General features: G+C 41.7%; 1 protein-coding gene across 4 annotated transcripts; it reads right to left on the minus strand.

Annotated features, from left to right (window-relative positions):
* Window positions 1–57250: 57250 nt before the first annotated feature.
* On the minus strand, window positions 57251–213433 carry STAC (SH3 and cysteine rich domain). Of its 4 annotated transcripts, XM_088021442.1 has the most exons (14): window positions 213323–213433; window positions 170669–170696; window positions 170526–170539; window positions 163199–163351; window positions 154927–155206; window positions 116071–116171; window positions 114434–114515; window positions 113228–113343; window positions 99736–99814; window positions 89676–89740; window positions 87603–87691; window positions 72284–72335; window positions 72050–72187; window positions 57251–57349 (listed from the first exon to the last, which is right to left on the minus strand). In XM_088021442.1, the coding sequence occupies exons 1-14, from the start codon at window positions 213431–213433 to the stop codon at window positions 57251–57253; spliced, it is 1407 nt and encodes a 468-aa protein (XP_087877568.1). The 4 variants fall into 4 exon arrangements, with proteins under 4 accessions (XP_087877568.1, XP_087877567.1, XP_027963033.1 ...); XM_088021441.1 differs by lacking the exons at window positions 163199–163351; window positions 170526–170539; window positions 170669–170696 and adding an exon at window positions 182378–182533; XM_028107232.1 differs by lacking the exons at window positions 163199–163351; window positions 170526–170539; window positions 170669–170696.
* Window positions 213434–270857: the final 57424 nt, after the last annotated feature.

The following is a 270857-nucleotide window of genomic DNA, read 5'->3' on the forward strand; positions in this document are numbered from 1 at the left end:
TATATAGAGAGAACACAGAGAAAGAAGAGGAAGAATCTGGGATGGCCCTGGAGAATTTTGACATTCAAAATTCAGATGGAGGAACAGGAATCTGAAAAAGGAAATTCGAAATGGTGACCCAGGGAGGTAAGAGGAAAATCAGCAAGGTGTGGAGTTGCTGAAAAGAGGAGAGGAGTATGACAGGAAAGAGAGGAGATTTCAAAAGTCTGCAGGAGTTCTAGTAACATGAGATGAGAACATCTACTGGATGTGCCGCCATGGAGCTCACTGATGGCTGTGGTGAGAGCAGCTGTATGGGAGGGCTGTTGTGGATTGGAGTGGGTTGAAAAACATGAAAACAGCTCTTTTGTGAATGTTTGCTACAAAAGGACACAGTGTTTCTCAACCCCTTTTTCATTATTGTCCCTTAAGGAGACTGTTTCGACATTTTTCTCTAATTGCTCCTACCCCCCGAAATTTCAAACCACAGGTGCACTGTGTATCTGGTTATGTCCTATATGTATGTGTCATTGTTGATACATAAAATGAGTAAAATTTTTTTCACTTCCTTAAAAATCAGTTTTACATGATATCATCCCTGCTGAGAATGCGTGGTCTTAGCCTAATAATTTCTTAGCATCTACAGAGGGGATCAACATATTTATTTATTTATTTATTTAGTGAAGAGCTAGATAGTAAATATTTTAGGCTTGGCAGGGCTATATATGGTGTCTGGTCTCTGTCACATACTCTTCTCTTTGCTTTTTTTTAAAACAATTCTTTAAAAAAATAATAAGAAGAAAATATGATTTCTAGCTTGCTGGCTGCATAAAGACAGGCTGTGGGCTGGGTTTGGCTCACACCCCATACTTTGCCACCTCTCTGATTTGTAATGATAAAATCAGATAAATTTCAGAGTTTAAATAAATACGTTTTTGCAGATTTTTTTTTGCATGGCATTTTGAAATATATGATTTAGTTATAGATTTGAAAGGCTACACAGAGTTCACTCATTTATTAGCCAAATGACGATGGACAACTTCTTGTGTGCAACAGGTATGAGTAATTTTTATATTATGGCAAAACAACCAACTAAGTAACTAAGTATTAAAATGAGTCGAGGGGCTCCTGGGTGGCTCAGTCAGTTAAGTATCTGACTCTTGATTTTGGTTCAGGTCATGATCTCAGGGTTGTGAGATCGAACCCTGTGGTGAGCTCTGTGCAGGGAGTGGAGCCTGCTTAAGATTCTCTCCCTCTCTGTCTGCCCCTCTCCTGCTTTCTTTTTCTCTTAAAAAAAAAAAAAATCCGAAACAGCCAGCAATGTGCAGAACATGCTGTGGGTGATAACTAGGGGAGGGCTGGAGTGGTGTAAGAGGGACCAGCTTAGGCCTGGGATCAGAGAGACTTAGGTATGTATCTGCATTGACCTTGGTCTAGTTCCATGACCTTGGACAAGTTACTTAACCTTCTAGAGTCTCAGTGTCCTTAACTGACAATGCAGGTATTAATAAGCCACCACTATATAGTATCTGGGAGGATTAACTATAGTAAGATCACAAGGTGCCTGATGCCTCATAACAGCCCTGTAGTGTTAGTTTCCTTTTTCTCTCCTTTGCTCTTAACATGACTGAAGAAGGTCTTACGAGTATTGTGAATTATGTCTGAAAAGCAAATATATATGCCCATTTCAGTGATTGAAGACAATGGTGGCAAGCTGTTTCTATAATGAGGATGCAGATGGAATCCAGGAAGTGTGTACAGAGCACCTGTGGGAAAAGAACCGCCCTGGCGGTCTGGTTTGGGACATCTTGGGGCACCTAGGAATGTGCATTTTTAGAGCTTCCAGGTGACTCTGATGCAGGTGATACCTGGGCTGCACCTTGAGAATTACTGTCCTATGATTCAATGGGAAAGACTGACTGAGGTTCCACGATCCCAGAAAAATATAGTTTTCCCACCAGGTTTCCTAAGACTCCAGGCATGAGAGGGGGAAAATTTCAGGGTCTGGGGGGGATTTAACCCGAATGTCAGACTGGCCTCTCTGCTGGGGTGAGCAGTTTAAACAGGATCTAGGAGGAACAAAGTCTAGCTTGGTCCGGGCCCAGGTTGACATCCCGGGTTCTCCGTTAGGAGCTGGGGCCTGCAGACAGACAGGGCCCTAGCACGGTTCTGGGTTTTCTGTCTGAGGGTCCTGGACCATGGAGGATTCTGGAAAAGGGATTGTAGTCAGGAGGAGGAGGATGGCAAGAACTAGATGGGGTTAAGGGTCTTGGCCACAGTCCAACTTTGTATGTGGTGGGGGTGAGACAACCAGAGACAACCATTCACTGGTTGTGTGCTAACTTTACTGGCCCTCATTTTTCAAATCTGTGAAATGGGATCATAATTCTTACCTCTGAGTGATGCTGTGAGGATGATATAAGGTCTTGAAAGCTCCCGCTATGGCACCTAGCACACCATGGTTTCTCAACATAAAGGGATGCTTACTACCATTATTGCAGGGTGGAGTTCTGCTTCCAGCCAAACCCTAGAGAGCTGATCAGGAAATCAGACTCAGGCCAGTCCGGCCAGGGCTGGGGGAAGGGTCAGCTCCCACGCTGCATGGGCAACCAGGTTTTATGGCGTTGGGGTAGACCCTGAGCATCACTGAGAGGAGTGTGAGGCCTTTACTGTCTGGCATGGAAGAGACCCAGGGTCCAGGTGGCTGAGCCTGCAGCACCTGGGGCTTGGCAAAGCAGATGTATAGAGCTGGACTTCAGGGTCCAGGCCAGCAGGGGTGACCTGTCTCACTTGGGACTGAGATTTCCAGAACCATCCATTGTTTGGGATTCACTCCCTGAGACTCTGAGACTCTGAGCTTTTGGATTGCGCCCAGAGTTGGGAATGTGCATTTACTTTAAAACATCTCTTCCCCTTGCCTATGACCTCGCCTAGACCTCTGGTTCCCATCCTGAGAAACACTGTCCTGGGAGGTGGCAGACAGACATGTGGAGCAGGGTTCTCAGCTTTTTGTATTTGTAGCACCCTGGTGGATTTGGGGCAGCACACGGTGAGGGTGCTAGAAGTCAGCCTGGCACCGGCAAGCCAGCCCGCCCCTCCAGCATAACCCCCCACTGTCTCATACTGCCCTGGAGTGTCCGCCACCCCTTAGTCCCTTGTCCGTTCCTCATAATCATGCTTCTGTCTAAGCTAAACTGTTACTGCCCTGACTACATTCTTGAATACGGCTGGAGGCACAGTCCTCACATTCTTCCTCTGAGGATGACTGACTTGCTGCTGTGCCTTCTCCCTGTCCTTCCTAGCAAGCAGTGCTCCCCTTATGTTGCCCTGCACCACTCGGACCACTCCGGACGGGCAGCTGATGGACCAGAATGTATCCCTTGCTGTGGGAGGAGTAGCTCTTTCACAGTGATCAACAGTTGGGGGCGCACTTGTGCGGCCACTGTTTTCTGGGGTGCGGGGATTGAGAGCCGTTGACACAGGCAGGTGGGGGAGAGACGCGCAGAGCCCCAAAGTGGGAGCCGAAGTAGACAGAGACAGATGAAGCTCAGTTCAGTGCTGTGGAAGGGCAAAATATTTCCCCAAAAATCCTTTTCCACAGAAGGCAAATAATTGCAAACCATTCCCAGCCCAAGCTGTGGCCTCTACTTCTGGCTTCCCTGATCGCCTATGGGGTGGGGGTGTATGCCCCATGCACGGACTGACTCCACACACCAGTTGGTCAGCGGGGTTGTTACAAGGATGCTGGAGCTTTCCAGGTGGTGGATCTGGCTTCAATAGTGAGGGCATGAATTGATATGAGACTTTAGAATTGACTTCGGCGCCTCCTCTGGGGTGCCAGATTATCCCTTGTGGTCCTCTCTTGTTTGCTGGCAAAATCACAATGTGTTCATATTAATTGGATGTGTCTGCTTGAAGCTGTTTTCTGGTGTCATGATGAATGTGAAATGACAATTATTATTTACAAGAATTTCAAACAAAACATACCCTTTATAAATAAATGTAAAGTTAATGTTGTACGGAAATGGCATAATTTTAAAACCGAACACATGAATGTCTGTCAGCTACTTGGCCATCTGCATGGTTTTGGAGGCATTAAGCAGTTACATGCACTGCCCCAAATATGCTAACTTTTCACACACCGTTGAATGAATCTCTGATGTTCAAAAGAGGTTGTGTCCATTTACCTTGGGGTCTTGCAGAAGGAAATACTGACCGGTGGATTTTTCAAGTCCCACAAACCAACGCTATTGAAAGTATGTTCTGAGGACCACACTAGTTGGCCAACTGTTTGTTGGTGAGTAAGGAAATATAGAGGGCACATTTAGAATTTTGATAGCAACTCGACATTGTTGCCACCCAAGCAATGATCAGTGGCTTTGTCTTTGAATGAACTATAGACCAGTTTTACGGTGGGCTTCATGGTGAGTCACATGTGGTGTAAGCTGCAAACTAGTCCTGCTTGGTAGGGCCACATTAAAAGTTGGAAAGGAGCAACTTGAACTTGTTGAAATTGCTTGAAACCTTCTTCTTACATCTCTGTCAACATACCTCAATGGTTTATCTACTATGAGTCTATGAATGCTCTTAAAACAAAACACAGAAATAATTTGGATATACTTTATTCCTTGTGAGTCGTGTTGCCAATCCAATTTAGGATACCAAATCCATTAAAACCTTTAAATGGTGATGTACATGGTGTTCGCTCAATATGTGCACATAGATGCTTAATATGGGGAATTGCTAACTCATAATTTTTGGTTTAGCTCTAAGTGTGAGATGACAACATTACAACTGTAAATAATGATTCTCTATGTTCTTTGCCTCTAGCCATGCTTCCAATGAATTCGATACCTAGGTTTTGTTCTTTCCCATCTTATTTGTTCTGACTATATTTGTCAATGAATTGATATATTTATTGGTATGTAATGTTGTACCTGCTGAATCTAATCGTAAAACATTTGGACTTATATTTGTATATAAGTGTCTGTTTTTTCAAAATTTCATTTATCTAGTAATTCACTTTTATTGTATTTTATAAAACTGTAAGTCTGTGATGGACTGGCATTTAAGGAAAAAGTGTTTTTTTCTACTACACAGACTCAATTCTATAGGAGTATTTCTCAAATGAGATCCATGGAACACATACATCCAAATCACTTTGGGGGTATTGATGAGGATTCCCCGAAGAATCTCTGGGAACAAGCTCAAGGATTTACATGAGCTACCCAGGGTATTCTGAGTCTTACCTGAATTTGGGAAAGACCTGACTATAACATGACTGTGTATTATACGATAAAGACTGCACTAGGTACTTTTGTATTTTAGGATTCTTGGAGGGCTGACATACAAAGGAAAGCAGAATTGTCTTGGAAGTACCACATCCATCCCTGACTGCTTTACTCAGAACTGGTCATAAGGTCATTTTCAAACTCTAGACAAGAACAGAATCCTGGATGGTGCCTAGAGAAACATTGTCCCAAACTATAGTCTTTCAGTTTTATTTTTGTGACTGTGGGCAATGTAAATGCCCAACATGTTGGACTATTGGCAGGTTAATTGCCAAAGAATAGAGGAGAATACACATGGTCAATGCATTTATTAATATGATTGGCTATTTGCCTTGACAATCCCAATGACTGAATCAAATCAGCATTGCGGTCCTCTTGTAGCTTTTTTGACAGTTAACTGTTGAGAAATAAGGAAATACATTTGAAAGTGAATTTAGTCGTCTCTCCAACCACCCACTTCCCAACTGGATCCTCTTCTCAATTTTTATCATGAAAAAACCATTGCTCCATACTTGGATTACAATAGTAGCCTCCGTGCTCAGTAGTTGTCAGAATTTTATTTTAAGAGAGAACCTAAAAATATATCCCATGGCTCGATGTCCCATGGCTGTCTCCTAGTGGCAATCTTGAAACCATTTCTTTCATTAACTTGTATCCCCCAAATGATCCTGATTCCACCATATGCTCATGGGAATTGAATATATTGCTTAAAATTTTGTGGGGAAATGGAGAAGATTCTGAATTTGGAGTCAAAATTAGAAAAGGCTCCTCTAATTTAAGACTAAAATAATTCACCCATGTTTTCTTTGAATGACATTTATATCATGTTATTTAAAAAAATTTTATCTTTGACATATTTGGAGTTTACTTTTTTTCTGAAATATAGCTCAATTCCTATCCCCTCATTGCCAGAGGGTTACCTGGTTGCTTTCAAGCAATGGTTCTTAAATATGGGCAACTTTGCCACACAGAAACCATTTGGCAATGTCTGGAGACATTTTTGGTTATCACAGCTTGAGGGTGGGTATTATTAGCATCTATCTAGTGGATAGAGTCCAGAATGCCACTAAATACCCTCCAATGCACAGGACAGCCACCGAGGACAAGGGATTTCCCCCCAAAATGTCAATAGTGCCAAGGATGGGAAACTCTACTCTAAAATCATTTATCAAGTAATCTACATTTACCTTACTGATTTGAGATGCTTCATTTATCATACATCAACTTCTTAACTTCTTAAAATCACTTGGGTCTATTTTTGTACTTCCCATTATGTTTCTTTGGTTTCCCCATATATCCATGCATCACTAACACACAGTGGCTTTATTTTATGCAGTAGCTTTATACTCTGTTTTAATATCTGGAAGGTATCCCTTGTTGCTTGTCATTCTTCAGAGTTTTCCTGGAAACATTTTTTTTTCCTGTATTAAAATTAGAATCAGCCTATCGACTTCTAAAAGCACCCATTGATACTTTTATGGAAACTCTGTTAAATTTATAAATTAACTTAGTGAGATTTGACATTATGTTGTTGAATCATCTTATTCAGGAACACGGTATGATGCCTTTCTGTTTTTTCAAATCTCCTTTTGCTAGTTTTGAAAATTTCTGTTTTATAGTCCTTGAATATTGTAAAGTCTTGTTAAGACTATTACCAAGACTATTTTATGTAACAGATTTCTTGTGTAAATGGAGTCTTTTCTTTCATTTTATCTTCTAACTGTTGGCTGTTTATATAACTGAAAGCCATTGTTTTCTGCATTTTGAGTTTGTCCCTTGCTAACTTTGTGAAATCTCTAATTATTTACTGTAATTTTCAGTCAGTTTAGGGGAGGAGACATTCCATGTGTACAACTGTATCATCTGTAAGCAAAATGTTAACACCAGTCTTTTCAATTAAATACTAGTGGTAATAGTGGGTAGAGTCAGGGTACCATTGGACATCCTTGTATTATTCCCGACTTTAGTGAGAATGTCTTTCTCTGTTAGCATGAGGCTGGCATGTGGGCTGAGGAGAACATCTTTTATCTATATTAGAGTAACATCCATCTATACATAAGTATCGAATGTTTTTGTTATTTATTTTTCATATCAAGAATGGTTGTTGAATTTTTTCAAGTGTTATTTCATGGTCTATAGTGAGGATTACATGCTTTTTGTCTTTATTTATATAAATATGATGGCTGATAGTAATAGATTTTCTAATAGCCATTTTTGACGAAATCTTCTTAGTCTTGATATATTGTTGTTTGTATGTGCCACTGGCTTTTCTTTTTTAATATTTTAATAAGGATTTTTATATTAATATGAAAGTGGTTTAAGGTTTTCTATTTTGGGTAATCTTTATCAGGGTTCGATATCAATATTATAATCACATAATTTTAAAAATGTCAACATTTTCTTTCTTTTTTTATCTTTTCTATATTCCGAAATAAAATTTCCTTGTGAAATCCTCTGAACCTGAGGCTTTTTTGGAAGTTGGTAAGTTGATAGCTTTTTTCTACATTCTATGGAAATCAGTGTGTTTGGAGTTTCTGTCTTTCCTGGCATTAGTTTTGGTAACTTACGCTCTTCTAGGAAAATATACATTTCATTCAGTTTTTTATAATCTTGAGTAATGTAGTCTAGTGTTAATCTTTAAATGTTCTCTCTTTCTCTAGTTGTTTATACTTAACCTTTCTTCTTCATATTTTTTTTGGTAAAAACATTTTTATAATAAAATTTCTTAAAAAACATTTTTATACATTTTTTGGGGAAAAAATAAATACCAATTTTTTATCTTCAGGGAATGTCATTCATACATGAGCGAGGCCTATCATGTCAGTTCTGTTAGTTAGGTCTTTTGTTGCCCCATTTGCCTTTGCCCAGAGGACTTCCAGGGGTGGTGTGACATTAGGAGGGGCCCAGCAGGGCCTTCAAAGCCTATGGCCTAGAAGGTTCCTACTCTTGCCTGGGTCTAGGATAGCACTGCTGTTATATACAGATCAGAAGAGTTAGCATTAAAGAGACTGACAAAACCAAGTACAGGTGAGAAATAGGGCTTCTGGAACTCTTAACTACCACTAGTAATAAATTGTGTATAAATTGATAGAACACTGGGATATTGTTGCACAGCCTTTGCTGGGGCCTACGACAGAAAGTCCACTGGAGGGATACATCCAACAGAAGCTTGCACATACAGCTACTGAGAAGTAGTGCAAGGATTTCAGAACAGTCTTGCTTGTACTAGCTCCAAACTGCAAAGTCTACAGTCCATTGCTACTAGAATGGATAAATAAATTATGGCACATTCATTCATTCAGTGGAATACTATAGAGAAATGAAAATGATCTACACACAATGATTTGGATCAATCTCACAATCAACGTTGAGCCAAGGAAGCCAGACTTAAAAACATATGTGAGGTACAATTCCATTTGTATAAATTCAAACACAGGCAAAGTAATGTCTGGGGACAGAAGTCATGATATTTGTTGCTTTTGAGGAGGAAGGAGGAACTTCCTTTTTTGTTTTTAAGATTTTATTTATTTATTTGAGAGAGAGAGAGAGCATGCGTGAGCAGGGGGGAGCATGCCGAGGGAGAGGGAAAAGCAGACTCCCCACTGAGCAGGGAGCCTGACGTGGGCCTTGATCCCAGAACCCTGGGATCATGACCTGAGCTGAAGGCAGATGCTTAACCAACTGAGTCCCCCAGGCCCCCCAGGAGGGACTTCTTACGGGAGGCATATGAGGGTGGCTTCTGGCTTCAGAAATGTTGTATATTTCTGAATTTGGGTGGTTGATAGATGGGTGTGTTTTTTGGAGATGAGCCATCAACCTGCATGGGTATAACTTTGAACTCCTCTCTACATAGGCTACAGTTCAATTAAAAAGATTACTTAAAAAAATCATAGATTGCCATATCTGTCAGGTTTTCCCTTGCTCAAGGAACTGAGGAAATAGAGGGTTGTGTCCATACTCTGCAGTAGCTGAGCAGGGACCCCACAGTCACAAATAAATAACTGTCACAACTTTCCTCCCAGTGGGTTTGGGAAGACCATGTAATGGAAACTAAGAGGGCCAGGCCTGGACTGGGTGGCCTTCTTGAAAATTGGATGGACCTGCAGAGCAAGTGCAAGCCTCTGTCCTAGGAGTGGATCCAGTGGATAAAGTGCACACTGCCCTGGGGGCGGCTGAGTCAGGTTCAGGAGGTGAGCACTCACCAGGAAAGGGGAGATGAAGGTAGCAAGACAGGAGCCAGCAGAGTCTGCATGGAGCTGGGGGTAAGGACGGAGGTGAAGCTTGAGGCTGAGGAGGGCCACGCAGTGCTGCCTCCTTGGAGCCGTGTGAGCCACTCAGTGGGGAGAAGCTGGGGAGAGGGGGCAGAGGACAAGAACCTGATCTAATGATACCCTCATATTTTAATCCTGCAAATGGTCTTAAAACGGTATTTGTCCAAACCAAGGCTTCAAAATGGATAAAAACAAGTGCATACGCGTTATAGCACGCACATTATCCACTGAATAGAACACCTGGAGGTTAGCTGTCTTGTCTAGGGAATGAAAATCAAGCTTTTCTGGCAAGGTGCTTATACCACTGCTACCCATGGTGGAGTGAGAGCTTAAAATAGCCCAAGGAACTGTTGGGGGTGGAGGGGGTTTATACTGAAGTTTGTCTTTGAATTATTGTTAAGGCCACAATAAAACACAAGGAGAGAATGTTTTGCAAAACCCAGGAAGTTATAAAATATTTTTATTCCAGAACAGTTCAGTCGGTGCTAAAATGTCAATTAAATCAGCAGATGGTTAGCTACTCCTCTTTACAAGTTCCACGATATAATTTCAGAATTAAAAACACTGACAAATTCTGTACACATCTATTCCATTTCTTCATTTAGAGATATGAGACGTGTCTTTCAAGTCAGTTTGACAAACATTTACTCACTGTCACCCCCACGGCCCCCAATATGCATGGCAATGAAATAGTATGAGGTCGGAGGACTGGGATGGCTTCCTACAATTTCTTTTGTTTTCTTCTGGATCACGACCTCAGCTTTTCAGATTGATGGATGTATTTTTCAGTCGTGTCGCAAATGAAAGAAGTGAAAACAGAAAACGTGTCCAGAGTCACGCAGGTGGGGACTCGCAGAGCTAGAACTGGAATTTGGGCGTTCTTTTTGTAGCCATGGAGGAAGGTTTATTCATGTCATGAACAAGTCAGACATGCTTGTTCACTTGCCTAAACCATCCAGTCATGGAAAATCATTTAACAGTCATGAGGGAGGTCAGATATGGACAGGACACGCGAACAGAAGCCAAAGTGTCTTATTTATTGGTGTTTAGACCTAATCTGGAGATAGGAGAAAGCAATAGAAGTCCTTATCTCTGACAGAGGCAGGGCAGGGCAGGCCAGCAAATTATGATACAGAAACAGCAAGGGGCACTGGCCTCATCCTATTCTCTTTTTTTTATTTATTCTTCACAAATGCAATTTATGACTCCCAGTTTTTTTTTTTGTTTTTTTTTTTTGGTCCTATTACAGAACACAGCTATCAGCTTTGTGCCCTGACACCATAATTTTGTTCAAAGCCATTCTCTCTATTCTTATGCATTTCCTGGCCACATTTGTGCACCCGCTTGTCAGTTCCATAAATCATCATAGATAAGCAAATTCTTCTCTTAACCTTTTGGAAAGATAACATGACCAATATTTTCTGAACATATTTTTTCCAGGCTTTCTTTGGGGAGATAAATGTGACCTGTCTTGATGGTGCATCACTAAACAATAGCATGATTTATGAGGAGGAGTGGGGCTTTTTCATTGTGGTTTACCCAAAGACTTTTCAAATGTCTTGTTTTTGGAAGGACCATGGAGAGTTGTAAGGAGACACAGTATAGATTTTTATTTATTTTATTTTTTTATTGTTATGTTAATCACCATCGCAGTATAGATTTTTGACAAAGACCTTGTATTCAGGATTTCTGCGGTGGTTTCTATACACCAAGGTGAGGTAGCATGTGAAAGCTTTGATATAGTCACTCGAATTATCTAGAAATTATTTTTGAGGGATGTGAAACTTGGTTATATTTTTTTCTGTATGCTTACATAGACTCTCCCAAAAGGTCTCAACAAGGAGCTTCCTTCCAGCTCCCAGACACATATATGCAATCTGCCTATAGGATGAAGGGAATTTAAGTGAGATACAGAGAGGAAATGGAATGTATGTAGCCCTGGAAATGCGGGGCGGGGGGTGGTTGTGGCAGGGAGCCCTTTACTTTAGCATAACCATGATATTGCACAGCCAAAGAGAGGACATGTAGAAAATCATATTCAGGGGTGCCTGGGTGGCTCAGCCGGTTGAACATCTGACTCTTGGTTTTGGCTTGGGTCGTGGTCTCGGGGTTGTGGGATCGAGCCCTGTGTTAGGCTTTGTGCTCAGTGCAGAGTCTGCTTCAGACTCTCTCCCTCTCCTTCTCATTCTCTCTCTCTCTCTCTAATAAATAAATAAAATATTTAAAAAAAGAAAATCACATTCAGCATGAACATCAGAGAAGGAAAAAATGTGTCATGGTTGGAACATAGGCTGTGGAGTTATGAGAGGGTTGGGTTTTAATCCCTATTTGTCAATGCAGTGAAGTTGGGCACCCTTGGGTATCTATCTTAAGTTCGTCTGTTTTACTCCTTTGTAAAATGAGGATAACGTGTACCTCAGACTGTTGTAAGCATTAAAAGAGCCCTATCCTGGCATTGGATGAAAGCCTTTGTTCCCTCCCCGCATGAAGAATTGAAACGATCGGATCTGTTCCTCAGTTTCTAGCACATGAATATTCTTACTCCCTGTACTGCTTCACTGTTCACTGTTATTACTTTATTTATTGTCCCTTTCATGTTCCATTCCTGATCCTGTTCTTTGCTCCCAACAGGCACCCGCTCCAGGGGAAAATTGGAGGGGTCTGCATCATGGTGTTCTGACCCACTGCCTTGTGCTCATGAGCTGAAGAGCTGAGCGTCAGCACCCAGGCCTGTCTCTTTCATTTAGTTCAATCTACAGAATATATAGAAGGGCCAGATGATATACTTCAGTGTTGGCAGAATGAGGCTGAGACTTTGTTTTAGGATCAGTCAACACACACACACACACACACACGCACATGCACACGCACACGCACGCATGCACACACACACACACACACACACACTTTTCTTTCTTTTTCTTTTCAGGGAACATCACAAGATTCTGTTTTTGTTTTTAGTAAACATTCACTTATATTTTTCATGTAAATTTGCAGTATTTTTTCTTTTTGCTGTTGGAATAGGGGAGCCTTCTGACTTTGGTCCTTATCTCTCAGGCAGGAGTGGACTTGATACCCTTGGTCCCATTCTAAATTCTAAACCCTTGGAAGCTAATGTGGATAATTTCTAGCCCCAGTCCATCCTGGGCCCCTCATCAGGGGAAAAGGGAATCTTTTATTTATTTTTTAAATCTCCACTGTCTTTTTGCTTCTTAAACAAATGGAGTTCATGACAATCTTTAGTCTCTATAACCTACTGCTGCCAGAGCATTTGGAGCTTCTCTTTTTGGGGATCTCACTTTGGCAGACTGTCCCTGCTCCTCTTTTTGGAGGTTGGGTCCTTAGACTTGCAGAATGCAATTTGATGCAGAAAGATCTGAGGGAGGTGGGGGTTGTGAGGACCAGTGGTGCAGCACTCAATGCCACACCCCCAGCCAGACCAACTGCAGGAAATTTCTTTCATAAACCTTGAGGCTATTAAGAATGTTTCACGGTTTTACTTAATTTTAATTTATAGACTGTACCCTATAAAATGACCCTTTTCATACCTTTAATTCTGATTAATTTGATGTTTATATTACCATCATGGGCTTTTTTAAATTTTTTTCTTGTCCATCATTTAACTTTTAACTTCCATGTACCATTTTTAAAACTTATTTATTTAAAAAGATTTTATTTATTTATTTGAGAGAGAGAGAGAGCATGAGCAGGAGGGGAGGGGTAGAGGGAGAGGGAGAAGCAGACTTCCTGCTGAGCCAGGAGCCGAAGCGGGGCTGGATCCCAGGATCCTGAGATCATGACCTGAACCAAAGGCAGATGCTTAACCAACTGAGGCACCCAGCGCCCGCTACATACCATTTTATTTTAGGAGTCCTTATAAGCAGGATACAGTTGGCTTTACTTTTTAACCCAATTTGAGAATTTTCCCCTTTTGATAGGGGGTTTTAACTCATGCCATCTGTATGAATGAAATAGAAATATTTAGCCTTTTGGCAACTTTCTTATCTGCTTACCTGCCTACATATTTTCTTTCCTTATTTTCCAGGCACTTGCTAAATGTGTGTAATGCTTTCCCTTTTGATCTTACTGTTCAACTTTTCTGAAACAATCATCTCTGTTTCTCGAGTGCTTAAATTTAAGATCAATTTAATGATTCCAGGTCATCCTTATGTCATTCTTGGTATTAAGGTTGCTTCTATTTACCCCTGCTCACCATACCATTTCCTGATCTTTGGTACCCCAATTTGGGATTATAAAATCTGGATTATTATTATTGTCGAATCGTTTCCCTTATATTACAAATCAGTAGTTGTGATCCTGCTTTTTATGAACATCAAAATCCATTCTGATTTTGTGCTTTTGGTTTCCTGCATCATTTTATCAAAGGCTTCTTTGTTTTTTCAGTGAGTTTTCTTTAATTGAAATTCAATTAATTAATATATAGTGAATTATTAGTTTCAGAGGTAGAGCTCAGTGATTCATCAGTCATATAATATCAAGTGCTTATGACATCACATGTCCTCCTTCAGGTCCATCACCCAGTTATCCCATTCCCCACACCTCTCCCCTCCAGCAACTTCCAGTGAGCTTTTAATCTCAGTCCATATTTTAGTCTGTGCATTCCCTAGTTTATTTTGCATGTTAAAAATGGAGTTGATACATTCTTATATTTTAGTGAGAGCACAAATTAGATCCATTATAAAGATTACTTTTGTGTTTTATAGCAGTTTCTTTTGAATGCTTGCTATTTCTTTGAATCATGTAGGTCAAAGGGGTAAAGGTGAATGAAAGAAAGCTCTAGGTATTTGGGGTGAGCACCAGGTGGATGACAACACCGTGTGAATATTCCATTTTGGATACGTTAAGTTTGAGACAGCTCTTAGATAATCTTAGGTGATATATGAAGGATAAACCTCATGAGGGAGTCTGAAGCTGGAGTTGTAAATGTAGTTATCACCTATATGTGGGTCCTATTGAAAACCAGAGGATGCTTGAGTTTATCAGGTAAGAGTATATATATAGAAAAGACCCAGTCCTGAGAAATGCCAACATTTACTTTTTGGATAAAGGTGGAAGAGTATACAAAGAAGCAGAGAAGGGGTCAATTATGTAGGAAGAAAAATAGAATATGACATGTTACAGATCCAAGAAAGAAAAGCACTAAAGGCTACTCTTGCTGGTTTAGGTGTAACCATTTAGACAATCTGGATTTGCTAGAGTAAGTATAATTCATCCAGCCAAATGTAAAATGAACATTAACTGGATGTAACAAAGTGAATAACCATCTAGTTAACACTGGAATATCAGCAAAAAATTAACCTGTCTTCTCTCCAGCATCCCTCATTCATCCTATGAGAAGAGGTAGCCTGATGGTATGAGACCAAAAGGTAGAGCAGCTGAGCTATGTGTTTAGGAGACTTTGTGGTGTTTCCAAACCATCTGGTTCTGGAACAATTCATTGCTCACCCATTCTGGCTAATTTAAATAGAATAAGTTATTGAATACTCAGAGAATCAGGCTTCGAGTCTCCTTAGTCAGGAAGAAAACCAAAATCATATTCCTCAGGACTCCTCACAGATATAGTCTTCTGATGGCTGGACACTCACCCCCTGGTTCTCACCAAAAACAGTGACCTGAGACACTATTATGAAATCCTCTGACATTCCAGATTCTAAAAGCTTGGTATTTCTCTTCCAAGCTCTCTATCCATTTCCAGTAAAATGGATTCTGGGCTCAATTCCTCCTTGTCTTATTTTTTGTCATTGAAATCTGTGAGGGTGTGTCTGGTTCACTTCCTTGTGCCCTAATTGCAAGGGAGGCCAGGAAAGCACATTCCCTGATTTCTGTCTTGCACAGGTGGATCTCACCATGTAGGAAATTTCCAAAGGTTAGGAAAGGTGCCAGAAAGGCACAAATAAGACAAATAGAAGAAGCAGTGGATCCAGTAATGTTGTCTAAAGCCTCAGTAATGGGAAAACAGAAAAAAAGCACTGACCCAGTTTTGTAATCATTCTATGTTGTTTTTTCCCATGGCATTTCAAAAACAAGTCACCTCAAAAAGAAATGAAAAAGAAAGAAAAAAAATCTAATTTCTAAAATTTGATTTTTTAAAAATTGCATTTCTTTTTCTAAAAATTTTTTATTGTTATGTTAATCACAATACATTACATCATTAATTTTTTGATGTAGTGTTCCATGATTCATTGTTTGTGCATAACACCCAGTGCTCCATGCAGAACGTGCCCTCTTTAATACCCATCACCAGCCTAACCCATTCTCCCACGCCCCTCCCCTCTAGAACCCTCAGTTTGTTTTTCAGAGTCCATCGTCTCTCATGGTTCACCTCCCCCTCTGATTCCCCTCCTTCATTCTTCCCCTTCTGCTATCTTCTTTTTTTTTCTTAACATGTATTGCATTATTTGTTTTAGAGGTACAGATCTGTGATTCAACAGTCTTGCACAATTCACAGAGCTCACCATAGCACATACCCTCCCCAATGCCTATCACCCAGCCACCCCATCCCTCCCACCACCCCCCACTCCAGCAACCCTCAGTTTGTTTCCTAGGATTAAGAATTCCTCATATCAGTGAGGTCATATGATACATGTCTTTCTCTGACTGACTTATTTCACTCAGCATAACACCCTCCAGTTCCATCCACGTCGTTGCAAATGGCAAGATCTCATTCCTTTTGATGGCTGCATAATATTCCATTGTATATATATACCACTTCTTCTTTATCCATTCATCTGTTGATAGACATCTTGGCTCTTTCCACAGTTTGGCTATTGTGGACATTGCTGCTATAAACATTGGGGTGCACGTACCCCTTCGGATCCCTACATTTGTATCATTGTGGTAAATACCCAGTAGTGCAATTGCTGGATCGAATGGTAGCTCTATTTTCAACTTTTTGAAGAACCTCCATACTGTTTTCCATAGTGGTTGCACCAGCTTGCATTCCCACCAACAGCGTAGGAGGGTTCCCCTTTCTCCACATCCCCGCCAACATCTGTCATTTCCTGACTTGTTAATTTTAGCCATTCTGACTGGTGTGAGGTGGTATCTCATTGAGGTTTGGATTTGGATTTCCCTGATGCCGATTGATGTTGAGCACTTTTTCATGTGCCTGTTGGCCATTTGGATGTCTTCTTTGGAAAAATGTCTGTTCATGTCGTCTGCCCATTTCTTGATTGGAACATTTGTTCTTTGGGTGTTGAGTTTGATAAGTTCTTTATAGATTTTGGATACTAGCCCTTTATCTGATATGTCATTTGCAAATATTTTCTCCCATTCTGTTGGTTGTCTATTGGTTTTGTTGACTGTTTCTTTTGCTGTGCAAAAGCTTTTTATATTGATGAGGTCCCAATAGCTCATTTTTGCCCTTGCTTCCCTTGCCTTTGGTGATGTTTCTAGGAAGAAGTTGCTGCAGCTGAGGTCGAAGAGGTTGCTGCCTGTGTTCTCCTTTAGGATGTTGATGGACTCCCGTCTCACATTTAGGTCTTTCAACCATTTTGAGTCTATTTTTGTGTGTGGGGTAAGGAAATGGTCCAGTTTCATTCTTCTGCATGTGGCTGTCCAATTTTCCCAACACCATTTGTTGAAGAGACTGTCTTTTTGCCATTGGACATTCTTTTCTGCTTTGTCGAAGATGAGTTGACCATAGAGTTGAGGGTCCATTTCTGGGCTTTCTATTCTGTTCCATTGATCCATGTGTCTGTTTTTGTGCCAGTACCATACTGTCTTGATAATGACAGCTTTGAAATAGAGCTTGAAGTCTGGAATTGTGATGCTACCAGCTTTGCTTTTCTTTTTCAACATTCCTCTGGCTATTCGAGGTCTTTTCTGGTTCCATACAAATTTTAGGATTATTTGTTCCATTTCTTTGAAAAAAGTGGATGGTATTTTGATGGGGATCGCATTGAATGTATAGATTGCTCTAGGTAGCACTGACATCTTCACAATGTTTGTTCTTCCAATCCATGAGCATGGAACGTTTTTCCATTTCTTTGTGTCTTCCTCAATTTCTTTCATGAGTATTTTATAGTTTTCTGAGTACAGATCCTTTGCCTCTTTGGTTAGATTTATTCCTAGGTATCTTACGGTTTTGGGTGCAATTGTAAATGGGATTGACTCCTTAATTTGTCTCTCTTCTGTCTTGTTGTTGGTGTATAGGAACGCCACTGATTTCTGTGCATTGATTTTATATCCTGCCACTTTACTGAATTCCTGTATGAGTTCTAGCAGTTTTGGGGTGGACTCTTTTGGGTTTTCCACAGACAGTATCATATCATCTGCAAAGAGTGAGAGTTTGACTTCCTCTTTGCCGATTTGGATGCCTTTGATTTCTTTTTGTTGTCTGATTGCTGTGGCTATGACTTCTAACACTATGTTGAATAGCAGTGGTGATAGTGGACATCTCTGCCATTTTCCTGACCTTAGGGGGAAAGTTCTCAGTTTTTCCCAACTGAGAATGATATTTGCTGTAGGTTTTTCATAGATGGTTCTTATGATATTGAGGTATGTACCCCCTATGCCTACACTCTGAAGAGTTTTGGTCAAGAAAGGATGCTGTACTTTGTCAAATGCTTTTTCTGCGTCTATTGAGAGGATCATATGATCCTTGCTCTTTCTTTTGTTAATATATTGTATCACGTTGATTGATTTGCGGATGTTGAACCAACCTTGCAGCCCAGGGATAAGTCCCACTTGGTCATGGTGAATAATCCTTTTAATGTACTGTTGGATCCTATTGGCTAGTATTTTGGTGAGAATCTTTGCATCCATGTTCATCAAGGATATTGGTCTGTAATTCTCCTTTTTGATGGGGTCTTTCTCTGGTGTGGGGATCAAGGTAATGGTGGCCTCATAAAATGAGTTTGGAAGTTTTCCTTCCATTTCTATTTTTTGGAACAGTTTCAGGAGAATAGGTATTAATTCTTTAAATGTTTGGTAAAATTCCCCTGGGAAGCCATCTGGCCCTGGGCTTTTGTTTCTTGGGAGATTTTTGATGACTGCTTCAATTTCCTTAGTAGTTATAAGTCTATTCAGGTTTTGTATTTCTTCCTGGTTCAATTTTGGTAGTTGATACATCTCTAGGAATGCACCCATTTCTTCCAGGTTATCTAATTTGCTGGCATAGAGTTGCTCATAATATGTTCTTATCATTGTTTGTATTTCTTTGGTGTTGGTTGTGATCTCTCCTCTTTCATTCATGATTTTGTTGATTTGGGTCATTTCTCTTTTCTTTTCAATAAGTATGGCCAGGGGTTTATCAATCTTGTGAATTCTTGCAAAGAAAGAGCTCCTAGTTTCGTTGATCTGTTCTACTGCTCTTTTGGTTTCTATTTCATTGATTGCTGCTCTGATCTTTATTATTTCTCTTCTCCTGTTGGGTTTAGGCTTTATTTGCTGTTCTTTCTCTAGCTCCTTTAGGTGTAGGGTGGGTTGTGTCTTTGAGACCTTTCTTGTTTCTTGAGAAAGGCTTGTATTGCTATATACTTTCCTCTTAGGACTGCCTTTGCTGTATCCCGAAGATTTTGAACAGTTGTGTTTTCATTTTCATTGGTTTCCATGAAATTTTTTAATTCTTCTTTAATTTCCTGGTTGACCCATTCATTCTTTAGTAGGATGCTCTTTAGCCTCCATGTATTTGAGTTCTTTCCGACCTTCCACTTGTGATTGAGTTCTAGTTTCAAAGCATTGTGGTCTGAAAATATGCAGGGAATGATCCCAATCTTTTGGTACCAGTTGAGACCTGATTTGTGACCTAGGATGTGATCTATTTTGGAGAATGTTCCATGGGCACTAGAGAAGAATGTGTATTCCGTTGCTTTGGGATGGAATGTTCTGAATATGTCTGTGAAGTCCATTTGGTCCAGTGTGTCATTTAAAGTCTTTATTTCCTTGTTGATCTTTGCTTAGAAGATCTGTCCATTTCAGTAATGGGGGTGTTAAAGTCCCCCACTATTATTGTATTGTTGTCGATGTGTTTCTTTGCTTCTGTTATTAATGGTCTTATATAATTGGCTGCTCTCATGTTAGGGGCATAGATATTTACAATTTTTAGATCTTCTTGTTGGATAGACCGTTTAAGTAGGATATAGTGTCCTTCTTCATCTCTTATTACAGTCTTTGTTTTAAAATCTAATTTGTCTGATATAAGGATTGCCACCCCAGCTTTCTTTTGGTGTCCATTAGCATGGTAAACGGTTTTCCACCCCCTTTCAATGTGGGGGTGTCTTTGGTTCTAAAATGAGTCTCTTGCAGACAGCATATCATTGGTCTTGTTTTTTAATCCAATCTGATAGCCTGTGTCTTTTGATTGGGGCATTTAGCCCATTTACATTCAGGGTAACTATTGAAAGATATGAATTTAGTGCCATTGTATTGCCTATAAGGTGACTGTTACTGTATATTGTCTGTCTTTTTGGTCTATGCTGCTTTTAGCTCTCTCTTTGCTTAGAGGACCCCTTTCAATATTTCTTGGAGGGCTGGTTTTGTGTTTGCAAATTCCTTTAGTTTTTGTTTTTCCTGAAGCTTTTTATCTCTCCTTCTATTTTCAATGACAGCCTAGCTGGATATAGTATTCTTGGCTGCATATTTTTCTTGTTTAGTGCTCTGAATATATCATGCCAGTCCTTTCTGGCTTGCCAGGTCCCTGTGTATAGGTCTGTTGCCAATCTAATGTTTCTACCATTATAGGTTACATATCTCTTCTCCCGAGCTGCTTTCAAGATTTTCTCTTTGTCTCTGAGACTCGTCAGTTTTACTATTAGATGTCAGCATGTTGACCTATTTTTATTGATTTTGAGAGGGGTTCTCTGTGCCTCCTGGATTTTGATGCTTGTTTCCTTCCCCACATTAGGGAAGTTCTCTGCTATAATTTGCTCCAATATACCTTCTGCCCCTCTCTCTCTTTCCTCTTCTTCTGGGATCCCAATTATTCTAATATTGTTTCATCTTATGGTATCGCTCATCTCTCAAATTCTGCCCTTGTGATCCAGTAGTTGTTTATCTCTGTTTTTCTCAGCTCTTTATTTTCCATCATTTGATCTTCTGTATCGCTAATTCTCTCCTGCCTCATTTATCCTAGCAGTTAGTGCCCCCACTTTTGATTGCACCTCATTAATAGCCTTTTTGATTTTGACTTGGTTAGATTTTAGTTCTTTTATTTCTTCAGACATGGTTTCTCTAACGACTTCCATGCTTTTTTCAAGCCCAGCTAGTATCTTTAAAATCATGATTCTGAACTCTATGTCCAACATCATACTAATGTCCGTATTGAGTAGGTCCCTGGCAGACGGTACTACCTCTTGTTTTTTTGTTGAGGTGATTTTTTTTCGTCTTGTCATTTTGTCCAGAGGAGACTAGATGAATGAGAGAACGAAATGGTAACATGTTAAGAACGTTCCCAGAAAATATACTCTAAACAAATCAGAAAAGACCTGAAACCAGGGGAAAAGAAAGGCAAAGAAAGAAAAAAGAAAGAGAAAAAAAAAAAGAAAAAGATACAAACAAACAAAAACAGAACAAAAGAAAACAAAAAACAGAATATGATCAGATATGATCAGGCTGGTGCATAGATCAGTGCCACACACTAGATTTTGGGAGTATTTTGGTCTGTTAAAAGAAAGTGCCTCCTAAAATTTTAGAGAAAGAAAGACTTATATATGTACAAAATAAGGGTTGATATGATGAAGGGATGGAATATGACTGTAAAGATGATAATTATAAAAAATTTTAAAAAAGGAATTGATAAGAAGGTGTTTGGAAAAAGAAAGAAGAGGATTAAAAAAAGAAAGTCATAAAAAAAAAAAGGGGAGAGAATGTGATCAGGCAGGAGACCAGAACAAAGCCATACACTAGAGATTTAGGGTATATTTTGATATGTTAGATGAAACTGTATCTCAAAATTTTAAAGAGACAACAACTTATATATATATGCCAAAAATAAGGGTAACTACTATGAAGGGATAGAATATGACTCTAAAAATGAAAAATAAAAATGTTTTTTTTTAAAAAGAGGTTAAGATGTTGGTTGAAAAAGGGACAAAGAAAAATTAAAAAAAAAACCCAGTTAAAAAAAATTAACTTTGAAAGACTAATGAATCATGGTAAAAAAGCCATGAATTCTATGTGCAGTATTCCCCTAGCGCTGGAGTTCTCCCGTTATCATTAATCGGTAAACTTGGTCTTGGCTGGGTGTTCATGCTGATCTTCTGGGGGAGGGGCCTGTTGCTGTGGTTCCCAAAAGTCTTTGCCGGAGGCAGAATTGCCCCGCCCTTGCTGGGCCGGGCTAAGCAATCTGCTCGGGTTTGCTCTTGGGAGCTTTTGTTCCCTGCAAGCTTTCCGTACAGCTTTGGAGGATGAGAGTGAAAATGGCGGCCTCCCAATCTCTGCTGGGGAGGAGCCGAGAACTGAGGGCCCCGCTCCTCAGTGCACCCCCAGAGAAAAGCAGTCAATCACTCCCGTCTTCCCGTTCTCCGGCCGCACTCCGTACTCACCCGGCCTGTGACCGAGCGTTTCTATGTCTGGCACACGACCCTGTGTGGAGTCTCCAAACCCAGCAGATCCCTGCGGTGCGCTCCCGTGCCACTCCTCCCAGGGGAGGAAGGGGAGTCTCCCCGGATCTGCCGCTTGTTGGGTCCCTGCTGGAGGAGCAGTGGCCTGACTGTGTCGCTGATCACAGTTTATGGCCACCCCGAGCTGAGAGCCTGAGCCTCGGCTCCGTCTCTGCAGCCAGCTTCCCCGCTCTGATACCCGGGAGCTCTGCCGCACTCAGGCACCCTCGGTCTTTCTGTGACCCCGAGGGTCCTGAGACCACACTGTCCCGTGAGGGTTCCACCCCCTGCTTAGCCACTGGAGCTACGTCCCTCAGCGGAGCCGACTTCTAAAAGTTCCGATTTTGTGCTCCGCCGCTCTATCACTTGCCAGAAGCAGCTGATGGAGGCCCCTCCCCCGCCGTCTATCCTCCCGAATATCGCCTCGGATTCACTTCACCGCATGTCCTACCTTCCAGAAAGTGGTCGCTTCTCTGTTCAGAGAGTTGTTGCTATTTTTTTCTTGGATCTGCTGTTGAGTTCGTAGGTGTGCAGAATGGTTTGATCCCTATCCAGCTGAATTCCTGGAACCAGATGAAATCCAGGTCTCCTTCTCCTCTGCCATCTTGCTCTGCCTCCGCTAAAATTTGATTTTTAATCATGAGAATAAGTGGTTAAATAAGCATGATTCTTGCATTTTCTAACTCGGTATATCTGTCTTTTATTCTTTCTATTTAATTCTTTCAAATGTCATTGTCTGAAATAGATTCTGAGGTGATGGTTTGAATGTAGGAGGTTTTCTGGGAATTCCCCTATAAACCGTACCCATAAAGAAGGGAGGGTATTAGTGTTGAGCAGAGGAAGGAGGTGAACTGCAATGCTTCAAACTCTGTGATATTTCCAAGATCCGTGATATACAAATATTATTCTGTATAAGGGTTGTATGCTCAGCAGAACGATGAGTGGTAAGTAATACTACTGCTTCTAAAACCTGTGAGCATTTATTCAACTATAAGTAAGTAGTGTATAAAGGAGCTTCGTGATTAAATAAAATTGGAAACTGCTGGATTAAACTAAGTAAAACAACGCTATTACAGTACAATTGACTGTAGTTTCTGTGCTTAACCTTTTCTTCCCATGAGGTGGTCATTCCATAACTGCAGACCTGTACCTCCCACTCCCCTTCACCATTTTGCCCATCCTCCACTCCCCTCCCCTCTGGCAACCATCAGTTTATTCTCTGTATTTATAGGTCTGATTCTGCTTTTTATTGGTTTGTTTATTCATTTGTTTTGTTTTTTAATTTCCACATGTGAATGAAATCTGCTAGATCTATCCATGTTGTTGCAAATGGCAAGATTACATCCTTTTTTATGGCTGTGTAATATTCTATTGTATATATAGATAGATGGTAGCGACACTTGTGGTGAGCATAGCATAACATATAGAAATGTTGAATCATTATGTTGTACACCTGAAACTAATGTAATCGTGTATCAACTATACTCAAAAAATTAAAAAAATAAACTAACTAAAATAGATTTTTTCTTTTATTTTTAACAGAATTTAGGCGTTATGAATCTTTGAGAGGAGTATGCAGAATTTCCCAATTTACTTGACCGTGAAACGCCCTTTTTCCCAGGAACACACTTTGGGAAATGCTGGATCACACTAATTCCACTTGCACCAGAGGCCTTGATTTTAATGTGCATGGCATTAAGAACCCTCCACATATCTGATCTTGATGCCCAGGTAATCCTCTATTCTACTTCATTATCTTTAAAATTAATACAACTTTTCTGTCATGAAAAAGCAATTCCTTTTTATTAGAAGATTTATATAAATGAAAGGGTGACCCAAAGCATCCACAACCTGGGGACTGCTAGAAACACTTGGATGCATTTTCTTTCAGAACTTTAAAAAAATGCATATATATATATATATATATATATTTATAAGTGCCAAAATATGGGATTATGCCTTAACTTATTTTGTGCCCTGATTTTTTTTTAATCTAGTAATACATGATAAACAGACTTTCATTTCCAGAGCACACATCTACAGGGTTATTTATAATGTAGTGTGGGTATATTGTAATTTATGTAATCCACTTCTTATTGTTGGACATTTAAATTTGCCTACAATATCACTATGGAAACCTTACCTTATTAAAAATAATGCTGTAATGAAGAGTCTTGTGTCTAATTCTTTATATTCTCCCTTAATACATCTTAGGGAAGTTAATTGAACTCTCCCATGCTTCAGGTCTCATCTGTAAGATGGGACTTCCAATAGTTTCTATCTCACAGGGTTGGTATAAGGATTATCATAAATCTTCTGTGTCATGTTTAGATCATTGCCTATCACTTACTTATCACCCAAGAAGTGTTGGTTCTTATAATTGTATTGCCATACTTTATAATCTATAATCCAATCCAGCTGTACTCGTTATTGCCTGTATTCACCTGGTTCTTCAGATGTTGGGCAGGGCTCCCCCGGTAGGTCATCCTGCATGACAAACATGGCTTGCACCTGTGTTAAGTCCAAGTATGTCCAAGGTTTCCAGGAACCTTAGGAGGGGGATCTGGGGGTTGTAACTGTCATAGAGAGTACCACAGCCTCACATCAGTCAACAGGGACCAAGCCAACAGGAGGACACCTCAATCAGTCTTTAACCCAACAACCTACAGGTTTCTGAACAGGATACCCTGCTAAGGGTGAGCATTAGTGGGTGCCCTGCCTGCTTTAGCCTCTCTATCTTTATAAAAGGAGGAAGATGGTGGGTTTGTAAAATACTTTCCTCCATTGGTGCAGATTGCTCTTTCTTAGCACAATTGAAAAACAGTTGGGGTGTGGGGTGAAGGACTGTTTTACCCTTAAAGCCTAGAACACTCTTGTGTTTGGTCTAGAATCTCTTCCTGTGAACTGTCAGAGTGGTGTCTGGGAAGTCACAGCAATTTTGATTCTGGTTAGATTTGCTCTGCTGGAAACAAGTGGAAGGCAGGGTCCCAGGTTGGCTCTAGAAGTTGTTGTTGAGGGTGGGGTAGTCTCTTATTCACAGTCCTGGGTAGACTTGTCAGAATCCTGGTGCTCTTATGCCTTCTCTGTTGTCCCAGGTCTGCCTGGCGATCCTCTTCCCAACCATGAGGGACATCTGTTTTTCTTCCTTTAGATTTGTCTTCACCATGTGGAGGAATTTGGATGGCTCCTTGAGTCTTTGGTCAAGACCATGTCTGAACTGAAAGACTTGGCTCAAAACCACTTCAATACCAACCTGTTCTTTCTGGACCTGACTCTTCTAGCTACTGTCCACCAACCACCAAATGGCTCATGGTAAGTCCCTTCTGTGTGAACAGAGGACCTCACTCTTTCCTGCCCACATGTGTGGTCATCTTGGCCCTGCCCCTTTTAGCCAGGAACTCTTTCCTGTACATGGATATTTAACAATAAAAACAGAACAACCTTAGCCAGTGGCTCAAGCCCTCTTGGATGCTCCTTCTCATTCTGTTTCTGTGTGTATGGTGGCTTTGTGCTTTTCTCCTACTGCAGACTGGGTCAGATACCCACATATGAGTCAATAATTGCTGACCAGGGAGTCAACAGTTACAAACATGGTGATATTCAGGGGAATCATGTATACAGAGTGGGGAATGGGGGTAGAGGGGGGAGTTCCATGAAGAGGGGGGTCCTTGGCAGATCATCCCTTATTGATCATTATAGTGGGGATATTTGGGTAGGCAGAAGAACAGATTCTAGGTATCAGTCAGCTTTTGCTGCAGTAACAACCAACCCAATTCTCAACAGAATGAAACCAAACACTTATTTCCTTCTGATATTAAATGAAGGCTGCAAGTTGGCTGTGATTCCTGGGCTCAAGGCATCTTTTCATTCCAGGACTCAGGCTAAAGAATGGCCTTTCTTTTCCATACTATTCTCATGGAAGAAGGCAAGAATGCAAGAGGCCAAAATGAATGAAGCAAGCATATTTAAAATTTCTGCTCACAAGTGGCAACTGTCATGTTTGTCTACATTCTACTGATTTACTGCAGCCATGTGGCTAGCATGTCAGTGGGGTAGCCTGGGAAACACTCATAGTCAGGTGGCAAAGGCTGTGAATGAGTGATGCTTATCGCCCATTGTAGGGGAAGGAACAGGAGCTGAGAGTGAATGAGAGTGAGGGCAGGACAACACATGCAGACTCCTCTTTTAAGGAACTTGGCATTTAAGGAAATGGAGGCATGGTGAATTGTGGGGGTGAGTGGTAGATCAAGTTTTTTGCTTTGGTTTTAATGGAGGAGACTTTTCTGCATAGAGGTCAAGAAGAAGGGATAAGGAGAATATGATAAAATAATTTAATAATTTTAGCCTACATTCCTTGAAGGACTACTCTGTGTGGCCACTTTATGTTTGTCATCTTATTAGTCTTCAACAGATTCATGAAGCAGATACTATTACCTTTGTTTTACCAGTGAGGACAGGGAGGCCAATGTTATATAACTTGCTTAGTCACAGAGCAAGCAGAGTTGGTACTTTAGCCTAGTAGGTGGACTGTAAAATCTTGGCTTGTTTTTTATTTACTAAGTGAAGATGGTAAAAAAAAAATGTCCTTTTCCTCCCCACCTCTGCCCCATCTAAGAAATCTAATATGCATGTAGGTAGTGCTTTGCATGTCTTGGGGTAGATGGCAAATGTTAGAGGTCTTTGAAAGGCACAGGGTGAGATCATCTTGCTCGCATGGACATTTTGCCCTCTTAACTGACTCCAAGTGTGCTATAAGCAGTGGACAGCTTCACAGTGAATGCCCAGGGCCTTGGATAAGGCTTTCTGTCTCTCTGCTAGATGTGGCCAAAACAGCCAGAATTCTTGGCAATTGCATCCAGATGTTGCCTTTAGCTGGAAAACAAATAGAGTCTACCTCAGCCTCCCTCTGGATCCAACAGAAGAAGTTTTAGATTTAGTGTACTTCTTGGTGGATTTGCTGACACATTTCTTTTTATTTAGGGCCAAATGTTCTGAAAGCAAAGCCTGCATTGTATTTGCCAAACATGCATAAGAACGCAAACAAAACTCATGTTTGCAAGCCCAAAATTAGTACTTCTTATGCCTTAAGGGCTGTTTGGAAACCATCCAGTGCCACAGTGTGTAAGCTTTGTGAACAAGTCTCCATAATTGTGTATGCAAAGGGTGTATATTCACAGTTGTGTGAATGTCTTTAATTTCCTTTGATTACATGGCACACTCTGTCCTACCCTCTTGAAATGAGCGTCCTTTATACACCAATGACTTCCTAAATTTGATATAGGTTCCTGTGGAGTGGGATTTAGTAGAGTGGAATTTTCTAATTGGAGCTGGTGTAAAAAAAGAGGGAGGAGAAATGGAAGGGGACACCAAATTCTGAACAAATAAAAGAAAAACCCAAGTGTAAATTGTTACATCCCACTGCTCTTCTCCCAAACAACTCTGCAGGCAGCATAGAATTGGCATGTTGGCCAAGTTCCTTCTGGGTGGTGGACTTGTAGGGTCTTAAGCTGCATTTGGTGCTTCTTGGAGCCCTGTTGAGCAAATGTGAAGTTCAAAAGGGCCAACCGTGGATAAAACAGAACATGTCAGGGAAGTGCATTTCATAATCTCCATACATGCCTCCACGGTCCCTAATATTCATCCTCACCATCCTGCTGGGGATGGGGGTGACAGACTTATGAGGAACCCTGGTCATCAGATGGTGGTTGTCCATATGAGATTGTTTGGATGGGGGCTGGACTCCAGGATCAGACCAGTGTTACTCCATACTAGATGACAAAGAACAATTGGCTGGCTGCTGGCAATTTGTGGCCCTTATCAGGAGGCAATGGCAAGGACAACTTAGAATCATCATTACTCAAAACTCCTCAATGGTGGTGTTACAATACTGAGCTGATTCAGGCTCAAGCTGTGGCTTGCAAATTCTCCATTTTACCTTCTCTATTCTACCAGGTTTGTCTTCTTCCCCTTTTTCCCAGTGCTTGGTGTCATTTAATATTTTCTTTCTGATGGGGAAAGTTGCTCTATAAGAATACAACTCTACTTTCATGGTCTGTGTTCTGGTCCATGGCTTTTTTGGTTAGTATTTGAGTGTTTGTGGTTTTTGTTTGGGTCCTGCAGTGGATAAATCCAATCCAGCTGTTTGGACTTGGAGGATGAAGAAGTTCAGTGAGTGGGAATGGGGAGCAGAGTTGTATGCCATGGCAATAAAATACCATTTATTGAGCTGTGCACACAAGGAGCCAAACACTGCATTAGTGGCTTCTGAAATATTTTCCCCTCCAACAGTTATGCAAGGCATGTCTTACTGTGTTTTAACCAATGGAGAAACTATGAGTCTGAGAGTATCCGTAATTTTTCAGATCTTGGAATGCAACTGGATATGTTTGACTCTAGAAGATGTGATTTTTCTAATATTGGCCCTATTTTGGAATTGCCAGGGCTGATCCCCTGTTCCATTTCCCCTTGGATTCCTTTTCCCTGGCCTCCAGTACTTGGTGACAAGTCCTAGCATGTTCCTCTAGCATATCAAAGACTGATCTGATAGCATTAATTTATACCACTGCTTTGCTACTGTTGTTTCTACTTCAGAAAACATTTCAGAAATGGAGTTTCGGAGACTAGTTCCACATACAGGAGTTATTCCCAAAGGGCCTTATAAGGAGTCTGAAAGTGCTGGAATAAGGTTTGCCGGCATTGCTGTTTATGGACTTTTGCTAGATAAAAATGAGGCCAAAGAAGACAGTACTTTGGAAAGGGACTGTGGTCCCCTCCCAGATCCCCTATATTGGGTTGGTGCACCCATTCTCCCAGGTTCTGTGAATGTTGGCTGCTAGTGTTTTATAGCTGGAAAATTGTCTGGGGATAAGGGAAGCTATTGGCCTTAAGAGCTATGGAATGACTAATATGGGAGTGTCAGCTCCTTTGTTTTAAGAAGGGAGACCTCCATGGTGTGGATTTTGCTCCATAGTCCCTCTGTAGATCAGGACAAGGTCAGACTATACCGGAGAATACTATCTTGCTCAGTCTCCACCCCTTGCCTTACCCTGCTACACTCCTTCCTTCACAGATTTCTCCCGAGAGTGCTTTTCCAGGAAACCATGTGTACTCAAATCCTTATCTCAGACTCTGCTGCTCAGGACATTGACCTAAGATTGTCTGCTTACCTGTTTAGTTCATCCTGAGCATAGGATCTTGAATGCGATAGCTGAGCAACGTCTATATTATTTTAATAGACATCCCTAATAGTATCTGAAGGAATCATTTAATGGATTTTAGGAAACATTAAAAAGACTATTTGAGAATAATTGAAACCACGTATAGAATAACAACCATATAGACTTTTTGAAAAAGTTAATTCATACATAAGTACATGTAACAACTATAGATACTTTTAATGGTGCTCATAAACTAATTTGTACATAATTTAATTATACATATACTATAATACATATAATATGTGTGTGTATGTATATACACACATTATACATATACATACATAATATACATATACTAATTTCTAATTTCCTTTTCACTCAAACTTTGGTTAGAATCCTTGACCAGACAGATCTTTCCAAGTGCATATTCTCTCTTGTCATCCAGTCTGGACCTCCTTTTCTTCCTTTGTCCATGTTCTGCTGAGTGTAAATCATTCCTCTTGGCCTACACCATTTTTGCCTTTTGCAGGAATGCAAGGGAAGCAGAATTTTCATATCAGAATGCTGAGTCTCATTCTCTCCTTATATCTTTGTTTGAAGTTTATTTTCAATATTGTCAAATGATTGGAAAAATGCTTAATGCTGAATCTTTATGGTTGGGGAAAGTTTCTCTGCTTTGGGTTTTTTGCTATCTACTGAGAACCCACAGCCATATGTTGCAGCTTTGCCATTTTGTTCTGCCTTACAATTTTTTTTTTTATGTCCCTGAAATGATCCTAATTAGAGTCTGAGCTGAAAACTGATCCTTTTTGGGGTTGAATCAGGGCACCACAACAATTCCCATATAACTTGTTGCAGATTAGAAGGTCCAACTGTTGAGCTATTTCATGTCCGATATATTTAGAATAAATGATTTAAGTTTGGTATGTATTTTTTGAAGTTTGCAAGTTTCTAAGAATGTTACCCTTTATGTTTTGAGGCAGGGTTTCTTCTGGATATGCCTTTCTGATTCTCAGAATCTGTGAGGGAGGAGAAGTGAGGAGGATAGGAAATTAATATCTATTTTGTTTGCTTTCCTGACATGGGAAAACAATCATTGAGTTAGGCAATGGACTGATAAAGATTTCTTCTTCCTTGTAAGGTCTCTTCACCAGCCCAAACCCACTGAACCAATGCCTACTGACATGCATTTGCTCACACTGGTCCCTCTGCTTGAGTGCTTTAAGCCCCCCTTTCCACTAAGCTGTCCCATCTATAGTTCAAGCTCACGTCCTATTCTCCTGAAGAAGTCTTCTCTAACTCTAATGTAAGCTCCATTCTTACATGTCTTCACTTTGTCTTGAACTCCTAGAGCATTATCGTTATAAAAATGGCCAAGAAATATCATTGTATATCCTTCCATGACTGATTGGTAGTGGCTACCAGGGATACTGTGTGGAGGAGATATTAAAATGAGGCTTTATCCACGCTTAGAGGGCAAAGGAGGTATAATTAGCAACGTCAGCCATGGGTATCAGTGATGGGAGTGGCCCTGTATTTGCCATCCTTGCTCTATACCATCCAACTGAAAATTTTATACTCCCTGCTTTGTTCTTTAGTTATCTTTTAGAAACATTATCTCTCTCTCCAGCTAGATTTTATACTCACTGCAGAAGAGGACTGTATACTTCTCTGTAGCCACAGAGTTTAGTTTCTGGCACATAGGAGGTTTTAATTGTAGCAAACCATTAATGATCTGTGTTAGATAAATGATATCTGTAGACTCCTAATGCTTCACTAATCTCCAGATAAGGTAAGAACTACTCTTGGAGCTTCTCTTGCCTGTTTAACCTGTAACTGGCAGAAAGTTGCAATTCAAAGAATCATAGGCATAAAACATGGTTTCACAATTAAAGTTGAAAGAAAAAAGTGAGACTCCCATTGACCCAGAAACATTAAACACACACTCATTGCCAATAGGGTTTTAAAATTTTTTTTTCCATTCCAAACAATGATTTGCCAAAGGAAACCACTAACTGAAGTGGACTTAAAACTCAAACTGGATCCTTTCATGGAAAACCAATTATGAATTACATCTTTATTGAATACATGTCCACAAACATGTAAAACTTACCAGATGAGGGAGCATATTTCCCACTAAATGTAAATCCTAGAAGAGTTTGCATCTTTGCCTCAGAGGAAAGACAAAGAGAATATATTCAAAGTCCAAACTTATTAAATGCATAGGACAAGGATCAATACTTGAATGAACAACTTTCTTGGTTAATTTTTTTAATTCCTGAAGTTTACAATATAACAAATGGGTGACTCTTGGGGGGAGTAAATAAGTGGATTAGATCATTACCATCAAGGCTTGGACATTAAAACTTGGTTTGTTTATAATGGACAAAGTATCAGAGAATTGTGTGATGGCCGTAAGCACTTGATCACTTGGTGGAAAGTATAGAAAATATCTAAGGATAATTTTCAAATTCATGCAACACGTCAAGAAGCTCAAGATTTCATAAAGATGAGTCTTTAGAATGATACTCTTCAGTGGAGGAACTAACACTATAATTTTGATATAGTCCAAAGGATACACATGTTAACTGTCTAAGAGTTGTCAAGACTTGTGCTGGATAGTACATGCCTTATAATGATGACTAGATGCAAAGTCATTGGAGAGGGCAATGAGTCTTACCCTTACATAATTATGGATTCATATCACGTACTGTAACTGACAAATCATAGGAGCCTGGGGAGGTTGTTGATCTTTTGTGAACCTCAGCTTAATCATCTAATGATGCTGACTTGGAGGGCTATTATGTGAACTAGGTGAGATGAAGTAGACCTAAAGACAGTTGGGGAGCAAGAGAAGCTGCTTGAATAAGCCTTGGGTGGGAGGCTGCTCACTGTTGGGTGATAAGGGATTGTAAGATGCCTTCTTCATTAAGGTATATTTATAATATATATATTATATATATAATTATTATATATATTATATAATATAGTATATACAATATCATATATATGAAGATATATAAAATAGAAATACATGTACATATATTTCTGCCAGCATATACATACACACATGTATATATTCATGTACACATACCTACGTGTGTGTGTGTGTGTGTGTGCGTGCGCGCACATGTAAGGAATTTGTTCACATGACTGTGGGGCTAGCAGGCCTGAAATCTGTAAGGTAGACCAGCAAGCAGGAAACTCAGGCAGAGTTTCTATGTAACAGTTTTGAGGCACAATTCCCTTTTCTTATGGCACTCTCAGTCCTTGCTCTTAGGGCTTCAACTGCTCTGATGAAGTCCACTCATATTATGGAGGATAAACTTCTTACTTCAAGTCTATTGATCTAAATGTTAATATTTCCTCAAAATTTATCCAAAAAATACTTTCCTGGCAACATCTAGACCAGTGTTTGGCAAAACTACTGGGTGCCATAGCCTAGCCGAGTTGGCACATAAAATTAACCATCACAGAGGATTAAAGAGATGAGCTGCTCTTAAATTAGTTAGGATTTGCAGACTTTGGGGGAATGAAATTTAGTCAAATGATAATAAAAATTACCATCCCAATAATAACAATAGTGATGGTAGTGAACACTTACTAAATTCTATGGACGAGGACCCAGGGCTACATGCCCTGTTTATGTGGACTGCTTATTTGTTCAGGCGATACATTTTTACCTCACCTCCCCAGGTAACTAGGGAATAGCACTCCAACAATTTTCTTTATATGCATGTAATAGAATATTATTCAGCCTTAAAAAGGAATAAAGCACTGATATGTTCTACACTGTGGATGAACCTTGAAAACATTATGTGAAATGAAAAAAGCCAGCCCCAAAGATCACAAACTGTATGATTCTCTTTATATAAAATATTTAGAATAGGAAAATCCATACCGACCGTGAACAGATTGGTGTTTTCCAGGGGCGGGGCAAGGAGGGAAGGGTAGTGATTGTTTAATGGTGTGAGATTTTCTTGTGAGGTGATGAAAAGTGTTTTGGACCTTGATAGAGGAGGTGGTTGTACAATATTATGCCACTGAATTTTATACTTAAAATTATTAATTTTAATTATAAAAAATTTAAAAAGTACTCTTGCGACAAGAGTATAAAGAAATGTGCAGAGACTATAGATAACATATTCCAAATGTTAGGCGTGTCAGTGGTATACAGACTCTCCATTAACTGGGAGATATCCTTTTACAATTCTCCTCACCCTTAGTCACTAATGCTCAACCTCTTCCCATGCTGGCATATATAACATATCCCTGAAGGGACTCCTATGTTCAGGAGAATATTTTCCATCTTGCCTGGTCATACTGTCTCCTCTAGGATCCACACAGCCATGTCTTAGCCCATTAGTGGCCCTTTCCCCCAGCCCCTTGGATCTTAAATATAGGAGGGGACCACTCAGTGGTCTCAGGTGAGCTGCTATTTTGATTTTTTTCTCTCTTTTGGCCAGTCAACTCTTGGCCAAGGCATATGCATATTAAATCTATTGCCCAGGAGGGCATGTCATGAGAGGGGAATCTGAAGTTTTAAACTATCATCTGCCATTCTTTCTTCTTATGGTTTACTCTTTGTATCTCAAAGTCTTTTCTGATCTCTAATACTATCTTCTGTCTTTCTCTTCTATTCTTCTACCCCATGTCTTCTTCTTGGGGACATTATTATATTATAACCTGGCAAGGGACAGCAAGCTTAGCTGGCCATTCCCAATAAGAATGATTGAGGTGGTGTGTGGAGAATGAGAAGGTTGACACTAAGATTTGGGGAATGACAAGAAATGAGTGGGGAAGGTTGAGTACAACAAAAGATCATTGAAAGTAAGGCAAGGAACTGTGTCCATGACATTGACTGGATTATTTATATGGATGTTGAAGTAACCAAGAATAATAAAAGAATTGAGAAAAAGAAAATGAGTAAGGGAGAATGTCTGAGAAGTCAGGATGTGTTTGCAGGAAACAGGAGTGGTAGGTGACACAGACTTTTGGCATCCATTGCAAAGGAGATGAGGTTTTTGAATGTGAAGAGAGAAAAAAATTCTAGAAGTAGCAAGGAGTTGCTGGAAGGACACCTAAGGTACCTCATTCTTCTGGTACCGAGACACTTGAGGTGTGGGAGAAAAACTCAGCCGCCTCCTAAGAGGATGGTAGGAGAAACATTGTCCTTGGGTTTAGCCAGGTTTCAGTAAATTCAAGGAACTAAAAGAAACTTCACTCTATAGATTTCTCATTACATTAAGAGTTCCTTCTTACTTTGGCATTTGACACAAAAAATTGAAATGGAATATTAAAGCCATTTTAATGTAGAACAGCAACAGTTTTCACTTAATAAAAAATGTTGATAGAGATGTGGACATCAGGTCTCAGGTGACAATTTGCTTGCTGAACAAATTGCCCAAGGCTCTTCTATCTGTGGTGATAGGCCTACATTAGGGGATTTTCTTAGGGGATTGTTCAAAAGAGAATTACTCCTCTATAAGTTTGAGGGTTCTTACATACATATTTAGTTTTTCATGTTTTCATTTCTAGAAGAATGTAACTTTCCCATCAAAAGAGTATCATTTTATTTTCTGAATAAGTATCAGAATTTAATAACTTTTACAATATCTTGTTTGGGGGCAGCCAGTCTTTTTATTTTATTTTGCCTCCGTTAAATTGAACTATAGTTGACACACAATGTTACATTAGGTTCAGGTGTACAGCGTAGTGATTCAACAACTCTATATGTTATGCTGTGCTCACCACTAGTGTAGCTCCCATCTGTCACCATACAGCACAATTACAGCACCATTCACTATATTCCCTATGCTTTCATCCCTATGACTTATTCACTCCATAACTGGAAGCCTGTATCTCCCACTCCCTTTCACCCATTTTGCCCATCCCCCCATGTCCCTTCCTTCTGGCAACCAACAGTTTGTTTTCTGTATTTACAGGTCTGCTTCTGCTTTGTTTGTTCATTTGTTTTGTTTCTTAGATCCCACATATGAATGAAATCATATGGTATTTATCTTTTTCTGTCTGACTTATTTAACTTAGCATAATACCCTCTAGGTCCATCCATGTTGTCACAAATCAGCCTATCTTTTTGAAAGATCAGGTTTTAGTACATTCTTTTCTTTCAACATTGCAGTTAGGTCATAGGAAAATGTTGAAAGTTAGACAAATCCTGTTGTGTATTATAAGAACAGGACTCATTATCCTAGGGAAACAGACCCTGGCTGGACACCTGTTTGTGTGACTTAACAGGTTTGTGGCAGGTTGTGCTAGGCCATGTTCAAGAGCAGAGCTGGCAGTCATGTGTCAGTAGGCTGTGGTTTTTCCATTCAGTAAGCAAAACAGCAGAATAGGGGGTTGTGTTTAGTGGGTCCTAGAGACTGAGTGAGATCATTAGCCCATAAATCATGTGGCCGCATAATAATAGTGGAGCTTTCTTATTTAGAAAATCATGAGCACTTCTATGGTCATTATTTTCTTATAGCAGAAGTTGCTTCAAAAGCAAATGTTTACTAATGGCCATTAGAACAAAGCCATGCTCCTGGTGTCCTCACCCCCTCCCACTCTGTTCAGAAGGCCCAACAGGGAGTTGGAAGTGGAGCTGAAACCTGATACAGGTTTTCAACGTGGTACTATGGGAAACCCTACCATCCCTTCCATTTGAAGGAAACCACTAAACTTCAGAGAGTTGGCCCAGTAATGACCTCACCGCTTTATAACATGAGACACGCTTACACATGAGACATAGAGTAAATATTTAGGACAGTTCCCCCTTTTGGTGTGATGGCATATCATGAACAAGAATGAAATGGGATTTGCTTATCATAAAAAGCTCTTGATATGGACAGCCTATTTGACAGGCATCATTCTATCTAGGCCAGGGTTCCTAGCATTGTAAACTCCCAATGGAAGCAGAAGTTTCCAGAAAACTGGCTTGTAACAAAGGTGCAGTTTGTGGGAAAATCAGTCAGGACATTTATTTTTTTTTCTTTTGTAGGCATCACCTCTATCTAAAGAATGCAGTGGCAAGGGTCTTGGGTTTGGATGAAGCTATTTTAAGAAATAATTTAGAGTCATAGAACATTAGAGTGAGTTGCAAACAAACTTAGTGAAAGCTTATTTATGGATAAGAAAATGAGACTCCAGTTTGTTAATGGTAGAACTGGAAAGAGAATTTGATCTTTCTCTTCTTTCCTTCCTAGTCACCTCTTCTTTCCTATATAATCCAGAGTGTTCTTCTTTTCGGCTTGAATATTTACCATCTTAGCTCAAAGTTGAAGCAAATTTAAACATGATGCTATATTTCAGTTTATGGAAACATAGAAAGAGAAGTATTTTAGAAAATCCAGTTGAATGCAAATTCAAATGGGAACATAAGAATGATTTGACATCTATGAATACAGCCTTTTTTAAAGATAGGAAGAGAAAAATCATCAATTATGGCATATGAAATGTTCTTAAATTGTGTGGTACAACTTTCAGGAAAGAAAACAAAAATGTTACCTGTTTACTGGATCTCAATTTCTATATAACTCTAAACTGTTCTGGAAAAATACACTTCCAAAAGCCAATGGCAGGACGGACATTTCTCTGCATTTACTATGCAAGCTATCACATGATTATACCTTTTGAAACAAACATTGTATTACAAGTGTGGGTGAGTTCTATTGAAATCACTGAAAATTGTCATAAAGCTTTATTTTAAGATACTCATTTTACTTCTGAATATACATAATGTTGTGTGTTAATCCCTGACAAAATGCTTATAGGAGACTCACTTTTAATGATGAATAATTATAATGTATTGTATGTATTGAACTTGTCCTATGTCTGACATGTTTTATATTATTTCTTGGGAGATTGCAAATTAATAAAAAAGTTAAGTTTTATTTTAAGTGTTCTCATGTTATGAATCCACACTCTTCCTTCATTTGCTACATTAGTTATGAAATAGAGGAAATAAACCTGTTTTTCTGTGTCTGGCATACATTGCAATTCATCCAAAGGAGCAGATAGTAGACCTTTCCCAAAAAGAGTTAAAGATATTTCAGAAATGTAAGAAGAAAGGAGGGAAAAAAACCCCTAACTTTTTGAATTTTCATCATCATCATCACTGGACAAGCTTATCTTTATACTTCCATGATTCTATAAAATTATTCATGTTACAAATGTATATTATGGGTTCTTTTACACCCAGGGAATGATTATTAGACACCTATTTAAAATTACCTATTATTTTTCATAATGATAAGTTCTTCATAAAGTTATGGGTCAACAGATAGAAAAACGAAGATTTGGGCAGTGGTCAAAAATAACTCCTTAAAACAAACTGAGGGCTGCTGGAGTGGAGGGGGGTGGGAAAGATGAGGTGGCTGGGTGATATACATTGGGGAGGGTATGCTATGGTGAGTGCTGTGAATTGTGCAAGACTGTTGAATCACAGACCTGTACCCCTGAAACAAATAATATATGTTAATAAAAAGAAAATAAAAAAAAAACTTGATTCAAACTTCTTAAAAGAAAAATAACCCCTTAGCTGTGGTGACTCAGTGGTGGGTCAACTGAAGCATCTTCACAACCCCAGAACACTGTGATCCCCCCTTTTTTTTTGAAATATTTATTTATTTGTCAGAGAGAGAGAGAGAGAAAGAGAGCACAAGCAGGGGAGTGGGCAGAGGGAGAAGTAGGCTCCACACTGAGCAAGGAGCCCGATGTGGGGCTCGATCCCGGGACCCTGGGATCATGACCTGAGCTGAAGGCAGATGCTTAACTGACTGAGCCACCGAGGTGTCCCCATTGTGATCCTTTGAGGATCACAGTAAACCAACAGGAGTGAGCTCTCTACAAAAGTCAGCTTAAATATTGACCTGTCATTACTAACAGGTCCTAAGGAGACAACAAAGGAGCAGAAGAGCACCTGTAAGGTCTGGAAAGGGGTTTCCAGGAATAAACTTGTAAATACAAGTTATTCTAGTCAGCTTGGCTGCAATGCTACCTTTGGGAGATAGGAATGTCAGGCACTGGGATTTGCCACAATCTCCTTTTTTCCCTGCTTTTCTGTGCATTGTACAACCTTATGATTTTTAAAAAATATTTATTTATTTATTTGAGAGAGAGAGTGAGTGTGTGAGAGTGAGAGAGAGAGAGAGAGAGAGGGTCTCCAGCAGACTCCCTGCTGAGCATGGAACCTGACACAGGGCTCAGTCTCACTGCCCATGAGATCATGACATGAACCTAAATCAAGAGTTGGACACTTCACTGACTGAGCCACCCAGGTGCCCCCAACATTATGATTATGATTTATATTACTGTGTGAATTTGTCTGTGTGGGAAAATGTATCTACCTGTGAATATGAGTATGAAATTTTTTTAGCAGTCATCATTTATAGAATGCCTGCCATGGTGCCAGTAATATGTTAATATATATTATTCTAACTTTTCTCACATCAGCCTTATGTAGTAGTATTTTTATTGTCCCCATTTCACAAATGAAGACATCAAGGTTCAGAAGAGTTAAATTAAATCACTGCCCAGGATCATACTCTTATAAGGGGTAGAGTCGAGAAATGAAATCAGGTCTGTTAGTTTTCAAAGAGTGAAAGCACTCTTGGTGCTCTAATTGTTCATTGTACAGTAATTACCTAGTTTCTTCCTCAGTTGCTGGTGCATTGATTGGTCTGAGTAAGTCCATGAGAGACTGACCAATTCTGGAGACCAGGACAAAGCTTTCTTGGGTCTGAAAAGCTGGGACGTGGGGTCTAGATAGGTGGTCCCTCCAAGCTCTCCATCTGCTCCAGCCTCTACCTTTACCAGGAGAAATTTCAGCCTTGTTTTCTTTCTCTAGCTTTAACATCACAAACCTCCAGAGGGGAGCTATGGTAGGCAAGGAAGAAAATCACTATGGGAGTGTTTGTAGCTCCCCTGTAGCAAGTGGCAAGGGAGGAAGTTCTGTAAAAAAAAACAAATGTTATTTGTCCCTAAATCCACAAAAGCTCCATGTTTATAGTATGACTATTTACTTTTAGAGAGTTGATAATCCACACCAGAAAGAATAACAGATTTTCTAGTTGATAATGCCAGGACAAGTATTTTTTTTTTTTTTAAGAGAGAGAGAAAGAGAGAGCAAGAGAGTGGGGTGGGGAGGGGTAAAGTGAGAGGGAGGGAGAGAATCTTAAGCAGGCTCCATGCCCAGTGCAGAGCCCGATGTGGGGCTTGACTCATGGCCCCAAGAACATGACCTTAGCCGGAATCAAGAGTTGGACACCTAACTGACTGAGTCACTCAGGCACCCTGTATATATATGTGTGTGTGTGTGTGTGTGTGTGTATTTTAATTGAAGTATAGTTGACACACAATATTACATTAGTTTCAGGTGTAAAAGGCAACTTCTTGAGAGAAGTTTCTGATGTCTAGGCCATCTGTATTTAATGCATATGAATATAAGTGGTTTATTTTGAGTGATAAAGCACTGGTCAAAGGTTCTGGATTGTCAGTCTTCATGTTTCAAAATACCTTGTTTAGCTGCAAGGAAATCTGAATGGCTTCTCCTTTGTCTTGGGGCATGCAGCCTCTGTTCTAGGAGCAGGACTCCCTGGAAGGATGGGTGTCCTGCCTTGCAATTTCCAAGCATTGTGTCCTTGCTGGAGAAGGATCAGTTCAGTCAGTTGCTTAGTCTGAGGTTAAATTACTCTCTCTCTCTCTCTCTCTCTCTCTTTTTTTTTTAACTGGGCAGTGTTTGGCACACAAAGGGCACCCAATAGATTCTGGTTGAATGAATGAGAGACCAGAATTTACAGAAGAGCAGAGAAAATAAAGGACAAGAAATAATGTAAGAACTGAAGGTAAAACATGTATGAGGCTGAACAAAGGCACAAATTTTCAGACTATATCTTCCTACCTGGCCCTAAGGAAGATAAATTTAATCTAGTCCAAGTCTGGTGAAATTTTATACCTTTAAGAGGAAAGAGAAAATTTTCAAAACTTCCAGAGAGGCAAACAAAATACCTAAAAAGGAATTTAAAAAATTAGACTGCCATCAGGCTTTACACTAAATGTTAAGGAGCAAATTATTATAAAAGTCATTATTGGGACAAGTGGTGAAATTTAAATAAGATCTGATGGTTAGAAAATAGAATTAGTTAAAATTCTTGACCTTGATAATTGTACAGTGGTGATGGAAGTAAGTATCTTTGATTTTAGGAAATACACACCGAAATATTTAGGAATGGAGCATTCTGCCTGTAATTTACTCTCAAATATATAAAAACCACAGGGATGAGATAAAGGAACAAATGCAGCAAAATTAGTGAACATGTGTAAAGGATATGTAGGAGTTCTTTTTACTGTTGTCACAAACTTTTTTGAGTTTAAAATATTATCAAAATTAAAAGTTAAAAAATTCTGAGTGAAAGGAAATATTTTGAACTCAAAATGCTATAGTTAGAAACAAATATCAATCTGAGAGAAAAATTAAAATATTGTTGCATGTGCAAAAAGAAATAACATTTAACATCCTCTATGGAAGAATTAGTGATATTAGGTCAATAAATGACAAAGATATCCAAGACTAAAACTACATACATTGATGAGAGAAATCAAAGATGATCTAAGTAAGTGGAGAGACTTATCAGGTTCATGGATTGGAAGAACGCACAAAAAAGTAATACTAGACATTTTAGCTAGGCTAATCTAAATGTCAGCTAGACTAATCTAAGTTGCCATTCATCATTGAAATACATCTGATTTCTTTCTTTCCAGTTTCAGTTATTGTAAATTAGGCTTCTATAAACATCCATGTACATAGGCCCAAAGGCTCAAATACAATAGAAGTTAATTTCTCATTTATGTATCAGTTCCAGGTGGGTTCTTCCCCATGATAATTCAGGAACATGCTCCTTTGGTTTTGTGGGCCTTGTTATAAATAAGTGAGGCTGGGTCTCCATAACCAGGGTGACTCTGGTAGAAGGAGAAAGAAGGCATGGTAGTGGCTCACAGTCTCTGAAAATCCTTGACCTAGAAGTGGCTCACATTCTTGCTTATACGTTGGCAAATGTGGCCACATCTAATTCTAGGGAGGACTGGGTAATGTAGTTTTTTGTAAAATAAGCTATTTATAAAATTACTATAGAACCATTCTGCTTTATGCGCTATATAGACAGTTTCCAATTTTAGGCTATTATAAGTAACACTTAGTTAAACAACTTTGGGCAAAAAGTTGTTTCTCTGTTTAGTATTTTTCCATTTATGTGGTTCAGAAATAGAATATCCTGGGTCCAAGATCACTGGGTTTAAGGACTAAACATTTCATTTTTTTCACACTTGCCTCTCTTTTGGATGCCTTCATAAGTTTCTTGTCGGCTAAGTTTTCCTCTGCAAAGGTTTACCAAGTTTACAGAGTCAAAACAGTCAAGTTTTATTCCTGGATCTGGTTTGAACTTCATTGTTTACTTCTTGGTGTTTACGACTCTCATATTGGTATGTATGTGGAAAAATAAACACAAGACCCTCTCTCATTCTTGGAAAAATTGCAGTTTCCCATTCCCAGAGGAAAATGGGGTGGAGGGGGAGACTTCTCAATAAAAGATCCCTGGGTGGGTCATCCCTGTTCTCAAGGGTTGCTGAGATCATTCATATGTGCGGTTCATGCTTCTTGACTTAGCAGTTTCCCAGAATTAACAGTTCCTTCCTGGATGATCACTTCTCTTGAGTTAGCAGGCCCAGACACTACATCTATCCCTTGGGTTTCTTCTGGCTTTGCCCAGCTCTAGTTCCTGCTTTTAGGATGAGTACAAGTCTTATATCTGTTGATTTGCTTTACATCTGTTCTTTTTTTTAAATAATTTTTTTATTGTTATGTTAATCACCATACATTACATCATTAGTTTTTGATGTAGTGTTCCACGATTCATTGTTTGTGCATAACACCCAGTGCTCCACGCAGAATGTGCCCACTTTAATACCCATCACCAGGCTAACCCATCCCCCCTCCCCTCTAGAACCCTCAGTTTGTTTTTCAGAGTCCATCGTCTCTCATGGTTCGTCTCCCCCTCCGACTTACTCCCCTTCGTTCTTCCCCTCCTGCTATCTTCTTCTTCTTTTTTTTTTCCTTAACATATATTGCATTATTTGTTTCAGAAGTACAGATCCGTGATTCATCTGTTCTTACTGCTTAGTTGACCCCGCCAAAATTCCTGCTGTGGTCCTTCTGGTTCCTCTTCTCTGGGAATTTTTTCTCCCTTGTCTCCATGGTTTATGACCTAGCCCCTTCTTTTTATGAAAGCCATAAAAGCATCCTGGCCATTTTTTTCCCCTCTGGAAGTTTATTTCTGTCTTTGAAGACTTCACTCAGTTCTGCCCTGCTCTTCTGGTAGCCTTACTTGGGCTGATATTCTCACCTTCCTCTCTTCGTTTCTTTGTTCTGTCCCTTTCCCATTTGGTCTCTGTCCTTCTGTGTGCTTTATGCTTGATCTCTTTTATTATTAGGGTGGCAGGGGTGGGGTCTCTGGCAGCCCCCAGTGGGAGATGGCAGAGGTTTGGGTTGGCCAAAGGGGCTGATGGATCACTATTGGACAAGCAGTCTGAAGAGATGAACATGCGATTTGAAGCCAGAATGGCACAGTCACACCTGTGTGTGAATGTGCTACACAACAGAAGACAGGAAAATAACTAGGAAAGGAAACATAAAGGAGAACTTTGGATAGTCAGAGGGAAAGAACAAAAAAGAATGTCAGGTCAACAAGGAAAAGAGCAGGGGAAAGTTTTCTGAAAATGAGGTAAGTTTTGGAAGTGTTGAAAACACATCTCTTAAGGAAAAAAAGTACAAGGACAGAAGCTGGATTACGTGGAATTCAGGAAAAAAATGTGTAAAGAGTTGAAACTCAGGCTCTGACATCAGAATCCCTGGGTTCAAATCTCAGTGTACTACATAAACTCTAGCTGAGCAACAAAGGACGATCTCCTCATTTCTCAAGTTTTCCCCCTGTGAAATAGGGATAATAATAGTGTCTATATTTTAGGACCATTGTGAGGATTCACTGAGACAGTGTATGTGTATCACTCAGGGTTCAATCAGAGAAGCAGGGCTACTCTAAGTAATAGAAAAAAACAAACCTTATATAAAGCATTGGATTCTGCGATCACAGAAACTGGCAGAGGCATCTATGCTGGGCTGTTGTCCCTTCATCTAGCGCTGAGGCTGTAGTGGCATTAACCAGGTTGGCAGTAAGCTAAGAAAGCTGGGTGTGGTCATGAGTAAAGACAAACTGGAACCCATGAGGATAAATGGGGACCATCCCACATACTCCATGCTGTGGCTGACTTGCAGGGGAAGCCGGTGCCCTCCCCCAAGATGCCACATGTGCACATAGGGAAGTCACAGGAGGAGAGAGACGAGGAGATGGAGCAAGTGACAATGACAATGTGAGCCAGGTGCCATAGTGCCTGTTGCCTTATCCTGACCTTCAAAGCATACAAAATATGGAGGTCATTTTCTTTCTGCTTTTCAAGTCTTAAGCAAAATTTCTCTTGTGGCCTGCCCTGACATGGAACCATTCAGGGAAGGGAATTCTGGGAGATGTTGTTCCAGCTTAGCTATGTTGTTACAATGCAAACCCTACAAAGCCAGTGTAACATGTTAAAGAGTGTGCGCCATATTGGTGAGGTTGGTTTATGAGAGGCAGACAGTTTCTGAGAAAACCAGTAATGGGATGGAGGGTGGTGTTCCCCAAGGGTCCACTGGAGGTGAATGTGTGAAGTGGAGGTGGTCTCTGTGGGAGGTGGAAATCATCCTGCTTCTTTCTGTCATAGTTGCTGACACTGTCTTAAGCTGGAAGTTTTGACCTCAGTCCTTTCACAACTGGTCATCAGAGCACTCTCACCCTCTCTGTGCACAAAGGACCTCCTCCTTAGCCCCTCTTGAGCTCTTCTTTTCTCCTAGGTAGAGGCTTACAGTAGCACAGGAACTTAGCTCAAAATGGGAACTTTGGGTTTTCCATGAAAGGTGCCACAACCACCCACCTTTGGAGTTCTGGCTTTTCTACTCGTGCTGACATCACTGACTCAGACTCTTTACCCAATTAGGGAAGCCCCTGCCTCAACACTACCTCCCTGCTCCCCATGTCCCCTAACCTTCTCAGCCATGTTAAGAGAATCGTGGGCTATTTTTCCTACAAGAAACCACAACCAGGATCTTTGGGGATCCCTGCTGACACTCTGTACATTCCCATGAACACTGGTCTTCACATATAAACTAAAAGCATACATGAGGAGGGAAGAATCTCTAACAAGCTCTCTGATTTATTCCTCCATGCCTCAGTTTATTTGTATGGGAGATAAGGTTGTCAGCCACCTTCCTCAAAAGGATATTCTGAGGTTTCACTTGGGAGACTTGACATTTATTAACCAGGGTCACATGAAAGCTCTGATTTAATCTTTGGAAAAATGCTTTGAGTGTTTCAGACATAGGGACCATATAAGCATAAAGAATTTTGCCCATAGCTCTTGAAGGAGGCAGCGGTCAGTCAACAGGGGTGTGGGCCAATCTTTGGTGTGTTCTGTTTACAGTTGTGTCCAGACAAATTTAAGTGGAGAATTAGAGATCAGTATACACTACACTGGTTCATTAACTATTAACTATTCATGTACTGAACAAAGATATTCCAAAAATATTTATAATATCTTATAATAGAAGAGGATCCTTTTAGTCAACAGGTTACAGTTGGGCAACAGCCTCTTAATAGGATAATACCACTCTTGGGGGACAAGAGCAAGAACTGTGGAACCTTTCATGTGCCAGTCATTACACTATACCCTTTCATATAAATATCTCTCTTTGTCCCTTCAACAATTATTCCAAGTAAGTATTATTATCTCCAAGGCTCAGAAAGATTAAGCATTTTGTCCACAAGCTAGGAAGGAACCAAATCAGGGTTCCAAGTTAGGTTGTTTGTATTAAAAAAAAAAATCCATGTTCTCTCACTCTATTATCGAACAGTAATAGTTGTCTTCTAGGTCAACAGCTATATTGTTAAGCATTGACTATTTATGTTCTTATGTGATGAGTTAGTAATAGAAGTAAAGATAAAATCTTTGGACTATAGCTAATATATTTTAGAGTACACAGTTGGATTAGTAGCACACCTAGACTTAAAAAAGAACAAAAATGTTGTCACTATTTTTGCCCATTTGTGAAACAGATTATACACCTTGGAAGAAAGTTTGTGTTAATGGGAATTCTTGTGAAGGGGAGGCCAAATACTTCCAGTTCTGGGAAGGAAGCTCCAGGGAACTGAAGCATAAACATCTTAAAAAAAATGCCAGAAGCATTATTATTATTTTTTTAAAAAGCCTACTTGTGCAGTAAAATCATGGTGTTTCAGACCATCCCTTTTCTGCTGTTCAGTCAGAGGTCTAATTTCTATCTCTCCAAGAGTGAAGCATCACCAAGAATCCCGCATTGTTTCTTGTCTGTGGTATGTTGGAAAGATGACATCCACAAGTAGTCTGTTTGCAGTAATTATCCAGATCTCAAATCAGACACCCAGTGAAAATCATTTTGTATTCAGCTTGAAAGGAAGGCATTAATAAACAAATGAACATACACTTCACTCACATCAACAGTCAGCTGAGGAGCTGACATGGGAAACCTTTCAAAAAGTAAGTGTTAAAAAGATGACATGGAAACAGCGAAGACAAATCCCAGTTGGCTTGGCCACATGGCACAAGTTGAGAATGTATGAAGTGTCTTTCTAAGATGCTGAGGATGGAGTTGTATCCTCTAGGGCCAGTGGCAGGCCACAGACCTGGAGGCGAGAAACTCTGGAGCTGTTCTAATGTATTGTTTTAAATGGAGGCTTTCCTTGGTAACTAAAGATTGACTTTTTTATATTATAACTAAAGATTGACTTTTTTAAATTATAATTTTAACTGTCATCTAAGTCTTCCTTTTCTTTCTTTCTTTTTTTATTATGTCATCTAAGTCTTTCTACAGAGAGTAGGTGTTGTCAGAAAGAAGACCTCTTGCCCTTCTGAGCATTTGGATATGCAAAGTGAAGGAGCTGGAGCTTCTGGGGGGAGGAAAGAGGAATCAGAAGGAGCAGGGAGGGGACAGTGAGTTGATGGAGTGTCATGGGCAGGGAGTCCTCTCTGGGTCTCTTGCTGACATCATCATGTCAAATGTATGAACCCTCAGCCCACGATTTATGGGAATGGATTTATTGTAAACACTGGTGAGAAGACAGAGTTCAGCATCCAGACTGAGGTAGTGCAGAAACAGAAACAGTTTTGCAAGGGAATAGGAACAGGGAAGCAAAGGGAGTCCAGAAGAACATAGACTTCGGGAATTTCTGGAGACTGTGATGGAGGCTCAATTATACACACACATACACACACAGACACACAATGGAATGTTATTGGAATATTGGAATTATAATGGAATTATACGGAATATATATATACTATATTTTCTTTACTCTTTCATCCATTGATGGACATTTAGTTTCTTTCCATGTCTTAGCTATTGTGAATAATGCTGTGGTGAACATGGGGGTACAGATATTTCTTTGAGATCCTGTTTTCTTTTCCTTTGGATATCTATACTCAGAAGTGGGGTTGCTGGATCATATATGGTAGTTCTATTTTTAATTTTTTGAGGAACCTCCATACTGTTTTTCAATGTAGCTGTAACAGTTATGTTCCTGGTAATGGAGGCTTTAGACTTTTTTGGGCCATGGACTTGAGACTCCCTAGTAACCCTTTATAGATTTCAATGGTTGAAAAGACCTCAGAGAGCACCTCTGTTTTGGAGACAAATTCAGTTTAACCTGAAAAACAGTTATTGATCATTCACTATATGTAGAGAACTGTCTCAGGTGCAAGGAAAAGAGATTCAGCTGGACATTTCGCATTGTGTGTTGCGGAAAGTGTGAGAAAAATCAGTCCCTTCCCCTAAGTTGCTTATAATCTAGTCAGAGAGAGGGACATGTAAGCAACTAGTTTTTAAAGCAGATGAGGTAGGAAGTTTTGGGAAGGCATAGAGAGCCAGAGAGCAATCAATTAAATGGGTAGTAGATTCAGGGAGGTTATCCTCACTGCATACGTGATGTATATTTATAGATACATTTTACTGAGTATTTACTATGTACCATAACCTGTGCTAAGATCTTCCTATTTAATTCTCTAAACAGTCTAAATGAGATGGGCATTATTTGGCATTTATTTTACAACTGAGGAAATGGGCTGTAAGTTCACCCAACTGGCAGGTGCTGAGCCAGATGGGAACACAGCTAGTCTGAGTGCAGAGCTGCTACCTGTCATGACACTGCATGAGGCCTGGGACAATTTGTGGGAACATCTGGGTGAAAGGCTCACAGTTTCTCCTTCTGGGTGCTAATGCAAGTCTTACCATTAATCTAAGACACAGACTTACTCAATACACTTTGCTATTAACATCACTCATAACTTGAGACTTAAAAATCATAAAATGCAATTTCTATTCTTTCCCCTCATTGCCTACAACCTGAGTTGTCTCAAAACGTGATGGAGGTGGAGGGCAGTAGATGTACAAAGGGGCCTTGTGGAGGCAGCCCTGTCAGCAAGTGCTCTTTGAGTTGTTTCTCTGGAGGTGGTGATGGATCTGCAACACCACACCCTTACCTTGTGACTGGGGCTGCAGCTGCATTCCCTGCCAAGAGACAGGACAAAACCCAAGCTATTGTCCAGGTCTCGAATTTGATCTCTATCTTGGTGGGCTGTGCTGACTGATCCAGTCTATTATAGGCAGAGGTCATGGTCATCCAGTGCCATGACCCAGATGTGCTAAGAGGTGGGATGGTGTGCTGGTCATGGCGGACGGGGCTGGGGATGAGTAATGACTCCATGGTACCCTGAACTTATCACAAAGAGAGTGTTTTCCTTCTCCAGGGTGATCCAGCCCAGCATTCTGCCCTCAAGGAGTGTAGAGTCTATTTACTGATATAAACTTTAAAAATTACCAGCGGTTGGACAAGAAATGACAGACACCAATTGAGTGGATCTGGTCAAGGCTGTGTAGTTTCAGGGGTACTGAGGTTGGTCTGGGGTCATCAGAGAAGACTCCACTGTAGGGGCTGCACTTGCTTCTGTAGACCGGGATGGGGGGACGGGGAGGGGCGGGGAGCCACTGGAGGGTTTTGAGTGGGGAAGCAAGAGGATCAAAGTGATGTGCTAGGAAGATGATTCTGGCTTTGAGATTTCCTCTGAAGAAGAACCACCACCAAAAAAGGCTTTGCAATGGTGGGGGAGCTGTTGAGCACACAGTGCCAGGATGAGGCTGCCAAGCAGGCTGGCTGACCTTGCTGCACTGCCATGGTTTCCTTGTCATTGCCCTATATGGCTACAGGCTCTGCCACTCAGACATGGGCCTCCCTCATCTGTAGCCTGACCCCTCTCTTGCTCCTAGGAATGTCTTCCCTTCCATTTCACCTCTCCCAGTACCAATTCTGTTTTCATCCCAACCCTTACAGAATATTGATGTCACCCACATTTTATGATGTCTCATAACCCTCCTAGGGTTTTTTCATCTGCCTGACTCACCCCAATTGTGTTATATTCTTCTTATTTTCCACAACCCATTTTTGATTAGACATCTCCTTTCCCCATGTTTTATAAATCACTTATTACTGCATTCAAGATTGATTTGTCTTGAAATATAAAGTGCATTTGAAAAACAAATTAGAGCTGGGGGTGGAGTTCCCATCATCTAACCATCTCCTTATCATGGCACTGGAGCTCACCTTTGCTCCTGTTACCACCTTATCATACAAAGCCGAGGTCACTGAAACCCAAATCCACCCTTCCCTTCTGGGAAAAATAGAAATTGGGAGGGGGGAAAATCTTTTACATTCATCTCCTGTGGCTATGAAATTTACAATATACAAGACAGTTGTTATTTCCTTAAGGAGGCTGGATTTTTTCTAGTGGGACTGGGTCTTGGGTGGTGGTGGTGACGGGGACAGTGGAGGAGGAAGGGATTGAAGCCAGCTGCAAGAAAAGAGAGGTCCAGGGGGGCTCCTTCCAGAGGCCTGGACAATGAGACTCTGCTTCATGTGAATAAAACTGGTAAGGGAAAGTTTTGAAACCAACGAACTGAATCAAAGAACATAAAACTGCTTAAATCTGTATCACAGCATAATATTAATTAAATCTGAGAATGTGTGTGTGTGTGTGTACACGTGCACACACTCTTGGATGTACTCTTACTGGCCAAACTAAGACATCTTTCTTACTTTTCTCATCCCCATAGGCTAGTGTGGTCTATTACTATCCAGGAAAGGAAATAATAGCTTCCCACACTGGTTGCATATTATTACCTTACTATTGCATTTTTCCTATTCTCTTTGGTTGGCTTTTTCTGAGTTTTGGGAGCTCTTTCTTTGTTCCTAATCTGTGTTTGCAGGCTTTGGTTCTCCTTGGCCATGTTCTTAAAGTGCAACAATGACATTCAGTTAGATTTCCCCCATTCTCTCTCCACTTTCCCAAGCGGCAGTGCGATGCCATATGTTTCTTATTGGTGCTGGAACAAGTGATGCAAACTTAGTGGCCTAAGCAATACAAAGTTATTATTTTACAGTGTGGAGGTTAAAAGTCCTCAATGGGTCTCCTTGGAGTAGGGCCCAAGGTTCTCTTCTAAAGTTCAAGGAGGCTCACTGGGGGTTCAGCTTGCAGGCTCCAGGAGCAAAAGTAAAGCTCTGTAGATATCAGGATTTACTCTTTCTAAAAGTCAGGTTAATATCAATCTGTTGTGACTTCAGCTCATTCCTGAGGGTCTTACACTCCCAGGGCTTGTAAAGAATTTCTTCCCTTTGCCAACACAGATCTCCCCCACAGAGTTCTGAGAAACATAGCCTGCAAGGACCTGCTACTTAGCTAGTGATCCTTTAGAGCCTGCTGCTGCTCCATCCCCACCCTACAGAGTGCCCCACCTGGAATCTCATCTGTTTCCTGCCCCTTCCCTCCTGGCCAAGTCCTGGCACACTCAATGACCCAATACCCTTTGTGCAGAGTTCATGATACTCCTTGGATGGTGATCCTCCTGGGTACAAGTAACATTTCCTGGTCCCCAGAGGCCATGGATTTCTTTATTTCCAGCACTGGCTCAAGAAGATTTGCCTTGCACTGCTTCATTACATTGAATTTTATGGTTTTAATATCACATGTCTGTAAGAGTTACTGATTCTATAAAACCAATTTCTGAATACTTAAGATTTTACCTTTTTTTCCTGTGATTGAAAAAAGGAAAAGCAACTACAGCACTAGAGTGAGCAATTTCATGGTCTTTCTATAGCAGGAAGGCTCTTGTGAGGTTCATCATGTATAAGGTAGGAATCTGGCCCAAATTACAGGATCTGTGATTTAAAAAAAATCCTTGTTTCCCCTGTTGTGAAGAAGTCTCTATTGTGTTTCCATTTTGAAGATGTTTTAAACTTTATTATTCTTTGAATTATTTTTCTAGGGTCCTAGACATCAAGATTGATGTGGGATGGATGAGGTCTTACCAGATGGCTTTCTCTCCTTGGGGCATTTCTCTGGAGATGAGCTCAAGAACCTAAACGCTCTTTGTAATAAGAGGTGGCATAGATAAATAAGCAGCCTTCTCCTTCTATCACCACACCATGGGCTCACCTAACCCTATCCCCTCCTCCTCACCAGCTCCTCTATCTCCCACCCAATCTTCCACTAATACTGCTAATATTGCACAAACACTCACCACTAGAGCCTGAAGGGAGCACCCTGCTGGAGACATACTAAAAAGTTAAAAAGAACTGGCTCACTTTTACAAAATATTGCTTCACCTGAGAAAATTAGTAAAAGGAATTCCTATTTAGAATGGGGTTGGGAGGTCATCAGGGAAAGCTGTCATGCCCCACACTCCTCATCAGTTGTAGACCCAACAGGAAGAGCCAGAATCTTGCACCTGGATGCTACCTAGTATCCCAGCAGGAGGAAGGCAGGCTTCCTCCTCCCCTGGTAGCAGTGGTTCAGCTAATGAGAGACAGTCATGACGACAGACAGCCGATGAAAACCCACTATACTTAGAACTCCCAGTTTCCTCCAGTGGACTTTTTGTTTATTACAGCCTCCCCAACTGCCCCTCCCCTTTTCCTCTATAAAAGAGCAGTCTTCTCCTTTGTGCTGTAGCTTGCTTATCTGGGATTGTGATTCTCTGCTGTTCCTGAATAAATCCATTTTTGATGGTAAAATAACTGGCAGTTTTATTTTTTAAGGTTAACACAACTTATCTCCACAAAATATCCTCCTTCATCATCCATAAATTCTAATGAAACTAGAGTGCTTCCAGTGTTGGTAAATTATAAAAGAGAGAGCTGAAAAGCAGCTTTACCACATTCAGTCTAAAATTGCCTTTTGGAAAGCCAGAACGTTTTTGGCATGAGAGGTTTGAACTTTTGTAGACCCTGTTCCAAATGGAAGCAGCATAATTCTAGCATATTCTTGTGGTTCACTGTTCTTTCTCTAGTGTGGCACTAATTTTACATTTTCAGTATTACTTGTTTGATGACAGTCATTCCCAGTAGACTCCAACAAGTATTTGTTGAGTTCACTGCAAAAATGACAACCATTCTAATGACCAAAGAAACATCCATGTTTGAAACCAGCAGCTTGTGATTCACCATGTTGAGATTTAGACTGTTAGGTATGAATACATTTCATCAGTTTATGATGTGATTTCCACCCTTCCCAGTCTTGTGGGTGGCACACACTGGAGCTGTGATGAGGTCTTAGCCCAACAGTGATTGCTGATTTCACTGTAATTTTTTTCTCTCAAAATTCCCTGACCCAATATTAAAGTTTTCTCAGAATATTTTTGGAGCCTCTTCACTTAAAAGTGGGTCCTTTACAGTTTCTCCAGAGAGTTAAAGAGAATGTTTACTTAAGAACTAACATTAGTGATTCAACCTAAATGTAAAAGGGGAAGCTGTGGTGAAGAGCATTTCCTCCTTCCAAGGGCTGGCACCAAACAAGCAATTGGAGATCCTTGCAAGATGTCTCTTATTTCAGTCCACTGTTGTTTGCTCTTGACTTCCTTGTCTTTGAAAGAGCACATTCGTAATCATAAATGAGAACACAGATGACCTGAACACTTTATTTAGCAGATACATATTAAACTTTATATACTGTAGACATGAGTTCTCTTTTTTTACCAGCATCCATTGGACATTTCTAAAGATTAGTCATATATTAGAGCACAAAATGCCAATTAATTTCCTCAAAGCAGAAACCCTGTGGATCATATTTTCTGACCACAATGCACAATGGTTCTAATCACACACACATATACACACACACGAAATAAAAATCTATGAGAAAATCAAAACTCTAATTACAGAGTATTTAGAAATGAATGGAAATGGGAACACTTTCATATGGTCAAAGCTGAACTCAGAGGAAAAGTCATAACCTTGGATGATTTCTTTTTTACCTTAGTAAAGAATGAAAGTAAACTAAGCAAACCATTTTTAGGAAACTTGTTTAAAAGGAGAAGATAAAGAAAAATACTGCCATGCATAAAAACAGATGGGGTCAGGTGTAACCTGAGAAGCTCAGGAAATGAGGCCAGTGGAGGAAATCTAAAGAGGATCCACCATTTTTCTTGGAAATAAGTATTGTATTTTTCCAGGGTGTATTTTCAGGATTTCAGTATATCCTGACTTCCATGAACACAGGGAAGATGTTCGACAGCTGTTTAAACTTAACGGTGAGATGATAAAAAACCCTGCTACTTTTTCATTTTTAAAAAGGAACTATAAAATAAATTGCTATTATCTTGTTAATGTTTTGAGGTACAGTTACATTTCTATTACCCAGGGGAAGATTGAGGACTATTTAAAACTCCTTATTGGAAGCTAAGGAAAAAACAAATATGTTCTAAGGGTCAAAAACACCAGGTGTTCTACAAAATACACAACAGAATAGCAACTGAGCAAAATCTAAGACACTGTTATGGGATATCATTAAACCAGTTTTAATTTTTTTTTTTGTCCGAGTTATTCGTAAGGATTTTTGTTTTGTGTTAAAGCTATGGAACACACCTGCTCGCTCAGTTTCCTGGGGAGGCTATTTTGGGCAATGCTGAACTCTCTTTTACTCCCAGATTTATACCAGCCTATGCCCTACTGCTCAGTATTTGCTAAAGCCATTAGAGCATGAGAAAGTTACTCTTCTTCCTGAGCTTTTCACCCACTGGGGACACAGATCCCACTTTCTCCTACTTCCTAAATACTGATTCCAGAGTAGATTGTCTTTCAACCTCCATTTTTACTATGATTATGCACTTTTGTCCTTTTCAGTATTTCATGGGTATCTTAGTGAGATGTAGGAAGAGAGGGTGTTAAATGGATCTGATATATGAGAATTCTCTACCACAGCATTTTCTGAACTATGTGCCTTGGAATAGTCAAGTTGATCCTAATAGGTGTTCCATGAGTCTAAATCCCCTTTTATATATTTACTGTGAAAATTAGGAAATTAAAGGCTCTGGGAAGTCCTGAGTAAAGAAGCCTGGTTTATTTTATTTAAATCTAAGCTAGTTGAGCACACAACACTTTTTTACAGCTGCCTGCACCTGGTTCTAGGCTAAGGTCAACCAGTAGGTTCCCTTCCTGACCCTTTTCAGAGACCTGGACTGGTTTTTGGGCCTCCATGCTGCTTTTTTACCTTTTAGCAGTACTTGGCACCAGACTATTTACATGTACCATGACCTTCTCCCTGATTTTTTTTTTTTTTGTAACTTCATTAGATGGATCTTTTAAAAATTTCTTATTGTTATGTTAATCACCATACATTACATCATTAGTTTTTGATACTTCCCCCTGATTTTATCTTCCCCCCTTTAATAGTGAAGAACACTAACTCTAAAAAGTGCCTACCATGTACCATCTCATTGGTTGCTTTAAATATATGACCCAGATGCTGAACTCTTCTTCTTGATGGGAGCGTGCGTATGTGTGTGTTTGGTGTGTAGAGGTGAGGAAGGAGGTGGTCTGTGAAATCAACCCTACTAGTAGTCAGTTGGACATCTACACATGGACTCTCTTTGTAGCCCATAGCCCACATTAAAGTAGTCTCAGTTATCTGCTAGTGATGGGGTAAAAAAAAGTTCTATTCTTTACATCCTGAAGCCCTGAGGAAGGTTTAATCAGTTCTTCACTTCAAATTCACCTCGATAGAATCCAAGTCCTACAGCACTGGTGATGGAGTATAGGGCACAGCATCCCTATTCCAGTTAGATATGTGCCCTCCCTTAGCTGCAGGCAGGGGCAGGCGGTGAGGGGGCACAAGGTTGTTCTCTCATACTATGAAGAATATCCCTTCAGGCTCCCCCCTTTTCCCTTCATATTATCACTTCCTCTCCAACTCTCTCCCTCTCCAGAATCTGTCTCTTGAGGCCTTCATCTCACTCCCATTCCCAAATTGTGGATCTTCTCCTCGCCATTTCTTGAATCTTGGAAATCTTCAGGGCTTGCTAGGTCACAGCTGTCTTTGTCCTTGCCACTTCTGCAGACAGGCAGGAGGAGAATAAATGCTGTGGCTCCTAAAGTCTGGGTATGTATGTGTGTGTGCGCGAATATCCATGGCAATCTGCATTGAAGAACGGCTTTTTCTCTGATATCTGCAAGACTCCAGATCTTTAAGGAACACCAGATATCTTGCATTGGGAGGGTTCATTGTCCACCAATAGTTGATGTTTGTAAAATCTTTTGGGCCTCCTTGTGCAGGATGTGTGTTTTTTCTCCTTTCTAACATTGGCTCAAATTATGAGTCCCTGCTCTAGATATCTATTTCTGTAAAACAAATCACTCCAAAACGTAGTGACTTAAAAACCACCAAATCAGATTTATTTTGTTCATAAATCTATCACTTGGGCAGGCCCAGCAGGGATGGCTGCTGATGTCCGGGCTCCCAGCTGCAGACACATGTGGTCTGTCCACTGGGCCTCTCCCTCATGGTGGCCTCAGAGTAGATAAATTTACATGGTGGCTCAGGGTTCCAAGGGCGAATGTTCCCAGAGAGCAAGACAGAAGTTTCAAGGACTTCTTTGGCCTAGCCTCAGATGTCATGTGGTAGGACTTCCGCTGTATTTTATTGGTCACGTAGATCAGTCCTGATTCAATGTGGGAGTGGGCTACACAAAGGCGAGAATATCAGGATGTGGGGGACCACTGGGGGACCACCTTGGCTGCCTACAGCAGCCTCCTTCTATTCGGTTTCCAAAGGCAAACTGATTTTTTAATGCAAGTTAAATTTGTCTAGGATATGACACCACTGTACCCAAAAACTTCAGTGGATACTCCACCAGAAAGAAGAGGTCAGGACACACGTTTTCTATGCTCCTCCCAGCCACTGTGGAATACTCAATTAGAGGCAGAGAGTGTTTGTCTTCTGGCATTCCATTTTAGAGAACGGCAGTCGTATTATCCACCCTGGTTCTCGGTACACTCTTTGACTCTGTACACTCAGTTTTGCAGGTTGTACTGGAGAGGGAGAAAATTCTGGATGCTGGCTTTAAAATGATAGTAAGGCAACCAAACTACTGTTAAACCAGCAGCCATCCCCTCTCACTCCCAACATCATGCTGAGCAGTAACAAAAGAAATAAATGGAGATTAATGATACTAGGGTTTGGGAAGTAATGCTTACATGCATAAGATGTACCCACTTAAGTCTTTTAAAAACCAATTGTTCTAATGCTTTTATTGCTCTGTAACAAAATAAATTGAGCTGACATTGATCCCAAGGTCACTGTGAATTGAAGTTCAACCATATTAATGACTAAGCAATCAGATGCAAGTTTGAATGCTAGGAGGAGGCTTGCGGAGGAAGGCATCACAGTATATCGAATGCTTGTAAACATTAGTACAAGTGTAGAGTAAAAGAGACTCCCCTACTTGATGCTAAATAGGACCCAAGTTCCTCTACTTTCTGAGGGATGAAGCACTAAGGATTCGTTTCCATTTCACATCTGCTAGGGTATAATATACTGCCCTAAAGAAGAATGGATTTTGATTTGGCTACTTTTCTCCTAAGATGCTATTGGTTCTCCTCCATGTTTCTGGTTCTCTGCAAGGTGGGCTGAGCCTCCAAAAGGGGGTCCTCCAGGATGGCATGAGGGAAAATGCTGCCCCTCGTACAGAGGACGTGAAACGAAAGGGGCTCATTGCTGGGACTTTTTGCCCCATTCTCTTTCCCAGGTTCATCTCTGCAGGGAAGTGCTTCCCTAACTGAAGGGGCTGCATAATCTTCAATAAATCGGGCTCTCTGCCCCACCTTACTCCCACTTTGCCCTCTGTATCGGTGCCTCATGTCCTTCTCTGGCACCTCTGTCGGTAATTAGAACAGCAGCTGGTGCCACCAGCTCAGCCCTCACATCTCATGGCACCCCTAGGACTCACTCGGAGGACAGAAGAGACAGCGCAATCACAAAGTGAGGGGGCTGCGGGGAGCCCTCCCATGTTGGGGGCTGGGAAGCAGGACTTCCTGATGCTCTGCAGAGAGACCGCAAATGTGATGATGCGGATGGGCGAGCACTGGGGACACGCGTCTGGAACCAGAATCACACTTGGCTGTGGGGATCCGAGCCTCGCACTGGGCCCACGCCGTGAGCTGGAGCACACTCCAGTGGGCTAACTTACATCACATGGATGGGGATGAGGTGGGCCCTCAGGGACAGCTGTGGCTACTGCCCTGCCGCTGCTGCCACCTGCACGGCACTCAGCTCTCTCAGCTTTACCCCCACCGTGGGCAGCCCGGCAATGCTGTGAGATGGGGCCTCTGTCTTGTGGCTGGTACCCCAGTCTCAGATCCGTGAGTCTTGTCTCACTGTTTCCCGGGGAGGGGGGGCGGGTCAGTGCGGCAGCTCCTCTGCGTGAACACAGTGTGAGATGAGGCATCGCAGCGGAGCCCGGCCACTGCAAAGGCAGGAGGGGCCAGTAATCAGATGTTTTCTAGGACATCCAGGGGGACGAGGCCTTTCTTCTTTCCACTGAGGACTCTGATAAAGCCGTCCTGCTCCTCTTCGGAAGTCACGCAGATCTGAATGCCACGGAAGAAAACATCAAAGTGTCAACAAGGAAGAAATTAGGAGCTGCTTGAATCACTGTGGACTGAGGCCAGGAGCACCAAATTGGAAAAGAGAGAGCAGTTTCAGGTGGGGGGGGAGGGGGGAGACTGGCTCTGTAAGAAAAAGGTTGAATAAATATTAGGCAGCACCTGGGTTTGGAACTAGGCCCAGTTGCTGAATGTTTTCTGAGTTTTATGAATGAAGATCAATAAAATAGGATTAATTATATTGTGTCCCCCTGAAGAGTCCCTATGAGGACAGAATGATATAATGCTTACCAGAAAATTTAGCATGTGGCATGCAATGAGTCCTCAGTATATTATTATAAAGATCCAGATGAATAGCTGGCTCCTGTCATGTGCTTGGAAGTTTATACATATCATATCAGGAAGTCAAAGGAAGCTATTCCATTCCTGGAACTAGCAAAGCAAACAGATGCTAACATCTCCCCTCACCCACCTGTGCTGTTTATACATATCATATCAGGAAGTCAAAGGAAGCTATTCCATTCCTGGAACTAGCAAAGCAAACAGATGCTAACATCTCCCCTCACCCACCTGTGCTGGACTTAACAAGAAAGTGGTTAAAATCCATTTGGATACCCTTGGCACTTATCACTGCCACTTACCACTGAAGGGCATGAAGTGTGGATATGGTCAGATGGTCATATGGTTTTTGCAAAGAGCTGATAGGGTCTTGTGAGTTTCACCCACTCAACCTGCTTCCATGGGTGGTAGGTTATGTCTTAGGTTGGATTCCCTAGAAACAGAACTTGAGACATGAATCCTTGTGAAGTGGCTTGTTGAGGGCATGCTCTCAGGAGGTGGGAAGTGAGAGAAGCACAGGGGACAGGGGAAGGAGCTGAGCAAGGGTGAGGTCTCAGTTGGAGATGAGCTTCAGCCTGATCCCACAGGGAGCTCTGGAGCATGAAGTACCCCGTGGAGTGGTCCCACCTCGAGGCAAGGGGTCTGGCCTCTTGGGCCCCATGTCAGTCATTGACCACTGGCTGACGTGGGTGTGAGAGGTGTGACCTGTCAGGTGAGGCAGCTCTTGGTCCTCAGAGGGGCATTAGCTGGGTAAGGGGCAGCTGTGAGTTGAGTTGTTAGCTGATACAGCAACCAGGAGATGGGTGTACCCACCTAGTGAAGGGGATGTGGGCAGAGCATCAACAGAAACCATATCACATGGAATAAGGGGCTTTAACAGGACACTTAAAGAGCTTCATTTGTGACTCCTGGGGTTTGGGACATACAACGGACTGGTTTCTGGTTCATGTTTCAGAAACTTAACTGTGATGAACTTGACTGGAAAGAGGCTCACACCGGGAAGTAAAGAGGAGTTAATTTGTAAAAACAGAAGATGTGTTGACTGTTTCCCAAAGGCCAGAGGTGAGCTGAGGGAAAGAAATAGGCTTGGGGCCATGTTAGATCCTGCTAGAGCCTGATGGGTAAGGTGGCTGCCAAAAGGAGGGTGAACCACCTGATTTTCAAAGGCTAAGACCTGTCACTGCCCATGCCAGGAACACTACAGACAAGGGACACTCGTGATAGGCAGGTCGTAGAAGAACCCATAAAAATGCCTTGAGAGCAGGATTTACCTTTAAAACCTGTCAAAGACTGAGTTTTTCCTTTATTGAAATATGCCCCAAATTCAACAATCATTACTAAACAGTCCAAACCATCTGCATCAGTAGAAAACTTTACACCTGTTCCCTTGTGCAGATTTGTTCTGGATGCTTATTTAAAAAATGTCCAATTGAAATATTTAAATAGAGAAATGAATATGAAAATAATTTACTGACATATATACACATAGATGTTGTTATCATGTTGATGTTGAATACAGAGAACACTTGGGCAAGGAATCAGAAAACTGAAATTCTGGTGAGAGCTCAGAGCCTTACACCGTTACCCCAAGCCATAGAACAAACAAAAAAATGATTGCAGTTTGGGTCTCCATTAGCTTCTTGGGTCATTTTCAGAGTGTTCCTGGTTTACATTAACAGTAAATTTCAGTTTGTCTAGTAAGAGCCCACTGACAGTTGATGCATGTCCATATACACTCCAAACCTATATTTTCTCTTTTTCTCTCTAAAGATTTCATTGTGGAAGAGAAAAAGTGCTTGGTAGAGGCCATGGAAGAGTTGTTGGCAGGTGTCTCAAAAATAGGAGGCTAAGATGTACAAATGTTCATGCTTTGTTGCATGTACTGACTTGTTCTGCACCTCCTAGTTGGCATCCCTGTAGTGATTTGATTTGGGGAGACCTTCCAAAGGACGAGGAGTTCTGTACCCACCATGCACTGCTTGGACAGTCTTGGGAGCAGACAATGGGTAAAGAGATGAGGAAGCTAAAGGAAGTTGAAAAAGATGAATACAAAGGGTTGAAAATAGGCCTGTACTCTTCCCAGAAATGAAGGGTCTAGGATTTAAAATTCTGATGGTACAAATAGATAGCTCATCAGGCTTGAGAACCTGCCATTTTAGGAAGCAATAACCAGGTTGGAAAAATTTCCTTTCATTTTGAGATGGAATAGAAAAATGAACCCAGAAGATTATGGGTAGAGAAGGGTGGGAGGTGAAGGAGAATCAGGGGAACTCCTTTGCTTTGGAGGGTCACGAATAGGGTAACCAACTTGTCTTGGCTTGCCTGGGACTTTCTCAGTCTTTGCACTGAACATTCTACATCTCAGGAAATTTCTCAGTCCCAGACAAAGCAGACAGTTTATTATCCCAGCAAATGTTTTACTGGACAGGCCACATGAGAGATGCCCCCAATGTCTGAGATCCTTTAATTCCCCACTTTCTGCGTTTACTCATTCATTCATTCATTTGCTCATTCATTCATTCTTCAAGTTTTTATTGAGTGCTTACTGTGTGCTAGCTACCACTCCAGAAGCTGGGGAAAAAAAGGCAGATCCCTGCTCTCATGGAGCTTATTGGGCAGAACTGGGAGAACAGACATGTGTGATGAGCACAAGGGCCTTGTGTGTTTTAATCACTGATTATTTAGTGAACAACATTTAGTAAGCTGACTACATAAATCATTAACAATTTTTGAATGAGTTTCTGAACTCATGAGGGAGAGGGTCCCTTTGCTGACCTGACCTATCTCATTGACTGGAACTGGGGCACTGGCCAACTACTGAAATCATTACCAGCAAGGATCAATTCAATTAGGATTCTCCTGAGTCACGGAAGGTAGACCTGGACAAGAGAACAAAAATCAGGGCTCTGCAGTGTGGGGAAAAAGGCAGAGATGACTACCAGTACCAACCAACAGTTGGGTGTTGGAGGATTTTAAGTGGAGGAGGGAGATAGCCAGATATATATAAACTGGTTCCTTTTCCTCTCCTGTCCTCTCCTCTCCTTTCTTCTCTTGTTACCTGATGGCCTTCTTCCCTCTCTCCCTGCCTCCCTCTTTCCCTCTCTTACTTCCTTCCTCTCTTGCTCTCTGGACAGCCAGACTTCTGAAGACTGGACTGATTTCCTTCCTACTGCTGACAAATCCTGGCTTGTCCACCCTGCTTGCTGACAGTGTTGCAGACTGCCTGGGGGACATCATGTGTGCAGCAGGGATGGCCTGGGCATCTCAGGACCAAGGCGGATGCAGCATATATGGAGCAGCAACAACAGCACCCACCATACTCAACACAGCACCTCTAGCAGCCTAGTGCTTACCTAGCCATCCAGCTTGGCTCCTGCCAGCCCCAGGGCATCACTCAGACTCGGTGTTCTTTTTTTTTTTTTTTTTTTTTGAGAGAGAGAGAGCACACATGCACTTGCAGGGAGGAGGGACAGCAAAGGGAGAAAGGGAATCCTACCCTGAAGCCGACTCCCCACTGAGCGTGGAGCTCTAGGAGGGGCTCCAATCCCAGGACCCCAAGATCATGACCTGAGCCAAAACCAAGAGTCAGCCACTCAATCCTGATTGAGCCACCCAGGCATCCCACTTAGTATTTGTTATTAATGATAACCCCAATCACACATGTTTCTGTTCTGGTTTCTGCATTTATGGCTTTACCCACCGTCCTGCTCTCACTCCCCCTAGTTCTTCAGGACTATAGGAGTAGACCAGATTTTCCCCATTCTTGTCTCTCCTTGATATCTGGTTGCTGACCTACTCTCCAGCCCTCTGCTTCTCCTATGTTGCCCCAAATTCTGCTCCCTGCCAGTTAAGTGCCCCTCTTGGCTCAGTCCCTTCCTGGTACTTCCTACCTGGCTTAATCCCTATAGTCTAACCCACTTCTGGGAGCACATATGCTAATAACATCTAAGGTCTCCCAGGCCTTGCCTCCAAACTCATTAACATTCAAATGGGCTGCCACTTAAACTAGATGAGCTGTCATTTTATTTGAAAAGATTTTTTGCCTAGCTTCTGGACTGTCTTCCCTCAAATTACCTATGAAAAGATAGGGGGTGGGGAGGTTGAATGTTCCAACACTGAGCACTGGGACTGGCAGCCATTCCGGAGGCTGACAGGCATTTCCCTACAACCACTGGAGCTCAACTCAATTGATGACTGAAGCAAGTTGTACTGCTGGATCTAGGATGAATCTTCCAGCCTAAAACACAGCTCTTCATCCAAAGTCTGCCCCAGAGATTCCGCAACTGCCCTGAGTAGAAAGCTGGACAGTCATTTCTATCTTACTACGGGCTCTACTTTCTAATGTAGTCAAAATATACCCTTTCCTTCTTACCCTACCCTCCTCCTAATCAATGCCTCTCTTTCTACATTTATTGGGAAACTGTGGTCCTCCAAAAAGAGGAAATGACAGGAAGTAGGGGCATATTAGGTGGCACCAGTGTCTCCTGGGAGGTAAGGTCTCAGCAAATAAAACAGTGGGTGGGAATGGAGACAGAAAGACCATGGGATCTTGCATGAAGGAGGAAGTAGCTTTGCATGTGTTCCAGGAGTTGAGAATGTTGGGAAAAAAGCAATGGCAGTGGCAATGACAGTGGAAAATCCTAACTTGACCCAGCAGACCAACATTGGATAAACGCCTCTCAGATAACAGAAGTTAGCACAAGAGCCGTGCGTTATTACCTGCTCCCCCAGCTGAGGATACCTGAAAACCCATGAGTGCACGCTGAGTTGGACCCACTCTGATCCACTCATCTTTCAGCTGGAAATCCTCCACTCTGCACCAATCTACTCTTTGTTCTAGGATAAGTAAATCATTTGTGGCAGACACTGTCGGTTGATATCAATGGTCATAATCTGTTCTTTTCCCATGCAGCAGAGCCCAGACTTTTGTTCAGTTGTCCATTCCTACCCTACCTGACTCAGGAGAATCTTAACTGTCCAAGTCTGTTTTGATTCTCCTTGCTAGCGATTCCCATGGGACTCAGTTCTAGCTAATGAAACAGGATGGAATATCTTCTAGGGGACTTCTGGGAAAGTCTGTTTTCCTCTTAAAAGAGATACATTAAGAAGAAAATTTCCTTCTTCATCTGGAAGGGATTCTTGGGAGTGGCTGCAGCCATCTGTGATCACTAGAAGACGAGGCTAATATTTCAAGGATGGCAGAGCATAAGGGTGGAAGATCTAGATCCTGACCATGGAATCAAGCTACTGAATTATGAATCCCAGAACTTCCCTGTATCCAGACCTCTCATTATGTGAGTAAAATCTACCTTATGAAATTGACTCAATTTGAGTAACCTGAGATGTGTATTAGTTCGCTCTTGCTGCTGTAACAAATTACCACAAACTCAGTGGCTTTAAACAACCCAATTTATTACATTTCTGTAGGTCTGATGTCTGGCGGGCTTGGCTAGTTTTCACTGCTTTGGGGTTCATAAGGCTAAAATCAAGGAGTCAACAAGGCCCTATTCTTTTCCTTCCTTCCTTCCTTCCACTTCTCTAAGAGAGGATTAATTCCAGGTTCATTTAGGCTGTTGCTAAATCCAGTTCCTTGAGGTTGTAGGACTGAGTCCCGGTTTCCTTGCTGCCTGTCAGTCAGGGATCATCCTCAACTTCTAGAGGCTGCTTGCAGTCCTTGACTTGTGGCCCCTTCCTGTGTCTTCAGATCCCGTAAGTGTGGGTTGAGTCCTTCTCACATTTAATCTCTCTCCAACCTACCTCTCTGCCTCATCTCTCTTCTGCCCCCTCCTGCTATCTCTTTCTGACTCCAGCTGGATATACCTCACTGCTTTTAAGGGCTCAAGTTATTGGAGCTGGCCAGCCCACACAATCTAGGACATCTCCCTATCACAAGGCCCATAACTTTAATCACAACTGCGAAGTCCCTTTTGCATGAAATCTGGATTAGTGTCCTACAGTTGCTGTAAGAACTTACCACTAATTTGATGGCTTAAAAGAACACAAAGTTATCTTGCAGTTTGGGAGATCAGAAGTCCTCAAATCAAGATAAAAGCTGGGCTGCATTTCTTCTAGAGGCTCTAAGAGAATCTGTTTCCTTACCTTCAGCTTCTAAGAGGCATTCCCTGGCTCCTGGATCCTTCCTCCATCTGCAAGGTTAGCAGCATAGCATCTTCAAATCTCTCTCTCTCTCTCTGACCTCAGTGTCTATCTTCCCATTTCCTTCTCTGACTCTGGCCCTCTTGTCTTCCTGTTCTAAGGACCTATGATGACACTGGGCTCACCTGGATAATCCAGAATAATTTTCTATCTCAAGATCCTTAACTTCACCACATCTGCAGAGTCTTTCTTGCCATGTGAGGCAACATATTCAATTTTGGGGATGAGGACATGGGGCTCTTGTTCTGCCTACCATGGTGAAAGGATCAAAACATTCTTTGGGTGGAAGGGGTTTGGTTGAGAAGAAAACATTACAGACAATACACATTAAATTCAATCTATGTTAGCAGCAGTGGAAGACTGTACTGAAACTTCAGAATATTAAAGGAAGTGGGGCACTATCTGAAAATGTTCTCTCAGGAAGAAGTAGAGAGTGATGAAGTGGAAAGCAATCAAGAAGTTAAAACTATAGAGGATCACAGGGGAAGAGAGGAAAAAATAAAATAAGATGAGACCAGAGAGGGAGACAAACCATAAGAGACTCTTAATCACGGGAAACAAACTGAGGGTTGCTGGGGGGTGGGGGTGGAGGGATGGGATAATTGGGTGATGGACATTAAGGAGTGCATGTGATGTAACTGAGCACTGGGTATTATATAAGACCAATGAATCACAGACCTGTACCTCTGAAACCAATAACACATTATACGTTAATTGATTGAATTAGAATAAAAATTAAAAAAAATGAAACTAGAGGGGAAATATGGTAAAATAGAGCCAATCCAACCAAAGAATTAAGTTCCCAAAGGAAGAAGCATTAAGATAAAAAGGGAAATGATAAACTGCAGAAATTTTGGCCACATATGGTAGACCAGATGTAAATATTTTTAAAAGATAGAGAACAGTGTAAGAAAATAGGCAAATTTTATAAACAGATTATTCATAAAAGGCATACAAATGCCTGATTATGTGTGATAAAACTTCATCCTCCTTAACCATCCAGGAAATGCAGATTAATAGAAATGTTATTGAACTATCAAAATGACAGACATCAAAAACAGTAATGTTTAATTTTGGCAAGGATGTGGGGGTCACCTGAGTATTCTCATAAACAGCTAACATGGGTAGAAATTGGCACAACCTTTTTGGAAACAATTTGGTCATATGTATCAAAGCTGTAAAAATCTTTTATCTATTTGTCTATAAATTCTAAAGTCTATCCTAAGGAAATAATCAGAATTATGGCAAAAGATTTTGGTTTAAACGTTTGCTGCAATTACCAATAGTTAAAAAAATTAAAATGGCGATTTGGGGTCTTTTATGATTCCATACAAATTTTAGGATTGTTTGTTCCAGCACTTTGAAAAATGTCATTGGAATTTTGATCGGGATGGCATTGAAGGTGTAGATTGCTCTGGGTAGCATAGACATTTTAACAATGTTTATTCTTCCGATCCATGAGCATGGAATATTTTTCCATCTTTTTGTGTCTTCTTCAATTTCTTTCATGAGTGTTCTGTAGTTCCTAGAGTATAAATCCTTTACCTCTTTGGTTAGGTTTATTCTGAGGTACCTTATGGTTTTTGGTGCTATTGTAAATGGAATCGTTTCTCTAATTTCTCTTTCTACAGTTGTGTTGTTAGTGTATAAGGAAGCAACCGATCTCTGTGCATTGACTTTGTATCCTGCCACATTATCGAATTGCTGTATGAGTTCTAGTAATTTGGGGGTGGAGTCTTTTGGGTTTTCCACATAAAGTATCATGTTGTCTGCAAAAAGAGAGAGTTTGACTTCTTCTTTGCCAATTTGAATACCTTTTATTTCTTTTTGTTGTCTGATTGCTGTTGCTATGACTTCTAGTACTATGTTGAACAATAGTGGCAAGAGTGGGCATCCTTGACATGTTCCTGATCTTAAGGGAAAGGCTCTCAGTTTTTCCCCATTGAGGATGATATTCGCTGTGGGTTTTTCATAGATGGAGTTTAAGAACTTGAAGAATGTTCCCTCTATCCCGATTTCAAGCTATATTACAAAGCTGTGATCACCAAGACAGTATGGTCCTGGCACAAAAACAGACATATAGACCAGTGGAACATAATAGAGAACCCAGATATGGACCCTCAAGTCTATGGTCAAATAATCTTTGACAAAGCAGGAAAAAACATGCAATGGAAAAAAGACAGTCTCTTCAATAAATGGTGCTGGGAAAATTGGACAGCCACATGCAGAAGAATGAAACTCAACCATTCTCTAACACCATTCACAAAGATAAACTCAAAGTGGATGAAAGACCTCAATGTGAGACAGGAACCCATCAAAATCCTAGAGGAGAACATAGGCAGTAACCTCTTTGACATTGGCCACAGCAACTTCTTTCAAGGTACATCTTCAAAAACTAGTGAAACAAAAGCAAAAATGAACTTTTGGGACTTCATCAAGATAAAAAGCTTCTACATAGCAAAAGAAACAGTCAACAAAACAAAGAGGTAACCCACAGAATGGGAGAAGCTATTTACAAATGACACTACAGAAAAAGGGCGGTATCCAAGATCTATAAAGAACTTCTCAAACTCAACACCCAAAAAACAAATAATCAAGTCAAAAAGTGGGCAGAAGATATGAACAGACACTTGTCCAAAGAAGACATACAAATGGGTAACAGACACATGAAAAAGTGTTCATCATCACTAGCCATCAGGGAAATTCCAATCAAAACCACATTGAGATACCACCTTACACCAGTTAGAATGGCAAAAATGGACAGGGAAAGAAACAACAAATGTTGGAGAGGTTGCAGAGAAAGGGGAACCCTCTTACACTGTCGGTGGGAATGCAAGTTGGTACAGCCACTTTGGAAAACAGTGTGGAGGTTCCTCAAAAATTTAAAAATAGAGCTACCCTATGACCCAGCAATTGCACTCCTGGGTATTTACACCAAAGACACAGATAAGGGCCATATGCACCCCAATGTTCATAGCAGCAATGTCCACAATAGCCAAACTGTGGAAAGAGCCGAGATGCCCTTCAACAGATGAAGGGATAAAGAAGATGTGGTCCATATATACAATGGACTATTACTCAGCCATCAGAAAGGATGAGTACCCAACTTTTACATCAACATGGATGGGACTGGAGGAGATTATGCTAAGTGAAATAAGTCAAGCAGAGAAAGTCAATTATCATATGGTTTCACTTACTTGTGGAACATAAGGGAGAGCATGGAGGACATTAGGAGAAGGAAGGGAAAAATGAAGTGGGGGGGGGAATCGGAGGGAGAGATGAACTATGAGAGACTATGGACTCCGAGAAACAAACAGGGTTTTAGAGGGGAAGGGGGAGGGGGGATTGGTTAGCGCGGTGATGGGTATTAAGGAGGGCACGTACTGCATGGAGCACTGGGTGTTATACGAAAGCAATGGATCGTGGATCACCACATCAAAAACTAATGATGTATTGTATGGTGATTAACATAACATAATAAAATTTAAAAAAATAAAAAATAAAAAAATAAAAAAATAAAATTAAAATAATTAAAAAAATTAAAATGGAATATCCAATAATGGGAATACTGAAGCATATTCTTGTACATCTAGACTAGGGGTTGAAAAACTTTTCCTGTAAAGGACCAAGTAGTAAATATTTTTGGCTTTGCAGGCCATATGGTCTTTGTTGCCACCATTCAACTCAGCTGTTCCAGTGTGAAAGCAGCTTCAGATGATACACATATGAATGAATGTAGCTCTGTTCCAATAAACTCTGTTTTAAAAACAGGACCAGATTTGACCATAGGTCAATAAGCCATAGTTTGCCAAACCCTCATGTGATAAAATGTTATAGAACTGTTAAAAACTGTTTGAGAAACATTTAGTGACTAAGTTAAAAAAAACAAACTTAGAACACTATATAGAATATGATACACCAAAATATTAATTAGAAGAAAATTTTGGTAGAAAATATACCAAATTGTTTATGTCGATAATAACTTGATGCTTGAACTACCTGCTATCTTTATTTTCTTCTTTATACTTTTTTTGTATTTTTCAAATTTTCTCCACAATAAATGCATTTTGGTTTTGTAATTTAAAAATAATTTGCTTATTTTTCTTTAAAGCTTTGACATAACACAAAGAATCAATAAAAACAGTTCTATTGGGATGGCAGAACTATGGATGAATTTCAAGAAATACTTTTATGGTATTTAAAGTCGATTTAATAAGGACATTTTTTGAATTTTAAAAATGAAAAAAACATACTATGGCATTAGTGCAAACTCTAGTTGTGTTCATAACAAAAGGCTAACTTGATTCTCTTTGGAAACAAGAGCTCTGTGAAAAAATAATAAAATAATTATAAGACATATTAACTCCAGAGGTAGAAATGTGATTTGATCAAAGAGATGCACTGCATTTATTTTCAGAATCAAATTTCTTCTATTTCCCTGCTAAAGAGCATTTGTCTCTTCATATTTTTAGAGTTGCAAATATCATACTGGCTATCTTCTGATGCTTACTAGGTAATTTTAGGTGGCATTGGCCATTGCAGACGAATCTGGAACTCACTCTGAATCAATGATGGTAGCATGGGGACCTTGCTAAACATTGGTGGTGGCCAGGCACTGTGCTGGCATTTTACACAGGGGATCATGTTTAACCCTCACCCCATGTCAAGAGGGAGGTGCTACTATGCCGATTTTACAGATAAGAATGTTGACATTCAGGGATTACTTTGCCAAAATCACACAGGATATGGATCCCTTTCTATAGGACATTAGAATCCGCGTTCTTGCTACTATGTTATACTCTCCTCATTTTGACCAGTATGTTTTGAAATTTTACGCCTAAAAGGTTTAGTAGGACACTAAAGTGGAGCCAAATTTTAAAAAATTTTTCTCAATAGTAGATCTTTAAAATGTACATTTTCTTTCAAGTGGCTGACATTTTTCCAAAATTGGTTGCCACGTTGATGCCAAAGATTGAAAATAGAGAATTTGTGTAGGGCTAGAGACCTCAGTGCCTTTTGTTGATCCATATGTAACTGGACATAAAAGTGCCTTCAGTTGTCACAGGACTACTATAGGATTTAAAAGTGAGAGAATGGAAGTGAAGGTCATTCTCAAACTTCAGCTTTGATCCTGGGGAGTTTATAAAGAGAAAGATTCCCTGCTTTTTCCCTGAGAAGTTCTGCTTCCGCAGGTCTGGGGTGGAGTCCAGTTTTCAACAAGCTCCCAGGTGATTATGATTCAGGTGGTCCAAACCACACTCTCAGAAATATCAGGGCTTATGGAACCTTTTTAAAGGATTATGGGCAGATCCATTTGGTTCCTGGTTTAGGCTGAAATACTGTGTTGTGTCTTGAACATGTCTAATTGAAGAGGTTGGATTGTTTGCCTCTCCCCTACCCACCCCCATCCTGGAAGATGGCAGTTCAACCATGAGAGTGGAAAAGGCAGGTGTGAGCCCATTCACAGAAAAGACCATTTTGGGGACTACAGCCAAGGAATTGGTAAGAGTCACTGAGCGGATGTTCTGCTTCTAGAAATTGATCAAGTTGAGCAAATTTTAATTTGCCTCTGATTTCACTAACTTGTATATTAACAACATAAAACAATGTTCAGTTTCAAGTGGGGAAGCACAAGATTATTCTGAGGAAAAAAATCAAACATGCTAGCAAAATATTTAATAACACTTTGCCAATAAAGATGGATATCCTTCTTGAATTTATTTCATTCAAAAGACCTTCCAAGTTTTTGGAACAGGGATGATATAGTTGAGTACAATTGGAGAAGCACTGGCATGGGAAAAGTGCCTGTTTGCTGTGTGGGGTATGTGTGTGGCATTAGAGATATGGTCTCCATCTGACGAGGATGATTCCATTGCCTGGATTCAAGGATGACCCAGTAGGGCACTTATAGAAGCAAGGATTTATTCCCAAGGGGCTCTCTGGTCCTAAGATACTTGCCTTTATAACATTTGCCTTCCTGGGAGCCAACCTATGCAAATGATGCTGTACTGCTCCAAGCTGGTTCCACATTGTCCAGGGCACATGGCTCAGTGGAAAGCACTGGCTTGGAGTTTGCAGACCTATGTTTAAGTTCTAACCTCAGGGCGCTGGGGTGGCTCAGTAGGTTAAGCGTCTGCCTTCCGCTCAGGACATGATCCCAGGGTGCTAGGATCGAGCCCCATGTCAGGCTCCCTGCTCAGCGGGGAGCCTGCTTCTTCATTTCCCTCCTGCTCGTTCTCTTTCTCTCTCTCTCTAATAAATAAATAAAATCTTAAAAAAAAAGGAAGTTCCAGCCTGGCTACTTACCAGGTTTTTGCCCCCTTGAGTAAGGCATATAACCTCTATGAGCCTTTGTTTCATCATTTATAAAATATAAATAGTGAATAATTAATCAATAAAATTCTTAGGGCATGTGTGGGATCTCAAGTAAAATATCATAGGTATATATGCTTTATAAATATATATGTATGACATAAATAGTAAGTAATAATAATGATGATACTTTTAATAATTATCACTGTGGCAATGTCTAGGACTGTATTAATTTGTTCCTCTCTGTGAATCAGGGGCTAGATATAAAGGATTTTCTTTTAAATAGCCATAAAGAGAAGGTAAATCATTATTCTTTGGGGGTGTACTTGTTAGTTTGAAGATGATCAAGCATTTGGCACTCCATGTGGCATATAAAATTGTTGAACGGTTAGGTAAACCAGTACTTAAAGATTATAAATCAGATATAAAGTAATGTAAATATAAAGTAATATAAAGTCTTATGGGACTTAGAAACTATCTTTGTAGGCAATTACAAAAATGACATTTAAGATGTGTTTTGGGCAATGCTATTGAACAGGGATAGTATTAAAATTATTATTATCATTTTTTAAAGATTTTATTTATTTATCTGAGGGTCAGAGGGAGAAGCAGACTCCCTGCTGAGCAGGGAGGCTGATGTGGGGCTCTTTTCCAGGACTCTGAGATCATGACCTGAGCCGAAGGCAGAAGCTTAACCGATTGAGCCACCCAGGCACCCTGGGATTAAAATTATTAATACATTTTTCATTTTGTACCTCTTTGTAGGGTGAACCTCACCATTTCCAACCAGAGGCATTAATTGCCTTAGGAAGTATTAGAATTATCATACCAAAAGTGGAGACAGAAAGAAATTCAAGGCTTTGGCTTCCAAAATTGGAAATCAGAGTTAATTGTGAGACTTTATTAGGAGACCGAAGAAATTTCTAATGTCTGATTTCTCAAATCATCCCCAGATACACCAAGAGCAAACGTGGAGGTCTTAGAGTATTATTATACCTTATAGTGAGGATCTAGGATCTGACATGAGGAAGTTGGAGTCAGAGAAGAAGGGGCAGTAGGAAGCCCTCTCTCTGCTGAAAGAAGGCAAAGAGAGGCAGAGTTAGGACAAAGATCTGACCATGTGTCTTGTCCTTTTGTGTCTGTCAATATTCCAGGAGTGAGATGGGGGAGCAAGAAGCATGGAGCTTGAAGACATACATGTGCAAGGGGTTCATACCTCACTTCTCAGGAAACTGACAGTGTCAACATGGCACTAGAGCAAGATGGCGCCAGACACCTCTAGATTAGATGTACGGAGACATCTGGGCACTGGTGTGAGACAGTTCCTGGTTACTTATGTCCTGACTATGTTTTATGCAGCAATGTGAAGGTGTCTTGGATTCCAGTGAAAAGGCAGAAGCTTAGAGTCTGGACAAGGAGACCTTACTTAGAAGGGCCTTTATGACTGGAGGCAAATGCAATGAACTGTGGAATCCTCAGCAAGTAACAACAAAGTATTCCCAAGAAACTATGAAAAATTAACCACACATTGGTGGAGAACAGCACAGAGCCCAAACTGGAGTAGGTGTCCACATCAGAAACCAGCGGTCCTCAGAGAAAAGGACCAGGACCAGATAGATGTCCTTACCCTACTGCTATAACGTTATGTACATTTCCTCTTGTGAACAGATACCACCAAAGGAGCTTCCTAACATTCTGGCTTTGCAGGTTTAGATTCTACTACACTACATAATACCACCAGAGTGAGTATTATCTTTTCTTAAAGTGAATACTTTGAATATGACCCCATTCATTCAGATTTATGTGTATTGTTATGTTTATTAGTGATTGTTTCTCTGTTTTGGTCGTACCTGGTATGTGCTTGCATGCTTTACTCACCTGATTCTCTTTCAGTGTCATCTGCCCCTGTTCTTTACACCCAAGGAAGGTCCTAACACATCTAAAAATCTTCTCATTTTGTTGTACTCTCTGAACAAAGTTGGCTGGAAAGAAGCCAATCCTGTCTTGAATTTTCCCCTGAAAAGAAAAAGGAGGCATGCATCCACAATTCTAGCATTTGTTGTAATTACAGTTACCAAGGGATTCTTTTTTTAAAGAAAGAGAAATACTTACTTTCCACCAGTCTTCATTGGTGTCTTCTAGAAGAGTAATCATGTCTCCTGGCCTATAATGAAGAATGAACAGGTTAAGTGGGGAAGGTGGGGGGGCGGAGAAAAAGATGACACTTCAGAGTCACAAGTAATAGTTTTTCATTTATACAAATAATCCTAAAATAAATAGAAGTAAAATAAACATGACTTTTTCTCAGTTCTTCCCACCCATGAAAATAGTTATGTTATACATTCAAAACAAGTATTATTTCCACGCTGTATTTTAAAAAATAATACTAGCTTTATTTTTTGAAAGGTTTTCTTTATTTTGAGAGAGAGAGAAAGAGAGAGTGAGCATAGGGGAAGAGGCAGACACAGAGGAAAAGAGAGAATCTCAAGCAGACTCCATGCTGAGCACAGAGCCTGACTCGGGGCTTGATCCCATAACCATGAGATCCTGATCTGAGCTGAAATCAAGAGTCAGGTGCTTAACTGAATGAACCACACAGTTGCCTCAATATGAGCTTTATTTTTACATATAGAGAAGGGTTCTTTATTATTTCTGGAAGCTTCCTATTCATATTTGCCACTTTCTGCTATGGATGTCATATTATAATAGATCTGGCTGAGGATATTATTATGTTTTTAAAACAATATTCTTTTTTTTAAGATTTTATTTATTTATTCATGAGACACAGAGAGAGAGAGAGAGAGAGAGAGAGAGAGAGAGGCAGAGGGAGAAGCAGGCTCCCAAGGAGCAGGGAGCCCGATACGGGACCCAATCCCAGGACTCTGGGATCATGACCTGAGCTGAAGGCAGACGCTTAACCATCTGAGCCACCCAGGGGCCCTAAAACAATATTTCTTTCCTTTATTGAATTCTTTGTTTCCTCTAGAATTGGTTGGCCTCCTCTTTATCGCTTCTCCTTCTTGTCAAGGAATTTTCTTCAACATCTGTATTTTTTGGTTGTTTCTTTACATTAATGGCTGAACACAGAGGTAGATGGGTGTGGAAAGCTGGGCGAGATTCTCTGCTATTACGTGCATCTGCTTCTGCACTGTGTCTCTCTCCCAAGTACAAGGACTACTTTCAGGCTCTGCTTAAGAGAGCAGGGTGGGTCGATTGGGGCATCTCATTTTTAGATGCTTGAAAATGTAGCAGGCAAGCAGCCTGAAGCCTCCTACCATCTCATTTTTAGATGCTTGAAAATGTAGCAGGCAAGCAGCCTGAAGCCTCCTACCATACTCTAATGCTAAAACAGGGCAGGGCTCTCTCTTAACCTTGGTGAGGGAGAGGTCAGTTTATTCTCCCGTTAAGTACAGCTGCCTTTTCCTTCCCTCCCCCTGCTCTCTAGATGGTCTGGGGTCTAGAGTTATTGAAACACAGCTCTTTGTCTTTCTCAGACTTCTGTGCTCACAAAGGAGCCCTCCCTTAGGCATGAGTTCCCTTTCTTCTGAGTTTAGGTGTTCCTTTGATTCTGGAGTCAAACACCATTGCTGCCTATTGCTCATTATAAGCAGTAATGTGGTGTCATGAACACAGCTGGGAGTCTGTATCAGTCATATATTGCTATGATAATGCTGTGTAACAGACAGCCACAAAACAATGGCTCACTCACATGCCTGGGTGTTGGCTGGCTGTTGGCTGGGATGACTGGGGAGACTTTGCCATATTTCCTGATTCTCATACCCCAGAAGGCTAATTCGCACATTCATGGCAATGCCAGAATTTTAAAAGCAGCAAATGGAAACATGCAAAACACCTAAGGCCTCCAAGGCCAGGCTTGGAATTGATACATTGTCACTTCTGCCTCATTTTATTGGGCAAAGCATGTCATGAGGCCAGTCAGACTCAAGGGATGGGACAGGGGCTCCACCTATGTGGTGACAGGAACTGTAAAGTCCCATGGCAAATGGCATGGTACAGGAAAGGGTGAAGAATTTGGGTCATTCATGCAATCAAGCCACCAGAGACACCCTCATGTTCTTCAATTAATTTGCTATAAGTTCAGTGTCTCCTTGAATGTGCCCCTATTTGCTGTAGTTTGCCAGGAACTTCTCACAATTTGGGGGTCTTGGATACTATTATTTCTTGTTTTCTAGTACTGTAATGGAGGTATTCTTAAAAAAATATATTTTCTGATATTTTAAGGGATTGGAGCAAGAGAGGAAGTAGATCCGTGGGCTCATTTTGCCATTCTGATTCAATCTATTTTGCTGTCATTTTCAATTCTCAGTTAATATCTATCTTTGTAGGGGATTCCAAATAGAACAGGCTTGTTGCACCTGAAGCATTAAACACAAGTGGCATTTTGGTATTTCAACAGTCACAGTTCTGTGCTGAAGCCACAGAAAGCAAGATGGCTGAAAATCACTCTTTTCCCAGGTGAGGGATTTAATTAAGGAACAAGGATGAAAGGTGATGTAGAAAAAACTTTCTAGCTCCAGCAGATTTTACTTAACCTAATAACCTAAAGAAACCGTGTGTTAGCGTCAAGTCCAATGACTTTGCTGATGGCTTGGTAGAAACGGGAAGTAAGGAATAAAGCTGGAGGTGGGGGGAGGCACCTTTTCCTAAGAGTGAAAAAGGATGCTGCCTGGATCCAACCGCTGGTTTTACAGTCTAGATAGAGACTCATTCTTTACCATGGCCAAAGGTGGGCTGTCCCTGAGCATATGGCCCATGGTAACTAAACCACATATAAGAATAAGGCACTCACTGGAACACAAGCTAAAATTTTATGATCAATACCAGACACCTTCTTGACAGTGTGATAGGGATTGTCTTATGCTATAAAAGAACATTGCCAAGACCAGAAAATTGCTTAGTGAGGGAGGAGAGTTACATTCAACTATTTATTCCTTTTTTTTTGTTTACCGACTCATTCAACAAATATTCCAGATTGCCGATTCTGGGTATTCTTTGGAGAATAACATCCTCACTGGAGTTAATGTTCTAGTGAGAAAGATGGATACAAATAAGCAAATATATAACACAACGTTTAATAATATAAATAATAAGAAGAAGGTAATCTGTATCTCTGATGAATATATAATTGCAAATTATCATAAGGGCTATGAAGAGAATAGATGGGATGCAGTTATAAAGCATAAGGGTAGGCGCTTGATATTGGCCAACTACTCTAATCATCTGGTGGAGACAGCTAATGTCTCTTTTTCACTGCAGGCAGGATCATGCCCCAGGCAACACTTGAATCCAAGACAGCAATGCTCTGACATCTCGGTCAGCAAACCCGTGGCCCGTGGGGTTCGTCCTGCCCCTTGCCCTGCATCACCCATCAATCTCGGCACTTGTTCCATGGCACCTGCAACTCATGGGGCCCAGGCCTGTGAATCCGAGTAGGCAAGCAAGATAAAACCACTCTGGGTAATATCATGTTTTTAATTTAATTAATTTTTAAAAGATTTTATTTATTTGACAGAGACACAGCAAGAGAGGGAACACAAGCAGCGGGAGTGGGAGAGGGAGAAGCAGATTCCCCGCCGAGCAGGAACCCCGATGGGGAACTCGATCCCAGGACCCCGGGATCATGACCTAAGCCGAAGGCAGACGCTTAGCCAACTGAGCCACCCAGGCACCCCTTTAATTTATTTTTTAAGAGGTGTCTTGACTCAGTTTTGAAACTCTAGCTAGAGGCCAGTCAGTTCCCCTTAAGCAACTGGTTAAGTCAACACCTCAACCACTTCCCCACAGACTCTCACAGTCCAGGCCATGACACACCAGCCCCAGCCCTACCTGCTTTTGGGGCCCGGTACCAGACAACGAGTGACAGCCCTTATGCCCTGGAACCTGTGAAATTATTCAAATTCGCTAATCCACAGGGAGCCTGGGAAACCAGCTAACCCCGGCTGCTGGCCATATATGTAAGCTGCCCCTACAGCCTGAGGGCGCTCTTCCCCTGACTTCCAGCTGCAAGCCTGGGTGGCCCTGGGTGGCTGCCCTCCACTATCAACCGTAAGTTCTCTACTCAATCGGTTCTCAACTTCATTCTCTTCTCCCGGCCATGGTGTTGGTGCACTATGTCCTGCCATCAAAGAACTAAGTGCAAACATTCTGCTCACTTGCTCCACATAGGGAGAGCCTGTCCATTGTTCCTGGAGGAATGGAGGCCTAATACCTAAAAATCCTTCTTCCCCTGGTTGGTCCTAGGATGGACACTGGCATGCCAGTGCATGACTCTTTGCCTTCAACCGTTTCATGCTTCTGTGGCCCACCAGGTCCCTCTCCATGGAACAGTTCTTTCTCATTTTGGGGTCTCACACTCCAGAGTCCTGCTCTGGTCTAACAGTTCCTCTCTTTCTTTCAGGAGACCTTATGTTCCTGATCCATAATGTACAGATTTTATAATGTAACTATATTTCTAAATTCCTGGTGATGAACTTGTCAGGCCCCCAAATATTTAAAAAAAGATTCCCTTTGCTTAATTCAATCAGAGCATCCTAAGTTCAGGTAAGCATTTTGCTGTACTGTACACAAGAATGATACATGTACACAACATATGTACATCATAAACAGTAAAGGGATCAGTTTCTTCTTTGGCGCAGAATGATCAAAGCACTGTAGCTGGCCTTTTCTTTTGGTTTGCTCAGTAACATTGGTCTTGGATCCAGAGGATGATTTTCGGGTTGGTTATATCATGATTTTTGGAAAGTCCTGACACGATGAGGGAACTGTGCGCTACCCTCAAGAGTAGGAATAGAGTAAGAACAGCCAACTGCCGAATCATGGCTCAACAGCGAGGGGACAACGTTGATCCGTGAGTGTGTGTGTTTGTGTCCATGGGTGGGAACTGGATGGCTGCTCTCTGGTTCATTTTCAGCAGTTCTCTGCCTCCCTCATTCCTCAGCTTTGCACTTGGACATAGGAACCTCTCTCTCCCACCACCAGGGAGACTGGTTTTGGGGACTTAGAGGGCATAGTATCACTGAGCATATGGATGATGCCACCTGAGCCCAGCCAGCTTCAGGGAGCTCTTCTGCAAGGTGTTATGGCCATGGTTTGGTCTTCTAGGGGTGGGCTTCTGGAGGGTGGAGGGGGAGTTGTTCTGAGGCCCTGAGATTCCTAGGAGTGCAGATACTGACACCTTCCTGAAGAGGTCACTGCATCTGAGAAGCCCCTTCTCCACTGTCTCAGACAACCTGAGACTTCACACTGGCCCTCCATCGGGAGGCATGGGGACAAGGAAGGATGTTCTGGGCCCTTTTTGTTTTCACAATGTTTGGGATATACTGAATATTCTGGAAAGCAAATGACATTTGTCTTTCTTTATTCCTCCATCTCTGCCTATTGAGCCAAAGGAAATTATAGGACATCCGAGTATTTTTTGAATGCTTGTGACATGGTAGGTTTTGTGTGTGTGCTGAGTGTGCAAAATGAGAAGAGTTTTCTAAGCACTGGTTTTTCTATCTGTAAGGTGAGGAAAATAATAGTATCTAGCTAATCAATATTTTTGAGGATTAGGTGAGGTAATACTTCTACAGCATGTTTCGATAAGCCCACAACAGATGGTGGCTGGTATTGTTGTTAAGACGTAATTACTGCCCTCAAGATGCTGGTACTTTTTTTTTTCTCTAAATATTTAAGAGATTTTATTCTAGTAAGATGCTGGTACTCTTTTCTTTCTTCTTTTTTTAAGATTTTATTTATTTATTTGAGAGACACAGAAAGTGAGAGTATGAGCTAGGTGAGGGGCAGAGGGAGAAGCAGACTCCCTGCTCAGCAAGGAGCCCGATGTGGGGCTTGATCCTGGGACTCCAGAATCGTGACCTGAGCCGAAGGCAGATGCTTAACTGACTGAGCCACCCAGGTGCTCTGATGCCGGTACCCTTAAAGGGGAAAGACATAGAAGCTAGTAATTTACACCAAGGCTTTTCAATGAATGAGAAGAAATATGCTGGTGGGGGGGAGGGGACAAACAAATGTGGAATTGACCCCCCCCAATCCCAACATATATGTTTCATTCACTCAGCTACCTCAGTGATATTTATATAACTCTTATACTATACATAGCAAGTACTTAATAAACTATATTTATTTTGCATAGTTGCTGTGTGGATTGGATGAGAATGCATATGTGGAAGGCTTTCGCCCTGACTGATATACATTAAGGGCTTGGAAGTTCTAATTTCTTCCTGAAAGTGTAATTTTTTTTCACTTGGAAATAAGAAGATCTAGTGATTATTGCCTTTCAAATGGGTGTTCCCTTAGGATTTTGGCAGGGACGGTTGATTCATGAGATCATCTTTGGCCTCTCAAGGGGCTTCAGTGTGATTCAGAGCTTCGGTAAAGCTTTTCTCTCTTTACATCTGCCCCTCCCTCTTGCCCTCCACCCCAGGTAGTGACGGGAAAGGTGCAGCAAGGGCTGTGGGCTGGAGCTCCAGCCGCTGATTGCGACGGAGGTGTTGGAATAGTGGAGGAGGCCAGCCAACTAGTCTGGAGAGGGATAGCAGGGTCCCTGAATGAAGCAGGCATGGCGAGCTGCATCTGCACACAAGTAAGAAGGTTCGGAGAGACTTCACCAGTTACAGGCAGGATGTGAATCCACTACTAATGCCACTAAATCAAGCTGCCTCTTAAACCACCCAAGCCCTGTGAAACTCATGAGAACTGCCCATTTGACTCTGCCAAGTATTTTTCAGATATCTTTAGTATTTATTACCCTTTTCTATTCATTAGGAACAACAACAACAAAAAATGAACCAACCAAACAAAAACAACAACAAAACCCAATGGACCAGCCAACCAAAACCAAACAAATGAACAAAAACCAAATCCGTCTTAGGGCAACCAGAGTCACTCAGCCGGAAGAGATGTCCTGGAAAAACCATGTCAAGGGAACATAAAAAGGAGCCAAACTCCTCCATTAACTTCAGATCTACTGCTTAATTTTTTGCTAGACCCGCTTCTCAATTTCCATAGTCCTGGTCCAGAGCCTTTTACAGTCTGAGCACACGGGTAGGTAACGAGGAACTCCTGAATCCGCAGTTTGATTTTGTCTTAATCCTGGCATCCGTGAGACTGTCTGCGCTTCCCCAAGTCCGGGGAGCGGCTTGGAGAAAAAGCATTCAGCTAAAGGGCCATTTGGATGGGATTTGGTAAATGTTCCTGAACTGTCCCGGATCATGCTCTCCAGAACCTAATTGGAAGAGGCATCTGAGTGAGAGGATTGCTGCTGAGCACATTAGTGGCATTCAGGAGGGTCTGGGCTTCCTGACATAGTGCAGCCTCGGAACATAATATGCATCAGAGACTTTCCTCAAATAGCCTTAATTGCATTTTGATGTCCTGGTGACTGTGAAGATTATTTTTAAATCAAATTGGTGCATTAGAATTACATTTAGTTTTAATTAAGTTGATGCATTTGCCAAGCGGTAATGCACTTAGAGAATGGAAACGAGACACCGAGGGAGTCTTATTCTATCTTACTCTGTCTCAAGGGCTCTCCTTTTCTTATTTTATGAAGGATTTATAAAGCCTCACAGAGTGAAGGACACAGCCACGCGAGTGGCTGGCCGAAACCTTGATGCGGACCGGAGTACCGAACATGACCGAGCATCAGGAAGCCTGCCTTGTGGTCCTGGGTCTGCCACTGGCCCATTGTGTATCTTCGGATGTCACAGCTGTTCTCAAGTCTGGCAGATACTCAGAAGCCAGGGGAACACTTAGCCATTCAGATCTCCAAGTGGGATCTGACTGTCTAGACCTGGGGGGAACCCAGGAATCTCTATTTTAATAATATTCTCCAGGAGGTTCTTAGGGCTGGTGACAAGAGGTTTAACAATCCCAGCCATAGTTTTATCCTCTATCAAATATGAATATCTTGGGTGACCTCACAGATTTGTGAAAAGAACTCAAGAGGATATCAGGAAAAATTGGGAAAATTGTGAAAGACTTTGAAACAGGTACAAATATTACAGATCTGGGTGTCTAGCTCATCTTTCCGGCCATCTCCCTCTTTCATTGTCTTTGGGCTATTTTACATATTTTCTACAACTTGTAGAAAACCAGTGATGATGCAAATGACTCTCGTCCCCAGAAATGCAAGTGAACTGTGTCTGGTGGGATGTAACCAGTTGTTGCCCCTGAGGACTGACCAGTTTGGCACGCATTTGTAAATTCACGTCAGCGCTCCTGATCGCCTACGTATGTGTGATGTTTGAATTCTCCTTTGTACCAGATGGGACATTATGCTAGTTCTCTCATTAATTAATGAGTCAAATAAAAATTCTGACATGTGTTCATTTTATATTTGTATAGACTCATGATTTTACCTTAATTTAAAAAAATTATTAGTGAACTAGAGTGACTTTTCATGAACACATTCTATAGATCACAAGCTTCCTGATCTTAAAAACAAGACTTAACAATCGTAATAAACTCTTAAGAAGGGATATGAATGGCCAAAACGGGATAAATTAATACATTGTCTCAATCTGCTGATTAGAAGGAATTGTATACACAAACAATGAATCATGGAACACTACATCAAAACTAATGATGTAATGTGTGGTGATTAACATAACAATAAAAAATTTAAAAAAAAAGGAGGAATTGTCAACCTCTTTAGAGAGCACATCCACACAGTCAATGCAAGATGAAAAGTGTGGGGTAAGAAAAAAACCAGTGGACCAGAAGTATGCCTCCCTGGGTTCCAGCCTGAGCCTCTACTTTCTCCCTGACAGTTCTTGGCCCTGGTTCTCCCAATTGGCCCCCACAAAGGTAAAGAACTATAAACTGTCTCACTGGAATATGAACTAAAACAGCTAGGTGTCCATTCACTTAGCTCTACTGAAGTTGAAGATAGTCTTTCCAGAATGAGGACTGTAATGCATGTAGTTATGAAAACATGCTCCCACCCAGGCAGTGAATTTGCACCACCTCTTTGTATTGGGGTTGATATTTGCCCCCCATCTCCTACCTCTTAAAGTCATTCTCATGTTCTGCCATTGAACCCATTCTTCCTTATCCTTTCCTTACTGGAAAGGGAGAATGACTGCTCACTAACCAAGCTGCACAGGCATCTGGATCCCCTCTTGCTGGGAGACTTGGCTTGGTTGTGATGCTACCTCTTTGCAAAGCCTTCCCTGGCCTCTCACAGCTGCTTTGATGTCTCCTTGAGGTGCTGTGGCGGCATCCTGAATTACCTCCCCGCCCATAAGACCTCACACTGAAGTGTGCTTTCTTGTCTACTCTTTTGCGCCCCCCCCACCCCCTGAGCCCGGGGACCACTTGAGCTCTTTGAGGTCAGGGCCTGCAAACTGCTCACCAAGTAGATGCTCATTCACCATGTGGTGAGCGGTGAAGAGATTCAAATCCCGAGAACAGCCACATAAGGGTTAAAATCAGTTTTAACTCAATTTCAAGTGGTGCTTTGAAAAAAATCAGAAAGAGATGAATTCAGGCCATGCCATCTCCAGAGGTTCTCGTGAATATTCGCTAATGAGACAAATGGTTGCCTGGTTTCCTTCAGACTCAACCACGGAAAAATCCGAGACTCGCTGATTCCAAGAAAGAGGCTGGCGATTCAAGAATCTAAATACTTATTTGGGATTACAAAAGAAAATAGTTTTCTTTTAAGCCCACCCCCCCCCCCCCATTTAGATGTTTGGACACACACTGAAGTGGAAACTAATTTGTATCTTAGAATTTAATAATATTGGAAAAGCAGTTCCCTCTTTCCCTCTCCTGGCTCCTAAGCATTCTTCTTCTTTCCTTTTTCTTTCCCCCTTATGAAACATGGCCATTATCATATAAATTTGTTTGGGGAGAACTAATAAAAATGAAAATGACTTAGATGTGGGAAGCCAAAATGGATTCTTTGGAATAGGCATTATATGGTCACTAGAATATGCATCTGAACCCATCAGTCTTTTACTTACTCCCCATCCTTTATTTCAGACTCCCTAAGATGTTTTAGGGGTTTGTGTTTACTTGGATTTATTTACATCTGCTGCTTATTTACATGATAAATGCCATAAAATTATTCTTATTTTTACTTTCTAAAAAGTATTTTCTTTATTTGAGAGAGAGAAAGCGAGAGAGCGAGTGCATGCACACACAGGTTTGTGGGGGGGGGTTGGGAGGGGCAGAGGGGGAGGGAGAGGGACAAGCACCCTGTGCTGAGTGTAGAGCCTACATGGGTTCCATTCTACGGCCCTGGAATCATGACCTGAGTTGAAACCAAGAGTTGTCCGTGCATGGAGGACATTAGGAGAAGAAAGGGAAGAATGAAGGGGGAGAAATCAGAGGGGGAGACGAACCATGAGAGACGATGGACTCTGAGAAACAAACTGAGGGTTCTAGAGGGTAGGGGGGTGGGGTGATGGGTTAGCCTGGCGATGGGTATTAAGGAGGGCACATACTGCATGGAGCACTGGGTGTTATACACAATGAATCATGGAACACTACATCAAAAACTAATGATGTAATGTATGGTGACTAACATAACATAATAAAATTTAAAAAAATATATTAAAAAAAAGAAATCAAGAGTCAGATGCACAACCCACTGAGCCACCCAGGTGCCACTATTCTTAATGATTTTTAAAATGCATGCTGGTGTGAATAATAAGCAAGGGCTCTAAGACTGTTTTGCAGACTTCTGAATCCAAAATCAGTGAGGATAATGAGACTGGTTACATTGTAAATGTGGAAGGCAAAAAGCTAAGCATGTGCTATCAAGCTCTTGCTAACTATGTGTGTGTGTAAGTGCATGTGCATGAATGAATGCGTATTTGAGTGTGCATGGGTGTATGAACGTGTGTGTGTGTGTGTATGTGTGTGTGTATCTGACTGTGCGCATGTGGGAGTGTTTGTGCATATGTAAGGGTCTCACCCACTGGGCTAGGAGGATGATTGGGCACACATCCTATGTGCACTCACGAGGCAGAATATATGACAACTGTGCGAGTGCTGATTATAATGGGGTTCTCTAGTTTGTATTCCAAGTAGCATTTTACAAAGCTTGGCTCATATATTAAGCTGGCCATCCATAAAGTGTAATTTTCAAAGCTCTTAAAAAATTTGGTGTTAAGGGTTATTGGTGGAAACTGTTTAAGACACTAATTTTAGAAGTTTATCTATTATACAAGCTCATTACACTCAGATGGAGGAACGGGGTGCTCTTTATTGTTATCAGACCCTAAACGGTCAGTGACAGTTCAGGGATCCTGTGCATATTGGCACCATGTCTTTCATGTCAGTGGTAAAATGTCATATACCTATAAGTCAGCAACTGCAAAATGGACTCAGAAGATGAGGGACAGGGTCTCACAGTCTCCTTTTTGCTGGACAAATTAGATGAAGTCCCACAGGATATACTCAAAGGCCAGAGAGAGCCTTTGGCTGTGTTTTTTTCCACTATTATATTCTTAGGGTAGCGTTGATGAGATCCAGAGGACTTGGAAATAAAACATATGGTGAAAAGATGCAAATTAAGAAGTTATCTAAACTACACTGGTCACCTCGCTTTGTACTGGGCACAAAATCCCACCTTTTATGTACATTATCTAGTTTAATACTTGGTCTCCCTAGGAAGGAGCAAACTGAGCCCCCCAAGAAATTACATCGTTGGCTCAAATAGATGCAGCTGGGAAGGGTCAGTGCTGGAAGGCAGACCCAGGTCTCTGTGACTCCCCAGTAGTGCTCTTTTCTGCCCTGCTGCCTTGTTCTGTTCTGCTCTCCACCCATGCTGGACAGATGGAGCATTATCCATGAGAGCTCCAGCGATTCGGGGAGGTAATGGATGACTGTATGAAGGACATTTATTTTGCACTGAAAGCCTCTGCCTTTAGACAGCACTTGGAGACCAATGATGGGACCATGGCACTTCTAAGAGGAGGACTCACTGCCCTAAGACTGAGGGGGCAGCGCCCTCGTGGCTCCTTTCTGAGGCCTACTCCTCCATTCCTCAATCGTGAGTGCTCAGTAAGGGCTTACCAGGGCTTCTTCCAAATTGTCTGAAACCCTTTGATCTACTTTTCTATCATTTCTTCTTGACAAATAATATTCATCGTAGGCTCAAGGCCCATCTCCTCCAGGAAAGAGGTCCTGGCCAAGCCCTCTGAGCTTGGTTTGCTTCCCCTTTTATCATTTCCATTATATTATCACTTACTTGACGTGCCCACTGATTGTGCATGGCAGGCCCAGCATTAGATGATTTCATCTCCATGATACTCGTGCAATCCTTCATCACGTATTCATTAAGCATCTACTATGTTTCAAGAACTGTCTTATTCTACAGGGATCTATAGGCTAGCAATGACAGATTTGTTCTTATGGAGTTTATAAGAGAGATAGAGGTTTACCAAATAATTCCAGAAATACATAAATACAAGTTGAGGGGAGTGCTTTAAAGGAAAGAAATATGGTGTCATGAAAGGAGATAACAGAGGAATTGCACCCAGATTGGGGGTATCAGGAAAGGGTGCACAGAGGAACTGAACTCTGAGTTGAGATCTGTGGAGGTCAGTAGAAAGGTCTGGATTGTTAGCTGTTGGCAGAAAAGCTTTCCCTGTTCCTGAGCAGATACCTAATGGATGCTTGGTGAAGAGATGATTCAGCCGCTCTGAGTTATAGCTATTGGCTTTGCCAGTTGGGTCTTCTTTGCCCTCAAGCTTACACTCCAAACATTCCTTGTGCTCTCACCGCCTGTGCCCTTTGCCCTGAGAACAATACTGCGTGCTCCCCTGGGTGAGAATGTAGGTGGATAAGAATGATATATATTTTTTAAAGATTTTATTTATTTATTTGACAGAGAGAGGGACAGCGAGAGCAGGAACACAAGCAGGGGAAGGGGGAGAGGGAGAAGCAGGCTTCCCGCTGAGCAGGGAGCCCGATGTGGGGCTCCACCCCAGGACCCTGGATCATGACCTGAGCCGAAGGCAGCTGCTTAACCAACTGAGCCACCCAGGTGCCCAAGAATGATATTTTGTTAAAAGGAATTTTTTTCTACCTTATGGTATGAGGATAAAAGGATAATTCACAAAGTGCTGGTTCATTCAAGGAATTATACCAAATCCCCAAAGCATTGCTTTACACATTCTAAATCAGGTGCCTGGCTTTTTAAATTGGGATCACACAATCTCTTGGCAAAAAAAAAAAAAAAAAGAAGAAAAAAGGAAAAAGTATGATTTATCACTCCAATCTTGCAGTCTATGTAACACAGGCATTTCACTCCTGGGAATGAATAGTCCTGTTTGCCTCAGAGCAGACTGTAAACGTTTGATTCGTGACCAGACAACTTGACCTTTAATGACCTGCAACTGTCTAAAGTCAGCACAAAAATTTATGACCACCATCAGGCAGCTAGACGTCATTCCTTAGTACCATAACCACATCCTATATTTCTCTGGAATTGTTCCTTTCATACGCTGACTTCAGAGTAACTTTCTGGTATAAAATGGTGGGACTGACACACTGGGAAGCTGTTCCGGTTTAAATTCTAGCTATAATGACGGTCTCAGGAAGGACATGACAAACGGTGTTTACTGCAATGTGAACAGATACCACCCTTGTCTTCCTCAGCGGAGAGCTGACTGTGGACAGTCAGCTCAAGGCAAGGCAGCCCCCAGCAATGACTCCCAGGCAGGCTCCAACCTCTAGGGCCAGTTCTATCTCTGATAAAACAGATCTTCCCTTGGTAAACGCCGTCACCTCCTCCTGCACTGACGCCAGACTGTTCGGGTCTGTTTATAGCTCCAGCCAGTGAGTTCAGCATGGCGATGCTTACTCAATGATGGAGAAAACTCAGATTATAAGAGCCTACTTGTCTGAACAAATCCCAGACGCCAGGACTCAGGCCCTAAACTCTGCTCTGGAAAGACCCAAGAATCACTTGGAAGAAGATGGCAAATGAATACTGAAACCAAGCTGACCTTGGGTACAAGCCAGACTCTGTCAGGGTACACACATCGGCTATGAAGTCTTGCTGGATGAGGGGCAGCCGCGCTGCCGGGCTTGAACTCATGGCACATGGAACCTGGGAAAGGGGGGCTAACTGGAGACATTTTGGTAGTTCTTTCCTTGTATGGGGCTTTGGGTAAAGTGAAAGAGGAGAGGCAGATTTCACTGAAGTGGGAAACCACATTCAGGCAAGTGAGAGAGGGACCATGCCTGGGAAATGGCACAGTCTGAGGAGGAGAAGCCCAGAGAGCTTCAGGGTTGAGAGACAACACCTTCCAGAAGCCATGTGAAGGCAGTGACTGGCAACTGGTAACTAGGCCTCCATGATATTCAGACAAGTGGAGTCCCCCTCAAAATGGAGGCTATATCCCTAATGCTCTGGCCTTTCAATAGTTTTCAGTGCTACTTTAGCTCTCTGTTCTCTTCAGAAGAGGAAAGAACCGATCTCTGAGGGAACATCTGACTAGAAAAGCAGCCCCTTCTTTCCTGCTCCAGGGCTAAAAAACACCAAACCCTTATGTTTTGGGGTCATGCATGGAGGAAAGGAATAAAGCATTTTCTCTGAGATAGGCCAGTGAACACCACATTATAAAAATTGTAATAACTATCAGTTACTGAGTATTTACGATGACAAGGAACTGTGCTATATGCTTAATAAACATTACTCATTTCATCCTCAAAAATACCTCAGGGTGAAGAGGTCATTGTTATTATTTTATAAGTAAGGAAATCAGAGCAATGAAATGTTTATACATTGCTTAAGGTCACGTAACAAGTAGCATGTGAACTCAGTGCTGACTCCAGCTTCACTATCCCTGAAGCAGGAGTAACCTAAACTGTGTTCGGATTGCTCAAGGGTCCCAAAGCTCACCTTATCCTCCCCTGTGTTTCAGGTACCATGAAGTGGGATGGATCCTGAAACAAAAGCACAGCTCAGGGTGGGCAGCAGTGGGGAGCTGCCAGAATAAACGAACGGTTTTAGTTTGATCCTTTAATCCCTGTCAATTTGGCCATTAAAGACAATTGATTTTGATTCCCTATTAGACCCCACAGGATGCCAAGTGCATTCGATGCTCAAGCTTCATGCAAACACCCATTGGCGGTTTGGCTGATGATGCACTAAGTGTGCTCCTTAAAGTGGGGTCCCTGATCAGCAGCATCAGAACCTCCTGCTGACCACTTAGAAATGCAAATTCTCAAGCCTAACCCCCCAGATCTGCAGAATCAGAAACTGCAGGGATAGGGCCCAGTAATCTGCCTGCTCACCAGCCCGGCAGGTCACTGGATGCTCGCTCACCTGTGAGAATCACTGCTGTATAGCATTAGGAGGTAGCACTAATTGAATTCTTTTTTTGACATGAAAAACACTTGCTTTAAATAGTCTTTCTTTCTTTTTTCTTAAAAAAATTTTTTTTACCTCATTTCCAAATCTTCATTCTCCTGTGGTACAAATTTGTACAAGGCAACATAGGTGTTCATCTGTAATGGTTCTTTGGAAAGAGATCCCTGGAAGATAAAATAAAAGACGAAGGAGGAAAACAGAAAATGAATTAAGTGAATGCAATGTAATTCTAGGGTATGGATCATGAGTGCTAAAATATTTAACTATTATTCTAGGCTTTGTTTCAACCGTAGGTTTATTTTCAATTTCTTAGCTAAGTTTGATTTCATTAGAAACCACAACCAATTATGTAGAAATCTGTCAGAAATAACTACGAATTCTTCAAATAAATTTTTTCTTTGCTACAGTTGTTCATGAAAGGTGACAGGCTTGGCCCCAAGAATGGGAATATTCGCGCTATAGAAATAGGGACATATGAATAGTAAACAACTTCCACTTCCTAAAATTGACTTTTTATCAGTTGGCCTAAAATTTGGTATCTAGCCTATCAAAGAGACTCCGGTATAGTCAGGGGCAATTAGTTCAAGCAGGTTGTGAAAAAAGCATAGTTTTTGACATCAGACCAATTTAGTTTCTATCAAAGAAGCACCATCTCCTGACCATGAAACCTTGCAATAATGGTAATAAGAGCTACCATTTTTGATAGCTTACTGTGTGTGCCAGGCATTATGTTACACGCATTAGCACACTTGAACCTCACAACAGCCCCCCATTGTTGTCCTCAATTTATAGCTTATCCAAGAGTCTTATAAGTGTTATATAAATATTACCCATTATTATTATCCAAATATATGTCAATGCTATATAAATGTTTTCACTTTGTAATATATAATAAACACAAATTATATAACATACCAAATATATTGTATAATATTACTATTTTATAATACACAATATAACATAGGCAATATATACACATATCATTATTTAACACGTTATATATGTGTATGTAAAATTATATATACAATATATAATTGTATTATATATTTAAATACATAATAATATGATAAACATATACTATATAAGACATAAAGAAAAGTTGTGAACAACTTTGACTCACTCTGCTACCCAAAGCTCAAGTACCTTATGTTTTTTTTTTAAGATTTATTTATTTATTTTAAGACTGAGAATGAGAGAGAGAGAGAGAGAGCACATGCGAGGGGGGAGGGTTAGAGGGAGAAGCAGGCTCCTCGCTGAGCAGGGAGCCCAATGCGGGACTCGATCCCGGAACTCCAGGATCATGACCTGAGCCGAAGGCAGTTGCTTAACCAACTGAGCCACCCAGGCGCCCTCAAGTACCTTATGTTATATACTTCTGTCCCAGTCTATCTTGTTCTAATGATATGGATAGGTATTTATAATTGTATAATTATATATAAATGGCATAAAATATAATAAATATATACTTCCATACTATAAAATATGATAATAGATTATGTAATTATGTAATTTACACACCTTACATTGTATATCAATTTGTATATAACATATACAATGGTAACAAAAAGTATACAATACAATACTTATCCTTCTTACCTTTGATGCACTGTGAGAGTTTATTCTGTTCTAGGACCTACTAACTTGATTTCATAACCCACTTACGTAGTGACCTACAATGTGATCTAAGGACCCTGCCTGGTCTGTCTTCTGCGACATCTGTGAAAATTAATAGAGGGAATTCTCACTAAAATGGAGTCAGGAGGTTGGGCAGGGGGAGCTCTTATGCCCTATTACTCGTAGTAGTCTGTTTAGACCTTGCTCTGGACACTACTTTAGCCACTACTTTACTATCCCAGCAGGAGGAGGGAAGGCCAACGGCTCAGCCAATGAAAGACAGACTCAGCTCAGCCAATGAAAATCCACTATATTTAGCACGCCTAGTTTCCTTCAATGGACTTTTTGTTTATAACAGTCTCCCCCATTTTTCCCCTCTCCTCTATAAAACAGCTTTTCCCTTCTTTGCTTGGTAGGATTGCCTATGGTTTTGCCTTAGCTTACTTGTCCTGCATTGACATTTTCTGCTGTTTCTGAATAAACCTATATTTTGCCGGTAAAACAATTTTTTAAGGTTAACACAGTGATAAATACCTGTTGGTTTATGTTCTTCGCTTGGTGTCTGAAATCGTCAGTGCCATTTTCTGGATAAGTAAATACTGAAGGAGACAAGAAAAAGCAGGTGCTATTTATGAATCCAGTCACCATGTTTTGGAATCATGCCTGGAAGATGTGGCTTTATGTATTCCCTGTTCCCTAGCTTCTACTTTCCTCCTCACTGCCTTTTCCTCATCTTAGTGACACAGCTTTCATGTCATCTTCCACGTGAGGCTTCCCCTGCGCCCCCAGGTGGCATTCCGCACCACCTCCTCTGCATGCCCACACCCTTGTCCACGCCTCCAGCGAGCATGCATCCTCCTGAATACTTGGCAATTGTGTTCACAAGTTGGCCTTATTTGGCAGCGCATTTCATTCATCTTTGAAACAATGTTATTCATCTGTTGAATGTATCAAATCATTTGTTAATGGAACAGCGAATGAGGGATGGCCTAATTGTATTTGAATGACCTTTTCTAAATACCAGATTCTTTTATCTATTTTCAATATCTTGATTCCAGTTTCTTGATATCTATATTCTATTTTGCACATTAAAGCTTTAGTTTTTTTTTTTTAAGGTTTATTTATTTGAGAGGGGGGCGGAAAGGGCAGAGGAAGAGGGAAAGACAATCTCAAGCCGACTCCGCACTGAGTGCTGAGTGCAGAGCCCCATGTGGGGCTGATCTCACCACCCTGATATCATTACCTGTGTCCAAATGGAATGGACTGAGTCACCCAGACGCCCCTAAAGCTTTAGTTTTAAACTTCAAAATATTTTCTGGATCACTTATTGTCAATGCATTGGGACTATTATTCACAATAGAAAACAAATAGTGGTTTCTCATTTAGTTTGTTTTGAAATACGTAATTCTCTTCCTTTTGCATTTAAGCAGCCACTCTGTGGTCTTTAATAAAGAACAAAGCTTCCCCAAATGGGCAGGAGTTTTCACTGTCCACATGCACAGCTGGGGGAGATCCCTGATGGGTACTGGGGGGCTCTGCCTTAGCTAGTTCAGTCGGCCACATTCACCCCAGTGACCAACGTGACAGCCTTATTCTCACCACGTGTATCTGCCTCAAACAGAAATGTGGCAAGTGTTTCCAAGTTTGTACAATAGAGTTTTGGTGTCTAACCTACCAGTTAGATGACTTGACATTTAAAAAGAACACATTGCTGCTTTCTTCTTCCCTTTGATCTCCCTTCAGATTATAAGGAAATAGCAGTAAAGGAGGAGAAACGCACCACAGAAAAGTCTGTAACCTATTTCAGTTACTGCATTGACATCTCCACTGTCCTTAAAATGAACTCAATAACTGTGATGCAGAAAACATGCTTCAGAACAAGAGCCTCTGTAAACGTACTGATGCTCAGTAAACATCTATTCTCCACAGTTTATAGTTCCAGAGCCTGTGCATGAAATTCCATGATTCCTTGGAAGCCTAGGCATAAATATGCAGTCATTGGAGGAACTCTGGTTTGTAGGTAAGTGGAAAATGATCCTATGGGCCCTGTCTGCCTCAGTATCTGGCTACTCACCTTACTAATTTGAACTGAGTGGAGGCCAATGATACTCTTCTTTGGGATTATGTGATTCCCTAAGAGCTTGGTGTAAATATTTGATCGCATAAGTATATAAAACTGGATACTTCTAAAAGAATATTGAATATCTGCAGGAAAAACATAGAAAATGTTCCTAGAAAATTCTTGATTGGAGTTAAAAAGGGAGACTTCATAGGCTACATATCAGTTTGAACTGATTTTACAATTTTGCAATTTCACATTTTAAGCTTTTTATTGAATATCCATTAGCCATCTGGTTCAAAATATGTACCAGTTTTGTGAACTATGCTGAAAATTATTTGAAGTGACTCCAAATGTATTTTTAACTATATGACTGAAAGTAGACCACTGTGGAAAAAAAAAAAAAGATTTAAAAGCCCATTCCTATGGGCTATTTCTAAGACTTTGATTTGAGGGAAAAAGAGTAAGGAAAGGTAACTATTTTACTACAAATATATCATATACTCTTTCTGTTTGGTGCTTTAAATTTGTTTTATTAAAAATTATTAGGTTGCTGATTTCACTCAGGACAATAGCCAGTGATTTTCCTTTCTCAAGCTGCCTTCAATTGGTTTTGAGGTCAGTATTAGACTAGCCTCATAAACTAAGTTAAAGAATATAGCAGCCGTTTTTCCCTGCAACTTTTTCATTTTCCTGAAAAAGCTTACATAATCTGGGAATTTTCCATTCCTTAAATATTTGGTTGAGTTTACTTTTTAAAAGTTGTCTGGGCCTGGTATTTTTGCTGTGCAAAATTTAAAATATTGATTCATTTTCTATTATGACTAGAAGCAAATTTAAGTTCTCAGGTTTTCTATTTCTTCCTGAGTCAGATTTTGGTCATCGATCTTTTTCTTGGTATGTGTCCATTCAAAAAAGTTTTAAAATTTATTGGCATGAAATTGGTCATGAGATTCTTTTATTTTCCTTTCAATCTCTGTCATAGTCATCCCTTTTCATTATTGCCTTTTGCTTCATTTCTTTTATTCTTAAAAACATTGTTAGTGATTGTAGGGATGTCTGGGTGGCTCAGTTGCTTAAGCAACCCAACGCTTGAATTCAGTCCAGGTCATGATCTCAGCGTCATGAGAATGAGCCCCTTGTTGGGTTCTGCTCTGGGTGTGGAGTCTGCTTAAGATTCTCTTTCTCTCCCGGGGTGCCTGGGTGGCTCAGTGGTTAAGCGTCTGCTTTCGGTTCAGGTCATGATCCTGGGGTCCTGGAATCAAGCCCCACATCAGGCTCCCTGTTCAGGGGGAAGCTTGCTTCTCCCACTCTCACTCCCCCTGCTGTGTTCCCTCTTTTGCTGTGTTTCTCTCTGTCAAATAAATAAATAAAATCTTAAAAAAAAACTTAAAAAAAAAAGATTCTCTCCTAGCTCGTGCTCTCTCTCTCTCTCAAAAAAAAAAAATTCTTAGTGATTTTGAGTTTTCTTTATTTCTTTTATTAAAGATTATTTATGAGAGAGAGAGAGACACTCATGTGAGTGGGGGAGGGCAGAGGGTGAGGGAATCTTCAAGCAGACTCTGCACTGAGTGGGGAGCTTGACGTGGGGCTTAATCTCAGTACCCTGAGATCATGACCTTTTTATTGCCTTCCTACTGCTTTTTGGGGGCTTATTCTATTTCTCTTTTTTGACTTCTCAAATATGATGCTTAGGTTATTACTTTTTGGGCTTTTTATTTTTTAATATAATACTTTTATTTATTTTTTAAAGATTTTATTTGTTTATTTGAGAGAGAGTGAGCACATGAGCAGGGGGAGGGGCAGGGGGAGAGGGAGAAACAGACTCCTGGCTCAGTGGGAAGCCTGATGTGGGGCTTGATCCCAGGACCCCAGGATCACGACCTGAGCCAAAGTCAGATGCTCAACTGACTGAGCCACCCAGGTGCCCATAGAATACTTTTAAAGCAAAATATTCTAGTCTCAATTTAGCTATATCCCACAAATTTTGATCTGTAGTGTTTTCATTATGACTTATTTTAAGTATATTCCAATTTTTATCATAAATTCTTTTTTGACACATGAGCTTTTTGAATGTATGTTTTAATTTTCAAAATGATGGGTTCTCCTATAACTTTTGGTGATTGGTTTCTATCTTATTTGCATTATAGTCAGAAAGGCGTGTTCTCTATAATATTAATTCTGTGGAAATTTATGAAGCTTTCTTTATGGTCTAGCAGGTGATCAATTTTTATAATTGTTCCGTGTCCTTAAAAAGAATGTGAATTCTCCATTTGTTAGATGGAGTGCCCTTTTTAAGTCAATTAGACTAGGATTGTCAAATGTGTCCTCAGATTCTCTAAATACTGAATCTTCAATGACTTGAGAGTCATGTTAAAACCTCTCACTATGAAGGGGACTGTCAATTTCCCCAATGCTTCTGTCAATTGCTCCTTGAGTTCCTGTCACTTTAGGGCTATATAAGTAGACACAAGTTTAGAATTTATATCTTCTGATGAAGTGGATATGATCATGTAATGATGCTTTTTTTTCCTCTAGTAATGCTTTTCTGATTTTAATGCCCATTTTTTCATACATTAATACAGCTATACAATCTTTCTTTTGTCTTTTAAAATATATGTATTTTTTTTACTTTTAAACTTTTTATATCCTCATGTTTTAGATTGTTATAAATAGTCATTTAAACAATCCAGTGTGTAAAGCTCTTTTATCTAGGGCTTAGTTAATTTACATTAATTTTGATTACTGATAAATTGGGATTCTCTTCTAGCATTTTATTTTGTATTTTCTATTTGTCTCAAATTTTCTATGCTTTTTCTTCTACTTCTGTGCCCTCTCCCCTTTCTTCCTTTTAGGTTATATGGCTAAAGCTATTTTTTAATCTTCTAGTGGTTAGTCTAAAAATTTTATGAGGTATATTTAACTTAACAAAATCTAAAGTGAAAGAATATCTTTAATTTCCTTCCAGTTAATATGAAAATCTTTGAATGCCCATTTCTTACTTAAATACCCAGTATTTCAGTTAGTGTTTTATTAACAACTTTTTGCTAACATCGTTATGTTTTTATGTAGCCAATGTTCACTTGGTTCTTTCTTCATGCTTCATTCCTTGCTCCTCAGTCCTTCCTCTGAGGTCACATTTTCTTCTCTGAACTACATCATTTTGAAATTTCTTGAGTGGATCTTTCTTCACTGCACTGTAGACACAGTGTTGGTCTGAATATATATCTTTGAAAGAGTTTTACTTTTGCTCCATTTACAGTTCTATCTTAAGAGTTACTTTTCTTTTGGATTACTGAAGATATTGTTCTACTGTTACTTGGTTCTATTGTCACTTACAAGAAAGAGTTGTCTGTCTAGTTTTCATTCCTCTGCAGGTAATCTGTCTTTCAGTCTGCATTTAACATTTGTAATTCTGGAGTTTTGCTAAGATGGGTCTAGGTATAAATTTCTGAATTTGAGGAATGGTGTCTTTAATAAATTTTGAAACATATTAGCTACTATCTTCTTGAATATTGTCTCTCTCCCATTCTCTCATTATGTACCTTTTAAGTGTCAATTAGATGCATGTTGGACTTTCCTGCTCATCTTCTGTGTCTCTTTCAAGTCATGAATTCTACTGGTTTGTCTCCCTGGCTCTACAGTAAGAAATTTCTTTGCCTGTGTATTCCACGCCACTAATTCTCTCTTCAGCTATATCTAATACGCTATTAAATCCAACAAGCAAATTTCTTCTTCTTTTTTTAATTTCTAAAAGTTCTGTTTGGTTTTCTTAAAATTTGCCTGTTCAACTTTGATAGTGTCTTACTCTTTTGTTGTATATTCTAGTCCATTTTTTTATATCTTTAAATCTATATAACTATATAGTTAGGTATTTCCTTTTTTTAAGATTTTGTTTATTTCTTTGACAGAGAGAGAGAGCACAAGCAGAGGGCAGAGGGAGAGGGAGAAGGAAACTCCCTGCTGAGCAGGGAGCCTGATGTGGGACTCAGTCCCAGGACCCTGGGATCATGACCTGAGCTGAAGGCAGATGCTTAATTGACAGCCACCCAGGCATCCCTAGTAAGATATTTCTTTATTTGATAATTCCAACATATATAGTCTCTGAAGTCTGATCATAAAAAAGGTGGTTTTGGCTAACTCTTACACATGGTAGCTCATTTTCTCATGTATTTGGTGTATTTCAATTTTTAGCTCATGTCCTTTGGAAGTTCATTTGTGGAAACTTCTGAGGTCTAGGTTTAAATTATCTTCCTCCAGAGGCCATTTGTATTACTTCTGCCAAATGTCTGTGCATTTATCCAACCAGGCCACTTTAAATAAATTCAACTAAAATTTTAAATTATTTTACTTTGTCCATGGAGGTAGTATGAATTCAGGCCCTAAACCAAAGTAAGAAGAGTTTCTTCCCTCCTTTGTTTTCTCTTTTTCTTCCTTCCTGCTCTTATTCCATTTCTTTCTTTACTTCCCCACGATATAGCATTTTTCTTTACTAAATTCCTCTGCAGGGCATTCTTTTTTCCTAGTGCTACTAAGGGTGCCTTTTGGGGTATCAGCATTTTCCCAAAGGGCCTCTCATCGAACCTATTACTCTGCCTGCTCACCAGGTCTTGCTCCCTATTGACCATATAAGGAGCTTATTCTTCCCCAATCTGAGGCCCCAGGATGTGCAGAATAAACAATAGGCTTCACCTGCTTATGTCTCTGGATTCATGCTTTATTGTCATTTCTAGACTCTAAGGAATTGCCTTATTTTGCTGCCAGCTCAGCCACGCATTAACTGGAGCTTTCTTTTTAATTCTTTTTCCCAGAAATTTTAGGTGTGCTAAAGTGGAAAAAAATTTCTCTAAACATCCAGCCCCCCACATAGCTGGAAAGAGAGTCCTCTATGCTTTTAAAAAGACCTTTACCTGCTCTAGATATGAGATATCTAGATACTAGGGTATCTGTCAAAGAAGGCATTAAAATATTTGCTTCCTTTTCTGGGTGACAAATCAAAATGTGAGATATAAAATCAGTGCATGTTAAAGTCAAGGATAAATTTTCCAAATCTGAGCTTGCTTTTTTCCTTTCTGGGCAAAATTTCTTTGCTTCAGTGAAAAGTAAGGTATCATTGGGCTTTGTAATATCCTCCAATGGATGTGATTAACCCAGTTCTTTTTGAAGAATATTTCTAGGAATTTGTCTTACTTATGTTCTCTTCCCTCTGCTTCTCTTCCAGGAAATTTAGAATCACATAGGAGTCATACTGAAATGCAATTATTGAAGGCAGCCAATAACGTCATTATTTGGCATTTTGAGCTGAAATAGGCAGCCTAGATTTTACTTCTCCCTTTGCTCATCACATTGCTTCAAGTGGAGTTTCTGGCCAAAGGTGAAGACAGCAACTCTCCCCTCTGTATTTCTGATGCATCCACAAATAGTGTTGAAAACAACAACCAGAAACAGTCAGACCTGCCCAACATCTTTCATGAGAGAGAAAACAGAGACTGCACGCTTGGTAAGAAAGAAAGGAGTATGAATTGTAACCTCCCAGGGTGCCTTTGGAAATCTTCCTCAAGATTTTGACATGACACTTGGCTGGCAGAAACACCTGTATGCACTGTGTAATTTTTAGAACATAAATGAAATGTGTCATGCAGAACAGCTTGTGACTGGAAGCCAAGTGCTGCTTATGAAAAGCCAGCACCCTCCATGCCATGACTGTGGGGAGACCAATGGGAGCCTGGACACACAAGCAGGGTGTTTTCTCTGCGTTGTTTCCCAAATTGCACAGACAAGGGATTAAATCCATTCAGAAGAACATGTTTTGAAGCAAACTGCTGCATAATTAATCCCTCCAGCTTCCAAGGGTGCATTGTAAAGAAAGCTATTGCTGATCAGAGGGATAGTTAATAGATCCCCAAAGCTTTACAGAGATAAGTTTATTGCTTGCTAAGTTCTTTCAACAGATTTCTTTGAATTAGGCTCTAAAAATGCCTCTTAACCTAAAAGAAATGGCAAATATTCAACTTTGTGTCTTTGAGTGTATTACATCTTGCCTTAGTTTCCTTATCCACACAGTATGTGTTTGTGTGTGTATGTATGGGTGTTGTGTGTATTGGAGGGGAGGGAGTTGGACTAGAGGACTTCTCATCCTGCTTCTTGAACTTTAATAAGATTAATATTCAAATTATGATTCTGCAGTTCTGGAAAGGCCTGAGGTTCTGCATTTCTATCAGCCTCTCTAGTGATGTCCAGGCTGCTGGTCCATGGGGCACACTTGAGAGTGGGGAGGCTCTAGGTTGCGCCTTTGACACTTGATGACCTCATGATGAGTTTATTACAAGCCAACATGCTTCACTTGATGATTCTCAAATATAACTCCTTCACATAAAAACTTACCGAAGACCACTTTCTGAGTAAAGAAATCTCCAGGGCAAACAGAGACCTTAACTACTTAGGAAGGGGTGAGCAAGAGCACCAATACGCTGGTTGGGATGCCTGAGGCAGAGAGGTAATTGGTGGGCACACGCTGGGAATGATTTTGAAGAGCAGAAAGTAAGATTTACTGACAGATTGGCTACAAGATGTGAGAAGAAGTGGGGAGTGAAGTCTGATGCCAAAAGTTCTGACCTGGAGTAAGATTGACTAGCAGAACGGAGTTCCTATTTACTGAGCAGGGACAAACGGGGAAGAGCCGGTTGGGGTGGGTGGGTGGGTGAGTGAATCAAGAGTCCAGTTTGGGTGTGTTAACTTCACGATGCCTGCTCCGCATTCAGATGGTCATGTCCAGTGGGCGGTAGGCATCTGGAGGCAGCAGAGGGGACTGAAGTTTCAGATTCATCAATGTATGGATAGTATTTACATTCATTATTTCATTTAATGATCACAGGACCTTATGGATTCGGTATTATCACTATCTTCATTTCAGAGATGAGGAGATTGGGGCAGAGAGACCAGGTCATTGCTTTGAGGCCACATGACCACTGAGTGAAGTCCAGTGGTCAGCCTCCAGAGCAAGGAGGGGCTGAGGACCAAATATATCCATGCAGTTAGTGATGAGCAGACCATCAGCAATTTGGTGAGACATGTCAGGGAAGGATGCAGGCAGAAGTCAGACACAGAGGACAGAGCAGCTGACCAGACTTGAAGTGTTAACATGAAGGTCTGGCTTAATACCCGTGTCTGGTGAGTTTGTGCTCAGAAGCTGAAGAATTCTGGCCAAATTCAGTTGCCGTATCTGTGGTGTTAGACAGACTTGGGCTGGGTGGCCCTGCAGCATTACTGCCCTGCTGTGAGGTTCCCCTGGTGACCAGCACTCTAATTTGTCTCTAATGACACTGCTAAGTGCTCAGTGAATGTTTGCATTGATCTGAAAGTGCAGTTTTCTCTATATGATGCCAAAGAATCTTTAGCCTAGCAGTGCACTCTAGCAGATGTGAGTGGGCTTGGCAAGGGGGCCCTGATGAACATTGATGCTTATTTAGGAAGGAGAATCACAGAGGATTCTCATGTGGGAATCACAGAGACACCGTCCTAACTAGAGAAGAGACATAAATGAACTCCTAGAGCTAAGAAATGGAAGAGATACCTCATAAGACAGTTGCTGAGAAAGCAGCTCTGGGGTACTGAAAGCAGACCTTCTGCTTCCAGTCTCGAAAGGGCAGAGGCGACTAGACAAGTGAAAAATCTACCCAAGGCAGCATATCCCCATGCTTCCCATGCAGGGATAACTTCTGCCAGGAGAACACATTCAGTCCAGGTTAACAACGCAAATCAGAACCCGCAACTTGGCTAGGTTATGAGAGACCTGAGGACAGCCTGGTGACTCATGTATTTTGCCGGTCATAGTAAATACTTCATAAATACCTTTTGCATAAATGAGTGGAGATTAAGTAGTTGCTGACATCAGAGAGGCTCGGCAAGATTCCTCCATAAGGGGCTGGTTGTTTCTTTAAACTCTGGTTTAAGAGGTTTTTCTTTCTTAACGTTAGCAAGCAACAGTATGTAGTTAGCATTCAATAAAAATTCTAGAAATGATTGTTAACAAGGGCCTAAGCTATGAGAAAATGAAATAACATTAATACAGAATATTTGGCTAGATCATACAGATCAGTTTTTGAGTCTTAGTTATCTGTGCTGGGGAAGAGCCACGTGTGAGGCCCGTACTCACCTGGCAACCACACCACCCACCTGGCCTGAGGTACTTCAGCTGTAGCAGGGAGTGGCTTCTTTCCAGAATGATTTGCTAATCTAATGTAGCTCAGTGGGGGAAATAATGTATTAACAAAAAGGTCCAGAAGTGACTCCTAGACCCCAATGTAGCTAAGTCCATAAGGGATGAGAACTCAGGGAAAGTTGCAGTCAAATCACCAGGAATTATGCCCAGTTTCCCTCCAGAATACTGAACACTTGTTCAGACTGAATTCCAGAGCTGGCAGAGAAAGAAGAGAACTGGAAGTCAAGTTTCCCTGGCCGTGGCTCAGGATGAGCAGTGCCCTTCACATCCCTGCTGGGGGGATGCCTTCCCCCCACCCCCGCTCACTCACTCACCACTGTTGCTGCGTTTCCGTGGGTCATACCCACCTCCTGGCCCATCAGGTTCTTCAGGAACCTCCACGAGATCTGAAGTCTTAGAGAAAAGAGGGAAAAACACGGAATGAGCAAAATCCTTTCAGTGGGCCAACTGAGCAGAGAAATTCAATGTCCATAGAGGAATCAAGGTAGAATTTGCCTGACACTGTCTGAGGAATCCAATCACTGATCTCTGGTTTGTCTGGTTAACTTCAGAGAGGCTGTGTGTTCCCTCGTGGGTGCTGTAGCTCCCTTCTGGTGTGTCTGTAGGCTCGGGGGGCAGGGGGCACATGATAGGCACTCAGTGAGTGTCGAATGAATGCCTAGATGCACCAGTCATAGTCAGGCTTCTTCCCAGGAAGACACAATAGAGAGAAATCAGAATTCCTGCCCATACCCTGTCATGTCAAATTCTCTCTAACACTAGAGCTCTTTTATAGGTGAATTTTAAATATAGACAGTCCCCACGATGGTTCGACTTATGATTTTTTGACTTTACAGTACGCATTGTTTCTACTGAATTCAGTAGAATTCCCCAGAATACTGAACGCATTCAGTAGAAACTGTACACTGAGTTTTGAATTTGGATCTTTTCCTGGGCTGGAGTTATGCGGGACGATCCTCTCTGGGGATGCTGAGCAGCATCCAGGGCTCCAGGTCAGCCACCCGATGATGAGGGTGGACAAACAGTACACTGACAACCCTTCTGTGCCCACACAGCCATTGTTTGTCACTTTCAGCACAGTTTCAATCAATTACATGAGAGAATCAACACTTTATTATCAAATAGGCTTCTTGCTAGATGACTGTGCCCAAGTGTAGGTGAATGCAGTTGTTCTGAGCATGTTTAAGTTAGGCCAGGCTAAGCTATGATGTTCAGGAGGTTAGCTGTAGTGAATGCGTTTTGGACATAGGATATTTTCAACTTATGATGAGTTTATCAGGATGTAACCCCATTATAAGTTGAGGAAGATTTGTATTAATTATAGAGAACAATTGAGGGATGCATTACCTAGGTATGAGTTAAATGCTGTTTCCCTTGCTGCAAAATTATTTATGTAATACTTACTCTGTTTTTTCTTTTCTTTTAATATGAGAAGCCATAGCCATTCTTCCATTTTGTTTACAGAAATAACAACATCACTCTAAATGGCTAATGGTTACTGATCATTTATCATGTGCTGTTTTATGTACAATTGATATCCATTTATTCTTCACAGTAATCCTGTGACAGACCTACTTTTCAGATGGGAATGTGGAGCTCAGGGAGGAATCAGTAGCCCTTCTCAAGGTCCACAGCTACTAAGTGCCAGAGCTGGGGTATGAACCCCTAGGGTTGCCTCCAGGGCTTGTGCACCTGAGCTTCATCCGGGGGTGTGCTGGAGAGGTTCAAATGGGCTGGTGAGAGCCTTCAGGGCCATCACATTAGTAGCGTGAAACAGGCCTGGGTGGGAGTATTTATGCCATGGAAATTGGCAAATGCTGCAGATCAGGGTCTGGCCCCAGATGGTGGTTAAACATTTATCAGCACACCACTGATTGACTCTATCAAAGGACCAGATGCCCCGGCTTTCATCTGTGTGGCTCCCACCTCTTTGGAGGAGGAATTTATGGGGCCTCAGAAGAGGGTCGCATTTTGAAAACAATTTGTTTACATCTTATTTCAGGGAAGCAAGTTTGCCTTCCCAGTCCTCTCAGTCAGCCCTAGAGCACTTTAGCACCACCCTCTAGAGGCTGATTTTTGTTATAATCTGGCTTTAAGCTTTTCCCCAGCCATCTTATGTTTATGACACATCAGAAAGAAGAAAAAAAATGTCACAGGATCTCTAAGTCACTTATACCCTGCTCTTTTGAAGCTCACTATTTCTGAATAAAAGTTGCTATTATTAGGACCCTGGGATCATGACTTGACCCGAAGGCAGACACGTAACCAACTGAGCCACCCAGGTGGCCCTGTGGGAGAGTTTTTAACTACAAATTAAATTCTTTAACAATATAGGGCTATCCAAGTTATTTGTTTCTTCTTGAGTGATTTTTGATAGTCTGTGATTTTTGGGTAATTTGTCTGTTTTATCTAAAATGTAGAATTTATGTTTTTTGGGGAAAAGATGGCAGAGGAGTAGGGAACCCTATTCCAACCAGTCCCTGGAATTGAGCTGGATACCTACCAGACCCCTCTGAACACCTACAAAATCAGCCTGAGATGTAAGAAGACAGATCTGGATCTCTACAAACATAATCTCACAGGCGGTTGGTTTTGAGGTATGAAGCAGAGAGCCGTGATTCCGTGGGCAGATATTGGAGGATAAACGGCAGTGGGAGGGAGCCTGGCCATGGGGATCCGACACTGCCGGTGAGCGATAACCTCCCACACTGGGGACCAGGCACAGACTCGCAGACCGGTAGCAGCAGGGAAAGGACTTTAGGGCAGCCCCCCAAATGGAAACCCAGAGCGGCGGGGCTGCATGTGGGAACTGGGGGTGGCTGGCGGTTTTAGAAGCACAAAGGGCAGAGACGTGCTCCGACCTGGAGGCGAGGACTGGCAGTGCAGCTGAGGGGCGCACAACTCAGGATGCTGCAGTTTATAGCAGCACAGACAGAAATGGAGATAGTGTGGCCTGGAGAGCTCACTGAAGAACAGACTGCAATCTCTCTGCTCTGAGGCAGAGGGTTGGGAACAGTCTCTTCTGCTCTGACTCTCAGAAGAGATGCAGAAAGCTGCCAGAGAACAAAAGCCCCCCAAAACTGGTTTCCACTGAGCCCATCCCCCACCACCGGGGGCAGGGCAACTCTGCCCAAACAGGGTTGCCTGAGTAACAGCCCAGCAGGCCCCTACCCCAGAAGACAGCCTGGGAAAACAAGAGGCCAGCAACCCTAAGGTCCCTAGAAAACAGGTGCATCTTGCTTGGGTTGTGGTCAATAATTTGGACTCTATACATTCCCTCAACCACCCCTCAACAGAATGACTAGAAGTAGGACCCCCAAAATAGAAAAGACTCAGAGATCATGACTTATGCTGCAGATTTACAAATGGATTCAGATATAACCAAGATGTCGGAGATGGAATTCAGGCTAGCAATTGTGAAGACAATAGCTAGAATGGAGAAATCGATAATGGCAACATAGAATCTCTAAGGGCAGAAATGAAAGCTGAATTGGCAGAACTTAAAAATGCTATCAGTGAGATCCAATCTAATCTAGATAATCTAACACAGCTAGGGTAAACGAGGCAGAAGAACGAATTAGTGACCTAGAAGACCAATTAATAGATAAAAAGGGAAAAGAGGAGGCCAGGGAAAAACAACTCAGAATCCATGAAAATAGAATCAGAGAAATAACTGACACCATGAAACGTTCCAATGTGAGAATTATTGGAATTCCTGAGGGGGTGGAGAGAGAGAGAGGACTAGAAGATATATTTGAGCAAATCGTAGCTGAGAACTTCCCTAATCTGGGGAATGAAACAAACATTCGTGTCCTAGAGGCAGAGAGGACTCCTCCCAAGATCAAGGAAAACAGGCCAACACCCCAGCATGTAATAGTAAAACTCGCAGTAAAACTCTTAGAACAAGGAAACCATCTTAAGGGCAGTTGGGGGAAGAGATTCCTTACATACAGAGGGAGGAATATCAGAATAACGTTAGACCTATCCACACAGACCTGGCAAGCCAGAAAAGCCTGGCAAGGCATATTCAGGGTACTAAATGAGAAGAACATGCAGCCAAGAATAATTTATCCAGCAAGGCTGTCATTTAGAATGGATAGAAAGATGCAGAGCTTCCAAGACCGGCAGAAAATGAAAGAATATGTGGCCACTAAGAAGGCCCTGCAAGAAATATTAAGGGGGGTTCTATAAAAGGAGAAAGACCCCAAGAGTGATATACAACAGAAATTTACAGGGACAATCTATATAAACAAGGTCTTCACAGGCAACATGATGAGAATAAATTAATATCTTTCAATAATCACTCTCAACGTGAATGGCCTAAATGCTCCCATAAAAAGGCACAGGGCTGCAGATAGGATAAAAAGACAGGACCCATCCATATGCTGTCTACAAGAGACTCATTTTGAACCTAAAGATACATCCAGACTGAAAGTGAAGGGATGGAGATCCATCTTCCATGCCAACTGACCTCAAAAGAAAGCTGGGGTAGCAATTCTTATATCAGACAAATTAGATTTTAAACTAAACATTGTCTCTAACTAGACACAGAAGGACCCTATATCATTCTTAAAGGGTCTATCCAACAAGAAGATCTAACAATTGTAAATACCTACACCCCTAACATGGGAGCAGCCATCTACATAAGCCAACTGTTAACCAAAATAAAGAAACGTATTGATAACAATACGTTAATTGTAGGAGACCTCAATACTCCACTCTCAGCAATAGACAGATTATCTAAACAGAAAATCAACAAAGAAACAAGAGCTTTGAATGACACACTGGACCAGATGGACCTCATAGATATATACAGAACATTCCACCCTAAAACAACAGAATACTCATTCTTCTCGAGCGCACATGGAACTTTCTCCAGAATAGACCACATACTGGGTCACAAATCAGGTCTCAACTGATACCAAAAGACTGAGATTATTCCCTGCATATTCTCAGACCATAATGCTTTAAAACTGGAACTCAATCACAAGAAAAAATTTGGAAGAAATTCAAACACTTGGAAGCTAAAGACCACTCTGCTCAAGAATGTTTGGGTCAACCAGGAAATCAGAGAAGAACTTAAACAATTCATGGAAACCAATGAGAACAAAAACACATTGGTCCAAAATCTATGGGATACCGCAAAGGCGGTCCTAAGGGGGAAATACATAGCCATCCAAGCCTCACTCAAAAAAATAGAAAAATCCCGAATTCACCAACTAAGTCTACACCTTAAAGAACTAGAGAAAAAGCAACAAACGATGCCTAAGCCACACATTAGAAGAGAAATAATTAAGATTAGAGCAGAGATAAATGAATTAGAAACCAGAAACACAGTAGATCAGATCAATGAAACTAGAAGCTAGTTCTTTGAAAGAATTGATAAGATAGATAAACCACTGGCCAGAATTATTTGAAAGAAAAGAGAAAGGAACCAAATTAATAAAATTATGAACGAAAGGGGAGAGATCACGACTAACACCAAGGAAATAGAAACAATTATTAGAAATGATTATCAACAACTATATGCCAATAAACTGAGCAACCTGGATGAAATGGATGCCCTCCTGGAAACCTATAAACTCCCAAGACTGAAACAGTAAGAAACTGACAACCTGAATAGCCCAATAACCAGTAACGAGATTGAAGCAGTGATCCAAAACCTCCCAAAAAGCAAGAGTCCAGGGCCTGATGGATTCTCTGGGGAGTTCTACCAAACATTCAAAGAAGAAATAATACCTATTCTCCTGAAGCTCTTTCAAAAAATAGAAACAGAAGGAAAGCTTCCAGACTCATTCTATGAGGCCAGCATTACCTTAATCCCCAAACCAGGCAAAGACCCCATCAAAAAGGAGAATTTCAGACCAATATCCCTGATGAATATGGATTCCAAAATCCTCAACAAAATCCTAGCTAATAGGATCCAACAATACATTAAAAGGATCATCCTCCACAACCAAGTGGGCTTTATCCCCAGGATGCAAGGGTGGTTCAACATTCACCAATCAATCAGTATAATAGAACACATTAATAAGAGGAGAGAGAAGAACCATATGGTCCTCTCAATTGATGCAGAAAAAGCATTTGACAAAATACAGCAGCCTTTCCTGATTAAAACTCTTCAGAGTATAGGGATAGAGGGAACATTCCTCAAGTTCATAAAATCCATCTATGAAAAACCCACAGTGAATATCATTCTCAATGGCGAAAAGCTGAGAGCATTTCCCTTAAGATCAGGAACATGTCAAGGATGCCCACTCTCTCCACTACTGTTCAACATAGTACCAGAAGTTCTAGGAACAGCAATCAGACAACAAAAAGAAATAAAAGGTATTCAAATTGGCAAAGAAGAAGTCAAATTCTCTCCTTTCACAGATGACATGATACTTTATGTGGAAAACCCAAAAGACTCCACCCCCATATTACTAGAACTTATACAGCAATTCAGTAATGTGGCAGGATACAAAATCAATGCACAGAGATCAGTTGCTTTCTTACACACTAACAATGCAACTGTAGATAGAGAAATTAGAGAAACGATTCCATCTACTATAGCATCAAAAACCATAAGATACCTTGGAATAAACCTAACCAAAGAGGTAAAGGATCTATACTCTAGGAACTACAGAACACTCATGAAAGAAATTGAAGAAGACACAAAAAGATGGAAAAATATTCCATGCTCATGGATCGGAAGAATAAACATTGTTAAAATGTCTATGCTACCCAGAGCAATCTACACCTTCAATGCCATCCTGATCAAAGTTCCAATGACATTTTTCAAAATGCTGGAACAAACAATCCTAAAATTTGTATGAAATTAGAAAAGACCCTGAATCGCCAAGGAAATGTTGAAAAAGAAAAACAAAACTGGGTGCATCATATTGCCCGATTTCAAGCTATATTACAAAGCAGTGATCACCAAGACAGCACGGTACTGGAACAAAAATGACATATAGACCAGTGGAACATAATAGAGAGCCCAGATATGGACCCTCAACTCTATGGTCAAATAATCTTCGACAAAGCAGGAAAAAATATGCAATGGAAAAAAGACAGTTTCTTCAATAAATGTTGCTGGGAAAATTAGACAGCCACATGCAGAAGAATGAAACTTGACCATTCTCTAACACCATACACAAAGATAAACTCCAAATGGATGAAAGGCCTCAATTCAAGAATCCATCAAAACCCTAGAGGAGAACACTGGTAGTAACCTCTTGGACGTTGGCCACAGCAACTTCTTTCAAGGTACTTCTCCAAAAGCTAGTGAAACGAAAGCAAAAATGAACTTTTGGGACTTCATCAAGATAAAAAGCTTCTACACAGCAAAGAAAACAGTCAACAAAACAAAGAGGCAACCCATAGAATAGGAGAAGGTATTTGCAAATGACACTACAGATAAAGGGCTGGTATCCAAGATCTATAAAGAACTTCTCAAACTCAATACCCAGAAAACAAATAATCAAGTCAAAAAATGGGCAGAAGACATGAACAGACACTTGTCCAAAGAAGACATACAAATGGGTAACAGACACATGAAAAAATGTTCAACATCATTAGCCATCAGGGAAATTCAAATCAAAACCACATTGAGATACCACCTTACACCAGTTAGAATGGCAAAAATTGGCAAGGCAAGAAACAACAAATATTGGAGAGGTTGTGGACAAAGGGGAACCCTCTTACACTGTTGGTATGCAAGTGGAATGCAAGTTGGTACAGGCACTTTGGAAAACAGTGTGGAGGTGCCTCAAAAATTTAAAAATAGAGCTACCCTATGACCCAGCAATTGCACTCCTGGGTATTTACCCCAAAGACACAGATGTAGTGAAAAGAAGGGCCATATGCACCACAATGTTCATAGCAGCAATGTCCGCAATAGCCAAACTGTGGAAAGAGCCAAGATGCCCTTCAACAGATGAATGGATAAAGAAGATGTGGTCCATATATACAATGGAATATTATTTAGTCATCAGAAAGGTGAATACCCAAGTTTTACATCAACATGGTTGGGACTGGAGGAGATTATGCTAAGTGAAGTAAGTCAAGCAGAGAAAGTCAATTATCATATGGTTTCACTTATTTGTGGAACATAAGGAATAGCGTGGAGGACATTAGGAGAAGGAAGGGAAAAATGAGGGGGGGAAATCAGAGGGGGAGATGAACCATGAGAGACTATGGACTCTGAGAAACAATCTGAGGGTTTTATGGGGGAGGGGGGTGGGGGGATGCATTAGCCCAGTGATGGGTATTAAGGAGGGCACCTATTGCACGGAGCACTCGGTGTTATAAGAAAACAATGAATCGTCGATCACTACATCAAAAACTAATGATGTATTGTATGGTGACTAACGTAACATAATAAAATAAAATTAAAAAAATAAAATAAAATGTAGAATTTATGGGCAAAAAAAGGTTGCTATTATTATGTTAATTTAATCTTAGGAAACTGAAGATTATTCACAAACTAGCCAACCAACTCCCAGAAAGTTTTTGAATTTGGTTTCTGCTGGCCTTCCCAAAGCCGTCCAGCCTTTTATATTCCAGAATATTTGAAAACACATTAAAGAAACATAACAATTTAGAAACAGCCAGGCAGTGACTTCCCCATAACGTAAAGCCAATGCCCCGACAGCCCTGGAAGAAAATAAATGTGTGGGACAGAGTTTGCTATGTGGGAATATGTTAGCTTTAGGACATAACAAAACTGCAAGAATGGCAAGTGTCTGAAGTTCATTACCATTTGACCCAGCAGGAAGGAAGCAAAATCATTTTAAAGTACCAATCAATTGTTTCTGTTTTCTTCATTGAAGCAAGTGGGACTCTGGGGAAAGAGTGAAGTGACAGATATTTAAGTACAATTTGATTTGTCTTTGTCTCCCTGCAGCCCTGAGAACAATGCCTTCACAGAGCACAATTCTGAGAATATTTACTGATAGAACCAATGTCAGGAAGTTTAAATGGACTGTGATGAATGGATACCTTATTGACATTCAGAAAACCATGTCTTCTGCCCTGAGAACCAGTCTGTAGGGGCCAGACATGGCTGGAAACAAAACCATTTCAGACAGAAAAGCAAACTGGACATCCTTAAATTGTCTCTTTGATGTTCTTGCTACTTGTACCATGAGAACAAACTCTGGAGGCTAACATGGTCATTGTCTGCTGCGGAGGGTCTGAGAACATTGTGAGTTTGACACAGCTCAGGATGCAGGGGCAGCCATCTGCTGCCGGAGTGGGAACATCAGGGCTATTCCTGGGGAGCCCCCTTCTCTGCTTTTGCCTCCCTAAGTTGGCTTTCCATTTGCCTTTCAACGAATGCCAGCCTTAGACGAGCATGAGAGATGCAGGCACTGGAAGCGGATTGAGGAATACCCGCTCTCCCCAGAGACAAGAGAAAGGCCCACTCAGCATGCAGGGCAAGTGGCCAGAGCAGCTCGTGTTTTTCTTTTGGGCAGAAAGTCTTGATTTGTGAGGGGTGATGGCTACAGGCTGACAGCCAGTTCTATGTGGCCCTGGGGGAAGTGATAGCCCTCCTCAGGCTCCTACGAAAGAAAAATATAACGTGGTATGTGGGGTGAAGGACATGATCTACAGATCGGTGGTTCTCAAACTTTGGTGGGTGTCAGAATCACCTGGAGGGCTAATCCAGCACAGAGGCCCAGGCTTGTTGTAGTAGACCAGGGCCTTGAACTTTCTATTTTTACAAAGCTCTTCCGTGGATCCAGATCCCCACCAAAGTTTGAGATCACTGGTATAAAACAACAGAAATAAGAAGCGAACCAAGAATCCTCGTGTTTGAGCAGCTTTGTCTAGTTGGGTAGGAAACTAAAGGAGAGAGAGAAAAGTGAAATGCAAAAGGGAAAAATACCAAGTAATCTGCAAATCACTATGATTGATGAATTTGGTTGCTATGGGTGCCCAGGGAAGGGGTACCCAACGCAGACCAGGAAGAGAGATGTTGTCTTCATAGAGGTAGAAACAAGATGAGGGCAAGGCCCAGCAACTGGGCAGAACATGGTGGTCCAGAGAGCTACAAAGGATGCATGGGACTGGGGGCATGAGCATCAAAACGTCAGGTCGATTTTGAGGGTTCTGAAGTCAGTCTTTAAGAATCCCTGTTACTGTTGAAATTAGAGCTACCATTCGATCCAGCAATTGCACTACTGGGTATTTACCCCAAAGATACAAATGTAGGGACCCGAAGGGGTACGTGCACCCCAATGTTTATAGTAGCAATGTCCACAATAGCCAAACTGTGGAAAGAGCCAAGATGTCCATCGACAGATGAATGGATAAAGAAGAAGTGGTATATATACACAATGGAATATTATGCAGCCATCAAAAGGAATGAGATCTTGCCATTTGCAACGACGTGGATGGAACTGGAGGGTGTTATGCTTAGTGAAATAAGTCAATCAGAGAAAGACATGTATCATATGACCTCACTGATATGAGGAATTCTTAATCTCAGGAAACAAACTGAGAGTTGCTGGAGTGGTGGGGGGTCGGAGGGATTGGGTGGCTGGGTGATAGACATTGGGGAGGGTATGTGCTACGGTGAGCGCTGTGAATTGTGCAAGACTGTTGAATCACAGATCTGTACTTCTGAAACAAATAACACAACATATTTTAAGAAAAAAGAAAAAGAAGAAGACAGCAGGAGAGGAAGAATGAAGGGGAGTAAGTCAGAGGGGGAGACGAACCAGGAGAGATGATGGACTCTGAAAAACAAACTGAGGTTTCTAGAGGGGAGGAGGGTAGGGGGATGGGTTAGCCTGGTGATGGGTATTCAAGGGCGCACGTTCTGCATGGAGCACTGGGTGTTATGCACAAACAATGAATCATGGAACACTTCATCAAAAACTAATGATGTAATATATGGTGATTAACATAACAATAAAAAATTAAAAAAAAAAAGAATCCCTGTTACTTTTTCCTCACTCTTCAAGCATTTCTTGAGCACCCACTAGGTGCCAGGGCCTGGTATAATGAGACGAATAGGGAATAGGGCCCCACTGTACAGTCGCTCAGTATCTAGTTCAGGAAAGAGAGGCAAGAGCAGAGAATTACTTTGCAATCGTCTCTATCTTATAAGAAAGGAATTTTTTGAAGGCCTGTGGGAGGAGCAACTCATTGTGCTTGGGGGAGTCTGAGAACTCTTCATGGTTTGTGTCAAAACCAAGCTGGTCTTAAAGAACTTCAACTGGGGGAACAGCATGTCCTAAGGTATGAATAAGTCAGAGAGCTTGGCATATTCAAGGGAAGGTGGGTCTTCAGGGCAGTGACAGGCCTCACATGCCATGCTGGAGTTTAAGCATCATCATTCGGGCATAAGCAAGTCAATACAGTGTTTCGATTTGGAAAACTGCACAAGGTCTCTCTTTAAAAGATGATAAATATGGAGGTATTGATAAGAGTAGACTCAAAAGGAAGAGGGGAACACAGCTATTCCTTTGAAATAATCTGGGTGAGAGATGATGAGATTCAAACCTCCAGCACTGGGGACAGAGATGAAGGGCACTTTTGATATACATGTCTGGGTTCTGAGTTAGAGGACCTGATCACCAGTGGAGCATCATTTGAGCTTGGACATGCCAATTTAGAGATATCTGTAGGACCCGTCTGGAGGTTAGGACTAGAAGTATCTAAGGAGTCATCAGCTTGGACATGGCGGTTGGACCAGAGAAATGTGAATGAGATAACCATGAAGAACTGGTGGCACAGGAAGGCCAAGGCAAAGCAGAGCCCTGGGAACATCCCTGACTTAAGGAGTGACTGGAGGACATATGAGAGGAGACAGGCTGAGGGACAGCAGGGTGGAACCCTGGAGTGAATCCAACTTCTTACAGAGCCCAAGAATGGGCCCCATGAATGGCCTGGGAAATGTCCTCAGAGAACGTATTTACTTTTCTAATGGATTACACCCTTGTTTCACTTCATCATCACTCAAACCCAGTGAAGGGCTAAATGCTTAATGAAAATTAAACATCAGCAACTTCCATTTATTGAGTGCCAGGCTCTGTGCTAGAAACTTTCCTTATATTCTTATTATCATCCAACCCATGTCGCCAGAACCAACATTATCACTGGGACTGCCAACTTGATGTATGGCCTCCCTAGGGAGATCATCAGGATCAGGTACCTTAAAATGTCACAACTTATACCCGCACTGCTTTGAGGGCAATGTCCACTGACATGTTTTCCTTCTTTACCCTGAAATCCTGCTGTGCTCCTATGCCATAGCTATTATAATACACTTAACATGTATGCTACGTTCCAATTCTTAATACAAATAGCACAAGACAGATAAAAGTGTATTTCTTAAAAAGTGCCAGATAATGCTGTCATCATCTGCTTTGTGCTCTACTGCTTTGGTCTTCTGAAATAAGTTGTGAATTCTGACAGTAAGGAGTCATGTCCTCCCCTTCCTCTGTGTCCTCTACAGTGCTGGTGAACTCTAGGCACTTAATTCATGTTTGCTAACTGAGTAGAAGAGAGAACTAGTTGATATCAATTTTAGGGTCAGCAAGCAAAAAGAGTACAATATGTTTTGGTTCTTCCTTCTTAGAAGTTAGTGGGATGCATGAAGAACAGGGCTTTCAGTAGGTTTAAAGGTGGCATCTAGGGGCATCTGGGTGGCTCAGTCGGTTAAACATCTGCCTTCAGCTCAGGTCATGATCTCAGGGTCCTGGGATCAAGCCCCACATCCAGCTCTCTGCTCAGCGGGGAGTCTGCTTCTCCCTCCCCCACTGCTCATGCTCTCTGTCTCTCAAATAAATAAATAAAATCTAAAAAAAAAAAGGTGGCATCTAGGATGACCATGTGGCATCAATCTGAAGACCTTCAAACCTACCTACTCACCCACATGACCTACACATCCACCCACATAACATCTCAGTTATCCTGTGGATTGACCTGCACCCATTGAAGGAGCTGCTTCCACTCAGCCCCACCCTCCGACCCGTATGCATCCCCCTTCTCCATTCACCCTAATCACTTGATGTTGACAGGACCCAGCCGGGTGGCTCATCTGTGCCTTGCCCTGAAATCCTTATTTTAATAGGAGCTGCAACAATGGAACCAGTAACTGGGTGCAAGCCATCCTAATTGGCAACATCAACTGGAAGGTCCTTGTCTCTGCAGGAGAGATGTTGGCCTTCAGCATGAGTGGCAAGAGTTGTGTGGCATCGTGGGGTATTTATAGAAATTCTGGTTGGGACAGCCAGAGATAGGATGATGATGAGAGCATGTCACAGAGATGCACGGGGCAGTCATTTTAGACCAAATAAAAGGTGGGAGAGGTGTCTGGGAGGCTGAGTGTCCCATGGAGACAGGTCCAGTGCCTCTGGGGAGGGTAGCTTTTGTGTGAAACCAAGGGGAGTACCTTGTCTTAGAGAGAAAAGACTGAGAAAACGTGAGAAAGAGCTGTATTCTTGAACTGGGATGTAACCGGAAGGAGATTTGGAAAACTGGCCACAGCTGGGGCTTCCCTGCCTCTGCCACTGTTTGGATGACTGCCATGCGATCAAATATTGGTGGGAGGGCAGGGAGGGGGGAGCACATGGAGAGTCGAGGGTCATGAGGCCAAGAGCATGGTCTTTGAGGATGAAAGTAAAATGATCCCTGGGTGTTGGCAACAAACAGGAAGCTAACCTCTAGTGGCCCAAGGCACCTGGGATTTCCCTTCAGAGGCTGCCTGACTCCCAAAGACCTGCCCTCATGATGCATTTATGGGGAGCCCCTGAGGCCTGCCCTCCCCAGAGCACTGCAGGTGGACTGAGGGAGGAGGGGGATAATTACAGAGGTTCTGTGAGGCGAATCAGAGCCACTGCCGGAGCTGCCCTTCTTGGTCCTCTGGGCCAGGGAGGTGCCGAAGCGGAGGGTCTCATAGACAGGATCCACCTTATTGCCACAGGCTGCAATGGAAGAGAAAGTTCATCTGAGTGACAGGGTTCCTCCACTCACCATCAGGAAAGCAGCCAAGAATTTATCATACCTCCTGGGTCAGCGGCACTTGAGAAGAAGGTTCTGTGCCACAGACTCACTAACTCCTGGGAAAATGGAGCTGTGTGTGGTCAAGCTTTCCTGGCAGATGGGTCCCCCACAATATGTGCCCTTTGGCCAGGTCTTTCCCGTGCACCCACCACTTACATCCAGAGCTCTCTGCTCCCAGACGCTTCCTGATTTATTGGTTTTCCTCTTTTGTTATCCATCCTTAGGACTCCAATGTCAAGGTTCTGCCCGATACCAGCTTTATTTCCCCTAGTGTGAGGTTCTGCTCACCAAGGTATGAAGCCTTGAGCGAGACTCAAAGTTTGCAGTAAGAGGCAAGTCTTTGTGAAAGAATTTGACATTACCAGGCCTCATGAATTTCTGTTTAAAAGCTTTCTAGTTTAAAGCTTGCCCCTTCCAAAGGCAAAAAGAGATGGAGATTCTCAGGGAGAGAGAGAAAAATAGAAGTAAAATGAAAGATATTGTTAAAGAAAATTTCAAGCCAGAAAGATCTATAAATATAAGACACTTTTTTGTCCTCATTAAAGAAAAACTGATATTCACAGAGTTCCTTCCAAGCATTGGTCTATGATTTACATTTATTTTTTTGCAACAATTATGAAAAGCAGATTTTGCTATTCTTCATTTATAGGGTCTGACAGTTTGATAACTTGTCCAGACACACAGTTAGTGGGTCAGCGGGGGAGCTGGGGTCTGAGACGGGTCTGTGGGATGCTAGGCTCCATGCTCTTCCCACTCTGCCATGATGCTGAGGGGTAGTGTATCATATCAGCAGCCTTTGGGACGTGGGTGTTTTTCAAGCTTCATCGGGGAGGGGAGAATTTGCTCCTCCTTATGTTTCCTCTCCAGCGAAGCAAACAATCATAATGCCATCAGCCACCAGACAGACTCACAAACATAGCCCGCTAGATCTGCGGTCCTGAGACAGCAACAGCTGTTAATGCTGACATTGCTGCTCAAAACCCAGCTCAACCCATCAACGTCCCAACTCACCGATGGGCATAACTTCTTTAATGCATCCAAACTGTTCATGGATGAGCAAGGGGGAGCTGTAGTAACGCCGAAACCCTTTTGGCTGGAGAGAGAATGAGAAAGAGAAAGGCTTAATGTCACTGCGGAGATGGAGAAAACCACACAAGAGCTCTGAAAATCATACCAGCTGGTTTCTCCAGGGGGCACCGCTCTGTTGCCCTTGAAGATGCTGGCTTGTCCTAGAATTTATCCCTGGGTGGGGGGCGGGATGGGAGGTACAGGTGGCAATAAGCAAGCCCCAGCCCTGCCCTTCCCTTTCCTGCCTCTCTTCCTTGTGCAGACCATAGCAGTCTCCCTTGTGTCCAGGCTCCTCATCATCCCCCAGGATACAAATGGACTGGCACGCATTATTTCACTGTGGTTTACTATTGAGGTTTATTAAACTCATAAAAGGCCTGGACAAGGGGAAGCAGACCTCAGAGAGAGGCCAAAAGGACCTTGGATATATGACAAGTTCCCCAAAGAGTCATTTGCCTTGTGTTCTAGACTCTCTGCTATGTTTTTCTGATCTCTCACTCATGGTCTTTGCCTCGGCTTGTGGAAATCATTGGAGGAGGAGGAGGGGAACAGGTGAGGCAGGGGTTATGGAGAAGAGGACACTGCCAATCAGAGTAAGGAGATGAACTCTCTAAGAACCTTGAGTTACGATACACCAGTGTTGGAAGGGAACGCTGTGGCCCGACCCCTACTGGAATTCCAGAATCCTAGCCCATGTTCCTGGCAAGTGGTATCTTCATTTTTTTGAACACTGCCACTGCTGGGGGGTGGGTGGGAGGAGCTCTCACTAGCCATGGAGGCAGGTCTTTGGTGACATTAGCTCTTTGTTAAGACTTGGTATCTACTGATCCTAGGTCTTTTCCCTGGAGCCATAGGACAGGAGAGAATTCCTCTTTTGTATGACAGGTCTTAAATTTTTTTGAAGACAGCTGTCACAGCCTAAGTATCTCTAGGGTGGACATTCTTGGTCCCTTTGACAGTTCTCTGGCCATCCTAGTATTGATACCCTCAAAAGCGCTCTGGGTTGCTTTTTATCCACATGTGGCACCAGTACTGAAGCCCATGCTCCCAAGATGCTAAGACCAGACTAGAATGGGCCAGGGCCTTCTGACCTTCCTTGGCTTGGCCACCATGATCTCTTAAAGTGGTGCGTTGATTTTTACTATTCTCTCCATTTTTAGGGGGCTGGTTAATCTCTCTCCCCTTCTTGACATCCAGTGAGCCGTCAGCCAATTTAGCACTGAGGTGACCAGCCACCCTCGTTTTTATGGGCTGGGAAGGTTCCTGGGATGCCTCACTTTCATCTTTAAAACACGGACAGTCCCAGGATGTGGGACTTGCAGTGCTAAAATTGAAAAAGTTCCAATCCGGGACAAGTTGGTCACCCTGATGAGGACATGGAGTCCTTTTCACATGGGGAGCATTTGTCTCTCAGGTTGATAAAGCTCCTCTTCTGCTTGATCACTATGCCAACAAGGAAGCCTTATTGGTAGGCCAGGGATTTGGGGGCTGCCTTCCTAGTGTCTGGCTATCAGGGTGCCACAGGGAAGGAGTTTGGATGGGCAGGGGGTTCTGGGCTTACTCCTGGCACCAGCCCTTACCAGCTTGCCCATGCACCGCTGGGGTGCTAGGCCATCCATGCACTTGTGGTGGATGCTCATCTTACAGGCCTTGCAGCGCAGCCCATGCTTAGCGTTTGCTCCTGTCAGACACGCGTGAGCTTTGGTTAGGATACAGCCTGCCTTTACCTGGTGACTAGCATGAAGCCCTTAAAAGAGTGGTTACTCCCTAAACCCAGGTCATTCTTCTTCTCTGTGACTTTAGCATGATGCTTTCGAAAACAGACAAGATCTTATGGTAGATTCTTTGACCTTCTCCCACATCTGGTACCACTTAAGGTATCAGCTCTGGTTTCTTCCTACTCCTTTCCTCTTCATTACTCCAGAAAATCTCAGCCTCCTCCATGTCACCGTTCAACTCAATTCAAGCTAGCAAATGCCACTTTCTTTGCCCATTTCTGCTCTTCTGTATGTCTTGCCAAGGAGTGCAAGTGCTGAAATTCAGCCCATTTTTTACCTGAGTTTCTGTCACAGAGTCTGAGCTGTTGGGACTCTTGGGAAAATGGCCAATAAAGGGGGAATGGCATGGTCTGTGTGAGAGAGGGCTGATGATACTTAAAGTGGGGTTGGAGGGCTGGGTCAGACAGCAGCTCCTGCCTGGTGGAAGAGGAAGAGGAGGTGGGTGGCCATGAGAGCACTGCTGCAGGGAGTCACCCAGCCTCCTGGGACAGGGTGCCTTGATGGGGTAGGAAGAAAGGAGGCAAAGGAGGAGAGAGGCTCCTCGGTGACCCTGTGCTGCTGCAGTGAGGCTCAAGGCAGCAGTGCCGAGCAGACAAGAGGGTTGGCCCGGGGGGCCTCAGGGACGTTGGGAGGGGTGTTGGCCACCTGCATTCATGTTCTACAGAGCAGCTGGAGGGAGGCGAGGCGAGGATGTCAGAGTGGGACATTTTCTGCCTCCACTTGGTCCAAGACAAGAGGTGCGAGACAGAGCGAGTGAGCTGGTAGGCTCCTCACAGGCCTCCAAAAATGGGCTGCCAAAATGGGAGTTTATAGCTCTTAGATGGCTAAGCACATCAAGCACATTAGAAAAGTGAAGAAGGTGGGGGCTGGGCAGGGTTTCTTTGTGGAGCTGTTGGGGTCCTACTCCTTTCATCTTGCTCCTCCCACACAGTGACAGGGGTTCGACCTTCTCTACTCAGTCCTACTTAGAGAGGATTCAAGGGGGTTATTTTAAAAGCTTGGCTTAGGTCCCCTGGAGTCTGTGGGACACATGGGTGTGGCGATACCCACATGAAGAATGCTGACAAAGCAGACCACGGGACAGGCAATGGGACTCCCTACATCTCATAGGCATTGATATGTACATATGCCCGGAGACACAAGGCCACAGGTATCCTGCTGCATATGCGGCAGACTACAGAAGCAAAATGAGGACACCCCAAGATCATATGTGAAAACCACCCTCTTCTCCGCCATCCAAACCACCATTGGCCCTTGTCCAGACTCATTCCTAGTTGAACTAGTTCATCTGTTTTTGTCTTCCTCCAGTGCGTGCGCAGTAAGCAGAACAATCATTTAAACAAGACTTGAATCACCTCCCTTTCTCGTGTAAACAGCTTTCAGTAGGTTCTCCCTGCCTTTCTGATGTTATACAAAATGCTCAGCATGGTGGGGAGGCTTTGTATGATTTGGTGGAGCCCATATCTGCCTCTATCTCAAGCTAACCTCCTTGTTCCCTATACTCTAGCCACATGGCCTTCTGCAAGTTCCCTGAAGGCACGAGTTCTTTAATTCTTCAGGGTCTTTCACACACACTGCCCTAAATGCCCGGAATGTTGTCTCTATCACTCCTCACCTGGCTAGCCAATCCTCATCCTTTGGGTCTCTTGTCATTCTTCCCACGAAGCTTTCTTGGCCACATTCCCCCTTTCCTTGTTTAAATTATCTTTATTATTATTATTATTCTTTCCTATAGCACTCTGTTGTTTTTCACAGCATTTATCGCAATTACTCATTCGAGAGTTTGTTTTTGTATGCCTTTCCTCCTGGACTGTGAACCCAATGAGGCTAAGGGCTGTGTTTGTTCATCAGCCACTGGGTACCCAGCTCTGAGTATGATGTCCAATAAATATGTGTTAAATACATTAATCAACAAATTCTCTCACAGTCACACATGTACTGAAGCAGGGGTGATCGACTGAGATAATTAAGTGGAGTTGATTCATTGATGGTGTAGAAGCAGCATTCAAGAGCTCAGAGGACTTGAAGATCATCTATAGGGATGATTTTATTCCACAGATGAGAAGCCTGAGGGTCCAGGTCAGAAGAGGTCCTGCCTAGCATCACTTTTCCTCTGCTTGACCCTAAAACTTCCTCCATTTACTGGGGGTAAGGTACATGAAGATATGAATGGGGATAATTAGACATCAAAATAAAGGAGAGTACAAGAACATGATACTCAGCTGGGAAAAGCCACAGGCAAACTCTTGTCTGGACAAAGATCCACAATACCTTCAGGAGGTATTACCTGCAAACTCCCTTTGAGAAGGTATCATTTAACACAAAGTGTGTCTGCTCTTACAACCACAAAAAGGCAAAGTGACATATAAACAAACCATAAATTACTGGGTGTGTGTGCTTGTTCATAAAAACTAGTTGGAAAGGCTCTTTTCCTTTTTTGAGGGTGGTTACTGCAATGCCTTCTAAACACTGGACTTTGAAAGCAATCACTTATTTTTTTGTTTTCAAATTAGAGAATGCTATTTGTGCCCTATGAAAGAATAAGTAAAAGCTTCAAAGAAGAGTTATTTCATTGTGTGCTGGACTCTGAAATAGCACTATTATATATTAAGGTATATTTTCCTTCAGGCCTGAATGCCGTAATTTTAGTTTTCCTTGTCTGTTCTAATATACTCCACTATTTGAATGAATCAGATCACCAACAATAATTTGGTTTTAGGTGTTCCAATTTCTATTGTGGAATAGCAGGAGTGACTGAAGAGGAAAGCTTGTATTCTGTGGCTCATAGAATAGTTCAAAGGAATAAATCACATCACTCAGTGGTGTTAGCTTACTGACTGTAGTAGGATATGGGAAAGTTATGGTCTGACCCGTTACTAGTGACCTCCATCACAAAGGCATCACTGAATGTGACCCTTAGGCTTCAGTAAGAGTGGGAAAAACATGGTTTTAAATTAGAATCTGTCTCATTCTGGCCCTTTAAACTTAAGAAAGCTACTAACATTCCCGGAGCCTCAGCTGTCTCCTCATCAAATGGCAGTACTTCTAAGTCCTCCCAGAGTTGCTAACAGTAATAGTGTTGAAATATATGCAAAGGGGATTGCATGGATTTAAATACTCAGAAACATAAAGATGTCACTGGACTTTGAATAAACATGGTGGATTGGCCACATGAGAGGCCCATTTACTCATACCAAAGCCCACTAAAATGTCAGGCCAAGAATAAAAAGTGGTATAAACCCCAAATAACAAGGTTACTGGGAAGAGTGGCAAGTGTAGAAGAGATTTCAACATGTGTTCAGAAGATAGAAAGCAACTGGACGAATGGCAAGGAATTTAGCAGAAAAGGGGGGAGACTGGGTTTCCCAATAGCAACTTGGAAATGGGAAGATCAGGGGCCCTCAAAAACTGTGGAATTTTAAAATTCTGAGAGAAAAGACTTTCCAACCTTGAATTGTATACCCAGGCAAATAACCAACGATTATGTAGGCAGAATAGACACATATTCAGAGATTCAAAATATTTGCTTTCCATACACCCTTTCTCAGAACACTAATGAAAAATGTGCCTTAGAAAGATCAGGGAATAGATTGAGGAAGAAGAAATTGTTGGATCCAGTGCACAACAGAGGAACTGACACAGAGGAAAGGTAAATGATATGCCCTTGGGACAGCTCTGCAGTAGCCCTAGACAGGTGCTACAAGATGAAGTAAGGCCATACCCCTGGCGGAAAAATGGAACTTAGAAGTTTATTGACGCTTTTCAGGTTTCGATGCTGTAATAGATATGGCATTTGACAGATTCATGAAAGCATTTGAAAAAAAATAATTATAGGTGCATAAAAGATCAAGGGAATTAAAAAGGTGATTTCTAATTGAGGAAATATAAAACCTGTTTAAGGAAAGAAATGTAATCCTAGTATAATATTTGAATCAGAAGTTAGCAATAGTCACAATAGTGTATACACTATCAAGTTCACACAAAATTGTGACAGAACTACTTGTGACGATGAGAACAGAGGAACAGCAAAGATTGTGCTGTAACTCTTGTAGGAAGGTGAGAGCAAGGCAGAGGGGAACGAGCCAGAGGGGTGACAACCAGAAGCCAATAAATGTTTCATTAATCAATAAATAGTAAGCACAGCATTTAGACATATTGAAATAAATGCCAGAAGAAACAATTAAAGAGGATGAAAGTAGCTGCCTTTCAAAAGTGTCATGGTTAGAGGATGAGAAATTTTCCACTGAAGTATTTTCAATACCATCTGTACCATATTTAAACTATTCTCATGTCCTACTGTGGCAAAAAGCAAATAAAAATGAAGCTGCTGGAAGCTGGGTCGTATCAGCCCCTTGGATTGATGTGGTCTGTGGTATATGGAGATACAGGGAAAATATGGAGCCAGCTTATCACATAACCATCAGTTCTTCCCTGGAATTTGAACTTCTGGGATAAATCCAAGATAGTTCTATGAGTTACAATGGAAAATTGTTAAGGATGTTAGTTATGATATTCAAATGAAATTTGGAATGGATCAATGCAAGCTAGGACAACACTGACTAACTGTCAGGCACTGGGCTATTTTATGAGCATGGTAGGATTTACCATTATGGATAACTGAGCTGTCTCTAGAGGAACCAAGTGTTGAAGCTCTTGTGAATAAAGGAGTCTCTATATGAATATTGGCAGAAATATAAAAGGGGTTTTCTCAATGCAAATGGCTAATCAGTGACATTGGATAACAGGCTCTTTTTTTTGAAAAATAAAATTGATTACACATATCTATAAAACAGTTGGCCAGAATCGTTTTGATAACATTTGGCCATTGAGGCACTGCTTACTCCTTAGTCAAATTTCATATAGTATTAGATAAAACAGGATAAACCAAGGGTTTACAATCAAGACCCCTTAACCAGGAAAATAATATGGAGAATGAGTAAAAATAAATTTGTGTAGAAAAAGAAATGGAATCATAATATAGTACTTAATTCCGCAGAGAACAATAGTTGTAATTATTATTAATAATTAGTTTGCTTTCAGAGTCTACAACTATGGAATTACTCCTATAATTTATTTGATTAAAATTAATGTCAGATAATAAAAAAGACTCTTTACTGTGATTTGGGAAAAAACTTAAAAAAATTTAGAACTATATACATAAAAATAGAATATCTATAAATAGCTCCATAAATATTTCTTGGATTACATAAAATACCTATAAATAATTCAGAGGTAAATACAGGTCAAAAAGTTCAAAGACATACCAGCCCCTGTTCTTGTGGGTTCAGGTACTGGAGCCACCTTTGCCCTCCCCCGGTGCAAGGGGCCACACCATGGCTGGGAAAGGAAACCGCACGGATGCCTATATCAAGAGTGTGCAGACACTAGTGAGGGCCAGAAGTCCATGTTACAGAAGGTTCTCAAAGCCAGAGAGATGAGAGCAAAAGCAATAGGTGAATTTTTGGTGCCTGGGCAAACCAGAGGCATTTAAGGGCTAGAAACTATGCAAACAGTGGAAAGATGACAGTGTTTTTAAATGAGAGGCTGTAACAAAAAATCTCTACTGGATAATAAAGATGGGCATTATAATGCAGCTAGCATTGTCCATGGGCTTCCCTTAAATGAACATGACACAAGGGATGGGACAGAATTATGGGGGAATCTGTTAAGAAGCCCTTTGTGATGCAACCCCCTGCCCACTTGCCTTGCCTCATTTTCAGTATACTCCACCTTGACCTCCTTTGTTTTCCTAGATCATTTGTGGTTCTTGGCAACGGTGGCTGGATTAGGCTTCTTAAGGGTTGCTCACACAAACTCTTCTGCCCTTCTTGTTCAATTGCTAAACAGCTTCTCATCTTGAACCCCTTTTAAATATTCTCCGAAGCTGCCCTTACACACACCCTCCCCCCTTCCATTATACAGGACCCTCCACTCTCCACAGCTCCCTCACTGTTCCTGGAGTACCTTTCACAGCAGGTCCTCAGCATGGGATGCTGGGTAATTTATTCACCTCTGGTACCTCTGTAGCCAGAAAGGTCCTTGGCTGGTACACTGTAGTCCATCAGGAATGATGAGTCTACCCAGGCCTGGGCCAGGGAAGTGCTCAAGCTAAGAGAATGCTGAGGGTCCACCCCACTCATTCTATGGAAAGAGCTACATATCTCCTTGTGGCCCCAAATCCTGGAGGCTTGTGCGACTATTGGGTTCTACTCTACTTGCAGATCCGCACTGTATGGGCCCCCACCTGGCTGGGTCTTGCTTTTCATACCTTTGTTCCCATGTGGGGGAACAAGGGTATGAAAGTCCCTTGCTGGGACTCAGAACTCCCAGGTCCTGCGTGGCCCTACAGTCCAGGCCAGATACTGTTCCATGTGATGCCTGCTTGACCTAGGAAGTGAGCTAAAAGCCGATTCTGGGAATCACTGTTTCTGTGTCTGCTGCTGGCTCATCACATCTTCCTTGGAGCAGATGCTGAAAACTATCTGAACTGGAATCAGATTAGCCGTGCCCCTTGACTCATGTCCCTTTGCTTATGGACTCCCTGTAGTTAACAGCTTACATTGGCCTCTGAGTCTTTCTCCTGGTATGAGCTCCCATGACGCCTCCCAGAGGACCCTACAACAGTGTCTGTTGAGTGCTCTGCTGTCCTGACAGAGACGCCTCAGATTTCCCCCATTGCCTTCATGATTGCCTTCAGTACGGGAATGCTTAAACTCTGTATCTTCCGTGGCTTCATTATTAAAAACTGTGGCTTCATCATCTAAATAATAACCGGATGATTTGGAAGAGTCAATGCTCCATAGTGGAATTAAAAATAATACATGCAGAACATGGGAAGTATTTCTGTGACTTTCACACGCTAATTCTTTTTGATGTCAAGTAATGGTGTGGAGACGATCTTTAAGACTGTGAGGCCACTCGAAAGCCAGCTAAGCCAAATGGAGTCACTGGGCATGATTCTTTCTCTTTTCATGAGGACAGAGGGGGACTTGAGAGAAAAACAAAGGAATGGAGGAAAAAATCAGTACAATTAAGATGGGAGGAGTTTGGCGGTCAGTACACACACACACACACACACACACACACACACACTTGTGCGCACACCCTCGTGCACACACACACACATTTGAGATGAAAGAACATTGTACTAGAAGTCAGAAACGAATTCTCACCCTGATCCTGCAGGAAGGAAAGGAAGTGGGAAGGAATTAAAAATTATTGAGCTCTTGTGCACTGTTAGGCAGTTTCCTGGATGTTTCTTCATTTTATTAACACTTGTTACCTGTCATATGCAAGGTTATCATTTTAATTGAAGGAGGCGGGGGTAATTGATAACTTCGATGGCAAAGAATGAACAAACATTGAGTTGGGGTGAATATGTAACTCACTAGCTGTGAACTCAATACTGCAATTTTCCCCGTTTTTATCCACACAGTCCTGTGAGGTAAGGATTTTTGTTCTTTCATGGTTACAGGGAGTGAACTGAAGCCCAGGGATACACAACTAGTGAGGATAGAGACGGGACGAGGGTCCAGGTCTATACGACTTGGAAGCTTGCCTCTCTTCCCTCATCCCGTCCCCACTGCCTCCTGCCAGCCATCTGCACATCAGCAGATCTCTACCCTGACCTGGTCTGGATTTCTCCTATTGAAATTGAAAGGGAAAAATTACAAAGGCATTCATGGCCCTCTCAGCTCTGTTTATGATAATCATAGAATAAAAATACAAGTATGTTACCACAGCCTTTGAATATAGGGTTGGAAGGTTGGAGGAGAAGGGGCTATTATGTTATGTCAGTAATATTTCCTGTCCCAACATCCTCTTTGGAAGAGGCATTCTGATCACATATGCGATGGGTAACAGATAGGCTCTCATAGCGGACAGATGTGAACAAGAATTTTTTGGATGAGCCGGCCACTGCAGAGATGCGGGTCCATGTAACAGATAGGTATAAGATATTACAGGCTCCACTGATCTTGAATACATGCAGAAGAAAAGTGTGGGAAATACAGAGTCTTTCCCATTGCAGACATTGCCAAACCCGCCAAGCTGGCGATTACTCATGGGATCAATAATGCATTAGGAATCAAGGCTGCAAATGCATTAGCTGATATAAGTGTACGCTGCTGTTTCTAGTTTTCATATGTCCTTATTTGAGGACTTATTTTTGTTTTGAAAATGACACTGATGTCATAAATGTTCTCATCTTGGTTGATTCTTTTTAAAAGGAAGAATGGACCCAACGTGGAGAAATAGAAATGTAAGAATACAAAAGTACAAAAGCAGGATAGCTGTTCTACAACTTATTATAATTTTCACATGTAAATTGTCTTATATTTGTATGTTTGATCTGGGCATGTGTGTATATACACGCACACATAATACATAAATGTACCATGGCGAGGTGGAAGAAGTTGGACTTAAGGTATCAAAAGACTGAGATATTAGTCCTTAGCTCCGAGACCTTGGACAGACACCTGTCCTCTGACCTCAGTCTCCCCATCTGAGGAAGGGTGTCACAAGCACAAAGTGGAAAAACCAAGGGGCCCTCTTTTTAATAAGCACAACTTAACATGCAAAAGTAAATGGTAACAGGACTAGAAAGTGCATCACCTGCAGCTCTAAATGGTGGCTTTCCCTGAGGTCAGGATTTCCAGATTCCTGGAATGGTGGCATTTTGTACATTTGCAATATTGTGCAATCATCACCCCTATCTAATTCTGAAATATTTTCATCACCCCAAAAGGAAATCCCATACCCATTAAGCAATTATGTCCCACTCTTCCCTCCCCCAACTTCTGGAAACCATCAATCTGCTTTGTGTCTCTATGGATTTACCTATTCTTGCTATTTCATGTAAATAGGATCATCAATCTGTGACCTTTCTGTTTGGGTTCTTTCACTTAGTTTGGTCTTGAGGTTTATCCACATGTATCAGTATCTCATTCCTTTTTATGGCTGAATATTCCATTATACACAGTCTAGTTTATTATTAGAAATAGCTATTAATCTAGTTACTCATAGAAATAGATTTTTCATTCTGATTTAAGCTCTTAGTGAAGATGGAATAGAAGGACATTCTATAATATAATAAAGGATACACATCTGACATGAGTTTGTCTGATACTTAATGAGGAAACATTAGAAACCCTCTCTCACCAGTAAACTGCTCTTATTGTTACCAGATACCAACATCTGGCTAAATCTGGTAGTCAAAGTTCATCCCATAATTTATCTATCTACCAGTAGCAGCATTTGATAAGGTTGATCATTCTCTTTTAACATTTTCTTTCTTGGCTTCTAAGATGGTATATCTTCTTGGCTTATCTCTACCACACTAGGCACTTCCTCCTGGTCTCTTGCTGGTTCTTCCTCTTTTACCCAACTTTTTAAGATTGGATGGCCCCAGGGCTCAGTCCTTGGTCCTCTTCTCTCTTCCATCTGTACTTACTCCCTTGGTCATATCATCCAACCCTATCCCTTCAAATACTATTTACATGCTTACAACACCAGTATTTATATCTTCTACCTAGGAAAGGCCCTCAAATTCCCTATCTCCTGACTTCTTGACATTTTCCTACTTGGCTACAAGATAAACATTTCAAACTTCAACATGTCTCAAACTGAATTAGTGATCTTTTCCCTTCAACACCTGCCCCAGAACCTATTCGACCTGCAGTTTCCCCATTTCACTTGATGGCAACTCCATTTTTCCAGTTACTTGGGCCAGAAACCTTGTTGGCAGCCTCCCTGTCTGCTAATTTCCTCATGCAGGCCATATGCAGAAAATCCTGCTGGGTATTTCCTTCAAAATATATCAAGAGTCTGGCCCCTTCTCAGTTCTTCTGCTGTTTCCTGATCTCGACCTGTGCTGCTGGGTGATAGCCTCCTGACTGTCCTCTCTGCTTCAATCCTTGCCCCATCCCTCCAAAGTCTTAGAAGCCGCTATTCTTCACACAGCAGCTAAAGAAACCTTTTGCAAATATCATTAAAGTCCTATAATTACTTTACAGAGTAAAAGCCGAAGTCCTCTCAATGGTCTACAGTTACACTTTCTTCTGCCATCATTCACACTGGCTACTGGGCTGTTACTTAGCTTCCCAGGCATATTCCTGCCATAGGCTTTAGCTCTGTTGTTTCTTTCACTTGAAATGCCCTTTCCCCAGAGTTCTCCCACCTTTCACAAGTCTTGCTCAGGTCTGATCTTGACAAGCTTATGCTGACCACTTCCTGTGATACTGCAATCCATCCCTTGCCTCTGAACTCCTGATCCTTCTCACCTTGCTTTATATTGTTCTTCCTTCCACATCATTAGAACCTTGAAAACTCATCCATTAATCCATCCTTCCATCCATCCATCCATCCATCCATCCATCCATCCATCCCATCCATTGTCTCCCTGACGAAAATGTCAATTTTACAAGGGCCAGCATCTTTTCCTGGTTTATTCACTGCTATATCCTAAGGGCTTAGAACATAACCTGGTAGACAGGAGATACTACACAAATATTTGTTGAATGAATTCTTTTTAAGTTTGAAAGAAGACAAAGATGCCTGATGCTATGAATACTCAGCATGGTATTATTAAATAAGAAAAGAAAACAAATATGTGTTGAAGGGATGCCAATTTTCTCCAAATAGTTTTGCAAATTCACCAGAATTCCAGTTGAAGTCTCAATGGGATTTGGGTGGGGGACTTCCTAAAGTGATTCTAAAATTAATCTTGAAGAATAAACACTTGAGAATAGCAAAACATTTTTGAAAAAGAATCTATGATAACCCACAAGAATAATTAAACCAGAGAGCTATTGGTGTTGGACAAACAAACAAAATAACCAATAAAGTGAATTGAAAACCAAGAGATATACTTAGGTATCTTTAAAAATTTAATGATTGATAAAAGTGACTTTTGAATCAGCAGTGAAAAGAGGGATTATTCAACAAATTTTGGTGAATCACCTGGTAAATTATTTGGTAGAAAAGACCAGATATTTAATTCATAACATATTCTGAAATAAAGTTTGGATGGGTTAAGGAATTTACAGAGAAGTTGAAAGTATTAGGGGTGCCTGGGTAGCTCAGTCAGTTAAGCATATAACTTTCCATTTCAGCTCAGCTTATGATCTCAGAGTCCTGAGATTGAGCCCTCTGTGCTGGGCTCCATACTCAGTGGGGAGTCTGCTTGAGATTCTCTCTCTCCCCTTTCCTTTGCCCCTCCCCCGCTCTTACACTCTCTTTAAAATAAATAAATAAATAAAACCTTAAAAAAGTTGAAACTATTAAGTTAATTGAAGAAAATATAAAGCTAGCTTATTTATTCTTGAATAGAGAAGCTCTTTCTAAGTATGATTTTATGAGAGAAAACAATATACAAAAGATTGATAAATTTCATTACATTAAAATATACTCACTAATAAAAAGGCTGAAAGGCAGATAAATTGGGGAAAATGTGTGCCTTATAAAATTCAGGATATTATACTGCATTATATTGGATTAATGAGCATTTCTTACCAATTAAAAGGGAAAGATAAATAAGCCAAAAGATATATTGCACAAGGACATAACCTGACAGCTTATAAAAGAAACGGGATTATAAAACAGGAAAATATATGCAATGGATAAAAGACAGTCTCTTCAATAAATCGTGCTGGGAAAATTGGACAGCCACATGCAGAAGAATGAAACTTGACCATACACAAAAATAAACTCAAAATGGATGAAAGGCCTCAATCTGAGACAGGAATCCATCAAAATCCCAGAGGAGAACATAGGCAGTAATCTCTTTGACATCGGCAACAGCAACTTCTTTCAAGATACTTCTCCAAAAGCTAGTGAAACAAAAGCAAAAACGAACTTTTGGGACTTCATCAAGATAAAAAGCTTCTGCACAGCAAAGGAAACAGTCAACAAAACAAAGAGGCAACCCACAGAATGGGAGAAGATATTTGCAAATGACACTACAGATAAAGGGCTGGTATCCAAGATCTATAAAGAACTTCACAAACTCAACATCCAAAAAACAAATAATCAAGTCAAAAAATGGGCAGAAGACAGGAGCAGACACTTGTCCAAAGAAGACATACAAATGGGTAACAGACACATGAAAAAATGTTCATCATCATTAGCCATCAGGGAAATTCAAATCAAAACCACATTGAGATACCACCTTACACCAGTTAGAATGGCAAAAATTGACAAGGCAAGAAACAACAAATATTGGAGAGGTTGTGGAGAAAGGGGAACCCTCTTACACTGTTGGCGGGAATGTAAGTTGGTACAGGCACTTTGGAAAAACAGTGTGGAGGTGCCTCAAAAAATTAAAAATAAAGCTACCCTATGACCCAGCAATTGCACTCCTGGGTATTTACCCCAAAGACACAGATGTAGTGAAAAGAAGGGCCATATGCACCCCAATGTTCAATAGCAGCAATGGCCACAATAGCCAAACTGTGGAAAGAGCCAAGATGCCCTTCAACAGATGGATGGATAAAGAATATATACAGAAGATGGCGGAGGAGTAGGAGACCTGGATTTCGTCTGGTCTCAGGAATTCAGCTGAATAGGGATCAAACCATTCTGAACACCTACGAACTCAACAGGAGATCGAAGAAGAGAGTAGCAACAACTCTCTGAACAGAGAAGCGACCACTTTCTGGAAGGTAGGACGTGCAGAGAAGTGAATCCGAGGTGATATTCGGGAGGATAGACGGCGGGGGAGGGGGCCTCCGTCGGCCGCTTCTGGCAAGTGCTAGAGCTGCGGAGCACAAAATTGGAACTTTTAGAAGTCGGTTCCACTGAGGGACGTCGCTCCAGTGGCTAAGCAGGGGGTGGAACCCTCGCAGGACAGTGTGGACTCAGGACCCTCGGGGTCACAGAAAGACCGGGGGTGCCTGAGTGCAGCAGAGCTCCCAGGTATCAGAGCAGGGAAGCTGGCTGCAGATATGGAGCTGAGGTGCGGGCTCTCAGCTCGGGGTGGCCATAAAACTGTGATCCGCGGCCCAGCTGGGCCACTGCGCCTCCAGCAGGGACCCAATAAGCAGCAGAGCCAGGGAGACTCCCCTTCCTCCCCCAGGAGAAGCGGCGCAGGAGTGCACCACAGGAATCTGCTCGGTTTGGAGACTCCACATGGGTTCAGGTGCCAGAGATAGAAATGCTTGGTCACAGGCCGGGTGAGCATGGAGTGCGGCTGGAGACCGGGGAGATGGGAGTGATTGACTGCTTTTCTCTGGGGGCGCACTGAGGAGCGGGGCCCCGAGTTCTCAGCTCCTCTGGGCAGAGAGTGGGAGGCCACCATTTTCACCCTGGTCCTCCAAAGCTGTACCGAGAGCTTGCAGGGAACAAAAGCTCCTGAGAGCAAACCCGAGCAGCTTGCTTAGCCTGGACCGACAAGGGCGGGGCAATTCTGCCTCCGGCAAAGTCCTTTGGGAACCGCGGCAACAGGCCTAACCTATAAAGGTAGAAACATTAGATTGGCAACAGACCTATGCACAGAGACCTGGCAGGCCAGAAAGGACTGGCATGATATCTTCAGAGCACTAAACGAGAAAAATATGCAGCCAAGAATACTATATCCAGCTAGGCTGTCATTGAAAATAGAAGTAGAGGTAAAAAGCTTGCAGGACAAACAAAAACTAAAGGAATTTGCAAACACAAAACCAGCCCTAAAAGAAATATTGAAAGGGGTCCTCTAAGCAAAGAGAGAGCCTAAAAGCAGCATAGATCAGAAAGGAACACAGACAATATACAGTCACAGTCACCTTACAGGCAATACAATGGCACTAAATTCATATCTTTCAATAGCTACCCTGAATGTAAGTGGGCTAAATGCCCCAATCAAAAGACACAGGCTATCAGACTGGATTAAAAAACAAGACCCATCCATATGCTGTCCACAAGAGACTCATTTTAGACCCAAAGACACCCCCACATTGAAAGTGAGGGGGTGGAAAAGCATTTACTATGCTAATGGACACCAAAAGAAAGCTGGGGTGGCAATCCTTATATCAGAAAAATTAGATTTTAAAACAAAGACTGTAATAAGAGATGAAGAAGGACACTATATCCTACATAAAGGGTCTATCCAACAAGATCTAACAATTGTAAATATCTATGCCTGTAACATGGGAGCAGCCAATTATATAAGGCAATGAATAACAAAAGCAAAGAAACACATTGGCAACAATACAATAATAGTGGGGGACTTTAACACCACCCTCACTGAAATGGACAGATCATCTAAGCAAGAGATCAACAAGGAAATAAGACTTTAAATGAAACACTGGACCAAATGGACTTCACACTGGACCAAATGGACTTCACATATTCAGAACATTCCATCCCAAGGCAATGGAATACACATTCTTCTCTAGTGCCCATGGAACATTCTACAGAATTGATCATATCCTAGGTCACAAATCAGGTCTCAACCGATACCAAAAGATTGGGATTATTCCCTGCATATTTTCAGACCACAATGCTTTGAAACTAGAACTCAATCACAAGAGGAAAGTCGGAAAGAACTCAAATACATGGAGGCTAAAGAGCATCCTACTAAAGAATGAATGGGTCAACCAGGAAATTAAAGAAGAATTAAAAAAATTCATGGAAACCAATGAAAATGAAAACACAACTGTTCAAAATCTTTGGGATACAGCAAAGGCAGTCCTAAGAGGAAAGTATATAGCAATACAAGCCTTTCTCAAGATACAAGAAAGGTCTCAAATACAGAACCTAACCCTACACCTAAAGGAGCTGGAGAAAAAATAGCAACTAAAGCCTAAACCCAGCAGGAGAAGAGAAATAATCAAGATCAGAGCAGAAATCAATGAACTAGAAACCAAAAGAATAGAACAGATCAACGAAACTAGGAGCTGGTTCTTTGAAAGAATTCACAAGATTGATAAACCCCTGGCCAGACTTATCAAAAAGAAAAGAGAAATGACCCAAATCCACAAAATCATGAATGAAAAAGGAGAGATCACAACCAACACCAAAGAAATACAAACAATGATAAGAACATATTATGAGCAACTCTATGCCAGCAAATTAGATAACCTGGAAGAAATGGGTGCATTCCTAGAGATGTATCAACTACCAAAATTGAACCAGGAAGAAGTAGAAAACCTGAACAGACCTATAACCACTAAGGAAATTGAAGCAGTCATCAAAAATCTCCCAACAAACAAAAGCCCAGGGCCAGAAGGCTTCCCAGGGGAATTCTATCAAACATTTAAAGAAGAATTAATACCTATTCTCCTGAAACTGTTCCAAAAAATAGAAATGGAAGGAAAATTTCCAAACTCATTTTATGAGGCCACCATTACCTTGATCCCCACACCAGACAAAGACCCCATCAAAAAGGAGAATTACAGACCAATATCCTTGATGAACATGGATGCAAAAATTCCTACCAAAATACTAGCCAATAGGATCCAACAGTACATTAAAAGGATTATTCACCATGACCAAGTGGGATTTATCCCTGGGCTGCAAGGTTGGTTCAACATCCGCAAATCAATCAACATGATACAACACATTAACAAAAGAAAGAACAAGAATCATATGATCCTCTCAATAGATGCAGAAAAAGCATTTGACAAAGTACAGCATCCTCTCTTGATCAAAACTCTTCAGAGTATAGGGATAGAGGGTACATACCTCAATATCATAAAAGCCATCTATGAAAAACCTACAGCCAATATCATTCTTTTTTTATTTAATTTTTATTTTTTATTGTTATGTTAATCACCATATATTACATCATTAGTTTTTGGTGAAGTGTTCCATGATTCATTGTTTGTGCATAACACCCAGTGCTCCATGCAGAACGTGCCCCCTTGAATACCCATCACCAGGCTAACCCATCCCCCCACCCTCCTCCCCTCTAGAACCCTCAGTTTGTTTTTCAGAGTCCATCGTCTCTCATGGTTCATTTCCCCCTCTGACTTACTCCCCCTCATTCTTCCCTTCCTGCTATTTTCTTCTTTTTCTTTTTTCTTAACATATGTTGCATTATTTGTCCCAGAAGTACAGATCTGCGACTCAACAGTCTTGCACAATTCACAGTGTTCACCATAGCACATACCCTCCCCAATGTCTATCACCCAGCCACCCCATCCCTCCCACCCCCCACCACTCCAGCAACACTCAATTTGTTTCCTGAGATTAAGAATTCCTCATATCAGTGAGGTCATATGATACATGTCTTTCTCTGATTGCCTTATTTCACTAAGCATAACACCCTCCAGTTCCATCCACGTCGTTGCAAATGGCAAGATCTCATTCCTTTTGATCAGCCAATATCATTCTCAATGGGGAAAAGCTGAGAGCTTTCCCCCTAAGGTCAGGAAAATGGCAGGGATGTCCACTCTCACCACTGCTATTCAACATAGTATTAGAAGTCCTAGCCACAGCAATCAGACAACAAAAAGAAATCAAAGGCATCCAAATCGTCAAAGAAGAAGTCAAACTCTCACTCTTTGCAGATGATATGATACTGTATGTGGAAAACCCAAAAGACTCCACTCCAAAACTGCTAGAACTCATACAGGAATTCAGTGAAGTAGCAGGATATAAAATCAATGCACAGAAATCAGTGGCATTCCTATACACCAACAACAAGACAGAAGAGAGACAAATCAAGGAGTCGATCCCATTTACAATTGCACCCAAAACCATAAGATACCTAGGAATAAATCTAACCAAAGAGGCAAAGGATCTGTACTCAGAAAACTATAAAATACTCATGAAAGAAATTGAAGAAGACACAAAGAAATGGAAAAACGTTCCATGCTCATGGATTGGAAGAACAAACATTGTGAAGATGTCAATGCTACCTAGAGCAATCTACATATTCAATGCAATCCCCATCAAAATACCATCCACTTTTTTCAAAGAAATGGAACAAATAATCCTAAAATTTGTATGGAACCAGAAGAGACCCCGAATAGCCAGAGGAATATTGAAAAAGCAAAGCAAAGCTGGCGGCATCACAATTCTGGACTTCCAGTTTATTACAAAGCTGTCATCATCAAGACAGTATGGTACTGGCACAAACACAGACACATAGATCAATGGAACAGAATAGAGAGCCCAGAAATGGACCCTCAACTCTTTGGTTAACTAATCTTTGACAAAGCAGGAAAGAATGTCCAATGGATAAAAGACAGTCTCTTCAACAAATGGTGTTGGGAAAATTGGACAGCCACATGCAGAAGAATGAAACTGGACCATTTCCTTACACCACACACAAAAATAGACTCCAGATGGTTGAACGACCTAAATGTGAGACAGGAGTCCATCAACATCCTAAAGGAGAACACAGGCAGCAACCTCTTCGACCTCAGCCGCAGCAACTTCTTCCTAGAAACATCGCCAAAGGCAAGGGAAGGAAGGGCAAAAATGAACTATTGGGATTTCATCAAGATAAAAAGCTTTTGCACAGCAAAAGAAACAGTCCACCAAACCAAAAGACAACCTACAGAATGGGAGAAAATATTTGCAAATGACATATCAGATAAAGGGCTAGTATCCAAAATCTATAAAGAACTTATCAAACTCAACACCCAAAGAACAAATAATCCAATCAAGAAATGGGCAGAAGACATGAACAGACATTTTTCCAAAGAAGACATCCAAATGGCCAACAGACACATGAAAAAGTGCTTAACATCGCTCGGCATGAGGGAAATCGAAATCAAAACCTCAATGAGATACCACGTCACACCAGTCAGAATGGCTAGAATTAACAAGTCAGGAAAGGACAGATGTTGGCGGGGATGCGGAGAAAGGGGAACCCTCCTACACTGTTGGTGGGAATGCAAGCTGGTGCAACCCCTCTGGAAAACAGTATGGAGGTTCCTCAAACAGTTGAAAATAGAGCTACCATACGATCCAGCAATTGCATTTCTGGGTATTTACCCCAAAGATACAAATGTAGGGATCCGAAGGGGTACATGCACCCTGATGTTTATAGCAGCAATGTCCACAATAGCCAAACTGTGGAAACAGCCAAGATGTCCATCAACAGATGAATGGATAAAGAAGAAGTGGTATATATACACAATGGAATATTATGCAGCCATAAAATGGAATGAGATCTTGCCATTTGCAATGACATGGATGGAACTGGAGGGTGTTATGCCGAGTGAAATAAGTCAATCAGAGAAAGACATGTATCATATGACCTCGCTGATATGAGGAATTTTTAACCTCAGGAAACAAACTGAGTGTTGCTGAGTGGTGGGGGGTCGGAGGGATGGGGTGGCTGGGTGATAGACAGTGGGGAGGGTACATGTTATGGTGAGTGCTGTGAATTGTGCAAGACTGTTGAATCACAGTTCTGTACTTCTGAAACAAATGCAACATATGTTAAGAAAAAAGAAAAAGAAGATAGCAGGAGGGGAAGAATGAAGGGGAGTAAGTCGGAGGGGGAGATGAACCATGAGAGACGATGGACTCCGAAAAACAAACTGAGGGTTCTAGAGGTGAGGGGGATGGGTGGATGGGTTAGCCTGGTGATGAGTATTCAAGGGGGCATGTTCTGCGTGGAGCACTGGGTGTTATGCACAAACAATGAATCATGGAACACTACATCAAAAACCAATGATGTAATATATGGTGATTAACATAACAATAAAAAAATAAAAAAAAAGAATATATACAATGGAATATTCCATATGTACAATGGAATATTACTCAGCCATCAGAAAGGATGAATACTCAACTTTCACAACAACATGGATGGAGCTGGAGGAGATGATGCTAAGTGAAATAAGTCAAGCAGAGAAAGTCAATTATCATATGGTTTCACTTATTTGTGGAACGTAAGGAAGAGCATGGAGGACATTAGGAGAAGGAAGGGAAAAATGAAGTGGGGGGGGGAATCGGAGGGAGAGTTGAACCATGAGAGACTGTGGACTCTGAGAAAGAAACAGGGTTTTAGAGGAGAGGGGGTGGGGGATGGGTTAGCCCGGTGATGGGTATTAAGGAGGGCACGTACTGTGTGGAGCACTGGGTGTTATATGAAAACAATGGATCGTGGATCACCACATCAAAAACTAATGATGTATTGTATGGTGACTAACATAACATAAAAAAAAAAAAAGAAACGGAATTAAAAGTTAAGCACTTATTAAGTGGCAGACTCTATTAGTAATCAAAGAACTGGAAATAAAAATATCAAGATATCCATTTTTACTCTATCAAATGTGAAAATATTTAAAAAATGGAAAAGAAAACCATCAGTACTTGGCTGTGGGGTGATTGGCACTCCCACACACTGCTGCTAGGAGGGAGGAAATGGTAGCCCTTAATTTTGGGGCTTAATTTGTTAATTTACGAACATGCACCGGTTAATTTGGGAACATGGACCCAAAACTTTAAACAGATGCATAATTCTTTGCTACAGCAATTTCAATTTCAGAATTGGCCTTAAAACATAACTAAATATGTCTGCAAAGACTTAACTACAAACATGCTTGCCATTGCTTTGTGAATATCACAAAACAGGATAATAACTAAAATATCACAGAATAAGGTATTAGTTAATAAAAGCTTGGAAAACCCATAACCAAAATCCTTTTTGGCTATTGAGGCAATTTTTGATTTAATAACGATTGACAAAATAGAATGCTCACAGTATAATGTTAAAGTGTCAAAATATGGGTAATACACCGCAATGCTTAGAAATCCCTCATTTAAAATGAACATTACATACATGTCAAAAAGTCTGGCAGGGCATATGCAAGACTTTAATAGTATTTCTATCTAGGTGGTGGAATTATAAATACTTTTTAGTTCTTGTTTTTATCTGTATTTTCTCATTTTCTATATGGAGTACATTTCCCTTTTGTAATGAGAAATAAGATACGACATATTTTTGAAAAGAAGTGCAATTATTTTTGAAGAATTATAAAAATAAGGTCACATTGAGATGAGAGGAATCACCCTGGTGGTGTGGTTTTGGGAGTTCCCACTGTGGGGAATTTGTGGTTGGGGCAAAAAAGATGACAGCAACTCTCCCCCATATCCACGCACCACGACCCTGGCCTCAGGTAGAATGGAGAGTGTTGTCCTGGAGGCCAAGTCTTGCCAATTCTGCCAGGTACTGGCTGCTCACTCGCTCCGCGCTGCACGCCCCGTGCATACTGACATGCACAGAGAGCTTTGTTTTGCTTTCCTGGAACAACATCCTTCGAGGTGGGGGCTTCCTCCGGTTCCTCAGCCACATTCTGCAGCAGACCTCACAGACTATTCCATCTCAGTTACCTCTGGGTTGGCAAGGGAAAAGTGCCCATCGACTCCCCACCCCCAGCCCCTCCTTTTTTTTTTCAAAATTTAGTGGATAGCTTTATTGCTTTCTAGATTCCAAAGTCTTTTTTTTTTTTTTTTTTTTTTTTTTTTTAGAGAGAGAGAGAGTGAGAGTGCACATGCACAGGCATGAGTGGCGGGTGAGCAGAGGAAGAGGGAGAGAGAATTTTAAGCAGACTCCCTGCTGAGCACTGAGTCCCATTCCGGGTTTGATCTCAGGACCCTGAGATCACGATCTGAGCTAAAATCAAGAGGCGGACACTTAACTGACTGAGCCACTCAGGGGCCCCTCAAAGTCTTTTTTTTTTCAAATCCAAGTTTTTTGAGCAGAGTTTCTCAGTCTCTGCACTGGTGACATTTGCAGCCTGATAATTCTTTGCTGCATGTGTGTGTGATGGGCTGTCCTGTGCACTGGGGCATGGTTAGTACATCCCAGCCCTCTATTTGCCTGATGCCATTGGCACCCTCTGTCCAGAACTGTGATAACCAAAAACAACACCAGGCATTGTCAAATGTCCTGGGAGATAAGGCTGCTAGACAAAATAAAGTCCAGTTAAATTTTAATTAACAAATTATTTTTTAATATATGAATATCTCAAATATTGCATGGGATAACTGTGTCCCAAATATTGCCTGTGACACACTTACACTAAAAAATCATTTGTTGTTTTTCTGAAATTCAAATTTCTTTTTACTTGCTAAATCTTGAATCCCTACCTGGGAGGTAAAATCGCGCCCTAGTTCAGAACCACAGATGAAAGGCAGCAACTATTTTCAGCCCTCTTTTATAGCTGAGGAAAATGAAGCTTTTGGGGAGGGAAGTCCTCAGTTTAAGGTTTAAGTCCTTAAGGAGACAAGGGTGGAGCAGAGATCTGAACCCAGTTATCCTGATTACAAATTCCCTCTTCCTTCCTGCACACAGAGCTACTTGTCTTTTCTCCAGGGAGGCTGAAAACTGAGAGACCACTGGGATCAGAACCAATGGATATGTAGCCTGTGCTCAGGATCACCAAGAATTAGGTTCTTACCATATGTTCTCTGTAACATAACAATCCCTTCAAGTTAGTTATTATTCCACACTTCACAGATGGAAAATTAAGGTTCAGAGAGTTTAAGCAATTTACCCAAGTCTATTTAGCTGGTAAGTGGTAGTGCTGCAATCCTAAAGCAGGTCTGACTTAATCCATACTCAACATTGCATCTCTGGCTGATGTCCTTTGTTTATTTATTTCTTCCCCACAATCAATTAGGTTTCACTGAAATCTTTCAGCTATATTTTCTTGTTGCATCACGGTACCAGATCTTTGATCCACCACATTTAAAAATCAGGGATAAAATGATGAACTGGTTCAGAACTCTTTTCGTTTCATTTTTAAAAAGATTTTACTTATTTATTTTGAGAGAGGGAGAGAGCGTGAGAGAGAGGGAGAGAAAGCACGAGCAGAGGGGAGGGGCAGAGGGAGAGGGAGAAGCAGACTCCCTGCTGAGCAGAGAGCCTGATGCGGAGCTTGATCCCAGGACTCCAGGATCATGACCTGAGTCAAAGACAGATGCTTAACTGACTGAGCCATCCAGGTGCCCATCAGAACTCTTTTCAAATACTATTTCAGACAAAAACCAAGCAGTGTAACTACCTGGTTTGCTTTTTGGATATGGTGCCTGCCATGTGAGAAGTCTACCAAAAGAACAGAGAGGCAGTGGTTAACCTGGACAAATCTGCAGGCTTTATCATCAGTTTCTGAGAAATTAAGAGTTGACTCCCTGTTAACATTTTTTTAAAAAGAAAATATGGCATACTTTGGCTCTTTGTACTCAATGCGGAGGTCTAAGACTTATAATGAGTTTGGTAGGAAGCCTACCTCAAAGGCTACATTCTTTATGGAACTTTCATTGACCTCTTCCTCCTCAGGTAGAACTATTGTTCCCTCAGCTGGGTTTTCCTGGCATTTTTAATATGCATTGGTGCATGTATTTACAAGTGTATGTGTATCCCCAATTATTTATTAAGCTTTCCATATTTATTATCTATGGAAAGAAAGATACATATATATGCAAGATACAAAGTTAGAAATCTTATGAAAATTTAAAATGAGCTCTTTTCTCTATTTTTGTACTTCATTTCTCTTTCCCAGGTACCTATGGCAAGAACTCCCACATAAATCTTAGTGACTTGCTAAGTTAAGAGTGTCACAGAATTAATTAATTAATTTTTGTTCTTCTTTTTTAGGTGTCCTTTGTAGGGAGTATAGTTCTTTTTAAATTTTTTTTTATTTTTTAAAGATTTTGTTTATTTGAGAAATAGAATGAGCGCTTGCACGCATGAGAAAGAGAGAGAAGGAGCAGGGGGCGGGGCAGGCTCCCTGCCGAGCAGGGAGCCTGATGCCGGACTCGATCCCAGGACCCTAGGATCACGATCTGAGCCAAAGGCAGATGCTTAACCACCTGAGCCACCAGGCACCCCAAGAGTGTCACAGAAATTAGTCAGGAAGATGCTTAGTGCCTTGTGACTTAAAATGTGGCCCATAGATCAGGATAATTGGCATTACCTAAGACCCTGTGAAGAATGCAGAATCTCAGGATCCAACCAGACCCACTAAATCAGGATAAGCATTTTACCAAGACTTCCAGGTGATGTGCATGCATATCCAATTTCTGCGAAGTCCTGCCTTTGAGATTAGTAGCTTAAAGATGGCAGATATACAGTATATGTACTAAAGAAGCACTTCATTTTGTATACATGGCAGACACCACTCATCAATCACAATAATTTTCTCACTGAGCAGCTTTAGAAATTTCTCTGGGCAATCACTGCCAATCAATTAGTACGGAAGCCAATTTGCACCCCCCCTTCCCTGATCTAGCCCAACTCTCTCATTTTACAGATAAAGAAACGGGCTTAACGAAGCAAAGTGATCTGACAAACATTACGCTGGTCCTTCACAGCAGAGCTGTATTAAACTCCGAGTGCCCAGCCCCCTGTGCAATGTTCTCATCGCACCATGCTGGGAAGTTAGGCAGACATAGCTCAACCCGGGACTTAAAATTCTTTCTCACCATCCCCAAAAGAGCCCTAGGTTACCTGTCACTGTCCTCACAATGTGGTGTACTGGAAAGAGCCTGAGCTTTGGACCTAGAGCAAGACAGCTTAAACTGCCCCCAAACTTTGGATATCACTCAATACTTAGAAAGTTTTCTGCTAAAGGGGAAAGAAGGGAACATATTTTCCATCACAGTTGAACTCTAGTCATGGGATCCTGATTAAAAATAACCCATCCTATCTCTCCCTTACTTTACTTGAACAAGGTGGGTTCCAAGTTTTCCGGGAAACTAGCTAATAGATTAATTCACCAGTGACTTGAAATGCCATTAAGCAAGCAGAAAGGGCCACTAAAAAATGGGAAGACCCCTCGGCCATCTTTCCCTGCCTATATTCCCCACTCCTTGCTACACTAACATCTTTCCAACCCCCTCTTAGCTTAAAAAAAAATTAATGGCATTCATTGTTTATAAATGCTTCTGTTGATCTTTCCTATTTCGGTTCCTGACTGCTAGTGGAAAAACTTTCCCTACTTCCCCCGCCCCTCACCCGCACTGAGCTTTAAAAATAGCAACGGGAGTTGGGTTGGCTCGGGGCTTTGTGTTTGGAGACCACAGCCTTTGCCCTCTGGGTCATTAGTCCACATCGTAATACCATGGCCACCAAAATTTCCTTCTCTTAAGTGTGTTTGGCTTCAAATGTTGAGAGAAGACATCCTCCTCAATGATCACTTTCCAATGACCATTTGGGAATTATCTGACTTGACACCCTTATCAACCCTACTGATAATCACAGCTGCTCTTTTTTCTCCCTTGTCTGGGGTCTGAGGTTTTTACAGTCCCGTTTGCTTTCTTCAGAACTGTTCTAGCTTAAGGCTTGAGAATTTGCACTTCTTCTTAGGTCTCCCCAGAATGGATTGGCCAGTCTAGGTTCTACTCCTCTCCATTCCCAAAGTGCTTGCCTAGGAATTTGGCATACTGTTAATATCAATCTTTTGTACATAAAGATGGCTTTAATAACAGTGACCAGTTTTTGAGTTTCATAGTCCACAAAGAATATTCATGTGTGTCACTCTATGTAGTTGTCAGTAAATTCTAAGAAATAGATAGGGATTGTAATTTTCAATCCCGTTTGAAAGACACTGGGATTGAGAGAAGGTCCATCAGCTGTCCGAGGTCACTTGATCTGCTAAGTGCAGAGTCAGAATGCCATACCCACCTGACTCCTCTGCACCATTCCTCCTCTCTCTTGCTCTCTCCCGCAGGTCTGCCTTTTGAGTCTGTTTGCAAAGATTCACTTACAGATGTTCACTCGTACCACTGATGATGACTGGCAGGGGTAGTGAACAAAGTACCACTTTCTACAAATCTGATGGGACGAAACCCCATTGCTTCTTTGCTTTTATTGGCTCCTGGAGGTTTTAGAATAAGTGTCAAGTCAGAGAAGCGTGAGTGTAATTCTTTAGGCAATGAGATTAAGAAGCATTCCTGAGAAAAGCAGTAATTCGATGTCAGTTTGTTTTTCAGATGAGGTTTGGTGTAAAGTAGATGAGGAGGTAGAGATGGAGAGAAAGAACATGACTGGGGTAGTTCTTGAAATAGTTCATGTAAGATGTGCTGGATGAAGCCTGGGCTGGGGTGGGAGCAGTGGGGGAGAGAAGAGGGGCCTGACCTGACCACAGAGAAGTCACAGAGTGCGTGCATGGTTTCTGGATGAAGGGGCCAGGGAAGAGTCAAAGATGGCCTGGAGGTTCTGGCCAGGAGCTGAGAGCATGCAGGTGCCACCTGCCCCAACAGGAGAGGTCCTCAGTGATGTGACAGCTTTTATGAGGAAAGGAGCTGCTCTGTGCCACTGTGGACATATTTAAGCATGTCAGCATTGCCAAGGCATCTGGGCAGCCAAGTTCTGGCTGCTGAAGTGAGAGGAAACAGGGAGAAGCAAGGAAAGTTACTATAAGTGGACACTACTGTTTTTGGGTACTGTCTCATTTAATCTTTATACCAAATCTACCAGATCGGCATTTTTTATTTCTATTTTTAAAATAAGAAAATGGATGCCCAGAAAATGTTCCTTGAAATGTCCTTTTCAAACAGGGATAGCAGGCTGATCTCATGCAAAGTGATATAGGCCTTCTGGATCAAACTGAGTCAGGCTGGTTCACTGTCCTTCCTCAGTTTTAATAAGTCATTCTGGTTACTTCTCTTTATGGCCTTAGCACAGGGTAAAGGTGGTGCCTGGATATCGTGGGCAGGCTGAAGTGATGTGAATTCTTTAGACAACATTCTTGCTGTGGCAACGGAATCACGCATTTCCCTAACTGAAGGTATGAGTGCATGCGTGGTGTGTACATGTGTGCACTCCCACATTTCATTTGTTTGTTGTTATGTTGTCGGGGTGTGGAGGAAAGGGTCATGAGAGGCTTTTGGATTTTCTTTCCAGGTAAGCTTGGCAAGTGACAGAACAGTCTATGCTTTGGTTTTTCTCCTTCAGCAGCCAGGTGGTGTTTGATAAGCTACTAAGAAAATGCTTTAGTAGTATTTAGCCATGTAGGTCTCCCCACCTTGCCCACGCCCCCACCTCATCTGCAGTCCTGAATAACTGGGTCACAATGCATAAGTGTCTCCCATACACACACACACACCACACCCTGCTTGATGCTTTGAGCCCCAGACACACACAAGGAGCTGCCCTATATTTTACTACCAGCCTAGTTCTGTCATCTCATGATGCAGTATCCACTGTGGCTGACAACCAATGGGACCATTCTAAAGTAGGTCAGTGGAACATTCTGAATTTAAGGCAGCTGAATGGAAGTTCGGGCTACACATTTTCCAACAGGTCTGCATCTCCCGTGTTCACCTGAAGATGGCCTGTTCCCATGGTTCCCCAGCCTCCAAACACAGAATTAACAATGTGTCCAAAGGCAGGCGGCCTCTCTACATTTGTTTGTCATGGCTTGGTCTGAACCTCAAGCAGGAAGGCATGAATCAGCAGCATCATAGTTAGGAAAAGGTTCTGTGGCTTCAACTTTAGAAAACTCTCAAAGCATATCCAGGATTCACAGCAGTGTCCACTTTCTGACTGCTCAAACTCTGCCTTCGATGATTCCTCCTTCTTTCCTTCTGCCCTGGATACCTTTTTTATTTCTTGGTGGATGGGTCAAGGAGAAAATGTATGAAGCACAGTGGGCCTTGGGGGAACATGGAAACACACATATTCAGAATATATTTGCTATGATATTACTATATCTAGCTGGCGATCCATAGGGAAGGGCTAAAAATTGAACAAAAGATCACCTGAAATTATCACTCTCCCCGCTCTAGTGGGTTATTTATGCAGGGAAAATACTGTCCTGTGTTGCCCTTTCTTTCTGCTAAATTATGATCTTAAAAGGCTCCTAAAAGACAAATCTCTTCTTTGGGGCACAAAAAAACATTATTCTTCTGGGAGATCATTGCTATGCCGTGATTCAAGAAATCACCAAACAGTCTGCAGGCATCACGATCTATAATTTAAGAGGGACAGTCTCTGTCCTTTGGCTGACTTTCCCCCCAAATTGTAACATGTAAGACTCTGGCCCATTAAGAGTAAAATAAACACTTCACAGGAATAAAATCTCACATTTTCTTTGTAACACTGATTAAACAGTGGCAGTGTCTGGCAACTTGAGAAATTTTTATTTTCTGGAGACCTTTATGCATATAAAGATTCTTCCTTCGCCACTTGGTCCCTTTCTTATTCTTCCTAGTCATGAGATGTTTAAGGATGGGATAAAGGAGGGAGGCAGTGTCCATGTTTTCCTAATACCAGCCTATGTGTACATCATGAAAAACAGATTTAGGAACATCTGCCTAAGTATGACCAATCTCATACTCATGTCTAGACAAATTAGACTCTGATAGTTCCTCTGGCTTCCTGACTTCCCCAAAATGGTCCCCAAATGGGGTTCAAATATTCTCCCAACAGTGATCTGGCTTCAGGACATGCCAGTGGGTCCCCTGGATGGGGGTCGGGGGAAGGCCCCTAGAAGGATAGTGACAGCATCGCGAGGCCTGTTAAACCCACCCTGTCCACCAAACACCACAGTTTGTCACCGAAGGAGGCCCAGTGCACCTTCAGCTGAAAGTGGGAAGGGCTCCTTCTCAATTCCTCCAGTTTCTGGATAATGTCTATCCCCTTTCCTTTGCTACCTCCCAGGCTCCTCACTTGAATTCATGAAGATGTGAGATGTCAGCACTGCGCCTGGCACACAGCTGGTGCTCAATGTCTAAAGGATACATGGTTATTGGGATTACCTGCAGTTCTACCTTCTTACTTCTGAATATTTTGCTTTGTGTATAACAAAAATGATCCTAGCCATAATTCTGATACTATTATTTCTGATTGGTTGAGGACTCATTTATCTATTCATTCACTTATTTAATAAATTTGCACTGAGCAACCCCTACAGCTTGGTGCTGAGGATGCTGCAGAGAACGCATGCACTACAGCGTTCACCCTCTGTAAGTTATGCTGTCACACTTGCCCTTCATCAATGAACATGACTGCATTCCATAACCTGCCCCCTTTCCACAATGCCTTAGGGAAAGACATATTTTGGAGGATTATACTATATTAAACAAAAGACAATTAAAAACAGCATTTGCTTTGGGTTGACAACAAAATACAAGAAATCCTAATATTACGATAAAGGAGTCAAGAGAAGAAATAAAACAAAACAACAAAACAAAACCCTGGAAGAATAGTGTAGGGAATATAGGGAAGCAAGAAATAAAATTTCACGATCTAGTAGAGGTGGTACCGGGCAGAATTGCCACTCCCGATGATCTAATTACTGTCATAAAGCAGCAATTCCCAGATTTTTGGACTTCCCAGACTGAGAGGAAAGGGGAGGGTGTACCACTAGCTTCAGTGGAAGCAGAGTGGGCAGCGAGACAGAGCCATAGGACACGGCTGAGGGACATTTCATAGAAACTGCAAGAAGCGCTGAGTTGCTCACCAATCTGCCCCAATCTGCAAGAGATTCATTAGCCAAGCAAGTGGGGCCCCTGGCAATTCACTCCCATATGCTTTTGGTAGTGAAAATATACACTGAACAACCAAGAAACAAACAAGAGCTGAAGAATAGAGATGTTATGTAACAATGGAATAGGGGGTAAATACTGAAATCAGTTAAAACTAGAAATGTCTAAATAGATGTATAAATCTTATTATAAAATGTATATCTAAATTAATATTTATTCTCAAAGGTCTGACTTGTAAAACATTGGAATAACAATAAAAGTCTGAATTAACAAGAGTGGCATACTTGAGTCAGGGTTAAAAGCTTGGTAAGTTATGGGGCGCCTGGGTGGCACAGTCGGTTAGGTGTCCAACTCTTGGTTTCAGCTCAGGTAGTGATCTCGGGGTTGTGAGATCAAGCCCCATGTTGGGCTCCATGCTCAGCATGTAGTCTGCTCGGGTTTCTCTCTCCCTCTCCGTCTGCTCCTTCCCCTCATGCTCACTCTCTCTCTCACTAAAATAAATAAATAAATCTTTAAAAAAAGATTTGGTAAGTTATCTGGAATAATAGAGAAATCAAAATGCCAGATTTATTTTTACTTTTTAATAACTTGACAAATGTAGAATAAAGAGTGTTTACTCAAAAGTAATCAGTAGGAGAAGAGTATATTATATATCTTCCAAAACACAGGAGGTTATAAAAGGAAAGAACACACAAATCACACATGACTAACACACACACGCACATACACACGTGAAATGGAAGGACACAGAAAACACGAAATAGAAACTACATAGTAATAGTTTCTCGTTTCCCTTCCTTTAAGAAGGAAAGGCAAATATTTCACTCATAACAATGAATGCGAATCCATAAATCTCTTTTATTTTAGAATAAAAATTCAGGTTGGGGAATAAAGGAAATCTAAAATCCAATTATGTTTATTCGCAAAAGCAGCATTTAGATAACATGACCAAAAACGTTTAAAGTCAAAAGTAGATAAAGGCAAATATAAAACAAAAACCAAACTAAGGTGGAAGTATGACTATAACAGTGGGAGTTCAGGACACTAGTATTAGACAGAATGGGATGGCACTCTATTTGTATCTGGATAGAATTTGAAATGAAGAAGATATCCCTGTTATGACCCTTTGTGCACTGAGTAACGCTGTGTTAAAATATGCGACACGAAGGGGAAATGAAGAGGAAGATCACGGAGGAGGAAATAGGGCTTCTGTGTCAAGCTTCCTTTTAGGCAGGCTGGAGCCTTAATATACCTGGAAATAACTTTCAGGGCGATTAGGAATTTTCCATGTTCTTCCCCTATTTTTTTAAGAGATTTTATTTATTTATTTGAGAGAAGGAGAGCATGAGTAGGGGGAGGGATAGAGAGAGGGGGAGGGAGAAGCAGACTCCCCGCTGAGCAGGGAGCCTGACATGGGGCTCAATCCAAGGATCCTGGGATCATGACCTGAGCCAGAGGCGGATGCTTAACCAACTGAGCCACCCAAGCGTCCCTCCCATTTTGTTTTTAGTTGGCTTCTATCTCTGTTGGTTGGTATTTGAGGGCAGACTGGTCTTTTTCCCACCCACAAACTACCATTTTCTAAATACTCAGCGTGTGCAGGGTGTGTGCTAGCTGCCATGGGAACGGGCACATAAATGAGACCTGGTCATGTCTTCAAGTTGCTTACCAACGTCTAGTCTGTTTGAGGAATGATACGCAAGTTCAGAGATACAGTGGTCACCAAAGAACTCGAGGAAGCACTGTAGCTGGGTCTGGATAGATTTGGGACCAGAATTGATGGAGAGAAGCAGGAAAGAAGGGCATTTAGATGTTCCAGAAGGAATGGCAAAATGTCAGCACACTGAAAATGGGCTCCAAAAACACTTATTAGGACCTTCCCCAGGGGGTAGGATGTCTGAGGGAGGGTGGTGAGAAATATGGTGACATCCTCTCCACCTACCTCCTCTTGCCGTATCTTCTCTCTGGTCAAGGATCTTTACATTTTAAAAAGGTGATGATGTGCAGGCCCCCTGTGATGCTCCAGGGCTCAACACTAGCCCTTAGACCTTAGTTTCTTCTACTTCTGTGTGAAACTCCAAAAAACCTCCTTTCCTGGAGCCCACCAGCATCCATTTCTGCTCAGTCTTTGCTGGAAGGAATGTGGATTACTTTCTCATGTAAGGAATTTCCAGTGAGAGATTTCATAAAATCCTTAGCATCTGGCGGCAGGCATCACATTTTAGGAAGCTGACAGAAGACGCTAGCTTAAAAGTATTTTGTGCCCCTTTCCTTGAAAGGCACTGGGGTGCGATGTTCTCTGAGAACACTGGACCTGAATTGAAGTCTTAATAACTCTTTAATGAATTTGCCTTTGTAAGCATTGAAAAGGCTCTCTGAATTATGTACACTAAAGAGGTACAACCCCAAAACTGTTAAACAACAGCCAAGTGGAATTAAGGAAAAGTAGATGTTGAGAGAGAGAACTCTGTAGTTATAATCCATTTGATCCACTGTCTGTTCTCCACTGATAACACTCGGTAGTTTTCAGAATAGCGGGACTTCAAAATGCTAATGTGTGCTGTCAATATCCAAAGGGAATACGGTGTACAGCATTTTCCAAACATATACTTTATTGTGGAAAATCCCCCACTCCCCAAGTCTGTAGAGCTTCTGGAATTATTTTTAGAAGCTCTCCCTTTTAAAGTCTTCCATCATTGGGCACTTGGGACCCTGGGTGAGTTTAAACCCTCTTCTAGATGAGATCTGTTTAGCTGTTTGAGGACACTGACCACGTTCCCCAAAGTCTTCTCCATGCCAAACATCGCCACGTCCTGCAAACATTCCTCCTCTGGTAGGGTCACAATCTCCTTACCCCGCCTGTGCGCTAGTTTTATTGACTTTCTGTTACTAGAGTCAACAGGATTCTCTCACGCAGGTCAGCTGAGCAAAGAATACAAAGAATTACCTCTTTGGAACTGGGCATTATACTACCATTCTGTCCTCTACAGAAAAGTAGCAGTTAAGTTAGTGCTACTTTGAAGCAGTTAAGACACCAGAGGTGAACAATCCTCTCTGACAAAGCACTGAGGTCTGGGTACTGCATTTCAACATGGATACATACCATGACCCAAAGGAAAGGATCTATTTGAAACTTAAGAAAAAGGTTCTAGAGAGTATTTGTATTTTCTTATCTATTAGCTGTACAGCTTCTAAAACAATTGTCTGGCTAAGTGATTGATGGCACCTCAGAGTTTTAGTTCTATTCTGAGAATACACAGATTTGACATTTGCTTTTCAATATTCCCCTTGATTTCTGTTTGGCCTTTCCCATCAAGAGACAACTTCATTGGTGAGCAAACACTGCCTTTTTAGTTTTATGTACATATGTATGTGTGTGTGTATGATTTTTTTTTTCTATTCAGGGTTTGGTTAAGGTTTTATGGCTTTTCTGAGCAATCAGATGAGGTCAAAAAACAGTTAAACTAATGGTCAAACAAGAGCATAGCAGAAAGGTCCTGGACTCAGTGTAATGTAATATTTCCTCATCTTATAATGTTACCATATTACCATTCATTATATTAGTAACACAATGTTATTGGTACAACAATGCCAAGGTCCCTCTGCATTTTATATTCATTCATAATGGAGGATGTTTTTATATTACATCTACGTTTACAGATGTCATGATGCTGCTGGTGCCTTGTCCAGATCTGGTTTATCATGCTGATGTTGTGACTTTGGGCTGCTAATGGCTCACAGGTGCTCTTTGCTCAGAGAATAAACCGTTCTAAAGACTGAATGACAGGAGATACAGGCCGGCCCCCTCATCTCAAGGTGGGACTACTAGGTAATAGCAGTCTGTGTCCCAGAGCTCCCCACGGGTGGTATCAGTTTGAAGCCAACTCCAACTGAGGGCACATCCTTGCTTGGCTCCTTCCCCTGCCTCTTCTGCTGAGAGCAGCAGAATCTGAATCCTTTCCTGAGGGCACGCCCCACAATAAACCACTTTCACAAGGATCTCTATCTCAAGCTCTGTTTTAGGGATGCGGACCTAAAACAAAGTCATTATTACTTCCCTCTGTGGTTGCCACTTGGAGAGTTTGAAAGCAAATGATTCTTCATGCAGTGACTCTGTAAGCAACTTGAAACTGTAAGCAATGAAATCCAGCTGTTTTGCTAAATATTTGTTTAGAAAATATGAGCCCATTTAATATGCTGTCTTCTAAGTGGATGCTAACTAAGAACATGTAGTTAATTTAAAAATCGTTATGGAAACAATGTATCTGACAGTAAGTGGAATGGAGTCCTTTGGAAAAACCTCCTTAATTGATGGAGTAGACTCAGACATTGAGTCAGTTATATTAATAGTCCATGTTGGCTTGTTCAAGTCTCTGAAATTTCAAGGAGAGGCAGATTACCACAAGCAAATTCAATGCTCTCCTGAAATGAGGGTGCCATAGAAGAAATACGTTTAAGTTGATGTACAATGAAAAGGAGTCCCCACCCATAACAGTCCACATCGCCAAGGCTTAAGGATTGGAAGAGTGGATCTGCTTGCTGGATAAAGGATGCCCATCAAGCCAGGAGGATTCTCCTAGCCTAAGACTGGTTCTTCAGTCCTCTTGACTCAAAGGCTGGGAATTTCAACACTGGGGCTGAGGTACACCTGTCTATTTGTCTCTCCGTGTCTCTCTCTATGCAAGCTATGGCTTGCATAGCTAAGTTTTCTGGAAAGGGACAGTCTGAGGAGGTTATCATAAGGGGTAGCCATATCCTGGAGGCAAGATTAGACTTACAGAAGAGCCTGCCACAGTGCCTGCTCAACCCAAGGGTCTGGGGGGCCACACTGGTGGGGGAGGTGCAAATCCAAAGGCAAGGGCGAAGCTGGCAACAGGGAATGAGTTATAGAGCGAAAGAGCTGAAGAAATTAGAAACTTAGAGCCAGGGAATGAGACTGGGGTCCTGGTCTACTTTTCTTGGTCACTTTCTTGTGGCAAATGTGTAGCTTTTCCAGCTTTAGGGCCCAGGCAGTCAGGCGAGGAACAAATGTGAGGCTCTGTCAACCCAACTCTGTGTGTCCATTCCAACTCAGAAATCCTAGACAGTGAGAACGCCAGATTCCTTTTATTTTTAAACAAACATCCATCAATCTAGGAACCTTACACATGACTTTTGACTTTTCTTGGCCATCATTGTATAACCTTTGGTTCTCAGTTGAAAGGAAAACAAAAACTGCTCACATATATTTTCTAAAATGTCACTCTTAGGGGATAGCAGCAGGTGGTATTTCCCTAGAACTTGGGATATGAAGAGCTGGCGCTTGAAGGAAGGGAATCTGCAGGTAATACCTGTGGAGACAGGAGGCTAAGTTTGAAGAGCAGGGAAAGGGAAGGAGGGCATATCAACTGTGCTCTGGGATCACTGACAAGCGTGACCCCTGCCTCCTTTTGGGAAGTTAGGACATTTGCCAGTCTCTGCTTCACACATTGCTTGCTCTTTTCACCTCCTTTCTGTCCCCTTTCCTCCCACCTCACACAGAACTCTTCACTAAGTCTCCTTCCTCTTTCCTAGAAGGAGCCTGCTTGCTTTCCTTCACTTTCATCTTTGAAAAGAGCAGAGTGCCTGGCTGACTTTTTTTTCCCCCTTCTGTCTTTTTAAAGATAAAATGGCAGCTAGGATATAAATTTAATTCTAATAAGGGGGAAGATAGAGTAAGGTTCTCTTTAGCACAGGGTGCATCTTTTTTGTGATTTTCAAAATGGAGTCCTTCGAAATTGCGGCTGGTACTTGAGAAGTTTCTAAGCCCCCCGCCCCCGCAGGATAATGATTGTGACATTCCTCAGAGGCAAACTCATTTCTGTTACTCATTTTAAAAACACACGTTCCTTTGTCTTTTCACACTCGTCACGGTGAGATTTAAAATAGAGACACATCATCACCTATTTAAGGGTTATGAATAGCCTTGCCTTGAAAAGGCCTGGTGGGAATTTATAGGGAATTGAAAGTGACGCAGCAGACTTGGAAGACAGCTAGGCAGACAGGAAAATGAGCTTGGCGGCCAAGCTGCCTCCATATCCCGAGCACAGGACATGAGACCCTCTTCCCACCACGCTCGCAGTCAGATTCGAGGCATCACTTCCAGATGGAGAAGTGGAGTGGAAGGGTGGGACAGACCCAAGACTTGGTGCCATCTACCCAACAAAAAAGTTTCAATGATCCAGAGATCACCCTCAGTACTGCAGTAGGTTGGATGATTGACCCCAACTTCACCCCTCCCCATACCCGTGTCTTTTGTCCGGTGGCTCTGCAGTCCCTGCTACTGGAGGTGTAGTTCTCCACCCCTTGTCATGGGCTGGGCCCACCCACACTCTGGAGGAATGCATGCCACCTCCTATCTGAGGCCTTAAAAGCTCGGTATGCTTCCCCTTGTCCTTGCCGTGGGAAGAGCACACCCCGGCTAACCCACTTGTCCAAGGAAAGGGTAAGAGATGAGCAATAGAACATGTGATAGCAGCCCAACCCCAGCTGATCCAAGGAAGCCTGACTAAGGGTCGAAGAAAGCTACTCTAAGTGCTGGGGCTCGAGAGCACTCGCTACCCAGCAATACTATGGAAGCAGTGAGTGATGCAAACACTGATCCAAAATGGGGCTTGGTCACAGGAAGAGCGTGAATGACCATGACTAGAAAGTGAGTGTGAATAGAATACGGTTTTCCAAAGATGAGGACAGTCCTTGTGTTTATGGTCGCTAGATGGGCAGACGTTGCTTCCCCGTTTGAACATCCCACCCCTTAACTGGGTCTTGGCCAAGGGTGAAGGGAATGACAGGATCCCACCTTCCTGGCCATACTGGAAACCACTGATATATCCCAGTTCAGTGATGACAGACGTTGGCTTCTTTCGGAAGCACAAACATTTCAAAGACTATCAGATAATTAAGGAAGAAAAGACCTTCAGATGACCTCTGCCTGACACAAGTTAAACCACGCACTACTCACAAGGAAAGCCATTCATTCAGTCAAGTGCATGGCTTAAGTGGTTATATTCTCACTGAAATTTGCCTTTTAACTTTATCCCTTGTTCCCAACCCTCCCCTCTAAAGCCACATTGCATGAGTCTCTTAACTCTTCCAACATGGTACTTTCAAACACAACTGCACATCCTAAATCTTTTCCACGCCAAACTCCCAGAGATTCCTCATTCTTTTATTTTGACACCCCACTCACCATTCTAATCACTCTCTTCCAGACACCTACCTGCTTCTTCATGTCCCTCATAAAATATGAAATGCAGAATTATAGACAATCTTTGACATGTACCTAAAACACTGCCATGTACATGAGGGACTAATTACTTCTTGTTACCTGGATGTTATTTTTTCCCCATTATTTATGCCTATTAAGTTTAATTTCTTTTTCTGTAAAACTAATTCGGTTTATCCTCTGAATATATTTCTCTGCTTCAGGAGAGTAATGACTATTTTCTCCTCTAATAATGATGGTGATAATACCAACTCCACTGGGCTCCCTTTACTGAGAGCCTACTCATGCCTGGTACCTCCCCTCTGCCAGTTCACTAATCCATTCAAAACCCCTGAGGGTGGTATTATCATCTCCATATAAAATGAGGACACAGGCTCAGAGAAGGTGAGTCACTGGCACTCAGTCACACAGCTGCATGGGGTTCAAGTCCAGCCTGATTCCATGCACATGGTCTTTCTACTATCCTCACTCCCTTACATTGTTTTATCTGGAAAGGGAAAGGCTAATTATGTCATGGGAGTAGCCACGAGCAAAACATGGGTCAGCATTGTCCCCACTCTGTGCACTGAACAGAAAGGTGCCTCTTGGCCCACTCCGAATGAAATGCCTCTCACCATGTGACATGACACAGCCATCAACTGTGTGAAAGCCATCAGAGTGCCACAATCACATGATTGGCCTCAAAGACAGGATGGAAAGGAATCAACAGAGGCCAGTCCTGTGATCTTCAACCAGAGTTTTCTTCTATTGTTGTGGTGGACACTGTCAATGCTCTGCCCAGATACCCCTACTGCGTGTGCACAGGCGGAGGGATGGCCCCCTAAAGGTGTCCACCTCTTAATCCCCGGAACCAAAGAACATGTTATGTTACAAAGCAAGGGAAAATTGAGGTTGCAGAAGGGAGTAAGGTTGCTAATCAGGTGGCCTTGAGATGGAAAGATTATCCAGGTGGGTGCAAGAGGGAGAGTCAGGACCAGGGAGAGGGCGGTGTGAGAAAGATGCAACCTGCCATTATAACTTTGAACACAGAAGGGGCCACAAGCCAAGGTGGGGGCCGTCTGTAGAAGCTGGAGAAGGCAAGAACGTATATTCTCCCTTAGAGCCTCCAGGAAGGAATGGAGCTCCTGATGCCCTGATTTTAGCCCAGTGAGACCCACTGTGGACTTTCAGTGTCCAGAACTATAAGATAATGAATCTGCGTTGTTTTAACCCACCAAGTTTGTGATACTCTGTCACAGTAGCAAAAAGCCACTAATACACCGGAGGTGTGTGTACTGGCTGCTAATGACTCACAGCTACCCCTTTCTCCAGAAAATTGCCTTCAACACAACATGAGCCACTTGGCCCAGGGGGTTCTGAAAGGGCCTCCGTCGTGGGAGGAGGAGGGAGGCCCACAGAGAGTAGGCTACGAAAGGCTGGCCTCAAGGAAGGACCAGCTGTGCGACCCATGCGCCCGTGCTCCTCCAGAGCTGGCTGAAGTGAGACTCCCACTGAGACCACTTTCGTATTCAGCAACTTCCCTGCCCCAATCCGCTTCCTCCCTCTCCCTTCTCCTGAGAGCGCCCCCTCAACCTATCACGTGAACCCAACTCCCTGCTCAGGCTCTGCTTCTAGGGAATCTGGCCTGAGACAACAGTCAGCCTCAGAAGAGATGCCAGGCTATAGGAAGCTGGTCCTGGAGGGGAAATGGTGGGGCTGGATGGTGTGTGTCAGGTATGTGTCAGGGTAGAGGAGCTGGAAGATGAGACTAGAGGGCATACTGGCTTTTCCCCGGGGCCTTGCTGGGCCCTGGGCCTGACTTGATCTTAAAAGTGTCCTTCCCTGAAGCATTCATGCCAAACCGGACGCTGTGTAAGCGGGATCCACAAGGTGGGGAAGGTCTCAGGGTGCTTCCAGGCGCTCCAGGAATTCGATGGGCTACACTTCTGGAGGGTCAGCGCCATCTCGGGAATACAGCCCACATCTGGATCTGGATCAGCCCTGCATTTTTCATTTTTCAACCTCGTTTCCAGTCGTGATACCCTTTAACTTCTCCTAACTGGGGGGGGGGGGGGGGGAGGTTACATCCTCACGCCCCCTGAGAGCAAACACAGGCCTGTGTTTTGTGGCCACTGGTCAATTATCAGGATTTACTGCTGCTCTTGAAACAACTGGTTTAAACTCACTCTGAATCTCACCCAAATTGCTTTTATGATTTCCTCTGTCTGTTTGGTCACTGGGTTCCTGACACAGGAAAGGCAGAAGAGTATGAACTGTGGACTTTCTGTGCGGGTGGCTCTGAATGGCCTACTTTCTCCTTGTAGCTGGGACATTCTATGGATCATTTTCATCATCTGGGCACAACCCCTAAGACTCTCAGCCTGCCCCCATTTCTCTGAGGTACCGTGAGTGAGTCCGTGCCAGGTCCAGACTTGTAATGGTGGCTCAATCACCTTTCCTGCCCAGTTCAGTGCCTCCCCCAGAATCGTCCCTCCCACGCCTGTCTGTCTGGGTCATTCCCCTACAGTTCACCCAGCCACAGATGCCCCCTGCAGGCTACCGCAGACAGACAGCGCCATGCACCCTGTAGTGGATGCTGTGATGTGTCACTCAGGTCCCCCCACGGTACCGAAGCATTCTATGCCCACCTGCCCAGCATCTTGGTTGCCTCCCACTGATTCCCCCTCTGCCTACTGCCCTTGGCTGAAAAGAGCTGCTATGTCCAGGATTAGGCCCTCTCCCCAGGGGCTGCCTATACACAGTGAGAGGTGATGCGGGGGTACAAAGTCCCAGACCTCTAGCCTCAATGCAGATGACTGTCCAGGGCTCCTTGGGGATTAGCTGAAGGTGCAACTGTATCACCATCCAACTTCTCCCTCTGCCCAGTCCTGCTTTCCCTTCCCTGTGCGCAGCTATTGTTCTCCAGAACATTCCTGAACAACCTGCCCTCATGTACATCTCTGAGGCTCAGAATCTGTCCTGGAGCCTGGACTTGGGCTACACAACTCTCACTTGCCCTTCCCGGGGGCGCGGGGAACTGGAGGTAGGGGTGGGGGAGGCCTTACCCACGATCATATGGTTGCAGACATCACAGAAAGTGGGCTTCTTGAAGATATGCTCCTGAAAGGCGTGGGCCTTGACGCCAGCCCCTGGGTGCAGGCCGGTCCTGGTGGGTGTGGATGTCAGGCTTCCAGAGGTGGGGAGTGGGCTGGAGCTGGGGCTGACCTCAGCCAGCATGTCCGCCTGCAGCTTCACGTCGCTGTTGGTTCTCTGGAAGAAGTTGTCAGCGCTTTTGCTCCGTAAACTTTTGGTCTTGAAAGAAAGTGATCGTTTTAGTTTCTGGAGCTGCAATGCAATGACAGAACACTCTCTTACGATCAATCATGCAGACTCACGCTGGGGGGGTTGAGGTCTGCTCCAGGCACTGCACTGTTCCAGCTGACACCCTCTGCCCCTCCTTGGGCACACAATGTGTCCCTGTGTGGGTGGGCAAGGTCAGTGCCTAAAGGGTATGTGGCAGTCCCTTCTCCATCCCGTGCTGAGCCAGACTGCTCAGAGAGGCCCCAAGGTGCCTTTGCTTCTGCCCCTGCTCCTCCTCCCCGCCTCCTTGAGGTCCTACCAATGTGCTGTCAAAGAGTCCCATGACATTGAACTTTTGACACCATTTGCCTTTTGAATTGGAATCATTGGAAATATTAAGTGTATGATCTTCTGGGCTCAATGGCTGTGTCTGCCATGCCAGAGCCTCTGCCAGTCTTTCTCTCTGATGGTCACTTAGCAGCTACTTGTCTCTCTACATGGCAAAGCAGAAGAGGCCACTGTCTGCCCCGAATCCATCTGGGTGAACTATCCACAGAACAGGAACCAGAAACTCTCAAACCTACTTGGGTCTGAAGCTTATGGATGAGTAATGTGTGCGTGTGTGTGTGTGTGTGTGTGTGTGTATGTGTGTGTGCACACGCGAATGTGTGCGTGTTTGCAGAGGACACGGCGTGAGATTACTTGTTTGACTTTCTCTGCTCTTCTCCCTGCCTTGCTGCTTGTTTTTGGCCGTGGCAAACTGGATCATTTCTCATTTGCCTTGCAACTTATGAAGAATTAAAACCTGGGTTTGGAGAATTAATTACTGAAAGGTCTGGGTTTGGTCCAGGCTGCACCACCAATCCAGCCTTCCTTACTGGAGCTAGCAGGATCTTTTGGAAATACAGATGTGAGCATGTGAGCCTGATGTTTAAATCCTTCACAAGGTTTCCTTTGTTCTTAAATCTAAAGAAAAGTTCCTTGTCATGGGCTCCAGGTACTGGCAGCTTCTGCGTCCCCATGACAGCTTGTAGCAACATGTACCTTGCTCTGTCCACGCCAGCTACAGTGGCTCTTTGAAAGTCTGTGGTATTTACTATGCTTCCTCATTGCCACTCCTTTTGTGCATACTTCTCCCTTTGCCCAGATAAAGGAATAAAGCACTTAGTAGCTGCATGACCTGCAACAGGTCACTTTACCTTCAAGGTAGTTTCCTTTTGTCATTGACTATCCATGGGGACTCTGCCTGTTGTCTGGAATGTCTTTGACCCAAAGCTGCAGACAAAAAGGAGCTAAGCACATGAGTCTAATAAAGGCCCCCATCAAGTGTAGTCAAATACCTCTCCAGGACACATAAGATGAGCTCTGCATCAACCCTCCAACCTCTTCCTCAGAAGACCAGGAAGATGTGGTCTTTTGTGCTTGGGGTAGACTGCAAAAATGCTATAATTTTCCTCCATTACCCTTCCCCATTCACCTCTGCAATGTAACTTTGCAGCCCCACCCATCAAAGGTAGCATGTTTCCACACTCCTTGGATCTTGTTGATTTGGGCAACTTGACCAATAAAAGGTGGCAGAAGCAATTTTAAGCCAGTTCCAAGCCCAGAACTCAAGATGCCTTGCATGCTTTGTCCTCCCTCTTGGAAACCTGCCAAACTGCCTTATGAACCAACCCAATGTAGCCTGAAGGATGATGAGAGACACAGTCCAGTCACCTCCCATCACATGAGTAAGACCACCGAAGCAGAGCTACCCTGTTTCCCTGCAGGGAATATAAGGGTCTAGAAGAAACCAGAAGAACTGTCGAGCTGAGTCCCATCCAAATCGTAAGCCCACAGAACCATCAACTAAAGAGATGATTGGTGTTTGAAACCATTAAGTTGGGTATCTATTGTGTGTACACAGCAATACATTGCTTCTCCCCACCTTCCTGCCATGTGCTGGATTTTACTTCTTTCCCCATGTGAGGTTGGCTGTGGCTGTGTGAAGCCAGCTCCCCACTTCAGGGAGCCATCTGGGGAGGAGGCCTTGTTAGGGCCCTCCTCTAGAGGAGCTCCACTTATCCAGCGATGAGGCATCATTAGCCAGAGACCAGCAACACCCTATATTTAAAGGTCAGAAATGGTGGGTTGGCCAAGAACACTGTCTCTTTCCCTTTGCCCTATGGCCCAAACCCACCAGAGGCGCTGTAGCCACCAAAGAAGGAAGAGAAGGAGGTGCTGGTGAGTTATTCTGGCGTTGTTCATTACTGTACCATAACCTAGCCTATCCTGACTGATATAGGGGAGCAGGGTCATGCGTCCTTGGGAGCCCTGCATTTATTGTGAAGAGGACTCTCCATTTCCAGCAAAGCTAAGTGAGAGCGGGAACAAGACAGCACTCATTGAGACAGAGCCACACCAGGGTAAGGGCCAGAAAGCCATAAAGGAGAACAGACCTTCCTCACTTCCCATCCTTCCAGTTATTGGCTGGGCTGGTGCTGGAGGAAGGGGGGTTTAAATAGATAAGACTAGAGTTTTATTGTGGACAGATTTTAATAAAGTGACCAGGAAGTTAAGGAATCTGCTAAGATTTTGTTGTGGGCTTGGCAACCCAGGGCGAGGGTGGTTTATTAAAGCAAATATCATCATATAGAAAAATAAAATCCTGTCATGGAGTTCAGATGGTTCAATAAATTGGCTACTCTCGTCTCAGAAGCAGAACAGAAGCACCTATCCTAATTATAATAATAGCAGGTGCATCCCCAGGTGACCCTTCTTCATTTTCCCAACCATCCAGTGAAGACACTGTTGTTTTACTCCTGGAGAAATGGTTGAGGGAGGTTAAGGGACTTGCCCAAGGTCACACAGCTCATGTGAGTCAAGCCCAGGGTTCAGAATTAAATTTACCTTCCTTTAAGCCCCCATTCTTCACACTGGCAGTGATGGACAGGTGATGCAGAGGGAATGGAGGAGAGCTTACTCTTCATCCTCAGGGGGACAGAACTACTTTTGGTGGACAGTGAGAGTGGGAAGGGATGTGCAGTGAGAAAGCAAATCTGCTTTTTGGGGAGCTATTTCCCTTATTTTATATATTTCAAATTTCTTAAAAATAAAAAAGGAGCATAGTTGTTTATCAAAGGGGAGCAGCAGACTTCCCTTTAAGGCTTCTCTGACAGACTCTGTGGACTCTGTTGCTAGGCCAGGGAAGGTCATGGGGTGGGGCCTACGTCCAGTCTGGTCTCCCTCCTGTGCTCGTGTGCTTTATTTCTGCCTTCAGAAACTTCCATATATGGCATTCTGTGTTCCTTTGAAGTTTAGCATGATGCCAAGACACCTGTAGCATTTTCCTTGTCCTGTGGGATGTGGCTGGAAACTGTGTCAGACTTTCAGAGTCTGCCTGCCTACAGAGTTGGAGAATTTGCCTTGGAAGTCAATGTAACACTTCTTATTCAAGTGGGTAGCTTAAAAGAAAGGCCTACAAGTTAAACAAAGTCTGAGCAGTGAGCTCAAAGGAACACACTTTCTCTAATTATTCCCCAAAGAGTAGAGGCCAGATGGGAACATATAAAATACAGAAATAGAAGCAAACCCCGATAATAGCAGATGTCACAAAATGATCTTCCAGACAACATTGGCACAACCCAACTCCATTTTTTTTATAATAATAATGGGAGAAGGAACATATATTCTCAAGTACTTTGCCGTGTGCTAGAAACTGCTCTCTATATTTTAATTCATGTAATCATCCTAGTGATCTGATGAGTAAGAGATCATTCATTCATTCATTCAATAATTCATTCAATAAATATTTATTGTGTCACTACTATGAGCCAGGCATTGGCCTTGGCTTTGGGGTTATAGCAGCGGAAAAAAGAAAACCCCCCCCCCCTTAAGGTTTTAAGGTCTAGTGGGTGGAGATAGAAAGTAAATAAATAATAAAAGATGTATATAATATAAATTTGGGTAAGGATAAGAGACATGAAGGAAATAAAAGTGGAGCCAGGCTTTAGAAAGTGACAAGGAAGCCTTCTCTGAACGGTGACATTGGAGCAGAGACACATGAGAAGTGAGGGCATGAGCTACTTTGGAGAAGAACAATGTGGGTAGTGGGGGAAACTATGGGCAAAGGCCCTGACAAGGTGGGTGTGCCTGGGGCAGAAGGTTGAGGGAGAAAAGGGGCAGAGAAGTCAAGGGTCAGCTTCATGCCAGGCCTTGCAGGCCATGGCAAAGGCCTTGGAATTTATCCTAAGGGTGATGGTTTTGAGCAGAGAATTTTAAAAGGGTTCCTCTGGCTGCTCTGTGGAAAACAGACTCCAGGAGGGCAAGACGGAAGCCCGGAGACAAGTTGGAGACTCTTGCAATTATCCCAGGGAGAATCCATTTTGGCTTGGCCTGCCATAGTTATAGTACAAAATGGTTGAATATGGGGTACAGCATGAAGGTAGAACCAAATGGGCTTGTTGAGGGATTGGATATGGAGTATGATGGAAAGAGGGGACTCAAGAATGATTTCAAGGTTTTGGGCTTAAGCAAGTGGATGGATGGAGGGACCATTTACTCAAAGGAAGAGTCCTGGAGAAGAAGCAAGTTGGTGTGGGGCAATGGGGTGGGGATAAAGAGTTGAGTTGGGGAAAGTAAGTTTGAAATGCTTATGTGGAATTCATGTGGAGCTGGGTATGTGGCCTTGGAATTCAGGTGAGGGGTCCAAGTTGGGTAAATACATGTGGGAATCACAAAGACATTGATGGTACTTACAGCTATGAGGCTTGATGAGATCACTATGTAGTTAGTGCGAACACTGAAGAGAAGTGCTCTGAGGATGGAGACCCGGAGGTCAAGAAGATTAAGGAAATATTTTGAGGGCAAGATGATTAAGAAAAAAAACAAAGGAATCTGAGAAGGAGCGACTGGCGAGAAAGGAGTGGAAGCTCTGGGAATAAAATGATTCAAGGAAGAGAGAAGAACCCACATCATCAAATAATGCCTATACATCGAGTAATGTGAGGGCTAGGAGGAATGTCTTTGGGAGTTTTTTTTTTTTTTTTTTTTTTTTAGTTTATTTAGTTGAGAGAGAGATGGGGGGGGTGAGGAACAGAGGGGGAGGGAGAGGCAGAGGAAAAGAGTCTCAAGCAGACTCCCTGCTGAGCACAGAGCCTGATGCAGGGCTCAGTCTCATCACCCTGAGATCATGACCTGAGCCGAAACCAAGAGTTGGACACTTCAATGACTGAGCCACCCAGGTGCCCCAAGGAGGGAAGGGGGCATTTATTTAATGGTAGCAGATGCAGTGAAGTGGTAGGGGTGAAGACCTAACTGACAAAATTTCAAGAAAAAATGGCGGTGGTGGGGGGAGTGAATGCAGGTGGTGAGCACAAGCAGTTTTGCTCTAGAGGGGGATAGTGCCAGGGAAAGGGGATGCACCATGAAGGGCGGGTCTGGTTTTATTTCAGCATGGGAGTTAGTTCAGCATGTTATTAAACTGATGTTGCAGAAGAGAGTGCGGAAATGCTGGAGGGATGTCCTCGAGTAGATGGGAGGAGGTGAGATCCGGTGCACTGGAGGAACAGTTGACTTTAGCCGGGAATGAGATGGTTGATCCATACGGGGAGAGAGAGAGAGAAAGAGGCAGACAGGCTGGTGAAGTTGGTGCTAGTTGGATGTAATCTTCTCTTTTGACTGCTTTTTTTTTTTCTCAGTGAAAACAGAAACAAGTCTATCTCCCTCCCGAGTGAGGGGAAAAGGGAGGGAGTTGGAATCTGGAAGTGAGAAGATGGAGAATAGCTGTTTCAGTGCATTAGCACAATGCACAACGCTGGCTGGTACAGAGGGTCTGTTTCAGGTTATTACCTCATTTTATAGATGAGACAATTGAAACCCAAATTTAAACAGCTAGTAAGTTGCAGAATGAAGATCCACATACAGGGCTCTGTAACTCCAAAGCCCCTTAAGCCAAGTAGACTTTCATAAGATTTCCTACTATTGGGACGCCTGGATGGCTCAGTCGGTTAAACATTTGCCTTCAGCTCAGGTCATGATCCCAGGTCCTGGGATTGAGCCCCATTTCGGGCCCCCTGTTCAGCTGGGAGCTTGCTTCTCCCTCTGCCTGCCCCTTGTGCTCTCTTGTGTTTGTTCTCTGACAAATAAATAAAATCTTTAAAAAATCAAAACAAAACAAAACAAAACATAAGGTTTCCTACCCTTGACCTCCTTTAGTAAAAGTCCTCTGTTTGGTGTGCTCTATCTTCTGATACCAGCTGGAATTTTAGCAATAATCCATGTGGTTGCCATGTTGAGCATGGCAATCAGTTGGGGAACACAGAACTCAGGCATCATTAGAGCAATGGAACATGGGGAATTACAGCCTGCAGGTGATGGCAGTGGCATGTGTGTGATTTACTAGTCTGTTCTGCAGAAGCACATCAAGTTAATTAGCCAGCATGTGCTTGGTCATTTCAGCCAGGATCTGAAGTTGCACTGTGTGGGAAAGAGGTGGTTCTGGAGCAAATGCATCTCTGCCCACACAGGCATAAATTGGGAGGCACAGTCACTGTGTCAGTTTGGTTTCCTGTCAAGTCTCCTCTGAACATTTCTTTTGCTATCTGAGGCCCCACCAATAATGTGCTGGCTTTTGCTGCTGGATCGAAATGAGGTCATCTGCAAGCACATGCCTCCTCCTTGGTACATACATGTGATCTAAATTTTTGGTTCGTATTTTAACTTTTCTAAAATAGGGATATGTCTTCATTAAAATACTCATTCTTTTTAAAATTTGTATTTATTTTTTAAAATGACTTTATTTATTTGCCAGAGAGAGAGAGCACAAGCAGGGGGAGCTGCAGAGGGAGAGGGAGAAACAGGCTCCCCACTGAGCAGGGAGCCCGATGCAGGACTCGATCTCAGGATCCTGGGATCATGATCTGAGCCAAAGGCAGATGCTTAACTGACTGAGCCACACAGGTGTCCCTGAAGTACTCATTCTTTAATTTTTTTCCTGAAAAGGTATTATTAAACCAATTGCTGACAGCTAAGACTCGGGGAAATGAGTTATTTGCCTGTGTGGTATGACAGTCCGAGTTCCGAGTTTCCCTCGGAAACTCAGGTCCCTTCACTCTCCACCAGCCACACAGATGCACTTCCTCTCTTCCAAGTTTGGCTGATGCTGTGGTTCCTCCCACGCTCACCCATAACATTTTATTTATGACTCTACAGGCAGATAGGGTGTGCTGGGGTCCTGAGAAATGTAATGCCTGTGATGAGGGCCTTCTCACCAACCTTTTACCCATCCACGGCCTGATTTCTTTTAAGACACGATATATTCCAGGTCCTGATCAGCTTCTGTGTGGATGGGACTTCAAAGTCAGAAATAGTCTTCTTACATATACTTAGCTTTGTCATAACCAGCTGCAAAAACTGTTGTTAATGAATATGTTGGTAAAGCAAGAGCTACTGGATACAATTAACTTGGGCAGGTCCTCAAGCTCCTTAGCTTGGGTTCTATCCATAAACAGAGAGGAACAGCTCAGAGGCTACTAAGTTCCCTTTCTGTTCTGACAAGTCAGCACAGTGAGGGAACACAAAAGACCTGGAACAGTCTCTACTTATAGGAAGTCTAAGATCTAATTCTGGAGACAAGTAGCAATGCTTAAGACTCTCCAAGGGTGACACGAGATCCTATATTTATATTATCAAGTGATAAGTAGAGTGTTTTGATCACTGCCTATTCTAATATGTCAGAAAAGGGAGTTATCAATGGGGGCTGGAATAATCAGAGACATTCTTTCAAACCTTAAAGAATGAATTGACTTTAAAACACATAATTGACGAGTTTATGCACTTTGATGGCCCCCCTCACATGTAGGTTATACCCAGTCTCCTCCCCGTGTGATACAAGAAACTTCCTGATGGATGAGGGCCATACACCTGCCCAGTAGACCTCTAGTCACCCCTCCACCATCCCAGACACACAGACACATTAAGAGAAGTCCAAAGATTTTCAATGATGCCCAGTGATTTTCAAGATTTTTTATTCTGCCTGAAAGTGGCATTCCAGTCTACTTGGAAAATGCCTGATTCTCCTTGATTGCTTGACTTCTGTCTGGCCTCTCGCCTGACCTTCCCTGCAGGTGGACAGGGACTTTCTCTCCTGTGTGACCCAAGTGCGCAGAGTGGAGATGTGTCACTGTTCCTCCTGCCCTCTGCTCTGGGCTCCTCTTCAGACCATTAGGCTATTCCCAACAAGTGCCTAGCACATAGTAATGATATTAATTAGACTAGCAAATAATTATTCAGCTCTTATTACACACCAGACTCTATCCTAAGGGTTTATGTAAGTTATCTTTTGATCTTTGTGCTAACCCTGAAATAACGTGCCCAAATACACCCAGAAAAAGTGCTAGAGTCAGGACTAGAACCAAGCACCGGTTGACTTCAGAATCCAAGCTCTTTGCCTCTATACACATTTGTTAAATGACTGCTGGACAGACTGACGGATGGACTGAATGAACAGGAAGAGCTCCAGCCAGACTGAAGCCTTGGACATGGAGGCAGGGATGAGTGCACCATGAACACATGCTCTGGGGCCCCACAGGATTTCAGCAGTGCTGAAACAACCGGACTCTAAACATACTAGTTGTGCAGCAAACCCTGACTGAAAAGCTGGCCTGCCTGGTACCCTAGGTGTGCTGGCACGAGAAGCAAATTGTCGTGATGAAGGAAATGTGCATGGGTGCGTGTGGGTAGGTGTCCCAGATAATGACGGAAGCCAGGTGGAAAGAGTGTAAAGCATGGTAATCACAGAGACCCACTGCAGGTTTTCCAGAAGGAAGAAACAAGTCCTGATGATCAAGTCGTGGTAGGACCTGGGTGTCTTAGAAGGAGTTACATCAGAGACATACCCTGGGATGGACAAATTAGTAAGCTGCTCCCTCCAGCCCTAAGGCTGGCTGCCATATTTCCTCCAAAGATGTTTCTGTGTAGCTCCCAAGTCCACAGTTGCTAGAACAGGGAGAATGTAGTAGCATGGAGCTCCTGGCTACTTCTCACCTCCTGCTCTTTGTGGAGAAATTCAAGATCATCAATTTCCTGAGGCATCATCATGTACTTTTTAAATGTCGTTGATTTTTTTTTTTTTGGTCTTATCCTGAAAACAGTCCTCACCTAGATTGTTTAAGCCAAGAGTGGTGGCATTGGTTAGATCTTGTTTAATGGCATACATCAAGAGAATAATACTTCATTTTTTTGGTACAGCTACACACACACACACACACACACACACACACACACATGCACTTTTATGTGACATACCTTTCCATGAAACAGCCCTGTGAATGCAGCAGGGCAAATATTACCATTTTACAAATGACAAAATGGGACAAAAGATGTGAAGCGACATTCCCAAGGTCCACAGAGGATGAGATGCTTAATGGGGAGGAAGAGTTTTAAGGATCATCTTAGGTGCAGGGACAGAAGATCCTTTCAAACCTGAGGATGACGCACTCAAGGCTCTGGGGTCAGACAGTCTTCTTTGCTGCCCTTCCCGGCCTGGGGGCCCCAGCAGTGTGAGCACAGGAAAGTTACTTAACTTCTCTGAGCCCCAATTCCCCATCTATAAAATGGGGACAATAACACTTTCCTTGCAGGTTTTTTGTGAGGATTAAATAAGATAAACATCTAAAGCCCCTGGCATAGTCCTGGCACTCGGGGGCCATACCCTAACACTCAATGCCTCAAAATCCCCAGCACACCACCATCCTTTCTGGTTGGCATGAGGTTAGGAGCGTGGTTCTTATCCTTCCCCTGTGTGTGGATGCCAGTGTAACAATATTGGGGCCATTGCAACACCTTCAGGGATGGGTCAAGATTCCTCTTGGGCAAGAGTACTATATGTGCTCAGAAGAAATACTTTGAGAAACCAAAGGCAAGGGAAGATGGCACCTCAAAGACCAAACTCAATAATAAAAATAATAATGACAATAATAATAATAACACAGCACTGTGTTATGGGAAGCATTGAGAAGGGTGAGGTTTGCTGTCTGAGGGACAGAGCTGTGCTACAATGTATATTGGAGTTAAGTTGGGAGAGGGGGTGGGCTGCCATGAGGGAGGTGTGCAAGAAGGTAGTGAGAAAACAAATTTAGAGGTGGCATGGATTTTTGAGTCAGACAGCTACTGAATAGGGTGTGTAATATAAACCTCCTCTTTCTTCTCAAAATCTTCAGTAAAGTGTACATTTTTCACTAATGCTTTGGTGAGCGGGAACTTTTTTTTAAAGATTTATTTATTTATCTGAGAGAGAGCGAGCACAGGTGAGCAGAGGGCGAGGAAGAGAGAGAATCCCAAGCAGACTCCCTGCTGAGTGTGGAGCCCAATGAGGGGCTTGATCCCAGAACCCACGAGATCATGACCTGAGCCAAAATCACGAGTCAGATTCTCAACCGACTGAGCCATCAAGACACCCCATGAGAGGGTACCTTTTCAGGGGGAATGCTGACATGGGGCATCAGCACCTGGACTAACATGGATTCTGTGGCCCATTTTGGAGGCTACTCCTTAGCCCTGGAATCCTGACAGAGAGAGGGCCTGCCTGACCAGGAGCCACAGAGGTTGGGACCGAGAGTGCTGGTGCTGAACCATGTGGCCCATCAAGTGGGAGTCCCATGGGGCTGTCTGATGCTGTGGCCACCCTTCCTCAGCAGGTCCAGCAGTGGCCAGTCCCCTCTCTGCTGCTGCTGTCGCTGTTGTGACAGCTTGGGAGGAGGGATGCAGCCCCAGGGACCACATTATTATTTTTTATTCCCACGAGCAGAGAGAGGGATGGACCCTAGGAAGGCCAATGAACCTAGAGAAAATGGAAAAATGCTGGCTGTCTAAAAGGGAAAAACTGTTCCAAGGGCAAATGAGTTTAGAATGGGGATCCTTCTTGATTCTGATTCATATACTAAATGATTCTACTGATTAAGTGATGGACCAAGAAACAAAAGTATTTACACTTAACTATGCTGGGCCTCACTTATTAATACCACCTCCCGTGGTGCCTTGCAAATAGTAGGTACTTATTAGGGGCTGAATCGTGTCCCCCCAATTAATACATTGATGCCGTAACCCTCCATACCTCAGAACAGGACTGTATTTGGAGACAGGGCCTTTCAATAGGTGATTCAGTTGAAGTGAGGCCTTCAGGGTGGGCCCTAATCCAATCTGACTGGTGTCTCTACAAGAAGAGGAAATTTGGACACATGGACACTAGGAATGCATGCATGCAGAGGAAAGACCATGGGAGGACACATGGAGAAGGTGGCCGTCTGCAAGCCAAGAGGAGAGGTCTCACAGATCAACACTTTGATCTCAGACTTTCAGTCTCCAGACTTCTGAGAGAAGAAATCTCAGTTGCTGAAGCTGCTCCATCTGTCCTAGTTATGGCAATGCTAGCAAGCTATACAATGCTCAATTAAAGCTAGTCAGGGTGAAATACGGTGCTCCTAGAGCTGTCAGTTCCAATCAGAAAGAGCTGCACTGAGGCCTTTCCTGCAGGGTCTCTAACGTCCCACATGACAATATGCCCAGCCAAGCGTTTCACTGGGTAATGAGAATGGAAACCTGGGTAGATGGCCTTGTCCGTGCTGTTTGGCCAGGAATGTCCTTCCTCACACACATTCCTGGGGACCTTCTGCTCATTGTCTAAGTCGCAGCTCCTGTGATGCCTCCCATGGCCCGTCCCCAGTCTTCCCTGACTACTCCATTTATGTGGAGCTCCGGGAGTCTCATCATTAGTGTGCCATAACCTGTAGCAGAAGCACATCACCACAACTAACCTTCCACATACTTTCCTTCTATTCACTGAGGTAAACAGCTTTTCACGTTTGTATCTCTGACCCAACATACGGGGTTCTGGTCTGGGACGGACATTCTGTGTCGAATAAGTGATTGAATGAATGATGTCTTGCCTTATGTGTTTGAGTTCTACTCATTTAGTAGTGACAAGATGAAAGAGGAGTCATCCTTTCAATCTTTTGACCTGGAACAATCTCCTGGCCGAGGACTCCTTGAGTTTTTCTTCTCTCTAATCTTAAACCCCATTTTCTGCCAGTAACCAAGGCTAATCCCTTTTCCTTTGAAAATGTCTCCTGTATTCCCTCTTCTCTCCAAACCACACCAACTCCGAATGTTTCCCCCTGTGTTATGGCCTCTAGTCTCTCCCTTTGTAACCTACTCGTGCAGGCTTATCTTCCAGCAGTTAGGTAGGGTTGCCAGAATGGTCATGGGAGCACATCAGGCCAGTCCGCAGTGTGAGGGTTTGGAACTGATGAGTGCGTTTCTGTTGACCTTGAGTCCCGAAGCCAAAGGAAAAGTTCTACTCCTCACTCAGAAAACCAGAAGACAGCCCTAAGATGACCAAAGGACATGCAAGGGGAGGGAGCATCTTCTACAGTATCTATGTCGGCCTTCATGGCCAGACAGAGGGAAAAAGTGCAGTGAAGACCCTGAGTAGGTTCTAAAACGTACCTCAGCACTCCCAGACTGTCCCCTGGTGGTGGATGAAGCCAGGGTGGGTGCAGGTCACAGAGCACCTGTCTGCTCAGGCTCCCCTCTCAAGTGTTGTGTGGGGAAGGCACTGGTAGGGTCTTGGCAAAACATAGGGAAGAGCTGGATTCTTGTAGAGAAAGGCCCTGAACTGATGACCCTTGTGTCCTCGAGGGCCCAGGAGACAGTCCTCCAGCTAATGTCCTCACTCGCCAGGCTCCCAGTCAGTAAATGGCATGCCCCACTTTATTTAATTTTATCAGGTCTCAAACCTAGGAATTGCCCTTGACTCCAGTTTCCCCTTCACACTTCATATCCAGTCCATGAGCCAATACATTAGCCAACAAGACTGTCAAAATACGTGCAGAATCCAGCCGCTTCATGTCACTTCCACCACCGTTACCCCAGACCAATGTGACATCCTATCTCACCTGCACACCCGCTTCCTCAAGGCCATCCTGAAAAATGTATCAACTGCAGTCAATTTTCTTGCCCCCTTGTACTCTACTTGCTGCAAAGTCGTCCACAGTGATTGTTGGAGATGAAAGTCAGGCCATTTTACTGCTCTGCTCAGAACCTTACCGTAGTGTCTCATCACACTTCAAACACACCTCACATCCTTTCTGTGGCCTCCCAGGCCCTCCTGGAGCTGACCTGGGACCATTCTTACCACTGTCCTTCATCACTTTGCGCCAGTGCCCCAGAGCCCCCGGTCTCCGTGTTGTTCCACAAAGACCCCAGGAACGCTGCCACGTAAGGGCTGCTGTCCTTCTCTCTTCCTGCAGAGCTGTTCCCTCTGCAGAATTCACTAACTCCTCCCTTCCATCAGCTCTCTGCACAAAGGTCATGTCACAAGAGACCCTCCCTGACCCCCACGCTCCGTCTCCCTTACCCTCTTCAGAATGCTTATTGCTGTTTTATTTTTTAAGCTTTTTACTTTGAAAACCTTTAAACCCCTTTAAATTGGCAAGAATAGTTCCATGAATGCTGATCATGCCCTATGCTCAGGTCTGCCAATTATTAATGTTTTGCAATATTTGCCTTTTATTATTCTTCCTACAATAACAGATATTATTATGATTGTTGTCATTGGTGCTACTGTTTTCACTACTGAACTATTTGGGAATGAGCTGCAGATGTCATGACCCTCTATCCCCAAATATTTCAGTGTGTATCTCCCAAGAACAAAGATATTTTGTTATGTATACTCAATATGATGAATTAACATTGATGAGATACTGTTACCTTGTATGCAAGTTATATTCAAATTTTGAGAATTGTACTAATAATATCTTTCAGGGCATGAAAATCTGCTTTGGGATCTAATCTAAGATTATGCACTGCTTCGGTTTTCATGTATTTTTTTCTTATTGAAGTACACTTGACATACAATATTATAATAGTTTCAGGAGTACAAGATAGAGATTCAACAGTTCCATACATTACTCAGCGCTCACCGTGATAAGTGTAGTTAAGTCTCGTTTAATTTGGAATAGTGTCTTTTCTATTTTAAATAGTACAGAACAAGTGCCTTGTAGAATGTCTTTCAATCTCAGCTCGTCTGATGTTTCTTCACAGATTTGGGTTACACATTTTTGGCAGGAATATTACAAAAGTGATGTTGTGACCTTCTCAATAGATCATATCAGGAGCCATATTATAACTATTTCTGACTTTCTATTTTATATTATATACTCATTTATTTACCCGTTGACTATCTGCCTCCCGAACCAGAAGGCGGTCTCTATGGGGGGGGGGGGCTGGGCAGAAAATTTTCACTGTTCTATTAACTTCTGTATTTCAGAACCTCAGACAAAGCCTGGCACATGATAGGTGTTCAAGAAACATTGAAAGAGTGATCCCAGGTGTGGCTGGCTCTAAAGCTCGGGTGAACTTCACCACCAGGAAAAAACCTGCTTACCCCAGCATCCTTCAGGGAATTCCAGAAAATTTTCCTTATCCTACATATTTTGAGCAGTTACAGCATGCCAGGCAGCCTTAAGACACCTTGAGCAGCCAGGATAAGGCCTGTAAGTGCATCCTTGGGGGCTCTCAGGCATTTATGTCCAAGGCTAGCGCAGAGGGAATGTTGCCTTGGCCAACTGGAGGCTGTGCAGAGCAGGGCCCAGGCAGCCATGGTGTTGCTGGTGTGGGGAGGGCATGGGAGGCCGCGCAGGTGGGCAATCATGCCCGCTGATGCTCACAGCTGTGGAGGGAGGCGAGGTGATCCACAGGCTCATAGACTTCCCAATCAGTCACATCAGCCCTCAGAGCATGAGGAGGGTTGGCTCTACTCCTCACCTTTCAGAGTGGGACATGACTGAGGCCTCCCAGAGGTCCTGTGTGCCAAATTCCCTGTTGATTCAGAAGTGGGAGAGTAAGGGTGAAAGGTGGAGAGGAAATCTGGAAGATGGAGGCTGACTGAAAGAAGAGAGCACAGCTCATCTTCCTAAGGCAGCTTCTTGACCAAAGTCTTCGTGAGGCCTTAGGGGGGTGTTTGTGGGTGGAGGCCAGGAGGGGGTTGGTGACAGATGAGCAGAAAGGCAGTGAAGTCACGGTCAGACTGACATCGTGCTTCAGATGGAGTGAACTCTTATTACCTGAAAATAAGACTCTTACGACCAACAAGGAAAGCCGTGACATCTGCCCAAAATGTTGTCAAGAGGCAATGAACAGAATTCCCACCAACCATGTTAGAGGAGGGTAAGAAGAAAAACAAAACCAATAGCTGAGGGCACCCTGCGGGGTTCAGCACACCTCATAAACTGGTATCCTATCTTTATTTGAGATGTATTTTCAGATACACCATATAATGAATAGCAGGATCAGAACTTGAACCCAAGCTCTGAGTTCCCATCTGAACACCTTTCCCACAGCCTGGTTCTGCTCTTTTGTATTGATTTACTCAGGAAAAACTTACTTAAGCCTGGAAAAAAGTGGCTAATAGATGAAGTCAGTTTATATCCTGAATCCTTTGTATATTTCACACAGAGTATGATCCTTGACTTTTCATTTTCAAACCACTGCAGAGCACCTCTAAAGCGGCACGTTAGATTTACAGGAAACTAATAAATGTTTTTTGATTAAACAGCTTGCAGCTTTAAAGGCAGCTTGGAGAATCAGAGCAGCAGGTAGCAGGGATCCCAACTCCGTTTAAGAGCCTCATCTGGTGCTTTCTCTGGTTTTAGCGATGTATCTAGCTAAAGATTAAATCAGGGCAGTTCCCTTTGCCAAATGAACAACAAAGATGTTAGTTCTTCTGGATAATTAAGAAAAAACCCCGGGTGCCTGGGTGGCTCAGTTGGTTAAGCGACTGCCTTCGGCTCAGGTCATGGTCCTGGAGTGCCAGGATCGAGTCCCGCCTCGGACTCCCTGCTCAGCGGGGAGTCTGCTTCTCCCTCTGACCTTCCCCCCTCTCATGTACTCTCTCTCATTCTCTCTCTCAAATAAATAAATAAAATCTTTAAAAAAAAAAAAAGAAAAAACCCCAGTGTTAGATGACAACAAATGAGGGAAAAAAACCTACTGATTTTAAACATTAGCCATTAGGCGTTGGAGAATTATTCTGAACTTTCCACTTTATCAGGGCTCTGGGTCCCCTGACCTACCAGAGAGTAACCCAGTGATAAAGTGCATGACCTATTTATTTTTTTCAATTTTTTATTTAAAAATAATTTTAGCAGGGCGCCTGGGGGGATCAGTTAGTCACAGAAGGGAGGGGGTGGGGGTATGGGGTAACCGGGTGATGGGTATTAAGGAGGGCATGTGTTGGGATGAGCACTGGGTGTTATATGCAACTAAAGAATCATTGAACACTACAACAAAAACTTATGATGTACTATATGCTGGCTGACTGAACATAATAAAAAAATAAATAACCATGTTTCATAAGAAAAAATAGAAATAATTTTAGCTATCCAGAAAAGCTGCAAAATAGTAGAATCCCCCATATATCTTTCACAAAGTTTTCCCTAATGTTAGCATCTTACATAACAATAGTAAAACTGCCTGCAACCAGGAAATTAACATTGATATAAAATTACTAACTAATCTATAGACCTTACTGGAATTTTGCCAGTTGTCCTGGAAGGTCTTTTACTCTGGTCCGGGATGCAATCCAGGATTCCATATTGTATCTGGTCATATTTCCTTGGTCTCTTCAATGCACACCAGGTTCTCAGTCCGTCTTTCATGACCTTGAACCTTTTGAAGACTACTGGCCAGTATTGTGTAGAATGTCTTTCAGTTTGGGTTTGTCTGATGTTTTCCCATTAGACTGACTTTATATATTGTTCATAACAATAGGACAAAAATGATGTGTTCTCTCTGTGCAACATATTAGGAGGTACCTGATGTCAAATATGTCCCGTTGCTGGTTATACTAACTTTGGTCGCTGGATTAAGGTGATATTGGCCAGATTGCTCCACTGTAAAATTACTGCATATTTTTCTATTTGTAATTACTGAGTTTCGTGTAGGGAAAATACATTGTGATGGTGCAAATATCCTATTTCTCATCACACATTTGCCTTCTAATATCAATACCTATTGGTGATTCTTGCCTGCAAAACTTACTACCTGGCATTTGCCTAATGGTGGTGTTCATTTCCCTCAGTCCTATATTTATTAAGTAGTCCATTGCAGAATTCTCCTTCATTTATTTATTCACTCAGTTACTCATTTCTGTTAGTGTGGGTTGATGGATATGTGCTATACTCTGTGAGTTACAATTTGCTACTGTTGCTCAAACTGTCCCAGGTTTGGTCACTGGGAGCTCCTTTAGATTGGCATCTGTGTTCTTTTCAACATGCCTCAATTACTGTTGAACACTTCTTTACTTTCTAACACTACAGGGCTCTGGACATATCTTGTAATTTCCCTGTTCTGGCCTTGTAGCCAGTCATTTCTCCAAAGAAGCCTGGTTAGTTTTATTTTGTAATGGTTCTTACAAACTGATATTTGGGTACTAGATGTGTTCATTGCTACTGTGGTGTCACTGACCTGTGGCTCTCTTAGTGGACAGAACTAGGAAATATATTCCTGAGTACTCATATCCCCATACACACATATCTATATTTATTTTTTCTATCTGTATAGCCATTAAAATCCATGATTTCATACAGACGTACTCCTTTACTAATTAAAATATGTTTCATTTTTTCCCCCTGGTTAATAGGTGCATGGTTGGACTTGAAAGTTAGTGTACTCAAGAAAGAGGGGACAGAAATTAGTTGGAAGAAAATACACAGGACAAAAAGAGAAAAATTGGAAAAAAAATTAAGGAGCAGAGAAGTACTTAAGAGAGGAATCTCACAGTCACTTAATAAATGTTTTTTAAATTAAGTGCTGAAATGATTTTTTCACTTCAAGACATATTTATTGACTCCCTGCTATTTGTAGGGATGAGGAGGGGCACAATATCACCCCTTGTCCTCGTTTTCATCTTGGGGAGATACATGGACAGATCCATGATATTAGCTTTATGGCACTAAACAACTCAGTCTTGCATGCCAAAAAAAAAAAAAGGAAGAAAGAAAGAAAGAAAGAATAATGTAAAATACAGGGTACCAGGGTTTTTGGAGGAGTATTTTAGGCTGATAGTCTACTGATGAGCAAAGGTAGGAAAATAAGGAACAGCACAGGAAGGGAGCTTCAAGTTTAAGGCATAAAAAGGTACAAAGGGACCTGAAAAAAAAAAAAGGAAATGAGCTTGAAAAATGTGTCAGTCAGCCTGGACACTATCTTATAGCAACAGATAATTGCTAGCAAGTATTAAGCAAGGGAAGAACTTACTCATATTTATATATTTACCTTTGCAATATTAATAATGATGCCTATCTATGGTGTAAAAAAGAAGTTCATACAATACAAAAAGGGACTTACTGAAAAGTAAGTTTTCTTCTCACATTAGATCCCTAGTTCAACTCCGAGTTGAACCTTAATAGTTTCTTCTTCCAGAAATGTTCTGTGTATATATCTGCATGTAAGTGTGTAAGACATCCTCATCTGAAAAACACAGATGTGAATATATTGTGCACATTTTTCTGTATCTTGCTTTTCCATTTCATCATGTGTGTTGGGATCTTTCTATGATACATATCTAACAGTATGGGAGCTTCAATTCATTCTTCACTTGCTGTCTAATAGTCCATCAAATGGAGGTACCAGACTGTTGCTCTTTTGATGGACATTTGATTGTTTCTAGCATCTTCTTGAGGCAGAGACCTGCATTTGTTTACCAAAATCCATTTTCATTTTCTTCCTTGGTATATGATTCGATTTCATTTCCCAAAGCTTTCAGCACATAATTGTCCAAATGGGACAGCATTCTTGCTAATGGGTTATAATGACATGGTATGTGTCACTTCTGAAACTAGGCCTTTAGGCCGTGTGCCTGCCTGCTCTGTCCTCTCTTCCCCTTCTGCACCAACAGCAATATGGACATGGTGTTGATCTTGCTTTGACCATGGAGATAATGGCCATGCTAGAGGATGATAGAGCAGCATCCTGGAATGACTGGGTCCTTGAATGACCACAAGGAGTAGAGTTGCCCTGCTTACCTGAATAGTTTTCCTTGAAACCTGTGCGAGAGAGAAATAAATATTTCTTGAGCCACTGAGTGAGTATTTGTTGGGCTTCATTGTTACAGCAGTCTATTCTTATCCTCACTATTATATTTTCAGTTATAAACAATACTGGAGTGAACACTTTGCACATACATCTTTGTATACATACACAAAGATACCTAAGAGCTTTAGCGCTGGAAGTAGATTTGCTTAGCCAAATATGTATTTTTAAATTCACCGTCCCGTTCGTTGGTATAAGAGAGTGCCTTTTTTTCCATACTGTAGCCAAACCTGTTATATTTTTTAAGAATTTCCAATTATATGGATAACAAATGATATATAAACTTTAAAAACTTTCCATATTTAATGTCAGTAGGACTAAATTTCTTTTTATATGTTGATAAGCTGATTTATTTGGAACAAATGAGCAGACACTACTCAAGATAATTTTTTTCTAGTAGGTTGCAAATCTCATTACTGACACGTAAATGTTTTATAGATTTATAAATTTACTTTATATTTGTGTAGCAAACATTTTTCTTCATTTGTCATTTATCTTTGACTTTATTCACAGAATGTATTTACAGTGGATAAATTAAAAGTTTTTCTGTAGTCAAGTTTATCATCTGTTGTTGATAATGGCCAGCATGTACTGAGGTCTTAACTATTTGCTTATTCTGTGGTCCTTGAGGCTGTTGTATCACTTAACTCATGATATATACTTACATTGAACTCCCTTCTAGCTTAAGATATAATATAAGGACTTTAACAACATCAACAGGAATACTAAAGTTGATCACAGGAGACTTTTCTCACTAAGTTTACGTACAAATTCCAGATCTTGAAAAACTCTTTTCATTTAGAAATGAAAGGACATAAAACACAAACGAATAATATGGTGCCTCTGAAAACTTCTACAACATAAAATGAGTAAAATTGTAACACTCAGGTAGTAAAGGAAGAACATAATTACAAAAATGCTTACTACTGGAATAAAAAGTAAATTTTATGTACTCTGTACTTGAGCTCTCAATACATTTGAGGAAATACAATCTCTGCAAAACAAGATATGCAAACCAAAGTGACCAAACTAGATTAGCAAGGGAAGGATCTGGAAGAGTTAAGGAAAGAATCTGCAGCAACCAGTAAAATTCAAAACAACAGGAAAAGTAAAAGCAAGAAAAACTAGCTTTGCAGAAGGGTGATCCAGTGATGTGGGGGCATATGTTTGAGAACCTCCCACACAATACAAAGTGAGGATACAGTAATTTGAAAACCATTAGAGAAGATCATATTAGAGAAGCTATAAAGAAGCAACTGAATCCTGAAGAAGACTCCAGAATGGCTAGAGCCGCTGCATTGCTTAGAGATAAGAGAGAGTTCCCGGGTAAATAAGGAAAACAGATCCAAATCTGTCCGTGAGGGAATCACCATGTGCTGGGTCAGCCTGGTGAAAAGACACATCTCTCCTCTTGCCAGCATGCTGAAGTATCCTGTCAGAACAGTAGGTGTCAAAAGTAAAGAAGGACATCAGAGCTTACAGGCAGCAAAAGGGGTCATCCCTGAAGAAAGAGACCTCAGTCTCACTTCAAATCTCTCTTCTACCACATGAAACACTATAAGACAAAATTATGATCCAAGTATTCTTAAACCCAGACAGATTACCATTCATGAGCACAGAAAACAAAGGATGGGAAAATATGGCAAACACGAGGCATAAAAGGACTTGTGCTTGAAATAATTTAAACATGGTTAAGTTAAAATGACTGGTATAAACAGTTCACAGAGAAAATTCATCTGTTATAAATACATAATGAAACAGATGACACATAATTGAGAGTGTTTTTTTTTTAAGTTTACTTATTAAATTATTTAAGCAATCTCTACACCCAATGTAGGGTTCGAACTCATGACCCCGAGATCAAAAGTTACATGTTCTTCTAACTGAGACAGCCAGGCACCCCTAGAAGTGTTTTAACAGTAATAAAAATCTCACGACTTGTAGTAACAAAACAGACAGTGGAGGCCAGTGATGGTGGGGTGGAGGGTGGAAGAGGAAATCAGGTTGTGTTAATTTCCTCATTTTATATGGAGGAAAAGTAATACAGACAACAATGGTATTAGTTATAGCTGACATTTGAGTCTTACTATGTGTCACATAAATTTACACCTACCATCTCTTTTATCTGCCAATCTGCCCTATAAGGTAGGTGTTATTGTTATTATCCTTAATTAGGATAAAAAGGAGAACTGACTGATGTGCTATTCTATTCTAAATAGTAATAATTCAAAGCACATAGTTTCAATAAATGTTAGTAAAATTTAAAAAGTAACCATTAGTACATTCTAAAAATTGTATTATCTTCAACTTATCAGAAAAATAATTTATATAGTAAAGAATAGTTAAAAAAAATGACAAGGAGCATGAAAACCTCCAGAAACAGAAAATAAAATGACTAAGATGAAATCACACATATATCAATAAATGCTAATGGATTCTGTTCTTCTTACATAAATTTAAAATATACTTTAGAAGAGCCCCACCAAAACAAAAATAATTCTTAGAGATTAAATAAGAGAATGAGCAAAGAGAATGGCAAATGCCAGCAAAGGAGAGGGATATTTGCAGTATTAATATTACACAGAGGAGAATTTTTTTTAATTTAAATTCAATTAATTAACATATAATGTATTATTGGTTTCAGAAGTACAGGCCTGTGATTCATCAGTCTAATATAATACCTAGTGCTCATTACATCACATGCCCTCCTTAATGTCCATCATCCAGTTACCCCATCCCTCCATCTTCCCCCCCTCCAAAAACCCTCAGTTTGTTTCCTATGATTAAGAGTCTCTTATGGTTTGTCTCACAGAGGAGAATTTAGGTTAAAAAAAGTCAGTGGGACAGAATGGGAAGTTACTGGTGACTGGTGCAATCCATAATGAAGTATAAACAGCTGTGAACTGTTATGCACCAGATAATACGACATGAGAATATACAAAATTTTTAAATTGTAAAAAGAAACAGAATGAAATGATTCAGTAGTTAAATACCTGATTTTCTTCAATCCATGGTAAATGTAACATTGTAAAAGAAAGCATAAAATTTCTGAACAGTTAAACATATATTGTTGATTTAATTGAGAGTATTAAGTTCTCTACATGTTAGCAAAAACATTTTCTTTTTAAGGGCCCATGAAACACAAACATTATCTTATAAGCAACCACAAAGGAATCCTCAATGAGCTCCTCAATATAGATAACTAGACAGGGCACAGGCAATGAACACAGAGCTGTAGGACAAGAATTTAATAACCAGAAGGTAAATAAATAACAACATAAAAACACCCAAACATTTGGAAATGAATCCCCACCACCATCTCATCAGCTTGCAGGTGCATACACACCTGCTTCTGTTTTAGAGTACTCAGAAAATAATGATGAAATTAATAATTATAAAAATTTAGAGGGTATAATCACAGTTATATTAAGGAGTGACTCCAAAGCCATAAAAGATTTCATTGTGGGTGCCTGGGTGGCTCAGATGGTTAAGTGTCTGCCTTCAGATCAGCTCATGATCCCAGGGTCCTGGGATCGAGTCCCACATCAGGCTCCCTGCTCCTTGGGGAGCCTGCTTCTCTCTCTGTCTCCCATGAATAAATAAATAAAAAAATAAAAAAAAAGATTTCGTTGTTACAAATGAAATAGTGAAAATTAGCAAAATAAGAATGTAACTTAAAAAATAAAAAGAACAAGGCAGTGAGTATGAAAAAATCAGGAGACAGTGTTTAATAGATAAAAGCAGAAGTTAAAGAAAAATCAGAGAATAGATCTATTCAAGAAAAATATGAAAATAGAAAATAGTCTAATCAAGAGGAAAAGAAAATATCTTCACTAAATAGACAAAATGTAGAATGAGAAAGGAGGCATAATCACAAATGCAAGTGATTTGCAATCTTTTACAAATAATATATTGAGCATTTTGTTAAATTTAAAAAGATAGCTTCCAAGAAAATATAAGTTACTAAGATTGATTTAGAAATGGCAGCATAGCGAATTAGCTCAATTGCCATAGGAAATATGGGAAATGATTTCTAAATAATCATCTGCAAAAATGTGGTTGGATTTAGTGTTTTATGGGCAAGTTCTCCCCCAAATTTAAGGAACAAATAAATTCTATACTTTCTAACCTATATCATAGCATAGATACAAATAGGTGACTTTCTAATTCGTTCTTTCCTCACTGTATTTAAATATCATTGCTAGAACTTTATGAGGAGAAGGGTCCCCAAAGTGTATAAACATCCACATTCTACACACTAATTTCATTTCTGAATACAGAGGGGGACATTCTAAATACAATTTGAGGAAATCAAATAAATCTATGTGTTGAAAGGATTATATCTTGTGGTAAAAGAGGGCTTATTCTAGGAACAGACTATTACATTGTTCTGAAAAATTCTGGCCATAAACAGTAAAGCAAACAATAGAAAATTTTTGTGAGTGTGATTGTGTGTATCACTGTGTGTCCATGTGTGTACATAAAACATACTATGTCTCACCAAATGAAGACTAAACGTAGATTGTGCTACCTGATTCTCCTGAATCAAACCCTGGCTATGCCAATACATAGGAAGGAGGTAGAAGGCTCCCCCAACAAAGGAAAATATAGAAACCAGTAGGTCTTTGGGTTCCACTGTATTGGAAAAAATAGCTTAAACTTGGAAGAGAATTGAACACTATGGGACACATAAGGAAACACTTTGTTAGGCCCTTTTCTTCTCCTACATGGCTTTAGGAAGCTCATTGTCCCCACACTCTTATCCATGCAGAGACTGAAGAAGCAATGTCAGGTTGGGGGCCAGTTAGGGGCCATGGGGTAACATCAAGGATCTCTGGATACCTGGTACCATGGGGGGCAAGGCAAAGACTTGCTCAAACTCCTCCCTGGCTTCCCCTCTACGTGTAGACTATATGGCAGCTCTTGGTATAAAAGAAGTGCTCTGTGTGGAGGTGCAGGGGAGTCTCCTGAAGAGCAGGGTGACCTGGTTGGGAGAGGGGGACTATAAACAGAGAATGGTTGAGTCCAGATAACAATACCAGAGGCTGGCTGCTCTCGATGTATCCGTCCCCACTAAAACTCACCAGGGACATGCTGTACAGCTTGGGCTTTTGCACCTGATGGACTTCCCATCAGGTACAGATCACCAGCCAAGGCAGCAAATACTCCCAGGATGATATTAGCTCACAGGGAAAAATAACACAGAGAAGAAAATTAATGGACCAGAATAGAATGTGAGTTTAACACAGGCATAATAAAGATCCTAAAGCATTAAGGGACAACATTAGCATGATGCAGGAATAAGCAAGCTTTCACAGAGAACCAAAGAGATGTGGAAACACTGAATATAAAAATGTAAGAGTCGATATAAGGAACTCAAGAGAAGGGTTGATAGCAGCAAGGATACTTTTTTGTAGATAATTTAAAATGTTTTATTAAAGGACATATAAAAATACCTGAATAAATAGAAAGGTATTCCATGTTCATGGATGGCATGACCTAACATTTTTTATTAAGTTAATTCGCTCCAAGTTCTGTAAAAATTCAATGTAATTTCAATAGGATATTTTGAACAATTAACATCTGAATATAGAAGTTATCCCACAGACTGGAAGACCAGAATAAAGAGTAAAGACACTATTAAAAAAGAAGAGTAAAGACGGTGCTATCCCAACCAGATTTGAAGACATACTACAAAGTCACAGGAATAAAAAAGATATGTGATATTTATGTAGAAATATATAAAGCAAAGGACTCAAATTAAACATAGAACCCTGAAACAGGGTGTGGGTGTGTGTAGAACCATGTGAGTGTTACAACGGTTTGTTAGAAAAACATTAGCACTACACATGGACGGACAAATTTGGTTCCTTCCTCTCCTCATACCACACATACATTCACAGTTGAATTAAAAATCTAAATGTGGAAGTAGAAAGCTAACAAATGAAGATGGAGGAGAGTATCTTGGCACCTGGGTAGGGAAAATTTCTTAAACAGACCCAATCATAAAACCGTATGAGACAATATTGGTGGGTTTTACATTAACAACAATTTCTGGCACCTGCTTGACATTGTTCTTTGTTGTGAGTGAGAAGTAAACATTTGTGAGGATAAACCACTGAGGTTTGGGGTTGTAGTTACACAACAGAGCAGGACAACTAGCACACCAAAATAGAGAAGGTTAGTGTGGCTTGGGTCTGGTATTAATTGCAAGGGGTCTGGCAAGAAGTTGGGGGTTTCTGTTTGTATAATAGAGCTATAAATATCGAATAGTGAAATGGTGGATCAATATTTAGAATTTTAATTAAAATTGAGCCAGTTACTCTGCTGGAAATAGTAGGAGATGAAGAACAGGTTCTCTGTTGTGTAGTTTTGGTGTCACCATACCAAAATCCTTGCATAAAGTCTGCACCTCAACTAATAAAAAAAAATCCAGGGGCGCCTGGGTGGCTCAGTCGGTTAACCATCCGCCTTTGGCTCCGGTCATGATCTCAGGGTCCTGGGATCGAGCCCCTCATTGGGCTCCCTGCTCAGCGGGGAGTCTGCTTCTCCCTCTGTCCCTCACCCCTTCTCGTGCTCTCTCTCTCTCACTCTGCTATCTCTCTCTCTCAAATGAATAAATATAATCTTTAAAAAAAATCCAGAGGCAAGCCTGGCTATTCTCACTAGAATGTGAAGTTCTCAAGAGCAGAGTTTTGTCTGTTTTGTTCATTCCAGTGCACAGAGCTGTGCTGCCCAATATGGAGCCAATTGCAACACATGGCTGTGGGGTACTCAGAATGTAGTTGGTCTGAACTGAGATGTGGTGCATTAAAATACACACTGATTTGGGAGACTTGGTGCAGAGGAATAAAAAAAGAATGTTAAACATCTCAGCAATAATTTTTTATATCCATTACATATTGCAATGATAGTATTTTGCATATATTCAGTTAAGTGAAAATATATTATTAAAATTAATTTCATCTGCTTTTTTTTACTTGTATTAATGTGGCAACTGGAAAACTTAAACTTCTATATGTGTCTTGCATTATATTTTCATTGGACAGTGTTTGTCTAGAGTAATGAGTGGAATATTACAGGTGCTAAAAGATGCTGAGTGAAAGAATGAATAAGCGAGTTAGTCCAAATGGCTCTTTTAATCAGCCTGAATTAGTTTTTTTCCACTTACTATGCAGTCTTATACCATTACATATAACTGAACATGTTCTATGAACTGGGAAAAGGGTGGTTTCAGTGGGAACGGCTAATTTAGCAGTTTTCAAAGTAAGAGGAACAATAAACAGAGCACTATTGCTTGTAACCAGATTTCATTTATGGAGAAGTTACCGTGTGGCAGACACATTACATGCACACTCCCACTAAACTCACTCTACAACTCTTATGACATATTACTACTCCAATTTATAGATGATGATACTGAGGGTCAGAGTGGGAAAGGACATGGTACAAGGAAGTTGTGAAGCCAGGAGTCAGTTCTGCTCACTCTGACCAAGCTGGACATTTGCAGACAGCCCAGTCTTACTATGCCCCTCCATCCTCACACTCTATATTTCAGCTACAAGTGACTAGCAAGGGTGCACTTTCCTGCCTCTGAGCTTTGCTCATGCTGTTCCTCTGCCTGGGAACACCCTCTCACCCTTTCAGTAAGCCACCTGCTATGTCAGGATTGTCACAGTTGGAATTATTTTTTGTCTATGTCCTTCATAAAATGTGAACTCCACAAAGGCAGGCAGGCTTTCTGCCTCGTTCACTGGGAGACCTTAGCAATTAACGTTGAAATGCCTGGTACATGGGAAGTCCTCCAAGATCATTGTTGCCCAGATCAATGAAGATTCTTCCATTGTTCCAAAAAGAACTAATTATTTCTTGGGTCTACTATAACATAATGCTTGTATTCCAATGACAATTCTTATTTTACCATGTAGATATTATAATCCACTCTCTTTTTGTGTCTCCCCACCGCAAGATTTGTAAATTCCTTATAGACTGGATTAAGTCTCAATCAACTTTGTACCTCTCCCAAAGCAGTTTTCAGTCTTTTTTCCCTATAGGACTTTTAGCTGGCAGACTCTGTTAGCTATGTACCCAATTTTTGGTTTCTGCTTCTCTTTTTGTTACAAAATCTCCATTTTGCGTGGAGCAGTAGTGTGCCCAGCCTTCCTTACAGCTGGAAATGGCCGTGACATGATTCTGGCCAAGGAAATATACATCCGGTACAGATGTCTCCTGAGAGTTCTCTTCCTGATAAAAGAGGGAAGACTTGTTTGGCCCTGCCCTCCTCTCTTTCCTTCTTGTCTTACATATAGACGTGATGTCTAAAGTTACAGCACCGTCTTGCCATCTCAGGACCCTAAACAAGAGGACATAAGCCAACAGGCCATGGTGACAGAGCAGAGAAGAGGAAAATCCTGATGGTTTTGCTGAGTAGCTGGGCCAAGGCCAGCAACTTTCTATCTCTAGATTTCTTGCAATGTGAGAAAAACAAACTCATAGATGTTTATCATTGTAAGTCGGGTTTTTTTTTTTTTTGTCACTTTTAGCCAAAATTATCTTTAGCTCATCCAGCTGATATCTTTAACTGGTACAGCGTGTATATGCCATACTCCCAAGATTATACGCAGATTTTGGCAAACCCAAAATATTACTGCAGGAAAGCAAATCACTGCAAAATTTTGAAATGTGAAGAGATTGAGGCTCAGAGAGGCCAAGTGTCTACTGATGGCAAGCAGCAGAGTCAAGAATCAAACGCAGGTCCCTCAAGACTCAAAGCCCATACTTATGCCCTCCCGTGCATGAGCACAGTGTATGCTGCCTGCAAAGCCCACTTGCCTTGGCCTCATGAAGACATATGGACCTCTGAGGACCTCACCCCGGAGTAGACTCTCTCCTGGGCTTAGCTGCCATGATCTCACTTCCTACAACAGGGGCAAAACTCTGTTGGCCAAATACTGCCAACCTTTTTTTTTTTTTTTAACATTTTATTTACTTACTTGAGAGAGAGAGCAAGGGAGAGAGAGAGAGAGAGCGTGCACGCACAAGTGGGGGGGGAGGGGCAGAGGGAGAGGAGAAGCAGACTCCCCGTTGAGCAGGGAGCCCGAAGTGGGGCTGGATCCCACCACCCCAGGACTGTGACCCGAAGGCAGCTGCTTAACTGACTGAGCCACCCAGGAACTCCCTGCCTGCCTTTCCTGGAGATTTCTTTAAAAGCACCTTTAAAACATCTGCCACCAGCACCCTTTGCCTCTGGCATCCTCCCAACCTGAAATGGGAGGACGTGGTGTGTGTTTAAGGAATGCCAAGGAGCTTGAGCATCAGTGACCAGAACAGCCTGAGGGAAGGACAGGAGGAAAACACGATACAGATAAGGTCTTGTCCTGAGCTGTCACCATTTAAGGAGTGGCATTTACCGTAATGACAGTGGGGAGAAGCATATCTGAGGGGGAGAGGGATGGGGCAGGGCAATTGTTTTTGCTGGGTTAATTTTGAGATGACTGTTCGATACCCATGTGAAGATGTGGTAATCAGAGAGTTCAAATCCCTTAAATTTACAGTCCTAAACATCATCCCAAACTGTTCTGATGAGCCAGAGGCCAGATGGCAAGGCTCCAGAGTGAGCTGGATAGTTTATAAAATGTGAAGATGAAGATGAAGACAAATATCAGTCGGGAATTACAAACACACATCCTGAGATTTTAGCTTTTCAACTCATTTTGCAGCTAAGCCCATTGATATGTGACCAAAAAGATACTCTTTGGTCAATTGCCTCAGCCTGAGAAATGTACTGATTGTATTTTGCTGCAGACAATAGAGAGAACTGCCCCCCTCTACGATTTTCTCTGAAACAAACAAAAAAGATACAAACACACCCATAAACACAGCTGTTAGGCAGCATGGTAATGGAATCATTTGGAAGGGCCCTGGGGAGTGGACTGCTCCCAAACGGTCAAGCTGCCAGGGTCTGCATTCTGGTTTTCACTCCTAATAGCTTCGTTAACCTCTTCGTGAATGGGAAACATAGGCTGTGCGGATAATTCAAAGACATTATCTCCATTGAGCTCTTAGCACACAGTCTGGGACAAAGTATCAACCTAATAAATATGAGTCATTATTTACTTACATTCACAGAAGCACGCAATACAGAGACTCATAATCCATTGAACACATATCTTCACATCCATGCACTGATAAACACACACCAGTAAATCTCCATCTATAGAACATGCAAGCATATATACAGAAAATGCCTTAAAGTTTCTCATTCCCTCACTGGCTGTCTCACCTGCCTTTGACTTGATAACATTCCTTCTTAATGCTTTTCAAGAATGGAAAGTTTTATTTTTTCTTCTTTTTTTTTTCCCCCAAGAGCTGACTTTTACTACCAATGCCTGCCGTGGTTCACAGCTGGCTGTCCTCCTGAATGGATGACAAATACCCTCAGCAAATCACTTTCTCTAAAAATAGACCACCCCAGATGATCTTTACCCTCAATTCTCATTTCCATACACCTTGACAAGAAAAATTCCATTCTTTTTAGAGATTTACTGCTAATCTATCCCAAGCAATACAACTCTATGAAAATGAACAAATATTTTTTTTCTTTTGCAAAATGCCCTAGTTTTGCCTCATCTGCTTAGTGGATTTATATAAAATATAAATGTAAGGCTGACACTTCTCTCCATATTCTGCCAGCTGAATGTTCATTCTGTTTGGCTTTATGGAGCTATTTACCTGGAGTATTTTACCTTGATAATTTAACGTGTGACTTGCTTCTCTATTTTTTCTTCCAGATGCACCTGAATGAACTGAGTGTATACAAGATACTTTTCAAGTCACAGTCACTGTGCAGAAGCAGATGAACTGCTCTCAGTACTATAAGCCAACTGAATTTTTGATGGACACCATTTCTCAAGAGTTTGCTGGACTTTCTGGGTCAAGGACTACCTGGTTCACATCATCCATACTGCTGGGATGCACAGGTTTATGACAAAGATAAAAGCAAAAATACCCCTGAAATCAAAATACTACAACACTTAGAATACATTTTATATTGGGAAAATCAACACGATTGGCCCAATGCTAAGAGAGTCTGAGCATTAATTCTATTTACCTCCTTACAACCTTAATATGCATAAACCAACTAAATTCCAGTTTGGACCACTGTGCTTCCCTGATCTGGACTGGAAGGAGGCATTCCATCAAGATCTAAATACCAAATCATTAACAGCTCCTCCAAAGTCTGTCTTGGCACACTTACTCTGGATTTTCAAACTGGGGAGCACTGAATCGGGAAGACTATAGGAAATAAGCCAAATCTGTATTTACATCCTCTAGACGCCATTCAGTAAAATCAGCAGCAATGGATTTTGCAAATCTCATATTGGTGACTTTGACATCATTCTCTGGACAGAGGTACCTGTCATCATCATCATCACAATGGTTATTAATATTTCCAAATATAGTATGTTAAGTAAAGGAAATACAGCATTTTGCACTGATTCACTATGATCTGGGGTAGGTGCCACAATTTAAGACTAACACACACACACACAGACACAGATTACTTAGTACCTACAACTGCAGGTATTAGGAAACCCAGATTGAACCTGGGTTACACAATAATGATATTGCTTCATATAATAAGAGGTTGTAATGCAGGGAGACACTAAGGATGGCTAATTCAGCAGCACAACAACAGCATGAAGACCTCAAGTTCTTTTCATCATTTTGCTTTGACTTCCTCATCCCAGCCTTAAAGTTGGCTTCCCTCATAGTCAAAAAAGGGCTGCCTGTTTGCAAATCTTGAGCAGCAGAAGAGTACTGGCATCTTCCCTTATGTCTCCCTGGCCTGGAGAACCTTTCCCAGAAGCTCATCAGACTTCCCTCCTCTTGTTGGCCAGAACAGTGACACACTCCCTCCTACACCAAACACTGACAAAGAGAATGAAACTGCCATGATTGGCTTCGATCAATCAGGATTTATCTCCTTGGTACCTGCGCTGAGCAGAGGGTCTCCTGAAGAATGGGGCTGCACAGAGAAGGGTGAATACTAGAGCAGTATTAGCATTTCGTTAGAAAAGTGAAAGAGGAGTAAATGACTCTGGGGTAGGTGACCAACAGGGTCTCCTAAACAGACAGAGATCCCTGGTAGAGAATGATGGGAAGTAGGGGAGATGCAGAAGAGGAAGGCAAGACCTTAGGGGTGCAAGTGCATAACCCCTTCCCCAGGGTGTGGCAGGGCCTGTGATTATGATGGGTCACTGTCTTGGCTAGGACACATTATATGAGAAACGTGATGGGACAATCACTCCCAGGATTACTCTGTTATCTAAAACTCTATCCTAGCAGACTGGAGGGAGGCGATCCTGCTGACCTTGGGAAGCATCCCTGGCCTGTGGTGAGCAAGAAAATACACCTGCAAGGAACTGAATTCTTCCGATGACCAGTGAGCTTGGAAGAGGACCCAGGGCCTTGGATGAGACTGCAGAGCTGGCTGAGAGCTCAGTTTTGTCCTGGTAAGATGCTAAGCAAGGGAGCCCACTAGACTTGTGACCCATAGAACCTGGGATAGAATAAATATTTGTTTTAAGCTCCTAAATTTGTGGTATTTCGTTATGCAGCAATAGAAACAAATACGCCCACTTTGGACTTGTGGATGAACAAGAAATAAACTTATTCTTTACGTTACGCCATTAGGCTTTGGTGGTTCATAGCAGCTAGTGCTGCTACCTTATTCAAATACAATGGTATTAACAAGGTTGCTCATATAAAGGCAGTAAAAGCCCCATCAAATGTTTAGAGACTCTCTCCTCTGGAAATCTCATCATAGGGACTTCTTCTGGGGCTGGCCTGTAGCAAGGCTGTACCTGCTAATGAAATGGAATTCTGAACAGCTACGAGATATTAGTTGTCACCTCCAAATTACATCCCTTTTCATTTCTAGGTTCTGGTTTGCTCCAATTAATTATAATCTGGGCCAGATACATAAAGCATGATATCTCTGAGAATCATCAGCCTTATCTGTCACATTGATGTAGCAGAAAAGGTCCTGCATTTCTGGCAGGTGTTAAGGTTTTTATTTTATTTTATTTTAATTTTATTTTTTATAAAACAAACACACACTAACATCTACTCTACCACGTAGGATTCCAGGCTTTTAAAAAATGTCATACCACTTTTTGAATAGACCCGATGGCTCTCACTTAAGTGAACACAGAGTAAATACCAGGTACTGTGATGGTAATCAACATACACTTACTTTTTTTATTTTTAATTTTTTAAAAGCTTTTATTTATTTGTTTGTCAGATAGAGAGAGAGAGAGAGAGAGAGAGAGAGCGCACAAGCAGGGGGAGCGGCAGGCAGAAGGAGCCTGATGTGGGACTCGATCCCAGGACTCTGAGATCATGACCTGAGCCGAACGCAGATGCTTAACCGAGTCACCCAGATGTCTGCACATGGGCTTTCTTACTTAGTGTTCACCACAACCCTGAAATGGAAATAATATCAATCTCATCTTCTTGAAGAGAAACTTGAGACTTAAGTTAAACAATGGGCCTAAGTCCACAGCTTTTGAATGGCACAACCAAGAATCAAACTCAAGTCCACCTGACTCACTCATCCATCCATGAACTCATTTGTCATTCATCCAAAATTCCATTTCCAGGCACCAGTTATGGTGTGATCTATAAGATAAAGAGCAGGGTTGGTAAACTTCTTCTGTCAAGAGCCATTTAATAACCACTTTAGGCTTTAGGGGCCATATGGTATCTGTCACAGCTACTCGGTCATATTGTGTGAAGTGACCATGGACGATACGTGAATGAATGAGCATGGATGTGTTCCAATAACATTTTACTTACAAAAACAGCAGTCGGCTGGATTTGGCTTGTGGGCTGTCATGTGCGGACCCCTGGTCTGGTGAGCAGCTGTGGTGCACAGCCTGGTTAGCTGCCTCATCCCCCTTTGCTGTTGGGATGTGGCTGGCTGCAGGCTCTCAGGGAAGGGATCTACTTCATCTAGGGGTCTTCCTTCTCCCCTGAGGCACGGTTGAAACATGTGAGGGTAGAGGCCCCACGCTCTTTGCTCAATTCGGAACAACCTTGATGGGCCACCCCGGCTTCAGTGCTCCCCAAAAGGAGCCGGCTGAGGCCTTTGCTATCACTGCATTGAAGCTGAACATCTCCTTCTGCTCACTCCTGCTTTTCAGGTCTCTTCCAGGGGCTGTCCTCCAGAGAGCCTCTCAGGAAACTCCCTGCAGGTGATTCTCCATCTCAAAGTCTGCGTGCAGGGAAGCAGATGTAAGCAGGTGAGTAGGGAGAGGGGCTGCAGGAGAAATGGAGAAGTCTTCTGGTCAGAAGGAAAAGCAAGGACAAAGATACGGAAACAAGAAACACATGACAGGTTCCAGGAACCAGATGTGGTTCCTAGTTTCAGGAGTGTGATGTGTGGCTGAGGAATTAGCTGAATCTGAGGTGGAGAGGGATGCAGGGGCCAGATCACGTGAGGCTCCGAAAAGCCAGCAGTTTTACATCCAAGGATGGAGTAACCGCCAAGAGGCAGTCCCAGGTGTCTGCAGGACCCTTCTCCGCCTTCTGACCATGAGGTCCGCCGAGAGGGCTGCAGGGAGCTGTGTGTCTTGGGGCAATTCTGGCCTCAGGGAGTCACTGGATGGAGGAAATATGAAGACCCGCACAGTAGAAGTATGGTCCCCATGCTTCCAGATTTCAGAGGACACAGTGGAAGGCTGGGGCTTGGAGAGTGACACTATAAGTCAGGGACAGCAAGCTCAGATCAGAATGGAGAGAAGCCAGAAGACTGAACGTGTGGCTGGAAGGGCTCGCCTTTGGGATTAAGGAAGGAAAAGACCTGCAAGAGCTGCTTTCCTGGCACCAGGACCTCCTAAAGCCCAATGAGACCCTTAAAAAACTGTGCTTTTCTATTTCACAGTCTTAAAAAAATAAACAAGTAATAGATGATCTTAAAAAAATCAAATAAAATGGCTGTACAGTAGTCCCGCCTTATTCACGGTGTTGCTTTCCATGGTTTCAGCTCCCTGCGGTACAGAAGTAGATGTTCCTCCTACTGACAGATCATCAGAAGGTCAAGGGTAGCCTAACGCTATGTCGCAGTGCCTACGTCATTCTTACTTAATGTCACTGTGTAGGCATTTTATCATCTCACATCATCACACGAAGAAATAAGGGCAATAAGAAATTTTGAGAGAGATAAACCGCATCCACATAACTTTTATTATAATAAATTGCTACAACTGTTCTATTTTATTATTATTATTGCTCTCTCACTGCGCCTATTTTATAAATTAAACCTTGGCATTTATATGTATGTATAGGAAAAAACAGCATAGAAAGGGTCTGGTACTCCCCACAGTTTCAGGTATCCACTGGGGCTCTTATAAAGAAAGAAAATCACTTTATTTCATTTTTATCACCATTCTTAATATTCCACCAAACAACAACTGGCAACAGTTTGGTGTGGATAATCCCAGAACAATTTCTGTGAACTTACTAATATTTACTTGTACTTCAAAGTATCTATCATCTATTGATCTATCATTTCACTATTTTTAAGTACATGAATTATCCTACACATTTTGTTCTGTGACTTGCTTTTTCCATGTCGGATTTTACAGATATATACATCATAAATTTTACGAATATTTTTCCATGCTATGGATACAGTGTGTTGTATTTAATCATTATAAAATTGATGGCAATTTGGGGCTGTCCTAATTTTTGCTATTGTAAGCACTACTGCAATGAACATTTAACATACGTATATTTGGATACACAAATGCACAGGTACACTTAATAATATAATAAAAACTAACAGTTCTGGGGTCTGCTGTGGGTCGGGCTCGGTGCTGAAGTGCTTACATGTGTTACTCATTTAATTCTTACAATTACTCTTAGAAGTAGGTTTCATTATGATCCCAATACTACAAATGAAGAGACTGTGCCCAAGAGAGTTTAAGTAACCTGCAACTAATTCCCCAGGAAGGAGAGTGGAATGGACTTGCTAACTGTCATTTTTAAAAAAAGTCTTGTTTTTATGTGATCGAATTGGACATCTTTACAACATCGAATCTTCTCATCTAAAAAATGTCATGTCCTTTCATTTATTTAAATACCTTTGCTTGTCTTTCCATAATGCTTGCATGTTTCTCACGCTGGATTACATGTTTCTTGTTAAAGACATTCCTAGGTATGTCATAGTTGTTATTGCTGGTTCAAAGAGAATAAATGGATTTTCCACTTTGGTTTTGAGCTTGTAGCATACCAAATTATCTTATGAGTCGTAAGAGTTTCAACTGATTCTTTTTAACAGACTTTCTTATCAACTGCTTGGTAAATGACAATTTTGTCTCTTCACTTCTAATATTTATTCTTGCTTCTGTTTCCCATCCTGGAACTTCCAGAGTGATGCTGAGTAACACAGGCCTGAGTGTGTCCCTTACTTTAAAGGGACTCATGGGGTGATCGCTGCAGTTTTCTGGTAGATACTTTTCAACAAGTAAATAAATCCCAGCTTACTAGGGATCTTTGTGATAATCAGGAATTCCAGTTGATTCTGCACCAGTAGAGTCCAGGCAATTTTCTCCTGTTTTCTATCAAAGAAGGGGATTACCTATTTATTTGTGTTTCATTGCCCTTGCTCTTTTGGGGTATATTCTCCTTGGTTAGGAGAAATACTTGCATTGCTCAGCCTTTATTGGGGCCTTTCAATTTGAACATATAAATTTAATTTTCTTTTAACTTTCTATTTATTTTACTTTTCACTTTTTAATATTTTGTTCTTAGTTTTTTCTTCTGTATCCTTTTCTTTAATTACCTCAACTCCATTTCAGCTGCCCTCTCCCAGTGGCAATGACTGGTTGGCCTCCTGTTTCTACTTTCAATATGAGACTTTTCTTTTATAAATTACCTTTATTTTGCTATATTTTTTGGTAGATTATATTACCTTCCATCTTACTGATTCAGCCTTCACGTTTGTTTATTCTACTTTTGAGAACTTGCATCTTTTTTTTAAATTTATTTTGGAAATCTTATTTTTCCAAAAATTGATTCCTATTCATTGATTCTTTTTTAATAGAAAAAGATATTGTTCTTTTGATATTGTCACAATACATTTTAATCTCTCTGAAGATACCAATTGGAAAGTTTTTACAGGTAGCCATAATCCTTGTGAGAACATCATTTCTCTGGGTTAGTGTACACTGGTCCTTCTTGTTCATGCTTTAGTTGTCTGTCCATAGCTATGGGTGAAGAACTAGCTTGATCATTTGGGTAGCTGGGGTGTGGCACCCTGAGTCGGTCTGACTTGGGAATGCTGACAAGGAGCCTTTGCTTTGGGGTACACGAGTGGGGAGCAAGTGGGTAGGATGGAGGCTCCCACAAATGCCAACGTATGGAGGGTTCTACTTTGAGGATTGAAAGCTTTCATATATTTTATTCCTGGAAAGAGCTCTCTTTTGTTATTTTCTTGTAGTTATGATTTTTGAAGTCTGGAATTATCTTGGGCTCTGCTCCTCTGCATGGCCCCTGAATCCATTCTAGGTGGACCTCCTCGGCCAATGCTTTGTGTTGTTTAGACTGAGCTCCTGAGGCGTTCACCTCAGGTGGAAGCCTGTGCTTCTAGCTCTTTGCATCCCTGGGGAATGAGGAGGAATGATGGGACCTCTGTACTGTGGGCAGCTCTTCATGGCTTGCCTGGGGACCCGCTGAGACCACCCCTGCTCTTTGCACCTGCTGACTCAGTCTCCGGGGCTCTGCTGGGAACATCTGTGCTCACGTCTGTAACTACCAGCCCCACAACCCGCTTTGGACAACAGTTTTCTCTCGTCTGGTTTCTCCCTTACCTCAATGCTTTCTGCTTCACATCGTCCACAATTTCCTCACAAATTCCAGCCTGCTGATGGTATCTTTTCTGGTTGTCCCACCCTCTTATCGATGTCATCTTTTCACATATGGTTTCTGCTACACCGATGGGATTTTGCAAGGAAACAAAATGAAACACCTACACCTGGTCTGGTTTTGGAATGATGAGTCTTTAATGACATTTAAATGATTTGCCTGGACAAGTTACCTTCTCAGCCTCAGTTGGGTCACCTGTCGTTTGGATTGAATATTAACCTATACCATGGGAATTGTTCTAAGGATTACAAAACAGGATTTAAAGAACCTGGTGAATGGCAGGCAATCAGTAAACAGGGCCTCAGCAAATGGCACCTGCCATTACTATTTGCGCTACAGTGACTTCGCTGTGCCCTTTGGAGGGGAAAAGTAGACAGGCCACTAGTTGGGCTGTGAGACTCACTGACACAGGACACATGGTCTGAGGTGCATTAGCTACATGTGGACTACGGAGGCTGGCGGGGTGGAGAGCTCGGGCAAGTTAACCAACTGCCGTAAAGCGGCACAGAAACAAGGTCTGTCTGGGATGGTTGTTGTGAGGATTAAATAAAACGTGGCAGGTGGATGCATGCCACCTTTTCCCCTTTCTACTCACTCTTTCCCTCTCTCCTTTCCTTTGTCTTCTTCTCTGGTGTTCTATTATCATTGCCGTCGTCATTGTTTTTAATTGAACCCGGATCTGCACCATTTGTCCATCTTTTTATTCATTAAAAAAACTATATGGAATGTTTACTTTGGCTTTGGAGGGAATACATTTGAAAACAGATGTTAAGAGCTTTCCCTACAAGCCGTTACTGCTTTAAGAAAGTGGATGTGGAAAAAGTACAACCAACCAACCAACCAGCCAGCCAACTGGGACTTGGCACCAGAAACTGGATATGAATTTCAGCGGAGGCCCCGAGCAGCCGCATGCTTCCAGGTGAGCTGGTTCCCTTTCCTGAGCCTAGGCATCTGCAGTTTCCTCAACTGTAAAATGAGGATAAATGAAAGGCTGTTCATCCATCACCTTGCAGAGCAACTGCTAGGGAAATGTCCGTGCCCCTCCCTTGCCCTGCCAAGCTCCGCTGCAGGGCCTGTGTGTGGTCATGCAGGGTCTGCACTTACAAGGGTTTCATTCTCTGCTGTTGCTGTCTTAAAATTCTTCATAATGCTTGAACAAGCAGCTCCTGCTTTCATTTGGCACTAGACCCCATAAGTGATGTGGCTGGCTTTGCTCGCTGTGATACGACGCACAGAAGAATCCATACTGCTGCCCTCCCAGTGGACAGAGGGAGCAGGTTCCCAGGTGCCTGGAGGCAGCAGCCCTCGAGTCCTACAGCTGGTTGTGGCTGCCCCTCTTCCAGCTCCATTTCCATCCACAACCTGGAAGTAGCCCGTGCAGGCTGCCTTGGGTTCCCTGCAGCAGCTGGGATTCTAGCTGCAGCCCGACACACTTGCTATTTTCTGTCCGGGTTCTTAAGGTACCTCTCTGCCAGATTTTGGAAGTGATGCACCTTACTACCTTTTTGTTTATGACTTTAAAAGGAGTGAGTACTTCCTGAGCATAAAAAAAAAGCCCTCTATGAATATGCTGGGAAAGACAGGCTCATGCTGTGCGTGGACTTGGACATGAAATCCTGCCAAGGAAATGCATAGCTAGGAGGTTCCCCTGCCTCCTTCATGAACCTTCAGTTGGCCATCTGTTCCTCTATTTCCAGAGGGGAGGGAGACTGGTTTTCACAAGCTATTATGACTCCAAAATGGAGGGATAGAAATCTTAGAGGCTAGATTTCCTGCTTGCTTCAAAATGAATGTACGAGTTTGGAGGTTTCAGCAAGTTAATCTCAGTCTTATGAAGCTGACCTTCTCTTTGTCTTTTATCCAAGTCCACAGATGGGGAGGAAGGCAGTGGGTATGGGAGGTCGAGAGAGGCTAGGTCAGCCCACCATAGTCCTGGTGCTTCCCTCCTGCCACTGGAATTAATTCTGGCTCTCTGTGGGTTGATAGAGGCTATGGCTGGAGCCTTTGCGTATATGCAGACCATCTTGAGTCAAGAGAACATCTGTATATAATTACAGCCAAGGCGATATATGCAGAGCACGGGTACACAAACCCTCAGAAGAGTAGGCAGTTACTTCAATAGAGCTAGCTCTCGAAGCTTCTCTGTGCTCACAGTGTCAGCATCACCTGAACCGTATTTGAACTGCAAAATCTCAGGCCTTATCCCGGACCCACCAGATCAGAAATTCTGAGGGGTAGGGTCTAGTCATCTCTGTTTTCACACACTCCCTTAGGTGATTCTGGTGCATATCACATTTGCAACCAACTGCTCTTGGCATTCTTTGGAGGTATTCATAAGGCTTCCTAACCCAATGTGAATGCCTAAATGGTCTGCCCTGTGGCTTTGGGCTGTAGTGATTGTTGTGGAACTGGGAGAAGAATTCAACCTCTCTGGGCCTCAGTCTGCCCAACCCTAAAATCATGGGATTTTCGGTGATGATCTCAAATGATCTTTCCACATCATATTTTCTATGCTCCAGGATTCAAAGTCATCCAGTAACACTCTCAAATAGTTATATAAAACATGGACAAAGGGTTATTTGACAGCAGATGAACAACTATTACAACATATCTACTTATATACTTCTATTTCTGTATCTATTTACCTCTCTATTGTCTAATCTGAATCTGGAATATGGTAGCCCAGGTATGGAGTCAGATGACCTAAATTTGACACTTACCAGCTACTTATCATCTGTCAAATTGGGAAATCGCCTACCTTGCAGGGGAGGAGATAATGAATGACAGTGTCTAGTGTGGGGTCTGGAGCTTGAAAGCTTCCAAAAGGCAGTCACTAATACTCTGTTGCCTTACACCCATAGACCTGAGCATTATCTCTACCCCCTTTTAAAGCACAGCAAGCCCTTCCTTCCCCTTATCCCCACCCCCAACAGCCCCCAAAGCACTTGAGCATGAGTGCTCCTATTTTGTGTGGGGCTGTGTGAGGCACCGAACTGACAGTGGTTGCTCAAACCCACTGAACCTAGAGGCACCATCCAGGCAGCTCGGTCTAGGCACTAATTCCAGTCGGACTTTAGTTCATCCATGACTTCAAAGTCAGTTGGAAGAACTTGTCTACAAACCTGCCAATGTGTGTGAATCAATTTAACTAAAATCTTTCCAAGACTCTTGCGTTAGTTACCACATATTGGCAAGTTTCTCAGGGGGTCTTTATCGTAAGGCCAAAGGATGCCCATATTAGAGGATAAGACCACCAAGGTGGTCTTGGAGGAGCAAGGCAACTGGGCCACCTGTCCCCTAGCCATTCCTGCACTTCAAATTGGCCAACTGGAATCTCAACAAGTGGCATCCCTCTCCTTAAAATGCTGTTTCTTTCCGGGGATTGGTATACAAGATTCCACCAGGGTGCATCCCCACCAAGATCCCTGGCTTTCTCTCCTGCTATTCGATGCGTGTTGCGTTAGGGGTGAGCAACCAGTTCCCATAGCCAGCATCTCTTATGTGTTTTCACTGGGTGTCTATCAGACTTTTTTTCAAATGTAGCACTCCTTTTTTGACCAAAAATGTTAGCAAAATTCCTAATTACATGGAGCATGAAAGAGGGAAATGATTGCCCTGGCTGGAACAGCACAGGTAGAGAGGTGAGCTGGCCGGTGCCGTTGGTACCCCACCCAAGTCCTCTCCCCTGGGGCCCCTGCACCCATCTCCCAGCTGCTTTGGTTTGCGGAGAGCTCTTTCCTCTGAGAATTGGCCTCAGCTAATGGGAGCTGTGTCCCCTGGGAGATTATGCAAGCATCCACACCCACCCCTCATGTCCACCTCAGGCCAAGGACTGACTGATACAGAGTAACACAGTCCTGTCCTGTTCAGTGAAGGCAGGAACAACTCTGCGGTGCAGTTTGTGCTCCGGAGCCCCATTGTGGATCAGGGAAGACTTCACCTTAGACTACATTCTTGTTCAGCCCTGTCTCCTGCCCTCTCCTGCCTCCTCTCCTTATAGGTTTTTCCTGAGAGTGTGCTCTCAATAAATTACATGCTTCTGGGGGTGCCTGGGGGGCTCAGTCGGTTCAGCGTCCAACTCTTGATGTCGGCTCAGGTCATGATCTCAGGGTCATGGGATGGAGCCCCGCGTTGGGCTCTGTGCTGGGCATGGAGCCTGCCTAAGTTTCTCTCTCTCCCTCTGCCCCTACTCCCCTAATAAATAAAAGTAATAAATTACATGCTTCTGAACCTCATGGACCTTGTGGAGACCTCAAATTAAGGTGAAGGATAAGGGAACAATAAAAAATAGAAGCTTGGTAACTTCAGCAGCTACAGCAACATTATGAGCTGGTAGCAGGCTTCTTCTAAGCTGGCTCTACATGGTGAGTCTCACCATTGGGGATGAGGTCAAAGAGGTGCCTTCTAATGGGCCTCTGTCCATCTCACAGCTGCTGTCCAGAGCCTGGGAGCCAGATGCATGGGCTTTAAGACTCTCAAGAGATTTAGGCTCTCTGTGCCGCTGTCCAACCAGGCTGTGGCCAAACTTCTAAGTGAAGGTCCAATTAAGAACCAGAAGGTGTCCTGCCATGAAGCTGGAAGGCCTGGCATTTTGCTCTTGGCTCCCGATATATAAATTTAAAATGTCTACCATCTTTGACCCTATGATTTATTAAATTAAAGAATCAGGTTTTTTTACTTCCTTCTGTCTGCAAAGATCATCCTATTGGCAGTCTATGAAAGGAACTTTGCCAAAGTAATTTTAACCACAAGAACAAGTAAGTCACGTCTGAAACAGTGCATATCGCTTTCTCAGACAAGTTCATAAAACCCATGAAATTCTAGAGCACTCGGGTTATCGGAACCAATTAAAGTTATTCCTTCTGGAAAAAAGATCATTCACAGCAAGAATCTGCACAGTCGAGGGTTTGAGGGGCTCCAGTGGGTTGAGTCATGATCCTTCCTGATTTTATATTGTGTTCTTCCTTATATGCATCAGAAGAACAACTGCATGTTTAAATTTTGTAAGCTGGATGTTTTTTTCCTTTTGCTCTTTTTTTTTTTTTTTTGCCTCATGTAACTTATTCATATCTTGATCATGTCAGATATAGGCTATATAGCTGGGTAGAAGAGATACAGTCCAATATAGCAGTTAGAAAAAAATCCATGCCAAAGAAATTGACAATAATGAAACCTTATATTTAGGAATTTATCTTTTCAAATGTTTTCCTGGAAGATCAGGTCCACCGAGGATGATCACCGACAAACTGACCAATGTACGAGGCATCCAGTAAAAATGTGTTGATGAAACAAATGGATACCAGTTTGCCCTTTAAACAAGAATTAAGAAAGAGCAAACCTATCAGGAACTTAGAGAAAATGCAGCCAAGAACCGGGATATGTAAGCAAATCCTGATGAACTTCCAGACCAATCACTAAGTATAAAGCAAAAACAAAACAAAAAAACCCTAAAAACCAAAAATCCTGGTAGTCCACCAGGTTCAGTTTCCATTCCGTTTTAAGGAAAATGAAATTCCAACTAGTCTGATGATTTAGCTTCCAATACAAAAGCAAATTAGAAGAAGCAAGTTAAAAGCGTCAAAGTAGTCTGCAGAGAGAAATGGTCTTGGTGAAGGGAGAGTTAGAAAAATGTTAGAATTAGACACAAGATCCAGGAGAGCACAGCAGTGTGGAGTTGTTGGTACAAGGAAAAAAACTCTGCTATCTGCATAAAGTTCAATAACTGCTGTTTAAAATGGTAATCCTGAGGAATTAGGACAAGTAAATTACAAAAACAATATAATTGCTTTGAAATTAACAAAGCATTTGCAGCTCTGTTATATGTGAATGAAATTCCATGTGGCATATTCTGCTTCTGAAAGGAGGGAAATGTGAACCAGATTACAGAAAGATTTGCAAGCAAAATTCTCAACTGGGAAATGCTTAGCACATCAGAGGACATGTTCTCTGTTATCAGGAAAGCTTGACTCTCCAGGATGACTCCTTTTCTGAGCGTCCTTGACTGATAAGGTTTCCTGGTGCTTCTTTGAGAGGGAAGGAACTCATTTCTCCAAAATATGGAATTCCAAGAAAATATTTCTGGAAGAAAAAGTAGTAACTAATTTGCATAGTAATAATAATGTTATCAGAAAATCATCCCTAGCGTTTTTCAATCATAAATCAAGTTTAAAAGATTGCATTTGTATCATGTGATTTTTTTTTATTGTTATTTTTCCAAGGAACTTCATCTCAAATTTCTTAATAAAAGTCAGTAGGAAAATACTGTTCGATGAGCAGAGATCCAATTTATAATTGGCTTTTGTACGTATATCTAGGTCACCTATACCTCACTTGAAGAAACTTTGGTTTAATACCTTCTAAAAAGATGATGTAGTTAAAGAAACCAGTCTGAAAATCTTGTTAAGCTTATTAAACTTCAGGGTGGAGACCTCCATTGTGCTTTTAGAGTAAGATTAATGGGGGAAGGGAGGAAACAGGCTTCTGCTGAAACTATAATCAGGGAGATTTTTCTATTCCAGAGATAATAATGATTATTTACCAGAAAGACTCCCTGACTGAAGGAAATTATTCGAACCCAAGGTCTTTCTCCTTGCCCCTCACCTGGCTGTTAGTTTTACGGAGAGATGGCTCATGCTTATGGAAGCCAAAAATCAAAGTATTTTCTTGTTGCATGATTCTGGCCCTTGAGGTGATCTTTTTTTTTTTAATTTTTATTTTTTTATGATGTTATGTTAGTCACCATACAGTACGTCATTAGTTTTTGATGTAGTCTTCCATGATTCATTATTTGCATATAACACCCAGTGTTCAATGCAATACGCGCCCTCCTTAATACCCATCACCGGGCTAACCCATCCCCCCACCCCCTCCCCTCTAGAACCCTCTGTTTGTTTCTCTGAGTCCATCGTCTCTCATGGTTCGTCTCCCCCTCTGATCTCCCCCCTTTCAGTTTTCCCTTCCTTCCCCTAATGCCCTCCATGCTGTTCCTTATGTTCCACAAATAAGTGAAACCATATGATAATTGACTTTCTCTGCTTGACTAATTTCACTCAGCATCATCTCCTCCAGTTCCATCCATGTCGATGCAAATGGTGGGTATTCATCCTTTCTGATGGCTGAGTAATATTCCACTGTATATTGCGGTGATCTTCTTGTCACATGATGAGACATGAATATAGATCATGGTGACTAACAACCAAGCTTCACAACTAATGGTTGATAAAACTTCCATGGCCCAGGCAACATAGCAGAGAGGAGCTTCAATGAAGCAGTGAAGTTCACAATCTTGATTCTTGATGACTCTGGACCTCATCCCATCCTGCATCTGATTTTCTTCACTGTTAGCTGCAGCTCTCCGTTCTCTTGCCTTCTTATCCCACCCTTTGGGATGTTCCCTGACTCCATGTTTCTAGCTCTGATCTTGGAATTGCTACTCAATTAGTCTGGCCATTCACTCTGACTGTGGAGTCTCTGGCCAGGTAAAGGTCCTCCTGGGTGAACCCAGCTTCCAACCTTGTGCAAGCTCTGTGAAGACAGCTTTCTGGAGGAACCAGGCATTTTCCCTTGTATTTGAAAATCCTCTCAGGCTTGCTCTTTCCTCTTCCTTCCCATTTCCCTCTGCATTTTATTGGGACTGGATTGCCCACCTCCCTGGTTTAGGTTCTCTCCATGACAATCCATCTTTCACTTTACTGGGGCAACATTAATGGCTCCTCTCGTCTTTACTCTTCAAATCTGATTCCCTCTGCCCAGCTTCTAAGACGTTCATCTGACCTCATCAACTTCCCTGTATACAGAATCAGTCAAGCCAATCATATCGTCTCCATCTTTGAAAGGTCATTCACAAGATTAAATTCATGCCCCATGTTTTTGAAGTTTACTGTGACTGCTACCCAGTCATGTTTGCACAGGGCTTTGTGGATCATAAAAGGTTGTGCTCCTCCCTTTCACTTTTTAGGAAGCATCCCTGGTTCTTCTTTCTCTTTCATACCTCGTATCGCATTCATAGCAAGTCTCATTGATTCTACTCTCAAAATATATCCTGAAACTTATCACTTCTTAACTATTCCACTAACTAATACCTGGTCTAACACGCCATTCTCCCTAATCTGGACTACCATAGCTTTCTAACTGGCCTCCTTACTTCCATTCTTGCTATGCGGTAGTGCCGCTGCAGGTAGTAGCCACAGAAATCTTGGTAAAATGTAAATCACGTACTGTCCAGATCCACTTCCTCCTGGGCTTTCTCAAGTGGTGGTCTCTCAAACTTAGAGCAAAGTCCAGCTTCCTTAGCATGGCCATTAAGGGTCCATAGGATTTAGCTGGTGCTGTCTATAAGAATGTTCTACAATGAGAACAATGTTCCATAATCTATGGTGTCTAATGTACTAACCACTAGCTACATGTGATTATAAGTACTTGAAATGTGGCTAGTATGACTAAAAACTGAATTTTTAATTTTAATAAATCTAAATTTAAGTAGCCACACGTGGTTAACGGCTACCATATTGGAGAGTACAATTCTAGTCCTTGGATTCTTTGGAGGTGAATCTAGCTTTCTGGACTCAGCACTCAGGAACAAGCACCCAAGATTTCTTGCTGTTTCTCAGAAATGTAAACTTGTTCCCACCTTGGGGCTTTGCCCAGATCTCTTCCCTACTCTCGTCTTATCTTCAATCTTGAAATGACAGCTCATACTCTCACTCCATTCCAGTCTCTGACTCAAGTCACTTTTTCATAGAATCCTTCCTTGATCACAGAAGTAAAATAGCTCCTCATGTTCCTGCTTCCACACTGTTCCCTTCTAAGTAGCCTTATCACTGCCTGAAATAATACACGTTTTTCACCTTGTTTATTATCTGTCTTCTCTACTTTCTCTAGAAATGTGAGTATGGAGGAGGTGGGAACCTGGCTTTAGGCAGAGCTGAGGTTTCTCTAGATGATTCTGAACAAAGGCACAGAAGGGCAAGGGAGTCCGGGTGTTTGCAAGGGAGTAAATACAATCATGACAAAAAGGAATCTGAGAACCTAAAGAGAGAGACCTGCTGGGGTTGGCAGCAGACTGGGGATGCTGGCGGTGGGAGGAGGAGCCTGAGCACATGGATTTTAAAGCTATGAGCTTCAGAGGATGACAGACAAAGGTCTGGAAGCAGTAGTGAGGGTGCCTCCCCAGTTACCAGGCCAAGGGAAGGAGAAAAGAGCCACTGCCTGGAATTTTGCTGAACAGTGAGCTGCAGAGGGTGGAACTGGGGATGCTGACCCCAGGGAGGGTGGCAGACAGGCTGGATTAGCAGATGTGCTGATCTGTGTGGAGGGTACGCTGTGAGAGGACAGTGCTCTGCCATCTCGTGCTCCTTCTGGTGACCAACATCACTGGGGAAGATGGGTTGTTGGGATTCTTTTCCAAGTTCTCCAAGTTACCCTGTTCTGATAAAACTGAGAGTGTTGGAGATGGCGGGGAGCCTGCCAGGGGCACACGGACTTCTAGTATCTCTTTTTACTACTTTCCCTCATGTTGGTTTGGAGGGCAAAGAATGGTGGCATTCCCGGGAACCCAGGGTGTTCTGGATCCCTCCTCTTGCCTCCTTCTCTTGTGTCTGACCTCAGTCCTCTATGCTGTGGTCACAGCTGCTGTCAGACCTGAGGAAAACATGCTGACTAGAATATCAGCTATGGAGCTGTTACCAAAAGGCAGCATGGGCAAGTTACATTTTCAGATCAGTGAAGCACCCTCTGGGGGCTGACAGACATCTTGTCTCTTGTCTACTTGCTGCCAAGCAACCTCTCTGCTCAGGCCCTCTGGGAGTCATCACGGATGACTTTTGGTTTTCTGGCTTGGTTGACTTCATGGATGGTGCTCACCTATGGATGAGAACACATGAAGAACTGGGCTGGCATCTGAGTCAAGTATGATGAGTTTGGTTGAAGTAGGCTGAATTTAAAAGGTATGGAGGGCGTCAACCCAGGCTGTCCAAAAAGCAGCTGGATAGATCAGTCTAGAGCTCAAATTTGTGTTGAATTCAGCTTCAGAAGTTATCGGCTGGGGGGTGAAATTAAAATAAGTAACATGTCCTAGTAGAGATGTAGAGAGATTATGGAGAGTCAGAAGGGCTGAGGGCTGACAAGAGGATGCTGGAGAAGACCAACATTTGAGTGACCACTGGAGGAAGAAGCGATAGCCCAAAGGACCAGACAGGAACTGTTCCAGTAGTAGGAAGAGAATCAATGGAGTGAGAGATTTAAGGAGGGAGCATTGGTGTTTAACTCTCCTGATTCCAACCCAGATCTAAGGGCCTAATGCTATATAAATACAGCGAACTACAAAACGGGGTGTGCACAGCCTAGGAACACATGGGAATTCTGCTAGATAAAGTGAGAATGGGAAGAGATTGAAGGAACGTTTAGGGCTGTTTTATAACTCATCCAGGGATGTTAGTAAGATTTAAAGGAAATGAATAATTTTATGGAAAAATGCAAATTAACAAATCTGAATCACGACAATTTGTAAGAAAAAAAAGAATAGAGTAATAAAATCGAAGAAATGTTTTCAAAATTTATTTTAAAATAGGTGTTAGGTCTAGATATTATTGGCAGGTTTTTTTTCAAACATTAAAAGAGGGCATCTGTGTTCTACAAATTGCTCCATGGATAAAACAAAAACAAATCAAAGGAAAGCATCTATGGACATCTTCCCAAATTGTTTTTTAAAACTTGGCATATCCTTTAAAATAAAATCTGACCAAGAACACAAAGTAATAGTTACAATAGTTACAGAATCTCCCTTATGTATATAGATTTAAAAATAATAAAGTATTGGCAATCAAGTTGTAGCAGTTTATTAAAAGAAAATCCTCATGGCCAAGTAGGACCTTTTCCAGGAATGTAAGAAGGGTTTAATATTAGGCTATCTATAAATATAATCCATCACATAAAGAGGCCAAAGGACAAAAAACAATCACATGATTACCTTGATACTTGCCAAAAAGTCATTTGAAAAGATTCCACATCCATTCCTGATGGAAATTCTTAGTAAGCTAAGAACATTACCCATCTTAACACAAGAAAGACTGTCTCAGTTTAATTGTGAACATGAGTGGGAAGTCTGGAATTTGTGTAGAAGGAGATCTTAAGGAATGCTTTAGTTGGAAAAGGGTTTGTCTTGAAGTTAAATTTGCAAAGCACCGCCTTATGTTTCTCAGACTCAATGTGTAAATTTGCAGTAGCTTCCACAATGGGTTGATAAACAAGAGAGCTAAGGCCACTGCTTAGTACCAACACTGTACAATAAACACTTATAGAGAGTGTACACTTACAGCAAAACATTGTTGGCATTTAAAGTAAGCCAGGTATTATCTCAATACCTCCACTAATATTTACCATATTTGGGGAGTGCAATAAGCCCCTGTTCCAAACCTACTCTACTCCCCCATCTCCACAAATGAGAATTATGTTTAGAGAGGTGAAATTATTATTGCAGATATTATGATAATCTAATAATAATAGCTAACATTTACTTATTATGTGCCAGGCACTGTGTTAAGCACTTAGCATACACTAATTAATTTAACCCTAATGACAATGCTGCAGAAGGGCATTATTATGCTCACTTTACAGAGGAATAGTGAAGCTCAGGAAAGCCAAGGGCAGGGAAGCTTATTAAGTGGCGTCCCAAAGTGGCACTGTGGGATTTGAACACAGCTATTTCTGACTCCAGAGCCCATGCTCTGAGCCGCTAAGCAACACTGTATTTCTTTATTGATGAATAAGAAAAGGAATATGGAAGAACTTAGATTATAAAATTAATATAAAACAAATTTCCTATATGTCAGCTCTCAGCAGTTAGAAAGTATACAAGAGATGGTTCATAAGTATAACCCAGAGTATAAAACACCCAGACAACAGCTAAAGAGAACTGGGCAAAAAGTATTTGAGGAAAACTCCCAAGTGTTTATGAGTGTCATAAAAGGCATGTTGATACCTAAAGATATGTACTATGTTCCTGGATGAGAAATCCCATTACTGGTAAATTTTTCACTGAAATTATCTTAAAAGTTTCATGCAGTTACTTCCAAAATATTATTTTTATAACTTGATGGAAAAACAAAAAGGTGTGCAGCTAAATAAATAAAATTCCCAGGAGCGTACTTGTATTACCAATTATCTATTACAAAGCTACAATGATTAAAATGTTGTAATAGTAATGCCAAAGGACTGTATAGTAATACATGCAAAATCATTAGAATATAACAGATGACTCTAAAGGAGAATCTAGTACATATTAGCATTTATTACATAATAAATGTAACATTTCAAATCAGTGAAAAGAGAATGAATTATTCAATAAACAGTTTTAGAAATACTTAGTAATCATTGGGAAAAAAAATTAGAGTTCTCCCATACCACATAACACCAAAAATTCCAGAATGGATTAAGGTGATAAAAGTAACAAGTATATATTAAAGATCTAGAGAAACAAACAGGTTAATATATATCTGCTTCCAGGGTGGGGAAGACCTTTCTAAATATAAATAGAAAAAAGAAACCATAGCTAAATAAATCTGAGACATTTAACAACATGACAAAAGAAATCTTCTATATTGAAAATGTCATAAAATCAAAAAGCAAATTTCAGTCTGGGAAAAGGTTAGCAACGTATATGAAAGATCATAGTTTTAATATTTATAAAGAAGTTTAAAAAAATCAATAGGAAATGGGTGAATGTTCTGTTAAAATGGACAAGGACCTGAGCAGATAACATGCAAAAGAAAAAAGACAAATATTGTTTAAAACATAAAAATAATCCTCTGTGTAAATAAATGTAATTAAAACAATAAGAAAATTCCATATATCTTCATCCTTCAAATGTTCTGATTTAAAAGGCTATGATACTACAACTTAATAACCAAAAAACCCAAGCAGTTTGGGTTAAAAAATGGGCAAAGGTCTTGAATGGACATCTCTCCAAAAAAGATATACAAATGGTCAATAAGCACATGAAATGATGCTCAACTGATCTTTAGGGAAATATAAAACAAAAACCATGATGAGATACCATTTAACACCCATTAGGATTAAAAAAAAAAACAACCCAGAAACTAACAAGTGTTGGAGAGAATGTGGAGAAATTAGAACCCCGTGTATTATTGCTGTGAATCTAAAATGGTGCAGCCAGTGGGGAAAGCAATATGATGATTCCTCAAAAAATTAAACAAAGAATTGCCATAAAACATAGCAATCATGTTTTGGGCCATATACCTGAAAGAAATGAAAGTAGGGACTTGAACCAATATTTGCATACCCAAGTTCATAACAGCACTATTCATAAAAACCAAAAGGTGGAAGCAACCCAAATGTCCATTGATGGGTAAGTGGATTAGTGTAACTGGGAAAAAAGAAGTTCAGAAAGTGAGAAAATAAAAAATAATAATTTATAAATGAAGTCAAATATTATCCTATTGAAAATATAGCAAAATTTGTTAGCTCCAAAAAATGTGATATACCCATATAATGGAGTATTATTTAGCTTTTAAAAGGAAGGGAATTCTGACATATACCAAAACATGAATGAACCTTGAAGATTTATGTTAAGCGAAATAAGCCAGTCACAAAAGGACAAATATGTGATTCCTCTGATATGAGGTAGCTAGAGTAGTCAAATTCAGAGAATCAGAAAGTAGAATGGTGATGTCAGGGGCTGGAGGCAAGAGGACATGGGGAATAACTGTTTAATGGGGACGGAGTTTCAGTTTGGGAAGATGCAAAAGTTCTGGAGATGGATGGTGGTGATGGTTGCACAACAATGAGAATGTATTTAATGTCACAGAACTGTACATTTAAAAAATGGTAAAAATGGTAAATAGTACATTATGTATATTTTACCACAAATTAAAAAAAAAACTTAGGGGTATTGGATTTTGGTGCCTAAATAGAGTGGAGACTTGAAAGAAAGAATGAACTAGAAATAAATTTCTCACCAACTCAGGTTGATGATAAAGAAATCTTAGCATAGCCATAGAGCAGAATATACATACATACATATATACATATTTCCTGAGAATTCATAATCACAGATCTGCCTTCACATAGATTTGAGGCCCAAATTTATACAACACAATTTGGTCTGAGAACCCCCAAACTGAAAAAGTAACATAAAATTAGGTTCTCAACGAATGATGCCCTGGGATAATTGCAGAAGCACACATTCTTTCATTTTTGTTTTCTAAAGAATTTGTTTTATTTATTTATTTGTCAGAGAGAGAGAGCAAGCACAAGCATGGGGAGCGGCGGGCAGAGGGAGAAGCAGGCTCCCTGCAGAGCAAGGAGCCCAATGCAGGGCTCGATCCCAGGACCCTGGGATCATGACCTGAGCCGAAGGCAGACACTTAACTGACTGAGCCACCCAGCAAACCGTCTTGAGTGGAATATATTATTAGAAGAGCAAAGGCAGGAGTGCAATCCTGAATCTTGACCCCTACCTCACACCATACCAGAAAAGTGATTCCAAATGGATTATAAACCTATGTGCAAAAGGCAAAACAACTTTTCTAGGAAATAATATAGGAGAATATCTTCATATCTTTGGGGTAAGTGAAGATTTCATAAACAGAACGCAGAAAGGCCTAGCAACCATAACAGAACATAACACAACGTAACAACCATTAGTGGGAGTATGAACTGGTACAGCTACTTTGGAAAGCTGACAGCATCTATATGTATGCCTTACAACCCAGCAATGTTGCTCCTAGATATATACCCAACGGATATGCCACAAAGGATATATATAAGAATGACCACAGCAGTACCACTTGTCGCCACCCAAACAAAGAAACAATCGAAATGTCCATCATCAGTAGAGTAGATCAATAGTGAACTCTTCATACAGCAAAATGCTATACAGCAAGGAAAAGGAAAACTACTGCTACATGCAATTGCATAGATGAATCTCATAACATACTGCTAAGTGAAAGAAGCCAGGCATAAAAGAATATACACTATATGATTCCATTTATATAAAGTTCAAATAACTGAGATTAATTTATGTTGTTAGAAGTCAGGACAGAAGGGGGTCTGAGGGAGATTCTGGGGTGCTGGTAACATCCCATTTCTTGATTTTTGCATTGGTTGCAGACAGATCAAAAGTTCATATCTGAAAATCAGGGGCACCTCGGTGGCTCAGCTGATTAAGCAACTGCCTTCGGCTCAGGTCATGGTCCTGGAGTCCCAGGATCGAGTCCCTCATCGGGCTCCCTGCTCAGCGGGGAGTCTGCTTCTCCTCTGACCCTCCCCCCTCTTGTGCTTTCTCTCTCTTTCTCATTCTCTCTCTCTCAAGTAAATAAAAAAATCTTTAAAACCAAAGTTTATATTCTGAAAATTCATTAAGCTGGAATTTGTAATGTGTGCACTTTTTGGTATGATGTCATATTTCAATCAAAGTTTACTAAGAAGTAAAAAGCTATGGTATAGTCTTTCTTGAGGGCACTGTGCCAATGAGAATAAAAGACCTCAAAAGTGTTTGTGTCTGGACCCAGCAATTCTACTTCCTATGAAACTAGTCAGAAATATAATCAAATATTTATGTATCAGGATGTAAATTTTAATATTTTAAAATATATGAACAGTAAGAAAGAACCTAAATATGTACTCAGAAGGAACTGCTGGAATAGATGTGATATAACAACAAGGTAGAATGTTATACCATTTTGAATATTCATGTTATTGATTATCTAAGAGTATACAGAAACTATGCATAACATCAGGTAGAAAAAAAAGTACAGTATACTGTTCCAATTTTTTTCCGAGTATATGTGTGTGCATGTGTAAAGGAAATGTAAATGAGAGAAATACAGCAAGAAACGTAACCGTCCTTACCTCCAGGTGTTGTGTGATAAAGAAATTTTTCTTTATAATTTTGTTTTCCAATTTTCTACATTGAGTACATATTATTTTTATGATTATGAAAATAACTTAATAAGGGCATAGCTACCCTTGTAAATCCAGCTGCATCTGAGAAATGCTTAAGATTATTTGGCAACATGGAGGTCAACAGCCGGTCACTGTTGCCAGAGCCATGCCTTTGGACTGAATGATAAATGGGAAGGGAAAGAAGAGAGACTAATTACAAATGATTCCTTCAGGTACTGTGGTTAGAAAGAAGAGGATCTTGACAGTCTACAATTCTTACTCAATTCTTATTCTCTATTTAATTTCTTTGACAGTCTACAATTCTAATAGTCTAAATCAGTGTTTCTCAAACTTGGCTGCACAATGAAATCATTGGGGAAGCTCTAAAACAATACTGATGCTTGGGACCCTCATTCAGAGATTCCCATTTAGTAGTCTAACTGACGGACTGGACTCCCTAAGGGATCTGAATGCAAAGCCAAGGTTCCATTTTCTTTCATCTTCTCCCCTGAGTAGAAGTTAAATTCCTTATCAATAATAGCTTCCCATATATGTATGAGATGCGCTGGGCACAAAGTAGGCACTCAATAAACAGTTGCTTGTTGGCGGACACACATCTTTCTGGAAGATGCTGGGCACATCCTTATGGTTAAGAGATTTCTTCTCCCTAGCTTGGATGGTAGTCCAGATTCAGAGAGAACCATGGAATGAGGGGACTCCTTGGTCCACGGCTCTTATGGGCCACTGGGTAGCTTACATCACCCTTCCAAAATGAAGCCACAGGCTGGTGAGTCAATGGCTTATCTTCCTGGGGATGCAAAACAGCTAAGATGAAAACTGCACTCAACAGCATAAGTAAAATCTAAAGGGAGCAAAACTCAGTTATACTATTGGAACATCAGTTTTTGTTACTGAAATGATTCTAAGGATGACAACTGGGGTTGGCTAGGGATAGAAGTCATCTAATGTGAAGCAGGAAGAGAAAGTAAATAATGTTATGAGCTTATACATGCTTATAACATATTAGTTCACAGGCCTTACAAAAAACCCATGTCAGATGGGTATAAGCATCCCCATTCTAGAGATTAGGAAGCTGAGGCTCAGAGGGGCTAGGCAACTAGCCCAGAGTCACAGGGCAACTGATAAGAAAAGATCTCAAGTCTTGTCTATTTGACCTCAAAACCTATAATCTCTCCATGGCATCAAAATGTGACCTTGGGTCATGTAAATGATGTCAAAGGGCATCCACACAAAACCTTCATATTAGACCCTAGTAAGAGTTCATGTTGTCAGCAAGTCAGTAGGAGAAGGGATATTCATTGAAGTAAGGGATGCTGAAACATGACATTTTTCTTGGTATTCAATAGTCTCTGTTAGCACTTAAACAAATGAGGTTGTGGTCTTTCTGGAATAGTTAGTAGAAAGATAGAGGGGTGGCTTTCACATTCTTTCAATTCAACTAATTTTATGAAAAAGAAAACCACATAAACTACGTTACTACTTCGGTTTACAGGAATATGCCCTGAGGAAATTGTCCTGGGGTATCCAAAGTCCAAGAGAGCTTTCTTAAATAGAAGTCCTGCCGTTAACAATCTGTGTGATTTTAGGCAAGTCGTTGCCTCTCTCTTGGCTTTGATTTCAAAAGAGAAAACAGAAGCCATTTCAATAAACTTTGAGGGCTACAGATACTTTACTGATCTGATACAAGCTATGGATCCTTTCCCAAGTGATGCAACTCTGCACGTAACTGCACAATTCTGAATGCGGATTCTGGTTGTTCATGGATCTTCCAAAGATTGTTTGTGGACCCCCAAAGAACATACTAACCCTTGACTGAAAACTCCTGGCGTATGTGATAATGGAACTGCGGTCATGCTCGCCAAAAAGCCCTTATCGTTTAGAGATACAACCGGAAATATTTATGGATGAAATGAATTGAAGTCTGAAATTTGCTTTCAAATGACGCAGTGTATTTGGGGAGGGATGGTGGTGGTAGGGGGACAACAGGTGACACAAGATCATCCATGAATTTGTCATTGGGGAAGCCAGGTGATTAGTTCCATGACTATTCTTTATACTGTCTTCTCTACTTTTGTGTCTGTTGAAATTTTCCATACTAAAATAAATTTACACAATAAAAATTATCTATAATTTAAAAAATACTCCAAGCAGATGATCTCTAATGTTTCCAACTCCAATAATCTATGATGTAGCATTCCAAAGAATCTGCAAAGGAAATGGACTTCCAGAAACATGCTATGGGCTCAGGGCACTGAACCATCCCACTCCTCTCCTAATGGACTCTGCACTAAAGGGTTTATTGTGGCCTCCTTTTCCAGATATTTCTGTGACATTCCATTTAATTATCTCCGTAAGTATATTTTTGGAGGAAGAGTAGCAAAACCAAACACAAAGAAGCTAAACAAAAATTGATCTAATCATTTCACACGTGGCTCAATTCATTTTCAAAGATTTCTTAAGAGAAGACCAAAATACTGCTGTAAATGACTTTGAGCGGCATGTGAAATACGTGCTTAGGATGTTAGGGGAACCAGGAGAAAGTGAAACAATATACAAGCATGACAGATAGTTGTGGTGGAGGGCGGGGCTCCAGAGCTCTGCTGCCCAGGGCTCTCTCCCGGCTGTGTCGTCCAGCTAGCTATGTGATCTTGGCCAAGTCACGCAACCTTTCTGAGCTTCTGCTTCCTTATTTATAAAATCAAAGAAACAGGCAACCTCCCTCATAGGGTTATTGTGAAGAATCAAGTTGTACCTGACAGGCAGCACACATTCAGTAGATGCTAACCAGAGTTCTTTCAACTGTGTAAATATAAAAATGGATCTTATAAAAAAGATGTACGATATAGATCACAATGTTATCAGTAGTTGTCGCTGGATTGTGAGCCAATGTGTCATTTCCGCCCCCCCCCCTTTATTTTTGTCTGGGCTTTTCAAATTTCTACAAAGAGTATTTTGTTCCCCTTATAATCAGAGAACAAAAGTCTTTTAGAAGGTAATTTTAAAAGTCTTTCTTGCGGAAGTTTAATGCCCAGAGAGGCCTAACCCATGTTGTATCAAGTTCACAAACAGACCGCTTGAGAGGGGTAAGGTGGAATGACTACAATTACCTTGTTCATACTTTCCTTACTATGCTCTCATCTTCAGGGTGGAAGACCCCTATCAATGGCAGTGAGCTTTCAAATCTGGCACTCCTGGTGTAGAATAAATAGAGACTTCTGTGTCATGCCCTCCTGCCCCCTTACCACACATTCCTCCATTCCAGGAGCTGAGCTTTTTTGAGAGCTTGGACCCCTATGAGAACATCACCAATGCTACACCATAAAAACTGACATTCGGGCACACTATTTTGCATTCAATTTCCTGGGGTTCATGGCCCATCCCCTCCCCGCCCCAGGCCATCTCCACTGATTAAGAACACCTAAGCCATGACAAATTTCAGAACATACACAAACACTTCAGGTGTGTAGACCACTTTGAGAAAAATTGGCATGCACAAATTTGAAAGCATAGTCAGATAAATCAGTGGATAATTATGGGTATTACATATGTAGTTTTTGCTCTGCCAAAGAATTTGCATCAGGATATCTATAAATAGCAAACCCATATAGTGTGTTTAAATCATGCCACTGTATACGCAAATGCTAAGCCCTTTCCAGAACACACCTACTGCAGAGCAACAGGCCCAATTCAAAAAGTTTAGTACCAGTTTCACTCTTGAGTTTTGCTGCACTCATTTACAATCTACAAGATCATCTTCAAAATGGCCACTAACCCATACGCCTTAGGTAGCTGATGGTCAATGAGAGACAACGATGAGACGCCCAGAAACTTCCGGTCAGAGGAGGGGTCGTATGTGTGTGCAGGTTATGAAACAGCGTTGGAGTGGATCACCTGTGGTGCGGTGAATCCCCTTGATCTCAGAAAGGAAAGGGATAAACATAGAGTCCTTACACTGCACTGGGTCATCTTATGTATTCTTCACAGCGACTCTGGAAGGAGGGGCTTTTGCGCCCATTTCCAACCGAGTTTTAGAAAAGTTGACACACACATGCCCCAGATCAGACATTTATCGGGGGGGGGGGGGAGACAAAATAAAGATAATGCAAAGCTCTCTTTGATGGTTAATTTCCAGAGGCTGAGATGTGTATAGTGCCCAGCATCACTTAAACCAAGAGCCACTTGGCTGTGATTTTGATCCTGCTGATTTGTCAATGGCTTTTAGGGATGTACCTAAAGGGAGAGAGGGATGGGACTTTTCTTTGCCCCATCTGCCCTGATCTCCAAACTGGCATCCACCTTCCCTTCAGTACTATACAGGAACTGCCCAGCATTCCAAAGATGTCTGGGGAATTCACAAGGAGATCTGTATAAATAGCCAGGAGCCCTGCACTTAAAGAAATCCATATCACCACAAACTCCATTTTATGATTTTCACCCCAGGCTAAGATGCCATTTGGCATGTCACTGCTAGCAGGGCATTTTACTCAATCCTCTTTCAAGATTTCCAAACCTGTGCCCGGCCCCCAGGGGAGTCTCAGAGGAAGTGGAACCGTGGCAGAAGTGCTGCGGGGCTGGCTTTGTAAGTGTGTTAGTATAACTCATAAAAGCAAGTGTAAGTTCTCCAAGTATTAACTTCCACAAGAGGAACCTCAACTTTCCCACGAATGTGGCTTTCCCCTTTGCTTAGCTTTTCTGAAGTTAGGCGTGAGTCCTTAAATTAAGCAGAGTCTCGAGGACCCCTGTGACACAGACAACCCTTTACTGGCCGCAAGCGCCCTAGCTTTTCTGGAGGTGTATCCCTCGCTATCATCTTTCAGAAGCAGCTGACACCTACACGTGCTTTGGGCACCAGCAGGCTGAAAGCACAGAACCACCAAGCCACCAACCACCCAGGAAAGCGGTCTCTGAGCCCGGAGTCAGTGCGCACTAACCGGCGTGTGCTTGAGGGGAGAAGCCAAGCGCAGCCTCGGGTCTCCGTGGGCAGGAGGCTGGGTCCACGCGACGTGGTCCAGCAGCGTTACAGCGAGTCCTGCCCTACATTCAGTCTCAGGGGAGCCCGGGTCCCAATAGGGGCACGTCTCCCGCCAGCCTCCGCGCCAGGTCGGGGGAAACGAAGGTGGACCGAGAGAAGGACAGGAGGAGAGTGAGTTCGTGTTTTCTTGGGGCAAGTGTGCGCGGTACCTTGGATTCCTGGCTGCTGGTGGATGCTGGAGAGGGCGGCTGCTCGGCGCTCGGCGCCTGCTTGGGCAGCCCGTCCACGCCATCCTCGCGGGCGCCGCTCGGGGGGATCATCCTGGCGGCGCGGGAACGGTGTTGGGCTCCCGGAGGAACAGCGAGGCTGGCCTTCCCGCCGCTCGTGCTAGCTCAGTGGCGGGTCCCAGGGATACTCATCCTCTCCCCGCCGCCCACGCGCTCTCCCCAGACCTCTCCCGTGCGCACGCCCGTCCCGCGCGCCCGCCGCCCCTCACCGGCCAGCGCACTGGCGGGACTGGCAGCCGGCAGCGGACGGGCGGCTCGGGAGCGCTCGCGGGCCGCAGGGGAGGCGGGGCGGCGGGGCGGGGCGGGGCGGGGCTGCGCGGCGACCGCCGGGAGGGGGGAGGCGGGGGCGAGTGGGGCCCCGCGGCTGAGGGGGTCCTGCAGCCAGGCCGCGCACGCGCCGAAGCCAGCGAGGGGTTCCCCAGGAGGGGTAGTGGACGGAAGAGAAAACCCGGGAAGGAGTCAGCCAAGAGGGACCACCTGCAACAGCACCCTCCTTTCTCACCCTAAGGAATAGCGACTCCAAGGGAGACGGTGACTTAGCTAAGTTATTTATAGGGCTCAGTGACGGAGAGCGGGGAGAGCTGGGGTTCCCCTGCTAGAAGGCACTCTGCGTTCCCCCATTCAGTTTTGGACTAAAGCAGAGGCAAAATGCAAGGAGGCTGTGTCCTCATTTTGTTGTGTGCGTTTGTGCTCAGCCCTCTAAGCATTTTACCTTATTTAATCCTCAAGGCCAACCTCTTGGGCTGGGTAGCATCACTTACATTTTATAGATGAGGAAACCGAGATTCTAGGGAAGCTAAGTAATTTGCTTTAAGTCATTGAACTATAAATAGTGGAGCTGGGATTGGAACCCATTTTGGCTTCAAAATCCATGGCATTTGGACTCTGAAGCCTCATATGGAGGCCATCTCTGCATGGCTGAATAGCAAATGGGGTGTTTCAGTATAGCAAGGAGGTCAGGGCTATTTATGGAAGGGCAAACCAGTCTGCCTTAATAGAACCTTTGGAAACATAGAGATGGCCCCATTGGATAAAGGGACAGAAGGAGCCATTATTTTGGAAGACACAAACTCAGTATGCAGGGAAAGGAAATATATCTGGATATTTAAAAGATCTGACTTTTTCATAAATACAAAACTCCCTTGATTGTCTAACAGAAAACTGTAACCTCATGTTCCAGATTTTCCTGATTAAGTGTAAATTTTGCAAGGCCAGCTTCATGGGTATGCAACCTATGCAGTCTCAGACAGGACCCTATACTTGGTTTGATGCTCTCTATCATCATCTTGAAATTGTTTTATTTTTAATTTTTATTTTTTTTCAATTGTAGTTTAGTTGATACACAGTGTTAACGTTGGTTTCAGGAGTACAACATAGTGATTCGACATCTCTATTCATTATGCTCTGCTCACCACAAGCGTCGCTACCCTCTGTCACCATACAAGGCTGTTACAATACCACTTACTATATTCTCTGTGCTGTACCTTTCATCCTTGTGACTTACGCACTCCATAACTGGAAGCCTATGCCTCTCACTTCCCTTCACCCTTTTTGCCCATCTTCCCACCTCCCTCCCCTCTAGCAACCACCAGTTTGTTCTCTCTGTATTTATGGCTCTGTTTGAAATTCTTAATAATATTTGAACAAGGGGCTCTGCATTTTCATTTTGAACTGGACCCTGTGAATTAGATATCTGGTCCTGCATGTTTGTCTTAGCTCATGTCTTTGGAAAGAACCTATTACTCTCTCTATCCTGGACATCAATTGAAAGCTCCTGTTCTAAGTGCCAAGCTTTTAATGGGCATTTGGCTCTCAGAGAGCTCCAAATACCCTAGTGGCCCTTAGCTTCTCATTTGACCAGGCCAGATTGGCTAACTCAAAATGCCACAGCTCTTTCCTCCTCAAAACACAATTCCTAATGGCTCAGTAGATACAAAATTCTAATAGCCAAAATCACAAGAGAAACAACCAGAGCACATAATGACAAGAGCAACAGTAACAACACATCTTTATCAAGCATCTCTTCTGTACCAGACGTTGTGCTAGAAAATAATGATAAAGAGAAAACAGCAATAGATTCAGTCTATTGTCCTGGAATAGAGAGCCTGCTGAGAGAGATACAGAGATTAATTAAATCACACACACACACACACACACACAAATTTTATGAACTGTGATAAATAAAAGTATAAGAATCTAATGAGTATGCACAAATGCAAGGACTGAACAAGAGTGTGGCCAGAAAAGGGTCTTCCGAGGAAGTGAAGCCCCCCACCCCCGGGTCAATGGGCAGTTCCAATCTTGGTGGGCAAGCACACTGTGACTTAAATACAAGGAATTTTTCATCTTTGGATTTTATTTTATTTTTTCTTAAGAATCGAAGGGCAGCTGTATGATCTCACCCTTCATTGTAGTAAATGCTCAAGAGCCACTTGGTAGAAAGATACTATCAAGACTATTTAACATTTTTAAATGCCACACTTCTGAAGGATACAAAAAAGAACAGCAAGGAAAGGAAGAGAGAAGATAAACAGAATGACCAGAAGATGGGGAAGTGAAAAGGATAAAGGAGAAAGGGGTCTCAGTAAGTTGGTTCTCCTTGTCTGATGCATCGGAGTCGTTTTGAGTAATGAGATATATGAAGGGTATGGGGTTTGGCAATTAAATTGATGATGATCATAATTGCTAATTTGCACTGGGCTTCTGCCATGTTGTAGGCATTTTCTACGTGTTGTTTCATTTAATCTTTTATTTAGTAAGATGATTATGCTAGGAGTTACAGTGAGTGTGAGAACAGGGACTCAGACTCAGATATATCCTGCCCCTGGGCCAAGCTTCAGCCACCTTGTTCTGCTGCCCCTTACACAAATGTGGAACCCAGATCTGGTAAAAAGGCTGCAGGCCTTAAAGGGCAGAGTGATGCAGATCGAGAGCCAGAAGCCTAAGAGAAGCATAGGGAGAGTCCTCAAAGAATGAAGAGTTGCCCACTCCATTCTTTTATCTTAAAAGTGAATAATCACCAGATGTACATTTTGGGGGTGATAGCCAAGAAGTCGAGACAAACATGGCAGGAGTCACCAACCACGGCCATTCAACCTGTGAAGGAGTATTTGTTGTCTCCTCTGGCCACCTTGCCTCAGGGACCTACTTGCAAGCCAGAGAAACCCAATGCTTGCCCAGAGTCCTACCAGTAACCACACTAGCCCCTACTTTGAGCCAACTGTTAATGCGGGACTGTGGTCCTCACAACTCCTGACTGGTCTCTCCTCAGCATCAAAGCTAATCATTTAATTTGGCAGCTCCTATTATCAGGGTGGACGAGATCCAGTGTATGTATTTGTAACTTGTTTTTGGAAATGCCATTTAATAATAATGACGGCAACAATAATGGTAGGTTATATTCGAATAGCACTGTTTGACTGCATTGAAATGGTCTCCTGCTGGAGGGACCTGGAAAAGGCAGCCTCATAGAACTAGTTTCTGGTTAAGATCTGCCTCTGTTCTCTAATGAGCAAATTTGTGGGCTGCTACTAGTTGGTTATAACCTCTGGGAGATGGACGGGGACTTGAGTCTTTACATTTAGTGGAAGGGCCATGAGCCTGAAGTTCAAACATCCCAGCTCTTCCCCTTAAAAGCAACAAGATCTTAAATAATTGACTTGATGTGCCTCAGCCTCGGCTTCCTAGAGTGTAAAATGAGATAATGATCCCTACTTCATAGAGTTTCTGTAAGGATCAGAGGATTAAATGCCTGGTAAAAACTAGTCTCATACTACTACTAATTATTATTATTATTATCGTCATCATTAGTTGTATGCTTTTGCTCAAATATATTCACTTTGAGTTGGGTTTTCTGTTCATTACAGCCAAATGCATGTACAAAGTCAAACAGTTCCACTTCTATACACTATTAGTGAAATAGCAGAAAAAGAAATTAAGAAAACAATCCCATTTACATTTGCACCAAAGAAAATAAAATGCCTAGGAATAAACTTAACCAAGGAGGTGAAAGGCTTGTACTGAGAAAACTATAAAACACTGGGGAAAGAAACAGAAGACAACACAAGCATGGAAAGATATTCCGTGCTCATGGTTTGGAAGAACCAATATTGTTAAAATGTCCATGCTACCCAAAGTAATCTACAGATTTAATGAAATCCCTATCAAAATACCAGCAGCATTTTTCACAGAGCTAGAACAAATAATCCTAAAGTGCGTATGGAACCACAAAAGACTCTGAATCGCCAAATCAACCTTGAGAAAGAACAAGCTGGAGGTATCACATTTCTAAAATTGTTGATAGCTCCTCCCTGGAAACATCAGATGGGACAGATACCTGCAATTTCCGACAGATTTTGGTCCTTTGATTAGTAATTGGCATGTGACTTTACATATCCTCTTTTGTGGGTTCAGAGTAATAGTTTAAGAGATATGAGAACCCCTTCACCCTGGCATTTTTGTTTCTCAAAATGCCTGGTCTATTCTTTCTACCAGTTTTGGTGCTTGTTGCCATTTCCTGAATCTGAGAATCCCTTACCATTGTTCCCCACGGACAGCTCTCCTCCAGTTTCAGACCTCAGAGCCTAACATCTAAAGAATCTTGTTTCTTTCTTTCCTTATTTGGTGTCCTTCAGAATCTAAGCTCTGTGAGGCTGAGGACCTCATGTCTCCTCTTCATCATCTATTTCTGGAGCTTAGGTGCTCGTATAATAGGTGCTCAGTGAATGAATGAAAGATAAAATGTCAGTCTGTAGAGAAACTTAAGGTCCGATGAAAAACTCTTGTAGAGGGAAAAATTGAAACTCACGAAGGTTAAATACTTGTGCAAAGTCAATTAATACGTGACCCAATGAATCACTGTCTGTTTACTTGCTTACCAATCCCAATGCTCACTGCTATATTCAGATTTGGAATATATGACCAAACTACCAAAAGCACATGTTTCTTTCTTCAGTTTTCAAATTTATAATATTATGCAAAGTATTTCTAAATACTCTTTTCCAACACAACACCTTTGTCATGATTCAAACAGTATCAGAAAGAATCCTGAGGAAATTAAAAATCTTCCCAAATTCTACCACCCATTTGTAATAACCATTAGATTTTTGGTAAGCTGCCTTCTCAAAGCACATGCATATATGGGTATATTTTAAATGTATATATATTTACATAAAGTGATCTCAGGACACCAAGGGTTGGTGTCTTCAATAATAATTCATAGAGATAGTTCTGTGTCAATAAATATAAGTATACATTATCCTTTTGTTTAATGAGCATGTATCCCATTGTACAGATGTACCATTATTTATTTATGAAGGAGCTTTTATACTTTTTTGTTAGGAACTGTTAGAGGGCAATTAAAAACTCATCATCTCTTGTGTTCCTAAATGTCAACCTGGCAAGGTAAGTACCATTAGACCCATTTTGCAGATGAGATAATCAGAAGCCTGAGAGGCTTTATGACTTTCCCTAATGGGAAATGGTAAGTGCAGAGTAGAGATTCCAGCTCCCAACTTCAGACTCTAAACCTCTGGCTCCTTGCCACATGTAAGCAAACTGTGACACTCAGTGTGATCACTGCTGTATAAGGGGCTTGAGCAACATGATCTGAGAGCACAGGCCAGGGGAGGATGAAGCCCACCAGTGGAAAGGTTGTTTAGGAAGGTTCTTGTGGAAATTGAAAGGTGACTGTGGTTTTTGGTGGAAGGAATCTTTTTTTTTTTTTTAAGATTTTATTTATTTATTTGAGAGAGAGAGAGAGAGAGAATGAGCAATGGGGTGGGGCAGAGGGAGGGAGAAAGAGAGAGGCAGACTCTCTACTGAACAGGAAGCCCTATGTGGGGCTCAATCCCAGGACCCAGAGATCATGACCCAAGCCAAAGGCAGATGCTTAACCAGCTTAGCCACCCAGGCGCTCCTGGTGGAAGGAATCTTGAGCAGAATGTTCAGTATTGATATAGACGCGGTGTGTGCTCATGCAGGGCTCTTCAGGTTTGGTTCCTGGAAAACTATAGTTTCTTCTCTTTGTTGGTAAGATTTACTGATGACACACACGATGCTCAAAAAAGGGAAATGTTGGAGAAATCCTTTGAATTCTCATTTTGAGTACTTTTACAAATGGCCCATGGGGAAAGTTGGATCCCGGTCAGCCTGGGAGGAACAGCACTGGTTAGTAATGAAGGGAGGAAAAAAAGCATCATGAGGATTTCTGGAGGGCTTCATGGGTCACAGAGTAAGAAAGAGCCAGCACCCTGAGTTCTGAGAGACACACGTAGATTCTTCACGCTTGGAAGCCAGACACGGAGAGCTAGAGCTTTGGCTCTCTTTGAGGCAGGAATGTATTCTGTTTGCAGGGCCCTACAATTCAAACACACATGTCCCTTGCACACTTGCAACCTTTAGAGGATGATGGATATTCAAGGTATGCTCAGTTAGTCCTTCTGTATCTTAAATGACATCCCTATAAGTGAGCAAGCAGTAAAGAGTGACTCTTAAAAACAAAAAAACAAGAACTCCAGCAAAAACGGATAATAGTTCCTGCTCCTTATCCCTAAAGCTTTGCCATTACTTTGAAATATGTTCTAAAAGCTTGTAGTGTCATGTTGGGGGCAAATGAATCTCACAAATTCTTGTTACCGTTTTCCAGGGAGGGGTTATATTACCTCTTTGTCCTTCTGCCTTCTGTAACCCTCTCTGTTCCTCCAGGAACTCACTTGGCAGCCATGAGCCATCCATCAGACACTTGACAACTGGCCTGGAAAAGATGACTCAGGCTTTAAGCCTTAAATTCCACTTTCTTCCCGCCATAGCTGATGCCAGCTTATCCATAAAGCCTGGACTTGGGAAACATACCTATATTTCATCTGTCTTTATTCTTGTAGAGTTGGCCGGGAAAATGGGGATTTTGTCTCCTCAGTTAATATTGATAACTTGATGCAGGTAATGATGGTGCTGAGTACAGTAGGAGTCAGTATCGGTGGTGTTGTTATTTGGACAAACATTTAGAGGAGGTTGTTGGCTGTATCTCATCCCATTTCCTCCCCGAAATGCAAGTTGCCACAATGCCAGCCTCTACCAAGCAACGGCCTAGGGCTCTGAGGATGCCCAACCTGGCTGGTAGCTTTGCATGTCACGGAATCCCTGAGTTCCTTAGATTGCAGGTAGGGCTGTTAACGTGTGCAATGAGAGAAACAGCCAGATTTTAAATAAAATCTGCAGCATTTTACTATTTGCTTTTCCTCAACCACCTCCTCTAGTGAGTCACCATGTCCTGTTGCTTCTACTGCTTGAGTGGTCCTGGGAGTAAGGAGTTATTCAACTTAAGATATTTGAGATCGTTACAAAAGAAGGCAGAGATGTCTAAATAAATGAAGTCCTCACTTTATTTGCTGATTTATTTCATAGTTGCTGGGACCTGCTAGGTACAGGCCCTTTATTAGATCCAGGGATATAAAGAGATATATGTCTCTTCCCTGACCCAAAGGGAAATTCAGCTTATTGAGGAAGGCAGAACTGGGGACAAATGATAACCATGAGTTTGAAGAGAGGCCATAGCGACCAGGGCAGGAAAGGGCTAATTCCACTGAGGAGCTGGGGGAAGGCTCACCAAGGGGAAAAACATTATCACTGAAATGTGAGGAGCAATTTTCCAGGAGGAGAAGAGGAAGGCCATTCTTGGCATTTTAATATGAGCCTACTTCTCTGCTTGTATTTTCTGTGGCTATTTATTTTATTATTGTTACTCTGGGGGAAGTGGAGGGACCTAGAATTGTCATCATCAATCCTTGTAATTCCCCTTTCTCATTTTAATTTCTTTTATTAATTGTCCCAAATGCAACCCTCAACTTGCTCAAAATTCCCTTCCTTCAGTGACCCCCACTATCATGTTTTGAAAATATCTATCTCAGACATGTATGCCTATTTGAGAAATATATGCAGTTAATTTGTGTGTATAAGTGTTTTAAGTTGCATCAAACATATTGTGCTATAGCATATTTCCTCTTTTTAGCTTATTTCAGGAAAAACAGTTTCATTTTTAAAAGTAACTTAAAAGTAAAATATGCAAAGATTATTTGTTCTATTTCTTTGCTGTATAGAATTTGATTATATGAATCTGCTATATTTAATCCATGATGTGTGGCCTGGACTGTTAGGTTGTTTTCGTTTCTTCCCAATCACGAATAGGGCTGCTTGAACATTCTTGTATATGACTTTTGGTGCTAATGCATAGGCATAGTTACAGGTTCCAGTTGTTTTCTCCAACATGGATACTGCATTATTTTTTATTTCATCACTGTAGCTTTATTTACATTTCCCTGATGGCTAATAAAGTTCAGCCCCTTGTCATATGTCTGTTGGACATTCAGATACTGTCACAAACATAGAGTAAAAGAAACCAGACACAGAAGAGTACATACTATGTTATATAATTTATGTAAAGTTCAAAGACAATGGCCATATTTGGGAAAGAAGGACAGTTCATAATTGGAAAGAAGTACTGTGACTTTCTTGGGTACCAGTGGAGCTCTCCTGCCTCACCTTTGGTGGTGGTAACTCACTGAACTACACATGAACAATCACTGAGTTTTTCTGTAGATATGTTATGTTTCAATAAAGCATATAAGAATTTTATAAGCGGAAGGTAAACAATCCCAGTAAAAGTGAGTTGTCTTCCCCTTGTAAGAATATGGAGAAGATTTACTTTTCCCTAGTCTTCCCACTAGGTACGGCTAAAAACTCTAAATGTTCTATGTAAACCAAACGTAGGAATACTCTGAAAGGTGGAGAGAAGGAGGCAGACTGGCTTGAGATTTCAGGACCTAAGGAATGACATAGTGGTGAGTTCCTTGGACTTTCTTTTTGTCTTATACATCCCAGACTTGGAAGTGAAGAGGCTTGCAAATCAGAAATGCCAGTGGGGACAGACCAAGAAAAAAAAAGTGCCAACCAGAGGCTGCTCCTTCTAGCCAAAGGACCAAGAAAGGGTCAACCCAGCAGTGCAGACAAATTTTAGACAATAACTGCTCTCCTGCAGCCAATGCCACATAAAAAACTGAGACTGTACCCTGAGCCATGCCAGCGAAGGCCAAGTGGGGAGCCCAGGCTTCCACTTTTACTAGGCTGTGAGGAGGTGCCCTGACATTCCTGCTGGGGAGCGGTGTCAGAAAGCAAAGTAGGGATCTGGGACTTTAATTTTTATCAGCAACTAATGAGCTCCCCCCCCCCACCCATTGGTGTCTGTGGAGATTGCATGGGGGGGTGGTGAGGCTTTCACCCTCACCCAGCAGTAACAAAGGACCAACCTGGCCTAGGGGATATAGATGTCAGTTTCAACTTGACAATAACAAGGTGGTGCCCCACCTTCCTCTGCAAGAGCATGGACAGAAAAACTAGCTAAAAGAGAAGGCTTAAATAGCATTCAGTCTCATAACACAATGCAAAAATATCTAGGTTTCAACAGAAAGTTACTCATCATATTAAGAAACTGGAAGATATCAAGATAAATGGAAAAAGGCAATCAAAAGACACCAACAGTGATATGATAGAGATGTTAGAATTACCTGAAAAAGATCTTAAAGCAGCACAATACAAATGTTTCAAACACCATTACAACCACGTTTGAAACGAATGAGAAACAGGAAGCTCAGCATAGAAATAGAAAATCTCAGTAAACAAATAGAAGACAAAAAGAAGAACCAAGTGGAAATTCCAGACACACAAAATACAGAAATTGAAATAAAATGGAATATTACTCAAACGTCAAAAAGAATAAAATCTTGCCATTTGCAATGACATGGATGAAACTAGAGGGTATTATGTTAAGGGAAATAAGTCAGTCAGAGAAATGCAAATACCATATGATTTCACTCATATGTGGAGTTTAAGAAACCAAACAGATGAACATAGGGGAAGGGAAGGAAAAATAAGATAAAAAGAGGGAGGTGAACCATAAGAGACTCTTAACTATAGGAAACAAACAGGGTTGCTGGACGGGCGATTGGTGGGGGGATGGGGTAACTGGGTGGTGGGCATTAGGGAGGGCACGTGTTGGGATGAGCATGGGGGTGTTATATGTAAGTGATGAATCACACTAAATTCTACCCCTGAAACTAATAATACACTATATGTTAACTAAATTGAATTTAAATAAAAAAAATTAAAAAAGCTCCATGCATGGATTCAGCAGCACAAAGAAGGGGAAAGAAGGAAGAATCAGTGAAGTGTAATCTACAACAATAGAAATTAACCAGTGTGAACAACAGAACAAAAATAAATGGAAAAAGTGAGGAAAGCCTCAGGGCCCCATGGGACTATACAAAAGATTAACAGTCATGTCATCAGAATCCTGGAAGGAGAGGAGAAATTGAGTCAGGCTAAAAAAGTACTCAAGGAAACAATGACTGAACCAATAAATGTACCAGATTTAGCAACAGACATAACACTGCAGATTTAAGAAGCTAAGAGAATTCCCCAAAATGAAATCCAATGAAATCCATGTCAAGACTCCTCATAATTAAACTTCTGAAAACTAAAGACAAAGCAAAAATCTTGACCACATCCAGAGAAGAAACGACTCATTATCCATAGGAGAACAAAACAAAATAAAACAAAAACACACAAAAAAATGGTTCAGATGACCAAGGATTTCTCACCAGGAACCATGGGGGCTAGAAAGAAATAGCACCGTTTTCAAGTACTGAAAGAAAAGAACCATCAACCCGGAATTCTATGATCAGTGAAAATATCCTTCAGGAATGAAGGGGAAATCAAGACATTCTCAGGTGAAAAACAGTTAACTAAGAGGATATGTTACTAGAAGGTCACCATACATAATGGCTAAAGGAAGTTCTCTAAACGGAAAGGTAATGATAACAGAAGCAAATGTGTTGCACGAGGAAGGAAGAAAAACATGGCAAGCAAAATTTATCAGTAAATAGAGCAGGCTTTGAATCTCTTCTTGAGTTTTATAAGTTATATTTGACTGCTGAAGCAAAAATAGTAACACTGTGATATGGTTCTAAATGTATGTACAGGTAATATTTAAGACAATTCTATTATGAATGGGGGAGGGTATATGGATGTAAAAAAGGTAAAGTTTTAATATTTCACTCAAACTGGTAAAATGACACCACCAGTAGACTATAATAAGTCAAGTATATATAATGTAATACATAGAGCAAGCACTAAAGATGCTATATACAGCTAAGATCAGCTTCTTTGGAACCAAAGCCACTGGAGCCATAAATCTGTAGAAATATTGACTGGAAACAAATTTTTATGAATTGCTGGAAGCTGAGGGTAGACTAGCTTGAGAGTGAGAAACTCCTGGGACCCAGTGTTGGGGGGAATCTACACTTTCATGGGCTTTACTTTTAGGAAACTCGCTGGATCCTTACAGTGAAGATCACAGAAAAATTTCCTCCTGTTTTGGGCAGGGAGATGGAAAAATAACCATTTTGCCATAGGCCCGGAGCAATCTCCATAACAAAGTCAAACACTCCAAGGGAAACAACTTTTTCAGAGCCCTGTCTTGAGCTATAGGGGAGGGCATAAGCACTGTGCTCTAGCTGAAAATGTTGTTCCCACAGGAGGAGAGTTTAACAATTCTGTTAGTGTTATACGTGCGTACTGAAATTAAAAATTACTTTAATGGATAGCAGATGATAGCAGTTGGTGAGAGCCAGGTTTCCCACTGTTGGTATGAGATTTATGGATGCATAAGGGAGGAGATGAGAATGATCCACATGGTAATGGATTAAAAGTTGGAGCCATCTAAACTCATATGTAACCTAATATAGACACGGATGGTTACATGTAACATGGTTACCTATACAAGCTTCTACATTATATATATATATATATATACACACACACACCTCATATACCTTATACTTTTATTAATATATACCTTAGGTTTTTTAAGATTTATTTATTTATTTGAGAGAGAGAGTGCTCTCACGGGCATGAGTTGGGGTAGGAGCAGACGGAGAGGATCTTCAAGCCGACTCCTCGCTGAATGTGGAGCTAGATGAGGTGCTCCATGAGGGGCTCAGTCTCATGACCCATGAGATCATGACTTGAGCTGAAACCAAGAGTTGGATGCTTAACTGACTGAGCCACCCAGGTGCCCCCAAATATACCTTATTAATATACATATATATATACTCACACACATATACGTACATGAGTGGTATGCACACGTATTTGTCTTTTGCTATTGTAGAGGTACTACAAGAAAGTACAACCCAGTAGCAACAAACACACCAAGTGCCCAAATCTTGGTTTCAAATACTATTTTTATTAAAAAGGAGCCATGTATATAGCACTAACATTGACTATCGCGTCCTACCCATAAACAGTGATCTAACCCATGCCATTTCCATCACAAGAAACATTCCACAAAGGTCAAATTCAACAAGCATGTACTGAGTGCTATTATGCACCAGCCACTGTTTCAAGTGCTTTTTTTAAAAAAAACATTTTATTTATTTATTTGAGAGAGAGAGAGAGGGAGATCACGAGTGGGGAGAGGGGCAAAGGGAGAGGGACAAGCCGACTCTCCACTGAGCACAGAGCCCATCATGGGGCTCGATTCCAGGACCCTGAGATCATGACCTGAGCCAAAGTCAGATGCTTAACTGACAGCCACCCAAGTACCCCTCAAGTGCTTTTGTGTGCATTGTCTCACTGAAGTCTAGGAAGAAATATTATTATTTCCACTTTGCAGGTGAGGACCCTGTGGACCAGAGAGGTGATACATCTTGCCCAAGAGCACAGAGCTATTAAGTGAAGACATTCTGACTACAGACTCAAGCTCTTGTATGTTAGACTGTCTCCAAACTGAGCCCCTTGCTGGGATTAAAAATACAGGTGGGAAAATCAGATATATCCTTGTGACTTAAACACCTTAGCTTTCTTTCATTTATAGGCCCATATAATTACAGCCTACAATATAGATTAGTTCAAACAAATTGGAGGAACTGATCTACTAATAAACATGGCTGTGATTGAAAATCTCCCTCATTAAGTGTCTTTGTGGTTGGCAATTTGATTTTCGTAGCCCTGACGCATGTTCTTACAAACATGCATGTTTTAGGTTCAGATAGAACTCAGAATGGAGATGTAATGATGCTGTTACCTACCAGGAAATCGTCATTCATAAATGCATCACTGAAGATTCTTTCGATAGTTCTATCAGGAAGGATAAACATGTTACCTCGAGCAAGGTTTTGTATTTCAGGGTTACCACAATTGGGAGAATTGAGGGTCAGGTGGAGCCGAGTTCAAAGGTGTGAAACACTAGCATATGACTAATTAGAAAAAGGCACAATTATAAAATGTAAGTATTATGCAGTAATTGCAGCTAGTTTAAATTTATGTCAATTTCTGACTTCAGTTAGAACATAAACACTTATGGCTATTAGATATTACTTGAAGTTACTTGAAAGAAATTAAATCTACATTATTGAAAAGGGTACGTTCATGTATTTTCCTAATTGTGTTCCATTAGGACAGAATTTTAATTTTTAGGAAATTCTGTTAGACTTGATGTTTAAAATAGAGAAGTAGAAAGAATCGAACCACTTAACACTTAATTTTTTCAGGAGGCCATTAGCAAACCCACATATCCTTCCTATGATGTAGTTAAGTATTACATTCCCCCTGCTGCCCCCAATGGGAGATGAATCAGGAAGACGTTATATGCCACTGAAGTCAGAGAAAGCAGAAGATTCAGCTGCTCAAAATCGTGGTGCAGAGGCAATGGTTAAAAAAAAGCAGAAGCAGTTGAATTTAGGAAAAAAAACCCCACAAATACATAGCACTTCACCAAATAGCATTTTAAAACCTATTAACTGATATATGAAAGAAGCTGAAACATCAAACAAACAAGAATCCCCATTGTTTACCTTTTTAAAAAAGATTTTATTCATTTGAGAGGGACGGAGAGTGTGAGAGAAAGCACGAGCGGGGGGGTGGGGGGGAGGGGGCAGAGGGAGAGGGGGAAGCCGACTCCCCACTGAGCAAGGAGCCTGGATGTGGGACTCAATTCCAAGACTCTGGGATCACGATCCGAGCAGAAAGACTGAGCCACCCAGGTGCCCCCCCATTGTTTACTTTCAAAACATCACAGGAAATGTTATGGTTCTAGTAGTTATAGAGCATACAACATCCTATTGGGCCACTCCTGACTTCTGGAAAAATTCAATTCTGGTTATAAGTATGTAATCATACTATTAATCACTATCTATCTAGTCACTATTTCTACGGTGCCAGGCATTGTAAGTTCTTTGTATGCATTATCTTATTTAATACTCTCAGCAACTGAAGAGACAATTCTGATTATTTCCATGTTATAGATGAGGGAACCAAGTTTAAAGAGGTGAAGAAGATTATCCAGAGCCACTGAATGTACCATTTAGTTTTTATTTACAGCAAACCATGTCCAAACTTAGCGCTTACAATAGCAATCATCTCTTCAGCTCAGAAGTCTGTGCGTAAACAATTGGTGTAGGCTGAACTGGCCACTTCTACCGCTAGTCTCCCTGGGGTCACTTACACACCTGAGGTCACCTGCTAGGTCTCACAGTCTCTTATCCGACAATGGGTAATCAGGCTGTGCACGTGGTGATCTCAGTGGTCGACAAACCCAGAGAGGACATGATGTAATGCTCAAGCCTCGTCAAATTTCTGCTCATTCAAAAGGCAAGTGACACGGCGAAGCCAGATGCAAGGAGTAAAGAAGACTCTCCCCCTCTTGATTGGAGGAGCTTCACATTGTGAGGGAAGTAGAGGATTTTGGCTGCTTTTTGAAATCTACTACATTAGTTAGTAAGTGACAGAGCCAGGCTCTGAACATTGATTCTAAAGCTTCTGTCTGTCCCTAATACTTATCCTACAGTGCCTCTCAAAAAAGGATCCTTTCATAGTTTTCAAGGATACTGTCCCACTTTGGAGGGACGTTGCCTTCTCTTATTTGATAAACCCCTGCTCTGCTCCAACTCCCACTGCTTCTCTCTGTGCACCCCTGTTTTGCACATTCATCCACTAGAGCATTTATCACATTATAATGAATCATTTATCATAAGACAGTGTTCACTCTTTAGACTAGGTGAGGATTATGTCTAATTATTATCTATAGCCCTAATGCTTTGCCCGGTTTTTGGTACAGGTTTTGTGCTCAAAAAAGACTTGCTAAAGGAAGTCATGATAATTTACCTACTGGTAGTCAGCTGTTTCAGTCATAACTGACATCACAGAAGAGTTAGCAATGCTTACTGTTATCACCTTCAGTTAAATGTCCTCAAATCCCTTGAAAAATGCAATAATAAACATTTTTTTGTTGATCCCCAACTTCTAGAAGAGTACTGTATTTCTTTTTTATTTTGGCTCTCTCCCATAATATCAGCAACATTAATTTTTAGAAAAATGCAAATTAGATGCAGAGAGCAAGAAAGGCATTTAGAACGATCTTTACGTCCAATTTGGTAACATCGAGGATGGGGTGCAGCCGAGGTTCCCCAGCTTGTCTGTTAAGAAGGAAGCTCTCAGCACCTTAAGAGAAACAGGTTCTCAGAAGCCCCCTCCTTCTTTCCTGGAAATAGCAGTGGCCCTTGTGAAATACTGCCCAGAGGGCCCCAGGGCTAAATTTAGAACCTTTGCTTTGCTTGTGTTTTCCTTCTTTTTAGTAGCTGATGTTGGCTCCAGGAGGCCTCCAAAGCCATTTCAGTTCTCTTCTCCCCCCAGCTCGGACTCCTCCCTGTCTCTCTGGGCCTTGCTCCTCATCTGTCATCTGCTGTTTGAATAGTCCTTGCACACTCTGGAGGTGTGTGCAGGCAACCAGGAAGCCATGGAAAGTTGGTGCATTCACACTAGTGCAGGAGTGAATGAGTCATAAGTGAAAAATACTCATGATCAGTGACTTAACCTTCTCTTCAGTGCTCCAAATACCACCAAAAAGCCAGTAGAACTCAAACCCATCTGTGTTCCCCTGATTAAAGGGACCAATATTTATTCTGAACTGTTACACACAAAGCACTTCTGTACTCTACATTTGCCAGCTGGGAGACCTTGGCAAGCTGGGAATCTGTGAGCTTCAGTTTCCTTATGTGTATCTTACAGTTAACAGTATTGTTGGGAAAAAGAGACAGATCTGTGCACGGAAAGCACTCAGCTCCCAACCCATGGGAGGTGCTCAGCAAAATGGATAACTGTTATATTAGTATTATTTAGGATTATTTAGGCTATCAGAGTTCCCTAGTATAAATCTCAATGTTTAGCTTAACTTTCTGCATTTCATTATTTTTGAATTAAAGCTATTTTAATTTAGAGAACAGAGCCAAGTACATAGAAATACAAAAGAGTAAGTCACATTTCTACTACCATTAGCAAATCTAATTATTGCCATTTTTCCACGTTCCTGTTCATTCCTTATCTATATACATAGGAGATTTCTTCCCCCTAGCTGCAGTCATTGTGAAGGAAAGGATTTGGGTGGATGTTTTAAAATTTTCACTAGTGTTATATCCTGAAAAATATTTCAATTGCCTGAATTTTAAAGGTCCAAGTAACAACTGCTAGAAAGGATACCAGTTTCATAATCTACAGTAAATTACATAGCTCCTGGGGTGTACATTTTTATGTAACACAGTAGTCTTGCAAGATTATAATAAAATCCAAATGATTATAAATAACACTTTTGAGTGCTTACTATGTGCCAAGCCTAATCTCACCATTCTGATCCTGATTTGACACTCAGGGAAGCCAAGTGCCTTACTCAATCTTACAAATCCAGTGAAATGTTGAGATGAGCCTAAAAATCCAGATCTTGTAGCTACTGCTCCAGTCTTCTTTTCAATCTACCACCCCTTTCCAGAAAACCACAACTGTTGAGTTCCAGTTCCCTGGAAGCATACATTGCCATTGGTGCCACCCTGTAATTTTGTTGCATTATATCACTTGGATTTTTGTTTTTTAAGATTGTATTTATTTATTTATTTGAGTGAGAGAAAGAGAGAGCATACACAGGACCAGGGGCAGAGGGAGAGGGAGTGGGAGAGGGAGAAGCAGACTCCCCGCTGAGCAAGGAGCCCGCCGCGGGGCTCTATCTCAGGACCTAGGATCATGGCCTGAGCCAAAGGCAGACACTTAACTGACTGAGCCACTCAGGCGCCCCAACTTGGATGCTTTTAAAGCTGGCTTTGGCTATGTGTCTGGGGCACAGCTTCTTATCTTGGTGGGATCAACTGGTATCACCTGTGAGAATTTATGGTAGCCATTTACTGTCCCAAATCTTCCAGACAAGCCTGACCCAGTGATTAAACCAAGAGCAAGAAAAAGAAGCATGTCAGAAAAACATCAAAGAGAATCCTCTACCCTTCACTTTAGGGATGAATGCTCTTTTCATTGGTGTCGCTTCTAGAAGTACATTTTTTCTTTTTCCTGGAGCACATACATCAAAGTATCACCAGGTCAAATGTTCTTATTTTACATGCAGTCTTTATTCAAGTGTTATTGAAATCTCACCAGAGTATTTGTCACTCCTGTTAAAAAGGTTCTAGACAGGATTTTAGAGCTAAAGTCAAAAATAATTGCCATGCCCTGGGCACCTCTATTCATTGTCTCAGGTACCCATTTCCTTTCTGGTCAAATCAGGTCCTTCAGAGAGATGTTCTCTGATATTCTACTTATATCCCTCTTGCACTATGATTCTATTCCTGTTCCCTGTTGCATTCTCTACCCACAACTATCTACTTTGTGAATTGTGAATTGTCTAGTTGAAATCTTAAAAAATTCCTTAAGTGTCATCACAAAGAATTTCCCATGTGAGCCTCCTGTGTGCCCATTTTCTTATTAGTTAACTACATTAAAGTGCTATTGAAGTTCTTTAGAATTCTTCTGTGTGGGTGCCCGAATTATGGTATTCATTCACAGAACACATAAACGGGATATTAGCATTGCCAAAATTATAGAGACAATGACTAATTCCCAGAGGATGATATGTAAAATTGCATAAGTTTAAAAAGTAGACATAACTTCTAAACTAAAACTAAAATGCTGATAAATATTTGGCCTTGTAATTCCTACTCTATGATCCTTGGAGATTTGCAATTTTAGAATTTGTCTTTTGTTTGCAAGAACCATAAGATCAAGAGAGACTATGCTATTAAATTCATCAGACATTTTAAGCTTATTAATTTGAAACAAATACACGTGGTATAAGTGTGTTAGCAATAGAATATATTAAAATGACACATTGTTAAGAACTCTTAATATTGCTAATAAGCAATTGGTTTATGCTTCAAATATGTATTAGTTTCTGTATATTCTTTGTTTCTAAACTCACTTCCAAATCTGCAATCCAGGTTCTATGAATTACAGTCTAAAATTTATGATATTGAAATTTAGTGAGTGACTAAAACATTGTTCTCAGATCGATATCAAAGAGTAAGTCAATTTTTTTTTAAGATTTTATTCATTTATTTGACAGAGACAGAGAGAGCGAGACACAAGCAGGGGGAGAGGCAGAGGGAGAAGCAGGCTTCCCGCTGAGCAGGGAACCTGATGAGGGGCTCGATCCCAGGACCCTGGGATCATGACCTGAGCCGAAGGCAGACGCTTAACGACTGAGCCACCCAGGCGCCCCGAGTAAGTCAATTTTTCTATACTAACTAGAAACCACCACTTGCTTAACTAACTAGTCATGTTTTATTTACTTGGGTATATTTTTTAGATCTTTTTTTAATCCTCCCTCCTATTCTCCCTCTGTCCCCTTGCCTCTCTCTTTCTTTTTTCTTGTTTGCATAAATACAACCAAGATATATAACGTAAATGGAAGTTATACATAAAAATATTAATTATAACACTCATGTACAAATAAATGATCCAGTTTAAAAATAGAATGCTCTTGACACCTTCACTGTCTCTCCCTCAACCCACAGCTATGGCTTCATGGGGAGTTTCCTAGGACCAATTAGTGGAGAAAGAAAATGGTGGTCTTAGTCTATTTGGGCTGCCATAACAAAATACCACAGACAGGATAGCTTTTAAACAATAGAAATGTATTTCTCACAGTTCTGGAGGCTAGTTTTGGAGAGGGCTATGACATAATTGATCCAATGACAACATGGCAGTTCTTGTGATTTCATGTATTTTCTATGTTAGCGTTTCAAACTTTTCTAGACAAGAAAAAATACTGGATATGTTGGGGCAAAAGAAGTGAGCTAATGAGTGTGTCACACTATTTTGCATTTACCTCTCATCCTCCATCCACCCTCCATCCCTTTCCTGAACTTTCCATCCTGCTCTCTGCTCAGGGAGGCTGACCTATATGGAAACCATCAATGATCTCTCATCAACAGGGTAAAGGGTTAAAATTTGAATTTCAGATAAGTAACAAGTAAGTTTTTAGTCTAAGTATGTCCTCTGAAATATTTAGGATATACTTATGCTAAAAATTTTTTTGTTGTTTATCTGAAATTGGAATTTACCTGTGTGTCCTGCATTTTTGCTTTGCTAAATCTGGCAACCCTACTTTCATCCCACCTGGTTTCTGGTTAAATTCCACCACTGCGGAGCTCTAGCAGGAGACCGATGTAAGATTGGAGAGGGAGTTCAAAATATTTTTCTGCCTCCCTTTGCGTAAGGTAAGCCCACCCTTGGGCTGGCTTTGTTCCTTGACTGGATGGAGCTCAGTGCTTCTCACAGAGGCTCTTTCTATGGGACTCCCTCCTTCCAGGTTCTTGGGACCAGTGCTTCCCTTTGATTTTGTAGGCTGAGGGATAGAAACAGCCCTACTTGTCTTACCAGCCCTGTGTTACTTACTATCCCTGGGAGACCCTCAAATCTCATTATAGCTTTGTAAATAGTCTCTTTGTAAATTGACCCTCCTTAAATTACCCTACTGAAGGAGCACTGACAAGACCAAGGTCAAGGTATTTCTAAAAATATGATTCTGTTGTAGAGTGAAGGATGGTTGGAATTTAATCCTACAACTTCTTATTCAGGGCAGAACCTTGCTTCCTCTTTGGATCTAGTTAAGTCCCTGACGTATTTAGGCATAGAGGTGAGTCTCCATCCTCATGGAACTTATGATATAATAAATATATTTAACGGGAAGGAAACCAACTTCAGGTCATTGCCATTTCAGCTGTTTTATATACCTTTTCTGAAGTAATTCTCCTATACGTTAAACAAAGAAGGTGTTCTTAACTCTGCAGATGAGGGCAATGAGGCTCAGAGAGATTAATGGGAAATTTTAAGCATCTTTCCCAAAGTTTTGCCGCCAGAGCATGCCAGAACCTTAGTTCTAATGAGCTCACTCACCAGGCGCTATTCTAGCTAAGATTTATTGGGCACATTCTATTAGCCAGGCTTTGTTCTCAGCACTTTACATATATTTACTAATTTAGTCCTCCCTAAAGCCCTGGGTGGTAGGTACAAATATTAACTCCATTTTATACTAAGGAAATTAGGCACAGAAGGGTAATTTTCCCAAGTGGTCTCACAGGCAGGGAATAGCGGGGCCCAGGGTTTGAGCCCATACAGATGGGCTCCAGAGCTCAGGTGCCTACCCATCACGTCACAGTGCTACATTTTGCCTCAGTGGAGGGTGGTTCTTTTTTTTTTTTTAAGACAGGGAGAGAGAGAGAGAGACAGAGAGGGTGGCGGCAGAGGGAGCAGGAGAGAGGGAATCTTAAGCAGGCTTCATGCCCAGTACAGAGACAGGGGCGAGGCTCGATCTCAGAACCCTAAGATCAGGACCTGAGTTGAGATCAAGAGTTGGACGCTTAACCGGCTGAGCCACCCAGGAACCCTTGGAGGGTGGTTCTTAATCTTGTGGGCCAACCCCAATAGACATATGAGATAAGCCAACTGGTGTGAACATCTGGAGAAGTGGTCTATGTGGTGCTAAGGCAAGGGGGGTGCTCTTTTGCTGGGCAGTCCTGCATATGGCTGTTGCTAGAGTTCCTCTGCATAGGGGATGGATGTTCTCTGGTTCTGAAGGGAGCAACAATGGCTGAGGGCCTCATCGTCCTCTGGTCCCTCACAACTGTGCACAGAATAGGCTATTTCCTCCAGCTCTTCCACAAAGACCTTCCTTTCTAAGCTTATTTTTCAGAACCTGGCTACAGCAGGTGTAGTGCCTCTCCTCAACTCCCAAAAGCCACTGAGATACTGAAACTTGGAGCTTTTCTCTGAATCTCAACCCTCATTCCAACACAGAGAGAGCATTTTTCTTTTTATCAATTCAAGACAGTCCAACTATAAGAAGGTAGTTAAGGGAAGAGAGAAAGAGAAGGAGGTAAGAGGGAGAGATCCAGGAAAATTGTAAATTAATAGTATTGTTATTTTCACATAACATAGCTGTCTACTTGAAAAGCACAAGAGAACTAACTTAAAAACTATGAAAACTCAGTAGGGAGTTCAATTGGGCAGTTGGTGTGAAAATTAAAGTGGAAATGGCAGCAGCTTTCCTCTCTCCCTATAGTAAAGGAGAAATATAATACAAGCAAGACCGCATTCAAACAGCAAATACTTTAAAAAGATATTAAGAAATAGACTTTATAAAATGCAGAACTTATATATAATGAATGACATAAAACAAAACAATAACAGCAAAAGCTGTATTGTTTTGTACGTGCCTGACCACACAAACTATGCACTTAGTCTGTAGCTGCTGAGTCAGTAAGTGGAGGACAAAACTTGAGATTTTAATGGATGGTCAGAGGTATCTTGCTTCTGGATGGTAAGACATTATTGCCAAATAGATATTGAACGTCACTAAAACAAGCATCAGTTTTATTTCCCTTACTCTGATGCTTGAAAGTTTGGTGAGTTTGAACTCAGACTAGTCAATGAACCCTCCCGAGTTTTCATTTCCTCATCTTTACAGAGTTGAAGTCATTCCATGAAGTTGTCAAAATGGCTAAATAATAAAATTGTCTTTGAAAGCTCTCTTTACAATGTGACAGGTTATACACATGCCCTTTGGTAACAGAAGTCAGACCTGTCTGAGTCGTGCCACCGAAGGGGTCATTTGGGCAGGGTTGACAGTGACAGCTTGTTACCTCCTGATGGCTCAGGCACTTCCCTGCTGCTTCCCAGCTCCACAGTCTCCACGATGGTGCAGGCAGCTGTGCCCCCAGGTTTCAGGCTCAGGCTCCCTGACACTGCTCAGAATGACCTGCATATGACATGCCACTCAATCTGAGGACTGCCTTGAGGATCTCTGTGCTCTGACGTGAATGCTCTTTCCGAGTTGACAGTGACAACTGCAGACTACTCTCCAGCATTCACGGTAAAAGGGAATTGTGACCCCACGAAGTTACTGGGTTTAGTAGAAAGCTTAGAGGAGTATAATTATGTGGGCAGACATTTTTAACCTTCATCTAGGAGAAAAAGATGGGCAGAAGAATTTGATAGCCCTATGCAGGGAATCCAACTGGAGTCTACCTGACACCTAAAACTGTGCTAACCGCACCACCCCCCACTTCCTGTCCTAATTCTTGACTCAAGATTTGAGATCCCTGTGGTGAGCACTTCCTTGGAGTCTGTTGTGAAAAAGCAGCCACCCCTGAAAAAAAATGGAGCACATCAAATGCAGGAATGTTCCAAATTAAGTCTTGAAGCTAGGAGCTGATAATGTAAATTGCCTTGGTAAGACCACCTAAAGGGAGCTTTCTTTGGAACGTCTATTTTTAGCTCTGAGCCCGAGAGCAACAAAGACCCAGCAAAACGACTGCTCCTGCTCGACAAATGATGGAAAGCACACACTCTGCTGTGGGTTTTCCTTCCTATTTCTCCAACACTACCTTCAAAAAGATTAAGGTGGGGTCCAAAGATTAAGGAAGCCAGGAAAGGCTGAACAGCCTCAGTTGCTGAAGTCATCGTGATCCCAATTTTTTCCGAATTTTAGAGGCAGATGTCCCTATTTTAGGGGATTGGAAAGGAGTGGGAACTTCTTAGCTGAAGCACCATCCAAACAAGGCCCAGGCATCCCCGATATTTATCTACACAGTGGCTGCCCCTTTCTGTGGCTTACCCGCTTCCCTCATCAGCAGGGGAAGGACAACTGCCTTTCTCCTTGACAAGTCCTCTTCTCCAGCCCCTTCACCCTTCCCATGACCACCTCTCCTCCCACCCTCTTTCCCCCTAATTAGGGAAAAACAGGAAGAAAGAGCTGTGAAGGGAAATAATACGTGACACCATCTCTTGCCTGGATTATTAAAATCATCTCCCAGATGGTTTTCCTTTCTATTCCCCCTGTTCTGAAAACTGCCAAAGGGGTATTTCCAAAACAAACTGCCCGTGAGCCCCTTGCAAGTCCATAAGCTCTTCAAAGGAAGTAATCGTCCTTGTGTCCTTGCCTCTGGATCCAGTGCCTGGCACATAGTAGATGCTGAACAAATGTTTGCTTAAATGGGATAGAACAGAAGGTCTGTCATTCATTAACACGCATTCTCCTCAGCCTAAGAGGACGTCTGTGTGTGAGTCCCCTGCTCCTCCCCCAGACTTCCACAGGCTGCAGGGCCCAGAGGTAGTCCGTAGAACACTTTGTTCTACAAGTGTTTCCCTGGCAAGGAGGTAAATTACATAACAAGGCTTAAGATAAGAGGAAAGAAACAAGCTAGAAAGCCTTTGAGTTCTGAGTTTCTGTTAACCTGTGGGAGAGGCTCTGCGGAACAACTGGTCATCAAAGGTGTGCCTCAAAGGTTGTTTTTTGAAATCGCCGATATTAGACATTTTATGACAAACAAGACAGCGATTTCACACAGTTCAATATAATATATACATGTGCCAGACTTGCAAGGGATATAGTGGGGGTATTCCCTGCCTTTTTAGACTTTATATAGCTTTGTGATAGAGAAATATCAAGTGCTATAAAATAACAGAAGGGGAGGAGAAAGGGACCTTATGGCAGAATCTGCTACTTTTTTGCCCAAATCCAAATTCTCTTCATCCTGGAAATACAGCTAGACTACATTTCCCAATCTCTCTTGCTGTTAGGATGGTTACATGATTGACGTCTAGCCAGTAGAATGTGAGAAGATGTGTTGTGTGCCAACTTTGGGTTGACCCATAAAACCTCCCATATATGCTCCTCTATACTCTTACCCTGGCCCAGCTAACCAGGATGGAGATAACCATGGGATCCTAGAAGCCATGTATTGAAGAAGTTGGAGACCACATCAGCCTTTGTCCTTGAATTATTCCCAGACCGCTACTGAGTGAGGCACACTTCTATGGATTTGAACCATTCTAGTGTTGAAGTCTATTTGTTACAGCAGCTGGATTTATCCTAAATACCATAGGAGACTATTTAAGTGTAGGGTCAGCAGAAGCCTGGTGGAAGTGACATTTGAGCTGAGACCTGAAACATGATTAAGATTATCTAGGCCATGCCCAAAGAGGAACATTTTCAGGGTGCAGGACCATGTATATATAGATGCTGAGAAACTATCTGGGGACATGAAGAAAGCCCAGCAAGGCTGGGAAGCAGGTGGCCTGATAGACATTGAGAGAGGAAGGACGCCAGTTCTTACAGGATCTTTTAATCATATGAAAGATCTGGGGTCTTTCTCCTGGGGGAAATAGGGGAATCATTGAAAGTTTTGAACCAGAGAAATGAACTGATTGCATAAAGTTCTATGTAAGCATTCTGAAAAAAGTACATGTAACATTTCTACCTGCATGGTTGTGGCTCTTTGCACTTGTTCTTATACATATTTTTCTAACCCTGGGAATGAGTATGCCTGTGAAAATTAATCACAGTCAAATTATTTTCTCCTTCTGTACCAGCTCTTCCTGTCTCTTGCCTTGCAGCTTGAGATGTGTGAAATTTTAGAGTAAAGTAATAAGGAATAACTTCCCCCAAAACACAGAGGAGTAAGACCAGGAAGGCAGAGGTGAGAAAGTTGACTCTGGTGTCTCTGCACCCACAATTTTCTCTTTCTTAGTCTTCTTTCCAGAGCATACTTCCCCCCACTTTTAATAGGGTGAGCAGTATTAATTAATTAAAAAATTAATTTATTTAACAAATATTTGGAGAGTGCCTACTATATGCCAAGGACTGTCTTTGGCCCTAAAAATAATATAACAGTGCATGTGGTAGGCAACATTCACGCTTTGTGAATCTTACCTTCTAGTGTATGAGATGGACTATAAAAATAAATCATATTATTATGCCAGTCAGTATAAGTGTTGTGGGAAAAAATAAAACAAGGAAGCACTCCAAGAGGGACTGCTATTTTCTATAGATATGCCAGAGAAGATTTTTCTTTGGAAATAACATTTGACTCAAAATATGTATGAAATGAGAAAGTAAGAAATGACAATATCTGGAGGAAGAGTCTTCCAGGGAGGGGAAGCAAAGGTGAAATGCCCTGGATTGGAATGTGTCTGATATACATAGGGCTCCTGGGTGTGGTCAGGGAAAGAGACAGTCAAAGAGAGTCCTGCCAAAACCATACTTGTTCCAGAGCAATTTTGGGTGTACCCAATTCTTCATCCCCCTAAGGGCCAACATCAGAGAACCAATACTGTGGGATGTGGGAATAGACTTCACTAAAAAAACAACAACAAAAACCATCACTAAACAAACAAAAAAGCGAATAACAATAACAAGTACCAGAAGGAGAGTGCCAGTGTCCAGAATTGTTATTATCTAACATATCTAGTTTCCAACAAAAACCTTAAGAGGAATGCAAAGAAATAGGAAAGTTTGACCCATATACCTAAAAAAACTCAGGCAACGGAAACTGCCTCTGAGAGAGACCAGAGGTCAGATACAATGGAAAAAGACTTTAAGGAAATTGTTATGAGGGGTGCCTAGGTGCTCAGTTAGTTAAGCATCTGTATTCAGCTTAGGTCGTGATCCCAGGGTCCTGGAATGGAGCCCTGCATTGGGCTCCCTACTCTGTGGGGAGCCTGCTTCTCCCTCTCCCCTCCCCACCACTTGTGCTCTCTCTTGCTATCTCTCTGAAATAAATAAATAAAATCTTTAAAAAAAATTGTTATGAATATGTTAAAGAACTAAAGAAAACCATGATTAAAGGTGTGATGATAATATTCCATCAAATAGAAAATATCAGCAATAAGCTAGAAAGCATATTAAAGGAATTTCTTGAGTTAAAAGGAGAATAAGTGAAACAAAAGATTCACTTGAAGGGCTTCACAGTAGATTTGAACTGGCAGAAGGAAGAATGAGCAGACTTGAAGACAGATCAATAGAGATAACTCAATCTGAAGAAGAGAGAAACAATAATGAAGAAAAATGAACAGAGCCTTAGAGAAACATTGGTGTGGTAACTGTGCCAACATTTACATAAGGGGAGTACCAAAAATAGAGCAGGAAATAAAATAAAATAAATAAATAGAAATAAGAAAAGGAAAAATATTGTAAAAAATAATGGACAAAATCATCTCAAATTTATTGAAAAACACCAACACATTCAGGAAGCTCAACACACTCCAAGTAGAATGAATAAGCAAAGAGATATACAAATAGACACATCATAGCAAAGATACTGAATGCAAAGGACAAGGAGAAAATCTGGAAGTGGAGCAGGAGAAAAATGACTCATTATTAACAAGGAAAACCCAATAAATTAGCATCTGACTTCACAGCAGAAATAATGGGGAGCAGAAGGCAGTGGAATGACATATTCAAAGCGCTGGAGGAATGAAAACCTGTCAATCAAGAATCCTGAGAGTGATGTCACCAAGATGGCAACATAGGTTGTTCTTAACTTCACTGTCCCTCACAAGAAGAACTATTAACAACTATTTAAGAACAAGGATTCTACTGAGAGAATCCTAGAACGTGAGTGTTAGAACTTTGGGGGCACACAATCCAGTCCCCAGAACTAGTGTTTCCGCCCTTATTATGTGGTTATTAACATGGAGAAGAGGCTCATTGCATGGAATCAGTAGTGCTGTATCCTCAGTTTTGCCTCAGTTGGACCCTCTGCTTCATTTTGTCATATCTAGACTGTTCTTGGCACATCTGACTTCTACAATCACAAAAATGAAAACATTTTATAATGCTCTTTCTTTATTTTGTTTATAGGCACTTTCTGAGGCACTGGGGGTTGGGACTTCAACATATGAATTTGGGAAGTACACAGTTCTGCCTGTCACAACATCCATGGTGACCTGTACATATTCTTTTGAACATACCAACCCATTTCCTTGAACTTAATTTTTACTAAGTGATCTTAAGTTCTTCTCCTCCTCCAATTAAATAAATTCCTACTTTGATTATCACAGCCCTTTCAACAGAATTCATTTTTCCATGTTTTTCTAAATTTATTTCTTCCTATAAAAAGAATTTTATTTCACCTATTGTTCCTGTTCCCCAACACCACCTCTCAGTATTGTTTTCCTGTATAATAATAGCACACTTCAGGGGCACCGGGGTGGCTCAGTCGTTAAGTGTCTGCCTTTGGCTCAGGTCATGTTCCCAGGGTCCTGGGATCAAATCCCCCTTAAGGCTCCCTGCTCAGTGGGAGGCCTGCTTCTCCCTCTCCCACTCCCCCTGCTTGTGTTCCCTCTCTCACTGTGTCTCTCTCTGTCAAATAAATAAATAAAGTCTTTAAAAAAATAGCATACTCCTCATTTATGACAGAACCTGTTAACTGTTAACTCACCCTCTGTCCAAGATAAACATAGCTGGGCACTAGTTAAAGTGGTAAGGACAGATTTTAATTAATAATATACTATTATGATAGTGAAAAGAGTGTGAAATGAATGGACTCAATTTTGACTTGTACAGAGGTGACTGGGCATTTTACAGGGAGACAATAGGAGGGTGAGCAGAAGCTCAGTAGAGTCAGGGAAGTGAAAAAGTTGTAAAAGGCAGGAAACAGGGTTTGGCCCACATGAAACCCTTCTGGGTTTGTTAAGCTAGTTTTAGGTCAACAGTTCATCATAGGAGAAAGAGTTTTGATGCTTTCAATTTATTTTGAAAAGCATAAAAAGACTCCATGGATGTTGTTACAGGCTGAATCATGTCCTTCCCAAATTCATATTTTGAATTTCCAACCCCCAGTGCCTCAGAATGTACCTGGGACTTTGTATTGGGACTTTGTATTTGAAGAGGTAATTTAACTAGGTAGGCTCTAATCCAATATAAGAAGAGTGTATTAAGGACAGGTTTTTGGTGGAACATTCTGGTTCCTAAACAAACTGAACAAAAAACAGATTCTCAAAACTCTATAAACTTCTCCAGCCATCTTTCAAACAATATATCAATAGTGACCTACAATAAAGGGCTCAGTGTTTCTTCAGACTGTGTCAAAACAATAATAAATGGATCCACTTCTATACCTATTGCCTCTCTTTCCCTCCACATCCCTGTTTTAACTAGTGCCACTATCACTATCAATTTTTTAAAAATAATTATTGCAGACTGTTTAGTGTTGAATTTCAATTTCTTAGAGGCCCTGATATATGTATATAGAGTAACTATTACCTAAGCTTTCACTCTGCCAAGTATTCCAAATTTGAAAGTATCAGAAAATAGAATTATTATTATTCCACTGTCAGAGAAATACAGCCTATATTAAAATGAGAAGACTGGCTGGGAATGTTTTCATAAGACAACTTACAGCTCTTTGTGACCTTGACAATATTCACTGTGCAGTGTTCCACCAAAAACCTGTCACCAAAGTTCAAGTACAAGTGGCTATATCATATTTCAGTTCTATTTCTACACTTACCTAAAATCTAGCTATCCCCTAATACTGTTATGTGTGATTCACAGTCATTTTTTATATATTTCAATTTTTTTTCTTCCTCCCCACTTGTGATGGATAATTTTATGTGTCAGCTTGGCTGGGCCACAGTACTGAGATATTTGGTCAAACATTATTTTTCTGTAAATGCACTCTTATATATGAGATTAGCATTTAAATCAGTAGACTTTGAATAAAGCAGATTACCTTCCATAATGTGAGTGGGCCTCATCCAGAGAGTTGAAGGCCTTAATAGAAAACTTATGGCTCTTCTGAGCAAGAAGATATTCTGCAAGTAGACCACCACCTTTGGACTTGAACTGAGATGCTTTCCTGAGTCTCCAGCCTGCTGTCCTACCCTGAAGATTTTGGACTTTCCAAGTCTCCACAAACACAGAAGCCAATTCCTTAAAATAAATCTCTCTCTCTATATATACATACACCCTGCTGGTTCTGTTTCTCTAGAGAACCATGACTAATATTCCACCTAAGAGCAAAATAATTTAAGGTTAAAAGTCAAATAAATTTTAGGGCCCTTCCAATTTTGTATTCTGCAGTAACTTTACTTTTAACAGATTAATGCCCACAAAAATTGACAACATGCCAAAAACATTTTTCCCAATCCGATTTGGAACAGTAGGAGAAAGAATTTCTTAGTTTTACCTCTCCAAGTTTTATGACACACATTATTTCCAATACCTTTGAATTTGTTGGTTTCCATGAAATATTTTTAATGTTAGGTCTCCAAATAGAAAACAGTTCCAATTTGTATTTGTAAAACTTTTGCTTTTTTAAAATCACCTTTTCCTAGAGAAGCCACAGAATGTCTGACTTCAGTACGAGGTTCTAAAGCAGGCCAAAAGATGGGAAAATTTCCTCCCAATGTTCTGCTAGGAAAAAATTGTGTTGACAACCATTGTTCAAAACACAATGCCATTTATTAATGCCTGATCTATATGCTCTTTCTGTCTCTTTCAGCTTTGGTCCAACAAATCTCTTTCCAAAACAAATTTATGCCTGAAGTACAGGAAACAATGATTGAAAACACACAGAGTTCATAATTTTTAAAAAAATGTGATAAATAATGATGTTCTAGTTAATTCCATTTTGTGCCCACTGCAATTCAGTACACTTGAGGACTATAAGCCATCCTGGAAATAATAAAACTTAATTTTCAAAATTCTCACACATTCTGTCCAAACATTGCAAACTATTTCTCCTGCCAGTTCACATATATACACTTGTTTCATAAAGAAATTTTAGGAAAAAGTAGCTTATTAGTAAAAAATGAAAATGGTACATTTTCACTCAAATAAACTGATATCTCTGAAAGTTGTTTTTTTACTCAATTGGCTAGCAGTGCAATTTGTACAATTCTGTGATCTCAAGACCAAGATTTAATCTATACTGTAACTGATTAGTTTATTAATATTTTAGGTGAAATAATCATTTATTAGCACATTTCCAGTATATATTCATTGTATAAACTTAAAACAACTTTTGGAGGTATAATTTACATACCATAAAATTGACACTTTTTTTTTTTAAATTGACACATTTCAGGTGCACAGGTATCTAGTTTTGACAAATCTTAACCTGCAATTAAGACCTAGAATATTTTCACCTTCCCAAAACGTTCCTGCCCTTTGCAGTCTAGTGTAGAATTACATTTACAGATTTACCTGGTAACCAACATTCTACCCAACATCACAGCAAGTTCTGGTTTTTCTGGCAAGCTGGCCCTTTGTCAATTTCCTCTATGTCAGTGAAACCAGGGGACTCCTCACATTTCCTCATTTTCTCCTTCTCCCACCTGAGTCCTCTGTCATGGGTTCAGTCTCCATTGCTGCATGGTTCCTCTGGGTTCACAGACACATCCCTGACTTGCCTTTGAAGCCTAATTCCTTTTACTATGACAGACTATTTCCATAGCTCCCCTTTCATTCTCTTTAAACTTCCTGCACTCCCTGACTGCTTGATCAGCTGTAAGCCACTGAAGCAAAACCCATTTAATCTGGCTGAGAGTCTCACCTGTAGGCTTTTAAATTATCTTTGCAGAGTAAGTGCCTGCTGCCTTTCCTGCCACCTTGATGAGGCTGGCGATTTGAATGCATGTGGCACTGACATAATGACATGGTGGCTGCCTCCTGGTCGTCACGGTAGCCACACTGTTCCCAATCATTCTCCCCCAGTGGAGGAAGGGGAGGAGAATGCCCTCTCTCCTCTACCCTCTTAAGCTCCTGATGGACTTGGCACAGTCCCCTTATTAAGCAGGCTAGTGCTACACTTCAGGTCAAAGAGCATCATGGGTTGATCATGGGGTAAGCTGAATTTCTGTAAGCATTCAACCCTTGCCAGGGCTGTTCTGAATTGCCTGCTCTCCTGGGCCTCATCTTGGCCTTGCCTTGCAAAAGGGCCATCTTTCTCTTTGTGCTAGCTTTTAAGCCATTACCACCCCTTCAGGCGTTAATGCCAAGATTATAATTTCAAAGAACAGTCTTGGAATTCCATCCCTAGAGGCCCCCTAGTTTTACCTCAGCCCATCCATGTCAGAATCTGGCCCTGTCATCAATCAAATATGCACTGAGTGTTGAGTGAAGTGTTCACGGGTGGATCCCAGTCTGCTGGTTCCTGTGCTAGGGCTGGTCCTGGTGAACTTGATAAGGGAAATCTGTGTCTTAAGATGGCTGATCGAGCCAGCAAGGGAGTCAGTCCCTGCAGCAGGGTTCTTCCGGGTTCTTCTCTCTGCTCTGCTCCCCGCGTGTGCCAAAAGTACCAGCTCTGCGGAAGTAGAAGTGTATAAATTATCCCCTTTGTTTGTGCTCGGGGCTCAGATTTTTGGAGATCATTCTCCTCTGAGCCCACCGATGTTAAATAAACCTCTGATCCTCCAAGATCTCCAAGTGCCGCTTGGTTCTCCCATTGGGCAATCCAGTCCAGGTTCCATAATATTTGGTTCCCTGACCGGGAGACCCAACCGTGCTGGCCCATTGTTGCCACTGGTTTGGGGCAACAGTGGGGTGGTGTTGGAACGAGGGATCCTAACGGAGAATGTGCACCCTGCCTAATTTTCGGCAGTCTCCCGCCCCGGTCATCTTGGGCTGGCCCTGCTCTGCTCTTCCCGCCGGACTTAAGGAGACTTGGCAGGTGAGGACCTGGTCCCAAGGTTGGATAACAGTAAGGCCTGGGGCCCCAGGATCCAGACAGGCCCACTCATCAGGGTGGAAGGGGAGCCTGATCACCTCTCAGAGACCTCTTAGAGGCCTCAAAGGTAGGGATTCCCAGGGAGGGAATGTAATAACTTCTGGAGTGTGAACGTGTGAGTGAATGTGCAGTCCAACCTGGCTTGCTCAAGCGGACTGATTCTGTGACTCCACGGATGGGCACCCTTAAGGTCCCCAGAAGCCTAAGGAGTCTGAGTGGGCCCATCTGCGATTCTGTGGTGAATGGCATAGTCTAGGGCGACATTGGAATAGATTCCCGATTATAAGTCACAATGCTGAGACCGCTACGGCTAAGCCTCGCCTAAGCTCCTTTGGGACATGGCCAGACAGGCATGTGATTGGTCTCCTCACCACAGGAGGCACCCGGCCCCCTTGTCTGTCTTTGTGTCCCCACACATGGGAACATCACCATGGGGTCAGGGCAGAGTAAACCTATGGTTCCAGAGACCATGATCAAAAATTTCAAGAAGGGGTTTTTGGGAGACTATGGAGTCAGGATGGACCCCAGCGAGTTGAAACCCTATGTGAATTGGAATGACCCACCTTTAATGTCAGGTGTCCTTCAGAAGGGACATTCCCAGTGATTCATCGAGTATGGCGAGTCATAACAGGAGAACTAGGACACCCTGACCAGTTTCCGTACATTGACTCCTGGCTAGGAATTGCCCAGACCCTCCCCGCCTGGATGCAATTCACTTGCAATAGGCAGGGACAGGCCAGGGTCTTAACTGCCTCATCCAGGATATATACTCCATTTGACCCCAAGGCATAGGAAAGCCAACAGATGGTAAACACCTCCTTTGTGGCTCAGGCCACCCCAGAGATCAGAAAAAAACTTCAGAAACTAGAGGGTTTTGCCACCTAATAGAGATTGCCAATAAGGTCTATAGGAACAGGGAGGTCACAGCTGAAAGGGAAGCTGACAAAAAGATGAAAAAGAAGGTCATCCTCCTCGCTGCCACCCTGGAAGAAAAGGATGACACAAAGGCGGGGAAGACCCCGACCACTGAAAGAGGGGAGACCCAGAACCCTCTTGGCAAAGGATCAATGTGCCTACTGTAAGGAGAAAGGCTATTGGAAAAATGAATGTCCCAACCAGGGAAAGGCTCAGAAGCCCAGCCACTACAAGGAAGAACCCCGAGAGGAGGACCTCATAGGCCTTGCAGGAATAGACTCAGACTGAGGGGGACCTGGTTCCCTCCTCCTTGGCCCCCATGAGCCCATGATCAAAATGAAAGTGGGGGGCCAACCAGTGACTTTTATGGTTGATATTGGGGCCAAACACCCTGTTGTCACCTCCCTAGTGGCCCCTTTCAGCAAAAGGACTGTGACCATCCTTGGGGCCACTGGGACATGGGTAGTACAACAGCCCTTTTGTCAGGCTCACCAGTGTGAACTTGGGGGCCACAAGATCTGACATGAATTCCTTTATCTGCCTGATTGCCCCAACTCCCTCCTGGGCCGAGACATAGTCTCCAAGCTTGGGGCTCAGATAATCTTTGAGCCCACGGGACACACTAGCTTCCAATTGAACCCAAGGCAAGAAGAGACGAGGTCTCTGGTACTAGCAATTACCACGCTGAGGGAAGAAGAATGGAGGCTATTCTGTGCCCAGGCCCAACTGAGCGGCTCGCAGTTCAGACTTGCCTTCCCTTCAGTATGGGCTAAAGAGAATCCACCTGGACTAGCCCAGAATTGGGCCCTATCATTGTTGAACTGATCTCAGGAGCCCAACCTCAGAGGCAAAGGCAATACCCCACCTCCCACAAGAAGCTAAGATTGGCATCCAAGAACATCTTGCCTAGATTTAAAGGATGCCTTCTTCTGCCTCTGCTTAACTCCTGAGTAAGCCACTGTTTGCCTTTGAATGGACTGAACCTGTTACAGGGCACCAGATGCAACTGACTTGGATGTGCCTCCCACAGGGGTTTAAAAACTCACCAACCCTCTTTGGGGAAGTGTGGGCCACAGACCTTGCCAGCTTCCCAAGAGAGGCCACAGGATGCACCCTCCTCCAGTATGTGGATGACCTCCTCTTTGCCAGTGACACACAAGAAGACTGCACAAAAGGCACAAAGACCCCCCCTACAGCTCCTGTCAGACTCGGGATACCGAGTCTCATGGAAGAAGGCACAAATCTGCCAACAACAGGTCAGATACCTCAGTTTCCTCCTCACTCAAGGGAGGAGAGAACTAGGGCCTGGAGAGAAAGAAAGTCATCATCTCCCTGCCACAGCCCCAGACCAAAAAAAGGGCCAATGAGAATTCCTGGGGGTGGCAGGATTCTGCAGCATCTGGATCCCTGGGTTCTTGGCAATAATAAAACCCCTCTATGACCTCTTAGGGGGAACCAGATCAAGAACCCCCTGCCTGGACTGAGGAAGCAGAAGCCTCCTTCACAGAGATAAAGACCGCGCTGGGGTGGCCTCCAGCCCTGGGCCTACCAGATGTAGAAAAACCCTTCAATCTCTTTGTAAAAAATAGCACTCAGGGTACTCACCCAGACTGTTGGGCCCTGGCAATGGCCAGTTACATACCTGTCAAAGAAGCTAGACCCCGTGGCAGCGGGATGGCCACCGTGCCTCAGGGTGCTGGCAGCCACAGTCCTACTCATCAAGGAGGCAGACAAACTCACCCTGGGGCAAGAACTTAACATCAAATAGTATGCAAAACTCTGGGTGGGTCAAAGCCTTCCTGACCAGGATGGAGCAGAGCTGGGAAGTAGCTAAAGTCCTCTTGCGGGAGATCATGCCCCGGTTTGGCCTGCCTTTAACAATCCATAGTGACAATGGACCTGCATTTGTAACATTGTACAGGTCTTGACCAAATCTCTCAACATCACCTGGAGACTCCACACCGCTCACCGGCCCCAAAGCTCAGGGAAAGTAGAGCGAATGAATCACACCCTCAAGGGAACCTTAGCAAAGTTTTGTCAGGAGACTAATCTCCCATGGCCGGATCTGCTACCCCTAGCTCTCCTGCATGCTCGCTGCATGCCTGGGACACTAGGTTTCTCCCCTTTTGAATTAATATATGGACGCCCTCCCCCATGCCTGGGGAGCCTTCCAGGAAACTTACATCAGGTTGGAGATAAAGGGATAAAGGAGCAGGCCCTGGGGGCCACCCTAAATAAATTACAAAAGTACACCATTGAGAGGGCCCCAGTCTCCTTAGGGTCTCAGGTATACTCCTTCCAGACAGGGGACTCAGTTTGGGTCAAAGATTGGAAGAAAGACCCCCTCAAACCCCAGTGGACAGGGCCCCACACTGTTGTTCTAACCACCACTACTGCCCTCAAGTTCTCAGGTGTCACCCCATGGGTCCACCACTCAAGAGTGAAGAAAGCTCATCATCTGGATGAGGAGCTGTGCCAGTGGAGAGTCCAGCCAGACCTCACTTCACCTTTGATGAGACCCCACCGACTAATGGGCACCTGCTCACCGTGGTGCCTAGCTCTCATCAGCATAATTTCCCTCCTCTTAGAAGTCGGACTCTACGCTGTTGCCCCTCCTGACTGGACTTTTCCCCAGAGGCTTACTATTGCCATTGCTTATTGGGTGACCCTAGGGTATATTACTGCACTTACTTGTCCACAGGTTTTATCTGCTGTCAGATTAGCCATGATGGCTCCCTCTAACTAAGGTGTAGACCCCACTTTTATTGGCCCTCTGCTGTCTACTCCTAAGCACATTTCACCATGGTTTTCCTGGCCCCACTCAGCCCTGGTCCTGCAGTGCCAACTCGATTCACTAGCCTCAGTGGTCCTCCAAAACAGGCATGGGCTCGACTTGCTCATGGCTGCACAAGGGGGACTCTTGCCTCTTCTTATAGGAGGAATGTTGTTTCTATGCTAATGAGTCAGAGGTGGTCCAAGAAACTCTGACCTAATTACAGGAATGAGTAAATCACCAGTGGAAGCACTCCAGCGGATGACTTGGTGGGATTCCCTCTCACAGTGGTTCCCTTGGTTCACCCCCCGTCATCGGCCCCCTCCTAATGCTCCTCTTCACAGTGGCATTTGGTCCTTGTATTCTTAATGCCCTTCTCCTTACTCACTATTGCCCCTTAGAGGATGGAAACGATGCCCTCTAAACTAGGTGTTTAAAAGGGCATCAAAGAGGGGAATGATAAGGGAAATCTGTGTCTTAAGATGGCCGACCAAGCCAGCAAAGGAGTCCCAGCCCCTGCCCCAGGGCTCTTCCAGGTTCTCTCTGCTCTGCTTCCCAGGCGCGCCAATCCGGGTTCTTCTCCCTGCCCCACTTTGCGCTTGCGCCAAAAGTACCAAGTATGCGGAAGTAGAAGTGTATAAAGTACCCACTTTGTGTTCGGGGCTCAGACCTTTGGAGCTCATTCTCCTCTGAGCATGCCGGTGTTAAATAAACCTCTGACCCTCCAAGATACCTGAGTGTCGCTTGGTTCTTCTGTCGGGTGATCCAGTCCAGGTTCCGTAACCACCTCACCTTCCCAGGTATGGATTAATTCAAGCTTGTGCTCTTTGGGTGACTTGAAGTGTTGAAGTGTCTCAGGTTAAGGCTCTCAGAAGTAGGGACTGAGACAGGGATTTGTGATTTTGGGAGGGAGTGCTTTTCACTAAGGGAGAGACTAAAGCAGTGAGCTCGGAAAGCACAAGGAGCGGAACAAGGACATCACTTCAGGAAAAGTCTAGCCCTGGCCTGATGCCCTGGGGATGATGGGAGGCGGCTCTGGAGCATACAGAGAAGTGCAGTTGTCCTGTCGTGAGACAAGGGGGCAGTCTTTTGTACCCCTGTACCAGTTATGTGTTGGCTCAGGGATGCTCCTGGGTGAGGAGCAGAGTGCATGACCACAAGGTTTTGGTCAAGGGAAGTTCTCCGGAGCAGGAACACCTGTATCCCTTAGCAATAGGAGTCACTCCCAGAAGTTTGGGGATGGGTGTGTCAGCCTGCCACAGAAGATCTGGGGGACGCACCGCACTTAAATTTTCTGACCCTGCAGGAATACGGCCATGCATCAGGTGAGTAGGGAGGCATGAACATACTTGAGCTGAGTGGCCAGGCAAAGCCTTGTGTTCTTTTGTCTTTAGCACTGAGCAGGTTGGGGCATAGAGAGAGTGTTCATCTCATTTGACTAGTTTAAGCACTTAGGGGCCCAGTTCTCCAGCTGTGCCCACCTCCCACCTTTTCCCCTACTTGTAGGGATGCTACACCAGTGTTGTCCATGGTTCTTGCTCTGAGCTGGGCTGTTGGAGGGTGCTCGCTGGAGGTCCAGATTTAAGCCCATTTCCAGAGAGAAGCTCATGCAGCTCAGTAATTGTTTCCAAGAAGGAAGGGCGAAACTAAATGATCTGTCTGAAAAAGATCTAGACCTGAAAAGTGCTGTGAATAAGCTGCAGGAAGCAGGCTGGGGTCTGGTCTGCTCCTTAGTTTTAAATTGTTGTGGGGTCTAGACCACAAAATGAATTGCTGGGGTCCATTTGTAATGTGTCCCCTGTAGCGCTTGCTGGGACCTGAGAGAGGAACCTGACATTTATCAGAAGACTGCTTTGTGGGAGGTCCTGGGCTAAATTCATGAGTCTGACTTTATAGATAAGGAAATTGAGAATGGGGATATTCAAATGGCAATATCCTAGGACAAACAGCTGAGAAAACCAGAGTCAGGTGCAGGTCCAGGCCCAAGCCCTGAGATTTCTGCTAACTTATACTGCCTACACTGTAAGTTAAGTTAAAAAGCTAACTAAGCTTATTCTCCCAAATCTGTCCCCAGATGTCTGCTCAGTGGAGTAACTATAGTTTCTCAGCTAAACCGCATTGGATGAAAAACCCAAGCATAAGGCAGAGGCCAGCAAACTTTTTTGTAAAGGGTGGAATAGTCAATATTTCAGGCTTTGTAAACCTTCAACTTTCTGTTCCAACTACTCAACTCTACTGTTATACTGGAAGGTGTGGCTTCACTCTGGTGAAACTTAAGGACACTAAAATTTGAATTTCATATGATTTTCACTTACCACAACATATTTCCTTTTCCCCCTTTCAACCATTAAAACATGTAAAAACTACTCTTAAATCCCAGGCTGTACAAAACTAGGAGGATGGCAGGATTTGGTTTGGCCTGTGGACCATAATTCATACACACAGACACGCAGACATGCAGACACACACAGACACACAGACATGCAAACACACACACACACACACACACACATGGAATGCTTGATGGTACTTTGAACATTAAACTCCTTGAGTCCAGATTTTTCTTGTGCTGAATTGTCAATTTTGATGTATTACCCCATAGTGAAATAGCAGTATTTTAGACGATGTATAGGAGATATGAAACATGATGGCAACAATAGGGGGGGAAAAAAAACAAGTAATGAGCAACAGGAGTAAAAAATGTGATGTGCTGAGCTGCTGGAACAGAGTTTGCCATCCACAGGTAATGTGTAAATCAATTTGTTAGAAAATACCAGGTTTATGTATGGGCTTACTTTTTTAAAAAATTTAAATTCAATTAGCCAACCTGTAGTACATCACTAGTTTCAGATGTAGTGCTCAACAATCCATCAGTTGCATATAACACCCGGTGCTCATCATACCATGTACCCTCCTTAATGCCCATCACCTTTATGTGCTTACTTTAAAACTTAGTCTCAAATAGCACTTGTGGGTTTTATAGAATTAATTTTTTAGGGCAGTCATTTAAAATATCAAGATTGAATAGAGATTCATGTCAAATGAGTGTAACAGAAAAAGGCCTTTGATGAGATTCAATTATTTTGCTGCTTGGATGTTTTGGAGTGGACTAGATGGTTACAAAAATAAAAGACAAAGAAAGAAATGGATCTTATAAAAAAAAGTTTTATGAATGAATGAATAACAAGTGTTACCTGTGGTTGGGAAATGATTCCTCACATTTCATGTTCAAAAAACTGAATTAATGATACTATCCCCTAGGATCTGTGTAGTATATTATTTACAAAAAAAGCTTCCTCATATAGCATCCTAACTGAATTATGTATAGCTTTCCTAAGGTAGGCGTTCCACTGATTTAATAATGAAATCCCAGGCTTATAAAGTATAAGCATTTTTTAAATTTAAATTCAATTAGCCAACATATAGTACAGTCTCTTCAATAAATGGTGCTGGGAAAATTGGACAACCACATGCAGAAGAATGAAACTCGACCATTCTCTTACACTATACACAAAGATAAACTCAAAATGGATGAAAGACCTAAATGTGAGACAGGAATCCATAAAGTTTAAGCAATTTGCAAGTGATATATTTAGTAGCTTATGTTTAGGATTGGAACTCAAATATTTTCTGATTCTTAGTCCAGTATCCTTTCCCCTATACTTTGGGATGTTGCTAGACTGTACATGAAAAAGCAAGTTCTATAATCCAACTACTTGAGAAATGCTGGGATGAACTGGTCCTTTGCTTCAGGACTCCCCAGAAACATTCATAAGCTAATGTGAAATGTAAATTGCCAAAAGGAGAATATAGGAGGGGGTGTTTCTAGAGTCCTCTTTTAGGAACCTCGTGGTCAAGAGCTTGTGTTTCATATCACCCTGGATGAGGGTTAAGATTGGGCAAAGTACCTAAACCTCTCTAAGCCCCTGTGCCCTTGTCTATAAAATAGAATTACAATAGCCTTTTCATGGGGTGGTTGGAAGCGTTCAATGAGTTGATGCGTTGGCCCAGTGCATGCGATATGTAATGCTTAATTTTATGTAATGCTAAATTACACATACAGGTACATTGGCACCCATTTTTGCTAACCAAAAGAAATCCAAAAAGGATTTTTACTTTTGTGAGAAAAGCTGTTCTTGTACTAATGTAGATCTTTTGTAAAAGTGAAGTGAACTTTATTTATTTTTTTTAAAGGAAGCAGATCATTTTTATTGTTCAGGTTTTTTACATTGTTGTGTTTGTTTTAGTATGCTCTTTCTTCTTTATCGACAAAATGCTTGTCCAAGATAAAAGGCTTTTTTTTTTACTTGATTGTAACTTGCTCTCCTTTATCTTTTTTTAAAATAATTTTTATTGTTATGTTAATCACCATTTATTACATCATTAGTTTTTGATGTAGTGTTCCATGATTCATTGTTTGTGCATAACACCCAGTGCTCCACACAGAATGTGCCCTCTTTAATACCCATCACCAGGCTAACCCATCCCCCCACCCCCTCCCCTCTAGAACCCTCAGTTTGTTTTTCAGAGTCCATCGTCTCTCATGGTTCGTCTCCCCGTCCGACTTACTCCCCTTCATTCTTCCCCTCCTGTTATCTTCTTCTTTTTCTTTTTTCTTAACATATGTTGCATTATTTGTTTCAGAAGTACAGATCCGTGATTCAACAGTCTTGCACAAATCACAGTGCTCACCATAGCACATACCCTCCCCAATGTCTATCACCCAGCCACCCCATCCCTCCCACCCCCCACCACTCCAGCAACACTCAGTTTGTTTCCTGAGATTAAGAATTCCTCATATCAGTGAGGTCATATGATACATGTCTTTCTCTGATTGACTTATTTCACTCAGCATAACACCATCCAGTTCCATCCACGTCGTTGCGAATGGCAAGATCTCATTCCTTTTGATGGCTGCATAATATTCCATTGTGTATATATACCACCTCTTCTTTATCCATTCATCTGTCGATGGACATCTTGGCTCTTTCCACAGTTTGGCTATTGTGGACATTGCTGCTATAAACATTGGGGTGCACGTACCCCTTCGGATCCTTACATTTGTAACTTTGGGGTAAATACCCAGTAGTGCAATTGCTGGATCGTATGGTAGCTCTATTTTCAACTGTTTGAGGAACCTCCATACTGCTTTCCAGAGTGGCTGCACCAGCTTGCATTCCCACCAACAGTGTAGGAGGGTTCCCCTTTCTCTGCATCCCCACCAACATCTGTCGTTTCCTGACTTGTTAATTTTAGCCATTCTGACTGGCGTGAGGTGGTATCTCATGGAGGTTTGGATTTGGATTTCCCAGATGCCCAGCGATGCTGAGCACTTTTTCATGTGTCTGTGGCCATTTGGATGTCTTCTTTGGAAAAATGTCTGTTCATGTCTTCTGCCCATTTCTTGATTGGATTATTTGTTCTTTGGGTGTTGAGTTTGAGAAGTTCTTTATATAGATTGTGGATACTAGCCCTTTATCTGATATGTCATTTGCAAATATCTTCTCCCATTCTTACAGTTGTCTTTTGGTTTTCTGGACTGTTTCTTTTGCTGTGCAAAAGCTTTTTATCTTGATGAAATCCCAATAGTTCATTTTTGCCCTTGCTTCCCTTGCCTTTGGCGATGTTTCTAGAAGTTGCTGCGGCTGATATTGAAGAGGTTGCTGCCTGTGTTCTCCTTTAGGATTTGGATGGACTCCTGTCTCACATTTAAGTCTTTCCACTATTTTGAGTCTATTTTTGTGTGTGGTGTAAGAAAATGGTCCAGTTTCATTCTTCTGCATGTGGCTGTCCAATTTTCCCAACAACATTTGTTGAAGAGACTGTCTTTTTGCCATTGGACATTCTTTCCTGCTTTGTCAAAGATGAGTTGACCATAGAGTTGAGGGTCCATTTCTGGGCTCTCTATTCTGTTCCACTGATCTATGTGTCTGTTTTAGAGCCAGTACCATACTGTCTTGATGATGACAGCTTTGTAATAGAGCTGGAAGTCCAGAATTGTGATGCCACCAGCTTTGCTTTTCTTTTTCAACATTCCTCTGGCTATTCGGGGTCTCTTCTGGTTCCATACAAATTTTAGGATTATTTGTTCCATTTCTTTGAAAAAGGTGGATGGTATTTTGATGGGGATTGCGTTGAATGTGTAGATTGCTCTAGGTAGCACTGACATCTTCACAATGTTTGTTCTTCCAATCCATGAGCATGGAACGTTTTTCCATTTCTTTGTGTCTTCTTCAATTTCTTTCATGAGTATTTTATAGTTTTCTGATACAGATCCTTTGCCTCTTTGGTTAAATTTATTCCTAGGTATCTTATGGTTTTGGGTGCAATTGTAAATGGGATCCACTCCTTGATTTGTCTCTCTTCTCTCTTGTTGTTGGTGTATAGGAATGCCACTGATTCCTGTGCACTGATTTTATAGCCTGCTACTTTACTGAATTCCTGTATGAGTTCTAGCAGTTTTGGGGTGGAGTCTTTTGGGTTTTCCACATGCAGTATCATATTATCTGCAAAGAGTGAGAGTTTGACTTCCTCTTTGCCGATTTGGATGCCTTTGATTTCTTTTTATTGTCCGATTGCTGTGGATAGAACTTCTAATACTATGTTGAATAGCAGTGGTGAGAGTGGACATCCCTGCCGTGTTCCTGAACTTAGGGGAAAAGCTCTCAGCTTTTCCCCATTGAGAATGATATTTGCTGTAGGTTTTTCATAGATCGCTTTTATGATATTGAGGTATGTACCCTCTATCCCTATACTCTGAAGAGTTTTGATCAAGAAAGGATGCTGTACTTTGTCAAATGCTTTTTCTGCATCTATTGAGAGGATCGTATGATTCTTGTTCTTTCTTTTGTTTACGTATTGTATCACATTGATTGATTTGCAGATGTTGAACCAACCTTGCAGCCCAGGGATAAATCCCACTTGGTCGTGGCGAATAATCCTTTTAGTGTACTGTTGGATCCTATTGGCTAGTATTTTGGTGAGAATTTTTGCATCCATGATCATCAAGGATATTGGTCTGTAATTCTGCTTTTTGATGGGGTCTTTGTCTGGTTTTGGGATCAAGGTAATGGTGGCCTCATAAAATGAGTTTGGAAGTTTTCCTTCCATTTCTATTTTTTTGGAACAGTTTCAGGAGAATAGGTATTAATTTTTCTTTAAATGTCTGATAGAATTCCCCTGGGAAGCCTTCTGGTCCTGGGCTTTTGTTTGTTGGGAGATTTTTGATGACTGCTTCAGTTTCCTTAGTGGTTATAGGTCTGTTCAGGTTTTCTATTTCTTCCTGGTTCAATTTTGGTACTTGATACATCTCTAGGAAAGCACCCATTTCTTCCAGGTTATCTAATTTGCTGGCATAGAGTTGCTCATGATATGTTCTTATAATTGTTTGTATTTCTTTGGTGTTGGTTGTGATCTCTCCTATTTCATTTATGATTTTGTTGATTTGTCATTTCTCTTTTCTTTTTGATAAGTCTGTCCAGGGGTTTATTAATCTTGTGAATTCTTTCAAAGAACCAGCTCCTAGTTTCGTTGATCTGTTCTACTGTTCTTTTGGTTTCTATTTTATTGATTTCTGCTCTGATCTTGATTATTTCTCTTCTCCTGCTGGGTTTAGGCTTTATTTGCTGTTCTTTCTCCAGCTTCTTTAGGTGTAGGGTTAGGATGTGTATTTGAGACCTTTCTTGTATCTTGAGAAAGGCTTGTATTGCTATATACTTTCCTCTCAGGACTGCCTTTGCTGTATTCCCAAAGATTTTGAACAGTTGTGTTTACATTTTCATTGGTTTCCATGAATTTTTTTAATTCTTCTTTAATTTCCTGGTTGACCCATTCATTCTTTAGTAGGATGCTCTTTAGCCTCCATGTATTAGAGTTCTTTCCGACTTTCCTCTTGTGATTGAGTTCTAGTTTGAAAGCATTGTGGTTTGAAAATATGCAGGAAATGATCCCAATCTTTTGGTACCGGTTGAGACCTGATTTGTGACCTAGGATGTGATCAATTCTGGAGAATGTTCCATGGGCACTAGAGAAGACTGTGTATTCCGTTGCTTTGGGATGGAATGTTCTGAATATGTCTGTGAAGTCCATTTGGTCCAGTGTTTCATTTAAAGTCTTTATTTCCTTGTTGATCTTTTGCTTAGATGATCTGTCCATTTCAGTGAGGGTGGTGTTAAAGTCCCCCACTATTATTGTATTGTTGTCAATGTGTTTCTTTGCTTTTGTTACTAATTGCCTTATATAATTGGCTGGTCCCACATTAGGGGCATAGATATTTACAATTGTTAGATCTTCTTGTTGGATAGACCCTTTAAGTAGGATATAGTGTCGTTCTTCATCTCTTATTACAGTCTTTGTTTTAAAATCTAATTTGTCTGATATAAGGATTGCCACCCCAGCTTTCTTTTGGTGTCCATTAGCATGGTAAATGGCTTCCCACCCCCTCACTTTCAATCTGGGGGTGTCTTTGGGTCTAAAATGAGTCTCTTGCAGACAGCATATCAATGGGTCTTGTTTTTTAATCCCATCTGATAGCCTGTGTCTTTTGATTGGGGCATTAACCCATTTACTTTCAGGGTAACTATTGAAAGGTATGAATTTAGTGCCATTGTATTGCCTGTAAGGTGACTGTTACTGTATATTGTCTGTGTTCCTTTCTGGTCTATGCTGCTTTTAGGCTCTCTCTTTGCTTAGAGGACCCCTCTCAATATTTCTTGGAGGGCTGGTTTTGTGTTTGCAAATTCCTTTAGTTTTTGTTTGTCCTGGAAGCTTTTTATCTCTCCTTCTATTTTCAATGATAGCCTAGCTGGATATAGTATTCTTTGCTGCATATTTTTCTCATTTAGTGCTCTGAAGATATCATGCCAGTCCTTTCTGGCCTGCCAGGTCTCTGTGGATAGGTCTGTTGCCAATCTAATATTTCTACCATTGTAGGTTACATATCTCTTCTCCCGAGCTGCTTTCAGGATTTTCTCTTTGTCTCTGAGACTCGTCAGTTTTAATATTAGATGTCGGGGTGTTAACCTATTTTGATTGATTTTGAGAAGGGTTCTCTGTGCCTCCTGGATTTTGATGCCTGTTTCCTTCCTCACATTAGGGAAGTTCTCTGCTATTATTGGCTCCAAGATACCTTCTGCCCCTCTCTCTCTTTCTTCTTCTTCTGGGATCCCAATTATTCTAATGTTGTTTCGTCTTATCGTATCGCTTATCTCTCGAATTCTGCCCTCTTGATCTTGTAGTTGTTTCTCTCTCTTTTTCTCAGCCTCTTTATTTTCCATCATTTGGTCTTCTACATCTCTGATTCTTTCTTCTGCCTCATTTATCCTAGCAGTTTGTGCCCCCATTTTTGATTGCACCTCATTAATAGCCTTTTTGATTTTGACTTGGTTAGATTTTAGTTCTTGTATTTCTTCAGGAAGGGTTTCTCTAATAACTTACACGCTTTTTTCAAGCCCAGCTAGTATCTTTAAAGTCATGATTCTGAACTCTAGGTCTGACATCGTACTAATATCCGTATTGAGTTGGTTCCTGGCAGACGGTACTACCTCTTGTTCTTTTTGCTGAGGTGATCTTTTTCGTCTTGTCATTTTGTACAGAGGAGAACAGATGAATGAGAGAACAGAATGCTAACAGGTTAACAACGTCCCCAGCAAATATACTCTATAGAAATCAGAAAAGACCTGAAACCAGGGGACAAGAAAGGGAAAGAAAGAAGAGGGAAAAAAAAGGAAAAAGAAAAAGATAAAAACAAACAAAAACAGAACAAAACAAAAAAAACCCCAGAATATGATCAAATCTGATCAGGCTAGTGGATAGATCAGTGCCACACACTACCATTTGGGCATATTTTGGTCTGTTAGAAGAAAGTGCCTGCTAAAATTTTAAAGGAAGAAAGACTTATATATGTACAAAATAAGGGTTGATACAATGAAGGGATGGCAGATGACTGTAAAGATGAAAATTATAAACGATTTTATAAAAGGAATTGATAAGACAAGAAGTTGTTTTTAAAAAGAAAGAAGAAGATTTAAAAAGAAAAAGAAAAAAGAAAAAAAAGAAAAAAAAAGGGAGAGAATGTGATCAGGCAGGAGACTAGAACAAAGCCATACACTAGTGATTTAGGGTATATTTTGATCTGTTAGAAAAATTGTATCTCAAAATTTTAAAGGGAGAACAACTTGTATATATATGCCAAAAATAAGGGTAACTACTATGAAGGGATAAAAATATGACTCTAATAATGAAAAATAAAAAATGTTTTTTTTTAAAAAAGGGATAAGATGTTGTTTGAAAAAGGGAAAAAGAAAAATTAAAAAAAAACAGTTAAAAAATTAACTTTGAAAAAATAATGAATCATGGTAAAAAAGCCATGAATTCTATGTGCAGTATTCCCCTAGTAATGGAGTTCTCCCGTTCTCCTTGATCGGTAAACTTGGTCTTGGCTTGCTGGTTGTTCCTGCTGAGCTTCTGGGGGAGGGGCCTGTTGCCGTGGTTCCCAAATGTCTTTGCCGGAGGCGGAATTGCCCTGCCCTTGTGAGTCCAGGCTAAGCAATCTGCTCCGGTTTGCTCTCAGGAGGTTTTGTTCCCTGCAATCTCTTGGTACAGCTTTGAAGGACCAGGGTGAAAATGGTGGCCTCCCAATCTCCGCCCGGAGGAGCTGAGAACTCGGGGCCCCGCTCCTCAGTGCGCCCCCAGGGAAAAGCAGTCACTCCTATCTCCCCGGTCTCCAGCTGCACTCCGTGCTCACCTGGCCTGTGATCGAGTGTTTCTATGTCTGGCACCCGACCCTGTGTGGAGTCTCCAAACCCAGCAGATCCCTGCGGTGCGCTCCCGTGCCACTCCTCCCCGGGGAGGAAGGGGAGTCTCCCCAGCTCAGCCGCTTGTTGGGTCCCTGCTGGAGGAGCAGTAGCCCGACTGGGCCGCGGATCACAGTTTATGGCAACCCTGAGCTGAGAGCCCGCTCCTCAGCTCCGTCTCTGCAGCCAGCTTCCCCGCTCTGATACCTGGGAGCTCTGCCACACTCAGGCACCCCCGGTCCTTCTGTGACCCCGAGGTTCCTGAGACCACACTGTCCTGCGAGGGTTCCACCCCCCCGCTTAGCCACTGGAGCGACGTCCCTCAGCGGAGCCGACTTCTAAAAGTCGTTTTTTTGCTCTGCGTCTCTATCACTTGCCAGAAGCGGCCAAGGGAGGCCCCCTCCCCCGCCGTCTATCCTCCTTAATATCGCCTGGGATTCACTTCTCCACACGTCCTACCTTCCAGTAAGTGGTCGCTTCTCTGTTCAGAGAGTTGTTACTATTCTTATCTTCGATCTCCTGTTGAGTTCGTAGGTGTTCAGAATGGTTTGATCCCTATTCAGCTGAATTCCTGAGACCAGACGAAATCCAGGTCTCCTACTCCTCTGCCATCTTGCTCCACCCCCCTCGTGAAATGAACTTTAAAAAACCAAGGGATACTCTGCTTTATGCTATTTCAGCTTATGAAAGATTTCATAGTGATGCTCTGCTTTTGGACGGTGGGGAAAACGTGTAACCGTTTTATAGCCACATACATACCCAGCACGCACACTGTCAAATCCAACCTCTTTTTCAAAGATGGAGAATCAGTTCAGGGAAATAAAATGATTTTCTCAAGGTCATGTGGCCAGCAAGAGATGGAGCTGGATTGCAGACTTAGCTCTTCTAAACCCAAGGGCAGAGTTTTATTTATCAGAATAAGAAAAATGAAACCAGTTATCTATTTTGATATTAAAGTCTGAATGGAAAATGGGAGCTGATGGTCCTTACCTAGATTCTTAAAAAAGATAAAATAAACAACTGAATATTTGGCAAGAACAGGATGACCGGCTGGTATTTTGCTCACCTTCTGTCCGAAGGATGTGTTGTCTCTTTGATGAGATTGATTTGTAACTCCATGCATTACTAAAGCACTGATCTCAATTTAACTATAAATTTGGGGAGAGTTGAAACTGTACCATTCTGCCAGAAAATGATTAAGACAAACTCTAAGAATATTGTGAACCTTATCAGGAAAATCAATTCTTCTAACAAGGAAGTGAATCACTATTGATTTTTTCCTCTTTAATTGGACTCAGAGCCCTGATAGCTTTTCATAAGTGGTGTCAGTTTGCTTTCAGCAAACGCATTTTTCACTTTGCAGTGGAGTATTACATGCTCTCAAAAGCCTGTGGCAGTTTCTCTTTCTCTCTGTTGTCCTGTTCCTACAGGTTAACATGGAAGCTTTTAGACATCTCCTATTTACTGTGACATGATGTTCATTAGGCTTTTTGTCCTAAATGGGCAATCTCTGCATTTCTGCAATATGTAGATACATGGGGTGGGGGGAGATGGGTGGACTAGCAGGTGATGCACCATGAGGAGATGGCCGAGATGTAACTAAGGTGATTAGTGAAGGAGCAAGCCATATGCTTGCCATCCAGCATGCCTACATGAATGTGCTGCCTAATTTCCAAGCACAGCATAGCTGGCAACATTCCTAGTAGCCAGTGGGCACCTGAGCATATGACAGGACCACAGGGCATGGGCTGGTGGTTGCTGGCTGAGCCTCTGGAGAGGGTGACTTCTTTGACCAGGGGCTTCACCTTGAAGGGTTCTAGTAGAATTTAGGACATTGCTGGGCATGTGAGGTTGGAGAGAGGTGGAAGCAAAAAGCGCTTTGCTTACCTATAACTTATGTCCCTCGCTTCTTTCCTTTGTTTCCCTGTATTATTATTTCAATTGAGAATCTTGTCATGCTTTAATAGATTCAGTTTCTGAGATGTTGATTTTTTGTTGATTTCTTTTTTTTTAGATTTATCACCTAATTCTTCTAGCTCTTAGGTTTTTAATCTTTCTGCTTTCCCATTTTCTTGTATTTTTTTTCCTACCCTCCTCTGTAGGAAAGAGTTAACTGGGCAGGCCTGGGTTGCTCCAGCCTTGCACATTCCCAAGAAAGACCTGTTTTCAGGACTGGCCAGTGGCTGGTTCCTGGGAGAATGAGCTCTGAGCCCTTGGGATATTCTGCCTGATGAGAGTGTAGTTGTATGCCCGAGACCTTGGTACTCACAGGACTGCTAAGGTCAGTCATGCAGATGCTGCATGCTGAGCCCCGGTAGAAATCCCAGACACCTTTGCATCTGTCCTCATACACTGTTGCTGGGGGAATTAGGCCCATCGCTGTAACTCCACTGGGAGAGAACAACTGGAAGGTTGCTCCTGGTTTTTCCTGGACTTTATGTACATTTCCCTTTGCTGACTTTATTCTGTGTCCTTTCACCATAATCAACCATAACCATGACAACAACAGCTTTTCTGAGTCCCATGAATCATTCTAAGGAATCATGAAACCTTAGCATGGTTTTGGGGACCCCTGACATACTTGTATTTTCATTTTCATTTAAAAAATGTTACATTTCCCTTTTCTTCTTAAGCCTTAACTTTTAATTTTCTATTTCTTAATTAATATTCTGGAACCTATTTTTATCTTCTGTTGATTTCACTTTCTTATGATATGCTTTTACCTGATCAGCTTTTTATCTGTTATTCTAGTTTTATTAATATTATTTTTTCAATTAGGCTTACATATTTGTTGTTTTTTAAATTCTCTTCCAATTATTTTAATTTCCTATTTTATTTTCAGTTGACAGTTTTGTTTCTTTTTAATCTCTCCCCTCTGGTTATTATTTTGTTGCATTTGTTCTTCCTTTCATCTTACCTCTATTTTGTAAGGCTTAGAACTTGTGTTTACACCGAATAGCAAGAAAACCAGGCTGCCGATGTGGCTTTGAGAAAACAACACAAAATTGCATAGAGGGCACGGGAGACTCTCTCTTTGGTTGTCCCTGGAGCCACACTTCTATCTCCCTGTTTGGTGTTCAACACTTCTTTTTAAGGTTGTTTTTCAAAATTCTTTACTATATGAAACTTGTGAGGTTGCTACTTAATAGTCCTAAAAAACATTCCAAATGGAATCTTGAGAGCACATTGAGAAGGTAGAGCCTCCATGAAACAATCCAATGAGGCTACTATGAAAATGGAGACATGGGATTACAACAAATTAAAAAAAAAAAACTCAAAAGGCTAAATGCATATGATGGACAATTGAGTTATTGACCTAAAAACAGACTGCTTCTTAAACTGTGTCTGGGTATGTGCTTGGTGTTTCCTGAGTATTGTCACCTTAAGAGAGATGGTTTTTACTCAAGTTTGAGAAATATTGGAGAATATAGAGCCACCCCATAAAAAGATGGAACAGAAGAGACAAATATTAAGAGGCTTGGAGGACAAATAGACAAGATCTAATATCTAATGAGAACAGACAGAGGAGGAGAGAGCAGTAGCTGAGGGATGGAAATAGCAAGAAGAAGAGCCAGGAGTCAGAGGAGGAGGCAGAGAAAGAGGAGGAGAAGATGTTTCCATGAAGCTGAAGGAAGGCAGTTTTTTTCAGGTGAAGGAGCCCATCAAGTGCACGAGAGGAAATATGCCAAAGTCATGTTCAGGATACTTAATGCATTCTCTAGAAAGTAATAAAAATGGAAGGTTGCTGAAAGGACTTGGTAACGGAAAAAAAAAAAGCAAACTAAAAAAAACATAGAAAGGGAACTTAACAAATACAAATCATCAAATCAATGAAGCAAAGGACACAAAAAATGTATCCAAAATGTTCTTTTAGAAAGACTTAAAAATAAAATGTTGGCAGTCTAGGAAATTACAAAACAAATAGCAACTATATAAGGAACACAAGAATGATCTACAGACCAAAGTAAATTAAAAATTAGGATAGAATAATATGTACAACATTTAGGAAATCTTGAATTATATATATGGCTTCCTTTTGTTGCCCATAATAGATGTCTACCGGATAGTCCTGGAGAAGTAGTTGCTATACCTAGAAAACACAAGGGGGATCAAATGAAAAACTTTTATATATATGAAAATTCTATGTCATGAAATTCACATACAAATTGTTTTAATTTCTTTATAAGAAATGTGAAAAGGCATTCTTTAGGCTGAAATAAAAGGATACTGATGGACATTGTGAAAACATATAAATGTATAAAACTCACTGATAATGGAAGATGTATTGTCAAAGTTCCATTCATGAATAATGTAATGGTGGTGCATAATTCACTTACAACTCTAGTTTAAAAGTTAAAAAACAAATGTATTAAAATAACGATAGCTATAATTTGTTAGCGGATACACATTGCCTGTTTTTTGTTTCTCTTTCTCCCTGGCAGGTGAGCACTTTAAATTAAAGTTATCCAGAAAGTGCGCCAGCCATACTCCTAGGTCCTTGGAGTTTCAGTATGCTATTTTGTCTATGGGTACTTGCTAGTTGGTTTTCTTGCAGGGGTGTGTGGAGGGGAGAGGGTTGGTTGGCGCTGAAGATCCATCTTGACCTTACCTGAAAATTTTCATTCTTTATCCTTTTTCAATTTTTGAATGACTTTTCCACTTATGGATATAGCCATAACTTTTTCCCATTTGACTTATTAAACTGACCACTTACATTAATAGACCACCTAATATTTAACCATCTTTTTGTTTGTGGAAGGAAAGTGCTAGTGGGGTACAGTGCTGTTGGTTTTGTTTGCTGATATATATTTTTTAAGATTATATTTATTTGAGAGAGAGAGAGAAAGAGAGAACGTGCACACAGACTGAGAGTAAGAGGAAGAAGCAGACTCCCTGCTGAGCAGAGAGCCTGATAAGGGTCTTTTTTAAAAAATTTTTTATTGTTATGTTAATCATCATATATTACATCATTAGTTTTTGATGTAGTGTTCCATGATTCATTGTTTGTGCATAACACCCAGTGCTCCACGCAGAATGTGCCCTCTTTAATCCCCATCACCAGGCTAACCCATCCCCCTACCCTCTTCCCCTCTAGAACCCTCAGTTTGTTTTTCAGAGTCCATCATCTCTCATGGTTCGTCTCCCCGTCCGACTTACTCCCCTTCATTCTTCCCCTCCTGCTATCTTCTTCTTTTTCTTTTTTCTTAACATATGTTGCATTATTTGTTTCAGAAGTACAGATCTGTGATTCAACAGTCTTGCACAATTCACAGCACTCAACATAGCACGTACCCTACCCAATGTCTATCACCCAGCCACCCCATCCCTCCCACGCCCCCACTCCAGCAACACTCAGTTTGTTTCCTGAGATTAAGAATTCCTCATTTCAGTGAGGTCATATGATACATGTCTTTCTCTGATTGACTTATTTCACTCAGCATAACACCCTCCAGTTCCATCCACGTCGTTGCAAATGGCAAGATCTCATTCCTTTTGATGGCTGCATAATATTCCATTGTGTATATATACCACTTCTTTATCCATTCATCTGTCGATGGACATCTTGGCTCTTTCCACAGTTTGGCTATTGTGGACATTGCTGCTATAAACATCAGGGTGCACGTACCCCTTCGGATCCCTACCTTTGTATCTTTGGGGTAAATACCCAGTAGTGCAATTGCTGGATCGTATGGTAGCTCTATTTTCAACTGTTTGAGGAACCTCCATACTGTTTTCCAGAGTGGTTGCACCAGCTTGCATTCCCAATAACAGTGTAGGAGGGTTCCCCTTTCCCCGCATCCCCGCCAACATCTGTCGTTTCCTGACTTGTTCATTTTAGCCATTCTGACTGGTGTGAGGTGGTATCTCATTGGGGTTTTGATTTGGATTTCCCTGATGCCGAGCGATGCTGAGCACTTTTTCATGTGTCTGTGGCCATTTGGATGTCTTCTGTGGAAAAATGTTCATGTCTTCTGCCCATTTCTTGATTGGATTATTTGTTCTTTGGGTGTTGAGTTTGATAAGTTCCTTATAGATTTTGGATACTAGCCCTTTATCTGATATGTCATTTGCAAATATCTTCTCCCATTCTTACAGTTGTCTTTTGGTTTTGTGGACTGTATCTTTTGCTGTGCAAAAGCTTTTTATCTTGATGAAATCCAAGTAGTTCATTTTTGACCTGGCTTCCCTTGCCTTTGGTGATGTTTCTAGGAAGAAGTTGCTGTGGCTGAGGTCAAAGAGGTTGCTACCTGTGTTCTCCTTTAGGATTTTGATGGACTCCTGTCTCACGTTTAGGTCTTTCAACCATTTGGAGTCTATTTTTGTGTGTGGTGTAAGGAAATGGTCCAGTTTCATTCTTCTGCATGTGGCTGTCCAATTCTCCCAACACCATTTGTTGAAGAGACTGTCTTTTTTCCATTGGACATTCTTTCCTGCTTTGTCAAAGATGAGTTGACCATAGAGTTGAGTGTCCATTTCTGGGCTCTCTATTCTGTTCCATTGATCGATGTGTCTGTATTTGTGCCAGTACCATACTGTCTTGATGATGACAGCTTTGTAATAGAGTTGGAAGTCCAGAATTGTGATGCCGCCAGCTTTGCTTTTCTTTTTCAACATTCCTCTGTCTATTCGGGGTCTCTTCTGGTTCCATACAAATTTTAGGATTATTTGTTCCATTTCTTTGAAAAAAGTGGATGGTATTTTGATGGGGATTGCATTGAATTTGTAGACTGCTCCAGGTAGCATTGACATCTTCACAATGTTTGTTCTTCCAATCCATGAGCATGGAACGTTTTTCCATTTCTTTGTATCTTCTTCAATTTCTTTCATGAGTATTTTATAGTTTTCTGATACAGATCCTTTGCCTCTTTGGTTAAATTTATTCCTAGGTATCCTATGGTTTTGGGTGCAATTGTAAATGGGATCCACTCCTTGATTTGTCTCTCTTCTGTCTTGTTGTTGCTATATAGGAATGCCACCGATTTCTGTGCATTGATTTTATATCCTGCTACTTTACTGAATTCCTGTATGAGTTCTAGCAGTTTTGGGGTGGAGTCTTTTGGGTTTTCCACATGCAGTATCATATTATCTGCAAAGAGTGAGAGTTTGACTTCCTCTTTGCCGATTTGGATGCCTTTGATTTCTTTTTGTTGTCTGATTCCTGTGGCTAGGACTTCTAATACTATGTTGAATAGCAGTGGTGATAGTGGACATCCCTTCCGCGTTCCTGAACTTAGGGGAAAAGCTCTCAGCTTTCCCCATTGAGAATGATATTCGCTGTAGGTTTTTCATAGATGACTTTTTATGATATTGAGGTATGTACCCTCTATCCCTATACTCTGAAGAGTTTTGATCAAGAAAGGATGCTGTACTTTGTCAAATGCTTTTTCTGCATCTATTGAGAGGATCGTATGATTCTTGTTCTTTCTTTTGTTAATGTATTGTATCACGTTGATTGATTTGCAGATGTTGAACCAAACGTGCAGCCCAGGGATAAATCCCACTTGGTCGTGGCGAATAATCCTTTAATGTACTGTTGGATCCCCCTGGCTAGTATTTTGGTGAGAATTTTTGCATCCATGTTCATCAAGGATACTGGTCTGTAATTCTCCTTTTTGATGGGTCTTTGTCTGGTTTTGGGATCAAGGTAATGCTGGCCTCATAAAATGAGTTTGGAAGTTTTCCTTCCATTTCTTTTTTTTTGGAACAGTTTCAGGAGAAAAGGTATTAATTCTTCTTAGAATGTCTAATAGAATTCCCCTGGGAAGCCATCTGGCCCTGGGCTTTTGTTTGTTGGGAGATTTTTGATGACTGCTTCAATTTCCTTAGTGGTTATAGGTCTGTTCAGATTTTCTATTTCTTCCTGGTTCAATTTTGGTAGTTGATACATCTCTAGGAATGCATCCATTATTTCCAGGTTATCTAATTTGCTGGCATAGGGTTGCTCATAATATGTTCTTAGAATTGTTTGTATATCTTTGGTGTTGGTTGTGATCTCTCCTCTTTCATTCATGATTTTGTGGATTTGGGTCATTTCTCTTTTCTTTTCGATAAGTCTGGCCAGGGCTTTATCAATCTTGTGAATTCTTTCAAAGAACCAGCACCTAGTTTCGTTGATCTGTTGTACTGTTCTTTGGTTTCTATTTCATTGATTTCTGCTCTGATCTTGATTATTTCTCTTCTCCTGCTGGGTTTAGGCTTTATTTGCTGTTCTTTCTCCAGCTCCTTTAGGTGTAGGGTTAGGTTGTGTATTTCTTGTATCTTGAGAAAGGCTTGTATTGCTATATACTTCCCTCTTAGGACTGCCTTTGCTGTATCCCAAAGATTTTGAACAGTTGTGTTTTCATTTTCATTGGTTTCCATGAATTTTTTTAATTCTTCTTTAAATTCCTGGTTGACCCATTCATTCTTTAGTAGGATGCTCTTTAGCCTCCATGTATTAGAGTTCTTTATGACTTCCTCTTGTGACTGAGTTCTAGTTTCAAAGCATTGTGGTCTGAAAATATGCAGGGAATAATCCCAATCTTTTGGTACCGGTTGAGACCTGATTTGTGACCTAGGATGTGATCAATTCTGGAGAATGTTCCATGGGCACTAGAGAAGAATGTGTATTCCGTTGCTTTGGGATGGAATGTTCTGAATATGTCTGTGAAGTCCATTTGGTCCAGTGTTTCATTTAAAGTCTTTATTTCCTTGTTGATCTTTTGCTTAGATGATCTGTCCATTTCAGTGAGGGTGGTGTTAAAGTCCCCCACTATTATTGTATTGTTGTCAATGTGTTTCTTTGTTTTTGTTATTAATTGCCTTATATAATTGGCTGCTCCCATGTTAGGGACATAGATATTTACAATTGTTAGATCTTCTTGTTGGATAGACACTTTAAGTAGGATATAGTGTCCTTCCTCATCTCTTATTACGGTCTTTGTTTTAAAATCTAATTTGTCTGATATAAGGATTGCCACCCCAGCTTTCTTTTGGTGTCCATTAGCATGGTAAATGGTTTCTACCCCCTCACTTTCAATCTGGGGGTGTCTTTGGGTCAAAAAGGAGTCTCTTGCAGACAGCATATGGATGGGTCTTGTTTTTTAATCCAATCTGAAAGCCTGTGTCTTTTGATTGGGGCATTTAGCCCCATTTATATTCAGGGTACTGAAAGGTATGAATTTAGTGACATTGTGTTGCCTGTAAGGTGACTGTGACTGTTTATTGTCTGTGTTCCTTTCTGAGCTATGCTGCTTTTAGGCTCTCTCTTTGCTTAGAGGACCCCTCTCAATATTTCTTGGAGGGCTGGTTTCGTGTTTGCCAATTCCTTTAGTTTTTGTTTGTCCTGGAAGCTTTTTATCTCTCCTATTTTCAATGACAGCCTCGCTGGATATAGTATTCTTGGCTTCATATTTTTCTCATTTAGTGCTCTGAAGATTTCATGCCAGTCCTTTCTGGCCTGCCAGGTCTCTGTGGATAGGTCTGTTGCCAGTCTAATATTTCTACCATTGTAGGTTACATATCTCTTCTCCGGAGCTGCTTTGAGGATTTTCTCTTTGTCTCTGAGACTCGTAAGTTTTACTATTAGATGTTGGGCTGTTGACCTATTATTATTGATTTTGAGAGGGGTTCTCTGTGCCTCCTGGATTTTGATGCCTGTTTCCTTCCTCACATTAGGGAAGTTCTCTGCTATTATTTGCTCCAAGATACCTTCTGCCCCCCTCTCTCTTTCTTCTTCTTCTGGGATCCCAATTATTCTAATGTTGTTTCGTCTTATCATATCGCTTATCTCTTGAATTCTGCCCTCATGATCCTGTAGTTGTTTCTCTTTCTTTTTCTCAGCCTCTTTATTTTCCATCATTTGGTCTTCTATATCGCTGATTCTCTCTTCTGCCTCATTTATCCTAGCAGTTAGTGCCCCCATTTTTTATTGCACCTCACTAATAGCCTTTTTGATTTCGACTTGGTTAGATTTTAATTCTTTTATTTCTCCAGAAAGGGTTTCTCCAATAACTTTCATGCTTTTTTCAAGCCCAGCTAGGATCTTTAAAGTCATGATTCTGAACTCTAGGTCTGACATCGTACTAATGTCTGTATTGAGTAGGTCCCTGGCTGACTGTACTACCTCTTGTTCTTTTTGCTGAGATGATTTTTTTCATCTTGTCATTTTGTCCAGAGGAGAATAGATGAATGAGAGAACAAAATGCTAACAGGTTAACAACGTCCCCAGGAAATATACTCTATACAAATCAGAAAAGACCTGAAACCAGGGCAAAAGAAAGGGAAAGAAATAAAAAAGAAAGAGAAAAAAAAAAGAAAAAGATAAAAACAAAAACAGAACAATACAAAAAAAGCAGAATATGATCAAATATGATCAGGCTAGTGCATAGATCAGTGCCACACACTAGATTTTGGGCATATTTTGGTCTGTTAGAAAAAAGTGCCTCCTAAAAGTTTTAAAGGAAGAAAGACATATATGTACAAAATAAGGGTTGATACAATGAAGGGATGGAAGATGACTGTAAAGATGAACATTATAAAAGATTTTATAAAAGGAATTGTTAAGAAGTTGTTTGAAAAAAGAAAGAAGAAGAGTTAAAGAAGAAAAAAAAAAGGAGAGAATGTGATCAGGCAGGAGAGTAGAACAAAACCATACCCTAGCGATTTAGGGTATATTTTGATCTGTTAGAAGAAACTATATCTCAAAATTTCAAAGAGAACACAACTTATATATATATGCCAAAAATAAGGGTAACTACTATGAAGGGATAAAATATTACTCTAAAAATGAAAAATAAAAAATGTTTTTTTTAAAAAGGGATTGATATGATGTTGGTTGAAAAAGGGAAAAAGAAAAATTAAAAAAAAAACAGTTAAAAAATTAACTTTGAAAAAATAATGAATCATGGTAAAAAAGCCATGAATTCTATGTGCAGTTTTCCCCTAGTAATGGAGTTCTCCTGTTCTCCTTGATCGGTAAACTTGGTGTTGGCTTGCTGGCTGTTCGTGCTGATCTTCTGGGGGAGGGGCCTGTTGCCGTGGTTCCCAAATGTCTTTGC

Source organism: Eumetopias jubatus, unplaced genomic scaffold (assembly GCF_037043125.1).
Source record: "Eumetopias jubatus isolate StellerSeaLion01/CBP00866 unplaced genomic scaffold, mEumJub1_p1.0 scaffold_1, whole genome shotgun sequence".
Taxonomy (NCBI): domain Eukaryota; kingdom Metazoa; phylum Chordata; class Mammalia; order Carnivora; family Otariidae; genus Eumetopias; species Eumetopias jubatus.

Coding starts and splice junctions, on each gene's coding strand:
- STAC (XM_088021442.1), bottom strand. CDS start 213,433: ATGATCCCCCCGAGCGGCGCCCGCGAGGATGGCGTGGACGGGCTGCCC. Junction 72,336..87,602: donor AATGAAGATTTGGAAATGAG/GTAAAAAAAATT, acceptor TCTTCATTATAG/GCCAGGAGACATGATTACTC. Junction 72,188..72,283: donor CCAATGAAGACTGGTGGAAA/GTAAGTATTTCT, acceptor TTTTCTTTTCAG/GGGAAAATTCAAGACAGGAT.